This window comes from Zingiber officinale, chromosome 2B (genome assembly GCF_018446385.1).
Source record: "Zingiber officinale cultivar Zhangliang chromosome 2B, Zo_v1.1, whole genome shotgun sequence".
Taxonomy (NCBI): domain Eukaryota; kingdom Viridiplantae; phylum Streptophyta; class Magnoliopsida; order Zingiberales; family Zingiberaceae; genus Zingiber; species Zingiber officinale.
Window position 1 is genome coordinate 47,187,569 of NC_055989.1, and position 288,358 is coordinate 47,475,926.

Sequence of the window (288,358 nt, forward strand, 5' to 3'; positions counted from 1 at the left end):
TGATTTTTCTTATTTTCGTACTTCTCTAGAATCGCTCCACGAGAAGCATGATGCCCAATGAAGAATGTTGGAAGGCCGCTTCTCTTTATCAGATAATCAGTTTAGAGAAGTATAAGAGCACTTTCAATTCACAAGGAATTTTCAGGGTCAAGTGGCCGAATTTGTCCAAGATTATGATACTGATCAAGCTAGAATGAGAGACTTTATGCAGAGGATGAGTGTCACTAGCCAACAAGTTGATGCTTTGTTTGAGTATCATATAATCCTGAGCGAAACTCCTGGATTCCCGAGATTTCCCATTGGTCAGCCACGTCATAGGCACCCTTTTCCTCGTCCCCCTCCACCTCCACCTCCACCTTATTGATTTCATTGGGACGATGAAAAGTTTGAGTCTGGGGGGGTGTCAAACCTGATTTCTTTTTGTTTCAGTTTTTGATTGTTTTCTTGTTTTCTGCATGTATAGTTTTTGTTTTGCATTCTATTTTGATTGTCTTGCTTGAGTGTTTGTTTTGATAGTCATTTGATTATCTTTTGAAATTCTTTGGCAAACATCTTAAGAACATCAATTTTCACTTTTATGCTTTCTCGGATTCAAGATAAAATGTTAGCACGTTCATTATCTAGATTCATGATGTTGTAAATGATGCTAGTAGTAAGCTTTATGTACTTCTTTTCTCTATCTTTGGTAGCATGAAATAAGCTAAGAATCATATGGAGATGAGTTTTAGTGTTGGCTTGACCTTAAGAATCTTACTTTCACTACACTTTGACTTGATGCTTGAATGGTTGATAACATTGAAATAGTCATGATTCATCTTGTTTGCTTAGTACTTGGTTTCCATGGTGATTTTTCAAACTTCATTTTGGTTACTGGATGAGGCTCAACTCATGAAAGCTCATTTGGAAAAATCAAAATATCCCAACATTTGTGCTAAAAGTACACTTGTGAAATAAGATTTGCCCAATGCAAATACTTATGAAAAAAATTGAAAAAGAAAAGCAATGAAAAAAAATAAGGGATATAAAAAATAGTTGTCGTGAGTGGAATCTAGCAAGTCACCCATTTGAGACAGAATTAGGTTACTGGGGAAATAACTGCTTAGCTTCTCTTGAGATTGAGCATACCTTTGAGACCTTGGGTTGGTTGAGAAATATGAACCAAGTGAGTGGAAAGTAAGTGTCTATCACTAGTTACTTGTCTCTCAGCGAAAACATTAGGAATTCAAATTTGATGACGACTTGACTAGGACATAGATTTAAACTTGAAGGGTTTTTGAGTTACTTTTACACTGTGCACAGGATACTTAAGCTTGAGCCATACTTGATTTGTTTCCATGATTATGCTTGTTATTGGAACTCTTTGATAGAGTTAGGAAAGTACATTAGGGTTTATGAATGCGTTGTAGAACATATGAATTTAGATTGCAGCATTTTGCTTGAGGACAAGCAAAGGTTTAAGTCTGGGGGTGTGATGTGCGTAGATTTTATATATTTTTATGCATGTTTTGACGTACATTTATGTACTTTGAGCTTGCTTGATCTATGCATTTTATACTTCCAGCTTTTCATTAAGCATATTTACTCTTTTTGTTCAGAGATCTGCTTTTTGTGCATTTTTTGTACACAAGAGTCGAATTTAGTGAAGATTCTACATTCTTGGACAAACTTATGAGCTAAGCATTGGAGAAAGCACTTGGTCGTGTGCTACACATGGCTCTGCTTGGGTAGAGTGCTCTAACCGTGTGGTCAACCAAGAGAAACAGACAAGGAACTTGGCCTGGCCGTGTGAACCTCACACGGCCGTGCCAAGTTTTAAAGCAAATCAGAGTTCAATCCTTACATGGTCGTGTGGATCAACATGGCCCGTGTAAGGTTTCCAGAGACCAAGAAGGCCCTGGTTGTGTGCATCACACGGCCGTGCAGGGTTCCCAGCGCTTAAAAGTGTTCTGGTCGTGTGCACCACACGACCATGCCAGGTTTCCAGAAGCTGGGGCAGTCCAGGCCGTGTGGTTCTACATGACCGTGCTTGGAGGTCTTGATGGGAGTTGTCCAAGGTCATGTACATCACACGGCCGTGTATGGATGGCAGAGAGGAGAAAGGCTCTGGCCGTGTGAACCTCACACGGCCATGCCTCGAGGCCGTGTGGCGCCCGAAAGCCCCCTCTATTTAAAGCCTCTTTGAAGATTTGAAAATGGATCTTCTCCCCTTTGGGAGAAAGCAAGATTTGGTGGATTCCCCCCATTCTTGGGAGGATTTTTGGGCGATCTAAAGGGAGATTTGGCAAATTCGACTCCGGGAGCGAGGATTGGATCCGAAGATGGAGCTATATTGTAGATAAGTTTTCTTTCTCTCCTCTTATTAGATTGGGATTGAAGAAATGCTTGTAATCTTCTTATCTTTGGTTTTCTTTGTTCGTTTTATTGAGTAGATCTTTTTGTTCTAGGATGGAGGGAGTATTTGTGAGATAAATTGATGTAAACTCTTGTGGATTTGCCATTTCTTTGTTTCTATGATGTTGCCTAGTTTGTATCGATTGGATCTTGAATGATTAATTGTGATTAGGGCTTAATTCTCATTCTTGATTGATTGTTCGGATATCTTATAACTTTGTAGAGATTAACTCTCACTCGATTTTTCGAGGGATCCACGTGACAGGTGCAAGCCCGTGTAAGGACGTTTGAGGGATAACCTTGAAGGGGAAATGAGAATATTCAAGAGGGTAGGATATATTTTATGATTCAATCCTTGTATCTTTATGGGTTAAGAAGCTATGAACTTCTATGTTGATATCCGAGGGAAGCATTGTAATAGGTGCAATCCTGTGTAAAGACAACGTAGGTTCATATCTAATTGATCACATTTAGGTACATTTTTCAGTCCTAAGCCGGTTATCTATTGCAAGAGAGAACCAGGAACCTTCTACAAATATTAGACAATTGAGAAATAAGAATTGGTAAACCATATACATTCAAGAGATCTTACAAAGAAACCAAAACTCCTAGAACCTCCCTTTATCATAACTTAAACCCCAAACTCTTGTTTGTTAATCTTTCATTTTAGATTTGTTTTTCATCCTCAGCATTTTAAACCAATTGATTAGCTATTTAGCTAATTCGCTTTGAGATATTTCTAGTGCTTATTCGAGTCCCTGTGGATACAATAATATTTTATATTACTTGCGACATTTCCGTACACTTGCGGAACATAACACTCCTCTGCTGTTTCATTTGAGGGAGTGGTTGAGGGAACGACGAGGCCTCGTGCAATTTCCTAGCCCATGGCCTGCAAAATATTGCTAGGCATCTTGACTGACTTGGGCAAGTAGGCCCGAAACATGGCAGCCTCTGCAAAGCAGGAAGGAAATACATCAGTTAGTGAAGACGAGTGGAAGGAAAAGCAAAGTCTTACCAAATGGAGTGCCTATATCCGTGGAGATCGGGCTAAGTCCAAAAAGATGTAAAAACCTTCTCGTAATATTACTATCACGCCCCGGAGGAGTCCATGTCCGAAGAAATTTCGGCAGCATCTCCCCTGTACGGCGGACAATCTGAAACTTTACTACATCACCATATACCTCAGCCACATGCGGCTGGAATAATAACAATAATAATAAGCAAACAAGCACACCATCCACGCAGTTTAGTAGTAAACAAACAGAACAGTAATACGATGACTCGAAAACAACCCTACTCCACTACACCCATAAAGCACAAATCCGACGATAAGATCCATTTACCTCGTCTGCCGTCTAGGCAGGTATGTAGTAAAATTATCGAATAAAAATCCATCGACAAGTACAATCTATACAGGATTCAAAGTATTAAAAAAAAACAAGTCTAAACATGGTCCAATAAATAAGAAAAACCAAAAGATCAATAATGCCCTCGTAGTCTACAGGGGACCAGCGACTGGAACTCTCTCCTAACAGCATCAACCTAAAAAATAACAACAATGGAGGCGGGGTGAGTCCAACGCTCAGCGGGTAACAACTGATATATATAGTAAGGAAATAACATCTAGCACTAATCATGCGTACAGTCTCCTGATGTAATAAATGTAAATGCAAACTGAAATAAACAGGAGAATACTGTACTAACCAGGATCTGGTACAAGGATAAACAGTCCGAGAGGTATAGAAATCATGTATGCATGTCAAGCATGGGCATCCAACCAATATGGAGCAAATAAATGTAGTAAACACAATCACAAGAAATAAATGCATCAATGCGTATGATGCCAATGCAGTCATGGTCACCCCTGACGCCAGTCAACCATCTCACACACAATGGTGGGACCGAGTGGGTAGGGTTGTGACAACCGTGCACTCTGACGTCACTACTCCTGATGAGTGACCGAGTGGACGGGATGTGTCGGAGTACACATATACTCCTACCCCAAATCATAAATGGGGGAGCGCAATGCTCTCATCTCCTGGTACACGATGACGGGGAGGGATCCCAAACGTGCTACCACACTGCATCACACTACCTGTGAGCGGACCAACGGAGCACCGGAAAAGCAAACTGACGTGCTACCACGCTGCGTCATGCTATCCATAAGCATCACAATGGAGCACCGAACAGTGATGCAACTGGCAATGTGCTCGACAATAATGGAGCAATCTATCACATAGCATGCAATCATGCGAATGGTGCATGATACTAAGCATGGTAATATACTGAACTAATCTATAAACATATATGATGTGCACTATAGTCAATAAATCATATCAAGGGTACACAGATCAGATAAGTTATCAGACCTAGGTCCTGAACATGGTGAAGCATGGTTATATCACTACCCCTATAAGCATGTATAATCAGGTAAGTAATCACATGAGATGCAAAACAAACAATCAACTAAGCATGTAACAGGTATCGGGTAGTGACTAACCGAAGCAAATAAGAAACATAATTATTACTATTTGTTAAATTCACTACTATGCATATCAAAGACATAAAGTCAAAAGTACCCGCCTCCAATCGAAAAGTCCAAATATGGTCCAAATACGATGTCGAGATGCTCGTCTTGCGTCAAAGTCCTGTGTCACCAATACACATATATTTTATTTAGCTACAATTCTTCTAAATAGCTAATTAAAATCTCTAATCATAAATTAGGGCAACACCCTAATCATATTACCATCATCCTTCCTATAAGAATTAATCTCCTCATGATCATCTAACTACAATACGTATTCGAATTCCTAATCACATTAAGAAATCACAAATTATTACACCTTACCTAAAAATCACAGTCATGATCACTGATCCACTGCCAAAAGGAGTGGCTGCTGGACCAAAGAGCAGCCCACAACACCCAAATTTCCAAATCCACCAAAACAGCACAACCTACTGAAATCATCGGATCAAAAAGGAATAAAAAGGTCAACACCACAAACAAACTAGATATCCAAAGAAAAGGTTAGGGTCGAATACCTACCTCAAAGACCACTGCTAGGACGCAGAGGAAAGGCTCGGATATGGCTTTAGTGACTCTGTGTCGGTGATGAAGAGCCTCAGCACCGGCTTGATCGTGGCCGAGAGGAGGCGTCGAAAAAGAAGGGGCGCCGGCTGCCGTGGACCCAGTCTAGGGCACGGTGAAGTTGTCTGGTGGGAGGGACTCAGCGTGGAGAAGATCTACGCTGTCCAGTGCGACTGCGGCGCTAGGGCACAGGCTACAATCTGTGGTGATTCGAACCTAGTGGCCGACGATCTAGTGGCGACGGCGGCTTCGGCAGACACAGTGGTGGTGGCAGCCGACGCTGCTCGGAAGTAGGAGAGGAAAAGGAATCAGTTGGGGAGAAGAAGAGAAGGGGAAAGAAGAACTGCTGCGTGCGGTTTTTGGGAAGAAACGGCGTGGAGAAGAAACGGGGGAAAAGAAAAAAATATATATATAAGGAAAATAAAAAGAAAATAAAAAGGAAAATAAAACATTTCCTCGCTTAAAACGGGGTAGCCTAAACAGGCTTTCCCGAGGCCCAATTTTATCCCCGGAAACTCGTCCCTATGAGCTCCGAAAAATTCTCGGAAAATTTCCAAAAATTCTAGAAAATTCCCTTATTAATATTCACCTATTTTCGGTATTTTACATTCTCCCCCACTAATAAAAATTTGGTCCCCAAATTTCGTTATCTACCATCAGCAAGCACTAACAATAGACAGAAAGTATAAATGTTGAACGGTAAACTGAATCACATACCTCAAGTAAAAAGATGGGGATATCGAGCTCGGATCGTATCCTCAAGCTCCCAAGTAGCCTCCTCGTCCGAATGATGCTGCCATCCGACTTTAACTAGCCGGATAGTCTTGTTCCGCAACTGACTCTCTTTCCGGTCGAGAATCCGTACCGGAATCTCCTCATAAGTGACGTCAGGCTGAACGGAAACTGAGATATCTGTCAGCACATGTGTCGGATCGGGTACATATATCCTCAGCATAGATACGTGGAATACATCGTGGACGCCTGATAGGGACGGTGGTAGTGCTAGTCGGTAAGCTATCGCTCTGATCCTCTCCAAGATCTCGAAAGGGTCAATGTACCGCGGAGCTAGCTTACCTCTGAGGCCAAATCTCTTCACCCCTTTCGTGGGTGAAACTCGTAGAAATACATGGTCACCAACAGAAAACTCTAGTGGTCTGCGTCTTCGATCAGCATAACTCTTCTGGCGATCCTGCGCCTCTGACATCTTCCGTCTGATAGTACGGACCAACTCTGCATCCTGCTCAGCTCTATGAGGTCCCAACATCTGGGCCTCTCCAACCTCATCCTAGTGGACGGGTGTCCGACAAGACCTACCATACAACGCCTCAAACGTTGTCATCTGGATAGACGAATGAAAGCTGTTGTTGTAAGAAAACTCTACCAACAGCAGATGGTCCATCCCTGTTGGTTGCTACTCGGAAAAACTATCGGTTCCACTGTACAAAAATTTTGTATAAAGGTCTGAACCTTTTCCTAGCTACCATGTGTTCTTTTAAATTAAACTTGGATCGCCTGCGGAACTTAACACGTTTGATCCTAAGTTTAATTTATTTGTTCTTTTAGGTTTAGACTTGGATCTCTTGCGGAACTTAACACGTTCGATCCAAATCACCTAGGTTATTAATTCCATTAAATATTAATTTCTAAAATTGGCTTCCAAGACTGCATGGTGAGACACATGACCTTCTTGGATATGGGAACAATCACCACCGCCTAGACAAAGCCTTTTAAGAAAAGCTAATATTTAATTTCCTTAAATAACTTTAGGTCAACCAAAAGGAACAATCAAATCACAAGGAAAAGAAAAACAAAAGAACACAACATCGAAAACTAATTCGAAATACTAGAATCGCATGCCTCTTGTATTTGGTATTTTTACAAAGAAAAAAACTAGTATGATGCGGAAATTAAATACTAGTATACCTTTTCTTTTGCAAACAAAAATCTCTAGGTCTTCTACCGTATTCCTCTTCTAATCCCGGATGTTGTGTGGGCAACGATCTTCCAAGACAAGAACCACCAAGGAACCTTCTTCTTCCTTCCTTCAAGTTTCGGCCAAGCATATCTTCTAAAGGATGAAGAATTTTTTTCACCAACCAAGCTCCAAAGGATGCAAGCTTTCTCTCCTTCTTCCTCAAGCTAGATCCGGCCACCTCCTCAAAGCTCCAAGAGATAAAGGATTTCGGCCACACAAGAGGAAGAGAGAAAAAGAGAAGGGCCCCGGCCACACCAAGGAAGAAAAGAGGGAGAAAATAGAATAGAGTCGTTAGCCATGAAGCCTCCTCTACCCCCTCTTTTATAATCCTTGGTCTTGGCAAATAAGGAAAATTTAATAAAAACTTCCTTAATTCTTTTGCCATTGAAAAGGAAAATTTATTTAATTAAAAACAATTTTCTTCTCATCAATTATAATGGCCGGCCATATTAAAACTACAAATAAGGAGAGTTTTAATTAATTAAAACTTCCTAATTTGTCTCCGGAAATTTAAAAAATTTCTCCAATAATTTTCATCCCTTCATGATTGGTTAATAAAAAAGAAATTTTATAAATTAAAATCTTTCTTTTAAACATGTGGATAAAAAGAAAGTTATCTCAAAAAATTGAAATCTCTTTTAATCTACAAATAATGAAAGATATCAAATCTTTTCTTAATCTTTCATAGAAACTTATAAAAGAGAATATTTAATTTTTTAAACTCTCTTTTAAATCATGAACATGGTTAAAAAAGGAAAGTTTTCTTAAAATTTAAAATCCACCTTTTAATCAACAAATAAGGAAAGATTTGAAATTTTAAACTCTCTTTTAAACATGTGGATGATTTACAAATAAGGAAAGTTTTTACCAAAAATTAAAACCATCCTTTTAATCTACAAATAAGGAAAGAGATTAATCTCTTCTCTTAATCTTTTGTAGAAAGCTATAAAAGGATATTTTTAATTTTTTAAACTCTCTTTTAAAACCATGATATCCACATAAGAAATAATTTTAATAAAAATCCTTTTTAATATTCTAGTGGCCGGCCACCTAAGCTTGGGGCCCAAGCTTTGGCCGGCCACCAACTTGGCTCATCCACTTGGTCTTGGCCGGCCCTAGCTTGGGTTCCAAGCTAGCTTGGCCGACCCCATTGGATGGGTAAGAAGGTGGGTATGTGGTGGGTATAAATCTCTATATACAAGAGGCTACGATAGGGACCGAAAGGAGGAATTGGTTTTGGTCTCCCGATGAAATTAAGCTTCCCGTATTCGCCCCGAACACACAACTTAATTTTATCAATAATAATTCATTCCACTAAAGAACTATTATTGAACTACTGCACCAATCTCAAATTACATTTTAGGCTCCTTCTTATTATGAGAGTGTTAGTCTCCCTGTGTTTAAGATGTCGAATGTCCACTAATTAAGTCAGTTACTGACAACTCATTTAATTAATATCTTAGTTCAAGAGTAGTACCACTCAACCTTATCATCATGTCGGACAAAGTCCACTTGCAGGGTTTAACATGATAATCCTTATGAGCTCCTCTTGGGGACATTCTCAACCTAGATAGTAGGACACAGTTTCCTTCTATAATCAACAACACACACTATAAGTGATATCATTTCCCAACTTATCGGGCTTATTGATTTATCGAACTAAACCTCACCCAATGATAAATTAAAGAAATAAATATCAAATATATGTGCTTGTTATTATATTAGGATTAAGAGCACACACTTCCATAATAACTGAGATCTTTGTTCCCTTATCAAGTCAGTATAAAAGAAACGACCTCTAATGGTCCTACTCAATACACTCTAAGTATACTAGTGTAATTATATAGTTAAGATAATGTAAGATAACGAAAAATTTAAAATAATAAATATTATTGGACGAAAAATTTTATTGGATTTTTTGGGAATTTTAGAAAATTTTTAGGACTTAAACGGAGGTCGTATGACCCATTTCGAGAGAATGGATTCGGGGTACAGTGGAGGCCTATTTGGAATACCAATAAAATGAGAGTTGATTGAGAAATTAACCTTAGGGTTAATTAATAATACCTAGGTTTATATTATTTTTCCGATTTCTATTTCACCTCCCCGATTCTTCTTTCCCTCTCCCTCGCGATTTCTCCCCTAACCCACGATGCCGACCCCGTGCCCTCTTCTCCTCCTCTCTCACACGACCTTCTCTTCCCCGACGCCGACGCTGACAAAGGTCCTTCCCCGATCTCCTGATTTCCTCTGCTCCCGACCCTCATCTTCTCCGCTTCTTCTCGTGCGATCGGAGCAGACGATGCCACCCATAGCCCTAAGCTGCTGTTGCCGGGAGGGGAGGAGATACCTGCGTTCATTCCCATCGAGTCGATCACCGGCCAACATCAACATCGATGGAAAGGCTTCTTCCACCGCGATCTTATCATCACGCATCGTCAGAGGGAAGGCCTCGCCGGATCTCTACGGTACTGACTATCTCCAACGGAGCGATCACATCTTCGGTTGTCTCTTGCTCGTGATTGACGGTGGCTCAGTGACTAGGGCATCGTGGGGAGCTTACATTGTGTCATTCACAGTCGTTCGATCTCCTCCGAATCTTCTTCTCGATCGGTTCACTGGAGTGCATTCCGGATCTTCACTAGCTGAAGAGGATCGCGCTACATTACCTGGAGGAGACGGATTGAGGTAATGTAGTGTCGGGGATCATTGTTGATTCAAGAATCTTGGTTTATAGGGTTCCAATTGTGATGTTTCTCTTTTTTTGGATTAGGGGAAGGCATAGGGACAGCTCCTTGATGGATTTCCTCTGGCAGATCACTGTCCATTGCATTCTTGAGGATAAGCAGGGTTTCGGTTGAAGATTTTGGTGCTGATTGAGGTGAGTGATGTTCCTGTTGTTAGGGTTTCAGCAATTAGTTACTCTACAATTAGGATATGGACTGATTTTTTAAAGCATTTGGTGTATGGTTGAATTTTTGTAGCTATCGGGCAGTGTCTTGCTGGGGTACGAGCTCCTGATTTGCTGCCATACCTCAAGGTCAGTGCTTTTCTAGTGATGTACCTTGGGTATTCTATTAGTATGTTGCTAAATTAAGTTTCTAAAGGATGGTAGAGTTTGTGATTGATTATGGTTTGATGATATGGTTGATTGGATGATTATCGAATTGAGAGATATTATTGATGTTGGATAAAAATTGGATTATTGATTTGGGGAGTTTTAGAGATGATAACATGATTGTTAATTGAGTTCATTGGATTGATATTGTGATGTGTAGGGATGGAATAGAATATATGATGGAATTTGATTAATGGATGAATTTAGGTTGTGTGGTTAAGGATTATTTGGAGGATTAGTCAGGGATCAGATTTGATTGGAGTGATCCTATTGGGTTAGGGATTTTATTTAGTTATTTAATTCATATGAATTTAGCTAAATAAAATATAAATATATTGATTTCTGCAGGACTTGGATTCGGGACGAGCGTCTCGACACGGGATTACTTGGCACGATCTATATTTTAAGGCGGGTATTTCTTCCTTGGCCTCTATATAGATTTTCTTGTACTTAGTGCATGGTTATTATTGGATGAATTAGGAGGCTTTATCTTATATCATGATCGGTTACTGTTTTTCTTGCATAATATTTATGCTTAACCCTTGTGATGATCTATTTAATTCATATATAGTCTCCACTCTTGATATCTACTCTGTTGTGATTACACGTGTAGAGTATGTCTTGTAGGGATTGTTGGGCGGTTGGTATTCCCATGCTGATTGGGTATATGATGTGAACTGTACATAGGTGGGTATGTGTTATAGGAGTCATCTTGTTGACTGTGCATTTACATGTGGTGTGTACATACGTATTTGTCATGTACTTTTGGAGTAGTTGTGTTGATTGTATGTTTGCGGTATATACACATGTCTGTTAGGTTTTTACAGGAGGATACATGTTGATTGTACTTATATTTGGTGTACATGTGTCTGGTGGAATTATTGGAAATTTTTTGTTGATTATACATGTGTAGTGTGTACATATGTTTGGTGGGATACGTGGAGGTATCATGACGATTATATTCATGTTGGAGGTATTTATTAGGTTTGGGGTGTTGCATGGATGATGATTATATATATATATATATATATATATATATATATATATATATATATATATATATATATATATATATATATATATATATATATATATATATATATTATATTCACTCACTTTTGCATATTTATTATAGATCTATCCAGAGGCAAGACAGTTTCGATATGCCGGCCTACATTCACATGGGTAGTGGTATCTGGAGCAGTTGCCGCTCGTCCTGTCGTGCCACCCGGTCATGAGGTTTAGTGAGATCCGGCGTTGTGAGCAGTCAGGGACCCTGATGCTATGTAGTTAGATAACTACTTAGCATTCCGTCTGCCTCAGCTGCTTTATAGCAGTTTGGAGTATGAGGCTGGTACGATTGTCACGGACCCAGTCGTGGTGTCCGGAGAGGTGTCGGGGTGACCATGGAGAATGCATACGCAGTTATTATTCTTGCATTTGATGCGCGGTGCATCTGCATTTGCATACATGCCTAGTAGATACTAGTTGCATGTGATTGTCGTTGTTGCACTTGATTGAGATATGGTTGTTGCATTTGGTTGCCATGCAGCATACATGTCATTTATATTACATGTATATGCAGTCGTATTTATATTGCACAGGTGTCACAGGTATATCTGTTGCAGATCCGGTGAGTTTACTGATCATTGTACCATGTGTCGATTCCAGATTGGGTATGTATCTGTCATTATGTTAGTTGTAGTTTGTACAGTTTATATGTCAGGTTATTATGTCAGATATGTTTAGGTGCATTGATTATGATAGTATGATCATGTTCTTTATTCTCTACTGAGACTGTATACTTGTGATCTCCATGTTTTATTTGTAGACCGTGCACTATCTTTTCTATTACCCGCTGAGTTACCTATACTCACCACCGCGTGTATACATTTATGTTTTCAGGTAGCTTGTAGATGGTTGGTGTCGCTCAGAGTATCCTGTCTGCTGGGTCCTACGTCACATCCGAAGATCGTGTTTGTTTTCTTTTTGTATATTCTTTTATTATTTTTGGCATTGTATTTGTGTGTAGCCATGTGGCTATCTTATGGTTTTGGTGTTGTATTTGTGTTTAAGTCATGCCGGCATGCATTGTATTTATTTGGTTTGTGTGAGCTTTCCTTCATTTTTTTCCGCTGTGTTTTTAGTACAGCCGTGTGGGTTGTTTTATATATAACTGCGTGGTTGTGATTGTTTCATTCCAGCCGAGTGGGCTGTGATTATAACTGCGTGGTTGTGTATATAAATATTCCAGCCGCATGTGGTTGATGTATTTTGTTTGTATTGATGCTTCAGATTGTCACCGGTACAGGGGAGATGTTGCCGGATTTTTGTCTGACAGAGACTCCTTTGGGGGAGTGACAATTTTTGGTATCAGAGCGGGTTTGTGATTCCTATTCTTCTTGTTTTGGGATTTTGTGTTTCGATTTTCTTGATGTGACTTTCGGGTTTTGGGACCAGGCAGCAGCAGGACATCTCCAGGCTATAGGAGGTATGTTTGCATATTGCTATCATAAATTTCTGTTAGTACCTGCATTGTTATTCTGATAGTGATGACATTTGTTAGTACACTTTTGTTAGTACCTGTCCAGTTATTTGTAGCATGCATTTCATGGGTTAGGTCAATCACTGATCACGGTTGACCCTACTGGAGATCAAGGATTTACAGTCTCAAGGGATTTTTCATATCATACTACCAGTAGTTTTAGTGTCTACTACTACTAGTGGTTGAGAGTTAAAGTCTTATACAGTCTCTATTACTATTAGTTGGGTAGTTGATGGTGTTTGTATACTCATGATGACACAGTTGGTAGAGTACTGGTGTACTCCTATTGGTTCGTTTAGTCTTGGGATTGATTTACCTGTTTGACTTGGGCAGTGGGGTTTGATATATCTTAGTTGATTTTGGACTCCTGTTAGTTTGGTTTATAGATCGGTCGATTTACCCTTATTGACTTCGGTAGATTAGTTAGTTTCATCAGTGGATAATTGATTTACTCTTGTTGGATCAGATAGGGTTGATCGAGTTATTTTGTTGGTCTGACCAGTAGGAGGGCCGACAAACTCTATATTATAAGGAATTCTGATCTTTGGGTTATTCGTACTTGGTTAGATATTTTGGGAGACACATTTGAGTATATGACTTTACCATCGTGGAAAGGACTGAATTAGCCGTATACCATTGTCGGCTTAGTCAGTCTATAGAGGATCGATGTATCCTATTTCATGGGGGCTTTGACCATGGAATGTCTGTACCTAGTTGATTGACTTAGAAGGTACATTCGGATAGGATACCTCCACTGATGTTGAAAAGTGTAAAGCTACCTGCTTAACACTTATGAGATACATCCATTACTAGGGTGTATGAGTTGGAGAGTACATTTGGATATATGATTTGTACTAGTGTGAGAGAGTTGAAGTTAGCTGCTTAACCTTTACGTGACCCAGTACCACGTGAAGGAAGAAGCAGAGAATGCTTTTGGAGATCAGGTCATCACTTAGTGATTTCCTTGAGATGTTTGGAGAGAGAGTAGTTCTCTACTTCTTTCATTAGTATGATGGATTATAAGGCGATGATCAGTCGACTCGCCTAACGTTGTTCTATGAGATATCCTGACTCATGGAACTATTGGATGTGATTAGATATCCACGATGTACTTACGGATATATACCCCGCGATGGTGCGGAGGCAGTGGTGTTAGTTGAGTAATACCTAGGAGGTCCGACAATAACTAGGTATAATTCTAGATGATGATCCTCTAGGGGTTGAGCATTGATTGACAGATAGTTGATCAGCTATTTAGTTATAGCGTTCTTCTATCTTTTAAATGTTGTGCTTATTAAGTGGCTCAAAACCTTGACCATTTGATCATTTTACCAGATTTTGTAGTCTATATTTTAGGATAGAGGATTCGATCCTTTTATCAGCTTTTGTCGAGGGGCATATATAGGATGATTATGAGGGTGATGGAGATGCTCTTTGGATGAGTAGACTCTTAGTCAAGAGATTGTGTGACCCTTTGACTTTGGATTGACATTCCTTTACTATGGATATTTGATTATCAGAAAGGATGAGATGATGAAATTTGACAGACTTTTTAGGACACATTTAGTTTGTTGGCAGTAGGTATTGAGGGTTGGATGCTTTCCTTTGACTCTATCATTGTTTATGAGACTATCTAGTATGATTGATTGATGTTGAGGATGATTGGAGATTGGTGGATATTGGGAGATCAGGTGTGGTGATAGGTTGTCTTTTGATGATCTATTAGTGGATATTTGATTTGATGATCTATTATTTGGTGTTTGATGTCGATAGTGACATGGAGTGTAGTATGTCTGTGATATATATAGATTTAGTGATTTGTAGTTGGTGATCCGATCACAGACTTGTTGTTAGGGATCTTATGGTTGAGTAAGCCTGTGGTACGTACATTATGAGTCCTTGGTGTTACCATTAAGGCATACCGTGCCTAGATGTTAACATGGACTCGATGTACTTGGTATTCCTAGGGTGATTTGAGCAGTTTGCATTGTCTTCATTAACGATGTTGTGATCTATTCACGATCCAAGGTGGATCACGTACACTATCTTCGCATAGATCTAGAGATGTTTCGACGGGGACATCTATATGTGAAGTTCAGTAACGCATATTGTGATTTTCTTCTGTGAGATTTCTAGGACACGCTGCCTTAGTAGAGGGATATTAGTGGATCCACAGGAGATTGAGGCTATTATCAGTTGGGAGTAGTCGTAGTCTATACCGGAGACTCGTTGTTCCTTTGGTATGGCTGGATATTACCAGAGATTGATTGAGGGTTTTCTCCAGGATTTATGCAGTTGACCGGATTATCTAGGAAGAGTATGAAATTTTCCTGGATAGATGCCTGCGAGATCAGTTTAGATAGTTGCAACTATCTTAGCGATGTTTTCTAGTGTAGACGGATTTGCACTCTACACAAATGTATCATACCTGGGGTTAGGTGCAGCTCCGATATAGTAAGAGTGAAGCAGTCTCATGCTAGTATACTGAATTATCGTGTGATGGGAATGAGATTATTTGATTTTCATGGGAGATTATGTGTGTTTCCAAGTCACTTCTTATCTGGGAGAAGTTACTGCAGGAAATACCTTGATCTGAATTTGTGGTACATTCGGGTGACACCCGATGTATGGAGATTTAGAGCATTCTTATTGGTGGATTTTCATGAAGGAAGACATCATGGGTTTTGTAGCTTGATGTCTAGCGTGTCAGCACATGGAGGCTGAATATCAGAGACTAGTAGGATTATCTTTGTTGATTTGGATGCTAGAGTGGAGTTGAGAGTATGTTTTGACGTATTTTGTTATGGGATTATCTTGGACATGGAGTGGATATGATGGTTTGGGTAATCATTGTTGGGTGACGACTTTGCTCCCTAGCTATCGATTTGTAGGACGGATTCATTTGGATTGAGTAGCATGATTATACTGTAGAGAGATTATCGGATCTTATGTTATATCTCTGAGTATTGTATTAGATGGAGATCAGTGATTTCACATCATGATTTTGTCTATGGATACAACAGCCTTTGGATTATGATCTTCACTTAAGTATAGATTTTTACCCTCAGACTGATGGATAGCTTGATCGCCTTATATAGATGTTGGAGGATCTGAGGATAGTGGATTATGGATTTTGGAGATAGTAGATTTTGGCCACAGTTGGTTAGGAAATAATGTGGGAGTAGTAGTAGGATGGACTTATGACTCCCAAAGTCATTGTTATTCACGTGGAGGTGAATCATCACAGTTTGAGAGTTGTTCATATTACTTGGATGATTGGTATATGAGTATGTTGATTGATGGTTACCTTAGATGAGGATCCGTGAGTTGACCAGTAAATTTGGGGACCAAATTTTTATTAGTGGGAGAGAATGTAAGATAACGAAAAATTTAAAATAATAAATATTATTGGATGAAAAATTTTATTGGATTTTTTAGGAATTTTTAGAAATTTTTTAGGACTTAAACGGAGGTCGTATGACCCATTTCGAGGGGATGGATTCGGGGTACAGTGGAGGCCTATTTGGAATACCAATAAAATGAGAGTTGATTGAGAAATTAACCTTAGGGTTAATTAATAATACCTAGGTTTATATTATTTTTCCGATTTCTATTTCACCTCCCTGATTCTTCTTTCCCTCTCCCTCGCGATTTCTCCCCTAACCCACGATGCCGACCCCGTGCCCTCTTCTCCACCTCTCTCGCGCGACCTTCTCTTCCCCGACGCCGACGCCGATGAAGGTCCTTCCCCGATCTCCTGATTTCCTCTGCTCCCGACCCTCATCTTCTCCGCTTCTTCTCGTCCGATCGGAGCAGACGATGCCACCCATAGCCCTAAGCTGCTGTTGCGGGGAGGGGAGGAGATGCCTGCGTTCATTCCCATCGAGCCGATCACCGGCCAACATCGACATCGATGGAGAGGCTTCTTCCACCGCGATCTTATCATCACGCATCGTTAGAGGGAAGGCCTCTCCGGATCTCTACGGTACCGACCATCTCCAACGGAGCGATCACATCTTCGGCTGTCTCTTGCTCGTGATTGACGGTGGCTCAGCGACTAGGGCATCGCGGGGAGCTTACTTTGTGTCATTCACAGTCGTTCGATCTCCTCCAAATCTTCTTCTCGATCGGTTCACTAGAGTGCATTCCGGATCTTCACTAGCTGAAGAGGATCGCGCTACATTACCAGTAGGCGACGGATTGAGGTAATGTAGTGTCGGGGATCATTGTTGATTCAAGAATCTTGGTTTATAGGGTTCCAATTGTGATGTTTCTCTTGTTTTGGATTAGGTGAAGGCATAGGGACAGCTCCTTGACGGATTTCCTCTGGCAGATCACTGTCCTCTGCATTCTTGAGGATGGGCAGGGTTTCGGTTGAAGATTTGGGTGTTGATTGAGGTGAGTGATGTTCCTGTTGTTAGGGTTTCAACAATTAGTTACTCTACAATTAGGATATGGACTGATATTTGAAAGCATTTGGTGTATGGTTGAATTTTTGTAGCTATCGGGCAGTGTCTTGCTGGGGTACGAGCTCCTGATTTGCTGCCATACCTCAAGGTCAGTGCTTTTCTAGTGATGTACCTTGGGTATTCTATTAGTATGTTGCTAAATTAAGTTTCTAAAGGATGGTAGAGTTTGTGATTGATTATGGTTCGATGATATGGTTGATAGGTTGATTGGATGATTATCGAATTGGGAGATATTATTGATGTTGGATAAAAATTGGATTATTGATTTGGGGAGTTTTAGAGATGATTAAGGAAAGAGATTGATCTCTCCTCTTAATCTTTTGTAGAAAGCTATAAAAGAAAATTTTTAATTTTTTAAACTCTCTTTTAAAACCATGATATCCACATAAGAAATAATTTTAATAAAAATCCTTTTTAATATTCTAGTGGCCGACCACCTAAGCTTGGGACCCAAGCTTTGGCCCGCCACCAACTTGGCTCATCCACTTGGTCTTGGCCGGCCGTAGCTTGGGTTCCAAGCTAGCTTGGCCGGCCCCATTGGATAGGTAAGAAGGTGGGTATATGGTGGGTATAAATCTCTATATACAAGAGACTACGATAGGGACCGAGAGGAGGAATTGGTTTTGGTCTCCCGATGAAATTAAGCTTCCCGTGTTCGCCCCGAACACATAACTTAATTTCATCAATAATAATTCATTCCACTAAAGAACTATTATTGAACTACCGCACCAATCCCAAATTGCATTTTGGGCTCCTTCTTATTATGAGTGTGTTAGTCTCCCTGTGTTTAAGATGTCGAATGTCCACTAATTAAGTGAGTTACTGACAACTCATTTAATTAATATCTTAGTCCAAGAGTAGTACCACTCAACCTTATCATCATGTCGGACTAAGTCCACCTGCAGGGTTTAACATGATAATTCTTATGAGCTCCTCTTGGGGGTATTATCAACCTAGATTCCTAGGACACAGTTTCCTTCTATAATCAACAACACACACTATAAGTAATATCATTTCCCAACTTATCGGGCTTATTGATTTATCGAACTAAATCTCATCCATTGATAAATTAAAGAAATAAATATCAAATATATGTGCTTGTTATTATATTAGGATTAAGAGCACATACTTCCATAATAACTGAGGTCTTTGTTCCTTTATAAAGTCAGTATAAAAAAAACGACCTCTAATGGTCCTACTCAATACACTCTAAGTGTACTAGTGTAATTATATAGTTAAGATAAACTAATACCTAATTACACTACGACCTTCCAATGGTTTGTTCCTTTCCATCTTGGTCGTGAGCTACTGTTTATAATTTATAAGGTACTGATAACATGATCCTCTGTGTGTGACACCACACACCATGTTATCTACAATATAAATTAATTGAAGAACTACATTTATCATAAATATAGACATTTGACCAATGTGATTCTTTATGTTTATACCAAAAGCTAGGCTTTTAGTATACATCCTAACACTCCCAACTGCCTCCGAAATCCATAACACACGACCTCAGCAGGTCCTCCAAAGTATGAATGGTCCGCTCTGACTGTCCATCTGTCTATGGATGAAAGGCTGTACTGAAACGGAGCTGTGTGCCCAAGGCCTGCTGCAGACTCTGCCAGAAACGAGACGTAAACCGTGGATCTCTATTCGAAATGATACTCAACGGAACACCATGTAGTCTGATAATCTCTCGGCAATACAGATCTGCCAATCGATCCAGGGAATCAATCCTCCGGATCGCTAAGAAGTGCGCAGATGTGGTTAATCGATCAACGATTACCCAAATCACGTCATGACCTCGTCGTGTCCTTGGCAAACCCACCACAAATTACATGGTAATGTGATCCCACTTCCACTCAGGAATAGGAATCCGCTGAAGTAATCCTGCAGGTCTCTAGTGCTCAGCCTTCACCTGCTGACAAACAAGACATCTAGCTATGAAATCCGCGATGTCTTTCTTCATGCCATTCCACCAGTAGGAACGCTTCAAGTCTCGATACATATGGGTCCCGCCTGGATGGATCGCAAATCGAGAGTGGTGAGCCTCCTGAAGTAGCTCTTGTAAGACCGGATGAGACTGAGGTACGCATAATCTACCTCGGAAATATATAACACCCTCCTCGTCTCGTGTGAACTCGGTCTACTGCCCGGAAGCTATCTGGCTGCCAATGAACTGAAAATGCTGATCACCGGCCTGAGCCTCTCGGATCTTCGTCCTGATCGACGACTGAGCAACCATAGTTACCAAAATACCCTGCTCTGTCTGTCCCTGCTCCTCAAGGCCCAACTCGGAGAAACCCTGAATCAAGTCCGTGGCTGAGGTCTGGTGGCAAGCCAAAGTCCCTCTGGACTTCCTGCTGAGTGCATCGGCAACCACATTAGCTTTCCCCGGGTGGTAGCTAATGGTGCAATCGTAATCCTTCAGGAACTCCATCCATCTCCTCTGTCAGAGATTAAGCTCCTTCTAGGTAAAAATGTATTTAAGACTCTTATGATCAGTGAGAATCTCAAATGTAATGTCGTACAGATGATGACGCCAAATCTTCAAAGCATATATGATGGCGGCTAACTCCAGGTCATGAACTGGGTAGTTCTTCTCATGCTCCTTCAGCTGACGAGAAGCATAAGAGACTACTCTGTCGTGCTGCATCAGAACAGCAGCCAAACCCTGTAGAGAAGCGTCGGTGTAGAGTACAAATCCGTCCTCTCCAGAAGGTAAAATCAAAACTAGAGCCGACACTAATCTCTGCTTCAACTCCTGGAAGCTGGTCTCGCAATCCTCGGACCACGTGAACTTCACGCCTTTCCTGGTAAGGTGTGTCAGCGGTATAGCAATACGTGAGAAACCCTCGACAAAATGTCGGTAATATCCGGCCAATCCCAGAAAACTGCGGATCTCCTGAACTGACTTTGGCTGCTCCCAGTCGGTGACAGCCTCGATTTTCTGAGGGTCAACTGAAATACCTCTGCTAGAAACCACGTGCCCCAGAAAACCAACTGAAGATAACTAGAATGCACACTTGCTGAACTTCGCATACAGCTGATGTCGTCTAAGTGTCTCCAAGACTATGCAAAAATGTTGTGCATGCTCCTCCTCGGAACGCGAGTAGACCAATATGTCATCAATGAAAACGATAACAAACTGATCAAGATACTCCAGAAAGATGTGGTTCATCAAATCCATAAACACCGCTGGAGCATTGGTAAGCCCAAATGGCATCACCAAAAACTCATAATGACCGTTTCTGGTACGGAAAGTTGTCTTCTGAATATCTGAGTCTCTGACTCTCAGCTGATGATATTCGGATTGCAGATCAATCTTATAATACATTGATGTACCTCTGAGATGATCAAATAAATCCTCGATCCGTGGTAATGGATATTTATTTCTAACGGTCACTGCATTCAGTTGTCTGTAGTCAATACATAACCTCATGGTGCCGTCCTTTTTCTTGACAAATAACACCGGAGAACCCCATGGAGAAACACTAGGGCGAATAAATCCCCTATCCAAAAGCTCCTGGAGTTGAACCTTCAGTTCATTCAACTCTTTCGGTGTCATACGATACGGAGCTTTCGATGTCGGCGCGGTTCCCGGAATCAGCTCAATAGCGAACTCCACTGGCCTTCTGGGAGGCAAACCAGGTAGCTCCTCAGGAAATACATCCGGGTACTCACGGACCACAGGAACGTCGGAGCTAGGAACTACTGCTGTCTTGAGTACTAATCAGAGATAATAGGAAACCGTGACAGCCGTGAGACAGCAGCTTCTGCGCCTGAATCGCCGAAATAATCGAGATGCCATCGTCTCTGATGGCAGTGAAACTCCACGAGGGTTGGTTCGGAGGCTGGAAGGTGACCACCCTCGTCTGGCAATCAACGGTAGCATGATATACTGACAGCCAATCCATGATAAGTATGATATCAAACTCGACCATCTCCAACACTAGAAGATCTACCGTAAGTATCATGTTGCCAAAGTCTAACGGGCAACCTCTAACCTCCTGGGTGACGTCCAAAGTATCACCGGACGGTAGGGAGACGGTCAGTCGCTGCAATCTAAAAGTAGGTAATCTACCAATCTCCCGCATAAAGGTACGGGATATAAAAGAATGCGAGCTACCAGTATCAATCAATATATCAGTGGAAAATGCATAAATGGAAATCGTACCGCGGAAAACTGATCCGTCGGCTCGCTACGCATCCTCTCTAGTAATCGCATGAATATGACCAATCTCTGGCAGAGGAGGGGGTGGTAACGCTGCCAGCGACTGCTGTGGCTGGGCAGAAGCCTGCCACTGAGGCAGTGCTGGATAATGTGCCAGAGAAAACTGAGAGGGCGGTGACTGATACTGTGCCGATGGCTGGGACTAAGTCTGGTACTAGCCTAAAGGCTGAGGCTACATCTGATTCTGCCCCTACGTCGGATAATAAGGTCCTGGAACAGAACTCTGGGGTGCTATGGAAGCACTGGAGTACTCCTGTCCAAGCATGCCAAATGCCGCTGCTGCAGGGGGAGCTGCCCCCTGCTGGCGATGTGAGGGTGAGAATCTCCGCCCTCCTCGTTGAGCCCCTGACTGACTGTGCTGACCTCCCTGAGCAGTAACTCCGGGAGCAGTATGCTGAGCCTTCAGCTGACAATCTCGACTTTGATGCCCAGGCAATTTGGCGAATATTAATAAGGGGATTTTTCGAAAAATTCCCTTATTAATATTCACCTATTTTCGATATTTTACAATTACGGATAGGAGAAGGCGGACTCCCTTTAGTTTCTCTGAAGCTGTAGGGAAAATAGGTTAATGCCTATGTTCGGGCACTTCAAAGGTTGAAGGAAGGTTGGAGCGCCATTGGGTCGGCCAAGTCACCGACTCGGGCAGCCTGATAAAGAAGAAGCGAGATTTTCAACCTTTGTTGGAAGAAGGCATATCAGGAAAGAATTTACACCCGACCCGGGATTGCATCATGAACACTCCAGGCTCGGATCGTTTTAGAGAATAGAAGTGGTGGAAAAGTTGGGTGGTTAAAGAAATTTGGTATACCCTATAGAGGATAACCATGCCACAGATAGCGCGAAAAGCATTGGGAGCAAACTGCGAAAGTGGGATACCAAAATATTGACTCAAGGAAGAGAAAATTGGGTGAAGGGGAAATTGAAGACCTCCCAAGAGTTGATCCTTAAAAAAAGTTATAAAGCCTTGGGGAGGGGAAGAAGGGTGTTCATTTAGTCTGGGAGCTCGTAGTTGATAGTCTTCAGTAAAGTGCATACTAGCACGGATCTGGGACAAGTCGCTATCATCTAAGTCTGAAATATAATATGAATATCAGGACATCTACTTACCTTCAGCCATGAGGACACGGGGGAGGATGAAGAGAAAGAGAAGAAGCACTCACAAGAAACAAATGCAGAGGAAAGACTTAATGGGAAGAGCCGAGAAAAAATGGAAGAGTCGAAAGCAGCAAAAAAGGGTGAGAAGATGACGGTGGGAAACCTTTAGGGTTTATAAAGCCAAATCCCTACGAAGCATCGAAAGTAGGGGGGAGGTATGATAACTTGAGTCGTCGGATCTAGGGTCGCGTTCCAAAAGGCACTGATCAACCACAATGGCGGGAAAGGTTCGTGGGACAAGTGTCATTCCCTTATGAAAGGTATTAATGATGGACGTGATAAGGAAATCATGGAAGGAGATTTTTGTACGGCAACATTCTGGTGCAGGAAGGCTATACGTTAGGGGGAAAGACGGTCATGCGGTTACCTGGGGAAAAGCGAAGGAAAGCCATACGTCAGGGTTATGCGGCCACCTCTGGAAAGAGGGAGGGAAATAAAGAGGACCATGAATTTAAATTTTGCGCTCACTAAGATTTAAAATTAACAAATAGCTTGACTGATTAAAGTTTGTATGAGATATTTGCAGGAAATATCCCAAGTAGCTCACAATCGGCTGGACACCTAAAACGCGGCACCAGAGTGGGAATTTTGGGGATAACCCCCGGGCCAACCCTCAAATATCAATCCACTTCCTGGACCAGCCCTAAGGAGTTTCTTAAATGGCTTCTTGCACACAATCCTAGACTCTCGCCCTAGCGCTAGTTATAAGTGAACATGCTCTCATGTCCAATGACCTTCCAGGTCGGTGTCCCAGACTCTCGCCCCTGTGCGAGTTATAAGTGAGCATGCTCTCACGCCCAACAACCTTTCCAGGTCGGTGTCCCAGACTCTCACCCAGTGCAAGTTATAAGTGAGCATGCTCTCACACCCAACGACCTTCTAGGTCGGTGTCCCAGACTCTCGTCCCAGTACGGGTTATAAGTGAGCATGCTCTCACGACCAACGACCTTCTAGGTTAGTGTCCCAGACTCTCGCCCTAGTGCGAGTTATAAGTGAGCATGCTCTAATGCCCAACGACCTTCCAGATCGATGTCCCAAACTCTCACCCTAATGCGAGTTATAAGTGAGCATGCTCTCACGCCCAACGACCTTCCAGGTCGATGTCCCAGACTCTCAACCCTGTGCGAGTTATAAGTGAGCTTGCTCTCATGCCCAACGGCCTTTCAAGTCTGTGTCCCAAACTCTCGCCCCAGTGAGAGTTATAAGTGAGCATGCTCTCACGCCCAACGACCTTTCTACGTCGGTGTCCCAGACTCTCGCCCCAGTGCGAGTTATAAGTGAGCATGCTCTCACATCCAACGAAGGTCGGTGTCCCAGACTCTCACCCCTCTGCGAGTTATAAGTGAGCATGCTCTCACGCCCAACAACCTTTCCAAGTCGATGTCCCAAACTCTCGTCCCAGTGCGAGTTATAAGTGTGTATGCTCTCACGCCCAACGATCTTTCCAGGTCGGTGTCCCAGACTCTCGTCCCAGTGCGAGTTATAAGTGAGCATGCTCTCACTCCAAGTCGATGTACCAGACTCTTGCCCTAGTGCGAGTTATAAGTGAGCATGCTCTCACGCCCAACGACCTTTCCAGGTCGGTGTCCCAGACTCTCGCCCAGTGTGAGTTATAAGTGATTATACTTCATGCCCAACGAGTTTTTTAGGTTGGTGTCCCAGACTCTCGCCCCAGTGTGAGTTATAGGTGAGCATGCTCTCACTCCCAACGACTTTTCCAAGTCGGTGCCCCAGACTCTCGCCCCAGTGCGAGTTATAAGTGAGCATGCTTTCACACCCAACGACCTTTCCAGGTCGGTGTCCCAGACTCTGGCCCATTGCGAGTTATAAGTGAGCATGCTCTCATGTCCAACCACCTTCCAGGTCGGTGTCCTAGACTCTCGCCCCAGTACTAGTTATAAGTAAACATGCTCTCATGTCCAATGACCTTCCAAGTCGATGTCCTAGACTCTCGCCCTAGTGCAAGTTATAAGTGAGAATGCTCTCACGCCCAACGATGTTCCAAGTCTGTGTCCCAGACTCTCACCCTAGTGTGAGTTATAAGTGAGCATGCTCTCACGTCCAACGACCTTTTAGGTTGGTGTCCCAGACTCTCACCCCAGTTCGAGTTATAAGTGAGCATGCTCTCACGCCCAATGACCTTCAAGGTCGGTGCCCCAAACTCTCGCCCCAGTGCGAGTTATAAGTGAGCATGCTCTCACGGCCAACGACCTTCCAGTTCGGTGTCCCAAACTCTCGCCCCAGTGCGAATTATAAGTGAGCTTGCTCTCACGACCAACGACCTTCTCGGTCGATTCCCCTATCTCTCGCCTCAATGCGAGCCACATGGGGGTATACTTTAGTGCTTAACAAGTCTGCGGGCCATACTTTCACTTCAAGTCTAAGTTATCAGTTCAAATTTAAGCTTCAAGAAAGCACGCCTGTATGAACCACCACTTCCCAACCCTTATGGTAAGAAAAAAGATTTGGTAAGTAAATTATCCTTTCTAAATTTATCCTTTCTAGCAAATTTTCTTGGGAGCATGCGTCAATGGAACATGATAATAGGAGAGACGAGGAAATATAGACCCACGCCCTAATAGGCAGATAATGCGGAGAACATTGTTTATTTAAAAAGAGTTGAAGAACATTTTTCATGTGGTCACATTATTACAAGAGCAAGATGCCTAGTTCCTCTTCGCTAGATGAGCCTGCGCTTGAACCAGTTCTTCCTTGATGTGTTGGATATTGCTTTGCAGATGGACAATGGTTTCATCTTTTATCCAGCCTTCCTCTTACAAGAGGGCTACAGTGTCCTCATGTTTCAGCTTCAGGTAGGTAATGAAATGGGTCTGACTCTTCAGGTTTGAATGAGCCTTATGCTTTAGAGTTGCCTCGGCTCGAGACATGGATTTAGCCGCCCGCCATAGTTCTTCCATTTCCCGACGGAGAGAGGATTGAAGGTCCCTACTCTGTGTCATCTCAAGTAGAGCCTCATCTTTATGAGTTAATAACTGGGTCAAATGAGTGAGCTGGTGATGCAAAGAAGATATTTCATCTGATTCCATGAGCAAAGAGGAAGGGGTGTCTAAGCAAAGTGAAAGCAACAGTATGCGCAACCCCTTTTTAAAGAGAAGAATGTGAAGGGTGAATCTTGGAGCACGCAAGGATGTTTAGGAAATAGTGTGACATTTATGAAAAAGTAGTGTGATTGAGGATGGGAAAATGAATGCGCATGCAATAAAATCCCACCTATCATTTATGGAAGGTGATGAAGTTTGAATGGGATATTGGGAAAGGGGTCAGCAGCTCAAGAGACACAAAGGCAAGGTCAGGTATGGACGGGACTTGGGTCTAGTCAGTCGGACTGGAGCCTCCTTCGACTAGACTTGAGGGGGAGGCTTGTGATACGGTGCATGATAGTAGGGTCGAATAGATGACGTGGTTGGAAGTCAAGCCCACGATGCGATCAGAAGTCAAGCCCACGTGGTGGTCAAAAGTCAAGTCCACGTGGCGGTCAGAAGTCAAGCCTATGTGTTGGTCAAAAGTCCGGCCCACGTGCTGGTCAAAGGTCTAGGTTACAGAAGGGCCCTGGTTGGGCATAAGTGGCATTCAGGGGTTAAGCCTACACGGCGAGTAGGAACTCGGAAGGTAAGGTGTACAGGTCGAGATATGCGGACTAAGGCTTACAGGTCTGGATTTATGGGACGAGACAGGCAGAATAGGAAATGTGGGTCGGGACATACGATTCAGGACTTAGGGGATACAGGTCAGGACTTACAGACATGTAGAACAGGATATCTGGACCAGGATGTACAAGTTAGGATAGGCGACTTAAGGCTCACAGCTCAGAACTTACAGAATAAGACACGTAGAACAAGAAATGCGGACCCAAGATGTACAGGTCAGGATATACGGACCAAAGACGTATAGGTCAAGATATGCGGACTAAGGTTTATAGATAAGGATTTACAGGACTAGACATGCAGAACGAGCTATGTGGGCCAGGATGTATGATTCAAGATGTACAGGATAAAATATGGAGCAGAGTCGTGCATACGAGACGAGACTTAAGGAACAATAAGCAAAGGCCTCGACTAGCAGGGCGGTAAGTGCAGGTCTGGATTTACTGGGATCTACTAAATGACAAATGGAGGGATGGATGTACATATCTGGATTTACGGGGCGACAAACACAAGCCATGGAATGCACCAGGAAATGTGCCGGGGAATGCAGGTCTATGCCCACAAGTCAAGATTTGCAAGTACGAGGATCCAGTCCAAGGTTAACAGACCAGGGCAGGCGTACACTATACGACAACCAAGCCAGGGAATCGTAACAACCTGTCAGAGAATAATCATTGCATGTCAGGGAATATCCTAACGGTCAAGGGCTTATTGCACACCAATTCCTCCTTAGACCTATAAGAAGATGTCAGGTGTCATTCACCGCCAGACAAATCCTGACACCCGACATTCCCTGACACTCGTTAGACTCCAGAAGTACCCACTGCCATATAAAAAGGGAGGCTTTGTCTCTACGCAGGTACGCTCACTCATCTTTTCACATTCGTGCTTTACTTTTCCTCCTTTTTACTATGCTTCTGGGGAAAAAGTACCTAACTTGAGCGTTGGAGGGCCTGACCTGGGGACTTTTTCCCTAGTTCTTGGTCTCTAATGGCCTGGGTGCTTATATGAGTGTGCGCAGGAGATCCCCACCTCGTCAGCCTCATCATCGTCTTCCGTCACCCTCCCGCGATAGTCCTTGCCGGAGGTATAGCGTCAGCCACGTATCTCGACGACCCTCGTCAACGCCAATAAACAACGCAACCAGACTCTGTCCAACTCAGCTTTCGGATGGGGTCAACTAGGCTTCTTGAGTTGCTTGGTATCCTAACCATCTGATTCGAATTCCTAAGTTGCTCATCAATTCAACCTAGTGTCTCGAGTATTCCGATTCAACTATCTCCCAAGCACTTTGACCTACTTGTCTCTTGAATTTCCTAACTGAGTTAGTATCCCAACCTGAGCACCCTGACTTGATTGTTTCCCATGTTCTGATTTAACTTGGTGCCTCTCGAATCAACTAGCCTAGCATTTTAGTGAGCAAATATTATTATGACTCCCGCTCACTAGACAGATCAGATAAGTCAAATTTAATTAGTGGATGCATTTCCATTATACTAATGCAATTACAGCAATGTCAAAGTTAAAAGATTTGACCATATATATAACCATTGTGCAAGTTTCCTTTTCTTATGTTCTCAATTATTGGGAGCTCTCAAGCATTCTTAAATATTGAATTCATCCTCTTTGTGCAATTGATAATCAACTTGGAAAATGTACATTTGTCAGGCTTAATATTTTGCAACCATTGGTACATTTCATAATGTTTCTCTTAAATGTTCTATATGGATTAATCATGTGGCAAAAAAAAAAAAAAAAAAAAATTGATTCGCTTGCCCCTAGCGTTCCCGTCAACCTGCCTCTAGGCCAAAACGGAGGAGGTAAATCACGGGTGGCTACTAGCCATTAGTGCAAATAGTCAAGACATGGGGGAGGTTATGCTCGGTCACGTCGAGTTTTGATCCCAAGACCTCATGTCTTAATCATCACACCACCCCGAAGAGACTATCCATGCACATGCTCTATGTGGATTAATCAAGCACATGCTCTATGTTACAACATGTGACTATCCAAAACAAATTCAAAGCAACACAGATGTTTGTCGCCATATTACTCAACATATAATAACAACACTATCCATGGTGTGCATATGGGTACATTAAATGTTTGGCACCATATGGTAAATTGTATTGAAATTATAAAATAAACTTATGGAGGGCCTAGATAGTCACATTTAAAAAGTATAATTCCTAAGTCGCTCGACATCCTGACCACCTTATTCGACTTCCTATGTCGCTCAATAACTCAGTTTGGAAACTCGAGTACTCTAATTTGACTGTCTCCCAAGCACTTTGACCTGATTGTCTTCCAAACTTCCTAACTCAGTCCAGTATCTTGACTTGAGACCCTGTTGTCTCTCATGCTCCCTAAATCGACTTGGTGCCTCTTGACTCGACTCCTCGAGCATTTTGGTTCGAGCAAATATTATTAGGATTCCTACTCATTATTAGACAATGGTCGAGAGAGAAGTTGGCACCATATGATAAGTAGTATTGAAATTATTAATAAACTTATTGAGTTCCTAGATGGTCACATTTAAAATATTTTTGATGAAAATCACTGGTAACATGATTATGATATTTTTTTAAATAGTTTTGGACAAATTTAAAATACTAGATTGTACTATACTCAGTGATTTAGAGAGTGATGCTAGCTAATGAAATAGCACTTCAATTCAATCATCACAATAGTTGCATGTTGAGTAACAAAACAAAGAGTGTAATAATAACAATAATAAAGTTTTATCTCATTTGGTGAAGATAACTATATAGATTTTTTTTTATATCGTTGGACTATATCCCGTATTGTATCATCTTTTATATTTAAATAAATTTTATTTTAATTTATCATTATTAATTAAGTCTTTTTTAACAAAAACACAGAGTAGATAAGAGCATATTAACAATTGTATCTAACACATGGATACTTATTTTTTTAAAAAATGATTGTGAGATAGTATCCAAAGCTTTTGGAAGTAAGACAAAACTCAAAAATTTCTAATTGTTTTGGAAGAAGATAATGACTCTTTGATGTCTAGTTTGTCATGAATAATAGGAGATGAAAGTCATGAATTTCTAGAAAATAATGTTTAATATTTAACTCTCTATAAATAGACGTGCAATTCCAATTTTATCATGAACAATAATATACTTTAGTTATCCAACAAGTTTGCATCTCTTCAACATATAATTTTTTGAAACAAAAACAAAAGTATATAGCATCATTGAGAGTATTTATTGCACTCTCTGTCTCTCTTTATATTAGATCATTCTCAAGCATGATTGAGATGGAGAAATCAAATTCTTTCTTGAATCCTCCAAGCTTTTTATTGTAATCGATGAGCCATGTTTAAAATAAATTGTCTCATGCATTTTGGGCATCAATCTTGAATCGCTTTAGCCCTACCTTTGAGCCGAAGGCCTTGATGTCTTCTTGCATTTGCATTTTGAACTCCTTATAAGTAAACTTCCTATACTTTGCGCTACTGATTGAACAACTATCCGTCGGAAAGCCAAAGTAACAAAGTGACACTCTCGCTTTGCTTTCGTTTACACTAACTCTGTGCTCTATGCTCATGTACTCATCATTACTAATCGCTTGCATTAAATCCCCTAGGTTAATGACAAGTGTGTTGGAGATAGGTTCAATGTTGAACCAACCATCATTTTGCCAAATCTGTAGCCCTCCAACTTCGTCTTGGTTGACAATGGACAAGATGGAGCTATCAGTGTGAGCTTCCATTGCCAAGTAATCATTTGCATTGGTGCATTTGGGATAGCGATATATTCGGAATGTGCCATCATCTTCTAACAAATAGGAAGACAGCATCGTCCTATCAAGGTTTAGATCGACCGCTATAGCATCAAATAGTGTTCGTGCAATGCGAGCCATGTGCCGACCATATTCATCCACCAAATTCCTATTCAAATGGAAATATAAATTATACAACAATCAGCGTTTACTTAAACAAATAAAGGAAAAAGATTGAAATATTTAGTTATAAGACATGAAAAGTAATAGTACTGAAGATCAAGCGCTAGTTCATCTCTAACATTAATATAATTTAAAAAATTATTAATAATTGTTAGTAAGTTAATATCAGTATGTTTCACAAAGTTACAATTCAACTGTATTTTTATTTAGATGCTTGAAGATTTAATATTTATTCAATAATAATTTACTAAGGATAGTACTTAAGTTTAGTGAAAATCCAAAATGTATTATACTTTATAGTTTATTATGGGTATATTTGTATTTGCAAATACCCTTCTATGTAATTCATTTCGCTTGACCCATTACTTGTCAAATATTTTTGGTCAAAAATGTTTGATAGACTTATAAGACTTGGAATCAAGGAAAATCAGCATGTTCAAATTTAAAAGCATACTAGAAATGCAATAATGATCATTTGGTATGAATCTGAAATCTTTTAGATTATCAAGTATTTTTGGTCAAAAGAACTTAAGTGGTCTTATAAGGCTCAAAATCTTAAAAAAAAAAAATAAACAAAAATATTGAAATGAGTATTGTTGTACTTCTAGTATTCCCTTAAGTATGTTCATGCTTATTTTTTCAGACTCGAGTCTTTACATGATCAGCAAAATACTTTTTGTTAAAAATGTTTGGCGATTCTAAAGGCTTTAAATTCTATTTTTAGTGTTTTTTTTGTTGGTGCAATCATATCTCAAACGGTCAAGTTTGACCATATAGTTTTGATATATTCAACAAAGACTTAAAGTTAGATTCATATTGAGTTATATTATGTCAAGTGTGCAAGGATAGGTTATTTACATTCCAAGAGCAATAATTAAAGTCTGAGTGGGTTAAGTGGGTAAAGGTTAAATTGACATATGGAAGAAAAGAAAAGACCATGTGTTGAAAGAAGTTCAAATGGGTCTAGGTAGGTCAAACATTTGGCGAGATGCTGGCAAATGCGAAAGATCTAAAGGTGAGGTCAATCTCTTGACAGATAAGGAATTCCCAATTGATTGACTTCAACTAAATACCTAGTAAATGATAAAGACCTAGAGGAAAAGTCTTTGTATGTTGAGGATGATTGAATGCCTTATATGTGATGTGTGTAGATTATGTCTATGTTTAAGCATCGTTTAGCATATTTATATTATTGTATTTCATAAGCATGATTTACATTCGCATGCACTCTTTCTATGTGATTTTGTTACTTTTACTTTTTTGATTCAGAGAACTGATCTTTGGATGTGTTATTGGAGAAAAAACACAACATATTGGATGTTGAAGTGAGCTTGGAGAGAAAGAAGCAAGCATGACCATGCCTCACAAGCACAACCATGTCTCTTAGGGAGTCCATCTTGTGCCACTAATCGGTTGTGCCTATGAGGTACGACCGTGCCATGCTCCCAACTAGCCTCATGGTTTGGACGTGCCTATAAGGCACGATCATGCCTTGATCACAATGAGTGCCTCGGTCCGGCCATACCTCCCATGCACGGCCATGCCTCTTCCCGGAGTAGAATTTCAAATCTTCCAAGGTGCTGCCGTGCCCTTAGGCACAACCGTGCCTTCTCCATCAAGAGTTTCATAGCATGGGCGTGCCCCCTAGGCATAGTTGTGTCACATGATTCACAGGTCATGTGGAGGTCTTATAAAAGGGGAACAAGATCCCCTTTTCAAGGGGGAAGGGTTTTCCCTTCTAAGGGAAACCCTAGGGCCACTATTCCAAGAGTTATCAACAATCTTCCCATCATAGAAGCATGGAGATCCTCCTGAAGACATCAACAACATCTCGCTAAACTTTTTCTTCTCGTAAATTTTTTATTTGAGTTGTAGATTGTTATTATCTATGTTTCTTGGTTATATGTCTTTTGCTAATGGAGTATATTTTTTGGATTCTAAGATACAGGGAGTAATTGTGATATGATGTTGATGTATTAATAATGAATTTTGCCACTTCCTTGTTCTATGATATGTTTGTATCGTGTTCTTGTTTGATTAAATATGTGAATATGTGAATGTAATGGATTATTGTGGATTTGTCACTTTGTAGAGGAGAAACTCTAGATTGTATGACCATGGTGGGGTCTGGTGATAGAGGGTATCCCTTTAAGCGGACTTTCTAGAGTAATCCTTTTAAAAAAAGGTCAAATCACTGCAAGGGGATTACTAATTAGAGGTTAATTAGATTTTCCTAATTTAGTGTTAGGAAGTGAATTATGCAATCTAGACTATATGATTGGGGAGCCCTCATGTGACAAGGGTTCCCTTTAATCAGACTTTCTAGTGTTACCTCTTTACTTAATAGCATTGAAATTAGAGTTTAATGGATTTTTTCCAATTAATATTAGGAAAAGCCTTGTGTAATATAGACTATATGACCAGGGCGCCCTCATGTGACAGGGGGTATCTCTTTAACGGGACTTTCTATATTACCTCTTTATTTAATAGCATTAAAAGTTGTATAAACACTCCGATGCAACCTCCATGGGTTCGTATTGGTAATTTAGCTAGATTCCCTACAAGATCGTAAATATGGAAGTTAGGAGGTGAATAAAACATAGTACATCAACTAGCATTATATTGAAACCAAAATCCTAGAATCGTTTCACCCAAACCAATTTTTTTCTTTGATCATTTGCTCTCACTAGATCTCTCTCTTTCTCTCTCTTAATCTCTTGCTCTCAAGATTTAACATAACTTTCAATTGTTTAGATAACTTGTTTTGTAAATTCAACTAGTTCTTAATTAATTGTCCTTGTGGATTCAATATTTTATTACTTGACGACATAACCATGCACTTGCGGTTAGATAACAAATTTTTAGTACTGTTATTGGGAACTCTTTTCGATTGACATTAGTTGATTTATGATTTAGTTAATCTACACTTCTTTCTTGCTTGTATATAAATCTACATATTCTTTCTTTTCCTAAAATTCTACATTTACTTATTTTCTTTCACTATTGCATTTCTTTTGTTTTCTAATAACTCTGAAATTATAGATTTTCATGCCTTCTTTTTTTTTAATTTTTCTACAAGAGACAATGGTCGTTGATGACGGTAATAGACTCTAAGGAGACTTTACTACACCCACTACTAGAATACTGATATCTAGCACCACAAGATGTCTAATTGATGTAGAAAAGGATATTTTGGTTTGGCTAGTTTATTGGACACAAGGGACATTGAAAATGATATCAAGGGTGTTGATAACAATAAGAATAAACCTCCTAAAGACTATGATGCACGGAGCTCAAATGGACTAAGATCTTACATTGCACAATCTCCGACGGATGTTAATCACTTTGAATTTTACCCAGGATTGATCGCTCTGATACAAAAAGAAAGAACAATTTCGAGGGGCACCTTTAGATGACCCGTATCTATACCTATTCGACTTTTGTTACTATTGCAATACCATGTTCTTTGAAGGTGTTCCCACAAATTCTATTAGGCTATGGGGATTCCCTTTTCTTTGAAGAATGAAGCTAAAACTTGGTGGCATTCTCTTCCACTGGAAAGTAACACAACATGAGAAGAGATGGAGCTACGTTTTCTAAACAAGTATTTTCCACCAAGCAAAATGGCAATCTAAGGAATCAAATCATGAGTTTTGCACAAATGGAAGGGAAATCATTGTATACCAGATGGGAGAGATTTCAATGACCATTGCAAAAGTGCCATCAACATGTCTTGAAAAAATGTCTACTCATCCATTCATTCTACAACGATATAGCAAAATCAATGAATGTTTCATTAGACATAGTTGCAGGAGGTTCTTTGATAAATAAAAGTTTAAATGAAGCATACAACATAATTAATCAAGTGGCACAGAGCCTATATGACTAATCAAATGAAAATTGGATAACATCTTCCTCAAGAATCCCAGAAGTGCGAGCTACGAATGCAAATATAAATGTCAAACAAGAGTTGTTGTAACTACTAAAGATTTTTAAAAATTAAATAGAGACTATCATCAAGGCACAAAATGAGGGGTTCAATTAGTTAGAAGCTTAGATAAAAAAATTGACAACACAATACGTTAGAGCTTTATTACAATTCTCAAATAAGTACCTCCCTTCCACCCAAACAAAGTCTAGTGAATATTATAATGCTATCAAGTTGAGAAGTGTCAGGAATTTTGAAGAACTTCAGGAGAAAGGTGGGTAGGAAATAAGGAAAGGAATAAAAGGGAATAAAAAAACTCAACTCCATCACTTCAGTAAGGGTCTATAAGCCACTGGTACCATTCACTCAATGGTTGGTCAACCCAAAGCTAGATGAACAATTTGATCCTCCTCCACATATTCAAATGGAATCTAAGGAAAATAAATATGAATCCTACCCAATGCCTCCACTAAGGACCTATGTACCACCAGTCTCATTTCCAGAAAGGTTTGTGAAAGCCAAGGAAGATGAAGAATGTGGAAAATTCTATAATGATGATGTGGTTGAATGCAATTTTTTTTGATGTACTTACTGAGGTTACATTTGTTGATAGAGTTATAGATTTGTTTGATGTCGACATTGATGATGTTGCTTAGTATGAAATTTTTGATGAAGTTGTTGATACTTTTGATGTTTCCTGCTTATGGTGATGTTGTGGATGGAAATGTAGGGACTTATGATGTGAAAGCAATGCCCCAACAATCACTTCCTTTGGTCACACAACCACTTAGCATTATGATTGTGGTAGGAATTGAATTTATTAATAATGAAAATAGAGAGAGTTGTACAGTGGAGACAAACCTCCAAGAATCACTTTTTATAGTGGTACCATCGCTTGATCTAGAGGAAATCACATTCACTTTTTTAGAACCTCAAGGTATCTTTCGTAACTGTAAGGTTAGTATCTCTTATGATATATTAGAAAATTTCATAAATATATTTGTAATTGATTTTGTTGAATGTGATATAATTTTTGATACATGCCTAGTTAAATTTGATAATATGCCAGTTCTTCATTATTTCACACACTAGTGGGGTTCTTTCAGAGGACGTGCAGGTTTTAATATGCTGTTATATTGGATGCTTCAACTGAACCATCTCCATCCTTCTGGAAGACCATTTAAGGAATTAACAACGGGGAGATTGTACATCACGACAATTATTAGGCTAGAATAGCTCTCTCCTTTAGTCGGATCATTCCATTGCCAGTATGACTTCTTCTTCTAAATCTCCTTCAACTGCCAGGAACTCTGGGGAGTCCATTCCTTTTCTTTTTCTTACTTTTCTTCATTTGTGTGTTTGTTTTGTTTTTCATTCTTGTATTTTGCTTGATCTTGTCTTAGCTTTTATTTTAACTTATTCCAGGGCTAATAACATCCATGAGCTAGTTGTGGCAACCACCATGGGTGTGGAAGGAGATGGGGAGAAAGGAAAGATAAGCTGTGCTTTAAAAACATAGTCATACCTTTGCATTTTGAGCTAGCTGAGACCAACACAAGTAGGGCGTGCCTTTTAAATACGGTTGTGCCATTCCTCTGGAGGGTGGACGAAGCCAACACGACAAGGTCATGCCTTTTTCTCTCGGTCATGCCTTTCTCCAATTGTTCGGCCGATCAAACCAAGGGACAACCATGCTTTTGAGGCATGACCATGCCCATTATTTCCTAGTCATGCCTTAAGGGGGCATGGCCATGAGAGAGAACTAGTAGGCAATAGTACCCAGAATGGGCAGGTTATGCCTTTTTGGCATAGTCGTGCCTCCCTTGATCTCTCTTCTCCCTTTTTGCCTACTTTATTTTTTTGTCTAATCTTCTTTTTGTAGTATTCAAAGATGAGGAGTACGACTACCAGATGAGGGGTTACTTTGATAGATGTATAATTTAGACACTTGGCATGAATCACTTGGTAACTTCGCTCACTTTAAACCTCCTCCACATTAGATTTTTTTATTTTTATTGGGGCTATAAATATTTAAGTCTGAGGGATATATATATATATATATATATATATATATATATATATATATATATATATATATATATATATATATATATATATATATATATATATATATATATGGTTGTTTTTTGGTTTCTTTTTTCTTTTTAGTTACATCATATATCATATCATTATTTGTTTATTTCTCATAGCAAGATACTAGCATGCTTATTCTAGATATTTATGTTGTTATGATCAAGTATACTGGTAAGCCAAGTGATCTATTTTTTCTTATCCATAGTGGCATAAAGTGAACATTATTTTAACCATAAGAGTTTGAGTGTTAGCCTAGTCTTAGGTTCTGTTCACAACATGCTTGACTATTTTTAAAAATAGTCATAATTTATAGAATTGGACTAGTACTCTTTCTTCCTAAGTAACCTCTCAACTATATTTTGATTACTGAATAAATTTGAATCATGTCAACTCATTAGGAAAAATCTAAATCCTAAAAAAAGGCTTTATTTAAGTGTTGCACTTTGCAAACACCTAGAAAAAGAAGAAAAGAAGAATATGGGGATAATAAAAAATAGTTGTCATCAGTGGAAACTAAAAAGGTATCCCTTTGAGGCCAAGTTAGGTTAGTAGAGAAATAACTATTATGTTTCTCTTGACACCGAGCATTCCTTTGAGACCTTGTGTAGATTTTAAGGGGGAAGAACTTTACAAGTGGCAGGTAAGTGTCTATCACTAGAAGCATGAGGAATACGGTTAGATGATGACTTTACTAGGCTTGGAGATTGATGGTTGGAAGGTTAGGTAATTCATTACACTGAGCATGGAGAACTTTTATTTAGGCTACACTCCAATAATTTTATATCATGCTCGTCAAAGAAATTACACAATAGGATTAGACTAATTCACTAGAAATTATGACACACTATTTACACATATAAATCTAGATTGTAGATTTTGCTCGAGGACAAGCAAAGGTTTAATTCTTGAGATGTGATGTGTATTGATTATACCTATTTAAACCATTGATTAGCATATATCTGTTGGTGCGGGAAGCATCCGACGATCGAACCTGAGTTTTGATAATGGCAAAGGATTCAAAGTTAAGGCTCTTTATGATCTAATGTGCTGAATGCGTTTGCAGGAAAAGTCCTAAGGTATCTTAGGCAAAAGTCATAGCTGCGGTTAGGCAGGTAAGAAAACTGTGGAGAGTAGTAACCCTAGGTCCTAAGGGTTGGTAACCTTAGGTGGAAAGCCTTGGCGGGTCAAGGTCTTCGGGCAAAAGTCCAATAGTCGGATACTCTAGGTGAAAAATCCTGGTGTCAGGAACCGGGTGAAAGTCTGGGTGGGTCGTGGAGCAGACATCCAGAGGAAAGACCTAAAGACTTGGGCGATGGGCAAAAGTCCAATCGGTCTGGAGGATCGGACTGGCAATAGGTATACTCTTCTGAGTGGAGTAGGTAAGGACGCGTTCCTCGCTGAGGGAACAGTAGGCGTCGGTTCGACCTAGGGTTTTCGGTCGGAAATCCGAAGTCAGAACCGGACAGTCCGATGATTGTCAGACTTTTATATTCATTATTATGTGCTAACTTTATGTTGCAGGATATTTTTGGGACTAACATATCTTGTAGGGACAAAAGAGCAAGCTTTACCTTAGATGAACAGTACCCGAGGCACCCTCCATGGAGCTTAGAGGCACCTCGGGTGTAAGGCAGAAGGAGTGCCCGCAGCAGAGCTGGAGGCGCTCTCCAAAGGAGCTGGAGGCACCTCGGGCAACCCTGAAGGCTCCCTCCAAGAGGTTGGAGGCGCCTTCAGGTGGATAGGCGTAGACCACTTCGGCTCTCATCCACGTAGCAGATCCGGCGGTAATGGAGGCGCCCTCAATAGCCTTTATAAGGCAATCTCGATCAGCAGCTTGGATGAATCACTTCTAAGCCATCTTTCTTTAGCGCACTGCTAACGAGACGATCCGAGAAAGCTGTAACAACATTCCGACGACCTAAAGCTTTAGTTTTATGATTTCTTATTGTCGGTATAGATTTCTAGTACATTTAATTGTAATACTTAATTGTACTTTTTCCGAACTTATAGTGATTGCCCAAAGTAAACACTGAACGGGCATGGGCCTTGGAGTAGGAGTTGCCCAAGACTCCGAACCAAGTAAAAATACATTGGTCCTTCTATGTTGTGTTATTTATTATTCCTCTACTTTTACTCGTAAGTTTTCTGAATACGAAAACTGAAAGCCATGTGCGCTATTCACCTCTCCCCTCTAGCGTGTCTCGATCCAACAATTGGTATCAAAGAGGTGTCGCTTCGATTTGGTGCAACCACCAGTCAAGCACATTTTTTTTAGTGGTGATTCTTAGTTTTTCTGAGTCGATCGAAATCAGTATTCTTGCCGCCCTTCGATTATTTTTTCGTAATCAATTTTTTCTCGAAGTTGGTGCAACACCACTCGAGATCACATGTTAGTTTTCTTTTAAGACACACTACTAATCTAGGATCAAGTCGTGGGACAAGTTTCTTTTTATTTTCCTTATGCAAGTTCTATGGATCTTCAAGAAGGCTACAGTACAGCCCGACCTCCGCTCTTCACCGGAGAAGACTTCGGATACTGGAAGGGTCGAATGGAGTTGTATCTCCAGACTCATTTCAAAGTATGGATGATCGTCAAGACTGGTCTTGAACTCCCAACTGACGGCGACGATAAGCTGATATCATGGGAGAACTGGGATGCATCTCTGATAAAGAAGGTAGAAGCAAATGCCAAAGCAACCTGTACACTTCAGTGCGGCCTAACCAAGGAGGAACTGAACCATGTCGGCCCCCTCTTGAGCGCTAAAGAATTCTGGCAAAAACTGATTGAGCTACATGAGGGTATATCAGATACGAAGGTAAGTAAGAGGGATCTCATACTTAATAAATTATATAATATAAAGTTGCAGGAAGGTGAAACGACAAGCCAACTGCATGCACACATCGAAGACCTCCTCAACGGTCTCTACGCAATTGGACAAAAGGTAGAAAATAGAGACATAATAAGGTATTCACTCAATGCTTTCCCGAGGAATACCTTGTGAGCATCAATGGTCGATGCTTACAAGGTATCCAAGGATCTCTCTTCTATTAAATTTGATGAATTATTTACTGAATTTGAACTGCATGAACAAATTAACACTCGATCGGTCGAGAAAGGTATTTCTTTAATTGCAGGTACAAGTAGAACCCGCGAACCAAAAGAAAGACGCAAGACCAAACCAGAGTCAGAAGAAGAACCAGACTCGGACGATGACGATGAGGAGATCACAGCTGAACTGGTCAACCTAGTAAGAAAGCTCTACAAAAAGAAGAAGGGCTTCAACAAGAAAGACGTCAAGAAGGTAATCCAGTCCAAGGAGGTTCAACCAAGTCCCAAGATGAAGTTTGAAGTTGCCTACTACGGCTACAACCAAAAAGGGCATATCAAAGCTAACTGTCCGAATCAAAAAGATGCTAAGAAGCAAAGAAAAAAGAAAGCTCTGAAGGCAACCTGGGACGAGTCCTCATCAGAAGAGTCCGATAAAGAGCTTGAACAGACGAGCTACCTTGCACTGACAGCCCAAGACCAAGTCAACAAATCTGGAAGCGAGGAAAGAATCAAATCAAGATTCTTGGAACCCAGTGTAAACCGTTCCAACGTAATCTTCAAATCCTTGACTAGAGTTTTCAGGACTGAATTCTCTTTCTCAAGCTTTTGGACTTGAGTTGAGGTTTCAGTCTGAATAGGGGCAGTCAAGAATTTGGAGTTAGTCACTTCTTTAAGGGAGGTTACCTCCTTTAGAAGTGATTTAATCCCAACATTGAACTTAGCTAATTTATGCATAAAGTAATTAACTAAGTTATACAACCGAGAAATACTTACAGTGGGGTTCGGCCCTTCGGAAACGGATATTGATTCGTAGTTTCTCTCAGACTCGGACGAATGAGGAGAAAAGAGAGCTTCTTACTTTGGGGAAGGAAGAAGATCTTGTAGGGAGAGAAGAAAGATCTAGGAGAAATGAAGGAGATCTTGAAGAGAAGAGAGAAGGGAAAATCTTGGCATCAAAGTGCCAAGAAACTTATATCTTTCTTTTGGAGGAGTAGATCTAGTAAGAGGGAAGGGAAGAGGAGCCTTTGGAAGAGATTTGGAAGAAGAGGGGTTGATGAAAGAGGCTATTTGAAGAATACGGTTGTGCTCAAGTGAGGCACGACCATGTTTAGGGTATTAATACCCTAATTGCTACGCCACATGGCCATGTCAAATGACTCGGCTTGGACATGATTCCCCTGTCACCTCCTCTCTTCCACAAACTCTCCTTCCCCTCTTGATTTGCAATTATGTCCAACATATTGAACATATTTTAAAGAAGAGATAGATCTAGTGGAGGCAATGACCCCGACAAGGATAAAGGAAAGGGGACCAACAAGGGTAAAGGGAAGTCAACCAACAAAGGGAGGATACATTCACGCGACAAAGGTAATGATGATTCATACGATATTATTTTCTAAATTGATGGGCAAAAGTCTAGATTGATAGTCTACTTAGTCGTAAATTAGTTTGTTCTTGTTTACTATGGAAGTCATAGAAATTAGGGAAGATATTGAGTGAATGATTGATAACATAGGTTGGAATGACTTTATGAATCTAAATATCCCTGATTAACCTAGAATTCCTTAGTTCGATAGAGACCCACTTCATTTCTTATAGGGATGACCTAGAGAAAATTAGTTTTTGCTTATTGAATCATGATTATGAATGGTCTTTATACAACTTCAATACTTGTGTTAGTTAGCCCAATGATTGTACTCATGAGTTTGATTGTTCATTCAATAGTGATAGATTTTGGAAGGAGATTGCTTTTTCTAATGAATCCTATGACCCATCTCGTTCAAAGGTTTCTTTACTTCAAAACCTGATTTTTCAATACCTTCACCATGTTATGAGTATACCATTTTTATAGAGGAAAGAGTGACAGTGTAGTATAGAAAGTAGAACTTTATTATTTTAGGGTAATGTTGAATGAAGTTTGTTTTGACTTAGGATTCTATTTTCTTCAAACCTTAGCGAAAGATGGTAAAGCATCTTCCAGGATCATTGTATTTAGGGGGTTAATCACACACATCATTGTCAACTTAGGATGCGAGCTATTTGGGAGGCAGTTCCAAGATTAACTTAGACACTTATTTAGAGATGAAAATGATTTGTCGGGAAGAGAAAAGATATAACTTTATTAGGAAAAATGGGTTTCTCTCCCTCTTCCTAATCCAGACCACACTTCAGTTAGAAACCCTGCCAATTGGATCATTAAAGATCCCATAATAGATCTTGCTCCCACTCACAAGGACCACCCTAAATCCTCCTCCCATAAACCCAAACCTCCTAGACACTCATTCGTTTATGGTGATACGAGTCGCTCGAGATTTGATTTTATTGACTTTCATGCTTCTTTGGATACTCTTCATGAGGAATATAATACTCATCAACACATGTTGGAGGGGCATTTTACATTCACTCAAGAGCAGTTCCAGGAAATATGAGACTATTTTAGGATGACAAAGAATTTCAAGGGTAGATCTCAGAATTTGTAAATGATTATTACTATGAGCAGGAGAGAATGGAGGATTCTAGATGTTTTATTGACTTAACTAGACAGTAGGTGGCCATGCTTTTTCAATATCATGAGCACCTTGAAAACTTGCCAAGAGTACCTAGATTCCCTCCTAGGCCACACTCTCCACCACGTGAGGATCGCCTCCTCCACCACCATATCCTTCTCCACCATTTCGCCCTCTGACATATCACCCTCCACCACCATATTAATTTTATTGGGACAATGAAATGTCCAAGTCAGGGGGGAGAGTTGTACATATGTACATATTTGTTGCTTGTTTCTCATTTCAGTTTAGTTGCATTTATTTTAGTTTGGTTACATTTTGCTTAGATATATTTAGTTATTTTCAATTTGTGTAGTTTCATTTGTGGCATGTGTAGTGCATTAGTTATCACATTACTGTAGACTTGTTCTCATAGAAAAAACTCTAGGACACTTGTTCTAGACTTATGTTGTTGTGATTCATAGTTCTAGTATGTTTAGTGAATTACTTTTCTCTATCTTTAGTAGCATGAAGTGAACGATGCTTTTATATTGAGAAAATTTGAGTGATAACCTAGTTGTAGGATCCCTTTTTACTTTACCTAGTTTTGATGGTAGATAACTCTGGAAATAGTCATGATTCATAGAACTTAATTAGTATATTTTCATGGTGATTTCTCAACTATATTTTGGTTACTAGATAAGGCTTGAATCATGTCAACTCATTTGGAAAAATCAATATCCCTATATTTGTATTTGTACATTTGTATTTGTGTTAGTGCTACATCTTTAAAACATCAAAAAAAAATTATTTGAATAAGACATATAAAAAATAATTGTCATGAGTAGAAACTAGGAAGGTACCCCTTTGAGACCGAGTTAGGTTACTAGGGAAATAATTGCTATGTTTCCCTTGATTTTAAGTACTCTTTTAAGATTTTGTGTAGTTTGAGAAGGATGAACCATGTGTGTGGCAGGTAAGTGTCTATTACTAAAAGCATAAGAAATACAGTTAGATTATGACTTGACTATGCTTAAAAATTAAAACTTGAGAAATTTAGGTCACTCACCACACTAAGCACAGAGAACCTCTACTTAGGTCATACTCAAATTAATTTATTATCATGCTTATTAATGAAATGATTTAATAGAGCTAGATTGATTCACTAAGGATTATGATGCAAATATCAACAAACGAGTCTAGATTACAGGTTTTTACTTGAGAACAAACAAAGGTTTAATTCTTGTGGTATGATGTCCATAGATTATATATATTGTTATGCATTGTTTGAAGCATAATTATTCTTTTAGTTTGGAGATCTACTTTTTATATATTTTCATCGACAAGACACATTTTAGAGTGAAAATGGAATAAAAATAAACATTGGAGCAACTTTCAAAAAAAAAAAAAAGCAAAACATGGTCGTGCCCCTTGGCATGACCATGTTTTATTAGTTGACATGGTCATGTCTCATAACACATGGCCATGTCTCTTATGAGCCAGGAAGGGTTGTGCCCAAAAGTGTACACAACATAATTGTGCTCAAAGGCACTGCCATGTCTCCCTACAACCAGACCAATGCTAAGGTCGTGTCTTAGGGACACGGTGGTGCTTCAATCCAGATACTCGACGTGTAGGTCGTGCCCAAGAGGCATGGCCATGCCTCCTTTTCCAAAGTTTCCCACGACCTAGTCGTGCCCAAGAAGCATGGTCGTTCATCCTTTCTAGAGCTTCCCATGACTCGATCATGCCTAAGAGGCATGGCCTAACCATGCCTGAGAGGCACGACTATGCCTCATTTCCATGGCTTACACGCCATAGCCGTGCCTCGCAGGAACGGTCGTGTGGCGTGGAGGCAGGGTAGTGTCCCCCTAACTATAAAAGGAAATCTTCTTTCCATTTTGAAGGGAGGAAGTGTCTTCCCCTCTAGGGAAACCCATGAGGTCAAGAAGCGCATCAGTTTTTGGTGATTTATCGATGATCTGAGGCCATTTTCAGTGATCTGTCCATCTTCCCAGCAAGGATCTCCTTCTCAAAGACTTTGATCCATTCGACTAAGCTTTATCTTCTCTCCTAGATTTGAGTTACAAAAATATATTCTTCATGTCTTTGGGTTCTATTTTCCTTATTATAGAGTAGATCTTTGAATTCTAGGATATAGGAAGTAATTGTAATGTGATGTTGATTTATACACTATGGATTTGCCAATATCCTAGTTCAATAACATGTTTATGCCTTGTTCTTATTAATTAAATGTCTGAGTATGATGAATGGTTGTTACTTATGTGTTTGATTGAATGGAGGTAAAGGTTGGTCACCACATAGGAGAGATGCTCTAGATCATATGACCGAGAGGCCCTTAGTGATAGAGGGTATCCCTTTAATCGGACCTTCTAGAGTATCACCTTGAAATGGAAACAAATTCTCTATAAGGGATTGTCTAATTAGAGCTTAATGGATTTGCCCCTATTGCATGTTAAGAAGTGACATGTGTAATTTAGACAGTATGATTAGAGTGCCCTCATGTGACAAGGGATCCCTTTAACTGGACTTTCTACGTTAACTCTTCCAGTTAATGGCATTGAAATACAAAAGGATAAATAGTCTGGTGTAATCATCGCAAGGTTGTATCAATATTTAGTTAGAATTCTTACAAGAGAATAAACATAGAGGATATGAGATGAACAATTCATAGTACATCAACTAGCATTACGATGAAACTAAAATCCTAGAATTGTTTCCCAATCAACTTTCCAATCTCACTTGCATCCTCCGAACCTCTTGCTCTTCTCTCTTTCCTATGCTCTCTCTATCTCTCTCTCTCTCTTTCTCACTTGTTCTAGTTCTCAAACATCTGAATTTGGATATCCTAGATAACTTGCTTCATATACTCAGCTAGTGCTTAATCCATAGTCTCTATGGAATCAATATTTTATTACTTGACGATATAATCGTGCACTTGAAGTTGTACAACATGTAAACACTCCGGTATAACCTTCATGGGTTTGTATCGATAATTTGGCTAGAATCCCTACAAGAGTGTAAACATGGAGGTGAGGAGGTAAACAAAACATTTGACATTAACTAGCATCATAGTGAAATCGAAATCCTAGAATCATTTCTCCCGAACCAATTTCCCTCTTCAATCATTTGCTCTCACTCACTCTCTCTCTCTCTATCTCACACTCTCTCTTAATCTCTTTCTCTCAAGTTTTCACACAACTTTTGATCATTTACCTAACTTATTTTGCAAATTCAACTAGTGCTTAATTGACGTGCTAAGATTATGCAAGTTTTAGTTATAATTTATCACACGTCTATTTGTATTTCTTAAACATGATCTATATTTATCACATCCTATTTTATTACTATATCATACTTTCACTCTTTTGGTTCAGAGATTTACTCTCTTTGTTTTTTATTGACAAGACACTTTTTGGAGTGAAAATGAAGCAAATCGAACGTTGAAGCGGGCTTCAGCAGCACACATGACCATGCCTCATAGGCACACAACCGTATTTTTCTTGCAACCAAGTTTACGCTAGGGTCGTGCCTATTAAGCATGGCCTCTCTATTCTAGAGATGGTAATGCTAGAGCCATGTCTAAAAGCACAGTCCTATCCTTCACAGTGGCCATTAAACTTTGGTCGTGCCTTACAGGCACGGTCATGTGCTTTAGTAGCAGAGGCAATGGTCATGTGCTCTTGCTATAAAAGGGGGATTATATCCCCATTTGAAAGGGAGAGGGGTTGCCCTCTCTAGGGAAACCCATGAGGTCGAAATCTACAACAAATTTCGATGATTCATCGATGATTTGAGGCTGATTTTAGCGATCTGTCCATCATCCTAGAAAGGATTTCCTTTTCAAAGACTCTGATTCGTCGAGCTAAGCTTTCTCTTCTCTTTTCTCTTAAATTTGAGTTGTAGATTGTTTTATTTGATGTCTTTGAGTTCTATTTCTCTTGCTATGGATTAGTCCTCTAAATTTTAAGATGTAGGGAGTAATTATAATGTGATGTTGATGTATACAATATGGATTTGTCAATTTCTTGTTTCAATAACATGCTTATATCATATTCTTGTTTGATTGAATATGTGTGTGAAGAATGATTAATAGATAGTGTGTTTAATTGAATGGATATAAAGGATTGGTCATCACATAAGGGAAATGCTTTAGATCACTTGGCCAGGGGACCCTTAGTGATAGATAGTATCCCTTTAACTGGACCTTCTAGACTATCGCCTTGAAATGGAGACAATTCTCTACAAAGGATTATCTAATTAGATTTTAATGGGTTTTTTTCCCAATTCCATGTTAGAAAGTGGCTTGTATAATTTAGACTATATGACCGAGGGCTCTCATGTGATAAGGAGTATCTCTTTAATCAAACTTTCTACATTATCTCTTCTACTTAATAGCATTGAAATCTAATGAGATAAACACTCTGGTGCAAATGACATGGGGTTGTACCGGTATTTAGTTAAAATCCCTACAAGAGCATAAACATAGAGGGTAGGAGATGAACAATTCATAGTACATCAACTAGCATTATAATGAAACCGAAATCTTAAAATTGTTCCCCAACCAATTTTCACAACTCACTTGCATCTTCTGGACCTCTTGCTCTCCTACTCTCTCTCTTCCTCACACACACACACACTCTCTCTCCATCTCTCTCTCTCTCGAGTTCTAGTTCTCAAACGTTCACATCTTGATAGTCTAGATAACTTGTTTCACAGACTCAGCAAGTGTTTAGTCAACAATCTCTGTGGGATCGATATTTTATTACTTGATAACTTAACCGTACACTTATGGTGAGACAACAAGTGTTTGCTCTCACTGGATATCTCTCACTCACTCACTCTCTTAATCTCTTGCTCTCAAGCTTTCACACAACTTTCAATCATTTAGATAACTTATTTAGTAAATTCAACTAGTGCTTGATCAACAATCCCTATACATTAGATATTTTATTACTTGATGACATAACTGTGCACTCGTGTTTAGCCAACAATATGTAAGAAATATAAAAGGTAATCTTTAGACTTATGAGTTGGAAGAGAGAGTAATCCATATTTTAGACATGACTAATTTTCTTTCTTAGGTGAAGATTGTTGGATAATCTAGCTATTGGAGATGAGGGGAAATTACTGAATTGAAATCAAAATTCAACCTTAACTTATCTGTTGAGTGGACTGAGCGAATAATCTTAAGCTACCAAGCAAGGAGGGATGAGCTGCTTGGATGGTTGTTGAGTTGCTTGTAAGACTGAGCTTTCCTTGTATGGCCGAGTCCGAGTCGTCAAGTTCGAGTCCTGAGTCTGAGTCATTGATTCTGAGTCACTCGAGTCTAACTCAATGAGTGATGAGTCCGTCGAATGTGAGTTGAGGAACCTAAGTGCCGCATTGGTCAAGTGTTGAGTTGCCAAGTCTGAGTCGGCCGACTACTCCTAAGTGGAAGCCGAGTCGCTAAGTTAGCAGAGTGCCAAGACGTCGAGTTAACCAAGTGTCAAGATTCCAAGTCAACAGAGTGCTTGAGATGACGAGTTAGTTGAGTGCCGATACGCCTAGTGCTTCGAGTGCCAAGTCAGGAAAGGAAGATGTCGAGGCTTACGTTTGACGTGATTTCCTTAAAATAAATTCGCCCCCTTCAATGGTGGTTAGAAGTCATGACGGATGTCTATTTCCAAGGATACTACAACAGACCGTGATCATTACCAAGCATTGGTCGATCACGGCTAACTAAGAAAGTATATGATTACAATCGCGGGTAAAATGCTGAGCAAAATTGGATGACAGAAAAAAAAATGAGGGGAGCAAAGTGGATGGAGATTTCTTTCACTATTGCTTTCGGTCTCCTTTCAAGGGCATGGACAGCCTCCTTATATAGGAGCTTCATACCAACGGCAACGATAAAAGTATTTTATTGCCATTACATGTTGAGCTAGAAACATTAGTTGTCAACCACTAATGGTAGACTATTTCTCTCACCGATTATGGATTCTCAATTAATCAGCGATTAATTCATCCATTACACATTAACAGCAAGAAAAAGAATTATCCATGTGGTAAAATATTAATTGTTCCACTTGAGTAAAGTTTGCCTCGACCAGTCCTGCATTCGACATATGCAGGTCAGGCTCATATATGAGTCAACTTGAATCAGTGCAATCTGAGTCCTGGATTTGCACCCCCTGCGGGACCATGTCTGAGAGAGTCTCTCCTCATGTATTTGTTCACAACATTAATGCTTGTGAATCGATATAAAACACACTAATATGCCTTGAAACTCTCCGTATAAAACTATTCACAATGGAGTCTCTTTCTGCTCCACCTCTTTTTCATTCACAAATATCCAACAATCCCCCTCTTGAATCAGTGCAATCTGAGTCCTGGATTTGCACCCTCTACGGGACCATGCTATTAGTATTAGCCCTAGTACCAATTATGAGATGATTTTAAAGGTAACATTTTATATCATATATCACTATTAATAAAAGGCAAAGGTTTTGGTTATTATATTTATTTCAGTTCAGTACCAATTGAATAAGTATAATAATGTCCTTGGGTAGTAGGTTCTTATCTACAGTATATCAATTGGTTGAATTGATAGTGAGATATTTTAGAGAATACTGCTCTTAACTATTCCTAGTCGAGTATTAATATACAAGGGCAATATTAATGCATTAAGACTAGCATGTAGGTCAACGGATGACTTGATCTCACAAGTCATGGATATGAGATATCTGGTTGACAAATGGGTATATATTAGAGAATATATGCTGAATGACCCGCCATGAGAATGTTTCATGGATCGTTGTATGTGTGTCATAAGCATTCTCATGTGACTATTGGTATAAATAGTCCTTAGACCTGAAGTCATTATGGTTCCCTACATAATGTTAGTTAGAGCCCTAGATCCAATCATTTGATAATTTTATTATGGACTTGTTGTATCATATTTTTATATAAATAAAGGCATTTATTTTTGGTTATTATACTTACTTGTATTGGTGCCAAATAAACTAAGTATAATAGCGTCCTTGAGTAGAAGGTTCTCACCTATATCAATCGGTTAGTTGAACCGATAGTGAGATGATATAGGGAACACTACTCTTAATCATTCCTAGTTGAGTATTAACATTCAGGGACAATGTTAATGCAATAAGACTAGCATGTAGGTCAGCTCGATGACTTGATCTCACAAGTCATGGATATAGAGATATCAAGCTGACACATGGGTATGCATTAGAGAATGTATACTGAATGACCCGCCATGAGAAAGTATCATGGATCGTTATATGAGTGTCATATACTTTCTCATGTGGCTATTAGTATGACTATTAGTCCTTAGACCTGAAGTCACCATGGATCCCTACATAAGGAGTTATGTACTTTAGTTTCGTCAAACGTCACCCGTAACTGGGTGGACTATAAAGGCGATTACTGGGTATGTAACGAATTATGCAGAGGGATGTGAGTGATGTAGATGGGATCTATCCCTCCTATATGACGGGAGCGACATCGATATTCTTGATAGAGTGAGACCACGAAGTGCATATCCATGCCCAAATGAGTCAATAAGAGATATTGAGCTCATTTGATTTAGTGAGTCTACTTGGAGATCAAGATTTAGATTGCTCAGAGGAAGACACGGTCTATGCCTCATATTGATCAATCTAGATGTCTAGGATAGAAGGACACTTGTCATATATTGTGAGGAGTCACAATTAGTACTCACAAGGTGATGTTGGATCTCAACATTCTTGTAACTTGGGTAGCAATGATGTGTTGATAGATACCGCTCATTACTTATGCTCCTAAATGGGTTTAGGGGCATTGCCAACGTTACAAGAACCTATAGGGTCATACACTAAGGATAGTTAGATGGAGATTAGGTTCATATGATGAACCAAGAGGATTAGATTTATGTGATGAATCAAATTGGATTAAGAGTAATCTTAATTGGGCTAATTGAGTTGGACTCAAGTTGATTCATGTGTTCAATGAGTCTAATTTAGATTTTAACTCACTGAATCAATTTAATTAAATGAATTAGATTCATTATATTAAATTAGCTTGAATTAAATGGTTGGATTAGATCAACCATGATAGGGATTAAGTCAAGTTTGACTTGACTTGAGAGGAAAAGGAAGAGGCAAGTTTGACTTGACTTTATGCCACATCATTTGTGACTTGGCATTAGTGGCCAATGATGATGTGCCACATCATCATAGTTAATACATGTGTGTGCCACCTAATGGAGTTTACAAATTCCCTTTGCTTTATTGTGGCCGGTCACATTAATGAGAGGAGTTACACTTTGTCGTGGTCGACCACTAAGGGGAATGAATGGGATTCATTTTCATTCAAGGCATTTTTGATTCCAACTTCTTCCTTGCTCTCTCTTCTTGCTTTCCCTTTCCTCATCTTGCCGAGACCTTCTTGGAGTGCTAGCACACTCTAAGGTTCTCCCTCCATCGATTTGTTCGTGTGGATACGCATAGAGAGTTGTCTACCTTGACAACTTGAGATCCGGCATCTCCTTGGACAAACAGGACTCGCGAAGGGCACGCTACGAGGGTAAAACTCTTTAACATATAGTTCTAGTGTAGATCTATAGGTTGGTAAACTCGTACTCGTAGTTTTTCGAAAGTTTTATTCTTTACACGGATCCGGTGGCAGGGTTTCGGGGTTTCCGCGACGCAAAAAAACGATTTTCGCGGCCCGAAAAATCCAACAGTGGTATCAAAGCCACGTACGAAGACTTGTATGAGTTTAGTTTGTATTTTATGAAAAATATAGATTCTGTAACATTCTATAATTTTAAGTATTTTATGATTTTTATGGGTAATTTTCTCGTAGAAGCGAAGCATAAGTGTTTCGACACCTGTAGGCTTCAACTACCGAGAAGATTTTTCCGAAACGGCAAGGTTTCACCCCAAAACCTTTTTGGACAGTGGGCCAAAGCGCTGTAGGATCGCTTAGGGACACTCGCGATGGTTAGATTGAGGGTAGGGGCGCTGCCCCTGGCCCGCAAGGGGATTCGTTCCGCGATAGCGCCCGAAAACCGCTAAACGGGACCGCCGAGAAATTTTACTCGTGAAAATTATAAATAATTAGTATTAAAATTACAGAAAATTATGGAAATTGCATAATTTAGAATTATGTATAATTTTTAATAGTCATGGCCCAAAAAGACCCAATCTGATTGGATTTGTGTTGTAATTCATATTACGGCCTGCGCCCCGTCATTTGTGTTGTGTGTGCTATATATTTGATATGCGACCTGCACGTCGTGCCTTTCTCCATTTATTCTTGTTATAAATTAATTTAGACTCGAATGTAACTCGAGTTTGAAAATTGTAATGTACAAAATTGGAGCCGTGGAAGGTCTACTCGAGACGGAGTTACGAGGAGGGCGCGAGCAACACAAGGTGGTCAAAGGGAGGAGCTTGAGAAGTTGTTGACCCTAGGTTGACCATCCAATCTTCTCATTGGCTTGAGAAGATCGTAGTAGGGCCATGACTAATCACAAATAAATTTAATTAATTGCTTGTGTGTATGTGATGCATGATTAGTAATTAATTAGTGCCTAACGATTAGATTAGATCTAAATCGTGTACAAGATGCACCCTCTCGATTAGATTAGATCTCAATCGCATCAACTCTAATGCCTACCGTGCCGTGATACCTATCACTACCTCGATCACATGTGTTGTTGAATCTGCCAAAGCAGAGCAACACATATTATCTTGGTAGGGTACGGAGGGACAATCTTGGTCCCGCTTATCAACGCATGGGCGAGTACAAACTCAATTAAATTGAGTATTCCTAGTTAACTCGGTTGGATCGAGTACAACTATAGGCATTCTTCCAATGGTTAGAAAGATAAGACATAAATCACATTTATATTAATTCTTGAGCGTATTAGCCAAAGCTAACACAAGTTTTAATATAACTGCGGATAATGATCCTATAAACAAGAGTTGCATAGAGATGTAATTGGTAAATCGTTACCTACCGATCATACTAAATCTTGGGCGTATTAGACAAAGCTAACTCAAGGGTTAGTATGATGTGGATCTTGTCCCACATGAATTATAGAATTCAGTGGGAGCATCATTTAGTTAAAGGCCTAATTAAATGATTTAAAAGAATATGATATTTATTCTCTACATTTTCTGTTATAGATTGTTAGTTAGAGCCCTAGAGCCAATCATTTGATGATTGTATGGACTCATGTATATCATATTCATGTATATATATTAAGGCATTTGGTTTTTGGTTATTATGCTTATTTGTATTAGTGCCAGATAAAATAAGTATAGTAACGTCCTAGAGTAGAAGGTTCATACCTATATCAATCGATTAGTTGAATCGATAGTGAGATGATATAGGGAACACTACTCTAAATCATTCCTAGTCGAGTATTAACATTCAGGGAAAATGTTAATGCAATAAGACTAGCATGTAGGTCAGCTCGATGACTTGATCTCACAAATCATGGATATAGAGATATCATGCTGACACATGGGTATACATTGGAGAATGTATACTGAATGACCCGCCATAAGAAAGTATCATGGATCGTTATATGATTGTCATATACTTTCTCATGTGGCTATTAGTATGACTATTAGTCCTTTGACCTGAAGTCACCATGGCTCCTTACATAAGGAGTTATGTACTTTGGTTTCGTCAAACGTCACCCGTAACAGGGTGGACTATAAAAGCGATTACTGGGTATGTAATAAATTATGCAGAGGGATGTGAGTGATGTAGATGGGATCTATCCCTCCCATATGACGGGAGCGACATCAATATTCTTGATAGAGTTAGACCACGAAGTGCATGGCCATGCCCAAATGAGTCAATATGAGATATTGAGCTCATTTGATTTAGTGAGTCTACTTGAAGATCAAGATTTAGATTGGTCAGAGGATGACACGGTCTATGCCTCATATTGATCAATCTAGATATCTAGGATAGAAGGACACTTGTCATATATTGTGAGGAGTCACAATTAGTACTCACAAGGTGATGTTGGATCTCAACATTCTTGTAACTTGGGTGGACTATAAAGGCGATTACTGGGTATGTAATAAATTATGCAGAGGGATGTGAGTGATGTAGATGGGATCTATCCCTCCCATATGACGGGAGCGACATCAATATTCTTGATAGAGTTAGACCACGAAGTGCATGGCCATGCCCAAATGAGTCAATATGAGATATTGAGCTCATTTGATTTAGTGAGTCTACTTGAAGATCAAGATTTAGATTGGTCAGAGGATGACACGGTCTATGCCTCATATTGATCAATCTAGATGTCTAGGATAGAAGGACACTTGTCATATATTGTGAGGAGTCACAATTAGTACTCACAAGGTGATGTTGGATCTCAACATTCTTGTAACTTGGGTAGCAATGATGTGTTGATAGATACCGCTCATTACTTATGCTCCTAAATGGGTTTAGGGGCATTGCCAACGTTATAAGAACCTATAGGGTCATACACTAAGGATAATTAGATGGAGATTAGGTTCATATGATGAACCAAGAGGATTACATTTATGTGATGAATCAAATTGGATTAAGAGTAATCTTAATTGGGCTAATTGAGTTGGACTCAAGTTGATTCATGTGTTCAATGAGTCTAATTTAGATTTTAACTCACTGAATCAATTTAATTAAATGAATTATATTCATTATATTAAATTGGCTTGAATTAAATGGTTGGATTAGATCAACCATGATAGGGATTAAGTCAAGTTTGACTTGACTTGAGAGGAAGAGGAAGAGTCAAGTTTGACTTGACTTTATGCCACATCATTTGTGACTTGGCATTAGTGGCCAATGATGATGTGCCACATCATCATAGTTAATACATGTGTGTGCCACCTAATGGAGCTTACAAATTCCCTTTGCTTTATTGTGGCCGGTCACATTAATGAGAGGAGTTACACTTTGTCGTGGTCGACCACTAAGGGGAATGAATGGGATTCATTTTCATTCAAGGCATTTTTGATTCCAACTTCTTCCTTGCTCTCTCTTCTTGCTTTCCCTTTCCTCATCTTGCCGAGACCTTCTTGGAGTGCTAGCACACTCTAAGGTTCTCCCTCCATCGATTTGTTCGTGTGGATACGCATAGAGAATTGTCTACCTTGACAACTTGAGATCCGGCATCTCCTTGGACAAACAGGACTCGCGAAGGGCACGCTACGAGGGTAAAACTCTTTAACATATAGTTCTAGTGTAGATCTATAGGTTGGTAAACTCGTACTCGTAGTTTTTCGAAAGTTTTATTCTTTACACGGATCCGGTGGCAGGGTTTCGGGGTTTCCGCGACGCAAAAAAACGGTTTTCGCGGCCCGAAAAACCCAACAGTGGTATCAAAGCCACGTACGAAGACTTGTATGAGTTTAGTTTGTATTTTATGAAAAATATAGATTCTGTAACATTCTATAATTTTAAGTATTTTATGATTTTTATGGGTAATTTTCTCGTAGAAGCGAAGCATAAGTGTTTCGACACTTGTAGGCTTCAACTACCGAGAAGATTTTTCCGAAACGGCAAGGTTTCACCCCAAAACCTTTTTGGACAGTGGGCCAAAGCGCTGAAGGATCACTTAGGGACACTCGCGATGGTTAGATTGAGGGTAGGGGCGCTGCCCCTGGCCCCGCAAGGGGATTCGTTCCGCGATAGTGCCCGAAAACCGCTAAACGGGACCGCCGAGAAATTTTACTCGTGAAAATTATAAATAATTAGTATTAAAATTACAGAAAATTATGGAAATTAAATAATTTAGAATTATGTATAATTTTTAATAGTCATGGCCCAAAAAGACCCAATCTGATTGGATTTGTGTTGTAATTCATATTACGGCCTGCGCCCCGTCATTTGTGTTGTGTGTGCTGTATATTTGATACGCGACCTGCACGTCGTGCCTTTCTCCATTTATTCTTGTTATAAATTAATTTAGACTCGAATGTAACTCGAGTTTGAAAATTGTAATGTACAAAATTGGAGCCGTGGAAGGTCTACTCGAGACGGAGTTACGAGGAGGGCGCGAGCAACACAAGGTGGTCAAAGGGAGGAGCTTGAGAAGTTGTTGACCCTAGGTTGACCATCCAATCTTCTCATTGGCTTGAGAAGATCGTAGTAGGGCCATGACTAATCACAAATAAATTTAATTAATTGCTTGTGTGTATGTGATGCATGATTAGTAATTAATTAGTGCCTAACGATTAGATTAGATCTAAATCGTGTACAAGATGCACCCTCTCGATTAGATTAGATCTCAATCGCATCAACTCTAATGCCTACCGTGCCGTGATACCTATCACTACCTCGATCACATGTGTTGTTGAATCTGCCAAAGCAGAGCAACACATATTATCTTGGTAGGGTACGGAGGGACAATCATGGTCCCGCTTATCAACGCATGGGCGAGTACAAACTCAATTAGATTGAGTATTCCTAGTTAACTCGGTTGGATCGAGTACAACTATAGGCATTCTTCCAATGGTTGGAAAGATAAGACATAAATCACATTTATATTAATTCTTGAGCGTATTAGCCAAAGCTAACACAAGTTTTAATATAACTGCGGATAATGATCCTATAAACAAGAGTTGCATAGAGATGTAATTGGTAAATCGTTACCTACCGATCATACTAAATCTTGGGCGTATTAGACAAAGCTAACTCAAGGGTTAGTATGATGTGGATCTTGTCCCACATGAATTATAGAATTCAGTGGGAGCATCATTTAGTTAAAGGCCTAATTAAATGATTTAAAAGAATATGATATTTATTCTCTACATTTTCTGTTATAGATTGTTAGTTAGAGCCCTAGAGCCAATCATTTGATGATTGTATGGACTCATGTATATCATATTCATGTATATATATTAAGGCATTTGGTTTTTGGTTATTATGCTTATTTGTATTAGTGCCAGATAAAATAAGTATAGTAACGTCCTAGAGTAGAAGGTTCATACCTATATCAATCGATTAGTTGAATCGATAGTGAGATGATATAGGGAACACTACTCTAAATCATTCCTAGTCGAGTATTAACATTCAGGGAAAATGTTAATGCAATAAGACTAGCATGTAGGTCAGCTCGATGACTTGATCTCACAAGTCATGGATATAGAGATATCATGCTGACACATGGGTATACATTGGAGAATGTATACTGAATGACCCGCCATGAGAAAGTATCATGGATCGTTATATGATTGTCATATACTTTCTCATGTGGCTATTAGTATGACTATTAGTCCTTTGACCTGAAGTCACCATGGCTCCTTACATAAGGAGTTATGTACTTTGGTTTCGTCAAACGTCACCCGTAACAGGGTGGACTATAAAGGCGATTACTAGGTATGTAATAAATTATGCAGAGGGATGTGAGTGATGTAGATGGGATCTATCCCTCCCATATGACGGGAGCGACATCAATATTCTTGATAGAGTTAGACCACGAAGTGCATGGCCATGCCCAAATGAGTCAATATGAGATATTGAGCTCATTTGATTTAGTGAGTCTACTTGAAGATCAAGATTTAGATGGGTCAGAGGATGACACGGTCTATGCCTCATATTGATCAATCTAGATGTCTAGGATAGAAGGACACTTGTCATATATTGTGAGGAGTCACAATTAGTACTCACAAGGTGATGTTGGATCTCAACATTCTTGTAACTTGGGTAGCAATGATGTGTTGATAGATACCGCTCATTACTTATGCTCCTAAATGGGTTTAGGGGCATTGCCAACGTTATAAGAACCTATAGGGTCATACACTAAGGATAATTAGATGGAGATTAGGTTCATATGATGAACCAAGAGGATTACATTTATGTGATGAATCAAATTGGATTAAGAGTAATCTTAATTGGGCTAATTGAGTTGGACTCAAGTTGATTCATGTGTTCAATGAGTCTAATTTAGATTTTAACTCACTGAATCAATTTAATTAAATGAATTATATTCATTATATTAAATTGGCTTGAATTAAATGGTTGGATTAGGTCAGCTCGATGACTTGATCTCACAAGTCATGGATATAGAGATATCATGCTGACACATGGGTATACATTGGAGAATGTATACTGAATGACTCGCCATGAGAAAGTATCATGGATCGTTATATGATTGTCATATACTTTCTCATGTGGCTATTAGTATGACTATTAGTCCTTTGACCTGAAGTCACCATGGCTCCTTACATAAGGAGTTATGTACTTTGGTTTCGTCAAACGTCACCCGTAACAGGGTGGAGATCTAGAGTAGAAGGTTCATACCTATATCAATCAATTAGTTGAATCGATAGTGAGATGATATAGGGAACACTACTCTAAATCATTCCTAGTCGAGTATTAACATTCAGGGAAAATGTTAATGCAATAAGACTAGCATGTAGGTCAGCTCGATGACTTGATCTCACAAGTCATGGATATAGAGATATCATGCTGACACATGGGTATACATTGGAGAATGTATACTGAATGACCCGCCATGAGAAAGTATCATGGATCGTTATATGATTGTCATATACTTTCTCATGTGGCTATTAGTATGACTATTAGTCCTTTGACCTGAAGTCACCATGGCTCCTTACATAAGGAGTTATGTACTTTGGTTTCGTCAAACGTCACCCGTAACAGGGTGGACTATAAAGGCGATTACTGGGTATGTAATAAATTATGCAGAGGGATGTGAGTGATGTAGATGGGATCTATCCCTCCCATATGACGGGAGCGACATCAATATTCTTGATAGAGTTAGACCACGAAGTGCATGGCCATGCCCAAATGAGACAACATGAGATGTTGAGCTCATTTGATCGGGTGAGTCTACTTGGAGTTCAAGATTTAGATTGATTAGAGGATGACACAGTCTATGCCTCACATTGATCAATCTAGATGTCAAGGATAGAAGGACATTTGACATATTTTGTGAGGAGTCGCAATTGGTAGTCACAAGGTGATGTCGGATCTCGACATTCTTGTAACTTGGGTAGTAATGATGTGTTGCTAGATACCGCTCATTACTTATGCTCCTAAATGGGTTTAGGGCATTGCCAACGTTACAAGAACCTATAGGGTCACACACTAAGGACAATTAGATGGAGATTTGGTTCATATGATGAACCAAGAGGATTAGATTCATTTGATGAATCATATTGGATTAAGAGTAATCCAAATTGGGCTAATTGAGTTGGACTCAAGTTGATTCATGTATTCAATGAGTCTAATTTAGATTATGACTCATTAAATCAACTTAATTTAATGAATTAGATTCATTATATTAAGTTGGCTTGAATCATATGGTTGGATTAGATCAACCATGAGGGAGATTTGATCAAGTTTGACTTGATTTGAGAGGAAGAGAAAAAGTCATGTTTGACTTGACTTTTTGCCACATCACTAGTGAGTTGGCAAGATGTGGACCAATAGGATTGCTCCACATCATCTATGTGTGACACCTCATGGAGGTTACAAGCCTCCATAGCATTTTATGTGGCCGACCCACATTAAATGAGGAGGTTACACTTGTTGCCATGTCATTTAGTGAGGTGGCAAGATGTGGACCAATAGTGTTGATCCACATCATCCTAGAGTGCCACCTCATGGGGGTTACAACTCTTAATGGTCTCCACATTAATTGGAATTAATGTGGGGGCTACACCTCCTAGAGTGGCCGGCCACTTGATGGCTAAGGGGTTTTTTTTGAATTTTCTCTCAATTGATTCATTCACTCTTCTTCTCCCTTGGGTGCTCTCTCTTCTCCTTCTCCCATTCCTTGGCCGAACACTCCATTGGTGCTAGCACACCTTGTGTTTTGGTCATCTCCTTCTACTTGTGTCCGTGTGGATACATATAGAGGTTGTCTACTTTGATAACTAGAGATCCGACGACATCTTGGACAAGCGGGAACGCGAAGGGCTTCGCTACAAGGGTAATGATCTTAACTTTAGTGTAGATCTAAAGTTTTTACAAACTCGTACAAGAAAAGGTTTTTCGATCATTTTTGTTTATGAATCTTTGCACGAGATCCATGGCTTTGGGTGACTCGGGGTTTCCGCGACGCGAAAAAGCGGTTTGAATCAACAATTGGTATCGAGCCACGTGCAAAGGCTTGTCTGAGTTCATTTGTATTTTATGAAAAATATACCTTCTATGATTTTCTGTAAAATTGAGTTTTAGAGTTTTTATGAGTAATTTTTCCGTAAGCGAGCGAAGCACAAGTGTCTCGGCACTTGTAGGCTTTTCTTCGTTTTGCCCCAAATCCGTTTGGGACAGCGGGGTCGGGTGCCATTAGATCGCAAAGGAGCAACTCACGATGGTTAGATCGTGGGTAGGGGCATTGCCCCTAACCCCGCAAGGGAATTTGCTCTGCGATTGCACCCGAAATCGCTAAAAGATTTTTAGTGCTAGTGGCACTAGTGCTAGTGGGAGATTGTTAGTTAGAGCCCTAGAGCCAATCATTTGATGATTGTATGGACTCATGTATATCATATTCATGTATATATATTAAGGCATTTGGTTTTTGGTTATTATGCTTATTTGTATTAGTGCCAGATAAAATAAGTATAGAAACGTCCTAGAGTAGAAGGTTCATACCTATATCAATCGATTAGTTGAATCGATAGTGAGATGATATAGGGAACACTACTCTAAATCATTCCTAGTCGAGTATTAACATTCAGGGACAATGTTAATGCAATAAGACTAGCATGTAGGTCAGCTCGATGACTTGATCTCACAAGTCATGGATATAGAGATATCATGTTGACACATGGGTATACATTGGAGAATGTATACTGAATGACCCGCCATGAGAAAGTATCATGGATCGTTATATGAGTGTCATATACTTTCTCATGTGGCTATTAGTATGACTATTAGTCCTTTGACCTGAAGTCACCATGGATCCCTACCTAAGGAGTTATGTACTTTGGTTTCGTCAAACGTCACCCGTAACAGGGTGGACTATAAAGGCGATTACTGGGTATGTAATAAATTATACAGAGGGATGTGAGTGATGTAGATGGGATCTATCCCTCCCATATGACGGGAGCGACATCAATATTCTTGATAGAGTTAGACCACGAAGTGCATGGCCATGCCCAAATGAGTCAACATGAGATGTTGAGCTCATTTGATCGAGTGAGTCTACTTGGAGTTCAAGATTTAGATTGATTAGAGGATGACACAGTCTATGCCTCACATTGATCAATCTAGATGTCAAGGATAGAAGGACATTTGACATATTTTGTGAGGAGTCACAATTGGTAGTCACAAGGTGATGTCGGATCTCGACATTCTTGTAACTTGGGTAGTAATGATGTGTTGCTAGATACCGCTCATTACTTATGCTCCTAAATGGGTTTAGGGCATTCCCAACGTTACAAGAACCTATAGGGTCACACACTAAGGACAATTAGATGAACCAAGAGGATTAGATTCATTTGATGAATCATATTGGATTAAGAGTAATCCAAATTGGGCTAATTGAGTTGGACTTAAGTTGATTCATGTATTCAATGAGTCTAATTTAGATTATGACACATTAAATCAACTTAATTTAATGAATTAAATTCATTATATTAAGTTGGCTTGAATCATATGGTTGGATTAGATCAACCATGAGAGAGATTTGATCAAGTTTGACTTGATTTGAGAGGAAGAGAAAAAGTCATGTTTGACTTGACTTTTTACCACATCACTAGTGAGTTGGCAAGATGTGGACCAATAGGATTGCTCCACATCATCAATGTGTGCCACCTCATGGAGGTTACAAGCCTCCATAGCATTTAATGTGGCCGACCCACATTAAATGAGGAGGTTACACTTGTTGCCATGTCATTTAGTGAGGTGGCAAGATGTGGACCAATAGTGTTGATCCACATCATCCTAGAGTGCCACCTCATGGGGGTTACAACTCTTAATGGTCTCCACATTAATTGGAATTAATGTGGGGGTTACACCTCCTAGAGTGGCCGGCCACTTGATGGCTAAGGGTTTTTTTTTGAATTTCCTCTCAATTGATTCATTCACTCTTCTTCTCCCTTGGGTGCTCTCTCTTCTCCTTCTCCCATTCCTTGGCCGAACACTCCATTGGTGCTAGCACACCTTGTGTTTTGGTCATCTCCTTCTACTTGTGTCCGTGTGGATACATATAGAGGTTGTCTACTTTGACAACTAGAGATCCGGCGACATCTTGGACAAGCGGGAACGCGAAGGGCTTTGCTACAAGGGTAATGATCTTAACTTTAGTGTAGATCTAAAGTTTTTATAAACTCGTACAAGAAAAGGTTTTTCAATAATTTTTGTTTACGAATCTTTGCACGAGATCCATGGCTTTGGGTGACTCGGGGTTTCCGTGACGCGAAAAAGCGGTTTTCGCGGCCCGAAGAATCCAACATAGATAACCATGACGTCGAATACGAGCTCTTTTCTCCCTGCATTCTGTCCTTGAGAAGGACAAGCTCAACGGAGCAAATTTCCTAGGCTGGTACAGGAACTTGAAAATAGTTCTCACCCAGGAACGTAAACTGTATGTTTTGGAGCAGCCCATTCCGGAGGCTCCTCCTTCCACTGCCACGTGAGCTAACCGATATGCTTACAAGAAGCATCAAGATGACGCATTAGATGTGTCCTGTCTAATGCTCGTGACCATGAACTCTGAGCTTCAGAAGCAACATGAGTTGATGGGTGCTTACGATATGGTTGAACATCTTCATCAACTGTATCAAGGACAAGCGCGGCATGAGAGATTTGAGATCTCAAGGGCACTATTTTAGTGCAAGATGTCAGACGGGGCTCCCGTAGGCCCATATATACTCAAAATGATTGGGTACATAGAAAACCTACAGAGGTTGGGATTCCCGCTTGGTCAAGAGCTAGCCACTGACCTGATCTTGCAATCCTTGCCGGATAGCTATAGTCAATTCGTTCTAAACTACAATATGAACGAAATTGACAAGTCACTGCCCGAGCTGCTTAGCATGTTAAGAACTACTGAGCTGAACCTTAAGAAGGCTAAGCCCCACTCTGTTCTGATGGTTCAGAAACACAAGGGCAAGGGCAAGGGCAAGGGCAAGCCCAAAGGCAAAGGAAAGTCCCAAGCCAAGGGCAAAGGCAAGGCACTGAAGCCTAAAGGAGGGGTCACCAAGGATGCTACCTACTTCCACTACGGTCAGACCGGGCACTGGAAGAGGAACTGCAAGGTGTACCTGGAAGATCATAAGAAGAAGCTAAGTGAGACTTCCACTTCAGGTATATATGTTATAGAAGTCAATCTATCTATTTCTTCATCATGAGTATTAGATACCGGATGTGCTTCTCACATTTGTACTAATGTGCAGGCGCTGAGAAATCGCAGGGCATTGGCAAAGGGCGAGGTGGACCTACGCGTAGGCAATGGAGCGCGGGTTGCTGCTGTTGCTGTAGGGACTTATTTTCTATCTCTGCCCTCTGGGCTTGTATTAGAATTATATGAATGTTGTTATGTGCCTGCTTTAACTAAGAACATAATTTCAGTTTCTTGTTTGGACAAGAAAGGTTTCTCTTTTATAATTAAGGACAAATGTTGTTCTATTTATTTAAAAGATATGTTCTATTGTAGTGCACCTCTGATGAATGGACTCTACATTCTAGACCTTGAAAGCCCTATGTATAACATAAATACCAAGAGGTTCAAGTCAAATGACATGAACCAAACCTATCTCTGGCACTGTCGCTTAGGTCATATAAATGATAAGCGCTTATCCCAGCTCCATAAGGATGGTTTGCTGGACTCATTTGATTTTGAATCTTATGAGATGTGCGAGTCATGCCTACTAGGCAAGATGACCAAGACTTCCTTTAGTGGGCACAGGGAAAGAGCGACTAATTTGTTAGGACTTATACATAATGATGTATGTGGCCCTTTCAATGTCGCTGCTAGAGGCGGTTATAGGTACTTCATCACATTTACTGATGACTTCAGTAGATATGGTTATGTGTACTTGATGACACATAAGTCTGAATCCTTTGAAAAGTTCAAAGAATTCAAGAATGAAGTACAGAACCAGCTTGGCAAGAGTATTAAGATACTTCAATCAGATCGAGATGGAGAATACCTTAGCCATGAGTTTCGTGACTATCTAGCTGAGTGTGAGATTCTATCCCAACTCACTCCTCCTGGAACATCACAGTGGAATGGTGTATCCAAAAGAAGGAATCGTACCCTATTAGATATGGTACGATCTATGATGAGTCACACAGATCTTCCGACATTCCTTTGGGGCTATGCTATAGATATGACAGCTTTTATACTCAACCGAGTTCCATCTAAGGCCGTAATAAAGACACCAAATAGGATATGGATTAGGAGAGATGCCCAGGTGTCTTTTTTGAGGATTTGGGGTTGTGAGGCTTACGTTAGATGTCAAGTCTCAGATAAATTAGGACCCAAATCCGACAAGTGCTACTTTATTGGATATCCCAAGGAAACTAAGGGATATTACTTCTACATCCCCAGTCAGCACAAGATAGTTGTGCCAAAGACTGGGGTCTTTCTAGAAAGGGATTTTGTTTCTATAAAGACTAGTGGGAGTACGTTCGATCTTGAAGTAGTTCAAGATGCGAACAATAGCACTGAAGCCTCGATGGAAGTTGAACTGGAACCACAAAGTGTTGTGGATGATGTTGTTCCACAAAGAGTTGAGGAACAACAACCAGTTCAAGTAGACATACCTCTTCGCAGGTCTGATAGTCGTCAGCCTGAGAGATACTCATTTCTCTTGTTTGACCATGATGACGTTGTGCTCATAGAGGATGAGCCTACCACCTATCAGGAAGCTCTGATGAGACCAGATTCCGAGAAATGGCTAGAGGCCATGAGATCCGAGATGGAATCCATGTACACCAACTAAGTATGGACTTTGGTTGATCCACCTGAAGGGGTAAAACCCATTGGGTGTAAGTGGGTCTTTAAGAGAAAGACTGACATGGATGGACTTATCTATAAGGGTCGCTTGGTAGCTAAAGGTTTCAAGCATATTCATGGTATTTACTATGATGAAACCTTTTCTCCAGTAGCGATGTTTAAGTCCATTCGGATCATGCTTGCTATTATAGCATACCATGACTAAGAGATATGGCATATGGATGTCAAAACCATGTTTCTGAATGGAAACCTGCTCGAGGATGTGTACATGACACAACCTGAGGGTTTTGTAGATCCACAGCATACTAGCAGAGTATGCAAGCTGCATAGGCCCATTTATGGACTAAAGCAAGCTTCTCAGAGCTGGAATCTTCAATTCGATGATGCAATCAAACAGATTGGTTTCATCAAGAATGAAGATGAGCCTTGTGTCTACAAGAAGGTTGTAGGGGATATAGTTGTCTTCCTCATATTGTATGTGGATGACATACAACTCATTGGGAAGGACATCCCTTTACTTCAATCTGTCAAGACCTAGGTAGGAAGTTGATTCTCAATGAAGGACTTAGATGAGGCATCCCACATTCTAGGGATACAGATCTATAGTGATAGATCTAAGAGATTGCTTGGCCTAAGTCAGAGTACATATATTGACAAGGTACTCCTTCGGTTTGCCATGCAGAACTCCAAGAAGGGATTTCTGCCAATGTCACATGGCGTGAGTCTTTCGAAGACTCAAGGTCCCTCTTCTAGAGAGGAGAGAGACCACATGGATCAGATCCCTTATGCCTCAGCCATAGGATCTATCATGTACGTCATGCTATGTACTCGACCTGATGTCTCGTATGCTTTGAGCATGATGAGCAGATACCAGTTAGATCCAGGTGAAAGTCATTGGATAGCGGCCAAGAATATTCTTAAGTACTTAAGAAGGACTAAAGAATATTTCTTGATATATGGAGGCAATGACGAGCTAGCTGTAAAGGGTTACAGTGATGCTAGCTTCCAAACCGATCAGGATGATTATCGATCGCAGTCAGGGTTCGTATTTAGCATAAATGGTGGTGCTGTGAGCTGGAAGAGTTCGAAGCAGGACACAGTAGCTGATTCTATGACAGAGGCCGAGTACATTGCTGCATCAGAGGCAACAAAGGAGGCAGTTTGGATCCACAAGTTCATCACTGAACTTGGTGTGGTTCCCAGTATCACTAACCCTATTGAGCTCTATTGTGACAACAATAGAGCTATAGCACAGGTGAAGGAACCTCGCTCACACCAGCGGACCAAACACATACTACGGCGCTTCCATCTCATTCGAGAGATTATCGAGAGAGGAGATGTGAAGATTTGCAGAGTACCTATAGAGGCTAACATCGCAGATCCCTTGAACAAGGCTTTGGCACAGAGGAAGCATGATGGTCACACTAGGTCATTGGGGCTTAGAGCCTACACTGATTGGCACTAGTGCTAGTGGGAGATTGTTAGTTAGAGCCCTAGAGCCAATCATTTGATAATTGTATTATAGACTTGTTGTTTCATATTCTTATATAAATAAAGGCATTTTTTTTTGGTTATTATACTTACTTGTATTGGTGCCAAATAAACTAAGTATAATAGCGTCTTTGAGTAGAAGGTTCTCGCCTATATCAATCGGTTAGTTGAACCAATAGTGAGATGATATAGGAAACACTACTCTTAATCATTTCTAGTCAAATATTAACATTCAGGGACAATGTTAATGCAATAAGACTAGCATGTAGGTTAACTCGATGACTTGATCTCACAAGTCATGGATATAGAGATATCAAGTTGACACATGGGTATGCATTGGAGAATGTATACTGAATGACCCGCCATGAGAAAGTATCATGGATCATTATATGAGTGCCATATACTTTCTCATGTGGCTATTAGTATAACTACTAGTCCTTGGACCTGAAGTCATCATGGATCCCTACATAAGGAGTTATGTACTTTGGTTTCGTCAAATGTCACCCGTAAATGGGTGGACTATAAAGGCGATTACTGGGTATGTAACAAATTATGCAGAGGGATGTGAGTGATGTAGATATGATCTATCCCTCCTTTATGACGGGAGCGACATCGATATTCTGATAGAGTGAGACCACGAAGTGCATGACCATGCCCAAATGGGTCAATATGAGATATTGAGCTCATTTGATTTAGTGAGTCTACTTGGAGATCAAGATTTAGATTGGTCAGAGAATGACTTGGTCTATGTCTCACATTGATCAATCTAGATGTCTAGGATAGAAGGACACTTGTCATATATTGTGAGGAGTCACAATTAGTACTCACAAGGTGATGTTAGATCTCAACATTCTTGTAACTTGGGTAGTAATGATGTGTTGCTAGATACCGCTCATTACTTATGCTCCTAAATGGGTTTAGGGGCATTGCCAACGTTACAAGAACCTATAGGGTCACACACTAAGGACAATTAGATGGAGATTAGGTTCATATGATGAACCAAGAGGATTAGATTCATGTGATGAATCAAATTGGATTAAGAGTAATCCTAATTGGGCTAATTGAGTTGGACTCAAGTTGATTCATGTGTTCAATTAGTCTAATTTAGATTATGACTCATTGAATCAATTTAATTAAATGAATTAGATTCATTATATTAAATTGGCTTGAATTAAATGGTTGGATTAGATCAACCATGAGAGAGATTAAGTCAAGTTTGACTTGACTTGAGAGGAAGTGGAAGAGTCAAGTTTGACTTGACTTTATGCCACATCATTTGTGACTTGGCATTAAGTGGCCAATGATAATGTGTGACATCATCATAGTTAACACATGTGTGTGCCACTTAATGGAGGTTACAAATTCCCTTTGCTTTAATGTGGCCGGCCACATTAATGAGAGGAGTTACACTTTGTTGTGGCCAGCCACTTAGGGGAATGAATGGGATTCATTTTCATTCAAGGCATTTTTGATTCCATCTTCTTCCTTGCTCTCTCTTCTTGCTCTCCCTTTCCTCATCTTGCCGAGACCTTCTTAGAGTGCTAGCATACTCTAAGGTTCTCCCTCCATCGATTTGTTCGTGTGGATACGCATAGAGAGTTGTTTACCTTGACAACTTGAGATCCGGCATCTCCTTGGACAAACGAGACTCGCAAAGGGCACGCTACAAGGGTAAAACTCTTTAACATATAGTTCTAGTGTAGATCTATAGGTTGGTAAACTCATACTCGTAGTTTTTCGAAAGTTTTATTCTTCACACGGATCCGGTGGCGGGGTTTCGGGGTTTCCGCGATGCGAAAAAGCGATTTTCGCTGCCCAAAAAACCCAACACATAAAGAGTTGTATACTTTGGTATCGTCAAACGTCACCCATAACAGGGTGGACTATAAAGTCGGTCACTGGGTATGGAATGAATTATGCAGAGGGATGTAAGTGATGTAGATGGGATCTATCCCTTCCATATGACGGAAGCAATATTTGTGGGCCCCTTGATTAGTAGGACACAAGAAAGCATGGTCATGCGTAAATGAGTCAATATGAGATATTGAGATTATTTGATAAGTGTGTCTACTTGGAGATCAAGAAATACAAAGATTGATAAGAGGATGACATGGTATATGCCTCATTGATCATTCTAGATATCAAGGATAAAGGGACCAAGTCATACATGATGATAGCCACAGACAGGTTAGGTCGGATCTCAACTTTCTCGTCACTTGGGTAGCAATGATGCCTTGCTAGATTTCACTCATTGTTTATGTATCGTAAATGTTGATTTGGGTACATTGCCAATGTTAGGAGAACCTATAGGGTCACACACAAAGAATAAGTTGATATGGGGATGGGATCATGTGATGAATAATTGGATTAAGTGTAATCCAAATTTGACTCATTGAGTTAGACTCAAAGGGATCCAATTGTAGGATTGAGTTCAATTGCATAGGAATCAATGGGTTAGACTCATTGGGTGAACTTGAGTTCACAAAGGAAGTTGAATGGTCAAAATTCAACCATTGGATTGAATGGTTGATTTTGAGCCATTGGATTATAAGATGAAAGGGTGGAGACTCTTGGTATGCCATGGGATGGTTATATAAATTATTTTGGAAGTGATTTTCATTAAATGTGAATGTAAAGAGACCCTTGGCATTCTTCTTCTTCCTTCTTCCTCCTCTTGGCCGAAATCACCATTGTGGTTGCTAGCACAACCTTGTGATTTCTTCTCCATCTTGTTTTGTTTGTGAGACAAGCAAAGACAAGGCTTGTTCCTGTGGATACCGTAGAGGCGCGGATGCTTGAACATGCTGAGATCTACATCTAAAAAAAGGTTGCTATCGGGATTGCGAAGGGCACACAATAAAGGTATAATCCTATCATGTAGCTTAGTATAGATTATGAATAGAAAATGTTTCTTCTCTTCGCATGGATCTGCTGGATAAGAGGATCTAGTAATTTTTCCACTGCGTTTCTATGTCTTTGGCGCGCTAGATCCCAACAGTGGTATCAGAGCCACTTGCGAAGGGCTATGCTAAGTATTAGAATTTTTATATATGATATAAAAATTGCATGATAGGGTTTGCTGTGATTTGCAAAATCTTATGAGTTTCAGCCACACAAGACTCTGGGCCAGATTTTGTGTCTCGGCCAAATCTTGAGTCTTGACCCAATTGGATGTTTTGTTGGGAATAAAACGTATTTGGTGTGTGACCAACAAGGTCTCGGCTAGAGATGTTTTGTTTAGAACGAAACATAGTTGGTATTATGGGTAGTAGGGTCTCGGGTAAGGTAGCAACTCATAAACGAGTAACATTGCGGCTCATAATTTATTTGTTGAAATCTTAGTAAATTTATTTCATAAGAATATTGTGAATAGATATGGCATGGTGCATGGTTATGGCTCTTTAACCCTAATGTGATTAGATGTGTGTAATGTTGTAATTCATAATACGGTCTGCGTGTCGTGCCTTCATCCCTTTTATTCTTGTTGTAATTAGATTACACTCTAATGTAATTCGAGTTTCTTTAGATTTTGTAATGTACAAAATTAGAAAGAGTTAGTCTTCTGGAAGATGAGTGAAAAGGAAGGAAGGACAATAACACACGACAACCAAGGAAGCGCTTGGAGAAGCGGCTTAGACCTAGGTTGACTTATCGCTCTTCTCATTGGCTTGAGAAAATCGTAGTTTATAGGGGCCATAACCATGTCACGTTTAAACTTGTGTATATGTTGATATATGCCATGATATGCCATGATGTATGTGATGCATGTGTAGCTATCGTAATTAGGTCATTTACATATGCCTACCAAAGTTTGGTACTCACTACTACCTCGATCATCTGTAGTCAGGTTTGCCAAAGCAAAGTGGCTCATTTTATCTTGGTAGAGTGCGACTAGACAATTGTGATGTCCGACTATTGACCTTTGGGTATGACTTAATTAAGTTACCTACATTGGATTGAGAACTTAAAGGCATATCCCATAAGATGTAAATCATATTATACTAGTCTTGGGTGATTAGCCAAAGCTAACTCAACATGAATTATAATATGGATTTCATAAGATGGAAAAACGAACAAACAGTGTTGTTCACCTAAGGATACAAGAGTTACATAGGATGTAATTGGTAAACGTTGTCTACCTAAGTTGTACTAAGTCTTGGGCGATTATCCAAAGCTAACTCAAGATAAGGTATAATGTGGATCTTGTCCAATTGGTACACGTTGCCTACCTAATTTATATAAGTCTTGGACGATTGGCTAAAGCTAACTCAAGATGAGGTATAATATGGATCTTGTCTCACTTGAATGTCTTTGCTTTTGGGTTTAGAGCTAGTAGTAACTTGCTTCTATCAAGCTTTAGAATTCAGTGGGAGAATCATTTAATTAAAGGCTTAATTAAATGATCGATATATGATACTAAGTTCTGCATTATTCTGTTGTAGATTACCATGTCATCAAGTACATCGAATACCCTTTCTCTGCGATCTGTCCTTGATAAGGACAAGATCAATGGGGCTAATTTCCTGGACTGGTATAGAAACTTGAGGATAGTTCTTAAGCAAGAACGGAAAATGTACATCCTAGACCAGCCTATTCCTGAAGCACCCCTTGCTACTACCACTAGAGCTGATAGGGATGCTTACAAGAAGCATCAAGATGATGCATTAGATGTGTCATGCCTAATGCTCGCCACCATGAACCCTGAGCTTTAAAAGCAACATGAGAACATGGATGCTTATGATATGGTTGAACATCTTAGACAACTGTATCAAGGACAAGCAAGGCATGAGAGATTTGAGATCTCCAAAGCACTGTTTCAAAGCAGAATGCAAGAAGGAAGTCATGTTGGGCCATATGTGGTCAAAATGATTGGGTATGTGGAGAATCTACAAAGGTTGGGATTTCCACTAGGCCAAGAATTGGCCACTGATCTTATCTTGCAGTCGTTGCCCGATAGTTATAGTCAATTCATCCTGAACTATAATATGAATGAAATTGAGAAACCATTGCCTGAAATGTTGAGCATGTTGAGAACTGCTAAACTCAACCTTAAGAAGGCAAAGCCTGGTTCCATTTTGATGGTGTCTAAAGGCAAAGGTAAGTGGAAGCCTAAAGGTAAGGGTAAGACCCAAGCTAAAGGTAAGGGCAAGGCTCATGCACTGAAACCCAAAGGTGGGGTTGCTAAGGAAGGAACCTGCTTCCAATGCGGTGAGATCAGCCACTGGAAGAGGAACTGCAGGGTGTACCTAGAGGAATTGAAAAAGGAAGAGAAGTGAGACTTCTGCCTCAGGTATATATGTTATAGAAGTTAATCTATCTATTTCTTCTTCATGGGTATTAGATACCGGATGTGCATCTCACATTTGTACTAATGTGCAGGCGCTGAGAAATAGTAGATTATTGACAAAGGGTGAAGTGGACCTACGAGTAGGCAATGGTGCAAGAGTTGCTGTTGTCGCTGTAGGAACATATTCCTTATCTTTGCCCACTGGGCTTGTTTTAGAATTGGAAGAGTGTTGTTATGTGCTTGCTTTAACCAAAAACATAATCTCTGTTTCTTGTTTAGACAAGAAGGAGTTCTCATTTATAATAAAGGACAAATGTTGTTCTATTTATTTAAATGGTGTGTTTTATTGTAGTGCACCTCTGATAAATGGACTCTATGCTCTAGACTTTGAAAACCTAATATATAACATAAATATCAAATGGTTCAAGTCTAATGATTTGAACCAAACATATCTTTGGCATTGTCGCTTAGGTCACATAAATGAGAGTTGCATATCCCAACTCCATAAGGATGGACTGTTGGACTCATTTGATTTTGAATCATATGAGTTATTCGAATCTTGTCTTCGAGGCAAGATGACAAAGACTCCATTTAGTGGACATGGCGAAAGGGCTAATGATCTGTTAGAACTCATACATACTGATGTATGTGGCCCTTTCAGAATAGCAGCTAGACGAGGCTATAATTACTTCATTAGCTTCACTGATGATTTCAGTAGATACGGCTATGTGTATCTGATGAGGCACAAGTTAGAATCCTTTAAAAAGTTCAAAGAATTCAAGAATGAAGTATAAAACCAACTTGGTAAGAGTATTAAGATGCTTCGATAGGATCGAGGTGGAGAATACCTTAGCCAAGAGTTTCATGACCATCTCGTTGAGTGTGGGATCATATCTCAACTCACTCCACCTGGAACACCACAATTGAATGGTGTATCAGAAAGAAGGAACCACACTTTATTAGATATGGTATGATCGATGATGAGTCATACAGATCTTCCTACTTCCTTCTGGGGACATGCTATAGAGACAACCGCTTTCACACTTAACCGAGTTCCATCCAAGGCCGTCATAAAGACACCATATACGACATGGACAGGAAGAGTCTCAATATGTCATTTATGAAGATTTGGGGTTGTGAGGCTTATGTTCGACGACAAGTCTCAGATAAACTAGGACCCAAATCAAATAAGTGCTACTTTGTTGGATATTCCATGGAAACAAAGGGATATTACTTCTATAATCTCACACATGGCAAGGTGTTTGTTGCCAGGACTGGTGTATTTCTAGAAATGGAATTGATTTCTAGAAAAACTAGTGGGAGTGAAGTCGATCTTGAAGAAGTTCAAGATACTAGCACTGATACCTTGATGGAAATTGAACAGGTACCACAAGATGTTGTGGATCGGGATCTTGTTATACCACAAGAAGTTGTGGAACACCAACCTGTTCAAGTAGCACATGCTCTACACAGATCTGATAGGATTCGTTGTCAACCTGAGAGATATTCTTTTCTCTTGTCTGACCATGATGATGTAGAGCTTATTGGTCTTGATGAGCCTACATCTTATCAGGAAGCTGTACAGGGCCCAGATTCTGAGAAATGGCTGGAGGTTATGAGATCCGAGATGGAATCCATGTACACTAACCAAGTATGGACTTTGGTTGATTCACCTGAAGGAATCAAACCCACTGGGTGTAAGTGGGTCTTCAAGGTGAAGACTGACATGGATGGAAATATGCATACCTTTAAAGGTAGATTGGTGGCTAAAGGATTCAAGCAGATTCACAGTATAGACTATGATGAAACCTTTTCACCAGTTACGATGCTTAAGTCTATTCGGATTATACTTGTTATTGCTGCTTACTATAATTATGAGATCTGGCAGATGGATGTCAAAACCGCATTTCTTAACAGAAATCTGTTAGTTAGAGCCCTAGAGTCAATCATTTGATGATTGTATGGACTCATTGTATCATATTCTTGTATATTAATAAAGGCATTTGGATTTTGGTTATTATACTTACTTGTATTGGTGCCAAATAAACTAAGTATAATAATGTCCTTCAGTAGATGGTTCTCACCTATATCAATCGGTTAGTTGAACCGATATTGAGATGATATAGGGAACACTACTCTTAATTATTCCTAGTCGAGTATTAACATTCAGGGACAATGTTAATGCAATAAGACTAGCATGTAGGTCAACTCGATGACTTGATCTCACAAGTCATGGATATAGAGATATCAAGTTGACACATGGGTATACATTAGAGAATGTATACTGAATGACCCGCCATAAGAAAGTATCATGGATCGTTATATGAGTGTCATATACTTTCTCATGTGGCTATTAGTATGACTACTAGTCCTTAGACCTGAAGTCATCATAGATCCCTACATAAGGAGTTATGTACTTTGGTTTCGTCAAACATCACCCGTAACTGGGTGGACAATAAAGGTGATTGCTGGGTATATAACAAATTATGCAGAGAGATGTGAGTGATGTAGATGGGATTTATCCCTCCTATATTACGGGAGAGACATCGGTATTCTTGATAGAGTGAGACCACGAAGTGCATGGCCATGCCCAAATGAGTTAATATGGGATATTGAGATCATTTGATTTAGTGAGTCTACTTGGAGTTCAAGATTTAGATTGGTCAGAGGATGACACGGTCTATGCCTCACATTGATCAATCTAGATGTCTAGGATAGAAGGACACTCGTCATATATTGTGAGGAGTCACAATTAGTAGTCATAAGATGATGTCGGATCTCGATATTCTTGTAACTTGGGTAGTAATGATGTGTTGCTAGATATCGCTCATTACTTATGCTCCTAAATGGGTTTAGGGCATTGCCAACGTTACAAGAACCTATAGGGGCACACACTTAGGACAATTAGATGGAGATTAGGTTCATATGATGAACCAAGAGGATTAGATTCATTTGATGAATCAAATTGGATTAAGAGTAATCCTAATTGAGCTAACTTGAGTTCGACTCAAGTTGATTCATGTGTTCAATGAGTCTAATTTAGATTTTTGACTCATTGAATCAATTTAATTAAATGAATTAGATTCATTATATTAAGTTGGCTTGAATCAAATGGTTGGATTCGATCAACCATGGAAGAGATTTGGTCAAGTTTGACTTGATTTGAGAGGAAGATTAAAAGTCAAGTTTGACTTGACTTTATGCCACCTCATTGGTGAGTTGGCATTGATGTGGACCAATGATGTTACTCCACATCATCATGGGTGCCACCTCATGGAAGTTACAAAGTCATTCTCTTTAATGGCTTCATATTAATTGCAATTAATGCAATTAATTTGGGAGTCTCACAAGGGAGAGTGGCCGGCCACTTTTGGTTTGAATGAGAATTCATTTTTTTTCATTCAAGTGTGTATCTTCTTCCTTCTTCCTCTCAAGCTCTCCCTCTCCTCCTCAACTTGGCCGAACCATACATAGGTGCTAGCACACTTTTTGTGTGGTTTTCCTACACGTTCGTGGATATTAGAGGGGTATCTATCTTGATACTCTCGAGATCCGGCGTTTTGGACGAGCGGGAATTTTGCGAGGGCACGCTTCAAAGGTAAAAGCTCTCAACACATAGATCTAGGAGTAGATCTAAAGTTTTTGAAACTCGTACTTGTATTTCATTCGGTTTTTTTTCTTGCACGGATCTACGACTTTGGGTGATTCGGGGTTTCCACGACGCGAAAAGCGGTTTTCGCGGCCCGAAAAACCCAACAGTGGTATCAGAGCCACGTGCAAGGCTTGTACGAGTTTAATTTTTGGTTTTATGAAAACTAAACCTTCTGTGATTTTCTTTAAAAATTTAGTTTTTATGTTTTTATGGGTAATTTTTCCGTAGAAGCGAAGCACAAGTATCTCGGCACTTGTAGGCTTCGGCTACCGGGAAGTTTTTTTCTTAAACGGCTTCGTTTTGCCCCAAATCCGTTTGGGACAGTGGGCTTGGGTGCCATTAGATCGGAAAGGAGCAACTCACGATGATTAGATCATGGGTAGGGGTACTGCCCCTAACCCCGCAAGGGGATTTGCTCCGCGATTGCACCCGAAATCGCTAAAAACGAACCTGCCGGGAAGATTTTTCTGAAACGGCAATGTCTCGACCCAAATCATTTTGGGACAGCGAGTTTGGGCGCTGTTGGATCGCAAAGGAACCCTCGCGATGGTTAGATCGCGGGTAGGGGCGCTGCCCCTAGCCCCGCAAGGGGATCCGTTCCGCGATTGCGCCCGAAACCGCTAAACGGGACCGCCGAAAAATTTTACTCGTAAAAATTGTAAAAAATTAATTTTAAAATTATAGAAAATTATGAAAATATATAATTTTGAATTATATATTAATTTTGTGATAGTCATGGCCCAAAAACCCAATATGATTGGATTGTGTTGTAATTCATAATATGGTCTGCGTGCCATTATGTGTTTGCGCGTGTTGTATGTTTTTATTTTTCCGCGACCTGCGCGTCGTGCCTTTCTCATATATTCTGGTTGTAAATTAGATTTAGACTCGAATGTAACTCGAGTTTCAAATTGTAATGTACAAATTGGAGCGGTGGAGGGTCCACACGAGACGGAGTTCCGAGGCGGGCATGAGCAACACAAGGTGGTCAAAGGGAGGAGCTTGGAGAAGTTGTTGACCCTAGGTTTACCATTCGATCTTCTCATTGGCTTGAGAAGATCGTAGTAGGGCCATGACTAAATCACAAATAGATTAATTAATTAATTGTTATGTATCTGATGCATGTTTAATAATTAATTAATTAATTAGTGCCTTACGATTAGATTAGATCTAAGTCGTGCACATGATGCACCCTTGCGATTAGATTAGATCTAAGTCGTGCACAAGATGCATCCTTTTCGATTAGATTAGATCTCGATCGAACCAACTCTAAATGCCTAACCGTGCCGTGATACCTATCACTACCTCGATCACATGTATTGTTGAATCTGCCAAAGCAGAGCAATACATATTATCTTGGTAGGGTACGGAGGGACAATCTTGGTCCCGCCTATCAACGCATGGGTGAATACAAACTCAATTAGATTGAGTATTCCTAGTTGCTCGTTTAGATCGAGTCAACTATAGGCATTCTTCCAACGGTTGGAAAAGATAGGTCAAAATCACATCTATATTAACTCTCGGGCGTATTAGCCAAAGCTAACTCGAGTTTTAATATAAATGCGGATATTGATTTTATAAACAAGAGTTGCATAGAGATGTAATTGGTAATTGTTACCTACCGATCATACTAAGCCTTGGGCGTATTAGCCAAAGCTAACTCAAGGGTTAGTATGATGTGGATCTTGTCCCACAAGAATTATAGAATTCAGTGGGAGCATCATTTAATTAAAGGCCTAATTAAATGATTTTAAAAGAATATGATATTTATTTCTGCAAATTTTCTGTTGTAGATAACCATGACGTCGAATATGAACTCTTTCTCCCTGCGTTCTATCCTTAAGAAGGACAAGCTCAACGGAGCAAATTTCCTGGATTGGTACAGGAACCTGAGAATAGTTCTCACTCAGGAACGTAAACTGTACGTTCTGGAGAAGCCCATTCCGGAGGCTCCTCCTACCACTGCCACGCGAGCTGACCGGGATGCTTACAAGAAGCATCAAGATGACGCATTAGATGTATCCTGTCTAATGCTCGCAACCATGAACTCTGAGCTTCAGAAGCAACATGAGTTGATGTGTGCTTACGATATGGTTGAACATCTTCGTCAACTATATCAAGGACAAGCAGGGCATTGGAAGAGGAACTTCACAGGATACCTGGAAGATCTTAACAAGAAGAGAAATAAGATTTCTACTTCAGGTATAAATGTTATAGAAGTCCATCTCTCTATTTCTTTGTCGTGGGTATTAGATACCGGATGTGCTTCGCACATTTGTACTAATGTACAAGCATTGAGAAATAGCAAAGCATTGACAAAGGGCGAGATAGACCTACGAGTAGGCAATGGAGCACGGGTTGCTGCTGTTGCTGTAGGGACTTATTTTCTATCTCTGCCCTCTGGGCTTATACTAGAGTTAGACGATTGTTGTTATGTGCCTGCATTAACTAAGAACATTATATCAGTTTCTTGTTTGGACAAGAAAGGATTCTCGTTTATAATAAAGAACAAATGTTGTTCTGTCTATTTAAACGATATGTTCTATTGTAGTGCACCTCTGATGAACGGACTCTATATTCTAGACATTGAGAGCTCTATCTATAACGTTAGTACCAAGAGGTTCAAATCGAACGATATGAACCACACCTATCTCTGGCACTGTCGCTTAAGTCATATAAATGACAAGCGCTTATCCCAGCTCCATAAGGATGGTTTGTTGGACTCATTTGATTTTGAATCATATGAGATATGCGAGTCATGCCTACGAGGCAAGATGACCAAGACTCCCTTTAGTGGGCACAGCGAGAGAGCGACTAATTTGTTAGGACTCATACATAGTGATGTATGTGGCCCTTTCAATGTCGCTGCTAGAGGCGGTTATAGGTACTTCATCACATTTACTGATGACTTCAGTAGATATGGTTATGTGTACTTGATGACACATAAATCTGAATCCTTTGAAAAGTTTAAAGAATTCAAGAATGAAGTACAGAACCAGCTTGGCAAGAGTATTAAGATACTTCGATCAGATCGAGGTGGTGAATATTTAAGCCATGAGTTTCGTGACTACTTAGCTGAGTGTGAGATTTTATCTCAACTCACTCCTCCTGGAACACTACAGTGGAATGGTGTATCCGAAAGGAGGAATCGTACCTTATTAGATATGGTACGATCTATGATGAGTCACATAGATCTTCCGACATATCTATGGGGATATGCTCTAGACACGGCAGCTTTCATTCTCAACCGAGTTCCATCCAAGGCCGTGATAAAGACACCATATAGGATATGGACTGCGAGAGATGTCCAGGTGTCTTTCATGAGGATTTGGGGCTGTGAGGCTTACGTACGACGTCAAGTCTCAGACAAATTAGGACCCAAATCCGACAAGTGCTATTTCATCGGATATCCAAAGGAAACTAAGGGATATTACTTCTACATTCCAAGTCAGCACAAGGTAGTTGTGGCAAAGACTGGGGTCTCTCTAGAAAGGGACTTTGTTTCTAGAAAGACTAGTGGGAGCGCGTTCGATCTTGAAGAAGTTCAAGATGCGAACAATAGCACTGATGCCTCGATGGAAATTGAACGGGAACCACAAAGTGTTGTGGATGATGTTGTTCCACAAGGAGTTGAGGAACAACAACCGGTTCAAGTAGACATACCTCTTCGCAGGTCTGATAGGGTACGTCGTCAGCCTGAGAGATACTCATTTCTCTTGTCTGACCATGATGACGTTATGCTCATAGAGGATGAGCCTACCACCTATCAGGAAGCTGTGATGAGACCAGATTCTGAGAAATGGCTAGAGGCCATGAGATCCGAAATGGAATCCATGTACACCAACCAAGTATGGACTTTGGTTGATCCACCTGAAGGGGTAAAACCCATTGGGTGTAAGTGGGTCTTTAAGAGAAAGACTGACATGGATGGACTTATCTATAAGGGTCGCTTGGTAGCTAAAAGTTTCAAGCAGATTCATGGTATTGACTATGATGAAACCTTTTCTCCAGTAGCGAAGTTTAAGTCCATTCAGATCATGCTTGCTATTGCAGCCTACCATGACTATGAGATATGGCAGATGGATGTCAAAACCGTGTTTCTGAATGGAAACCTGCTCGAGGATGTGTACATGACACAACCTGAGGGTTTTGTAGATCCACAGCATACTAGCAGAGTATGCAAGCTGCATAGGTCCATTTATGGACTAAAGCAAGCTTCTCGGAGCTGGAATCTTCGATTCGATGATGCAATCAAATAGTTTGGTTTCATCAAGAACGAAGATGAGCCTTGTGTCTTCAAGAAGGTTGTAGGGGATATAGTTGTCTTCCTCATATTGTATGTGGATGACATACTACTCATTGGGAAGGACATCCCTATGCTTCAGTCTGTCAAGACCTGCCTAGGGAGTTGCTTCTCAATGAAGGACTTAAGTGAAGCATCCCGCATTCTAGGGATACAGATCTATAGAGATAGATCTAAGAGATTGCGTGGCCTAAGTCAGAGTACATATATTGACAAGGTACTGCTTCGGTTTTCCATGCAGAACTCCAAGAAGGGATTTCTGCCGATGTCACATGGTGTGAGTCTTTCGAAGACTCAAGGTCCCTCTTCTAGAGAGGAGAGAGACCGCATGGATCAGATCCCTTATGCCCCAGCCATAGGATCGATCATGTACGCCATGTTATGTACCCGACCTGATGTCTCGTATGCTTTGAGCATGACGAGCAGATACCAGTCAGATCCAGGTGAAAGTCACTGGATAGCGGTCAAGAATATTCTTAAGTACTTAAGAAGGACTAAAGAATATTTCTTAATATATGGAGGCAATGATGAGCTAGATGTAAAGGGTTACGGTGATGCTAGCTTCCAGACCAACCAGGATGACTATAGATCGCAGTCGGGGTTCGTATTTTGCATTAATGGTGGTGCTGTCAGCTGGAAGAGTTGGAAGCAGGATACAGTAGCTGATTCTACAATAGAAGCCGAGTATATTGCTGCATCAGAGGCAGCAAAGGAGGCAGTTTGGATCCGCAAGTTCATCACTGAACTTGGGTGGTTCCTAGCATCGCTGATCCAGTTGAGCTCTATTGTGACAACAATGGAGCTATATCACAGGCGAAGGAACCTCGCTCACACCAGCGGACCAAGCACATACTACGGCGCTTCCATCTCATTCGAGAGATTATCGATAGAGGAGATGTGAAGATTTGCATAGTACCTACAGAGGCTAACATCACAGATCCCTTGACCAAGACTTTGGCAAAGAGAAAGCATGATGGTCACACTAGGTCATTAGGCCTTAGAGCCTATACTGATTGGCACTAGTGCTAGTAGGAGATTGTTAGTTAGAGCCCTAGAGCCAATCATTTGATGATTGTATGGACTCATTGTATCATATTCTTGTATATTAATAAAGGCATTTGGATTTTGGTTATTATACTTACTTGTATTGGTGCTAAATAAACTAAGTATAATAATGTCCTTGAGTAGATGGTTCTCACCTATATCAATCGGTTAGTTGAACCGATAGTGAGATGATATAGGGAACACTACTCTTAATCATTCCTAGTCGAGTATTAACATTCAGGGACAATGTTAATGCAATAAGACTAGCATGTAGGTCAACTCGATGACTTGATCTCACAAGTCATGGATATAGAGATATCAAGTTGACACATGGGTATACATTAGAAAATGTATACTGAATGACCCGCCATGAGAAAGTATCATGGATCGTTATATGAGTGGCATATACTTTCTCATGTGGCTATTAGTATGACTACTTGTCCTTAGACCTGAAGTCATCATAGATCCCTACATAAGGAGTTATGTACTTTGGTTTTGTCAAACGTCACCCGTAACTGGGTGGACTATAAAGGCGATTCCTGGGTATATAACAAATTATGCAGAGGGATGTGAGTGATGTAGATGGGATCTATCCCTCCTATATGACAGGAGAGACATCGGTATTCTTGATTGAGTGAGACCACGTAGTGCATGGCCATGCCCAAATGAGTCAATATGGGATATTGAGCTCATTTGATTTAGTGAGTCTACTTGGAGTTCAAGATTTAGATTGGTCAGAGGATGACACGGTCTATGCCTCACATTGATCAATCTAGATGTCTAGGATAGAAGTACACTCGTCATATATTGTGAGGAGTCACAATTAGTAGTCACAAGGTGATGTTGGATCTCGATATTCTTGTAACTTGGGTAGTAATGATGTTTTGCTAGATACTGCTCATTACTTATGCTCCTAAATGAGTTTAGGGCATTGCCAACGTTACAAGAACCTATAGGGTCACACACTTAGGACAATTAGATGGAGATTAGGTTCATATGATGAACCAAGAGGATTAGATTCATTTGATGAATCAAATTGGAGTAAGAGTAATCCTAATTGAGCTAACTTGAGTTCGACTCAAGTTGATTCATGTGTTCAATGAGTCTAATTTAGATTTTGACTCATTGAATAAATTTAATTAAATGAATTAGAATCATTATATTAAGTTGGCTTGAATCAAATGGTTGGATTCGATCAACCATGGAAGAGATTTGGTCAAGTTTGACTTGATTTGAGAGGAAGATTAAAAGTCAAGTTTGACTTGACTTTATGCCACCTCATTGGTGAGTTGGCATTGATGTGGACCAATGATGTTACTCCACATCATCATGGGTGTCACCTCATGGAAGTTACAAAGTCATTCTCTTTAATGGCTTCATATTAATTGCAATTAATGCAATTAATTTTGGAGTTTCACAAGGGAGAGTGGCCGACCACTTTTGGTTTGAATGAGAATTCATTTTTTTCATTCAAGTGTGTATCTTCTTCCTTCTTCCTCTCAAGCTCTCCCTCTCCTCCTCAACTTGGCCGAACCATACATAGGTGCTAGCACACCTTTTGTGTGGTTTTCTCCACCTATGTGTTCGTGTGGATACTTCTAGAGGGGTATCTATCTTGATACTCTCGAGATCCGGCGTTTTGGACGAGCGAGAATTTTGCGAGGGCACGCTTCAAAGGTAAAAGCTCTCAACACATAGATCTAGGAGTAGATCTAAAGTTTTTGAAACTCGTACTTGTATTTCATTCGGTTTTTTTTCTTGCACGGATCTACGGCTTTGGGTGATTCGGGGTTTTCGCGACGCGAAAAGTGGTTTTCGCGGCCCGAAAAACCCAACAAAATCTACTCGAGGATGTGTACATAACACAACCGGAGGGTTTTGTAGATCCAGAGCATGCAAGAAAGGTTTGTAAGTTGCAAAGATCCATTTATGGATTGAAGTAAGCTTCTAGAAGCTGGAATCTTCAATTCGATGATGTAATCAAAATGTTTGGTATCATTAAGAATGAAGATGAACCTTGTGTCTACAAGAAGGTTAGTGGGAGCACAGTCATCTTTCTCATATTGTATGTAGATGACATACTACTCATTGGAAATGATATCTCTACTCTTCAGTCAGTGAAGACTTGGCTTGGGAATTGTTTTTCAATGAAAGACTTGGGTGAAGCAGTCTATATTTTAGGTCTTATGATCTATAGAGATAGATATAAAAGATTGCTTAGCCTAAGCTAGAGTACGTACATTGACAAGGTGCTTAAACGTTTTGCTATGGAGAATTCCAAGAAGGGATTCCTGCCTATGTCACATGGTGTGAGTCTTTCGAAGACTCAATGTCCTTCGCATGGATCAGATTCCTTATGCATCTGCTATAGGGTCTATTATGTATGTCATGCTTTGTACTCGCCCAGATGTCTCGTATGCGTTAAGCATGACGAGCAGATACCAGTTAGATCCAGGTGAAGGTCACTAGATAGCAGTCAAGAATATTCTTAAGTACTTGAGAAGGACTCAAGATTATTTCTTGATATTTGGAGGTGATTAAGAGCTTGCTGTAAAGGGTTACAGCTGTTGCTATAAAGGGTTACAATGGTGCAAGCTTCCAAATTGACAAGGACGATTCTAGATCATAGTTAGGGCATGTATTGTACTTAAATGGTGGTCTTAGGTATTGGATACTACAACGATTTGAGGGATCATCGATATATGAGATATGACGATATGCAGAGTCCTGACCGATGCTAACATTGCGGATCCTTTGACCAAGGCTTTGGCACAGGGAAAGCATGATAGTCACACTAGGTCAATGGGTATTCGATACCTCAGTGATTGGCACTAGTGCTAGTGTGATATTGTTAGTATTTGCCCTAGTACCAATTATGAGATAATTGTAAAGGGCACATTTTGTATCATATATCACTATTAATAAAAGGCAAAGGTTTTTGTTATTATATTTATTTCAGTTCAGTACCAATTGAATAAGTATAATAATGTCCTTGGGTGGTAGGTTCTTATCTACAGTATATCAATTAGTTGAATTGATAGTGAGATATTGTAGAGAACACTACTCTTAACTATTCCTAGTCGAGCATTAATATACAAGGATAATATTAATGCATTAAGACTAGCATGTAGGTCAACGGATGATTTGATCTCACAAGTCATGGATATGAGATATCAGGTTGACATATGAGTATATATTAGAGAATATATGCTGAATGACCCGCCATGAGAATGATTCATGGATCGTCGTATGAGTGTCATAACATTCTCATGTGACTATTGGTATGAATAATCCTTAGTCCTGAAGTCATTACGATTCCCTACATAAGGAGTTGTATACTTTGGTATCGTCAAACGTCACCCGTAACAGGGTGGACTATAAAGTCAGTCACTGGGTATGCAATAAATTATGCGGAGGGATGTGAGTGATGTAGATGGAATCTATCCCTTCCATATGATGAAAGCGATATCTTTGGGCCCCTTGATTAGTAGGACACAAGAAAGCATGACCATACGTAAATGAGTCAATATGAGATATTGAGCTTATTTGATAAGTGTGTCTACTTGAAGATCAAGAAACACAAAGACTGATAAGAGGATGACACGGTCTATGCCTCATTGATCAATCTAGATATCAAGGATAGAGAGACCAAGTCATACATGATGATAGTCATGGATAGGTTAGGTCGGATCTCGACTTTCTCGTCACTTGGGTTGCAATGATGCCTTGCTAGATGCCACTCATTGTTTATGTATCGCAAATGTTGATTTGGGTACATTGCCAACGTTACGAGAGCCTATAGGGTCACTCACAAAGAACAAGTTGATATGGAGATAGGTACATGTGATGAATCATTGGATTAAGTATAATCCAAATTTGACTCATTTAGTTAGACTCAAAGGGATCCAACTGTTGGATTGAGTTGAATTGCATGAGAATCAATGGTTAGACTTATTGGGTGAACTTGAGTTCACAAAGGATGTTGAATGGTCAAAATTCAACCATTGGATTAAATGGTTGATTTTGAGCCATTAGATTAGAAGATGAAAGGGTAGAGACTCTTGGTATGCCATGGGATGGTTATATAAATCATTTTGGAAGTGATTTTCATTAGATGTGAATGTGAAGAGACCATTGCCATTCTTCTTCTTCCTTCTTCCTCCTCTTGGCCGAAATCACCATTATGGTTGCTAGCACAACCTTGTGATTTCTTCTCCATCTTGTTTTGTTTGTGAGACAAGCAAAGACAAGGCTTGTTCGTGTGGATACCGTAGAGGTGCAGACGCTTGAACGCGTTGAGATTTGCATCTAAAGAAAGGATGTTGTCGGGATTGCGGAGGGCACGCAACAAAGGTATAATACTATCATGTAGCTTAGTATAGATTATGAATAGAAAATGTTTCTTCCCTTCACATGGATCTACTGGATAAGAGGATCTAGTAATTTTTCCGCTACATTTCCACGTCTTTGGCGCGCTAGATCCCAACACATGCATGAGAGAGTCTCTCCTCATGTATTTGTTCACAACATTAATGTTTGTGAATCGATATAAAACACACTAATATGCCTTGAAACTCTCTGTATAAAACTATTCGCAATGGAGTCTCTTTCTTCTCCACCTCTTTTTCATTCACAAATATCCAACAATCCTCCTCATGAATGGAAATAAGGTATATAATAGCATTCAATAATTAAGTCTATTATTGGGCATATAGGTTTTACCCTTTAAACTTTCCCTGGTTAAAATTTGATTGTTTATTGGCTGACAACAGGCACGATTTCCTTGAACTATTCTACAATCTTTTATAAGCATTGACATATCTCACTCAGGACTCTCCCTGATGCAACTCAATTCTTATTAGTGTGTTCGTTATTGGTCATGAACACACCTAGTTCTATAAGAAGTTCTAAGAATTATGCTTCCAATTCTCTTTGTAGAGACTCCACTTCTTTTTCAAATTTGTTATCTCTTAAGGTTATTCAATATTACTCCACTGAATCATTAAAAGTTGTATGCTTAACCTTAATCCTTTCATTAGTAGTTCCCCCACTTAGTCAGTATAGTTAAGATGTCCCATTGAATCTAGTTGTTGGGATCTATAGTTTGCATAGGTTGGACCGAGCACGGTAACAGTAGCAACACATTCCATGCCTCCTCTCAAGCAGAAGAACCCCTGAGCCTCTCAGAATAAATGCCTCTCATTCCAATCATTGTCGGTCCACCAACACCACAACGATCCCTATTAAAGAAGAGCTATTCATGAACTATGTATGGCACTCCAACATTAGTATAGACATCTGGCCCATGAGGGATGGGTCGAGAGTGCCTATCCCTATTACCAGTAGCACTGGCTCTAGTATTCAGTCCTCTGGAGAGTCTCTCTTCATTAACAGCATCATCGACGAGGAAGAGAGAGCTAGCCTCCCATCCTTCAGCATCCATCTCCTTGCTCAGATCCATAGACGCCTGAATCCCATACATACACTAGCAATGACTAGATCCTTGCCTGAAACAGAGCTTCCCTATGCAGCACCCTTTCCCCTCCAACAGCAATGGCTGGCGACCAAGAGAATTTAGGGCTCGCGTGGCCTGAAGACCCCTTTTCTTGCTCTAAATAGGTTGTCAGGTTTCGGATAATGACCCGAAACCCTACCTCTTGAATCCATAGCAACTGGTTTTGTTGTTTGAGGGGAGGGGGAAATTTGAATTTTAAAATTTGAATTCATGGCTCATGGGTCGCCATTCTCTACAATCCATCCAGGCTCCTCATCAGCTAGCATAGCCCACCATAGCCACCTAGGCCGCACCTCATCTAATGCTGGTTCCGCTAGTCCCAGCTCTGACGAACCCATAAGTGTAGTCACAAAACCAGAGTTCTTCATTCACTGCTTGAACACCGCAATAGCATCATCACAAAATTTGCCTCCTCTCTCGCCAATAAACACCACAGCAGACCCCTTATTGTCACTCATTCCAATCATTGCAGGCCCCAACACCACAATGGTCCCAACCGGAGAGTGCTCTTCATCACCTATGCTGAACATCCTTGCTAACTGAAGGAGATCCTCGCCCATGAAATAGTTATGGCCATGCCAGTCGCAGCATAGACCTCACCATCACTAGATCTGTGATTCCATTTTGGGGAAGAGCTTTTCATTCAGACCATTCCGCACCCATAGCAACAACATCTTCAGCAGTAACATAATAGAGTTGGTCAGAGTCTTTGCTCAACCAAGGCAGCCCAGACTTCATTGTGAAGCTGGGAAACTTCACCAGAGTCCGCCTCTCTCCTTTCTCGGCAAGGTTGTGCTCCCACAACCTCTTCAGCTCCTCCATCATTGCCGACAAGGTTTTCTCGATTTTTCAATAGATGTTAACTTGTATCTATCGAAAAGTACTATATCTGAAAGTACTTTTAATCATTTTATTTACTACTTAGACTAAGTCTAGTCGTGTCAACGCAGTATCACCCTTGGTGAATTTCTCAAAAATCTTTTTCACATAATAAAATTAATTAAGAATAAATTTTTTCCTTTTCTAAGAATTTTTATTTTTATAATTATATCAGCTAGGCTGATGTCTTTTATATCAAATTTTTAGTTCAACATATTTTTAGTGTATTTGATTATCTTATCATTATTCCTAATGATAAGTATATCATCTATATATAGACACAAGATGACGTAGTCATTCTCTATGAGTTTCATGTAGACACATTTATTACATTCATTAATTTTAAATCTATATTTCTTCATGACATTATCAAATTATTTATGTCATTACTTTGGGGCTTGTTTCTAGCCATATAACAACTTCATCAATCTATAAACCTTATTTTTTTTATCCTGGCATAGAAAACTCTTTAAGTTGTTTCATGTAGATTTCCCTTTCTAAATTCTTATTTACAAAGTTTATCTTTATATCCATCTGATGTATTTTTTAGATTTCATAAAATGGTGATACGTAACAATACTTTAATGAAAGTTATTCTTGATACTAGAAAATATGTATCAAAGTAATTAAGGTATTGTCATTATCGGTAATCTTTAATTAGTAATCTGACCTTGTACTTATAAATTGTGCCATCTGATTTCATTTTCTTCTTGGAGATCCACTTGCAATCTAGTAATTTACTTCTTGAAGGAAGATCCAAAAATTCTCAAGTGTAATTTTGTAAGACAGTCTATCTCAAATGCAATTACTTGTTTCTATTGAGTTAAAAAGGCTTACTACTTCTGAGTAACTTTAGGACTCACTTTCCAACATAAAAGTGATACAATATGTTGCGTAAGATTTTTTTACCCAAGCTCTTCTACTTCGTCCGAGCTCAACCTCAATGGTTCATCATCTTCTTCCTCTTCTTGTATTTAATATGCCCATTTTGAAGAACTTGTTTTATCTCAAGTCATATATGGAAACACATGCTCAAAGAATTTAGAATTTCTTGATTATATTATCAAATGTCTTGAGTATATCTGGTATTTGTGATTCATACACAAAAAAAAAAACAATACACATTGCTATTATGCGTATAGTCAATAAATATACAATCAATAATTTTTAGTTCTATCTTAATCCTTTTCAGATTATACATCAAAACATAGGCACGACACCCCACATTTGTAAATATTTGTTGGATGATTGTCTTTCATTCCATAATTCATAAGAGCTCTTATCTATTTTCTTTTGGAGTATCTTATTTAAAAGATAATTAGTTGTTAACACTTCTTTCTCCACATGTACTATGGTAGTCCAAAGCTCAATAGAAGAGCATTGATCATCTCTTTTACAGTGCAATTCTTTTGCTTAACAATTTCATTTTGTTGAAGAGTATAAAGAGCTATTACTTCATGTCTAATCCTATAAAGCACATAACTCAGCTAACGTTGATACATATTCATCACTTCGGTTACTTTAAACCACCTTAATCTTTTTATTAAGTTAGTTTTTAATCTCATTCTTATAAAGAATAAATTTCTCTATAACTTCATCCTTATTTTTGAGAATATACACATCATAGTATTTTGTGTTATCATTTAGAAAAGTGATAAAGTACTTATTCTCACCAAATGTCGGCATACCTTTTAGGTCACACACATCGGTGTGAATTAGGCCGAGTGGTTTGTTGCTTCTTTCAACATATTGAAATGATGACCTCTTCGTTTTTACTCCAACACAAATCTCACACTTATGTTTTGGGTCAAGATGGAATTTGGGTATACTTTGTATGTTAACCCATCTATGCAACACATTGTAGTTAATATATCCTAGTCTATCATGCCACAAACACAAAGACATAAGCATATGAACAGAAGAGTTTTCAATTTTATTAACTTTAGGCTTAATAGTCATCCACTGAGATTGAATAGTCTATCAGTTACATAACTCTTCCTTAAAATTACTTATTTTTTATGGAGCTAGGAGTACAATATTGAACCCAAAGTTTTAATGTATGACTAAGGTTAAAACTAAGTTTGTTGAGATCTAACAAGTTAGTGTCAAGTGTACAGAAGCAGGTTACTTGGTAGTGATGAAGTCCTAGTTGAAAACTAGTCAATAAGTCCTAGTAAAGCTAGACAACTAAGTCTTAGTTGGGAACCAGGCAATGACTAAATCATGGTGGATTTAGGTAATTGAAGTCTTGATTGGGAATTAGGTAGTACCTAAGTCTTTATTGAGAACCAAGTAAGAAAGTCCTAGTTGGGAACTAGGTGGATCAAAGTCCAAATGGAGTCAGCTAGGAGCTAAAAGCTTGGCAGAAAAGTCCAAGTGGAGTTAGCGGGGAGATAAAGGCTTGGTAAATAAGTCCAAGTGGAATAAGCTAGGAATCTAGGTGTGTTAGCTAGGAACTGAATATATAGGCCCAAGATAAATGTGAGTAACTTAAAATATTATATCATACTTATTATATGTAACCATTGTAGGGAAGCGAAGTTCGACGATTCTAGGTGACCAGAGGGATTTCAGATGATTGGCTAGTGATAACTCTCGAGGAGCAAAGTCGGAGATTCTAGGCAACTGTTGCTAAGTCGGAGCTACTGAAGCATACGAGCAACTGAAGCTGCTTCTAGGCAATTGATAGAAGATGTTATCCAGTGATCCGGGCGAGTTGGATCAATATTATGATTGACCCTTCTTTAGGCAATCAGAGGGCCTTAGGTCAACGGAAAACATGGGTGGTGTTATTTATTGTATAGACGTTGCAGCCATGTCAACAGCCACTAGGTGCCGAGGAGCCTCAAGTCTACTAGAGAATGCCACGTCAGTAATAGGCAAAGGCTATATAAAGGGCCTTGAGGTAGAGCTTTTAGATCATCCCTTTCCATATTGTGCTACTGTACTTGTTCTCTCATGCTTTCTATACCGTGACATGCTGCAATCTCGTGCTTCAATTCTGATCGGCAGACCAAGTTGAATCATTCATTTTTCTTGTGTTACCATATGTATTTTATTTGTTCTTGGAAAGTAGAAATTAAGAAATAAGAACCATATTTTATTATTGTTACATGTGTCTATCTCTACATTAATTGGTAAACTGTTGAACAAGTTTTGCATATTTACATTGCTTTGGTGCTTCTGATTAAATCGGTGTTAGGTTAATATTTTAATTATTTTTTGTGCTAATTTGTTAATAGTTATTTCTAAAAATATTAGCTCATAAAATTCATAACGTATTCACCCTCCCCCTCTAGCCTCAAGTTTGATCCTATAATTTTTGGACAAAACAACTCTTTCTAACTAAAAAATAATACTGAAGTCATGCTTGCTTAATAGTGATCCAGATACTAGATTCTGTTGAATCTCTAGAATATACAACAAATTATTCAGAGTGAGCTACTTGCTCGAGATCATCTTCAGCATGACTTTTTCTTGGCCCATTGTATCTGAGGTTGCTGAGTTCCCCATAAATAGCTTGTCCCCATCTTTGATTTCTTCAAAGTTGTGGAGCAACTACTTATTCAACATATTTATTTGGTGTCATCGATATTGATCCACCATTGCCACGGATTTAAACCCACCAAGTTCAGTTCGAAGACCACGGTGTAAAGGTCATCAATTTCTAGTCCCTCGTTCAAGTTGCCCTCCTACTTCTTTTTCGACTTCTACACTGAAAATTTGTGATAGGCTTAGTTATAGTTGAAGCACTTCCTATAGAACTTCTTCTTGCTTACACCTTCTCTGGATGCCATCTTGGAAGACTTGGGATTCTTCCATTTTGAGTTTTGATCATGATCGGCCACGTTGTCTTTTTACAATAGTAAGAGAGAATATGTTTCTCTCTAAACTCTTATTGTCTTTTCCAATGCGTTGTCTAACAATGAGTTCTTCCATTTCATCTTGTTTCACTTATGCTTCAAGTAGTTCTTGAAGTTCTTCCAACTGAGAGCTTCTTAATGATTCCTTTCATCTAGAAGGTTTCACTCAGCACCATGTTTTTTGAGTGAATTTCATGTAGAATTACTTGGAACTCCTAGACTCGGCTAATCATTTTCTTGAAGTCAACTATTTTGAAGTCCAAGAATTGACTCATAATGAATTTCTTGTCCCCCTCATCCTACATCTTGAACTTCCTATTTAGGGATTCTCACAACTCCTAGGTCATTCTCTTCATACTATACATAGCATATAGTGAGTCGATAAGGCTATTGAGGATATAATTTTATTATAAGTACTCTGAATCAGTCTATGCCTCTATTGTAGTGATGGTCTGGATATTAGTAATATCCTCAACATGCTTGAGAGCTTATTCCTTTATCAAGAACTGAGTCAAAGTCAGCGTGGTCAAGTAAAAGAACATCTTCTGCTGTTACCTTTTAAAGTTTAACCCAATGAACTTCTCTCACTTTTTCCCATGATTGATTGAAATATTTATAATTAGGATAGAGGTGACCTCTATGTGATGATTCTGTTGTACCTCAACACTTTCTATGGTCATCTCAAAAGAAAGTTTATTTCTAGTGACAAAGGGGAAATTGTTGAATTGAAAATAAAATTCAAATTCAACTTATATATTTAGTAGCCTGAGAGGATAATCTTAAACTGCTAAGCATGAAAGAATGAGCTGTTTGGATGGTTGTTGAGTCATGTGCGTATTTTATATAGAGTTTTTGATACATTTTTACACATCTTTTGACCTATTTTGCATGCATATGTTTCATGATATAATATCTTTATACTTCACTTTAATACATTTCTATTTCAGGATATTGCTCTTGTGTATTTTTTATGATAGGACATGAAAAGGAGTGAAAATAGAAATTAAAGACTAAGTTCGAAAACTCCTCACATGGGCACAAGTGCCCATGACAGTCGACACGAGCCATGTTTCATTCAGCAATCTTGCCATGGGTGCCTGTGTCATCTAACATGGGCCATGTTCTGATAGGCATACTCAACCAAAGGGCCTGTGCTAGTCGGCACAGACCGTGCTCAAGCAACTTAACTGGCCACAGGCGCTCGTGCCTCCCAACACAACCCATGTCGGGCAATCGCTCCTTGGCCTATATAACCCTATCATGCCTCTTTAACTAGGGATCTCAACCTGGTGCTATCTAAGGGCCCCAAGGAAGCTTCAGGAGGTGATCTAGAACTAATCCAATGCCATCTACGCGAGGAAGGAGGATCTTGAGCATCTTGGAGGAGGATTCATTACATTGAGCCTAAGCTATTTTCTTCTTTCTTTGAATTTCTGAACTTGTTTCAATTTGTAATCAATCTGAACATGTTTTGTGGATGTAAACCCATCTTCATGGGGTAAACTCTTGATTCTATGATTAAGGATTAGCCCTTTATGATGTAAGCACTATTTTGAATGATATATGCATGTCTGATCATTCTATTTCTATGATTTGTTGATTAGTGGTCTAGATATACTATGTAAATGCAATCTCGATGTCAAAAGTATGAGATTCATATCTCACAAGGATTCGGGTATGAACTGAGAGGAGAACCTAATCCTTTGATCCGTAGACAACCGAGACGTGGACAGTCAACAATGAGAGTAGATCGATATGCCATGAGGAACCCTAGGTTGATATAGAGTTTAATGGATTAATCATAATTCATCGTTACATAATAAGAGAGTGGTCATTTAGGGGTTGTGAGATCTCGTGACAAGATCCCCTTAGGAAATAATCTCTAATTTTAACCGTTCTAAAAGTAGGCGATAATTGGAATTGATAAGTCTGTGGAGTTCCAAAAGATTATATCAGATACAAAGGTTTGTCTACCTACATGAATCACCATTGAGAATAGGAATTTAAACAAAGGTCAAGTGTTTACTAACAATGTGGTGAAACTAAAATTCTAGAATTACTTTCATTGACTACCTTCTGCTGCTTTTCTTTTGCCTTTCTACTTCCTTCTTAACCTAGCATTCTCTCCCTTTTACTCTTTTCTCTTCACCATTTCTCATTTTCAACACTCTACATCCATGAGTCTCTGTGGATTCGATCTTTTATTACTTAACAACACAACCATGCACTTACAGTTTGCACATATTAAGTTTTTGGCATTATTGCCAAAGACTGGTTTTGATTGATATTAGCTAAAATTTATATTGGTTTGATTAGACTATTTCTTTTTATAGTTTTGTATTTTTTTTCATTTGTTTTTAAGTCTATTTCTCTTCTTTTGAGGAAAATTTGAATTAAATTTGAAATATGTTGGTGATTAAGTGTAAGCTATGAGGGTGATAAATGATACTACACTTCACAAATATTTTTCTGCAACCCTATCTCAGGCCTTAAGATTTTGCATTGTGAGGCCCTTGATTGAAGTTAGTGATTTTGAACTGAATCCAGGACTAATTCTTATCATTCAACAATAGAAATTTGGAGGAACACTTACAAAAGATCCATAGTGGCATTTGAATCATTTTTTAACATGTTGTAACACAATAAAGAGGCATGGGGTTTCTGAAGATGCAATCAGATTAATAGGATTCAATTTCTCTTTAACAAACAAGGCTAGTGATTGGTTATACTCGCTCCTACTAGAAAGTATCAAGATTTAGGGATAGATGGAGAAGTATTTTCTTAATAAATATTTCCATCCACTAAGACAACAAAATTGAGTGGCCAAATCATATATTTCTAACAAACAGAAAGAGAATCATTGTTTGTAGCATGGAAAAGACTAAAAGGGTTACTGGTACAATGTCGTCATCATGGTTTTGAAGAGTGATTCATAATTCATCTATTTTATATGCGGATTTCTAAAACTGCTAGGATTTCATTAGTTTGGCGACAGGAGGTTCTTTAATGAAGAAAAATATGGAGGAAGCCTATTCATCAAATGCCCCTCTCATGGCGGTGAACAAACTATTGAGATTATCGCATGATGTGTAGCTAGCCATGCATAAGGGAACCCCAGAAGAAGATTTGAAGAGAATAAAGCAAAATGTTGAGGTTATGGATCAGAGTGATAATGGGGTGGAGCATTAGTTAGACTACTCAAATCAATATCACCCTATACATGAGAATATGTTAGGCAAGTCAAATCACAAGAAGAGCAAGGCTTTGAAACTTGGGGAAGAATTTCATACCAGGGTAATCTCACATAAAAGAAATTCGTAATTGCCAAGTTATGCAAAATTTTTGAAAGATACGCTATCTTTGAAAGGAAGTTTGAGGAACAAAGTATGTGGCAGTATCTAAAGAATACAACGCTCTAATACAGGATAACCTACCTCCCAAACTAAAAGATCCTGAGAGTTTTTAATACCATGCACTATTGGTGACATCAATATCGATAGAGTTATTTGTGATTTGGGATATAGTGTGAGCCTCATGCCGCATGCATTGTTTAGAATAATTGGACTGAATGAATTGAAACCTAAAATGTCTGCTTATAATTGGTGGATCACTCAATCTACTATCCCTTGGGGATAATAGATGATGTACTTGTAAAGATTGAAGGGTACATGATACTAGCAGATTTTATGATATTGGACATGGAAGAAGACATGCAGATTCTCCTTGTATTAGGGAGACCCTTTCTAGCCACAACTAGGGCCATTATTGATGTTAAGAACCATCAACTCTCATTAATGATAGGTGAAGATAAAATTGAGTTTGATTTATCTAGAGCTATTCGGCTACCTTCTGAAGTGGATACTTGTTGTAGAGTAGAGGATTATATACAGTTGTTCAAGAAAAGATCAATGAGGAATTATATGGAGAATAAGGAGACCTTAACTTATTACATGGCATGGATAGAAATCCAGATCTATTCATGGTGGAAGAGAATCTTGAGAGTTCTGAATCAAGGAACAATGGAGAAACAAAGGCGAAAATCCCTCACGTTGAGCTGAAGTCACTTCCTTCAACCCTTGGATATTAATTTCTAGGACCAGGATCCACTTATCCCATGACCATAAATGCTAATTTTAATAAGATAGAAACTAAGAGGTTATTGGAGTAGCTCAGACTACATAGGAAGGTTCTAGGATACACCATTGAAGATATAAAAGACATAAATCCATCTTATTGAATGCATAGAATTTTGCTTGAAAATAATTTCAAATCTTAAGTAGATCATCAGAGATGGTTGAACCCAAATATGAGAGAAGTGGTTTGAAAAGAGGTATTGAAGTTGTTGGATGCAGAAGTGATCTATCTAATTTCATATAGTGAATGGATAAGTGTAGTTCACGTCGTCCCAAAAAAAGGTGGGATAATAGTGGTTACAATAGAAATGACGAGTTGATTCCGGCTAGAACATTTACAAGGTGGCAAATGTGCATTAATTATAGAAAGTTGAATAAGGAAACTAGAAAAGATCATTTTTCTTTATCCTTTATTGATCAAATGTTAGAATGATTGGCCAAACATTCACATTACTACTATCTAGATGGATATTTGGGATTATATCAAATTCTAATTCACACAAGTGACCAAGAGAAGACTACATTCACTTGCCCATATGGGACATTTACTTATAGAAGGATGTACTTTGGTCTTTGCAATGCTCCAACTAGTTTCTAACAATATATGATGGCTATTTTCTCAAACATCATTGAGGACATAATAGAAGTTTTTATGGATGATTTTTTTTGTATATGGTATCAGTTTTGATTCATATTTGGCAAATCTTTCTAAAGTATTATAGAGATGTGAAGATGTTAACTTTGTCTTGAATTGGGAGAAATGTCATTTTATGTTCAGAGAATGGATAATTTTGGGACACATGATTTTTGAGAGGAGTATTAAGGTCGACAAAGCAAAAGTCGAAGTTATAGAGAAGTTACCTCCCCCAATAAATGTGAAAGGAGTATAGAGTTTCATTGGGCATGCTAGATTTTATCGATGATTTATAAAGGACGTCTCTAAGATTTCTAAGTCGTTGACCAATTTTCTTATGAAAGATGCTGATTTTAATTTTAACCTAGAATATTTTGAGGTCTTTTATAGCATAAAGAAAGCTTTCGCGGTAGCTCCAATAATGCAATCTCTTGATTGGAATCTACCTTTTGAAATTATATGTCATGCTAGTAATTTTATAGGTGAGGCAATGTTGAGACAAAGGAAAGATAAGAAGTTGAATATCATATACTATGCAAGCAAGACACCTGATGATGCACTAGTAAACTATGCCACTACTGAGAAGGAACTATTATTCATAGTATTTACATTTGACAAATTCAGATCATATTTAGTGGGATCCAAGGTGATAGTTGGCACTGACCATGCAACAATTCGATATCTATTAACCAAAAAGGATGCAAAGCCCTTACTCATTTGATGGATATTACTACTTCAAGAGTTGGACTTAGAAATCAAAGATAAAAAGTGGTCTAAAAGTACAATAGTGGACCATCTCTCTCAATTGAACTAGAATTATAAGGAGGGGAAAGATGACAATTTACTGATCAATGATTCTTTTCCTAATAAGAAACTTTTGGTTGTCTACCACTAGCAGATCAGCGGCGCTAGGAGTGGAGACCAACCCTCTCTCAGCCTCTACGCATCAAGCAACACTAGTTTGCTTCGACCACTGGTTTTCGACATTGTCCGATAGTAGGTATATCCGGTAGTGACTCAATAGATCAGGCATTCAGATTTGGGGTTGTGGGAATTTGCCATGGCAATCTTGCTTCGGCTGAGGACATCAAGGAAGACGTAGGGTCAGTAGGTAATGTCTTGAATTAGGTTGTTTTGTTGATCAGTTATCTACCTTCTTGATTGTTTAGTGCAAATGGATTTCCAGCAGCTCACCCTTTCCAGCAACAAGGTTTACCGACAAGGAATCAATAAGGGGACACTTGAATTTGGGTGAGTTTTAGATTGTTTGTGTATAAAGTAAAACCAAATTGGAAGGTGAGATTGTTAGAGATTCATTTATTATTTGACATCTCTAGTTGATGTGTTTAAGGATATTAACTTTGTAGAAAGGATAAGATTATCAAATGGAATTGAACCCTAGCTTCCTAATCGGATTAGGATTTAGTTTAGATATTTTTGTTTATAATAAAAATTAGCTAAATTGTACGATTTATTACAGGACATTGATTCGGGATGAGCACTTCGACATTTCGATTGTTGAGCTCGATCTACATTGGAGGTGGGTACCTTGACCTATCTATTTTGATATGTCTTGTTGATATGTTTAGTATATTTGAGCAAGTAGCAATAATTATGTTTATATCTGCATTGACATGTCACCATTTGTTTCCGAGCATGATTTGTTTGTTACTTGTTTAGTATTCATGCCCTGTTTATTATTTATGTTATAGAGGTAGTGACATGCTATGCTTTATGATATACCAGACTGGTTAGATACCATACCTAACATGTGTACCTAGATCATATTATTTGATCCACGTATATGGTACATGTTTTTATGGAGGTAGATAGGATCAGGATATTTCTATGCTTAGTGTCATGCATCATTACGCATGATTGCTTGCTGATTGATTGACAGCTCCATTATTGTTGAGCACATCGCTAATTACATGGGTCTGCACACACAACCACTCATAGGTTAGTGGTTTTTATTCAGGCAGGGTGTGTTGCAGTAGGTTGCTCTGTTTAGCTCTGTTGGTCGGCTCATGGGTAGTGTGACGCAGCGTGGTAGCCGGCAGGGATCCCTCCTCTGGACTGGCTCAGGGAGATGAGAGCATTGTGCTCCTCCACTTATGATTTGGGGTAGGAGGATAGGTGTACTCCGACAGCATCCCGTCCATTCGATAGCTCAGGAGCAGTGATGACAGAGTGCACGGTCGTCACAGCCCTACCCACTCAGTCTCACAGTCGTGTGTGAGATGGTTGACTGGTGTCAAGGGTGACCAGGACATGTTATTGGCATCACATGCATTATTTGCATTTATTGCTTGTGTTTGCTGCACTTTATATCCTGCATATTGGATGGATGCATTGTTTGACATGCATAGAGGATTTACGATACTCTGAGTCTAACGACCTTGATATTCCTATACCCAGGTCCTGGTTAGTACAGATACTTCTTTGTTTTACAATTGTAGGTCCCTTTGGAGGCCGGCAAGAGGGGAGGGGTGAATTGCCCTACAAGTTAAAACCAAAAACCCTTCTCGGATATTCAACTAACTTAAAAGAACTTGTAATTAAAAAGCAGAGACTAATTAAAACAGAAAAACAGACACCAGAGTTTTACTTGGTTTGCAATCAGGGGATTGCTAATCCAAGGAATGTAAGCGCACTATCTGATTCTCCTCTGGGCGGAGTAGCCTCTTACAGCGTTGAACGTACAAGAAGAAAAGTAAAGCACACAGAAGTTGATTACAAGTTCGTCGTTCTGATTGAATTGATTTGCTTCTGGACCAAGGCTATATTTATAGCCTTGGTCGGGGCGCCTGGAAGGGTTCCGGGCGCCCTGGGGGGATAAAACTTTATCCCCCAACGTTCAGATCGAGTTTGACTCGATCTGGTCAAAAGCCACATTCCGGGCGCCCGGATGATTAGGGCGCCCCGGATGGTTCCGGGCGCCCCGGACCCCAAAAGTCAACTCTGGTTGACTTTTTTCGTCTGGTCGCTCCGCTTCGGTTCAGCTCTTCTCGGTCCGGGTCTTCTGTTCCGGCTCCACTAGCTTGGGTGATCTCGGCCATCCGGAATAGGGCTCACCCGAACCCATGTTCCGGCCTTCTCCTCGAGCAGCCTTCCTTCCCGGTTTCTCGTCCCTCGAACGCCGTGCACGTTCTTCTCGTCCACCGGTGTACTCTTCCGCGGACACCTCGTCCCTCGGACGCACCGAGCCCGTCGGCTCTCTCCCGTGCCGTCCTTCTCGCTAGCCGCGTCTTCCGCTCGACTTCCTGTGTTCCTAAGCTCCTGTACACTTAGACACAGGGTTAAACACAACAGGACCTAGCTTAACTTGTTTGATCACATCAAAATACCTCGGGGTTCCAACAATCTCCCCCTTTTTGATGTGAGCAACCCAAGTTAAGCTAGGGTAACATATATGCAATAAGAATAAAATAAATTGCAATTTAGTCCAAAAGATTTTGCAAATTTAAACTATGTACCTCCCCCTAGACTTAACATACACTTCTCCCCCTTTGATCACATTAAAAATAGGGGTTCTTTAAACAAGTCTAAGGTAAAAAAAATTTAAGTGAAATTTCATAAAAACTTTCTAAGGTAATTAATATTAATTTCTAAGGCAATGTTTCGAAAGAGAATATTTAGTAAAACAAATTCTAAGTCAATATTCAGAAAATTTTAACGTGAATTTTTATAAAAGATTTCTAAAGCAATTTTTCAAAGGAAAATGTCTAAGACAGTATTCATAGAAAAATTCCTAAAAAAAATATCTAAGTTAATTTAAAAAGATTTAAGTCGATTTCCAAAAAGAATTTCTAAGTCAATTTTCAGAAAATTTCTAAGTCAATAATTTTCAGAAATAAATAATAAAAAAATTAATTTTTTTTTTTTAAAAAAAAATTATTATAAATTATATAAATTGAATAACTCTTTTAAAGCATTAGGTAAATTAAATTAATGCTGTTTCAGTTAGTCAATTAAACTTTTCATTTCGATACTTGGCTTCCAGGTCGTGGCGAGGCACTAGGCCTTCTTGGTTATTGGAGCAACAACCACTTCCTTAGACAAAGCCTTATAATGAATTTAGTCGTTTAATTTCCTTGCTGAAAATGCTAAGTTAAATTAAACAGGTTTTTGGAACCCAGTAGAGGTTCCTACCTACAGGGTTAACCAAGTATTTCCTAGGTACATAGATTTTTGATATATTTCTAATTTGACTTTGATGAAATCTATAATACCAATTTAAACCTCTATAATTTCTAAAAGTAGAAATATTTGAACTTTTATATTTTTTCAATCTTTCTATTTCTTCTTTTAGTTTTTCATTGTGAATTTTCAATTTATCAAAATCCTCTATTAGACATGATTTTGCTAAAATTCCTTTTGTTTCCAAAATTTCATTTTTTAATTTGGCATTTTCTTTTTCTAATTTATACATGGATTTAGTCATTGCCTTAATGCCAGAGTAAAGTTGATCAGGGGGTAAGAGGCATACCTCACTTACCATGTCAGACTTAAAGCCTGAATCTCCCCCTGCTTCGCTGCCTTCATCCGAGGTCGCTCCCTCTTCATCGTTGCTCGATTCTGATATACTTTGTCCATCGTAGCTTGCCATCAGTGCTATCCCGGCGTATTCTTGAGCTTCTGATTCAGATGAAGAAGTGTCATCCCAAGTTGCTTTTAGGTTGTGTTTCTTGGGAGACTTCCTTTTGTCCTTTTTGAGTTCTGGGCAGTCTTCTCTTATGTGTCCCTCCTTCTGACACTGGTAGCATCGCACCTTTCTTCCACCTTTTTGATTCTTTTTATTCTGCATTTTAAATTTATTAGATCTAAAAAACTTTTTAAAATTTCTTACCATGTGCGCTTCTTGATCGTCTTCGGAGTCTGACTCGAGTTCATCCTTCTGAGTTGTGTTCAGCGCTATAGTCTGGGTTGTATCCTTTGTCGTTCCTGCACATCTAGTTTCGTGTAATTCAAGAGTAGAAAAACATTCCTCTAATGTACTTACCTCCAGATCCTTTGATATGTAGTAGGCGTCGATGATTGACGTCCACTCTGGAGTTCTGGGAAAGGCGTTGAGTGCGTAGCGTAAGGCGTCCCGATTTGTTACCTTTTCACCGAGGTTCTCGAGACCAGTAACTAGTTCTTTTACCTTTGCATGTAGACCGGCTACTTTCTCACCTTTCTCCAAGCGGATGTTCATTAGTTTGTTTCGGAGGATGTCCCTTCTAGCGAGCTTCGCTTCGGATGTGCCTTTGTGGAGTTCTAGAAACTTATTCCAAAGTTCTTTAGCTGATGAGTAGCTTCCGATGCGGTTTACTTCCTGAGGCGGTAATACGCTTAGCAGGTGATGTTCCGCACGGCTGTTTGCTACGAACTCATTCTGCTCCTTTTTTGTCCAATTGCTTTCTTCTTTTTCTTCACCGTTCTGATTTGTTGGAGCTACAAAACCGTATTTCATAATAAAATAAATTTCAATCTCGGTTTTTAGAAATACCTCCATACGATGCTTCCAGCCTGTGAAGTTTCCCTCGAATTTTGGTGGAACGATGCTTGGTCCGGCCATCTTTCTTGCTTCGATCGGCGGTTAGTCCTCCTGAAGCGTCCTCGCTCTGATACCACTTGTAGGTCCCTTTGGAGGCCGGCAAGAGGGGAGGGGTGAATTGCCCTACAAAATAAAACCAAAACCCTTCTCGGATATTCAACTAACTTAAAAGAACTTGTAATTAAAAAGCAGAGACTAATTAAAACAGAAAAACAGACACCAGAGTTTTACTTGGTTTGCAATCAGGGGATTGCTAATCCAAGGAATGTAAGCGCACTATCTGATTCTCCTCTGGGCGGAGTAGCCTCTTACAGCGTTGAACGTACAAGAAGAAAAGTAAAGCACACAGAAGTTGATTACAAGTTCGTCGTTCTGATTGAATTGATTTGCTTCTGGACCAAGGCTATATTTATAGCCTTGGTCGGGGCGCCTGGAAGGGTTCCGGGCGCCCTGGGGGGATAAAACTTTATCCCCCAACGTTCAGATCGAGTTTGACTCGATCTGGTCAAAAGCCACATTCCGGGCGCCCTGGATGGTTCCGGGCGCCCCGGAGGGGTCCGGGCGCCCCGGATGGTTCCGGGCGCCCCGGACCCCAAAAGTCAACTTTGGTTGACTTTTTCCGTCTGGTCGCTCCGCTTCGGTTCAGCTCTTCTCGGTCCGGGTCTTCTGTTCCGGCTCCACTAGCTTGGGTGATCTCGGCCATCCGGAATAGGGCTCACCCGAACCCATGTTCCGGCCTTCTCCTCGAGCAGCCTTCCTTCCCGGTTTCTCGTCCCTCGAACGCCGCGCACGTTCTTCTCGTCCACCGGTGTACTCTTCCGCGGACACCTCGTCCCTCGGACGCACCGAGCCCGTCGGCTCTCTCCCGTGCCATCCTTCTCGCTAGCCGCGTCTTCCGCTCGACTTCCTGTGTTCCTAAGCTCCTGCACACTTAGACACAGGGTTAAACACAACAGGACCTAGCTTAACTTGTTTGATCACATCAAAATACCTCGGGGTTCCAACAACAATTTTACATTTTCTATATGATATCCTAGAGACTGTACGCATATTTATTACTGCTGGTTATTATTTACTATGCATGTCAACTAGTTATCCTGAGTGTTGGACTCACACCCCATTATTACCATTTTCAGGTTGAGGTTGTTCAGGAGGTTCCAGTCGCTAGTCCCCCACCATTGTGCGTCGCGACAAGTTCACACATTTCGGTTTTCTTATTATGTTAGATTATGTTTTCAGACTTATAGCTTTTGGCACTTGGATCTTGTATGATCCCTTGTTATCGATGGGATTTCGTTTAGATACATGTTGATGATTTGTGTTTTATGGGTGTAGTTGAGTAGGTTATTTGAAACGATTATCTTATCGTTGCTTAGGTTAATGTTTTACTATTAAACTGCGTGGGTGTTTGATTATTTTCATTGTTATTATACATATGTTCCGGCCATGTTGGCCAAGGTATCTAGATTGATGTAGTCAAGTTTCATATTGTCACCCGTACAGGGTAGATGTTACTGAAATTTTTTCTAGCAGAGACTACCTGGGGCGTGACACTAAGTCCTCAAGTCTGAGTAACCCATTTCCAAGTCGACGAGTACCGAGTTTGTCGATTGCGAGTTGGCCAAGTCACTCGATTATCAAGTTGGCTGAATGTCGAGTTGTCAGTCCAAGTTGGGAAAATGCTCTTGAGTGGAAGTCAAGTCAGCTGAGAGCTCAAGTCACCGTGTCAATCAAGTGCTGAGATGTCGAGTCAGCCAAATGTGGAGACTCTGAGTTAGCCAAGCACCTGAAACATCAAGTTAGACAAGTGCCAAGACGCTGAGTGTTCTGAGTGCTGAGTTGGGAATGAAGATGTTGAGGCTTGCGTTTGACACAGTTTCCTTAAAACATATTCTTCCCCTCCAACAGTGCTTAGAGGTCACAATGAACATACATTTCCTTGGATACAATGATAGACTGTGATCATCACCAAGCACTTGTCAGTTGGAGCGAACTAAGAAAGTATCTGATTGCTATTACAAGTAAAATGATGAGCAAAATTGCATGATAGTAGAAGAAACGAGGGGGAACAAAGTGGATGGAGATTTCTTTCGCTATTATTTTCTCTCTCCTCTCAAGTTCATGAAGGGTCTCCTTATGTAAGGGATTCATACCTCGATTGTAGTAAATGACCAAATAAAGGTCTTTTTATTGCCATTACATGCTGAGCTAAAAATGTCAATTGTCAACCACTAATGGTCAATCATTTCAATCAGCCCTTACAAATTCTCAATTAATCAATGATTAATTCATTTGTTAGACATCAATAGTAAGAAAAAAGAATTATCTACATGGAAAAATATTGATTGTTTCACTTTAACAAATTTTGCCCCATAATTCAGCATTCGACGCATGTAGGTCATGCTCGTACATGAGTTAACTTTGTTCAATACAATCTGGGCCCTAAATTTGCACTCACCTTACGGGCCCATAAGTGAGAGAGAACCTCTCCTTATGCATTTGTTCACAACATCAATACTTATAAATCAATATAAACCAACCAATATGAATTGAAACTCTTAATATGGGACTAAAGTCTTATTCACAATGGAGCATCTTTCCTTTCCACCTATTTTCCATTCACATATATCCAACAAAGGCTTTACAAAGAAATAATTTTTAAGAGTTAAAGTTGTTGGGACTGATGACATTACTAGAGGGGATGAATAACAATTCACTTCACGTGACTATCCTCGTTTACTCATCTATAATAGGTTAGTATGCACTAGAAAAAAAATACAAACCAAATAAAAAGACAAAAATAAGCACAAACACAACCCTATTTATGTGGTTTGGAACACCTGATTCCTACTCTAAAGTTTACCGTCCTAGAGATAATCCATTAACTCTCTCATTATTAGATATCTTCCAGTGGTGAAGAAACCTCTTAGAACACCTGTTATTATACAAGCAAAACAAAAAGAAAATACAAATATAGAAATACAAATGTAAACAATGTAAATGAAACAATTTACATGAAAAAATTTTATTTTGAGCATTTTGTGATTTTTTTTATAATGTCCCCTAAGGTATGGAAATGTAGCCATACTATCCTTCAAAACTCTCAAGAACTGACAATAAAACTCCTCAATTATAGTTTTTAGGTCAGTGTTGATTTCCACCTATCAGTTGATTGTTTATCACCATCAGTTGATTATTAATCACCATCAATCGATTGCTTCACTAAATTTGACCATTGCAACTATTGTATGACTCTAACCAACTATGGTTTAACCATAAATAGTTTATTGTTACTATTCATCAATCAATTGATGCCCAAACAGTCGAATGTCATAGTCAACTAAAAAATATTTTGTTTACAGCAACATTGCCAACAATCAATTGTTACCCATCAATCGAGTTGTTTAGTCAAATTCCAAACATTCTATGCTACTATAGTGTCATTAGTTGACTATTACTATTTATCAATTGGTTGTACAGTAGAATATTATAGCACTTGACTAAGACTATTCATCAATTGACTGATGCACTATTCATCGTGTTGAAAACATTGTTCACATTGACTTCGCTTATGGCAAAGGGCCTTCATGTCGCTTAAACTTCCTTATACAATTAGTATTGGTTAATCTCAACTTACTAGGGTCTCATCCTTATCTAATATTCAATTAACTTCAACTTACTATGACTTTATCTGCCTAACATCCAATCAACCTTGACTTGTTAGGATTTCTGATCTGAAGCTTAACATTCGATCAATCTTGACCTGCTAAGACTTTGTCATTGCCAAACATTTGGTACTCCTTAACTTGTTTAGACTTCTCATCTCATGCCTAATATCTAATCAACCTTGAGCTACTAGGGCTTTGTCATTGCCAAACATTAGATCCTCCTTAACTTGTTTGGACTTCTACTCAACCAACTTCATATTATACTTCCAATTGTCAAGTGTTCGATCAATCATGATTCACTTAGATTTCTTCACTTGTCAGCTCCCTATTGGACTTCCAACAACTAAGTGTTCGGTCAATTATGACCCACTTAGACTTTTCCACTATCAAATATCCTATCAACCTTGACTTCTTATTTTTTTGCTCAAATATCCACATCCATATTAATTTTGATCAACCAAACCCAATGTTGATTGCACCAACCATCTTCTTCTCTAATAAACTCGCTTTTTACTTGTCATCTTACTTTTATGAATAAATATATTAATCAAACATCGAAACTTAACAAAACTCAACTCAAGCCAACTCGAACTTGGTCATTTTAACTTGGTCAACTTTGACAAGAGATTGATTGCACCAATAAAAATCAACAAGTTAATCAACTAATAAGTTTAGTTGACAAGGGAGTCAACTAAATGTAAAAAAGATGCAACATAAAAGGTTATGTTATAAGTGAATAAGATATTACTTGAAGAAGTTGATAGATATCACCAAGAGTCATGAAATACAATGGTCACTATAAATAGAGTTTTGAGAATAGTGAATTAGAAGACTAATAATAACAAAATAGTTGACTAATAACGACCAACTTCACTTTATAAACATAAAGGCATCTCAAAAATAGAATAGCAAATACAATAATTGCAAGTCACACCTCTTCGTAACAACTCTTTCATTATTGTTTTAGTTTTCACACTATTTTCTTTGTCATTTCTATTATTTTTTACTTGGATTTCTTAGGCTTAAGTTCTTTATCTTCAAGTTTTATATTTTAAAAAATCTTTATTATTGTACTTATTTGGTATCTAAAGGATCTGTTTCAACATTAGACCGAGGGGGGTGAATTGCGTAATTGTCATTATTGTCTTTTTCATTGTTCTTTTCATTTCTAATAGAGATGTTAGAAATACGTAGTGGAAACAATAAATGTAAAAAAAACAATAATAAAAGAAAGACACCAGATTTTTACTTGGTTCCCAACCTCACAGGGTTAGTACATCTAAGGCTATGCATGAAGTAGTCATCCACTAGTGTTTTTCTCCTTTTCAGACTCTTTTAGAGGTGGAAAAATCTCTTATAAGTTGTAAGGCTCAATCACAAATAAGATTGAAAGAATATGCAATATAATAACAAAACAAGTGAAACAAAAACTCATAGGATATGATCTGAAGCCTTGAGTGATACGACACTCCTCTTGCAGCTTCACAGACCACACAAATGAAATTTGGAGCAGTTTCTAAGCATTAGCATAAAGATCGACATTTGTAAGAGTTTTTGGAAGACGTTGCATTGACTCACCTTTTATACAACTTGATCGGCACTTCCCCGATTGACTGGAGCCTCTAGTCACCTAGACACTATTTACATGGCTGCAAACTTCATCCTCTTTGAGATAAGTTTTTGACCTCATGATCGACCAGACACCCTCTGGTCACCTGCAACTTAGCCAAAACTCAACCATTGATTGAATTGCTCAAATTTGATAAAGTTCCCCTCTAGTCGATTAGAGGCTCTAGGATTGACTGAAGGCTCAGGTCGCTTGGAAGATCTGTGAGTCATCCGGAGCCTCGAATCATCTAAAAACTTCTAAGATAAATTGGAGCAGTTTAACCTTCCAGACTTGGTCCAGTTCTCCTGAACAACCTTCAATCTCCCAAGTCTTCATCCAACTAATGTTTCCTACAATACAAACAAGCAAACAATAAGTAAACAAACAAAACCTAGTACTTGGTTTACCTAAATCCACTAGGTTCAATTACTTGAAAGTCACTACTCCAAGACTTCTCTGTTTGTCAAACAATCAACTCCCAACTTACTCCACTTGGACTTTTTTGCCAAGCAACCAACTATCAATTGACTCCACTTGAACTTCAGATGACTAGCTTTAGTTACTAGGACTTCTCAACTGCTTATCTTCAGTGATTAAGACTTTTTCACTTCTAGCTTCACTCACTAGAACTTTTTCATTACATAGCTTCACTCACTAGAACTTTGTCACTACCTAGTTCCCTACAATGACTTCCACTGCCTAGCCTTGCTAGAACTTTCACTGTCTAGTCCCACTAGGTTTGTTTATCAACCTACCAAATATATGGTCCTACTTGGACTTCATACTCACTTCTAAGCTTCAAGTAAACCTTGACTTTGCTTGATTTCTTCACTTAACTTGATCAACTATGATCAAGTTATTTGGTCACTCTTGACCAAATTCCCATAAACATATTGTTTAAACCAAGCCATCAAAATCTTAGATCAATGTTCCCCTTTTTGATGATTAACAATATGTTTAAGTTAGGCTAAGTTACTTAATCTAACATTTATGGTTTATGCCAAGTTAGAGAATTTGGGTTAACACCCTTTTTCTCCCTCTTTAGTACACATCAAAAAGATGTAAATTTCTAAGGATTGCCTTAGGTTTGTCACAAAAAATTAGGGTTACCATAGTTAAAGAAATTATCCCTTTACCCATCTTGAAAGACCATGTTAGTCATTTTGCAAAAATAAAATAAAAAATATTTTCACAAGAATTTTTTTCAAAAATAATTGGACTAGCACTTTTCAAAAAGATTTGAAAATTTTGTAAGGCATGAATTTTGAAGCATATTGTCAAAATCTTTTGAAAAAGAAATTTTAAAAAGTATTTTCCCAAGATATAAGCACTTTTTCAATAAGAAAGGATTTTGGAAATATGAGAATTACTTAGAAGAATTTGAAAGAGAACGATAAGTTGGAAAACATTTTGATAAGGCAAAAAACATATAAGTTGAAGGCATCTTTTCAAAAATATTTTTTTAACAAAATTTGAAGCATATTTTCAAAGAAGTAATTTTGAAACATGAAAATAGCTTTGACAATTTTGTAAGAATACATTTTTGAAAATAAACCCTTTTTTATAAAAAAAAATTGTCAGTATTTAAAATATCATTTTTCAAGAGCGCCTCCCTCCGAAGCTAACATCCCCTTAGGACATTTTTATTAATCACAAGGAATACATCCTATATGTCTTAGAGGTTATGGTTGACCTAAGGATCTAGAACTTTAAGAGGCAGTCAACAATAATCATTTCAAAAGTGTATAGATTTTTAAAAATATAAATACACTTACACCCAACACCCAATCAAACATGAAATATCATTCAATAATCACTATTTTGAAAATATTTTTAATAAAATATTCCTATAGATTTTCAAAAAAAATTTCAATTTAGGTTGTTCTTGTTATTTCACTCATTTCTACATGTCGTAGAGTTTTGTGAGATATTTTCAATTTTACTTGCTTTAAAATTTGAATTTGTTTGACCTTGTGTTAGATTTAGCTTTAGTCATCAATTGGTTAAGTGCACATTTCAAAAATCAGCTTCCAAACTTTGTCAAGGCACAAAGATCTTTTTGAGTATCAGAACAATGACCATTTTCTTTGACAAAGTCAATTCAATAAATTATACACTTAACCCATTTATTGAAAAAATCTCAGTCTAACTAGTCTAGAATGTGGCAATGTAGCTTCAATTAGTTACACTTAGCTAAGCAGACCAAGTATGCCACTCCTTATCCTACCTAATTACCTATACCAAACTTCTCTAACATACTATCATCTCGGACTACCCTGATACTATGTTGGACAAGAATCAAACCATCTTTAACCATTCTAAGAAAAGAAATTAATAGCATGGATATAATACATGGCATGTGAGACAAATTACAGTTAATTATTGTTAGAAGATGAAAGGGCACCCCTTCCCCTTCATCTTCTAGCCCATTCATTTCCTCCATTAATGGAGGAAGAGGAAGAGTCATCTTCCTCAATAATATGCATCCAAGCAAAAGAAAAAATAAAGAAGAGGGGGTTTGCTGTGTGCAAGGTTGAGAAAGGGTTTGTCACATATCGGAAAGGTCACTATGCAAGGTTCGTCCATGTGCACAAGATTGTAAGAGGATAGAAGAACATTCAAAATTGGTTTGTTGAATCTCGCAAGAGGGATTTGGTTTGTGAATCATAAAGAGCTTTCTGATTCTGTGATCGTTCTTCTGTCAGCAAGTCTTACCGACGCTGATTGCAGATCTACGGGAGATCGCTGTAAGTGTTTATAGTTTTCGTATTTACTATTTTTCATGCTTAGAACTATCAATAATGGTATCAAAGCAATGCCTAAGCATGAAATAATCTCTTTGTCGAAATGAAAATCACCCCGTCGCTAGGAAAGATCGCGACTGGGTTGTGATCTGCCGTAGTTGTCGAGCCCCGAGAAGTTGCTGGCTATCGGCACCGTGGCCGGAGAGTGTCGGCGACCACGTCGGGAGACTAACAATCGAAGGTAACGACAATCGCGTTCATCGCGACATAAGAAGAGAGTGTCGCGATCGCGATAGAGAAGAGAAGAAGTTGTGCGATCGATTAAACTAATGAAGCACAGTAAATCTGTGTAACCTATTGGAGTAATCGATTCAAATAGTTTTTTTTAATCGATTGAGATAATCAATTAAATGAAGATGAACAATATTGATTCCTATTCATCCGTCAACATTGTTTGAAAATGATTGTTTTAATCGATTAAGATTTCATGCATGAATAGTATATTATGCTAATCATGCGTGAACTGATTTCTCACTATTTAATTAATTGAAATTGATTAATCAAAGTTCGATTAATTGAAAATTGAACTATACCAGCTTGATCCTAGATCTGGTTCAAATCATTGGTTGGTTTAACCAGAGCAATTTAATTCAATAATACCTAGATCAAGCTCAAATCATTTGTTGGTTTAACCAGTTTGGTTTATTATTGAATTAATTGGGATGATTTTAATTACATAAGTTGGTTTAACCAAAATGATTAGATTTGTTCTAATGGGTCAGACTTAACCCAATAAGCATTGGATTGATCAAATGGATCTGAGTTTGATCAATAAGTCTGAAATTGACTTAAATGAGCTTAGATTAATAGAACATAGGTAAGAAATCTCAACCCAATTAGATTAGTTCTAATGAGGACATTAGACAGAGCTCAAGATCTGGATTCCCAATCAACTGATCAAATGGATCAGTCGATTTAGACTCCTGTAAATCAAGAGGATTTGTTTTTCTTGATTAATAATGTTAGTTTCATGCCTATATAAATTAAATAAAGTCATTTTTGTACTGGATAGTTAGTTTTGTACTAACTTATTTAATTTTAATTTAAAGTTGGCACGAATGATTACCAATCATGGAAACGCGAATAAGAAGAGTTTCCAATCCTGGATAATTACAGGATCTGGGCGTTGATTCATTCACTGTCGAAGAATCCTAATGTGGTAGCACACTAGATATGGAGGCTCTCCGAAGGGAGGACCTTATATGCACATTTGTGTGTGGAGCTACTTCATCATGAGTTCCTAGAGGAGGATCCTAAAGAATCTAAAGAGGATTCTAAAAAAAATTCAATGATAGATCAAATTGAATATCTTGAAATTGTTATATCTGAGATTGCCACAAATGAGTCCAGGTTGAAGGGGATTATGTTGGCCATAGCACTAGTGTCTGCCCTAGTGGGAGTGGTGTTAGCCTATCTTGTTTGTAAGAGTTATGTTATTGTTACTATCATTATGTATAAACAGTATTAGTCTATTTAGTTCATGTCCGTTTGTTATATGTTAACATATGCGACATGTTCATATGAATGATATGTTCATTCATATGCTGATTACTTCATGATACATGAAAAATGATTATTCATTTAATTAAAGAAATCATGATAGAACGATGATTAGTTCATTTGTTGGGATGTATGTAATAGTATTGATCAATGTTGATTTGATTGGACCATAAAATGATGAGTGAAACATAGTTATCACTTGATTTTGTAAACTGATTCAAATTAATATTGAGTCAATCATAAATTGCATACATGTGAATTGCACTGAATACTAATTAATATGTTTATTTATGTTAGATCATGACAAATAAGAACATCATAGCTAAACTCAATAATAGAGAGAAATTATATAAGGATAACTACAAAATCTGGCAACTCAAGATACAATATGTTCTTAAGGAAAATTAAGTTCTTGAGGCTATAAAACATGTTATGAAGACCTGTAGATCCCACAACACAGAACAGACGAGATCTTAATGCCTATAGGGCATGGAAAAGGAAGGACTCCATTGCTAAAGGAATATTGATTAATTCAATAATGGATGACCTGGTATTTGAGTTTGAGTCATTACCATCGGCTCATGCTATCTGGGTTACCCTTAGAGAAAAGTACAGTGGAGGAAGTTTGAGCAAGCTTTTATAGCTAACGATTAAGTTTGACAGCTACATTAAGCGTCCGAATCTTTAAATGGTTCAACACCTCAGGGAGATGTCGAACATGATTCAGGAGCTTAAAACTGTTGGTCATGAGTTGACCGATGAACAATATATTCAAGTAGTTATTCATTCCCTTCCAGATTCTTGAGAGACCATGAAGCAGACCCTAACTCACAGTGAGAGTATTAAGACTTTCATTGACATCTCACGCCATGAAGAATTGGAGGCGGAGAGAGTTGGATCCGCATGGATTTTTGGACTAGCCTATGTGGCTATTGGTTCTATTGGATCATTAGGATCCAAGAAAAAGAAATGGTTCAAGAAGGGGAAGGGGAAGAAAGAAGTTGATGCTGTGGGACAAGACCCAATCAAGAATAAAGGAAAGAAGACCAGATTAAAACAATGCAAGTGTGTCTTCTTTTCTTGAGCATTTTGTTGCTAGTTCAGTGTTGATAGTTGATTCTTATATTTTGTGGATTATAGATTCAGGAGCAACGAACCACGTAGCACATGATCGAGCTACATATGTGGAGTACCGTCAGGTACCAGCTGGCAACAAATGGATATATGTAGGAAAAAATGCAAGAATTGAAGTCAAAGGAATTGGCACTTGCAAGCTCAACCTACGTGGTGTGCGTACCCTGTTTGTACATGATGTCCTGTATGCTCCTGAGATTCGATGAAATCTAGTTTCTATCATTTTTCTTCTTGATTTAGGTTATTGTGTAAATTTTTATAGCTGTTGTGTGGAACTTCGAATTAACTCTGTGTTAATTGGGCATGGTTATGTAACAAATGGTTTTATGATTCTTGATGTAGAACCAAATAATGATGATGTATATTTTTTAAAAATTGCTCTTACTAGTAATGCTGATGTTAATGATGAAATTTGGCATGCTAGAATAGGACATATAAGACAAGAATGAATGAATAGATTAGCTAAGGAGGGTCTTTTAGGCACTCATGCTAAAATTAACTTGTCTATATGTGAGCATTGTCTTGTTAGAAAGGAAACTCGGAAACCATTTGGCAAGGCTATTATGAATCACCATTGTAATTAATTCATTTTGATATTTGTGGTCCAATGAATGTGAAGGTTAGAAATGAGAGTTCTTATTTCATTACATTTATTGATGACTTCACTCGTTTTGGTCATGTGTATTTGATTTCTCATAAAAATGAAGCATTAGATTGCTTCATTTGTTACTTGAATGAAGTTGAGAATCAATTGAAACGTAAGGTTATAACCTTATGGAGGTGAATATTTGTCTGATCAATTCAAAATAATATGTAATGAGAAAGGGATTATTAGACAGCTAACTATCCCTGGAACTCCATAGCAAAATAGGGTTGCTGAAAGAAGAAATATGACTCTTCTTGAAATGGTTAGGTATGTGATGACGCAGGCTAATTTGCCAATCTCCTATTGGAGAGATTCATTATTAGTTGCGACCTATATAATTAACAAAATGCCTTCAAAGTCAGTTCCATCTACCCCACATGAATGTTGGACAGGCAGAAAGCCAGATTTAAGTAATCTAAGACCTTGTGGGTCAACTGTCTACGTTCATGATAAGACTCACAAACATAGAAAATTAGGACCTAGAGGTAAGAAGTGTATCTTTATAAGGTATTTGAGACTTCTAAGGGTTATATTTTTATTGCTGAGCGACAAGATGGAATCATCTATGAAATAGAGTCAAGAGATACTACTTTTCTTGAAACTGAGTTCCCAACACGAGGTGAAGTTGATATGACAATTCCTCTATATGAGATAGAGGAGGAGGATAATGTTCCTTTATCAAAAAATCAGGAGATGTCTAAATCTAGTCAACCTAGTGGGAGTAATTTTCCACTGAATGAGTCAGTTTCTCAACAATCTAACCTACGAAGAAGTAGTCATCAGTTATTCCTTGGAGAAGGTTTGATATTGAGAATGAGGCATTGATGATTCTCCTAGTTAATGATAAGGAACCTCGAACAGTTGAGGAAGCTTTAAGAAGCCCAGTAAGAGAAAAATGGAAAATACAATGGATGAGAAAATGGAGTCAATGAGAAAGAATCAGTCGATCTTCCTCCAGGCCGAAGGGCTATTGGGAATAAGTGAATTCTCAAAATAAAGAGGAAAGAAGATGGATCGATTAATCGATACAAAACTCGATTAGTTGCAAAAGGATATACCAAATGGAGGGTATTGACTTTAAAGATGAATTCTCCCCAATTATGAAGTTTGTGTCAATACGTGTCATCCTAGCTATAGTAGCACAATTTGACATGAAATTACATCAGATGGATGTAAAAATGGCTTTCCTTAATGGTAATCTTGACGAAGAAATCTATATGGTACAACCGGAAGGTTATGTTGTTGAAGGCTAAGAGAATAGAGTATGTAGACTTAGGAAGTCTATATATGCGCTAAAGCAAGTGTCAAGACAATGGAACATGAGATTTAATGAAGTCATTTTGTCTTATGATTTTGAAATGAACAATGAGGATCATTGTGTTTACCTTAAAAAAGAAAAAGGAAAGTTTGTCATTTTATCATTATATGTTGATGATATGCTAATAGCTGGAAGCGACATAAAGTATGTGTTAGAAATCAAATCCTGGATTTCATCACAATTTGACATACTAGACATGGGAGAATCAAAGTACATCTTTGAAGTGAAGATCATTAAAAATCGTTCTAAAAGGCTTTTGGGTTGATCTCAAGAAGCTTATATCACTAAGATGCTACAACGCTTCAATATGTCAAATTGCAATATTGAACAGACACCTGTAGTGAAAGGTACTATTTTGAGCAAAAGTATGTATCCCCAAACTCCTGAGGAAATAGACGAAATGAAGAAAAAATCAAATGCCAGTGCTATTGGTAGTTTGATGTACACTATGTTGTGTACTTATCTTGATATAAGCTATGGTATTGGCTTAGTTAGTCTTTTCAGTTAAACCCAGGATCGAGACACTGGAAAGCGATGAAGAGGATAATTAAATACCTCAAAAGGATAACAGATTATGTATCTATTTTTCAAGGATCTAAGATGAGACTGAGTGGCTACACAAATGCAGATTGGGAAGGAGACCTTGATTACAGAAAATCCACATCAGTCTATACCTTCTTGCTAAATGGTGGTGTCATCTCATGGAATAGCAAGAAGTAGGCTTATGTAGCCTTGTCGACATTGGAAGTTGTGTGGCTTGCGCATCAGTTGTACAATAATCTGTCTAGTTGAAACAGGTTCCTAAAGCATTTGAAGATTGCTAAGGATAGTGGAAGTCCTGTTACAGTGTACTGTAACGACCAAGTTGAGGATCCCAAATATCACAGCAAAGGCAAGCATATAGAATTAAGTATAATTTTGTAAGGGATATTGTGGACAAAAAATGATAATTCTTGAGTGTATCCTTACACGTACTATGTTTGCAGATCCTTATACTTGTTGGTGCAACCTTAGGTCAAGGTTGACCTGGTTGACCCGACTCGAGGTGACTTGACTCGAGTTGTATTTTGATGTTTGACTTGGGAAGATTGTCGGTGCAACCTTAGGTCAAGGTTGACCTAGTTGAGTTGCATGTTGATGTTTGACACTCGTGAGAGAGTTCTATTCTTGATGTGAGACAAGAATAGATGGTTGGGAGATTATTGGTGCAACCCTAGGTCAAGGTTGACCTGGTTGACCTGAAAAGTCCAAGTATGGAGACTTGGCACTGGAAAAGTCCAAGCAGGGAGCTTGGCACGCGAAAAGTCCAAGTATGGAGACTTGGCACTGAGAAGTCCAAGCAGGGAGCTTGGCACGGGAAAAGTCCAAGCAGGGAGCTTGGCACGAGGGAAAGTCCTAACTGGGATGTTAGGCAGTTGGAAAGTCCTGGTGAGTGAAGCCAGGCAGTGGGAAAGTCCTAACTGGGATGTTAGGCAGTTGGAAAGTCTGGTGAGTGAAGCCGGCGGTGGGAAAGTCCATCCGGGATGTTGGCGGTTGGAAAGTCCCGTAAGTAAAGCCGGTGAGAAAGTCCTAAGCGGGATGTTAGGCGATGTGGAAATCTGGTGAGTGAAGCCGGTGGAAAGTCTGGTGAGTGAAGCCGGGCGGGAAAATCCAGATAGATCAAGGATGATCGGACATCGGTGTTGAGAAGTCCAAGTGAGTGAAGCTTGGCATATGGAGTCGGAGAGGGCTCGGTGCTCGTTCTCCGAACTAGGTTAGAGAGGGCACTCTAAACCTAGGAGTTGGATCGGTCTGCAGGCGATCGGTGATCTCGATGTTTCTGATCGGTCCGGTGACCGATCGATTCCACTCGATAGCATATCGGAGTTCTGATCGGTCCGCAGGCCGATCGCGGCGAATCGAAGTGAAGAAAAGCTCTGATCGGTCGGACCGATCAGAGAGAAAAGCGATTCTTCTGTGAGGAAGCTGATCGGTCGGGGACCGATCAGGTCCCTGATCGGTCCACGGACCGATCGATCGATCCATCTCTTCCTCGATCGGTCTGCGCATCGATCGGTTCTAGTCGTTGCGACGCAACGGCTAGTTTCTTCGCTGTCTTCTTCGCAGGTATAAAGGGGTCGAGGGCTGCTGCTGCACAAGGACTTCTTCTCTTTTCCTAGAACTTCTGTTCTTCTGCTGCTAAAGCTTCTGCTTCAACTGAGCTTTGATTGAGCTCGCCTCCGAAGCTTCGCGTGAGCTTCCAGTCGTCGACAAGCTGCTGCGTTTGGGTTGTGAAGTTGCTGCTTCACCTCCAGTCGACAAGAAAGCAAGCAATTGGTAGAGTGCTATTGTATTCATATTGTATTGCTTTTCTTACTGTTCTTGTACTCTTTGTTTGCTGTTGCAAACGTTTGTGGCGAGGTTTCTCCACCCACAAGGAGTATATTGTATTAGCCGGTTCTCCGGGGACTCATCCACCAACGGATTGACTGGACTCGTCCACCTTACGGACACGCCGAGGAGTAGGAGCCCTAATCTCCGAACCTAGTTACATCCTTGTGTTAAGGTTTGGTTTTCTTCTCTTTCGTTTCTTTGTATTTTCTGCTGCGCTAACACGTTTTGTAGAAAGAAACGACGATTTGGGGTCGGCTATTCACACCCCCCCCTCTCTAGCCGAGTACGAACGATCCCAAAAAGTGGTATCAGAGTGAGGCCGCTCTTCGACGGATCAACACCCGGGGGAGCACGGGCTAGAGATGGATCTCTATGGAGAAGATGTCACGATTCAACCCTTCTACGAGTCTCACGACAACTTCACATATTGGAAGGTAAGGATGATGTATTTTCTTAGGACTAATATGTTAAATTGGTTTAGTGTACAAGAAGGGTTTTCCCCTCCGATGGATGAGGAAGGAAAACCTATCAAGAAGAAGGAGTGGACGAAAGAGCAAATCCGACAATCCGAAATCAATAACGAGGTAACAAAAATTATTGAATTTGCTTTACCTAATAATGTTTTGTGCAAGATAGATAGGTACAACAACGCCAAGGAATTGTGGAACAATTTGGCAAAATTTCATGAAAAGGAGCCTAGTGAGCCAAGTAGCTCACATCATGGAGGAAGTGAATTGGGAGTTGAGGGCTACTCAACATCCAAGGAAGAAGAGGAGGAGAGCTCTTGTTCAAGATCGGAGCAAGAAGAGGCATCTACCTCCGGAAGGGATGAAGAAGAAAGCTCATCTACATCCACAACCCTAGGTAACTCAAACACTGTGATTTCAAGCAAATTACACATAATGTGTTTTGAGTGTAGGAAGTTTGGGCACTACAAGAGTAAGTGTCCAAAGAGGGTTAGAAAGACTCCACCGGCACCAAAGGTCAAGGAAGCCGGAGTCCCGACATGCAAGAGCAAGAAACACGTGGTGTGCTTCCAATGCAAGCAACGGGGACACTATAGGAGTCAATGTCCAAGGGGGAGGCAACCTCACAAGGACAAGAGGCCAAACATGAAGGACCGTTGGGCCGGCTAGAAGGGGGGGTGAATAGCCCTGAGTAAAACACAACCCTTTCTCGGACAATTAAGCTAACACTTGAAAAAATAGATTAAGCAGAAAATAAAGCATAAAAACGAGGCACCGGATTTAACTTGGTTACAACCGGGGAGGTTGTTAATCCAAGGAAGATTGTTGCACTAAAAACTCCTTCAGGCGGAGAAGCCTCGTTTACAGCAGTGTAGGCACAAAAAGAAAGAAGCTAATCAAAGCAATGGAAGCACACAAGTGTTGTTACAATTTCTGAACTGATGAAAAAGCTTCTGGAGCAAGGCTATATTTATAGCCTTGGTTGGGGCGCCTGGAAAGGTTCCGGGCGCCCTGGGGGGGATAAAATTTATCCCCCAACGTTTAGATCGAGATAATTCTCGATCTGGTCAACATTACTGTTCCAGGCGCCCGGAAGGGTTCCGGGCGCCCCGGTCAGTTCCGGGCGCCCCGGACCCCGAAAGTCAACACAGTTGACTTTTTTATCCGGGACCGCTTCTCTGGTTCAGTCCCGCCTCGGTCCGGTTCTTCCGCTCCGGATCCGCTTGTTTGGGTGATCTCTGCCTTCCGGAAAAGGGCTCACCCGAACCCAACTTCCGGTCTTCTCGAGCGTGCTTCCCTCCGGCTTCTCGTCCCTCGGAATTGCCGCGTGTTTCCTTCTCGTCCGCCAGCGTACTCATCCGCAGTCTTCGTCCCTCGGTCGTCGACCTTCTCGCTAGCTGCGTCTCTTGCTCCCCGAGCAATCTTCCGCTCCGGCTTTCGTCCCTCGGAACCACCGCGCGCTTCCTTCTCGTCCGCCGGTGTACTCTTCCGCAGCGCCTCGTCCCTCGGACGCACCGCGTGCCGTCCTTCTCGCTAGCTGCGTCTTCCGCTCGAGTACCTGTGCTCCTAAGCTCCTGCACACTTAGACACAAGGTAAGAAAACAACAGAACCTAACTTAACTTGTTGATCACACCAAAACCAACCTTGGGGTTCCAACAATCTCCCCCTTTTTGGTGTGATTAACCCAAGTTAAGCTAGGGTTAAAATAGACATAAAATTGAATTAAGTAATTTAACTTAAATTACAATTTAAGTGCAAAAAGATAGAAAAAAAAAATTAAATCTATCTACCTTCCCCTAGACTTATACTTTCCCTTCTCCCCCTTTGATCACAAAAAAATGGGGTTCCAAGAAAAATAATCTAAGGGTTAAAGACTTAGAAAAAGTATTTAAAAAAAAAAAATCTAAGTTTTTTAAGAAATTTAGAAAAATTTTCTAAGTAATTAAAGCTGAGATTTCTAGTTTCAAGAAAAATTCTTAACTTAGAAAAAAAAAATTTTGAGAATATTTCTAAGTATAAAAAAAAATCCTAAGTAGGTAAATTGAAATAAAATGTTTTGAATAACCTTTTTCAAACACTAATTAATTCTTGTATTAATGCTTCATTAGTAAGTTAATTAAACATTTATTTCAATATTTTGGCTTTCAGGTCGTGGCGAGGCACTAGGCCTTCTTGGTTATTGGAGCAACAACCACTTCCTTAGACAAAGCCTTATAAAGAAATTCTTTATTTAATTTTCTCACTTAAAGCGCTAATTTTACTTTTAAAATTAATTTAAGCATGATTTAGGAACCCAATATAGGTTCCAACCTACTGGATTAACTAAAAAGTTTTTAGGGACATATTTTCTAGAGATATTTTTGATTTGTCCCTGGTGATATCTATAATACCAATTCAAATTATTGAACCTTCTAAAATTAGATGAGCAAGCAGAGTTTTTCAAGTTTTCTACTTGAATTTTTAAATTTTGAATTTCTAATTTTAATTTTTCATTTTCTAAATTTGATTTATCTAGCATTTCTAACGGACAAGATGTAGCTAATATTGCTTTTAAATCTTTATTTTCATTTTCTAATTTGCAGCAATCTTTTGTTAAAATTTTAATGAATTTAAACATTTTATTAGGAGGAAGAGATCGTACCTCACTTACCTTGTCGATCTCGTTGTCGGTTTCTCCCCCTGAACTGCTGCTCTCTTCGGACGTGGCTCCCCCTTCATTGATGCTTTCGATGCTCATTTCGGAAGAGCTTGATTCGCAGTCGTCGTCTTGATGACTCGCCATTAATGCGAGCCCGGAGAATTCCTTGACTTGATTCGACGACGTATCGTCCCACGTCGCTTTTAGGGCCTTGCGATTTTGGATAGGCTTCTTACCCTTGTCCTTCCGTTGTTCTTCAGTTTAGGGCAATTGTCTTTGACGTGCCCTTCTTCATCGCAATGGTAGCAGCGGATGGTTCTTTTCTTTCTTCCCTGCGGATGGTTAGATTTCCTAGATTTACAAATATTTTTAAATCGTCTTACCATCATTACCATTTCCTCATCGTCAAGAGAAGATTCTGACTCAGGTTCGTCTTTCGAAGCTTTAAGAGCGACATTATTCTTGGGCTCCTTCGGACCTGCACATCTTGACTCATGCACTTCAAAAGTTGAAAAGAATTCGTCTAATGAAATTTTTTCTAGATCTTTTGAAATGTAAAAGGCATCTACTAGTGATGCTCATTTTGAGTTTCTAGGAAAGGAATTTAGGGCATACCTTAGCGAATCTCGGTTACTTACCTCTTCTCCGAGATTCGTAAGTCTGGTGATGAGTTCCTGAATCCTCGAGTGTAGATGTGCAATTGATTCACCTTCTTCAAATCGGAGGTTTGTAAGCTGGTTACGAAGTAAATCCCGTCTTGCAAGTTTGGCTTCGGATGTTCCTTCGTGTAACTCAAGGAATTTCTCCCAGAGCTCCTTTGCCGAGTTGTAGGTACCGACTCGATTGACTTCTTGTGTTGGAAGTACACTTAGCAGATGAAATTCTGCTTTCTTGTTTGCCACGTGGTCAGCCTGCTCCTTCTTTGACCATTGATTTCTTGCTTTGCCCTCTGGTGCTTCATAGCCAAATTCCATTGTTATTAATAAATCCTAATCTGTTTCAAGAAATACCTCCATTCGCTTTTTCCAGCTAGCGAAGTCCCCTTCGAATTTTGGTGCGTGGATGTTGGATCCGGCCATCTTGATGCTTCGTTCGGCGGTTAGTCCTCCTGAAGCGCCTCGGCTCTGATACCACTTGTAGGACCGTAGGGCCGGCTAGAAGGGGAGGTTGAATAGCCCTGAGTAAAACACAACCCTTTCTCGGACAATTAAGTTAACACTTGAAAAAATAGATTAAGCAGAAAATAAAGCATAAAAACGAGGCACCGGATTTGACTTGGTTACAACCGGGGAGGTTGTTAATCCAAGGAAGATTGTTGCACTAAAAACTCCTTCAGGCGGAGAAGCCTCGTTTACAGCAGTGTAGGCACAAAAAGAAAGAAGCTAATCAAAGCAATGGAAGCACACAAGTGTTGTTACAATTTCTGAACTGATGAAAAGCTCGGACCAAGGCTATATTTATGGGGCGCCTGGAAAGGTTCCGGCGCCCGGGATAAAATTTATCCCCAACGTTCAGATCGAGATAATTCTCGATCTGGTCAACATTACTGTTCCGGGCGCCCGGAAGGGTTCCGAGCGTCCGGCGCCCGGACCAAAGTCAACATAGTTGACTTTTTCATCCGGACCGCTTCTGCAGTTCGGTCCGCTCGTCCGGTTCTTCCTCGACGCTCGTTGGGTGATCTCTGCTTGGAAAGGGCTCACCCGAACCTACCTTCTTCTCGAGCGTGCTTCCTCCCGGCTTCTCGTCCCTCGGAATTACCGTGTTTCCTTCTCGTCCAACAGTACTCATCCATGCAGCCCTGGTGCGTCGACCTTCTCGCTAGCTGCGTCTCTTGCTCCCGAGCAATCTTCCGCCTCGACTTTGGCCCCTCGGAACCACCGCCTTCCTTCTCGTCACGGTACTCATCCGCAGACTTCGTTCCTCGATCGCACCCCGTGCCGTCCTTCTCGCTAGCTGCGTCTTCCGCTCGAGTACCTGTGCTCCTAAGCTCCTGCACACTTAGACACAAGGTAAGAAAACAACAGAACCTAACTTAACTTGTTGATCACACCAAAACCAACCTTGTAGGATCGAAAAGAATTTAGATATCTCCACAATAGCATGATATTGTCCACTTTGGGCCTAAGCCCTCATGGTTTTGCTCTTGGGCTCTACCCAAAAGGCCTCATGCCAATGGAGATATCTTTCTCTTATAAACCCATGATCTTTTCCATGTGTTTTCAATATGGGACTATGTTTGCAACCTTGCAACCCCAACAATCCCCCCCTCAAACAAAGGACCATGTGCTTCCCACGTCCGATCCTCGACCCACCAGGTCTTCCTGCCCCTCGGTCTACCCGACCTACTAGGACTTCCTTGCCTAGCCGCAACTAGGACTTCCTGCCCCTCGGTCTACCCAACCTACTAGGACTTCCTGCCTGGTGTCTGGTCCTCTTGATCCGAACATAGGAGCCCCCACTTTCTTTGTTCGAGGTCAATATTGTACTCACATGGTTCAATCAGACCATAGCTCTTGTGCACAGTCGGCGGTTAAACCTTCTGGCAGTCCGGGCTCTGATACCAATTGTAGGATCGAAAAGAATTTAGATATCTCCACAATAGCATGATATTGTCCACTTTGGGCCTAAGCCCTCATGGTTTTGCTCTTGGGCTCTACCCAAAAGGCCTCATGCCAATGGAGATATCTTTCTCTTATAAACCCATGATCTTTTCCATGTGTTTTCAATATGGGACTATGTTTGCAACCTTGCAACCCCAACAAAACACATGTAAAGGGGGAGCTAAGGCAAACCCTAAGGTAACATTTAAAGCTCATTCTTGCAATTCTAGTAGGATGCATGCTAGTAGTCTTATTGCCATTGTCAATAATGATAAGCATGTTTACACTAGAAATCGATACATGTGCTTAGGAGCCAAGCATGTTAGCCTAGATAAGAACAATTCTAGAAATGCTAACCCTAGAATTAACTCATCTAAGGCTAAGGAAAATCTAGATAGAAATCCCAAATCATCTAGACACATGCCTAGGAATACCTCAAAGAAAAATGATAAATCAAAACTTGAGGTATTAGAGAAAGAAAATCAAGTCTTGAGGTCAAGACTTGACTCTCTAGAAAAGGCTCTTAAGGATTTGACTCTAGGGTCTAGGGGTCAAAAACCCAAGTCCAAGGACAAGAAAGGTTTGGGTCACAAACCTAAGTCCCAATTGGTCAAGCCCACTTATCATAATGTTTCATTCGATTATGGAACAAAACCTAGGGCTAGGAAGACCATTACCAAGGTCACAAGGGGAGTCACCTCTATAGTTGACCTTAATGAGACCCAAATGACCAAGGCTTTAAAGCCTAATAGGGTCATTAGGAGGGTTGCTAGGGAAGTTATCCCTAGTGAATATTTAGTGAACCCAATGAGCTCTAATAGGTATTGGGTTCCTAGGAGCATCTTCTCTACCCCATAGATGGGTTAGAGAGTGTCAACTCCGATTAGAAGGGTAGTTAACCCAACTTTGAGGAAATTGACACTCAAGGAGCATTTTCAAGGTTTTGAGAACTTTTGAAAATGAAATGGAATTATCATTTACTCCTTTGAAGAGTTAAATGTGCCTAAAGATTGGAAATTTCATTTTTAATCTCAATTGGCACAATTTGGGAAAATCTAGAGAACTCTCGAGGAAAAATGAAACATGCCAAGTTTTGAGGATAAATTTGATCTTTAAGTGGCATGAATTAATCTAGAGTTCAAGAAGTGTCAAAATTAGGATTTTGGTATTTTGGGGCAATCTAGGATTAAATGTGAAGTTAGCCAAGTGGTTAAGGATACTTAGATAGGTAATCTAGGTATATTTATTTATGCTAAATCTTGCCATGATTGTTTGCCCTCACATGTCATGACATCATGTTTAGTTTTATTATCATTTGAAATGTCATGATAATGCTTAGGCTAGTTTTTATGTCATGTTTATTTAAGTTTCAAACTTTATGCCATGACATCATGACATTGGCACATGTTTTCATTTATGATACCATTTTATGCCATGTCATCATCTCTTGCATTAGTAATCAATTGAATTGATTTAAGGATGAAAAACACATTTTGATATTGAGATCAAATTTGTGTTTAGAAAATGCATGAGACCTTAGTCTAAGATACCTAAACCCATATCTCACATCAAAATTGACATGGATGTGTTTGATACACTTTAGATGTGTGTGAGATATTAGGATCATGAGTTAGGATCAAGGTGCATAGTTCTTGTACCTAGATGAGCCTAATTCAAGAAATGGAGGATCATAGGGAAAACTTGTGTACAAGTCATGTACATATAGTCCTAAGATTATGATCCTAAATTAAAGGGTTTAAAATCATTTCAAAATTGATTTGAAAAACCTTGATGAAGCTTTCCTAGTGATTGCATTCATCATTGAACATTGTGATACAAAGTTGAGTTAAACTTGAACTATTTCAAAGTTTTTGAACTTTGTATCAAGATTGAAAAATGGAAGTTATTTTCATAGAAAACTATTTTTCCATGATAGTGTATGATATGAGGAATGTATCCTCAAAGTTTCGTAATTTTTGGAATTTTCTTGAATTTATTAGGAGTTTCTGATTTTCCGGAAGGGGAAATCAGAAGTTCTGATTTCAGGATCGGTCTGCGGACCGATCCAGAGTATTGTGGATCGGTCGGTCTGCAGACCGATCCAGTGAGTTCCAGTAGCACGAGTGCGATCTGGTGAAGGGCTGATCGGTCTGGGGACCGATCAGGGCGTGCCGAATTTCTGATTTTTCAGCTGTTGTCTGAAATTTCAGTTATGGAAATGGTGTTTTTGGATTTCTAAAGGTTTGGAACTCACAAAGACATTGTTGGTGCAATGGTCAAGGGGGAGTTGACCTTTAGGGGGAGTTTTACCTAATTGTCAAGGGGGAGTTGACTTTTAGGGGGAGTTTTTACTCCTTAAGACTTTTGAGGATTAGTGATATGAGATTATCACTAAGTTGATTGTTGAGTTTAGTATCAAGGGGGAAATTAAGAGTTTCAATGAAAGGTATGGGACTTTCATTAGGAAGAAACTCTTGACCTTGATACCCTCTTTTTCTTTTTGATGTGTGTCAAAAAGGGGAGAGTGTTCATTGGAGAATTATTGGAGAACCCAAGTTAGGTTATCGGGTTAACCTAAGCTAGGGGAAGAATGTCAAGGAATGTTCGAGGAAGAACATTGGAATTCTTTTTGATGTGTGTCAAAAAGGGGGAGAATTATTGGAGAACCCAAGTTAGGTTATCGGGTTAACCTAAGGGGAGAATGTCCAGAGAATGTTCAAGGAAAGAACATTGGACATTGGAAGATGGTTGGAAAACCTAAGTTAGGTTATCGGGTTAACCTAACTTGATTATGGGTTTTGTTAAACATCAAGGAATTGTTGGTGCAACCTTAGGTCAAGGTTGACCTGGTTGACCCGACTCGAGGTGACTTGACTCGAGTTGTATTTTGATGTTTGACTTGGGAAGATTGTCGGTGCAACCTTAGGTCAAGGTTGACCTAGTTGAGTTGCATGTTGATGTTTGACACTCGTGAGAGAGTTCTATTCTTGATGTGAGACAAGAATAGATGGTTGGGAGATTATTGGTGCAACCCTAGGTCAAGGTTGACCTGGTTGACCTGAAAAGTCCAAGTATGGAGACTTGGCACTGAGAAGTCCAAGCAGGGAGATGGCACGGGAAAAGTCCAAGCAGGGAGCTTGGCACGAGGGAAAGTCCTAACTGGGATGTTAGGCAGTTGGAAAGTCCTGGTGAGTGAAGCCAGGCAGTGGGAAAGTCCAACTGGGATGTTAGGTAGTTGGAAAGTCCTGGTAAGTAAAGCCAGGTAGTGAGAAAGTCCTAACTGGGATGTTAGGCAGTGTGGAAATCCTGGTGAGTGAAGCCAGGTGGAAAGTCCTGGTGAGTGAAGCCGGGCAAGGGAAAATCCAGATAGATCAAGGGTGATCGGACATCTGGTGTTGAGAAGTCCAAGTGAGTGAAGCTTGGCATATGGAGTCGGAGAGGGCTCGGTAGCTCGTTCTCCGAACTAGGTTAGAGAGGGCACTCTAAACCTAGGAGTTGGATCGGTCTGCAGACCGATCCAGTGATACTCAGTGTTTCTTGATCGGTCTGGTGACCGATCAGATTCCACTCAGTAGCATACTGTGGAGTTCCTGATCGGTCCACAGACCGATCAGGCGACGATCAGAAGTGAAGAAAGAAGCTCCTGATCGGTCCAGGGACCGATCAGGTGTATGCCTGATCGGTCTCCACGACCGATCAGGAGACGAGTGCGATTCTCTGTGAGAGAGCTGGGAGAGCTGGGATCGGTCTGGGGACCGATCAGGACAGAGCCTGATCGGTCCACAGACCGATCAGTGACGATCCATCTCTTCCCTGATCGGTCTGCAGACCGATCAGGGTTCTAGCCGTTGCGACGCAACGGCTAGTTTCTTCGCTGTCTTCTTCGCAGGTATAAAGGGGTCGAGGGCTGCTGCTGCACCAAGACTTCTTCTCCTTTCCCAGAACTTCTGTTCTTCTGCTACTAAAGCTTCTGCTTCAACTGAGCTTTGATTGAGCTCGCCTCCGAAGCTTCGCGTGAGCTTCCAGTCGTCGACAAGCTGCTGCGTTTGGGTTGTGAAGTTGCTGCTTCACCTCCAGTCGACAAGAAAGCAAGCAATTGGTAGAGTGCTATTGTATTCATATTGTATTGCTTTTCTTACTGTTCTTGTACTCTTTGTTTGCTGTTGCAAACGTTTGTGGCGAGGTTTCTCCACCCACAAGGAGTATATTATATTAGCCGGTTCTCCGGGGACTCATCCACCGACGGATTGACTGGACTCGTCCACCTTACGGACACGCCGAGGAGTAGGAGCCCTAATCTCCGAACCTCGTTACATCCTTGTGTTAAGGTTTGGTTTTCTTCTCTTTCGTTTCTTTGTATTTCCCGCTGCGCTAACACGTTTTGTAGAAAGAAACGACGATTTGGGGTCGGCTATTCACACCCCCCCTCTCTAGCCGAGTACGAAGGATCCCAACAATACTAAGTCATTGACTAAAGAGTCATTTCAAAGAATGGGAAGTCTTTGTGACTTCGTAAAATGTAACACGTTGTAAAATGTCATGATCTATTCAGTGTATAAGTTGTTACATTTTGGATTAAAGTCTCGATGAGCATGTTGGCAGGTTGAGATTGGTCCACTCACATGGACAATCATCTCTATTTGTTGAGTATAAATAGAGGTAAGACCATTACTTATGGGACAACTTATGTAGCTGTGAATAGAGACATACCTATAAGTTAAGGTCGCTTGATAATTGTGTCAAGATGAGATCATTTATGTAATGATTGAAGTAATGAATCCACCATTTACAAAACCTATTGAAAGCCATATTGAAGTTCATATGTTGAATTCAGGATTAGACATTAGGTATGTCTAGATCAAAATCTGTACGATGTTAAAATTTGAGAAAAATATGCGCTCTTTTTAGTAAAGAGAATAACATCATAGCATGTGATGCATACCACATGTGTTATAGCGACAAGAAGGGTAGTAGAAGAATGGATCTCTATTTCTCTACTATGTGAGACCTTTGAGATTATAAGTTAATCTTAGTTTTTACCCTTAGTGACTATTTAGTTGTTTACTTAAAGTTTTAATCAGTGTTTGATACTTTAGCAAGTATTCTATGACTATGGATGATTCGGTCTATGGAACAGAGCTAGGAAAGTGACTGATTGAAATAAATAGATTCTAGCTAAAAAGGAAGATTAAATAGATTTACATCTTTTGATATTATTCACTGGTCGACCCATTTCTGTTATGTATAGAAATGAATGTGAATATTGAATATGGAACATGCTCTTGATATAATGGTCATTGTAAGAGATTAGAGATGTTCATATTGACATAAATAATGATTATTTAATCTGGGTAAAATGCAAGACATGGAAATTTCCAAGATAATGGTTGTGTGTCATTGGGAGATTGGATGTTTTCTGGATAATGGATATGTTCCGTCAAGAGAGAGACTATGTGCCATTATGAGAGTGTCTTTAATTTGGAAGAGCGACTAAGTAAAGTGTAACAACTTTGTTAACAGTGATCGCTCATAGAGCAGCTATGTAAGGTATAATAATCTTCTTAGCAATAAATGCTCAGTGTGCTTGCTGTCGGACGAACCATTTTCCCTAAAGTATGAATTGAATGTTCTTATTTGGTCTTTGTGACTAACTAGTATTTATTAGGTCTTTGTAACTAATTAATGTTTTCTTCTAGTCTTTGTGACTTGATTACAATGTAGTCTAAGTGACTTACTTAAATGGTCTTTGTGACAAGATGACCTTTATGGATTGACTTGGACGAGTGGAAGATGTTGGAAGATGAAAGGGCACCCCTTCCCCTTCATCTTCTAGCCCATTCATTTCCTCCATTAAAGGAGGAAGAGGAAGAGTCATCTTCCTCAATATATATATGTGTCCAAGCAAAAGAAAAAATGAAGGAGAGGGGACTTGTTGTGTGCAAAGTTGAGAAAGGGTTCGTCACATATCGGAAAGGTCATTGTGCAAGGTTCGTCCATGTGCACAAGATTGTAACAGAATAGAAGAACATTCAAGATTAGTTTGTCCAATCTCGCAAGAGGGATTTGGTTTGTGAACCATGAAAAGCTTTCCAATTCTGTGATCATTCTTCCGTCAGCAAGTCTTACCAGTGCCGATTGCAGATCTGCAGGAGTTCGCTATAAGTGTTTACAGTTTTCGTGTTTACTATTTTTCATGCTTAGAACTATCAATAATTATAGCAAAAGGTGTAATCCACCACCCCCACATGGCCAGCCCCAAACCATCTATGAGGAGGTAAATCTGGAAGTCACAGTTGGCCACTAAAGGATGTGTATACAAATTGCAAATAATTGATGTATGCATGAGCATAGAAATTTAAATATGTCATCAATCGAGTTAAGTCAAAACAATCAAGCACTTAAGATATTGGTCTCTAATTATATATCAAATTCTCGATTTGCTATATTTCGTGTTAACCTCGAATGTATCAACTGAGTTTGACACATTTTAATGATTAAGGTGTGTAATTTTATCAACCGAGATTTTATTGATTGTTGCATAATTATGTGGTATTTGATTATAATTTATTTTAAGAGTTTTAAGTTGTTGATTTGAATTTGATTTAGACTTGAAACCAAAGTCTATATTTTGCGATTTAGAAAATTTATTAATAATCTTTTATAAATTTTTAATTTTATTTTTCACAACATCATTTTGTTTTTCCAATTTACTAAAACTTCTAATTTTTAAAATTTAAGATTTTAAAATTCAAAATTTATTTTTTGAATTATCTCTTAAATTTTTATATTTGAAAATTTGATTTTTAAAATACAAATTCGGATTTGAAATATAATTTTTATTGTTTTTTAAATATTAAATGTATTTTTTATTATTTTTAAAATTTAAAATCTGTTTTCTTTTATTTTTTAAATTTGAAATCTGATTTTTATTAATATTGAAATCTAAAATCATTTTTATTAATTTTGAAATTTGAAATCCGTTTTTTATTGTTTTCAAATTTTGAATTCGGATTTTTGAAATTCTTGAATTTTGAAATTGGAATTTTATAATTATTAAAGTTTGAATTCGGAGTTTTCAAATTCTTGAATTTTGAAATTGATTTTTGATTTTTCAAATTTTTAGGCTTTGGAAACTTCTTTTCATCATTTTTATTAAATTCAAATTAATATTAATTAGATTTGGATTGATTAATTTATATTTATCTTGATTAAATAAATTATTAATTAAATGTGAATTAGTTGGTTTATCTTTAAGATAAATTTTTTGATTAGTCAAATTAAGGTTTTGATTGATCCAACTATGGTTTGTGTTAATCTAATCAAAGTTTTGATTGAGTTGATCAAAGAATATTATTTAAATTAAATAACTTATTTTTAATTAATTTGAATTAATTGAATTTTATTCAGTAATTTTATAATGAAATTTGAATTAGGTTAATTGATAGAACAAATTAAAGTAGGGTTATCTTGCATATTCAATTTTCTAGAATAACAATTATAACTAGCATGCACCACAAATAATGAATTTTTATCCGAATTAAAGCACTAACCTTAATCGCTCTCCCTAGATTCTTAGATATTTTTTATGGGCATTTGTACTTGTAATGTCCAATCTCCTTGCACTTACTTTTTCAAGTCCTTGACATCGGTTCCTCCTTTACCGTCGATTGTGTAGAAAATTCTTATGAGTAAGATATTTATTTTTATAGTATCATCTTTCCATGCACTTAAAGCATATTATATATAATTTTAAATTTGAATTTAAAAGCATATTGGTCAAGATTCTCCCCCTTGGCCATGGACAGAATCAGACTTGAGCTCAAATTGAGACTTACACGTGAGTTTGATTTGATTTTCTAGCTTTATAGGATCCAAACTCAGTTTTCTAATTTTATCGGATCCTCATAAAGCTCAATTAGTCAAGTCCAAAGCTTATGGATATTCAATCTCTTTCCTACTCTTTGTACAATTTTATTAGGTATAATGTTTAAAATTAAATTACTATTTGCTTCTGAGTTAGTCGTTGGTTCTTTCAGTGCCACCTAGTCATCAAAGTCACCTCCGTGTATGAAACTCTCTATTTCTAACCTCCAAACTTCAAAATATTCTATCTCGTGGGGTGGCGGCTTGTGGATGCATCAACCTTCCTCTCCTTTGTACTCCATAATATTTTTGCACTTTTTTAAAACAAATAAAAGAAAAGAAAATTTAAATAAAATATATCTCTAGCCCGCACCTCGATCTGTTTTAATCCAAAGCATGTAATATAGGAAAAACGAAATCTATAAAACTGTAATTACTCATAGTGGATGACGATGACAAATCTCAACAAGTACTTCATGCTTGCTGTCATAAGAACAATCACAAGATGAACTACCCCTTAAAGTGTTAAACGTTACATCAGTTGTAACATCGGGAAGATGAAAGGGTGCCCATTATGCTTCCTCTTCCTCCATTGAAAGCAGTCATCAAGGCATCGGTTAGTAACCGATGTCTTGCTTGCTATATATGATGGCGTCCAAGGCAATCTGATCAAAGGAGCGCAGCGGAGGTGATCAGAGAGCTTTGCGAGGTGATCAGCGAGCATAGGAGAACACCCAGTGGTTGGGATTTGGCTCGTGAACTTTGGAGCACTTTCCGATTGCCCTGTGATTGTGCTTCCGACAGCGGCTGCCCCTTCAACCGCCGGCGTCTTCAGTTGCGACTTCGGGAGATCACTATGAGTGATTATAATTACCGCATTGTTTTATTTTTGTTTAGTTTCGATTTTCATGCTGTCAAAAATTACCAACAATGGTATCAGAGCATAGTTTTGAAAGCATGGAAATTGACGTGAAAAAGCTCACGTTTTCCTTCTTCTATCGCGAAGAAGACGATACTGTTCATCAATTGAATCGATTAACCAATCGATTCAATTGGATTGAATCGATTGAAATTGTATTCCAATCGATTCAAAATCGCGAGATGAACAGTGCTTTTGACGAAGCACAATGAGAAAAGAAACTGCTTCAATCGATTGAAGAGAAGAAAAAGTGGAATGAACAATATTTTTGATGGAGCATTGTAAAGGAAAAGAAAAGGAAAAATATATAAAATCGTGCATGCGTTTTTTTAAAAAAAAAATTCTTTTCACATATATGAGTATGGTTAAAGTTTAATTAAATATATTTATTAATTAATTAAATACATATAGATATGTATTATTAATTAATAAATAAATATTTAATTAATTTATTGTTCAATTTACTATAAATGGAACCAGACCAACTTGACCGATCAAACCCAGTTCTGGTTTAAATTATTAATTAATTTAAGCAGACCAAATTGATTCAATGATATCAAGATCTGGTTCAAATTATTTGTTGGTTTAACCAGTTCGTTTATTATTGAATTAATTAGGGTGACTTTGATTACAGAAGTTGGGCTGATCAAATATGACCGGATTAGTTCTGTTGTGTCATATTTGATCATAAAAAATTAGATTTGTTCTAATGGGTCAGACTTAATCCAATGGGCATTGGATGAATCAAACGAACCTAAGTTTAATCAATAAATCTAAGATTAACTCAAATGAGCTTAAACAATAACAGAACATAAGTCCAATTAGATTAGTTCTAATGAGGACAATAGATTAAGCTTAAAGATCTAGATTCCTGATTGACCGATCCAATGTGGCAGTCACATAAGACTCCCCAAAATAAGGAAATTTATTTTTCTTAATTACTTGTACATTCTGTATATTTTGTTTTATATGTGTGAATTGAATTAGACCGATTTTTGTTACTGGTCTGCCGGTTTTGCACTGACATCATGATTTTCAATTCCAGATATCAAGAACGATATACACGATGACTGGTCGCTATGAACGACAACATGAGCTATGGGAGGAGATCAAGAAGCTGGAATATGACCCGGATCACGGAGTCGGTAGGCTTATTGGTCAGCTTGATTGGTTGTTCTGGAATCTCGAGCAAGAAGGGTATCCCGTCCAGGAAACAGAAAGAAGATGGTCTCTAGTTTATTCATTATCGAAACATCTAAGGCAGATAGCATTCCAACTTTGGGATGAGTCTGATGGGCACATCTCATATTCAGAGATGTACAGACAGTTACTTCATTTGGAATGAGATCTGAAGAGAATCCAGATCATGAAAATATGGACCTCATAGAATCTGAGGAGGATCTAGAAATAGATTCTGAAGATTTAGAGGAGAATCCAAATCCCGAAGAATCTAAAGATGACCCGGAAATGACCTCGAAGAATTTAAAGAGGATCTAGAAATAAATCCTGAAGATTTTGAGGAGGATCCAAAGATGGATCTCGTGGAGGATCTAGAGATGGATCCAGAAGAATCAGAGGAGGATCCTCAAGAATATGTAGAAGATCCAGAAATGGATCTGATGGATACATCTGAGGTTGATCCACCCATCATAGAATCTGGGATGAACGGGATGCAATTACCCACTGCTCTAGCATTTATCCTAGTGGGAGTAGTGCTAGCTTATCTAGTTTATTAGTGTTCTGTTTACTGTCGTTATGTACGAACAGTGTAAGCTCATCTAGTTTTTGAGTCATGTAATAATTTCTGTCGTTATGTATGAACAGAATTAAATAATGAAAAATTATGTTATATGTTAACAAACTTGGAAATGATTAGTTCATTTCATGACATGATTAGTTCATGTGTATATGATTTGTTCATATATCCATATGATTAGTTCATATGAAAAATGATTAGTTCTTTTTAATAATGATTCGTTCATTAGATGAGATATGTGTAATATGATTGATCAGTGTTGATTAGATTAGAACATACAAATGATGAGTGGAAACATTGTTATCACTTGATTTTGTAAACTAACTCTAATTTACACTGAGTCAATAAATAATTACATATATATGAATTATACTGAAATAATAAATAATATATTTATTTATGTAGATCATGGCAACTAAAAACATCGTAGTTGAACTCAATAAGGGTGAGAAATTATATGGGGATAACTACAAAATCTGGCACCTCAAGATACAATACGTTCTTGAGGAACAAGAAGTTCTAGAGGCTGTAAATCAATTCTTGGAGGAACCGGTTTATGGTTCTACAGCACAGCACAGCACAGACGTGGCCTTGATGCCTATAAGACATGGAAAAGGAAGGACTCCATTGCTAAGGGCATATTGATTAGTTCAATAGTGGATGACCTGGTGTTTGAATATGAGCCATTACCATCGGCTCATGCTGTCTGGGTAGCCCTTAGAGAGAAGTACAGTGGAGTCAGTCTGAGTAAGCTCCGTCAGCTAACTATCAAGTTTGATAACTGTAAAAAGCGCTCGAATGCTACATTGGCCCAACATTTCAGGGAGATGGGTAACATGATTCGAGAGCTTAAGACTGTTGGTTATGCATTGACCGATGAACAACAGGTTCAGGCAGTTATCCATTCCCTTCTTGATTCTTGGGAAATGATGAAATAGAACCTGACCCATAGTGAAAGTATCAAGACTTTCACTGATGTCTCATGCCATGTGGAACTTGAGGCAGAGAGGATTGAATCCGTAAGGATTTTGGGTCAAGCTTTTATAGCTGAAAGTTCTGGTTCCAAGAATAAGAACAAGTGGTTTAAGAAAGGAAAGGAGGCTAATGCTGTTGCTGCGAAAAACCAAATCAAAAAGAAAGGAAAGAAATATGGACAAAAACCTAAGAGCAGGTTGACTTTCTTCAACTGTGGCAAGAAGGGCCATTTTGCTCGGAATTGTACTGAGCCTAAAAAGATTCAGGAGCAACGAACCACGTAGCTCGTGATCGAGTTACATATGTGGAGTACCGTCGGGTACCAGCTGGCAACAAATGGATATATGTAGGAAACAATGCAAGAATTGAAATCAAAGGAATTGGCACTTGCAAGCTCAACCTATGTGGTGGAGGCACCTTGTTTCTACATGATGTCCTGTACGCTCCTGAGATTCGACGGAATCTGGTTTCCATTATTTGTCTTCTTGATTTAGGTTACAATATAAATTTTTATAGCCGTTGTGTGGAACTTCGAATTAACTCTGTGTTAATTGGGTATGGTTTTGTAACAAATGGTTTTATGGTTCTTGATGTAGAACCAAATAATAATGATGGTTGTTTTTCAAACATTGCTCTTACTAGTAATGCTGATGTTAATGATAAAATTTGGCATGCTAGATTGGGACATATAGGACAAGAACGAATGAATAGATTAGCTAAGGAGGGCCTTTTAGGCAATCATGTTAAGATTAACTTGTCTATATGTGAGCATTGTCTTGCTGGAAAGATGACTAGAAAACCATTTGGTAAGGCTATTAGGGTTGAATCACCATTGCAATTAATTCATTTGGATATTTGTGGTCCAATGAATATGAAGGCTAGAAATGGGAGTTCTTATTTCATTACATTTATCGATGACTTCACACGCTTTGGTCATGTGTATTTGATTTCTCACAAATCTGAAGCATTGGATTGCTATATTCGTTACTTGAATGAAGTTGAGAATCAATTGAACGTAAAGTTAAAACCTTGTGCACTGACCATGGAGGAAAATATTTTGTTAGTATTAGCCCTAGTGTCAATTATGAGATGATTGTAAAGGGCACATTATTATATCATATTTCATTATAAATAAAAGGCAAAGTTGATTATTATATTTATTTCAGTTCAGTGTCAATTGAATAAATATAATAATGTCCTTGGGTAGTAGGTTCATGTCTACAACATATCAATTAGTTGAATTGATAGTGAGATATGTAGATATATATAGAACACTACTCTTAACTATTCCTAGTCGAGCATTAATATACAAGAACAATATTAATGCGTTGAGACTAGCATGTAGGTCAACGGATGACTTGATCTCACAAGTCATGGATATGAGATATCAGGTTAACACATGAGTATATATTAGAGAATATATACTGAATGACCCGCCATGAGAATATTTCATGGATCGTTATATGAGTGTCATAAACATTCTCATGTGACTATTGGTATAAATAGTCTTTGGACCTGAAGTTACTACGGTTCCCTACATAAGGAGTTATGTACTTTGGTATCGGCAAACGTCACCTGTAACAAGGTGGACAATAAAGTCGATCACTAAGTATGCAATGAATTATGTGGAGGGATGTGAGTGATATAGATGAGATCTATCCCTTCCATATGATGGAAGCGATATCTGTGGGCCCCTTGATTAGTAGGACACAAGAAAGCATGGTCATGCGCAAATAAGTCAATATGAGATATTAAGCTTATTTAATTGAGTGTGTCTACTTAGAGATCAAGAAACATAAAGGTTGATAAGAGGATGACACGGTCTATACCTCATTGATCAACCTAGATATCAAGGATAGAGAGACAAAGTCATACAAGATAATAGCCACGGACAGGTTAAGTCGGATCTTGACCTTCTTGTCACTTGGGTAGCAATGATGCCTTGCTAGATGCCACTCATTGCTTATGTATCTAAATGTTGATTTGGGTACATTGCCAACGTTACGAGAACCTATTGGGTCACACACAAAGAACAAGTAGATTTGGAGATGGGTTCATATGATGAATCATTGGGTTATGTCAAATCCGAATTGGACTGATTGAGTTGGACCCAAGTGGATCTAACTGTTGGATTAAGTCCAATTCAAACTAGACTCAAGGAGTCAATTCGAATTAATGAAATAGTGATTCATTGAATTTGAATTGCATGAGATCAATTGAGTAAAACTCGATTGAATTAGACTTGAGTTAGACTCGAGTGAATTAGACTTGAGTTAGACTCAAGTAAGGAGACTTGAGTTAGACTCAAGTGAAGATTAATGGAAATAATCATTGAATTTTGAAATTCAATGATTATTTATCCCATTCAATTTTTGAAATTGAAATGAGGAGTCACACTCATTCAAAATGAACAGTTACAAGTTTGGTCCTTAATGGAGTGTAAATGCTCATTAAGGCCATTAATGCTAATTAAGTGTTTCATTGGATGAATATACTTAAGCTTTTTGCTCTTCATTTTGGACTTAATCTTCATTCTTCTTGCTCCTCTTCTCATTGGCCGAAATCCACCTTCAAGGTTGCTAGCACAACCTTTCTCCTTTTGTGAGTTTGTGAGACAAACGAACACTTGTTCGTGTGGATACCGTAGAGTCGCAAACGCAAGATCGTGCTGTGATCCGAGCTGTCGGGAGTCTGTGAGCACACACCAAAGGTATACTTCATCATGTTTTAGATCTAACTTAGTATAAAGTTTTGTTTCCCTTCGCATGGATCTTCTGGGGTAATAGGTTTTTCCGCTGCGTGTTTGCGTGTTTAGCAACCTATTTCCTTACATATTTGTCCGATCAGTTCAAGATAATATATAATGAGAAAGGGATTATTAGACAGCTAACTGTCCCTGGAACTCCACAGTAAAATGGGGTTGCTGAAAGAAGAAATAGGACTCTTCTTGAAATGGTTAGGTCTATGATGGCGCAGGTTAATTTGCCAATCTCCTATTGGGGACATGCATTATTAGTTGCGGGCTATATACTTAACAAAGTGTCTTTAGAGTCAGTTCCATCTACCCCACATGAACATTGGACAGGCAGAAAGCCGGATTTGAGTAATTTGAGACCTTGGGGGTCAGCTGCCTATGTTCATGATAAGACTCACGAATATGAAAAATTATGACCCAGAGGTAAGAAGTGTATCTTTATAAGGTACTCTGCGACTTCTAAGGGTTATGTTTTTATTGGTGAGTGATAAGATGGAACCATCTCTGAAATAGAGTCAAGAGATGCAACTTTTCTAGAAACTGAGTTCCCAACACGAGGTGAAGTTGATAAGATAATTCCTCTATATGAGATAGAGGAGGAGGATAATGTTCCTTTATCAACAGATCAGGAGATGCCTGAATCTAGTCAACCAAGTAGGAGTAATTTGCCACTAAATGAGTCAGTTTCTCAATAGTCTAACTTTCGAAGAAGTAGTCATCAGATTATTCCTCGGAGAATGTTTGATATTGTGAATGAGGCATTGATAGTTCTCCCAGTTGATGATGAGGAACCTCGAATAATTGAGGAAGCTTTAAGAAGCTCAGTTAGAAAAGAATGAAAAATTGCAATGGATGAAGAAATGGAGTCAATGAGAAAGAATCAAGTTTGGGATTTAGTCGATCTTCCTTCAGGCCGAAGGGCTATTGGGAATAAGTGGATTCTCAAAGTAAGGAGGAAAGTAGATGGATCGATTAATCAATACAAAGCTCGATTAGTTGCAAAAGGATATACCCAAATGGAGGGTATTGACTTTGAAGAGATATTCTCCCCAGTTGTGAAATTTGTGTCAATACGTGTCATCCTAACTATAGTATCACAATATGACATGGAATTACATCAGATGGATGTAAAAACGGCTTTCCTTAATGGTAATCTTGGCGAAGAAATCTATATGGTACAACCAGAAGGTTATGTTGCTGAAGGCCAAGAGAAAAGAGTATGTAGACTTTGGAAGTCTATATATAGGCTAAAGTAAGCGTCAAGATAATGGAACATAAGATTTAATGAAGTAATATTATCTTATGTTTTCGAAATGGTCAATGAGGATCATTGTGTTTACCTAAGAAAGGAAAAAAGGAAAGTTTGTCATTTTATCATTATATGTTAATGATATGCTAATAGCTGGAAATGACATAAAGTGTGTGATAGAAGTCAAAAGTTGGCTTTCATCACAATTTGACATAATAGATATCAGAGAAGCAGAGTACATCTTAGGAGTGAAGATCGTTAGATATTGATTAAAGAGGCTTTTGGGTTTGTCTCAAGAAGCTTATATCACTAAGATGCTGCAACACTTCAATATGTCAGATTGCAACGTTGAACAGATGCCTATAGCGAAAGGTACTGTCTTGAGCAAAAGTATGTATCCCAAGACTCTTGAAGAAATAGTCGAAATGAAGAAGAAACCATATACCAGTGCCATTGGTAGTTTGATGTACACTATGTTGTGTACCCGTCGCGATATAAGCTATGTTGTTGGCTTAATTAGTCATTTCCAGACAAACCCAGGATCGAGACACTGGAAAGTGGTGAAGAGGATATTCAGATATCTCAAAGGAACAGCAAATTATTGCCTCTGCTTCTAAGGATCAGAAATGAGCCTAAGTGGCTACACAGATATAGATTGGGCAAGGGACCTTGATGACAGAAAATCCACATCTGGCTATGTCTTCTTGCTAAATGGTAGCGCCATCTCATGGAACAGCAAGAAGCAGGCTTGTGTAGCCTTGTCGACAATAGAAGCTGAGTATGTGGCGTGTGCACCGGCTGTGCAAAAGGCTATCTGGCTAAGAAGGTTCCTAAAGCATCTGAAGATTGCTAAGGATAGTGGGAGTCCTGTTACTGTATACTGTGACAGTCAAGCTACGATAGCTTTTTCCAAGGATCCCAAATATCACAGCAAAGGCAAGCATATAGAAATTAAGTATAATTTTGTAAGGGATATTGTTGACAAGAAAAAGGTGATTCTTGAGTACATCCCTACATGAAATATGCTTGCTGATCCTTTTATTAAGCCATTGACTAAAGAGTTATTTCATGGGCATGTGAAGTCTTTGGGACTTCAAAGAATGTAACTAATTGTAAAGATATTGTGATAAATGAAAAATTCCATGATTTATTCAGTGTATATGTCTTTGTTACATTCGAATAAAAATCTTGATATGCATGTTGGCGGATTGAGATTAGTCCACTCACATAGAAAATCATCTCTATTTGTTAAGTACGAATAGAGGTAACACCGTTGCTTATGGGACAGCTTATGTTGCTGTGAATAGAGACATATCCATAAGTTAAGGTCGCCTTGATATTTGTGTAAAGATGAGATCATTTGTGTAATGATTGGAGTAAATGCACCCATCATTTACTAAATCTGCTTGAGGCCAGATTAGAATTCATATGTTGAATTCAGGGTTAGACATTGGGAATGTCTAAAGCAAAATCTGTACAATGTTAAATTTGGGAAAAACATGCGCTCTTTTTAGTAAAGAGAATAACATCGTAGCATGTGATTCATACCACATGTGCTATGGCGACAAGAAGGGTAGTAGGAGAATGGATCCCTGCTTCTCTATTATGTGAGACCCTTGAGATTATAAGTTAATCTCAATCTTTCCCTAAGTGACTATTTAGCTGTCTACTTGAAGTTTTGATCAATGTCTGCTACTTTAGCATGTTTCCTATTGGCTATGGATGATTCGGTCTATGGAGCATAACTAGGAAAGCGACTGATTAGAATGAATAGATTCTAGCTAAAAAGGAAGATTAAGATTGATTTATATCTGTGATATTTATTCACTAGTACTGGTTACATTTTTATTTCAGTACATAAAATGTAATTGTGAATAATTTGTTTGATTGAAGATATTGAACATGCTCTTGACATATGGTCAATATGAGGAATTAGAGATGTTCATAATGATGTAAATGATTTAATCTGGGGTAAAGGCAAGTCATTTATGTCCCTGATTTGTTCTATGGACATATGTCTCTGATTCGTTCTATGGAACAACTAAGTAAGGTGTGACAATCTTCTTAGCAATTGAATGCTTACTGTGCTTACTGTCGCACAAACCATTTTCCCTTATGTATGGAATGGATGTTCTTATTTGGTCTTTGTGACTAAATTTTGCTCTGGTCTTCGTGGCTTGATCCTCATAAAGTCTTCGTGACTTATTTGGTTTGTGTGACTAAATTTTGCTCTGGTCTTCGTGACTTGATCCTCATAAAGTTTTCGTGACTTATTTGGTCTTTGTGACTAAATTTCGCTCTGGTCTTCGTGACATGATCACCTTATAGTCTATGTGACTGACATGGTCTATGTAACCATATGGATTGACTTGGACGAGTGGGAGATGTAAACGTTGCATCAGTTGCAACGTCGGGAAGATAAAGGGGTGCCCATTACGCTTCCTCTTCCTCCATTGAAAGCAGCCATCAAGGCATCGGTTGGTAACCGATGTTTTTCTTGCTATATATGATGGCGTCCAAGGCAATCTGATTAGAGGAGCGCAGCGAAGGTGATCAAAGAGCTTTGCGAGGTGATCAATGAGCAGAGGAGAACACCAGAGGTTGGGATTTGGCTCATGAACTTTGGAGCACTTTCCGATTGCCCCGTGATTGTGCTTCCTATAGTGGCTACCCCTTCGACCACGCGGCGTCTTCAGTTGCGACTTCGGGAGATCACTGTGAGTGATTATAATTACCGCATTGTTTTATTTTTGTTTAGTTTTGATTTTCATGCTGTCATAAATTACCAACATAAAGGTCTATGAACCAAATCCCTTTCCTGTAAATGGGTGAACAAACTTTGATCTATTCTCTCTCGATTGAGATATGCACTAGTTGCTTTGAATTCTTTTATTACAAAAGGCAATCGACGGTAACATCGCTAATTAAAGAGTAAGATGAAGGAGAAGAGACACCCTTTCACTCTCTTAACTCGAACATCTCCTACTCGTCCAAGTCAATCCATGAAGGTCATTTAGTCACAAAGACCATTAAGAATATTCAATTCATACTTCAGAAAAATGGTTCATGCAACAGCAAATACACTGAGCAATTATTATTAAAAAAGTTGTTACACTTAACTTAGCTGCTTTATCAATTGAATCAGAGACATCAATAACTTGCTTTTATCCTAGATTAAATCATTTATATCAATATGAACATATCTAATCCCTCATAATGATGATTATGTCGAGAGCATATTCAACATCTCCAATCAATACAATTATCCACAATCACATATTATGTACTCAACAAAAAATGTAATTGGTCAACTAATGAATAAATGCTAAAGATGTAAATTTATCTTAATGTTTCTTTTTATCTAGTATATATTCATTCTTATCAGTTACTTTCTTAGTTATACTCCATAGACTAAATCATCTATAGCTAATAGGATACATGCTCAAGTAGCAGACACTATTAGAACTTCAAGTAGACAGCTAAATAGTCACTTAAGATAAGATTGAGATTAACTTATAATCTCAAGGGTCTCACATAGTAGAGAAGCAATAATCCATTCTCCTACTACCCTTATTGTCGCTATATCACATGTGATATGTGTTAGGATGTATACTAAAAGCCTAGTTTTTGTATAAACATTTATAAGAACCACATTGGTCAAATGTTTACATTTTTGCTAAGTGTAGTTGTCCATTTAATTTATATTGAAGATAACATGGTGTGAGGAGACACACAGAAAATCATGTTATCAGTTCCTTATAAATTATAAATAGTAGCTCACACAACCAAGATGGAATGGGACAAACTATTGGAGTGGTTGTAGTGTAATTTGGTATTAGTTTATCTTGACTATAAAATTACACTAGTATACTAAGAGTGTATTGAGCAAGACCATTTGAGGTAGTTTCTTTTATACTGACTACATAAAAGAACAAAATCTCTATTATTATGGAAGTGTGTACTCTTAATCATGATATAATAACAAGCACGTATACTTAATATTTATTTCTTTAATTTATCAAAGGGTGTGATTTAGCTCGTTAAATCAATAGACCCGATAAGTTGGGAAATGATATTATTTATATGGTGTGTTGTTGATTATAGAATGAAACTGTGTCCTAGTAATCTAGGTTGATGATGTCCCCTTGAGGAGCTCATAAGTATTGTCATGTAAATCCTGCAGGTAGACTTAGTCCGACATGACAATAAAGTTGAGTGATACTACTCTTGGAGCAAGTTATTAATTAAGTGAGTTGTCAGTAACTCATTTAATTAGTGGACATTCAATATCTCAAACACAAGGAGATTAATGCACTCATAATAAGAATGAGCCCATAATGTAATTTGGGATTGGTGCGATAGTTCAATAATAACTTTTTAGTGGTATGAGTTATTATTGATGAACTTGAGTTGGGTGTTCGGGGCGAACACAGGAAGCTCAAGCTCATCGGGAGACCAAAACCAATTTCTCCTCTTCGTCCCTGTTGTAGCCTCTATAAATCCTAGTATCTACAAAGTCCACTTCTTACCCAAGTAATGGGTCGGACACATCCTTCCTTAGTGCATGGGGCCGACCAAGCATGAACTTGGAAGCCAAGAGGTGGTCGGCCAAGCTTGGTGCCCAAGCTAGGGGTCGACTACTAAGAAAGGAAAAGGAATTTTTTGTAAACAAATATTTGTTAAATCTTTTCTTATTTGTAGTAATCTACAATTGTTAAAAGAGAGATTTTATTTTATAAAATTCTTTCCTTTTTTGTAGTTATCTACAATGGTTAAAATAAAATTTTAATTTTGTTAAAAACTTTCCTTTTATTGCCATCTTCATGGATTTAAAAGAGAGTTTTAAAATCTTTTCTTTTATAGCTATCTACAAAAGATTAAAGAGAGATTTTAATTTTGATAAAATCTTTCCTTATTTGTAGTTATCTATAATATTTAAAAGAGATATTTTAATTTTTGATAAAACTTTCTCTTTTTGTAACCATGATTTAAAAAGGAGAAGTTTTAATTAATCTTTCCTTTTTTGTAGTTGTCTACATGTTTTAAAAGAGAGAGAATAATTTTAAAACTTTCCTTTACTACCATGTACAATAGGAAATTTAGAAAATAGAGATATTAATTGTTGTTAAAATTTTCTTTTTTAATAGGAGGCCACAAATAAGGAAGTTTTAATTATGTTTAAAACTTTCCTTTTTTGCCTTGAGCAAGGATTATAAAAGAGAAGTAGAGGATGCTTCATGAGAATTAATTCCAAGCTTCTCATCTTAGCATTGTGTGGCCGGCCCCTTCTCCTTGTTCTCTTCTCTTATGCCAGCGGAACACACAATCTAGGGCATCTCCTCATCTTCTAATCCTTGGTGGCCGATTTTTCCTTTCTCCCTTTCCTATTCCTAAGGTCGGCGGCACCATCTCTTCTTCACTTCTTTTCTTCTTTCTAAGTTTGACTTCCATCTATTCTTGGTGGCCGAAAATTGAAAGAAAAAGGAGAAGCTATTGGTGGCCGAAATATGGAAGAAGAAGAGAAGGAGTTTCCTATTTTGGCATCCCTTGGTGGCTCAAGAGTCTTGGAGGAGAAGAAGTGGTTCGAGTGGATTCCATCTTTGTAGATTGTTGCCCACACAACGTCCAAGACGATGAGAGGAATACAACTGAAGATCAAGAGGTCTTTAGCTATAAAGAAAGGTATAACTAGTTATTTGTTTCCGTATCATAACTAGTTCATGTTCTTTGTATAGATCTTGAAAAACCAAACACAAGAGGTTATCGATTTTAGTTATCATTTTTATTATCGATTTCCATTTTGATTTCATGTTTCGATATTGCGCTTCTATTGAGGTCTCTATAGTTAAACCTAGTTCACAGTAAGAAGTTAAATATCTGATTTCTTTGTGAGGCTTTGTCTAGGATGTGGTGGATGATCCCATACCCAAGAAGGCCTAGTGTCTCGCCATGTTTAACCTAGAAGCCGATATTTGAAATAGATATTTGATAACTTCTGTAATATGGTTTAACTTAGGAAGATCTCATCGGTTGAACTTGGAGTAAGAATGTTAAGTTTTGTTCCCAATCCAAGTTTAACTTCTAAAGGGAAATTTGGATTAATAATCTTAAGCATCATTTGTAATCCAAATTTAACTTTAGTAGAGCACATGGGTAGCTAGGATAGTTCTATGCTTGTACAAATTTTTATACAGGGGAACTGGGATGATATTCTGAGTAGCAACCAACAATTGGTATCAGAGCTAGATTTTATCCTATGTGTGTTTGGTTTTTGGTTTGATTATGCACATCTCATACATATTTTAGGCAGGATAATAGTAGGATGTGAAAATAGATTAATTCTGTGGTTGCAGACTCCAACTATTATAGCCTATTGTAATTGTGTGTGATTGGACCCTCGGACATGTTGAGGGCATTTTATGTGTGTGCATGATTGTATATATTAAATACAGTAGGAGCTGTTTTAGTTTTAGGATTTTACATTTTGTTTGATCTAGACTCTATGTACATTCCTTTGTGGAATATAGGATTGATATATGTAAAATTTTATTTTTGTCGTGGATCGTATCCTTGCGAGGCGTGGTGCTATTTTAGTGTTGGAGTGTATACTGAAAGCCTAAGCTTTGTAAACATTCATTATGAATAAAGAATCACATTTGGTCTAATTGTCTACATTTGTTTGTAGTTGTTCATTTAATTTATATTGTAGATAACATAGTATGTGGTGTCACATACAGAAGATGATGTTATCAGTACCTTATAAATTATAAACAGAAGCTCACGACTAAAATGGAAAGGAACAAACCATTAGAAGGTCGTAGTGTAATTAGGTATTAGTTTATCTTGACTATATAATTACACTAGTACACTCAGAGTGTATTGAGTAGGACCATTAGAGGTCGTTTCTTTTATACTGACTTTGTAAAGGAACAAAGACCTCAGTTATTATGGAAGTGTGTGCTCTTAATCCTAATATAATAACAAGCACATATGTTTGATATTTATTTCTTTAATTTATCAATGGGTGAGATTTAGTTCGATGAATCAATAAACCCGATAAGTTGGGAAATGGTATCACTTATAGTGTGTGTTGTTGATTATAGAAGGAAACGGTGTCCTAGAGATACTAGGTTAATAATGTCCTCAAGAGGAGCTCATAAAGATTGTCATGTTAAACCCTGCGGTGGACTTAGTCCGACATGATAATAAGGTTGAGTGGTACTACTCTTGGATTTAGATATTAATTAAATGAGTTGTCAATAACTCACTTAATTAGTGGACATTCGATGTCTTAAACACAGGGAGACTAACACACTCATAATAAGAAGGAGCCCAAAATGTAATTTGGGATTGGTGCGGTAGTTCAATGATAGTTCTCTAGTGGAATGAATTATCATTGATAAAATTAAGTTGTGTGTTCGGGCGAACACGGGCTTAATTTTATCGGAGACCAAAACCAATTCCTCCTCTCGGTCCCTATCGTAGCCTCTTATTTGTAGAGTTCTATACCCACCTATACCCACCTTCTATACCCACCCAATAGGGGCCGGCCAAGCTAGCTTGGGAACAAGCTAGGGCCGACCTAGGTATAAAATTGGGTGGCCGGCCCTAGCTTGAACCCAAGCTAGTAGGGCCGGCCAAATTAAATTAAAAAAGAAATTTAATTTTAATTTTTATTATTATGTGGAAGATATAATTTAAAGAGAATTAAAATTAAAATATCTCTCTTGTAAAAGATCTACAAAAGATTAAAGAAAGAGATTAGATCTCTTTCCTTATTTGTAGATTGGAGAGATGTTTTATTTTCTCTTTAAAAATTATTCACATGTTGATAAAATTAAAATTATAGAAATTTCCTTTTATCAACCATGAAGAGATTTTAAAGAGAAATTTTATTTTTTAAAATTTCTGGAAACAAATTAGGAAATTTTAATTGTTGATTAAAAGTTATCCAATTTGTTCTCCAATGATGTGGCCGGCCATGTGATTGTAATTGGGGAAATTTTATTTTATTTTTCTCAATTAAATCATATCAAGGAAATTGAGGAAATTTTATTGTAATTAAATTTCCTAATTTGTCTAGGCCGAGGAATATAAAAGAAGGGGTGAGGGTGCCTTCAAGAGATATAACATCTATTATTTCTCTTCCTCTTTTGTTCCTTGGTGTGACCGGCCAACCTCTCCCTCTCTTCCTCTTGTGGTGGCCGAATCTCCCTCTTCCATTGGAGCTCTTGTGGTGGCCGGATACTACTCGGAGAAGAAGAAGAAGAAGGAGAGAAAGCTAGCATCTCTTGGAGCTTGGTTAGTATTTTGGTTTTCCTCCTTGGTGAAGTTTTTCCTTTGTGGCCGAACCTTGCTTGGAGGAGAAGAAGGTGGTTGGTGTTTTCTCATCTTGGTAGATCGTTGCCCACACAACGTCCGAGGTTAGAAGAGGAATACGATAGAAGATCAAGAGGTCTTTCTAGAAGGTATAACTAGTAGTTTTTCCTTTTCCGCATCATGCTAGTTATTTATGGAAATAATACCAAATACAAGAGGCTTACGTTCTAGTATTTCGAATATGTTTTTCGATGTTGTGTTCTTTTGTTTCTTTCTTTTCCTTGTGATTTGATTGTTCTCTTTGGTTAACCTAAAGTTATTTTAGGAAATTAAATATTAGCTTTCTATTAAAGGTTTTGTCTAGTCGGTGGTGGTTGCTCCCATATCCAAGAAGACCATGTGCCTCGCCACGTCAGTACTGGAAACCTTTTATGGAAATTAATATTTAATGGAATTAATAACTTAAGGAGACTTGGGTCGAACGTGTTAAGTTCCGCAGGAGATCCAAGTCAAAACTTAAAAGAACAAATAGATTAAGTTTTGGATCAAACGTGTTAAGTTCCGTAGGCGATCCAAAATTTAATTTAAAAGAACACATGGTAGCTAGGAAAAGGTTCAGATCTTTGTACAAAATTTTTGTACAGTGGAACCTATAGGTTTTCCGAGTAGCAACCAACAATTGGTATCAGAGCTAGGGTTTGCCTCGTGTATTTGGTATTTAGTTTAATTATGCACATGTCATACATAATTTAGGCGGGTTAATAGTAGGATGTGCTAACTTTGTGAATGCAGATCCAACTATTATGGCTTTTAGTTATTATGTGTGTGATTGGACCCGGACATGTCAAGGGCATTTATATGTGTGCATGATTGTATTAAAATACAGAAGTCGTATTTAGTTTTATTAGGATTTTATTTTGATCTAGATACATGTACATTCCTTTTATGGAATATAGGATCAAAATGTAAAATTCTATTTATGTCATGGATCGAATCTTGCAAAGCGTGGAACCTTCAAAGGACCAGAGGCGCAGTGGAACTAGGAGCAAGATGGATGCGACAGCTAGACCCGATGCGGTGGCCAAATATGGTAACACTTGGGATGACAACACACGGAGGACAATTAGAAATTAGATTTTCTATTTATTGCTTTTATATTGTGCTGTGTGTGCATGTTAGTTTACAAGTAAAGTAGGCTAGCATAGTTAAAATTCCTCATTTATAAATAACTAAGTGGGAGAGGGATTTTTAAATAAATCCCATGGTCTCCATTACTGGTTTGTAAGTGATGTAAACAAGCTTACGCGTTGGCTCTGAGTGCCTTCCTCCTAACGGATGAGCTTGTTTGCGGATCACTAGAACAGACTTCCATTTATGGATGACTATAGGAAGTTAATTAAGAGCGTGTAATCTTCCCCAACGGAAGGGGCATAATCTTATTAATGGACTTAGTGTCAAGTAATGGTATACACTTAGACACATCCAATAGTATCCTCCCCAACGGAGTCACTGCTATTATTTGTGTGACCAAATAATACCAACTATTAATTTTATTTGTCAAAAAGTTAGGTTGACAAGATAATAAAATTAATGGGTTAAAACCCTCCTTTTACAAATGTTGAATTTGTATACGTCCACACTAACGTGGCATACAAAATTCACGGTGTTATGAGGTGTTGGTTAATTTTAAATAGTATTGTTTGAGGAATCAATATTATTCTAAATTTAGAGTTCTGACCAAAAGTTATTTGTGATTCTTAGGATGACTTTCAACCCACTGTCCATCATACTTCAACAAAATAGATTTACTGGACCTAATTACATAGATTGGAAAAGGAACCTGGACATTGTTCTGACTGCTGAAAGCTATAAATTTGTACTGACTGAACCTTGTCCTGATGCACCCACTGGTGAATCTACCCAAGAGGAGATTGAATATCATAAGAGATGGGTAAAGGCAGATGAGATGGCGCGGTGTTACATTTTAGCTTCTGTAAAGCCCGAAAAATTCCCAAATTTATTTTAGAATTATTCTATGATTTTTCTGGAATTATTAGATATTTTTCCGGAATTTTCCGAGTAGCGGAAGTAGCAAAAACAAATAGGTCGCAAAATAGCTTAGGCGGGAATCGAACCCGAAACCTATGGTGTAAGGGATAATGTTAGTAACCAGTTGAACCCAGCAGGGCCGTGCTGAAAGGAAGGAGAACCAAATATATTTATATTAGAGTTGGGTTCATTAAACCACTTAATATAAATAATAAACTTAAGTGGGGTTTGGTTTATTTTGGTTCGGCACCTCTTCACCTCACGCCACTTTCTCTTCCAAAACCTCACCGCCGCCTCTCCCTTCTTCTCCTCTTCCTCACGCACGGCACACCAAGGCAAGGGTCCATAGGATCATCTTCCGGCGACGACTCCAACACGAAGTCGGTTCTTCTCCACGAGAGGAACGCGAAGACGTAGGTGGTTCGTCGAGCGGAGCAGTTTTTCGGAAAACCTAGCGAATAGAATCGTAAGAAAACCTTACGATTGAGGTAAGAAACCCCTCACCTGCAGTATAATTGCTCTCGCTTGTTAGTTTTGGCGTTAGTTCAGTAATTTTATAGTTTTCAGTTTTAGGGCATGCTTTTAGTGCACACCAAGCATTCGGTAGAATGCCCAGTTCAGAAGGATGTACCAATAGGCGTCCTAACAGCATATAAAATGTAATAGAAACATTTTATTCAGTTTATTATTAGTTATTACAGCTATATGGATCAGATATCCATTGGGTGGGCTCCCACAGTAGCCTCTAGGTTCAGATAACCTAGCTCTAGGTTCAGATAACCTAGAACAGCAAAGTAAAATAAAACAGTATTCAGTATTTTACTTTTATTCAGTTGGCACTGTACTTGGATCAGATATCCATGGGCTGGACTCCCACAGTCGTCCCTAGGTTCAGATAACCTAGTAACCCTGCTGGATTCGGAACCCGGGTCTCGGAGGGATACGCGCACAGGAAGTACAGTTGCCGGGCCCACAACATGTTTAGTATTTTCATCTATTATATGTATAGTTTTCAAATTTGAAACCAGTGATGAGAACACTAATTTAGCTTTCAGTTCAGTTCAGGTTCAGTTTACACGATTTGAGTTCATGTACAGATTTAGACATATGCATGACTAGTTCCGTTTCATGCTCAGTTTATATGTTATGCCATGTTTCAGTTCCAGTTTATGCTTTGTTTGATATGCCATGCCATGCTTGCATGTTCAGTATGTTTTTCAAACAACATGATTTAAAATCATATTCGCATCGTATGCATGATTTAGTGAGGTAGATGGTTTCTTACTAAGCTTTAAGCTTACAGGTACTACTTTTCTTATACTGCAGATACAGGTAAAAGAAAAGTGGAGGCTGGAGGGCGATGCTACGATGATGTGTGTGTGCAAGGGGTCGGAATAAAGATCCTTGGGATCTACACGCTTTTATTTCAGTTTTAGTACTTAACATGTCTAGTTTTATGAATTAGTCTTGTTACAGCTTAGTAAACTATATCTTGTTTAGTCATCATGTTTAGAATATTAGTACTTACATGCTGGAATGTATTTCCATTGTTTTAGAACTGTTGTGTAATGTTTTGGCACGCCAAAGTGCTGAAATCGAACTCGAGTGAGACATCGACGGCCTGCATCGATCGTGGTCTCGAAATCGATCGGACCGATGATGATCCTCCTCGATCGGCCACCGACCGATCTAGTTCGATACAGATAGCCTCGGAGGAGATTTGCGGGTTCTGGATCGGTCACCGACACGAATGCAGAGTTGGCAGTTATGGATCGGTCACCGACCGATCCGGAGGCGCAACGTACATAGGGTACCGATCGGTCATCGACCGATCGTACTCTGGATCGGTGTAGGCCGATCCACCAAGCATGCAACGCAGCAGGGAGAGCTCACCGATCGTCTCCACCGATCAGGGGATCGGCAGACCGATCCACCGCTGCATGCGAGGTAAGCTTGTGGATCGGTGGCCACCGACCGATCCGGAGGGTGCCACCGCGATCACTGGAACGATCTGTGAATCGTTCCGACGCCTCAATCGACTCACGGATCGGTTGAAATGTCTGATTACAGCTAGCAGGACATCCAAGAGGCATAGATTGTCTCTCCTAGCATGTGTACAACACTCAGGTACTCTTAGAATGTCAGGTTGAGACTTTACAGTAATTAGTTTAGCAAATTTCAAATTTGCTCAGTTTTCCGCACAGTAGTTTCAGTAGTTAATGTAGCGATCCGGCTCACAGCCTAGTACCCAGGAGTCGGGTCGTTATAGAGTGGTATCAGAGCACATCAGCATTGTACCTGCAGCTTCCAAGTAAGAACATCTCTCACTCAGTTTTGTTTTCAGCTTTCATATCAGTTATATGTGCTTTCATGTTTGCTCGCATGTTGGTAGTTAATTAATTCATGTTTACAGTGATAGTATTTAACATGTTACCAGTAGTTAACTATAACATGATAGCCTAGTTATATATATATGTTCTCTGCTATTTAGAAAATGGTACGAGGACGTCCAGCTAAGAAAGAGATAGCCTCATTAAAGGCTAACCAGCAGACTACTCCCCCAGTCACTCCAGTACCGAACCTCACGACTCCAGTAATCACAGAGGTAGTACCAACTCAGCCTGCAGTACCAGTCCCAGTAGCCCCAGTAGCAGGGGCTAAGAGAGAAGCTTACCTTATCCAGTGGCAGAGAATTAAGCCCGAGAACTTCTCAGGCACCAGTGAACCAGGCATGGTTTAAAACACTGGAGAGCACGATGGAGCTTCTAGATTGGCCAGAGCACGAAAAGGTGAAGTGTGCCTCCTTCTGTTTAACAGGAGACGCACGAATGTGGTGGGAGCGGATTAAATCGAAGTGGCCAGTAAACCAGATGACATGGGCCAACTTCGAGAAAGAATTCTTCGAGGAATTCTTTCACATGCAAGTCACGAACCGACACTATGACGAGTTTACAGAATTTCGTCTGGGCAACCTATCGTTCAGGAGGCCGTGAAGAAATTCAACAGTTGGCCCGTCCGTGTCCGTAACTAGTCACCGTGGAGAAGGAACGAGTACGCTTGATGAAGATGCTGATAGATCGCATGAATGTGAGTGTTGGGCAACCACGAAGGAGTCGGTGAGTAGTGCTCGATCACCGAGCACCAAGCAAAGCATCACCCACAGGCGGTGTTTCCCAGAACCCAAGGACAAAGTGGCTCGGCACGCGCAGTAAAAACAACAAGGGATAGCTCCATTTGAAGGGGAAACGCAAAGGCAAAGCGGTGACCAAAGGAGGACCACCGGTGAAAACATTCCAGACATCCCAAGTGTGCTACTTGTGGGAAACATCATCCGTGAGTTCGCCGCACGCGAGGTTGTTTCGAATGTGGACGTGAAGGGCACATGTGAGCGAGGTTCGAACACGATCTTCCTCCCTCACCACCGGTATCAGATCTCAAACCCAACCCCAACGACGGATGTATCTGTCTTAGATGGTCCATGACCATTAGAAGCCCCACAGCTACCACGAATGCTGCCGATTTTCTCACCGACCGGGACGTAGCAAATGCCTCACCGCAGCGGTCAGATCAGTATTTTCAAAGGCATCATTTTCAAGATAACCGCCTGACTGCAGGGCAACCCACTCTTATGTATCCAGGCATTTGCGAGAAACTAGCAACACCTCCAGTACTTAATAGTGTGCTCGACAACGCTACCCGTGAGACATTATGGCGTCTCATTGGACCAGAGCGTTACAGCGATTATATAGCGCAGTGGATGGTGATCCGATAGTGCTAGAAGACGATCACGATGTCATCTTTGGAATGGATTTTCGATACGGGCGCTTTCTATAGTGCCGTAAAAAGTCATATTCAATCAAGCAGGTGAGTAGAGTAACGGGAAGCCAAAGAGGAAAGCCGTGAAGTTTCTCTCAAGATTGAAAGTACAGCATTGGATTCAGGATGCATGGGATTTTTAAATGTAGTCAACACGGCCGGGACAAGAACCAACATCTATCCGAGGTTCGAGTCGTTATGACTCCATTCCAGTCCTTTCACGAAGAGCTACTAGCAGCCGCGAGTGGATTGAATTTGAGAGCTCATTTCCACACACAAATCCAATTTCCATGCTCACGCATCTGCCAAGTCCAGCAGAATCAAGGAACGTGATGAAGGAACTTGGAGCATCTTGACAAGGGTGTCACTACTGGGAGCACCTTGTTGTTCGTGAAGAAGAAGGATGGGCGCTTATGCATAGACCATTTGACCGAGTCACAATTAAAAGCAGTACTCTTCCCGGGATAGATGACCGTTTGACCAAAGGAGCCACGGTGTTCTCTAAAATCGAATTCGTGATATCACCGGGTTAAAGTCAAGGAAGGTGATATACCTAAAACGACCTTCGGGACTAGATACGGACATTATGAGTTCGTAGTCATGCCTTTCGGCGTGACAAATGCCCCACTACATTCATGGACCTCATGAATAGAGTATTCAGAGAATACTTAGACAAGTTTGTCATCGTGTTCATCGATGACATTCTTATCTATTCAGCACTCAGGAGGACCATGCAGAGTACCTTCAAGAAACTAACAGACGCCAAATTCACGAAATGTGAATTTTGACTAGACCAGTAGCTTTCTAGGTCACATCATCTCCAAGGATGGTGTTATGGTAGATCCCAGAAGATAGAAGCGGTAAGTCGGAAGAGACCCAGAACGCCGGAAATCGAAGCTCGGGATTGGGTGCTACTACAGAAATTGTAGAGGACTTCTCCAGATAGCCTCCCTTGTCACCAGAAGAACAAGAAATTTCAAGGATGGAGGATCATGAACACTAAAACGGAGATTGACCAGGTTCTATTTTAGCTATACCGAAAAACATGCATAACTTCGACATCTACGACGCCTAAATTGGGATTAGGAGCGATACTGATGCAAAGGGCAAGGTGATCGCCTATGCCTCGACAACTCAAGGATTATGAGAGGAACTATCCTACTCACGACCTTGAGCTTGCGGCATGGTGTTCGCTCTCAAGATTTGGAGACATTATCTGTGCGGAGCTCAGTGCGAGTGTATACTGATCATCAAAGTCTGAAGTATTTCTTTACTCGGAAGGATCTGAATATGCGACAGATTATGACATAGATATCCTCTGCCTTCCAGGGAAAGCTAAGAAGGTAGCAGACGCACTCAGCAGGAAGTCTAGTGCTACCTTATTATCTTTAGCAGCTATGTCACCACCCCTGAGGAAGGAGATTACAACTTTTAGTCTCGAAATTATAGTCAGGCAGCTTTCCACAATGTCCTTAGCATCTACCTTGCTTGATGATATCCAGACAGCTCAGGAGCAGGATCCCGAAATCCAGAAAATCAAGCAAGGGTTAGCGGAATCGAAAGTGGAGAGTTTGAGTGTCCGCTGATTGGGTGGTGTTCCGAACTACGAAAACAGATTCTAGACGAGGCTCACAGACTCCCTATGCGATGCATCCTGGTTCCACCAAAATGTATCGGGATCTAAAGAAACGATTTTGGTGGCACAGGATGAAGCGAGATATCGCCAGATACGTCAACATCTGTCTAACCTGTCAGAGGGTTAAGGCAGATCCAGATTCCAGAATGGAAGTGGGAGGATATCTCTATGGACTTCATAGTGGGGTTACCCGGAACCACGAATGGTTTTGATGCCATTTGGGTAATAGTCGACAGTTGACTAAATCAGCCCACTTCTTAGCTATCGGAATATCCTATTCCATGAGCAACTAGCTCGGTTGTATCTCAAGGAGATAGTCAGTGCATGGAGTCCCACCGAACCATTATATCGATGAGATTTACATCACACGGAAGTGTGTGCGATCGGGCACCTAGTTAAATTAAATAGTCTTCCATCCTCCATGGTGGAGCGAGTGAATCAGTCAAGATATGCTCCGAGCTTGCCCTAGATTTCAAGGAAGTTGGTGCAAATATCTGAGTCTAGCGGAATTTGCATACAACAACAGTTATCAGGCCACTATCGGCATGGCACCTTATGAGGCACTCTATGGAGGTGCGGATCACCAACTCACTGTATGAGTGGTGAATGGATGAGCAGAGCTGATCTAGTAGTAGATACCATACAGTTCGCCAGAGGATAGAGAGCAGAGCAAGAGCTATCGTCTACACCCACGCACCCCTAGAGTTTTCAATTGGGATACATTCTCCTGAGTAGCTCCCATGAAGGGAGTCATGCGTTTGGGAAGAAGGGCAAGCTAGTCCCGGATATGTGGGACCATACCTTATCACGAAGAGAGTGGGCAAGGTAGCATATGAGCTAGAGCTACCTCGGGAGATGTCAGCAGTCCACAACGTATTTCATGTTTCCATGCTGAAGGGTACAGATTCGTGATGATCTCAGCTATGACAGTCGGCCTATTCAGATAATAGACCGAGCAGTAAAGAAATTACGGAACAAGGAAGTACCATTAGTCAAAGTCAGCTGGCAAAATCACACAGCAGCAGAGGCGACTTGGGAGACAGAGGCCAGCATGAGACAGAAGTACCCAGAATTGTTTTAAGTTCGGGGACGAACTTTTTATAAGGTATGGGGGATTGTAAAGCCCGAAAAATTCCCGAATTTATTTTAGAATTATTCTATGATTTTTCTGGAATTTTTAGATATTTTTCCGGAATTTTCTGAGTAGCGGAAGTAGCAAAAATAATTGGAACCGTAAAATAGCTTAGGCGAGAATCGAACCTGAGACCTATGGTGTAAGGGATAATGTTAGTAACCAGTTGAACCCAGCAAGGCCGTGCTGAGAGAAAGGAGAACCAAATATATTTATATTAGAGTTGGGTTCATTAAACCACTTAATATAAATAATAAACTTAAGTGGGGTTTGGTTTATTTTGGTTCGGCACCTCTTCACCTCACGACACTTTCTCTTCCAAAACCTCACCGCCGCCTCTCCCTTCTTCTCCTCTTCCTCACGCACGGCACACCAAGGCAAGGGTCCATAGGATCATCTTCCGGCGACGACTCCAACACGAAGGGTTCTTCTCCGCGAGAGGAACGCGAAGACGTAAGCGGTTCGTCGAGAGGATCAGTTTTTCGAAAAACCTAGCGAATAGAATCGTAAGAAAACCTTACGATTGAGGTAAGAAACCCCTCACCTGCAGTATAATTGCTCTCGCTTGTTAGTTTTGGCATTAGTTCAGTAATTTTATAGTTTTCAGTTTTAGGGCATGCTTTTAGTGCACACCAAGCATTCGGTAGAATGCCCAGTTCAGAAGGATGTACCAATAGGCGTCCTAACAGCATATAAAATGTAATAGAAACATTTTATTCAGTTTATTATTAGTTATTACAGCTATATGGATCAGATATCCATTGGGTGGGCTCCCGCAGTAGCCTCTAGGTTCAGATAACCTAGCTCTAGGTTCAGATAACCTAGAACAGCAAAGTAAAATAAAACAGTATTCAGTATTTTACTTTTATTCAGTTGGCACTGTACTTGGATCAGATATCCATGGGCTGGACTCCCACAGTCGTCCCTAGGTTCAGATAACCTAGTAACCCTGCTGGATTCGGAACTTGCAATCCCGGGTCTCGTAGGGATGCGCGCACAGTATGGCCCCAAGCGGCATGTTTAGTATTTTCATCTAATATATGTATAGTTTTACACTTTGACCCCAGTGATGAGCACACTAATTTAGTTTACAGTTCAGTTCAGGTTCAGTTTACATGATTTGAGTTCATGTACAGATTTAGACATATGCATGACTAGTTCAGTTTCATGCTCAGTTTATATGTTATGCCATGTTTCAGTTCCAGTTTATGCTTTGTTTGATATGCCATGCCATGCTTGCATGTTCAGTATGTTTTTCAAACAACATGATTTAAAATCATATTCGCATCGTATGCATGATTTAGTGAGGTAGATGGTTTCTTACTAAGCTTTAAGCTTACAGGTACTACTTTTCTTATACTGCAGATACAGGTAAAAGAAAAGGGGACTAGCGGAGGTTGGAGGGCGAAGCTAAGATGTTGTGTGTGTGCAAGGGGTCTGGAATAAAGATCCTTGGGATCTACACGCTTTTATTTCAGTTTTAGTACTTAACATGTCTAGTTTTATGAATTAGTCTTGTTACAACTTAGTAAACTATATCTTGTTTAGTCATCATGTTTAGAATATTAGTACTCACATGCTGGAATGTATTTCCATTGTTTTAGAACTGTTGTGTAATGTTTGGCACGCCAAAGTGCTGAAATCGAACTCGAGTGAAATCGACTCTCTTCGCACCGATCGTGGGATCGGTCGGTAACCGACCGATCCAAGAGATATGCCATCAGATCGATCGATCTAGTTCGATAGAGGAGGAGATTTATACCGGATCGGCCACCGACCACCTGCAAATGTAGAGTTATGGATCGGTCACCGACCGATCCGCAGGCGAATGTAAGCATAGAAAGTGTATCGGGTCTCGACCGATCAGGTACTCGATCGAGATCGATCCATGAGATGTAACGCAAGCAGGCGGAGGCTCACCGATCGGTCTCGATCGATCAGGTGTTCGGATCGCCCAGACCGATCCATTCTGAAGCGAGGTAAGCTTGTGGATCGGTCACCGACCGATCCAGATGTCAGCTGGAACGATCTGTGAATCGTTCCGACGCCTCAATCGACTCACGGATCGGTTGAAATGTCTGATTACAGCTAGCAGGACATCCAAGAGGCATAGATTGTCTCTCCTAGCATGTGTACAACACTCAGGTACTCTTAGAATGTCAGGTTAAGACTTTACAGTAATTAGTTTAGCAAATTTCAAATTTGCTCAGTTTTCCGCACAGTAGTTTCAGTAGTTAATGTAGCGATCTGGCTCACAGCCTAGTACCCAGGAGTTGGGTCGTTACAGCTTCAATGTCAAATGTATTGCAACATTAGCATAAAGATTTACCGACAGCTTATGATATTATGAACAATCTCAAGGAACTCTTTGGTCATCAGGATAGGGCTTCTAAACAAGAAGCTATGAGAAAGATAATGACAGTCACCATGCAAGAGGGTACTCCTGTAAGGGATCATATCCTAAAGATGATGACTTATCTGAACGAGATACAGATCCTTGGAGGAGAAATTGATGGGGAAACCCAGATCGATATGATCCTCCAAACGCTACCTAGAAGTTTTGAGCAGTTCCGCCTGAATTATAATATGAATAAAAGGATTTATTCATTAGAGGAACTACTGACAGAACTTCAAGCAGCAGAAGGATTATTTCGTCATAATTCTCAAATTCACTTTGCTGAAAATGGTTCTACTTCTAAACCGAAAGAAAAGAAGAAGAAGAAACAAGCTGGCTCAGCAAAGAAGGTGAATAAATCTCAGAGTACTGGATTTAAAGCTGGAGTGAAGAAGCCGAAGGGAAAATGCTTCATCTGCAAGCAGGCAGGACATTGGAAGGCGGACTGTCCTCGTAGGAACCAAAACAAAGGTATATCTCATGCTCTAGTTGTTGAAACATGTTTAGCGGTGTTATCTACCAGCACCTGGTGTGTAGATACGGGAGCCACTGATCATGTCTGCAATTCCTTGCAGGGGTTCCAGGAAACCCGACGACTATCAGAAGGAGAGATACTACATGGGCAATGCTACTAAGGTGGCAGCTGTTGCAGTGGGAGACGTCTACTTGTCTTTTAGTAGAAATAGAAATTTGGTTTTAAGAAATTGTCTTTATGTACCCAGTTTTAGAAAGAATTTAATTTCAGTTTCTAAACTGTTTTTAGATGGATATTCAGTTTCTTTCAGTAACGATGTAGTTATTAAAAGAAATAAAGTGATTATCTGTTCTGGTGCATTAGTTGGCAATTTGTATATTTTAAATCCAATTTCTTCCACAAAGCAAAACATGGAAATTTATAACTCATCTTCTAATTCTAATAAGAGAAAAGAACCTTCGCAAATGAACCAAGCATATCTTTGGCATCTAAGGCTTGGACATATTAACTTAAGTAGGATTCAGAGGCTTATAGCCGATGGACTTTTGGGTTCATTTGAGTTGGAAAATTTTCCAACTTGTGAATCTTGCTTGGAAGGTAAAATGACCAAGAGGCCGTTCAAGGCCAGGGGTATAGAGCCAAAGAAGTGTTAGAATTGGTTCACTCTGATTTGTGTGGTCCTATGTCTGTCCGGGCAAGAGGAGGTTTTGAATATTTTGTCTCTTTTATAGATGATTATTCAAGATATGGATATATTTACCTAATGCAAGTCCGAGTGCTTTGATAAGTTCAAAGAATACAAGGCTGATGTGGAAAAAGATGATTAGGTAAAAGTATCAAGACACTACGATCTGATCGTGGTGGCGAATACCTCTTAGGAGAGTTTAGGAATTACTTATCAGAGGTCGGAATTCAATCCCAATTGTCTGCACCTGGAACACCCCAACAGAATGGTGTAGCGGAACGAAGGAATAGGACTCTTATGGAGATGGTTAGATCAATGATGAGTTATTCAGAATTACCAAATTTGTTTTGGGGATATGCTCTGGAAACGAAGTACATTCTGAACTTAGTACCTTCTAAATCAGTTTCTTCTACTCCCATAGAATTGTGGAATGGGCAAAACCCAGTCTAAGACATATTCGGATTTGGGGTAGTCCAGCACATGTGCTAAAACGAGATGTTGATAAGTTAGAATCTCGTCAGAAGTTCACGTGTTTGTAGGATATCCCAAAGGAACGAAAGGTGGTTTGTTTTATAGTCCTAAAGACCAGAAGGTCATTGTTAGCACCAATGCCCAGCTTTTAGAAGAAGACTATATAATGGATCACAAGCCCATGAGTAAAGTTGTTTTAGAAGAACTTAGAGAGGACATGTCTACTTCAGTACCAACGAGACAAGATGAAGTACCACAAGAGACTGCAACACGTGTCACACATGATACACAACCACAGCCTCGTCGTAGTGGGAGGGTTGTAAGGCATTGAAGATTCATGTTTTGGGAGAGTCTTCGGACTTGATCCCTGTAAACATGAACCTGATCCACGAACATATGACTAAGCACTCCAAGATATAGATGCATCTTGGCAAAAGGCAATGAATTCCAAAAGAGTCTATTTACTCTAATAAGGTCTGGAGCTTGTAGAACCACTGGTGTAAAAGCCATTGGATGCAAGTGGATCTACAAAAGGAAAAGAGGGATGACGGAAGGTAGAAACCTTCAAAGCTAGGCTTGTTGCGAAAGGGTACACTAAAGAGGGAATCGATTATGAGGAAACCTTTTCACAGAGCCATGCTTAAGTCTATCCGGATACTCTTATCCATTCCTCATATGGATTATGAGATTTGGCAAATGGATGTCAAGACACTTTCCTTAATGGAAGTCTTGAAGAGAACATCCATATGAAGCAACCAGAAGGATTTATTGAAAAAGGCAAAGAGCATCTAGTGTGCAAGCTCAATCGGTCCATTTATGGATTAAAGCAAGCTTCAAGATCTTGGAACATCCGGTTTAATGAAGTAATCCAGTCATATGGATTTATTCAAAGTCCGGATGAGTCTTGTGTATATAAGAAGTGTAACGGAAACGTGGTGGTATTTCTTGTACTATACGTAGATGATATTTTGTTAATTGGCAACAATGTCAAGGTATTATCAGACGTAAGGGTATGGTTGTCCAAACAATTTGATATGAAGGACTTAGGAGATTGTGCACACATTCTTGGGATCAAAGTTATAAGGGATCGTAAGAAAAGAATGTTGTGTCTATCCCAAGCTTCATATATAGATACAATCCTTGCTCGTTTTAGCATGCAGGATTCCAAGAAAGGTTTCTTACCTTTTAGACATGGAGTAGCTCTATCTAAAGAGATGTTTCCAAAGACGTCGAAAGAGATAGCGGACATGACAGTTCCTTATGCTTCGCTGTAGGAAGCCTAATGTATGCAATGTTATGACGAGACCGATATCATGCCAGAGCATGGTAGCAGATATCGAGTAATCTGGACAAGGACATTGGATCAGGAAAGCATATATTAAAGTACCGAGAAGGACTAGAGATTATATGCTAGTTTACCAAGCGGACGATCTGCTCCTGTGGTTACACGGATTCGATTTCCAATCGGATAGGGATAACATAAGTCTACATCAGGCTATGTGTTTACTTTAGGAGGTGGAGCCATTTCATGGAGGAGTGTTAAGAAATGCTTCGACTCAACCATGGAAGTTGAATATAGCTCTCCGAGGCAGCTAAAGAAGCTGTATGGCTCAGGAATTTTCTAATGGGCTTAGATGTGATTCCTAGTTTGCCCAAAATCATCACAATTTATTGTGATAATAGCGGTGCAGTTGCAAACTCGAAGGAACCACGAGCTCATAAGGCAAGTAAACATATAGAGCGCAAGTACCACCTGATACGAGATATCGTGAAGCGAGGAGAAGTTGTCATCGCCAAGATTGCATCAGCGGATAACCTGGCAGATCCTTTCACTAAGGCCCTTCCAGCGAAAGCTTTCGATCGGCATGTGGAGGGAATGGGAATCAGATGTATGGCAGCTTAGTCATTAGTATAAGTGGGAGATTGTTGGAGTGTATACTGAAAGCCTAAGCTTTGTAAACATTCATTATGAATAAAGAATCACATTTGGTCTAATTGTCTACATTTGTTTGTAGTTGTTCATTTAATTTATATTGTAGATAACATAGTATGTGGTGTCACATACAGAAGATGATGTTATCAGTACCTTATAAATTATAAACAGAAGCTCACGACTAAAATGGAAAGGAACAAACCATTAGAAGGTCGTAGTGTAATTAGGTATTAGTTTATCTTGACTATATAATTACACTAGTACACTCAGAGTGTATTGAGTAGGACCATTAGAGGTCGTTTCTTTTATACTGACTTTATAAAGGAACAAAGACCTCAGTTATTATGGAAGTGTGTGCTCTTAATCCTAATATAATAACAAGCACATATGTTTGATATTTATTTCTTTAATTTATCAATGGGTGAGATTTAGTTCGATGAATCAATAAACCCGATAAGTTGGGAAATGGTATCACTTATAGTGTGTGTTGTTGATTATAGAAGGAAATTGTGTCCTAGAGATACTAGGTTGATAATGTCCTCAAGAGGAGCTCATAAAGATTGTCATGTTAAACCCTGCAGGTGGACTTAGTCCGACATGATAATAAGGTTGAGTGGTACTACTCTTGGATTTAGATATTAATTAAATGAGTTGTCAGTAACTCACTTAATTAGTGGACATTCGATATCTTAAACACAGGGAGACTAACACACTCATAATAAGAAGGAGCCCAAAATGTAATTTGGGATTGGTGCGGTAGTTCAATGATAGTTCTCTAGTGGAATGAATTATCATTGATAAAATTAAGTTGTGTGTTCGGATGCTAATTTTATCGGAGACCAAAACCAATTCCTCCTCTCGGTCCCTATCGTAGCCTCTTATTTGTAGAGTTCTATACACACCTATACCCACCTTCTATACCCACCCAATAGGGGCCGGCCAAGCTAGCTTGGCCGGCCCTAGCTTGAACCCAAGCTAGTAGGGCCGGCCAAATTAAATTAAAAAAGAAATTTAATTTTAATTTTTATTATTATGTGGAAGATATAATTTAAAGAGAATTAAAATTAAAATATCTCTCTTGTAAAAGATCTACAAAAGATTAAAGAAAGAGATTAGATCTCTTTCCTTATTTGTAGATTGGAGAGATGTTTTATTTTCTCTTTAAAAAAAAAATTATTCACATGTTGATAAAATTAAAATTATAGAAATTTCCTTTTATCAACCATGAAGAGATTTTAAAGAGAAATTTTATTTTTTAAAATTTCCGGAAATAAATTAGGAAATTTTAATTGTTGATTAAAACTTATCCAATTTGTTCTCCAATGATGTGGCCGGCCATGTGATTGTAATTGGGGAAATTTTATTTTATTTTTCTCAATTAAATCATATCAAGGAAATTGAGGAAATTTTATTGTAATTAAATTTCCTAATTTGTCTAGGCCGAGGAATATAAAAGAAGGGGTGAGGGTGCCTTCAAGAGATATAACATCTATTATTTCTCTTCCTCTTTTGTTCCTTGGTGTGACCGGCCAACCTCTCCCTCTCTTCCTCTTGTGGTGGCCGAATCTCCCTCTTCCATTGGAGCTCTTGTGGTGGCCGGATACTACTCGGAGAAGAAGAAGAAGAAGGAGAGAAAGCTAGCATCTCTTGGAGCTTGGTTAGTATTTTGGTTTTCCTCCTTGGTGAAGTTTTTCCTTTGTGGCCGAACCTTGCTTGGAGGAGAAGAAGGTGGTTGGTGTTTTCTCATCTTGGTAGATCGTTGCCCACACAACGTCCGAGGTTAGAAGAGGAATACGGTAGAAGATCAAGAGGTCTTTCTAGAAGGTATAACTAGTAGTTTTTCCTTTTCCGCATCATGCTAGTTATTTATGGAAATAATACCAAATACAAGAGGCTTACGTTCTAGTATTTCGAATATGTTTTTCGATGTTGTGTTCTTTTGTTTCTTTCTTTTCCTTGTGATTTGATTGTTCTCTTTGGTTAACCTAAAGTTATTTTAGGAAATTAAATATTAGCTTTCTATTAAAGGTTTTGTCTAGTCGGTGGTGGTTGCTCCCATATCCAAGAAGGTCATGTGCCTCGCCACGTCAGTACTGGGAACCTTTTATGGAAATTAATATTTAATGGAATTAATAACTTAAGGAGACTTGGGTCGAACGTGTTAAGTTCCGCAGGAGATCCATGTCAAAACCTAAAAGAACAAATAGATTAAGTTTTGGATCAAACGTGTTAAGTTCCGCAGGCGATCCAAAATTTAATTTAAAAGAACACATGGTAGCTAGGAAAAGGTTCATATCTTTGTACAAAATTTTTGTACAGTGGAACCTATAGGTTTTCCGAGTAGCAACCAACATTTAGGACCAGAGGCGTAGCAGAAAAAGAAGCAAGATAGATATAGCGACTAAACCCGATGGCGGTGGCTAAAGATAGCAACAGCTAGGGTTGGTGGAATACGGAGGACAGCATTGCATGAGACCATAATTGTTGGAAAATTATTTTTCTTATTTATTTCCTTTTATGTTGTGTGTGTGTGCTTGTATGCATGTTAAAATTCTTCGTTCTAAATAACTAAGTGGGAGAGGAATTTAATTAAATTCCACGATCTCCATTACTGGTTTGTAAGTGATGCATTCAAACTTGCGCGTTGGCTCTGAGTGCCTTCCCCCACATCAAATGAGTTTGTTTGCAGATCACTAGATCAAACTTCCTTAATGGATGATTATAGGAAATTATTTAGGATGTGTGTGATCTTATCCAACTGAAGGGGCACAATTCTATTTAGTGGACTTAGTATCAAGTAATGATATACACTTAGGCACACTTAATAGTATCCTCCCCATCGGAGTCACTGCTATTATTTGTGTGACCAAAGAAAAACCAACTATTAATTTATCATAAAGCTAGGTAAAAACCCCTCTAACAAATGTCTGAATTTGTATACGTTCACACTATCGTGGCATATAAAATTCATGGTATTTGAGGTAATTTTATTTGTCATAAAGTTAGGTTGACAAAATAAAATTAATGGGTAAAACCTCCTCTTACAAATAATTGAATTTGTATACATCCACACTATCGTGGCATACAAAATTCATGGTGTTTGAGGTAATTTAAGATTGACAAGATAATTAATGGGTAAGACCCTCCTCTTACAAATGTTTGAATTTATATACGTCCACACTAATGTGACATACAAAATTCACGATGTTTAAGGTGTTGGTGAATTTAAATAATATTGTCTTGAGAAATCAATATTATTTTAAATTCTAAAGTTTTGACCAAATATTTGATCGAAGGAAGACCAACTATTAATTTTATTTGTCATAAAGATATGTTGACAATATAATAAAATTAATGGATAGAATCTCCTCTTACAAATGTTTAAATTTGTATACGTCCACACTAACGTGGCATACAAAATTCATGGGGATTTTGAGGTGTTGGTCTTGACCAAATATTTTTGTGATTCTTAGGATTTCAAATACTTTTCAATCCCCTAGATGTTAGAGAATACACTTACTAGTCTCAATTATAATGATTAGAAACAAAACTTAGATACTAAGGTGATTGTCCTCTTAGAAATAAGAATAATAAAGGTGTATTTTATTCATTAGTTGTTGAAACATGTTTAGTGGTGTTATCTACTAGTACCTGGTGTGTAAATACGGGAGCCACTAATCATGTCTACAATTCATTGCAGGGGTTCCAGGAAACCGGATAACTATATGAAGGGGAAATCACCGTCTACATGAGTACTGCTGCAAAAGTAGCAGCTGTTGCAGTGGGAGATGTTTATCCTTTGATAGGAATAAAACATTGATTGTCTTTATGTACCAATTTTTAGAAAGAACTTGATTTCAGTTTCTAAAACTATTTTAGGATGGATATTCTGTCTCTTTTGATAACAAAGTTGTTATCAAGAAAAATAGGGAAGTATCTATTCTGGTACGTTGGATGACAATACTCCCATGATGCAATAAATGGAAATTAATAATACATCTTCTAATTCTAATAAGAGAAAGCAACCTTCGAAAATAAACCAATCATATCTTTGGCATTTAAGGCTAGGACATATTAACTTGAGTAGGATTCAAAGGTTAATAGCTGATGGACTTTTGGGCTCATTGGTGGTGGAAAACTTTCCAACCTGCGAGTCTTACTTAGAAGGAAAAATGACCAAGAAGTCTTTTAAGACTAAGGGGTATAGAACCAAAGATGTGTTGGAATTATTCTAATTTGTGTGGACCTATGATTATCCAGGCAAGAGGTGGTTTCAAATATTTCATCTTTTTTATAGATGACTATTCGAGATACGGGTACATTTACTTAATGCACCGCAAGTCTGAGTGCTTTGATAAGTTCAAAGAGTACAAGGCTGATGTGGAAAAATGTCATGGTAAAAGTATCAAGACACTACGGTCTGATCGTAGTGGCGAGTACCTCTTAGCAGAGTTTAAGAGTTACTTATCAGAGATCGGGATTCAATCCCAACTGTCTGCACCAGGTATACCCCAACAGAATGGTGTGGCAGAACGAAGGAATAGGACTCTTATGGAAATAGTTAGATCAATGATGAGTTATTCTGAATTACCAAATTCGTTTTGGGGATATACTCTGGAAACGAAAATGAACATAGTACCTTCTAAAGTTAGAACCCTCTACTCCCATAGAATTGTAGCTCGACATCTAAAATTGTAAATAATAATATCAATATAAAACTGAAACCAATAATAAAATTGATTCATTCAATTTACACATATGCATAGAACAAACACACAAAATCCATAATCAAATAAGAAAAATATTTTTTTTTATTTGAGTAGCTTCAATTGATTGACAAACTAGACAAGTCAATTAGGAAACCAGATCTTGAGCATTAGCTTAGTCCCTTGTACACATTATAACTAATCTAGATAAGGATCCCTTATACATATTGATCCTATCCGAGTGCTGAGTCGACGGTCGCTAAAGACGTGGTGCTCTCGTTGACTCCGCGCAACCCTGTGAGTAACGTAGACTTTCGGTGAGAACCTGCAAGCACAAAATCGAGCCGGGAAGGGGTACCCGGCGACGACCCTCCGACGCTCAAGTCAGCGTCCGGCAGCAAGAAATCGAAATAGAATGACGAGAATTGTAGCTATAGTGATGAATCGCGCATACCTCCGTTGGAGTCTGGGGGTCCTTATATAGGGCTCCCTAAAGGCGCGTGCATGCTTACCGAGACATGCATGTCTCTCAAAGCATACCTGTAATAAGTGTGTTAGAAAAGCGTACCTGACGCCATACCTCAATAGCGCGAGCATATCCCTAACGGGACAGTGGAAACTCCCGTCCTACGATTCTCTGTCTGATCCGGCCACCTACCATGCTGCCTGTTGGTGACACTTGTCTCGAGGAAGATAGAGTTACCTGCCCCTTTTGTCTTATACTAAGCCGGACGGAAGAACCGCTCGGTTGACGTCGCGGTTGGCGCTGCTCGCATGAGCTCGGGCCCGAGTCGAGCCGATCTGTCGAGATGCCGGGTCGGCTTTCCGCCGATCGGGGAGGTGATTCGCCCGGTCGGGTGCCTACAGGGTGTTGACCACCTTGACCTCCTGCCAGTCGGCCCCACCTTTACCATCGGATACATGCCTTCCCTTCAAGTCTAGTCAAAGGAGGCTGAAAGTCCGACTGATTGGACAAGTAGCCTGGCAAGGAATTGGCTGGTCGGTCGGCCGCTGAGCTAGATCCCAACGGTTCCCATAGGACCGGACTTTTTCTCCCGGTCGGTGCTTCGTGCATTTGTACTTGGTCATTTTTGGATACTTTTCCTTACCACTATCGAGGGGGCGCGGGCCGGTCGGCTATTGCTGACTCCGTCCGAATCTCCTTGTGATACGTGCAGATCGCTTCCATTAAGACCGAGCATGCACCCATTAAATGCTGACCCGTGGGGGGCACCATGTGTCGGTGATACAGTCACCGCACGTCCGAGATGACAGCTACTGATGTGATGTTTGGCGGTTTGAATTCAACGATCAGATGTACACTTCGATCCTTGCGCCCTAGATCGGACAACTCAGCTCAACCGTGCCTATCTTTATAAAGCTTTGGCGGCGCCACTTCCCCAGCGCTCTATTTCCGCTTCTCCTCCGTTTGCTCCGGCGACTTCGTTTGCTTCCAGCGCTCCGTTCCAGCGTTCCGGAGATCCTCAGCTTCCTTCTCCAGTACTCCATTTTCTTGTAAGCTCTAATCTTCTATTTCCTTGTCTTTTCTCCTAGTCTTTATCGCTTTACGGAGCTCCGTCGCCTCTCATCGATCCTTTTTTGCTTTCCCATTGAATTTCCAAGCGAATCCCTTTGTTTCAATTTTTCGACTATGGCCAGTTCCTCCCAGCCAGTCGACCCGACCCCTGGTCCTTGGTACACCACCATGGAGACCAGGTTTGACGCGGGCGACTCAACGCGTCTTATAAATGCTTTTGACCTTCCACCCGACCACGAAATTGTCCTGGTCGGATCGTCCGATCGGCCACATAGCTCGTCGACCGACACTATCTGTTTCTTTCGAGACCAGTTTGTGGCCGACCTTCGATTTCCCATCCACCCGTTCATTACCGAAGTTTGCAATTCCTTTAATATCCCGCTCGCCCAACTCGTTCCCAATTCCTTCCGCTTGTTATGTGGTGTAGTTGTGCTATTCAAAGTGCACAGCATCCTGCTGACCCCTCAGGTCTTCCACTACTTCTACTACCCTAAACAGTCCGAGCTGGGTAGGTACCTATTCCAATCTCGCATTGGCCTAGTCTTCTTCAACAGGATGCCCACCTCCAACAAGCATTGGAAGGAGTATTTCTTCTACATCAGACTCCCCGAGCGTCCGAGCTTCCGGACCAAGTGACAGGTCGGACTTCCCATTCAGCCAGATTTGAAGAGGTACAAGACACGGTTGGACTATCTTCATGCTACCAATATGCTAGTCGACCTGAAGTTTGATATTCACAAATTGCTCCCCGAGGGCGTACTGTATATCTTTGGGCTGAGTCCAAGCCGAGTACAGCTTCCGAGTAGCCTTGGTACCAGATTTCCTTATCCTCCTTCCTTTGAGTCTAACTGATTCTGTTCTTCTTTTGTATCTGACATCATGATGCGCGCCCGAGTTGCCGGGATAATGAAGGCCAAGCAGGCCGAGATCGAGGCGGCTGCTGCCAAGGATATGGAGCGGCTCAGTTTGCCCCCAGTCAGCTCGTAGGAGGTCATAGCTGGAGAAACTGCCACTGCGGGCGATGGGACCGCCGAACAAACACCAAGCGTGGGCGGGACAACTGACCTAGGGGTGACCCAAGAGGTGCCCCCCGTCATTCAAGCTGAGGGATCAGGGTCCCCGAGCGACGATGTGCCGCTCACCCACAAGAGACACCGAGCCGAGGTGCCCTCCCGGTCCGCCACGTCGGTCGTGCAAACATCTGTGGGAGGCATCCCATCTATAGCCCCTACAACAGTGGAGGCTACATCCTCCAATCGGACCCCCTCATTGGCTGAGCTGCAGGAGCCACTTCCCGTGCAGCCACTTACCTCCCTTCCTCCGTTTGGGAGGAGGATAACTCGCTCAGCCATTCATCCTGTTCGCACTGCCCAGTCCTCTAGCCCGTCTGCCTCTTCCCAATCAACGCTGGGCGGGAGACGATTCATCACCGCCACCCTTCATTTGCCGACGGAAGACCTTCGCTCCCCAGGTGACCTGGTCGAATCTCCCCAACATCAGGTCTACATCCGGGGTCGACTCGGCCACGTATGGGAAGAGGCGAAGGCGCGAGCGGCTCTGCAGTCCCCGGGCGCGCAGGCAGACAGCCATCTGGAGATGTCCATTGGGGTTAGTTCTCTTAGCTATAACTTTGTGAATTGCCTCTGATCGGCACTAATGTTTATTTGCAGTACTAGGTGGAGGGCATCGCCATGTGCCAGCGGCTGGTGCAGGTGGAGGATGAGCTGAAGAAGCTCAAACTCTCCGGGGAGGCTTCTTCTTCTCAGGGACCGTCGGCTGGTCATCTGAAGGTTGATCTAGAGAAAGCTCAACAACTTCTGACGGAGGAGAAACAGCGGAAGTCAGCTGAACAGGCCAGTAGGCTGAGCCAGATCCAGGCTCAATTGAAGACCTACGATAGGAAGCTGGAGTTAGCCTCCGCGACTAAGCAACGGGCCACCACCGACTTAGAAGAAAAGAACCAGGAAGCCAGACGACTGGCCGAGAAGCTGAAGGCAGTGGAGGATTCCCTGGTTTCTAAGCAGGAGAGTCGCTTGGCCAAGGAGACTTAACTGCAAGGCCACGTGAAGCGCCTTGAAGATGAGTTGCTGGAGTCGCGGGCTGCTCTGAAGACCCACCAGGAGGCTGAGCCGGTTCTCTTTACCACCATGAAACATCAATACCTCCGCTCGGAGCCATTTCTGGAGAAGGCGACAGACTGTATCGTCCATTCGTTCGAGCTGGCCATTACCGCCATGATCACCCAACTGAAAATGAACGACCACCTCCCTGAAGGTTTTCGGACCGAGATGTCAATCGAGTCTAGCTTCTGGAGGGTATCCCTAATGAGGCGTTTGAGTATATCGAGTGAGCGAGCAGTTAGTAGAGTTTTTTGTTTAAGCCTTAATGTACTTCTACCGCTCGGCAGCGCCTATCAATTAAATCATTTTGCGCCCTCCTTTATGTGTTATGTGCTGTTTGCTTTGCCAAGTATTTAGATGCGTAGTTCCATTCGGCTATGGAACCCATGCCATTATTGATGTATTCACCTAGTATCATGCCTCCCGGGTTTAGAGTAGCCGCTCGACTTCCACTCAATGCATGCGTTGGGTTATTTCCCAAGGCTGAGTTTTAACGTCGTCGCTCGATGGTCTTCAAGGCAGAGTATTTATGGTCGCCGCTCCGACCCTGGGGTTTAACATTGCCGCTCGACGGTCTTCAAGGAGGAGTATTTATGGTCGCCGCTCCGACCCTGCTCCGACCCTGGGGTTTATAGTCATCGCTAGACTCTGGGGTTTAACGCCGTCGCTCGACGGTCTTCAAGGCGGAGTATTTATGGTCACCCCTCTGACCCTGGGGTTTAACGTCGCCGCTCGATAGTCTTCAGGCGGGGAATTTATGGTCTCCACTCCGACCCTGGGTTTAACGTCGCCACTCGACGGTCTTTAGGCCGGGTATTTATAGCCACCGGTTTGGCTCTGGCGTTTAACGTCGCCGCTCGATGGTCTTCAGACCGGGTATTTATAGCCGCCGGTTCGGTTCTAGTGTTTAACGTCACTGCTTGACGGTCTTCAGGCCGGGTATTTATAGCCACCAGTTCAGCTCTGGCGTTTAACGTCGCCGTTCAACGGTCTTCAGGCCGGGTATTTATAGCCGCTGGTTTGGCTCTGGCATTTAACGTCACCGCTCGATGGTCTTCAGGCTGGGTATTTATAGCCGCCGGTTCAGCTCTGGCGTTTAACGTCGCCGCTTGACGGTGTTCAGACCGGGTATTTATAGTCGTCGGTTCAGCTCTGGCGTTTAATGTCGCCGCTCGACAATCTTCCGAATTACCCAGTCGTTCAGCGATGATCTTGCAATCCTTTGCTTTTCGATTTTAACCCTGTAGTCAAAAGGCGTAGGGCAAAGAAGAGATACACGGCACTAAATACATCGGCACACCTTTTACCCAGCTCGTTACGGCTGAAGATGGTTCGCACTCCATGGATGTTCCAGTCGCCATCCGTCTTCATCTTTTAAATAGTAAGCTCCCGAGCAGAGCTTCTCCACGATCTTGAACGGTCCAGCCCACGGAGCCTCCAGCTTGACGACATCGCTGACCGATTTCACCTTTCTCCATACTAGGTCGTCGACCTGAAAGGATCGGGGGATCACCCGCCGGTTGTATCTTTGTCTCATTCTTTACCGATAGGACGTCAGCTGAGCGGCTGCCTTGGCGCGCGTCTCATCCACAAAATCAAGCTCCAGTTGTCTTCGCTCGGTGTTGTCCGCGTCGTACTGTTGCACCCGGTCAGATTCTATTCCGACTTCGACGGGAACGACTGCCTCGCCCCCATACACCAAGTGGAAAGGCATGACACCCGTCCCCTCCTTTAGCATCATTCGGATTGCCCACAATACACCTGGAAGCGTGTCCACCCAGCTGCCCCTGACGTGGTCGAGTCGAACTCGGAGAATCTGCAGGATCTCCCGATTGGCTACTTCGTCTTGCCCATTGCTTTGGGGGTAAGCCACTGAAGTGAAGGCCTGCTGGATGTCGTATCCTTCGCACCACTCTCTGAGTTGTTGACTGACAAACTGCCTTCCGTTGTCTGAGATGAGCCGACGCGGGATGTCGAACCGACAAATAAGGTGCTGCCAGATGAACTTTTTGACCATCTATTCGGTGATCCTGGCCAGCTGCTCGGCCTCTACCCACTTGAAAAAGTAATCAATGGCAACAAGTAAACACTTCCGTTGATCAGTTGCCATGGGGAAGGGCCCCACTATGTCCATGCCCTACTAGTCGAATGGGCAAGATACCATGGACGTCTTCATTTCTTCCGTCGGGCGGTGTGAGAGATTATGGTACTTTTGGCAGGACAGACAAGTGGATATGGTTCGAGCGGCATCCTCCTGAAGGGTCGGCCAAAAGTAGCCAGCCAGCAAAATCTTTCTTGCTAGCGAACGGCCGCTCGGATGTCCACCATAGGAGCCTTGGTGTACCTCTTGTAGTATGTAGTCGATGTCTTCTGGCCCGACGCATTTGAGAAGCGGTCGGGAGAAAGCTTTCTTATACAGCTGGTCTTCGATTAATGTGAATCTGCCCGCTCGCCTTCTCAGCAGGTGAGCCTCTTCCCGATCAGAAGACATAGCTCTTAATCGTAGAAACTCTATCAGCGTCGTTCTCCAGTCGCTGGGAAAGGTGAGTCCCTCCATCCGGTCAATATAGGCCACGGGGGTCATTTGCTCGATCGGCTGCTGCATGATGATCAGCGATATGGAGCTGGCTAGTTTCGCCAGTTCATCCGCCGCTTGATTCTCCACTCGGGGTACCTTCCTTATAACCACCTCCTAGAAATTGGCTTTCAACTTTTCGAAGGCCTCGACGTAGAGCCTGAGCTGAGCGTTGTTGATCTCGAACGTTCCGGAGAGCTGCTATGAGAGCCTCGTACTCGGCCTCATTGTTGGTTGCTCGGTAGTCCAGCCGAACAGATAGCTGCATCCGCTCTTCTTTGGGGGAGATCAGTAGTATTCCCACCCCACTCCCTTGCCGGGTGGACGACCCATCCACGTACATCTTCCAGGTGACTTCGGGCTCGGGGTCTTGCACCTTGGTGACGAAGTCTGCTAGAGATTGTGCCTTTATGGATGTCCGGGGCTGATACTGAATATCAAACTCACTAAGCTCCGTGGTCCACTTGATTAGCTGCCCTGATGCTTCTAGATTGAGGAGGACCCTGCTCAATGGGCTATTGGTCATTACTATGATGGTATGCGTGAGAAAGTATGGACGGAGCCTCCGATCGGTGAGGACCAGTGCAAAGGCGAGTTTCTCGAGACCGGTATAGTGGGATTCAACGTCTTTTAATATATAGCTCAAGAAGTATACAGGCTGTTCCTCACCTTCCGGTCGTACAAGGGCCGAGCCGACCGCGTGATTGATCGAGGATAGGTAAATCTTGAGGGGTTCACTAGCTATCGGCTTGGCTAGCACTGGTAGGGAGTTGAGATAGACTTTGAGCTCCTCGAACGCCCAATCGCACTCCTCGTCCCACTGGAACTTCGTAGATCGGCGCAGGATCTTGAAAAATGGTAGGCTCTGGTCAACAGACTTTGAGAACCTTGATAAAGCTGTTATCCGGCCGGTAAGACGCTGCGCTTCCCTTAGGTTTCTCAGTGGTAGCATATCTTGTAGCGCTTTAACCTTGCTGGGATTAGCCTCAATGCCCCGCTCGGTCACAATGTATCCCAGGAAACGTCCGCTCTTGGCGCCGAATAGACATTTCTGGGGGTTGAGCTTGATTCTGTACATCCGCAGCGTATGGCAGGTCTCCTTTATATTTGCACAGAGATCGGCAGCCTGGAGCAATTTAATCAATATATCGTCTACATATACCTCCATATTGCGCCCGATCTGCTGCCTGAATACTTTGTTCATAAGACGCTGGTAAGTGGCCCCAGCGTTCTTTAAGTCAAACGGCATCACGTTGTAGCAGTAGGTGCCATCCGTCGTGATGAAGCTAACCTTCTCCTGGTCCTCATGCGCAAGCGGCACCTAGTGGTATCCTTGGTATGCATCCAGCATACATATTAGCTCGCACCCGGCGGTTGAATCTACCACCTAATCGATTCTGGGCAGAGGATAAAAGTCCTTCGGGCATGCTTTGTTCAGGTCCTAAAGGTCGATGTAGACTCTCCATTTGTTGTTTGGCTTGGAGACGAGCACTACATTTGCGAGCTAGCTTGGGAATTGCACCTCGCGTATGTGGCCGGCCTCCAGGAGCTTCTCAACCTCCGCTTGGATTATTTGATTTTGTTCGGCACTGAAGTCTCTCTTCCGTTGCTTTACTGGCCGGGCGTCCAGAATTTAAAATTTGTGAAGTTGTATACCTATTTTACTTCATCAAACAATGAAACCTATGAAGTAATATAACATCAACTACTTCGGTCATTTTACCGATCTCGATGAAGTAATAGAGTTTTTTTACTTCGAAAATGGTCCAATTTTGAACCGGTTTTGGACCGGTGATAGACTTCGGTGAAAGTGTGGTGAAGTAAAAAATTAACCCTTTTACTTTACGTGTGTCTACTTCGGTAATTATCTGCCTATTACTTCGGATAATATCCGAAGTCTATTGTCGATTTCAACATAGTGAACGTGGAGCTCGTGCTGAGCTATTCTTGGGGAAATACCGAGCAGTTTGTGTTTCAACCATGCGAAGACATCGTGGTTTGGTTGGAGGCATTTGATGAGCTCTTTCCTTTGTTCCCCCTCCAAGTCAGATGCTATGAAGGTGGTGGCCTCTGGTCGGCAAGGATGAATCTGCACTTCCTCCTTTTCCTCATAAACTAAAGTAGGAGGTTTCTCGGTTATAGTGTTTACCTCGATACGGGGTGTCTTCCGTGCGAATCTGGCTTCAGAGCGGACCATTTCCACGTAGCAGCGCCGAGCTGCTAGCTAGTCTCTTCGGACCTCTACTACCTGGTCCTCGATGGAGAATTTTATTTTCTGACAAAAAGTCGAGACGACCGCCCGAAACTCGTTGAGGGCGGGGCGTCCCAGGATCACGTTGTAGGCGGAGGGGCCTCTAGCACGATAAAGTTAGCGGCCCGCGTCCTTTGGAGAGGCTCTTCTCCCAGCGATATGGCTAGTCTGGTCTGTCCGACCGACAGAACCTCGTTTCTTGTGAACCCGTACAGTGGGGTTGTCATTGGCAACAGCTCGGCTCTTTCAATCTGGAGTTGGTTGAATGCCTTCTTGAAGATGATGTTGACCGAGCTGCCTATGTCAATAAATATGCGGTGAATAGTATAATTGACTATTACCACTTTGATGATGAGAGCATCGTCATGCAGTACTTCGACTCCCTCGAGGTCCCTCGTGCCAAAGCTAATCTCGGGCTCGTTCGCCTTCTCTTCGCTACAGCCCACAGCGTGGATCCTTAGCTGCCGAGCATGCGACTTCCGGGCTCGGTTAGAATCCCCACCGGTGGGCCCTCTTGCTATGATATTGATCTCCCCCCGAGCGGCGTTGCTTCTATTTTCTTCCTCCCGTGCGGATGTTCTAGCTCGCTCGTGAGAGGTCCGGGGCTGATCACCGTGATGTGGCCGCTCGGATGATCGCCTAACTTCTCCTCGCCCGGCATCCCGGTGCCAATGCGCTGGTTGGCGTGAGGGCGATCGGCGGCAATAGTTTCTTGGCGCCGGCAAGACAACTGGGGCGAACCCTCGACAATCGTGGGTGTTGTGGCTATCCGACTGGTGTAGGGAACAAAACATGGGAGTCCATACCTTTTCCTTCGGCCTCGGCCATTCGGTAGTCACGTGTTGGACGGCATGCGGCTTGGCCTCGTAATGCTGTCGGGCCCCCTCAGCTCGGGCCCCTCTAGGGGGCTAGTGGCTGATAGGTGGCCTCCTTTCAGTCGACGCGGATGCTTCTGATGGCACCTCCTTCCTTCTGGCCGCTTGTGCTTCCTCCATGTTGATGTATTCACTCACCTTCTTCAGCATATGGTCGTAATCGCGGGGCGGCTTTCGGATGAGCGAACGGAAGAAATCCCCATTGACTAGCCCTTGGGTGAAGGCGTGCATCATGGTCTCGGATGAAACTATTGGGATGTCCATGCCTGCCCGGTTAAATCGTTGGATGTAGGTTACGAGAGTTTCTTTGGGCCCTTGCTTCATGGAGAACAGGCTGACGCTAGTCTTCTAGTAGCGTCTGTTGCTTGCGAAGTGGTGGAGGAATGCCATCCGGAAGTCCTTAAAACTCCAAATCGATCCGTCCAGCAACCTCTGGAACCATCGTTGCACCGAGCCGGACAGGGTAGTGAGGAAGACCCGACACTTAACTCTGTCAGTGTATTGATGTAGAGTAGCGGCGTTATCTAACTTACCGAGATGGTTGTCCGAGTCAGTCGCACCACTGTACTCTCCAATCGCCAGGGGGGCATAGTGACTCGGGAACGGATCCTGCAGAATCACCTCTGAGAACTAGTGATTGATCCGCTCGGGCGAAGAATCGGTCCGAGGTGCCTTGCCTTTCTTGATGTCCCACGCGGGTGCTTCATCGGCTGATGATCCTTGGTTGGCCTGCGCGAGTTCGGAGGGGGTCTGGAATAGAGCCCGATGGAAGGGAATTGGCGCGGGTGGTGCATCTCCTGGCGTGCCAGTCTGCCCTTTGTTCTGCGCCCAAGTAGAAAATTGTTCCGGTCGATCTTCCAACGCCGCTCGGCCACCGGATGCCGAGGTGGCCTGATGCGTAAGCTGCTCGGCTTGTGCCCTCTGTTGCTGCTCTACTATTTTTATCGCTCACGCCTAGATGAGCGCGTCGAGTTCTTCTGGAGAGAGCGCCACGGTGTGTGAGCATCCAGCTTCCTCCATCTTCTCGGCTCGGATTCAGGTGCGTTCCCACAGACAGCGTCAATTTGATCATGTCCGAGTGCTAAGTCGACGGTCACTGGGGACGTGGTGCTCTCGTTGACTCCGCGCAACCCTATGAGTAACGTAGACCTTCGGCGAGAACCTGCAAGCACAAAACCGAGCCAGGAAGGGGTTCCAGGCGACGGCCCTCCCGCAGCAAGAAATCGAAGTAGAATGACGAGAACTGTAGCTACAGTGATGAATCATGCATATCTCCGTTGGAGTCTGAGGGTCCTTATATATGGCTCCCTGAAGGTGCGTGCACGCTTACCGAGATATGCACACCTCTCAAAGCATACCTGTAATGAGTGTGTCAGAAAAGTGTGTCTGGCGCCATACCTCAATAGCACGAGCATATCCCTGACGGGATAGTGGAAACTCCCGGCGTACGATTCTCTATCTGATCCGACAGCCTACCATGCTGCCTGTCGGCGACACTTGTCTCGAGGAAGATAGAGTTACCCGCCCCTTTTGTCTTATACTAAGCCGGACGGAAGAACCGCTCGGCTGACGTCGCGGTTGGCTGAGCGGGACATCTGCTCAGCTAATCATACGAAGGCCCTGGCGCTACTCGCATGAGCTCGGGCCCAAGTCGAGCCGATCTGTCGAGATGTCGGGTCGTCTTTCCGTCAATCGGGGAGGTGATTCACCTAGTCGGGCGCCTACACGGTGTTGACCACCTTGACCTCCCGTCGGACATACCCTATAGGGTATTTACCACATTAACCTCCCGTCGGATGGGCCCTTGTTGACCACCTTGGCCTCCCGCCAGACAAGCCCTTGTTGACCACCTTTGCCTCTTGCCGGACGAGCCCCACAGGGTGTTGACCACCTTGACCTCCTGCCAGTCGACTCCATCTTTACCACCGGATCACATATGTATTGTTGTTGTTTAACCTGAGTTTATTTAAATTAATCTCAGACTTATTGATAAACTTGGGTTCATTTGATCAAACCAAGGCTCATTGGATTAAATCTGACTTATTTAATCAAATCTGGCATATTAGGCAATCTAGACCAATTTAATCCAACCCCAGCCAAGTCCAATTTATCATATACATGACATAAAAAAAAGTAATCTATTTTCTTTACCAACATGCATAAAAAAACTTTTGGTTTTCTGCCAAGCCAACATATATGAAATGAAAGGTTTCATTTTTTTTTTGCCTTTGATTTACTAAAATCAAACTTTCTCTCTCCCTTTTATTTTTGTGTTTTATTTTATTTTATTTATATATTTGAGTATTTAAAATCAAGCATTATCTCACTTATTTTGATTCGTCGCGATCCCCTTTTCTCACCCCCCCCCCCCCAATGCCCTTTTCCAATGATGAACACGGTGGATGTCTGATCGTCGGCCTTCAAAAGCAAATACCAATGCTTATTGGCCACGGACACCTATCGCCAGCCACCTGACGTGGTTGCCGGCACTCCTAACACTCCCAGTGATTGTAAAATTCCATGGAGCAAAACTCCTATAGTAATTCATTCACCATCAAATAGAGGTAGATGCTTTTACAATCTTGGCTCTATACCATTCTAGTGATCTAAAGCATGAAATACAAGGAAAAATGAAATATATAAAACTATAATTACTCATAATGGATGACGACGACAAATCTCAACAAGTTCTTTATGCTTGTTGTCAGAAGAACAATCACAAGCTGAACCACCCCTCAAAGGTCCACGAACCAAATCCCTTTCTTGCAAATGGATGAACCAACCTTAATATGTTCTCTCTCGATTGACCTCTGCATTGATTGTCTTGGACACTTTTTATACAAAAGGAAAGTGACAGTAACATCTCTAATTAAAGAGGAAGATGAAGGGGAAAATGTTCCCTTTCACCTTTTTAACTCTAATATGTTAGTCCAATGAAGCTCCTCCTAGCTCTGATACCAAATTATAAGATTGGTTTTGACACTAGAGGAGGGTGAATAATGTAATCATCATTTTTGTTGTTCTTTTCTTTTCTATCAAAGATGCTAGAAATACACAGCAGAAATAATAAATGTAAAAACAATATATAAGAAAAGTAAGACACCATATTTTTATTTGGTTCCTAACCCCAATGGTTAGTGTATCCAAGGCTATGCATGAAGCAGTCGCCCACTAGTGTATTTCTACTTTCTAGACTCTTCTGGAGGTATTTCTACTTTCTAGACTTTCCTCAATTGATTGGAGACCCCTCCAGTCGCCTAGACGATGTTGACTGGTTACAAACTTGACCAACTTCAAGATAAGTTTTTGACCTCACGGTCAACCGGACCCTCTACTTGCCTACAACTTGGCCAAAACTCATCCATTGACCAAACTGCTCGAAGTTGATAAAGTTCCCCTCGGGCCAACTAGAGGCTTAGGACGCCTGGAAGATCTTCGGGTCGCCTAAAGCCTTAAGTTGCTTCGAAACTTCTAAGGTCAACTAGAGTAGCGTTATTCCAAATTTGGTCTAGTTCTCCTGAAAAGCTTCGATCTCCCAAGTCTTCATCCAACAGTTATTTCTTGTTGCACAAACAAGCAAAACTTAGAATTTGGTTTACCTAAACCTACTAGGTTCAATTTCTTGAAGTTCACTCATCCAAGACTTCTCTCTTTGCCAAGCAATCAACTCCTTGCTGACTCCACTTGGACTTGTTTATTAAGAAATCATCTCCTAGTTGATTCCACTAGGACATGTTTGTCAAGAAATTATTGGTACTGGGAGCACCAGATAATTGAACGTACTATTCACCTCCTCTAGCACTTCTTTCATCTTACAACGATCATCTTCCAACTAATTCCACTTGAACTTCAATTGCTTAGCTTCACTCACTAGCCACTGAGACTTTTTTACTGCTTAGCTTCACTTCTTATGACTTTGCTATTGCCTGGTTCCCAACTAGAACTTTCACTGTCTAGTCTCGCTAGGACTTCCACTGCTTAGCCCTACTAGGTCTTTTCATCAATTTGCCAAGTATTTGGTTCTACTTGGACTTCTTACTTACATCCAAGTTTTAAATCAATCTTGACTTTGCTTGGTTTCTTCACTTAACTTAATTAATCATGATCAAGTTATTTGGTCACCTTTAACTAAATTCCCTAAAATATATTGTGCAAATCAAACTATAAAAATTTCAGGGACGATTGTACCAATAGTATCTTCTATTATAGTTGTTTTTTTAAAAGAATTCTCTATCTCTAAAAGATGGTTGAAAAGAAGAAAAAAATGATTTTTTAACAATTAACTCATGAGAATTTACAAGTTCATAGATAGTAAAATAGAAATCCAGATTCCAAACCATGTAAATCCAGTATTAATGCTTTCTTATTCTAATTATTGATGCACTCATATCTATTTTAACTTATTCCCTTTTGATAACTTATATTTTCATTGTGTTAACTACTAAAAAATATATTAAATTTTTCTGAGCTTAATCATCTGTTTTCACTATACTTAATATTATATTTCTATTGTGGTTCTATCTTTCACTATATTACTATATTATTTTGAAAAATTCAAAATAGTTTTTTCTGCTCTATTAATCCTCTCCTATAGAGTCAAACTCAATCTTGGATGCTTTAACTTTGTAAATATTTTTTTTTCTAACTTTAGACGTATAGAATCATAACTCAGTATATATGTGAGTAAAAATGAAGGAGCCCCCTTTTTTAAGGAATCTGTCATGGTGGCCTCTTTGTTTTTTTTATTAAAAAGATGCTCAATCCCACAAGTGCTATTATAAAATGAGATAGCTTTATTACATGATATTCTTTCCTGCCATATAAATTAAATTTAGATTTGACATTCAGCAACATTTATATTTTAATAATTATAATTTTAGAACTGATATAATAATAGACTCATCTTGTTTAATAATATTTACATGTGCTACTATAATATTACAATAGATAAATTTTATATCTTCTATAATATATATTTATCTTACTCAATAATATTCATATTATATCGATTATAATCTGTAATTGTTATAATTATGATAGTAACTATGAAATTGTTATCGTATTTTGTTCATGTAATGGGTTGAGTGAAAATAATGATGTGTAATAGAGATAGAACGTCATTAAAAATGAAAGAAAGATGCGCTGTTGATGTCCATTGATTTTTACCCTCTATATATATATATACGTTTTAATAAATTTTCAACTGTGCATCTTTAGTTAATTAGATGTGCCTTTAATTAGTCTAGAAATTTATATGCCTTCAAACGAAAGTAACTTAAGGAAAACAAAAAAATTAACAATTATCTTTTTAAAACTAATTATAGTGCAATAAAGAGGCAGCGTTGCTAACCGGAAAGTCTCGAATCCGTCGAAATCAACGGCGGAGCGGTCGGAGCGCAGGTTGGCGAGGGGGATATGGAGACCCTCGACCCAGTTGAGCTTCTTGAGGGGGAGATTCATCGCTGGCGTGCCCCAGAAGTAGGCGATGCTGGGGCAGGCGAACCGCGCTGCTTTGGCGTCGAAGGGGAGCGCTAGGAGGCGGCGCGCCTCCGCCTCGATCTCCACCTTCAACGCAGTCGGTATCCCGTGGTTGACCAGCCGGAACAGACCCCACTCGCGGCACGCCTCCCCCAGCGAGGCCGCGTCAAGGCGCTGCAGGTCGATCGCCACGACGTCAAAGGAGGAGATCGCCCTAGGCGGCAGAGGTGGCGGCGGAGGGGCGCCGCCTACGCCCGCATTGCATTGGAGAAAGAAGGGCGGGTAGGATACGAGCTCGGGATCCGGAGGCGGCGGCGGATGCACCGGTGCTTGGTCCTTCTCAGGCGACGCCATCGAGAAGAGAATGAGGGGACGGGAATTCGGAAACGGTGGTGTTATTGCGATTTTGGCAATGCGAGGAATCTAATTCCATTGGCCTGCCGACGACGCCAATTTTGCAACTTTTGTCCTCTTTTTTCCGCTTGGGCCGCTGGCATCACTGCTGAGGTGGCTGATTTATTATAAATTTTAACTTTATCCGACCAAGAAAATAATATCCAATATTTTCGATCATATGGTTAACCTGATGTAATGTGAGTTAGGCATCTTATTCATCCATATCCTCTATTTTTTTTAAGTATTAAAACATCAATCTCACTGAGAATTTAATATTGGATAAAAATTAAAATGACGCACTAAATTAAGGGAAACCCCCAATGAATATTTTATTTAAAAAAAAAACACATTTGGACTTTTATTTTAAGAATACTCTACTTAATATTTTGTAGCTACATGTCGTTGTTATGTTGTGTAGAAGCTATCGGATAATTATTATACTGTGTATAAGTTATTGAGTAGTTGTTATAACCTATAAAAGTTAACAATAAGTTGCTTCATGTTATACCAACTACCTGCTAGCTTTTACATATCGGTCATGATCGTATAATATTTATTTGAAATGTATTTGATGTCATGAAGTCTCCATAATTTGTTTTACTTATTTAAATATTAATTTAATAAAGTTATCACTCTCCAATAAATAAAATCAGCATAAGATCTATTGTAAAAGTTAACAACAAGTTACTATACTTTATAACAGCTACCTACTAACTTCTACATAGTCAATAGTAATCAGATAATATTCAGTTAAAATATATAGTTAATGTCATAGAGTTCTGTTAGTTTATATTGTTTATTAGAATATTATTTTTACTAGGTGATCACTCTCCCATTAGCAAAAATCAACCTAAGATAATACTATTGTAGAAGCTAGCAATCGCTGCTATAATTATAGTAGCTATCTGTTTTTTTTTACATAGACAATAATGATCAAATAATATTGATTTGAAATATAGTAGTGTCATGAAGTTCTCTTAGTTTATTTTATTTATTGAAATGTTATTTGAACTAGATTATGACTCTCCAATAAGTAAAATGAATATAAAATAATAATATTATTATAGAAGCTACCAATTAGCTGATGCACATTATAAAAATTAGCAATCAACTGTTATATATTGTAGAAATTAATAGCCAGCTGTTACCTATTGTAGAAATTAGCAATCAACTATAATCTAAATCTTAAAATCGATCCATGAGTATTTTGATGGTTTACTTTAAATTTAGTGTCTATGTGACTTTAATTGAAAAAGAGATATAATGATTTGTCAAATGATAGATGTCCTTTGATTTTTATCCTTTAATATTTAAAATATTTTTTTATATTTCAGCTTTTATATATATATATATATATTGATGATTATTTTGCAAACCGAAAGCAAATTGTCTTATTTCTGATTGGAGAGAGAGAATCAAGTAGTTAGCATAGATGCCTAAACATGTACCTTCAAAATAGAGAGGAATCAAAAAGGACAAGAAGGATGCTACATGCCAACCAACTTCCCTATCAGGGTCCAGACATGATAAATCTAAAAAAATCTGCTGGATTCTTAGACTAGCTCAGGCCTATATTGGGGAAGGTTGGCTAGGGGGTCCTCCAAATTGAAATATGGAGTGGGTTGGAATTGACCAAATTATTTAGAGCTCCGTAGAGAAAGTTTGTGTCAGATGAAAATGAAATTGATTTTGTCCACATTAAAGTAGTTTGTCTCATTTGAAATGCTTTGCGGTTATAATTAGCAGAGGGTGCTGTCAAGATAATCAAACTCATTGGATTTGTTTGATTATCTAAAATAAAATTATTTACCAATACTTATTCTAGAATATGTATGATGATAATCATAGTTGACGCGAGATTTGATCTTGTCTTCCTCCGTGCTCATGCCTCTCCTTTTCCTCCTCCCATACTTCTTTGGCGGCCTCTCAGAAGAAGTGCTACATGTCAACACTTGTCCACGAGCACCGGTGTGATACTTTCGATTGTCAAGTCAGTTTTGAGTTGAGAGTTGGAGCCCATGGGTGCGTGAGGGAAATGTTGTTTCTTTGATAGCATGAATCAAACATAGAAAAAAAAATTGTAACCACTCACATGATCTCCCAAAGAAATCGAAGAAGTCATTGGACATCGTTGTTGTCGGAAGTACAATCACAGATAACCGGAAAGTGCTTCAAGGTTCACGAGCCAAATTCATTACCTCTCATATGTTCTTCTTTGCTCGACGCACACTGATCACCATCGCCTCTCACTTTTCTTATGCTCTTGCCCACTTCCCTTCTCATGGCTTGGACGCACCATTTATAAGAAGATTGAGGAAGACGAAGGGGAAAGGACGCCCCTTCGTCTCCTTGGTGTTTGCAGCAAAGAGGCGTTTGCAACAAAGAGAAAAATGAAGGGGAAATGGTGCCCCTTCGTCTCCTGAACATCCAACATCTCCCACTCGTCCAAGTCAATCCATAAGATTATATGGTCATATAGACCATGTCAGTCACATAAACTACGAGCTGATCATGTCATAATGCCAAAGCTAAATATTAATTGGTCACAAAGATCGATTAAGTTATATAGACTATTTGACGATCAGATTATGAAGACCAGAGCAAAATTAATTAGTCACAAAGATCAAATAAGAACATCCATTCCATACACTAGGAAAAATGATTTGTGCGACAACAAGCATACTGGACATTTATTGCTAAGAAGATTATTACACCTTACATAGCTGCTCTTTATAATGAATCAGAGACATCAATGAATTGCCTTTACCCCAGATTAAATTATTTACATTATTATGAACATTTCTAATCCCTCATATTGACTATATGTCGAGAGCATGTTCAACATCTCCAATTAAATAAATTATTCATAATTAAATTTTATGTACTGAACTAAAAAAATAACTGGTACCAATGAATAAATGTCACAGATGTAAATCAATCTTAATCTTCCTTTTTAGCTAGAATCTATTCATTCTAATCAGTCATTTTTCTAGTTATGCTCCATAGACCGAATCATCCATAGTCAATAGGAAACATGCTAAAGTAGCAGACACTGATCATAACTTCAAGTAGATAGCTAAATAGTCACTTAGGGTAAAGTTAAGATTAACTTATAATCTCAAGGGTCTCACATAGTAGAGAAGTAGAGATTCATTCTCCTACTACCCTTCTTGTCGACATAGCAGATATGGTATGAATTACATGCTACGATGTTATTCTCTTTACTAAAAAGAGTGCATGTTTTTCTCAAAATTTAACATCGTACAGATTTCGATCTAGACATACCTAATGTCTAATCCTGAATTCAACATATGAATTTCAATATGACTTTTAGCAGATTCAGTAAATGGTGAGTGCATTTACTCTGATCATTACATAAATAATCTCATCTTTACATAATTATCAAGGCGAACTTAACCTACGGGTATGTCTCTATTCATAGCAACATAAGTTATCCCATAAGCAACGGTCTTACCTCTATTCGTACTTAACAAATAGAGATGATTGTCCATGTGAGTGGACCAATCTCAATCTGCCAACATGCTTATCGAGACATTTTATTCGAATATAAGAAAGACATATACACTGAATAGATCATGATATTTTTTATTTATCAAAATATCTTTAAAATAAGTTACATTCTTTGAAGTCCCAAAGACTTCACATGTCCATGAAATGACTCTTTAGTCATGTTAGTATTAGCCCTAGTACCAATTATGAGATGATTGTAAAGGACACATTATTGTATCATATATCATTATTAATAAAAGGTAAAGTTGGTTATTATATTTATTTTAATTTAGTGCCAATTGAATAAATATAATAATGTCCTTGGGTAGTAGGTTCTTATCTACAGTATATCAATTGGTTGAATTGATAGTGAGATATTGTAGAGAACACTACTCTTAACTATTCCTAGTCGAGCATTAATATATAAGGACAATATTAATGCGTTGAGACTAGCATGTAGGTCAACGGATGACTTGATCTCACAAGTCATGGATATGAGATATCAGGTTGACACATGGGTATATATTAGAGAATATATACTGAATGACCTGCCATGAGAATATTTCATGGATTGTTATATGAGTATCATAAATATTTTCATGTGACTATTGGTATGAATAGTCCTTTGACCTGAAGTCACTGTGGTTCCCTGTTAGATTTTTCGGGCCGTGAAAACCGCTTTTTCGCGTCGTGGAAACCCCGAAATCCCGCCACCGGATCCGTGCGAAGAATAAAATTTCGAAAACATTACGAGTACGAGTTTCTTACACTAGATCTAAACTAGATCTACAAGGAAGAAAGGTTATACCCTTGATGCGAAGCCCTTCGCAATCCCGCTCGTTCTCGGTTCGCCGGATCTCAAAAGTGTCAAAGTAGACACTTCTCTATGTGTATCCACACAAGCAAGAGATGGAGAAAAATCTCTAAGGATGTGCTAGCAACCTTAGAGATCAGTAATGGAGGAGAGGGAGAGCAAGAAGAAAACTAGAGAGGAAGAAGATGGGAGTTACCACAAAAAAAATGAAACTCTCCACATGAAATCAAAGTGGCCGGCCACTTTAGTGGAGGTTGTAACCTCCATGGGATACCAAGAGTCACAACTCTTGGTAACTCCCATGAGGTGGCATCTCACTTAAGTAACCATGATGATGTGGAGCATCATCATTGGTCCACTTCTTGTGTAACACCCACAAAACTATAAGATAAGTATATGGGTGTTATTTGCTTTAGAGCATAAGAGTAAGAAGAATCAAAGGAAAAAGAAATAAAAGAAATAAAAAGAAGAGGTGAAGGTTTGAACCTTGAACCTCTCACAAAGGATAGAAATAAAATTATGTATGATAACCACTAGGATAATGAATAACATATGAATGGAAAATGATGGGTATTGTAGTTAAAAGTGAAGATATAATTAAGTGAGGGAACAAGAGAAAATCAAGTAGTTTTCTTCCTCTTGTTTACCTCTTGGTAAAGAAAAGGAGTAAGCAAAAGACAAGTTGTCTTTTCTATTTTTTCTCTATTTTCGTGGGGATTAAGAGAGTGAGGATGAGAAGAGTTAAGGGAGATGAATGAGGACATATTCTCATTAGAAAAGTATATACATGAATTAAGGAGAAAGGGAAGCAAAATTCATATTTGTTTCTTCCACCCACTTAGCATAAAAAGGAAAGAAAGAAAAGGATTTCATTTTCTTTCTTCTTCCTCACCATTGCCGAAACTAGAGCTCTTCTCCCTCATCACCACAAGCCGAGTTTAGGTCTTCTTCCTAAGAGAAAACTAAGATACAAGAAGGAGCCTTCAAGGTGTACCCTTCCAAGCAAGAGAAATCAAAAGGAGTGCTAAAAGAAGAAGCTCTCTTCTTCCTCTTCACCAAGGGTACCATTTCCTTAAGGATTAACAAGTGAACACTAGGTAAGCTTCCCCTCACCTGTGGTACAATAGCTCATATGGTTTTCATGAAGATAGATTGCTTAGAAACCTAGGGTTGCTTCATGGAAATTTCGGCCAAGACAAAAGGAATAGTCTAAGAAATTTTAAACTAGATATGCTTATTATATTTCTTGTGACATGTATCTTATGTAGGAGGTTAATCTAATGTTTCCATGCTAGAATGATTAATGAGAACTTAGATCCATGAACCTTAGACTCTCGGCCAAGCATGAACAAGAGGACTAGGTAAGCTTAAGACTCAAACTAAATATGCTCCTTTGTTCTTGTGTTATGTACCCTATGAAAATGGTGTTGTTAACTTTTTCTCTTACTTGTATGTTGATTGAAACTCCATTTTTTTTATGCTCATGAATATTCGGCCATGGAAGAACTAAAGGCCCAGGAGAGCTTTAAACCTAAAACTAAGCATGCTATGATTTTTCCTAAGACAAGATATGAAGCTAAAATGTTAATTGCATGTTGGTTTGAAAGTCTATTTCATGCTTATGAAGATTCGGCCATGTTGTGATTTGAGGCCTAGGAAAGTTTAAACCAAGGCTAAGATGTTCATGACCTTCTTGATGAAATGATATGAAACTAGTTTGATGTTCTTAGGGTTGCTTGTTACATAGAAATTTAGTTACATGTAACTTTCGGCCACACTAAGTTTTAGGGCTAGGATGCTTAGATTTTAAACTAAGTTTACTCATGATGTTTCTTGTAATAAATGCTATGAAATGTGTTGTGGTTTCTATACTCTTATGCCACTAGAAACCTAGTTTTCACGCTCACATGTTTCGGCCACCATTGGTTTAAAGGCCTAGGGAAGCTTAGAACCCAACTTGGATATGCTCATGATGTTTCTTTTGATAAATGCTATGAAATGTAGTTGTGGTTTCCATGCTCTTATGCCATTAGAAACCTAGTTTCCATGCTCACATGTTTCGGCCACTATTGGTCTAAAGACCTAGGAAAATGTAGAACCCAACTTAGATATGCTCATGATGTTTCTTATGATAAATGCTATGAAATGTAGTTGTGGTTTCCATGCTCTTATGCCCTAGAAACCTAGTTTTCATGCTCACATGTTTCGGCCACTATTGGTCTAAAAGCCTAGGGAAATTTAGAACCCAACTTAGATATACTCATGATGTTTCTTGTGATAAATGCTATGAAATGTAGTTGTGTTTTTTTTCCATGCTCTTATGCCACTAGAAATCTAGTTTTCCATGCTTAATATGTTTCGGCCACCTTGAGTTAATGGGTTTAGGAAGTTTGGAACTTGAACCAAATGTGCTTACGATGTTCCTTATGAAATGTGTAGGATATTGGCTTAAGGTTCAACACCTTCATGCTACATGTAACCTAGAATAAGGCTTGCTAGGTTTCGGCCATGATAAGGATAGAAGCTTATGGAACTTAGAACTCAAACTAAATATGCTCAAGTTGTTCCTTATGAAATATGATATGATATGAGTTTAGGGTATACATGTTTGCATGTTGCTTAGAACTTGTTTGCTCTTCATGAAGGTTTCAACCATGAAAGAATTAGAAACCTAGGAGGGCTTAAAAATTTAGGTTAACATGCTTAGGATCTTTCTTATGATAGGATGTGAAGTTATCATGAGATTATTATGTTTGTATGTTGTCTAGAGTTCATGTCCCTACTCTTGAACTTTCGGCCATAATAGGTTTAGTGACCTAGATGTGCCTCACATGCTATGTTATGAATTAAGAGATGTTATTTAATGATTTCATGTATGATTATGACTTTCTATGATAGGTGATATGTTCATTATGTATGCTTATGATCCATGCATGTGCTATGTGCTCAATTATGCATACTTTATGATATGATAAATGACATGTTCATTATGTATGCTTATGATCCATGCATGTGCTGTGTGCCCAAATATGCATGCTTTATGATATGATAAATGACATGTTCATTATGTATGCTTATGATCCATGCATGTGCTGTGAGCCCAAATATGCTTGTTTTATGATATGTTAAGAAATAGGATATGCATGAAATGATAAGAACTATGATATGTATGACATGCTACTTTACTTTATGTATGGCTTGTACCAAGGGTGGGCTCCATAAGCGCCCCGGGGTCGATGCACTAAGAAACGGGCCTCGTTAGGGATGGGCTCCTAAGTGTCCCTAGGTCGATGGACTAAGAAACGGGCCTAGTATGTATGCCTTGTAGGGTTCAAGACTTGCTACCTTGGACCTACATAGGACACGCGCATTTATGTATGCGGTACAAGTCGGGGCCCTAATCATGTTGACATTATGTTTAAGTATGTATATTATAAGTTTTCAAAAGACATGTTGCATATGTTTCATGATACATGTTTAGGAATTCACTTTGCATATACTTTATGATTATGCCATGATATTTATGATGATGTTATGCTATGTCAGGATTCATTTGATGTTCATGTTAGAATATGCTATGATACTTTATGATGATTATGTTATGATATGCCATGATATGCTGCTTGATATGATAAATTGTTTCCATGCATTTTGACTTGTGATTTTGATATGCTATACGGTTTTTGTGAGTAGGAAAGGAACTTACTGAGTCATGAGTGCTCACAGCTTACTTTCTTGTACCACAGATAAAGGCTAGGAATGGATGTACTTGGGGAGCAGCAGGAGGGGCTAGAAGGATATGTGTGGTAGTGACTTGGCTAAAGGGAAAGACATGCTTTTGTTAATAAAGAAATATGCCATATTTATGTTATTTCATTTTGACTCCATGACCTTAATTATGTGTTTGGGTATTATAACTCAAAAATCATGATAAGTATGCTATGTGGTTTTATATTTCTATAGTGATTTTAAAGTAAAAGCTTTTAATTTTTCTAAGTAAGACTTCCGCTGTGTTAAGTAAGTATGTATGTGTCTAAGTAACCCCCGTCGCCTTAGCAGGAGGGGCGGGGCGTTACATCTTGCCAACTCACCAATGAGGTGGCAAATGGTCAAGTCAAACTTGACTCTTCATCTTCCTCTCAAGTCAAGTCAAACTTGACCACTTCTCTCCCATGGTTGATCAAATCTAACCATTGGTTCAAGTCAATTTTAATTTAATGAATCTCTATTCATTGAATTAAATTGATTCAATGAGTCTAAGTCTAAATTAGACTCATTTAACACATGAACCAAATTGAGTCCAACTCAATTAGCATAATTTGGATTACTCTTAATCCAATTTGGTTCATCACATGGACCTAATCCTTTAGGTTCATCAAATGAACCTAATCTCCATCTAATTGCCCTTTGTGTGTGACCCTATAGGTTCTTGTAACGTTGGCAATGTCCCTAAACCCATTTAGGAGCATAAGTAATGAGAGGTATCTAGCAACACATCATTACTACCCAAGTTACAAGAATGTTGAGATCCAACATCACCTTGTGACTACTAATTGTGACTCCTCACAATATATGACAAGTGTCCTTCTATCCTAGACATCTAGATTAATCAATGTGAGGCATAGACCGTGTCATCCTCTGACCAATCTAAATCTTGAACTCCAAGTAGACTCACTAAATCAAATGATCTCAATATCTCATATTGACTCATTTAGGCATGACCATGCACTTCGTGGTCTCACTCTATCAAGAATATCTATGTCTCTCCCGTCATATAGGAGGGATAGATCCCATCTACATCACTCACATCCCTCCACATAATTTGTTACATACCCAGTAATCGCCTTTATAGTCCACCAAGTTACGGGTGACGTTTGACGAAACCAAAGTACATAACTCCTTATGTAGGGATCCATGGTGACTTCAGGTCTAAGGACTAGTAGTCATACTAATAGCCACATTAGAAATTATATGACACTCATATAACGATCCATGATACTTTCTCATGGTGGGTCATTCAGTATACATTCTCAATGCATACCCATGTGTCAACTTGATATCTCTATATCCATGACTTGTGAGATCAAGTCATCGAGTTGACCTACATGCTAGTCTTATTGCATTAACATTGTCCCTGAATGTTAATACTCGACTAGGAATGATTAAGAATAGTGTTCCATATATCATCTCATTATCGGTTCAACTAACCGATTGATATAGGTGAGAACCTTCTACTCAAGGACGCTATTATGCTTAGTTTATTTGGCACAAATACAAGTAAGTATAATAACCAAAACAAATGCCTTTATTTATATATAAGAATATGATACAATAAGTCCATAATACAATCATCAAATGATTGACTTTAGGGCTCTAACTAATAATCTCCCACTAGCACTAGTGCCAATCAGTGTAGGCTCTAAGCCCCAATGACCTATTGTGACCATCATGCTTCCTCTGTGCCAAAGCCATGGTCAAGGGATCTACGATGTTAGCCTCTGTAGGTACTCTACATATCTTCACATCTCCTCTCTCGATAATCTCTCGAATGAGATGGAAGCGCCGTAGTATATGTTTGGTCCACTGGTGTGAGCGAGGTTCCTTCGCCTGTGCTATATCTCCATTGTTGTCACAATAGAGCTCAATAGGGTCAGCGATACTGGGAACCACCCCAAGTTCAGTGATGAACTTGCGGATCCAAACTGCCTCCTTTACTGCCTCTGATGCAGCAATGTACTCGACCTCTGTCGTAGAATCAGCTACTGTGTCCTGCTTCGAACTTTTCCAGCTCACAACACCACCATTAATGCAAAACACGAACCCTGACTGTGATCGATAATCATCCTGGTCGGTCTGGAAGCTAGCATCACTGTAACCCTTTACAGCTAGCTCATCATTGCCTCCATATATCAAGAAATATTCTTTAGTTCTTCTTAAGTACTTAAGAATATTTTTGACCGCAATCTAGTGACTTTCACCTGGATCTGACTGGTATCTGCTCGTCATGCTCAAAGCATACGAGACATCAGGTCGAGTACATAGCATGGCGTACATGATAGATCCTATGGCTGAGGCATAAGGGATCTGATCCATGCAGTATCTCTCCTCTCTAGAAGAGGGACCTTGAGTCTTCGAAAGACTCACGCCATGTGACATCGGCAGAAATCCCTTCTTGGAGTTCTGCATGGCAAACCTAAGGAGTACCTTGTCAATATATGTACTCTGACTTAGACCAAGCAATCTCTTAGATCTATCTATGTAGATCTGTATCCCTAGAATGCGGGATGCCTCACCTAAGTCCTTCATTGAGAAACATGTCCCTAGCCAAGTCTTGACAGACTGTAACAAAGGGATGTCTTTCCCAATGAGTAGTATGTCATCCACATACAATATGAGGAAGACAACTATGTCCCCTACAACCTTATTGTAGACACAAGGTTCATCTTCATTCTTGATGAAACCAAACTGTTTGATTGCATCATCGAATCGAAGATTCCAGCTCTGAGAAGCTTGCTTTAGTCCATAAATGGACCTTTGCAGCTTGCATACTCTACTAGTATGCTGTGGATCTACAAACCCCTTAGGTTGTGTCATGTATACATCCTCAAGCAGGTTTCCATTCAGAAATGCGGTTTTGACATCCATCTACCATATCTCATAGTCATGGTATGCTGCAATAGCAAGCATGATCCGAATGGACTTAAACATCGCTACTGGAGAAAAGGTTTCATCATAGTCAATACCATGAATCTGCTTGAAACCTTTAGCTACCAAACGACTCTTATAGATAAGTCCATCCATGTCAGTCATTCTCTTAAAGACCCACTTACACCCAATGGGTTTTACCCCTTCAGGTGGATTAACCAATGTCTATACTTGGTTGGTGTACATGGATTCCATTTCGGATCTCATAGCCTCTAGCCATTTCTCGGAATCTGGTCTCATCACAGCTTCCTGATAGGTGGTAGGCTCATCATCTATGAGCATAACATCATCATGGTTAGACAAGAGAAATGAGTATCTCTCAGGCTGACGACGTACCCTATCAGACCTGCGAAGAGGTATGTCTACTTGAACTGGTTGTTGCTCCTCAACTCTTTGTCGAACAACATCATCCATAACACTTTGTGGTTTCAGTTCAAGTTCCATCGAGGCTTTAGTGCTATGGTCCGTATCTTGAACTTCTTCAAGATCGAACGTACTCCCACTAGTCTTTCTAGAAACAAAGTCCCTTTCTAGAAAGACCCCAGTCTTTGCCACAACTACCTTGTGCTGACAGGGAATGTAGAAGTAATATCCCTTAGTTTTCTTTGGATATCCAATAAAGTAGCACTTGTCGGATTTGGGTTCTAACTTGTCTGAGACTTGACGTCGAGCGTAAGCCTCACAACCCCAAATCCTCATGAAAGACACCTGGGCATCTCTCCCAGTCCATATCCTATATGGTGTCTTTATCACGGCCTTGGATGGAACTCGGTTGAGTATAAAAGCTACCGTGTCTAGAGCATAGCCCCAAAGGAATGTCGGAAGATCTGTGTGACTCATCATAGATCGTACCATATCTAATAGAGTACGGTTCCTCCTTTCGGATACACCATTCCACTGTGGTGTTCCAGGAGGAGTGAGTTGGGATAGAATCCCACACTCAGCTAGATAGTCACGAAACTCATGGCTAAGGTATTCTCCACCTCGATCTGATCGAAGTATCTTAATACTCTTGCCAAGCTGGTTCTGTACTTCATTCTTGAATTCTTTGAACTTTTCAAAGGATTCAGACTTATGTGTCATCAAGTACACATAACCATATCTACTGAAGTCATCAGTAAATGTGATGAAGTATCTATAACCGCCTCTAGCAGCTACATTGAAAGGGCCACATACATCACTATGTATAAGACCTAACAAGTCAGTCGCTCTCTTACTGTGCCCACTAAAGGGAGTCTTGGTCATCTTGCCTTGTAGGCATGACTCGCACGTCTCATAAGATTCAAAATCAAATGAGTCTAGCAAACCATCCTTATGGAGCTGGGATAAGCGCTTGTCATTTATATGACCTAAGCGATAGTGCCAGAGATATGTTTGGTTCATGTCATTTGACTTGAACCTTTTGGTATTTATGTTATAGATAGGGCTTTCAAGGTCTAGAATGTAGAGTCCGTTTATCAGAGGTGCACTACAATAGAACATTTCAATTAAATAAACTGAACAACATTTGTTCTTTATAATAAATGAAAACCCTTTCTTGTCCAAACAAGAAACTGATATAATATTCTTAGTCAAAGCAGGCACATAACAACATTCATCTAATTCTAGTACAAGCCCAGAGGGTAGAGATAGATAGTAAGTTCCTGCAGCAACAGCAGCAACCCGTGCTCCATTGCCTACTCGTAGGTCTATCTCACCCTTCGTCAATGCTGTGCTATTTCTCAGCGCTTGTACATTAGTACAAATGTGAGAAGCACATCCGATATCTAATACCCACGATGAAGAAATAGAGAGGTTGACTTCTATAACATTTATACCTGAAGTAGAAATCTTAAGATCTTCCAGGTATCCTATGCAGTTTCTCTTCCAATGCCCTGCTTGTCCTAGATACAGTTGACGAAGATATTCAACCATATCATAAGCGCCCATTAACTCGTGTTGCTTCTAAAGCTCAGAGTTCATGGTCACGAGCATAAGACAGGACACATCTAATGTGTCATCTTGATGCTTCTTGTAAGCATCTCGGTCAGCTCGCGTGGTAGTGGCAGGAGGAGCCTCCGGAATGGGCTGCTCCAGAACATACAGTTTACGTTCTTGGGTGAGAACTATTCTCAGGTTCCTGTACCAGTCCAGGAAATTTGCTTCGTTGAGCTTGTCCTTCTCAAGGACAGAACGCAGGGAGAAAGAGTTCGTATTCGACGTCATGGTTATCTACAACAGAAAAATACAGAAAATAAATATCATATTCTTTTAAATCATTTAATTAGGCCTTTAACTAAATGATGCTCCCACTGAATTCTATAATTCATGTGGGACAAGATCCACATCATACTAACCCTTGAGTTAGCTTTGGCTAATACGCCCAAGATTTAGTATGATCGGTAGGTAACGATTTACCAATTACATCTCTATGCAACTCTCGTTTATAGGATCATTATCCGCAGTTATATTAAAACTTGACTTAGCTTTGACTAATACGCCCAAGAATTAATATAAATGTGATTATGTCCTATATTCCAACCGTTGGAAATATGCCTATAGTTTTACTCGATCCAACCGAGTTAACTAGTTACTCAATCTAATTAAGTTATACTCACCCATGCGTTGATAGGCGGGACCAAGACTCTCCCTCCGTACCCTACCAAGATAATATGTGTTGCTCTGCTTTGGCGCATTCAACAACACATGTGATCGAGGTAGTGATAGGTATCACGGCATGGTAGGCATTTTAGAGTTGACGCGATTTAGATCTAATCTAATCGACGATGTGTATCATATACTCGATTTAGATCTAATCTAATCGTAGAGGAGGTGCATCATGTGCGCGACTTAGATCTAATCTAATCGTCGAGATGTATCATATACGCGATTGATTGAATCGAATCGTTAAGGCGCTAATTAACTACTTTACTAGCATGCATCAAATACACACACACAAGCAATTAATTATACTATTTGTGATTAGTCATGGCCCTACTACGATCTTCTCAAGCCAATGAGAAGATCGGATGGTCAACCTAGGGTCAACAACTTCTCAAGCTCCTCCCTTTGACCACCTTGTGTTGCTCGCGCCCTCCTCGTAACTCCGTATCGAGTGGACCTTCCACGACTCCAATTTTGTACATTACAATTTTGAAACTCGAGTTACATTTGAGTCTAAACTAATTTACAACAAGAATATAAAATAGAGAAAGGCACGACGCGCAGGTCGCGAATAAAAATACAACACGCACATCATATGACGGCACGCAGGCCGTATTATGAATTACAACACATTTCCAATCACATTGGGTCTTTTTGGGCCATGACTATCACAAATTATACATAATTCTAAATTATGTAATTTCCATAATTTTCTGTAATTTTAATACTAATTTTTACAATTTTTACGAGTAAAATTTCCCGGCGGTCCCGTTTAGCGGTTTTCGGGCGAAATCGCGGAACGAATCCCCTTGTGGGGCCAGGGGCAGCGCCCGTACCTGCGATCTAACCATCCCGAGTGTCCCTAAGTGATCCTACAGTGCCTTAGTCCGCTGTCCCAAAAAGTTTTGGGACGAAACCTTGCCGTTTCGGAAAAATCTTCTCGGTAGTCGAAGCCTACAAGTGTATAAACACTTGTGCTTCGCTTCTACGAGAAAATTACTGATAAAAAAACCATAAAAACATAAATTTACAGAAAATCATAGAACCTATATTTTTCATAAAAATCAAAATAAACTCGTACAAGTCTTCGCACGTGGCTCTGATACCAATGTTGAATTTTCCGGGCCGCGAAAACCACTTTTTCGCAACGCGAAAACCCCGCCACCGGATCCGTGCGAAGAATAAAATTTTGAAAACATTATGAGTACGAGTTTCTTACACTAGATCTAAACTAGATCTACAAGGAAGAAAGGTTATACCCTTGATACGAAGCCCTTCGCAATCCCGCTCGTCCTCGGTTCGCCGGATCTCGAAAGTGTCAAAGTAGACACTTCTCTATGTGTATCCACACAAGCAAGAGATGGAGAAAAATCTCTAAGGATGTGATAGCAACCTTAGAGATCAGTAATGGAGGAGAGGGAGAGCAAGAAGAAAGCTAGAGAGGAAGAAGATGGGAGTTATCACAAAAAAATGAAACTCTCCACATGAAATCAATGTGGCCGGCTACTTTAGTGGAGGTTGTAACCTCCATGGGATACCAAAAGTCACAACTCTTGGTAACTCCCATGAGGTGGCATCTTACTTAAGTAACCATGATGATGTGGAGCATCATCATTGGTCTACTTCTTGCCAACTCACCAATGAGGTGGCAAATGGTCAAGTCAAACTTGACTCTTCATCTTCCTCTCAAGTCAAGTCAAACTTGACCACTTCTCTCCCATGGTTGATCAAATCTAACCATTGGTTCAAGTCAATTTTAATTTAATGAATCTCTATTCATTGAATTAAATTGATTCAATGAGTCTAAGTCTAAATTAGACTCATTTAACACATGAACCAAATTGAGTCCAACTCAATTAGCATAATTTGGATTACTCTTTATCCAATTTGATTCATCACATGGATCTAATCCTTTAGATTCATCAAATGAACCTAATCTCCATCTAATTGCCCTTTGTGTGTGACCCTATAGGTTCTTGTAATGTTGGCAATGCCCCTAAACCCATTTAGGAGCATAAGTAATGAGCGGTATCTAGCAACACATCATTACTTCCCAAGTTACAAGAATGTTGAGATCCAACATCACCTTGTGACTACTAATTATGACTCCTCACAATATATGACAAGTGTCCTTCTATCCTAGACATCTAGATTAATCAATGTGAGGCATAGACCGTGTCATCCTCTGACCAATCTAAATCTTGAACTCCAAGTAGACTCACTAAATCAAATGATCTCAATATCTCATATTGACTCATTTGGGCATGGCCATGCACTTCGTGGTCTCACTCTATCAAGAATATCGATGTCTCTCCCGTCATATAGGAGGGATAAATTCCATCTACATCAATCACATCCCTCCGCATAATTTGCTACATACCCAGTAATCGCCTTTATAGTCCATCCAGTTACGGGTGACGTTTGACAAAACCAAAGTACATAACTCCTTATGTAGGGATCTATGGTGACTTTAGGTTTAAGGACTAGTAGTCATACTAATAGCCACATGAGAAAGTATATGACACTCATATAACGATCCATGATACTTTCTCATGGCGGTTCATTCATTATTCATTCTCCAATGCATACCCTTGTGTCAACTTGATATCTCTATATCCATGACTTGTGAGATCAATTCATCGAGTTGACCTACATGCTAGTCTTATTGCATTAACATTTTCCCTGAATGTTAATACTCGACTAGGAATGATTAAGAGTAGTGTTCCCTATATCATCTCACTATCGGTTCAACTAACCGATTGATATAGGTGAGAACCTTCTACTCCAGGACGCTATTATACTTAGTTTATTTGGCACCAATACAAGTAAGTATAATAACCAAAACAAATGTCTTTATTTATATATAAGAATATGATACAATAAGTCCATAATACAATCATCAAATGATTGGCTCTATGGCTCTAACTAACATTCCCTACATAAGGAGTTGTGTACTTTGGTATTGACAAACGTCATCTGTAATAAGGTGGACAATAAAGTTGATCACTAGGTATGTAATGAATTATGCGGAGGGATGTGAGTGATATAGATTAGATCTATCCCTTCCATATGACGGAAGCGATATCTGTGGGCCCCTTGATTAGTAGGACACAAGAAAACATGGTCATGCGCAAATGAGTCAATATGAGATATTGAGCTTATTTGATTGAGTGTGCTACTTAGAGATCAAGAAACACAAAGGTTGATAAGAGGATGACACGGTCTATGCCTCATTGATCAACCTAGATATCAAGGATAGAGGTGTAACACCCATAGGATCCCTAGCAATTTTATGAATTATTTTCCCATGATTAAAATAGGCTTTATGTAGATTTTTCAAAAATAAAAAGGAAAAAGAACCAAAAAGAGGCATAATCAAGGTTTGAATCTTGGACCTCTTGTTAGATGCATGTATGTGATAACCAGTAGCCCCAGCAGGGGTGTGCTGTTAGGAAAAGAAGGGAGATTGTAGTTAAGGTGAAGGCCCTTTCACTTAGAAGGAGACTTAGAAGGAAAAGTTTGAGTTGCCTTCTTCCTCCCTAATGAAAAGATGAATTTTCCTTCTTCCTTCATTTAGCATAAATAAGAAAAAGGGAAAGAGAACTTCATTTTTTCTTCTCTCTTCTTCCTCCCTCCTTCTCTCCTCCGAAAACCTAAGCCCTCACCTTCACCATTGCTGAAACCAAGCCAAAGGATTTCTCCTTCCGTGTGTTTCATGTGTTGATAATGTTCAAAAACCTAGGATTAGGTTATTATATGTTTCGACCAAGAAGGGATAAAAGCTTTAGAGAAAATTTAAGACCTCAACTATGCTTGTTTATTAGTCCTCATGATATGTAGACCATTATATGATGTTAGTATAAATTTTTCATGCTTTATATTGCTTAGAAATTTCATGCCACGCTCTTAGGGTTTCGGCCAAAGAAGGATAAAGGGATTAGAGACAATTTAAGACCTCAACTATGCTTGTTTATTGGTTCTCATGATACGTAGACCATTATATGATGTTAGTATAAATTTTTCATGCTTCATGTTGCTTAGAAATTTCATGCCATACTCTTAGGGTTTCGGCCAAAGAAGGATAAAGGGATTAGAGACAATTTAAGACCTCAACTATGCTTGTTTATTAGTCCTCATGATATGTAGACCATTATATGATGTTAGTATAAATTTTTCATGCTTTATGTTGCTTAGAAATTTCATGCCATACTCTTAGGGTTTCGGCCAAAGAAGGATAAAGGGATTAGATACAATTTAAGACCTCAACTATGCCTGTTTATTAGTCCTCATGATATGTAGACCATTATATGATGTTAGTATAAATTTTTCATGCTTCATGTTGCTTAGAAATTTCATACCACACTCTTAGGGTTTCGGCCAAAGAAGGATAAAGGGATTAGGGACAATTTAAGACCTCAATTATGCTTGTTTATTGGTCCTCATGATATGTAGACCATTATATGATGTTAGTATAAATTTTTCATGCTTCATGTTGCTTAGCAATTTCATGCCATACTCCTAGGGTTTCGGCCAAAGAAGGATAAGAGGATTAGAGATAATTTAAGACCTCAACTATGCTTGTTTATTAGTCCTCATGATATGTAGACCATTATATGTTGTTAATTTAAGTTTTCATGCTACATGTTGTATTCAAAAGTTTAGAACCCTACCTTTAGGTTTCGGCCAAGATGAAATATAAGGCTTAGAGCAAAGTTTGAAATCTAACCATGCTTGTTTATGCTTCTTTATGATGTATGATCTCTTATATGTTATAGTTTAAGTTTCCATGCTTCTTGTTGTATTAAAAGTTTAAGAACCTTACCCTTTGGGTTCGGCCAAGATTGAATGAAAGGTTTAGGGAAAAGTTTTAAAACCTAACTATACTTGTTATGTTTCCTCATGAGGTATGATTCTTGATATATGGTTAGTTTAAGTTTCTATGCTTCATGTTGGGTTAAAAACCCAGAATCCTACCTCTAGGTCTCGGCTAAGTTGTGATTTAGGTTTTGTAGGAAGATCAAAACCCTAACCATGCATGATAATGACTTCTTATGATGTAATATGGATTTTATGTCACCACGTTATATGTTATGTACACTTGTGCCATCATGTTATGTTTTCTCTATGATATGCTAAATGTTATGTGCACTTATGCCATCATGTATGTTTTCTCTAGGGAATGCTATATATGTGCACTTTATGTCATTATGTTATGCAAGACTTATGTATGATGAAAAGCCTAAGAGATGCTTCCCTTAAGTTGGGACTAAGAGCACTCTTCATGATATGACAAGAATATGATATGCCATGATATGACAAGAACATGATATGCTATGATATGATATGAAACATGATATGTTATTTTACTTTGTATGGCTTGTACCGGGGATGGACCCCTAAGTTGCCCCTAGGTCGATGGTCAATGAAATGGTCCTAGTACGGGATGGGCTCCTAAGTGCACCTAGGTCGATGATCAAGGAAACGGGCCTAGTTCCTAGTAGGTTCAAGATTAGCTACCTTGGATCTATTTAGGATGCGCGTAAATTCATGTATGTGGTACAAAGCCAGACCCTCATGATGAGATTATGTTTAAGTATTTATATGATATATATGTTTTCAAAGGACATCTTGCATATACTCATTTCATGATACATGTTTTCAAAGGGCATCTTGCATATGTTTATTCATGCTAAATGTTTCTTTATGTTTTAGTAAGATGTTTCTTTTTTTGAAAATATGTCTATGATGCCTAGATGATCATGCTACTACTTATGTATGAGTTTCTCACATGCTATGTTATGATTTACTTACATGAGTATGACTCTACTTTATGCTAGCATGCAAATTTATATCTAGATGTTGGTTAAATGAACATGTCACCACTTTATGTTGAGATGCATGATTTATGTTTTGTGAGTAGGAAAGAATCTTACTAAGCCTATGTGCTTATAGTTTTATGTTTTCCTTGTACTGCAGAAAAGGGTAAGGAATGGCTACACTAAGAGGAGCAGCAGGAAGGGCGAAAGATGTGTGTGGAAGTGGCATGGTGGAAAGAAGATCTATTTTATATTTCAAGACTTATTTCATTCTCTAAGTTTTTCTTATGAACTATTTTCCTACTAGATACTTTTGGATGGTCTATACTTGATGTGAACTTATGCTTCATGTTTTATGCTTTAGTAAGATGATCATGTTGCAAGTAGTAAATATTGAATCAAGTTATATGCACTAGCATGTTGACACGTTTATTATGTTACATGATGTTATATCTCACATGCCATGTTTTATTAGTATGTTTTTATGATAGCATTATCAGTAGTTAGTTTATATATATATATATACTTCCACTGCCATGATTTTCTATATGCATATATATGTGTGTATGTATGATTCAAGTAAGTAACCCCCGTCCCTCCCTTAGGGTAGTAGAAGGGGCGGGCGTTACAAGAGAGACCAAGTCATACAAGATAATAGCCACGGACATGTTAGATCGGATCTTGACTTTCTCGTCACTTGGGTAGCAATGATGCCTTGCTAGATGCCACTCATTGCTTATGTATCTAAATGTTGATTTAGATACATTGTCAACGTTACGAGAATCTATTGGGTCACACACAAAGAACAAGTAGATTTGGAGATGGGTTCATATGATGAATCATTGGAATTGGACTTATTGAGTTAGACTCAATTGGATCTAATTGTTGGATTAAGTCCAATTCAAACTGGACTCAAGGAGTCAATTCAAATTAATGAAATGTGATTCATTGAATTTGAATTGTATGAGGATTAATTGAGTAAGAATCAATTGAATTAGACTTGAGTTAGACTCAAGTGGATTAGACTTGAGTTAGACTCAAGTGAGACTTCATGGAGGCATTCATTGAATTTTGAATTCAATGAATCATTTCATTCAATTCAATTTTCGAAATTGATTTGAAAATGAGGAGTTTTAAAAATGAGGAGATTTCAAATGTGGTCATTAATGGAGAGTGAATGAGCATTAAGGCTCATTAATGGAATTAATGATCATTAAGTATTTTCATTGGATGAAAATACTTAAGCCATTTTTCTTCTCATTTTTCATAACTTCTTCATTTTTGGCTTCTTCCTCTCCTCTCTCTTGGATGAAACCTTCTCAAGGTTGCTAGCACAATCTTAGGTGGTTTCATCTCCATCTTGTGAGTTTCTGAGACAAACGAACGCTTGTTCGTGTGGATACCATAGAGGCGCGAACGTGAGATCGTGTTGTGATCCAAGCTGTCGAGAGTACGTGAGCACGCTACAAAGGTATAATACTATCATGTTAGAAAGCTTAGTATATATAGTAATTTCTTTTTCCCTTCGCATGGATCTTCTGGAGGAACTAGTATTTTTTCGCTTCGCGTTTGCGTGTTTAGCACATCTAGTTCCTTACAGTGGTATCAGAGCCACTTGCGATGGGATATACTAAGTTTTAGAGTTTTATATGTGATATAGAAAAGCATGAAAGGTTTATTATGATCTGTAAAATTATGAGTTTTACCAAAAATTAGTGTTTTGTTGAGAACAAAACATAGTTGGTATGTGACCAACAAGGTCTCGGCCAAAGGTGCTTTGTTCGGAATGAAACATAGTTGGTCTTAAGGGTAGTAGGGTCTTGGGCATGGCAGCAACTCATAAACGAGTATGCAAAAATTAATTTTGTTTTAGAGGCGCTGCCCCCTAACCCCCGCAAGGGGCGCTGCCCCTTGACCCCGCCCGCTAACAGCTAGCGGGACCTCCGTGGCGTTGCGGCTCATAATTTGTTATTGCAATCATAATAAATTTATGTTGTAAATATATTATGAATATATGTGACATGGTGCATGGTTATGGCCCTTAATCCCCCTATGTGGTTGTGTGTGTTGTTGTAATTCATAATACGACATGCGTGTCGTGCCTTCATCCCTTTCATTCTAGTTGTAATTTAGACTACACTCGAATGTAACTCGAGTTTCTTTAGTTGTTGTAATGTACAAATTAGAAAGAAATTAGTCTACTGGATGATGGGTGAAAAGGAAGGAAGGAAGGACAACAACACACGACAACAAAGGGAGCGCTTGGAGAAGCTACTTTGACCTAGGTGGACTCATCGCTCTTCTTGGCTTGAGAAGATCATAGTTTATGGGGGCCATAATTGTGTCACAAATTAATTTATGCATATATGTGTGATGTGTGCTATGTGATATATTTGATACATGTTTAGTTTAAAAGATTAGGTCCTTTTAATATATACCTACCAAAAGTTTAATACTCACTTTTGGCTCAATCAATTGTAGTCAGGTTTTGCCAAAGCAAAGTGACTCAATTTGTCTACTGGATGATGGGTGAAAAGGAAGGAAGGAAGGACAACAACACACGACAACAAAGGGAGAGCTTGGAGAAGCTACTTTGACCTAGGTGGACTCATCGCTCTTCTTGGCTTGAGAAGATCATAGTTTATGGGGGCCATAATTGTGTCACAAATTAATTTATGCATATATGTGTGATGTGTGCTATGTGATATATTTGATACATGTTTAGTTTAAAAGATTAGGTCCTTTTAATATATACCTACCAAAAGTTTAATACTCACTTTTGGCTCAATCAATTGTAGTCAGGTTTTGCCAAAGCAAAGTGACTCAATTTGTCTTGCTAGAGTGCGACTGGATAATTGTGATGTCCGAATATTAAACTTTGGGTACAACTTAAGTTATCTCAGTTAGATTGAGAATTTAAAGGTATATCCCATAAGATGGAATTCAATTGTACTAATTTTGGGCGATTAGCCAAAGCTAACTCAAGATGAGCTATAATATGAATTTCATAAGATGGGCAAAATGAACAAATAGACTTGTACATCTCGCTATACAAGAGTTGCATTTGATGCAATTGGTATATGATACCTACATACATTATACGAGTCTTGGGCGATTAGCCAAACCTAACTCAAGATGAGTATAATAAGGATCTTGTCCCACATGAATGTTATTGCGATTGGATTTAGAACTAGTAGTGTGGGTAAAACCACAACCATGACTCGCTCCTACCAAAACTTTACAATTCAGTTGGAGCATCATTTAATTAAAGGCCTAATTAAATGATCGATATATGATACTAAGTTCTGCATTATGTTGTTGTAGATAACCATGTCGTCAAACACGTCGAACACTCTCTCTCTGCGATCTGTCCTTGATAAGGACAAGCTCAATGCAGCTAACTTCCTGGGCTGGTACAGAAACTTGAGAATAGTTCTCAAGCAAGAACAAAAACTGTATGTCCTAGAGCAGCCTATTCCTGAGGCACCCCACGCTACTGCCACTAGAGCTGATAGGGATGCTTACAAGAAGCATCAAGATGATGTATTAGATGTATCATGCCTTATGCTCGCCACCATAAACTTTGAGCTTCAGAAGCAACATGAGAACATGGATTCTTATGATATGGTTGAACACCTTAGACAACTATATTAAGGATAAGCAAGGCATGAGAGATTTGAGATCTCTAAAGCACTGTTTCAATGCAGAATGCAAGAAGGAAGTCCCATAGGACCATATGTACTCAAAATGATTGGGTATGTAGAAAAAACCTACAGCGGTTGGGATTTCCACTAGGCCAAGAATTAGCTACTGACCTTATTCTGCAGTCATTGCCCAATAGTTATAGTCAATTCATCATGATCTACAACATGAATGAAATTGAAAAACCACTGCCTGAAATGTTAAGCATGTTAAGAACTGCTGAACTCAACCTTAAGAAGGCAAAGCCTAGTTCCATTTTGATGGTGTCTAAAGGCAAAGGTAAGTGGAAGCTTAAAGGCAAGGGTAAGACCCAAGCCAAAGGCAAGGGCAAGGCTCATGCACTAAAACCCAAAGGTGGGGTTACTAAGGAAGGAACCTACTTCCACTGTGGTGAGACCGGACACTAGAAGAGGAACTGCAAGGTGTACATAGAGGAACTGAAATGGAAGAGAAGTGAGACTTCTACCTCAAGTATATATGTTATGGAAGTCAATCTATCTATTTTTTCTTCATGGGTATTAGATACCGGATGTACATCTCACATTTGTACTAATGTGCAGGGGATGAGAAATAGTAGATCATTGACAAAGGGCAAAGTGGACCTACGAGTAGGCAATGGTGCAAGAGTTGCTGCTATCGCGGTAGGAAGATATTCCTTATCTTTGCCCACTAGGCTTGTTTTAGAACTAGAAGAGAGTTGTTATGTGCCCGCTTTAACAAAGAACATTATCTCTATTTCTTGTTTGGACAAGAAAGGCTTTTCATTTGTAATAAAGGACAAATGTTGTTCCATTTATTTCAATGATATATTCTATTGTAGTGCACCTCTTATGAATGACCTCTATATTTTACACTTTGAAAACCCAATCTATAACATAAATACTAAACGGTTCAAGTCTAATGATTTGAACCAAACATTGTCGCCTAGGTCACATAAATGAGAGTCGCATATCCCAACTCCATAAGGATGGACTTTTGGACTCATTTGATTTTGAATCATATGAGGCATGCGAATCTTGTCTTCGAGGCAAGATGACAAAGACTCCATTTACTGGACATGGCGAAAGGACTAATGATATGTTAGGACTCATACATACAGATGTATGTGGACCTTTCAGAATAGCTGCTAGAGGAGGCTATTATTACTTCATTACCTTCACTGATGATTTCAGTAGATATGGCTATGTGTATCTGATGAGACACAAGTCAGAATCCTTTGAAAAGTTCAAAGAATTCAAGAATGAAGTACAAAACTAACTTGGTAAGAGTATTAAAATGCTTCGATCAGATCGAGATGGGGAATACCTTAGCCAAGAGTTTCATAAACATCTCATTGAGTGTGGGATCATATCTCAGCTCACTCCACCTGGAACACCATAATGGAATGGTGTATCAGAAAGGAGAAATCACACCTTATTAGATATGGTATGATCGATGATGAGTCATACAGATCTTCCTACTTCCTTCTGGGGACATGCTCTAGAGATGACCGCTTTCACACTTAACCGAGTTCCATCTAAGGCCGTCATAAAGACACCATATATGATATGAGCTGGGAAGAGTCCCAGATGTCTTTTATGAAGATTTGGGGTTGTAAGGCTTACGTTCGACGACAAGTCTCAGATAAACTTGGACTCAAATCAGACAAGTGCTATTTTGTAGGATATCCCAAGGAAACAAAGGGATATTACTACTATAATCCCACAGAAGGTAAGGTGTTTGTTGCCAGAACTAGTGTCTTTCTAGAAAGAGAATTTATTTCTAGTAAGACTAGTGAGAGTGAAGTCGATCTTGAAGAAATTCAAGATACATAAACTAGCCCTGATGCCTTGATGGAAATTGAACAGGCACCACAAGAAGTTGTGGAGAAACAACCTGTTCAAGTAGCACACGCTCTACACAGATCTGATAGGACCCGCCGTCAACCTGAGAGATATTCATTTCTCTTGTCTGACCACGGTGATGTAGAGCTTATTGGTCTTGATGAGACTATATCTTATCAGGAAGCTGTACAGGGCCCAGATTCTGAGAAATGGCTAGAGGCCATAAGATTCGAAATGGAATCCATGTACACTAACCAAGTATATACTTTGGTTGATCCACCTGAAGGGATCAAACCCATTGGGTGTAAGTGGGTCTTCAAAGTGAAGACTGATATGGATGGGCATAAGCATACCTATAAAGGTAGATTGGTAGCTAAAGGTTTCAAGAAAATTCATGGTATAGACTATGATGAAACTTTTTCACCAGTCGCGATGCTTAAGTCCATTCAGATTTTACTTTCTATTGTAGCTTACTATGATTATGAGATCTGGCAGATGGATGTCAATACTGCATTTCTTAATGGAAATCTACTCGAGAATGTGTACATGACACAACCTGAGGATTTTGTAGATCCAAAGCATGCTAGAAAGGTTTGTAAGTTGCAAAGATCCATTTATGGATTAAAGCAAGCTTCTAGAAGCTGGAATCTTCGATTCAATGATGCAATCAAAACATTTGGTTTCATTAAGAATGAAGATGAACTTTGTGTCTACAAGAAGGTTAGTGGGAGCACAATCATCTTTCTCATATTGTATGTAGATGACATACTACTCATTGGAAATGATATCCCTACTCTTCAGTCAGTGAAGACTTGGCTTGGGAATTGTTTTTCAATGAAAGACTTAGGTGAAGCAGCCTATATTTTAGGCCTTACGATCTAAAGAGATAGATCTAAAAGATTGCTTGGCCTAAGCCAGAGTACATACATAGACAAGGTGCTTAAACGTTTTGCCATGGAGAATTCCAAGAAGGGATTCTTGCCTATGTCACATGGTGTGAGTCTTTTGAAGACTCAATGCTCCTCTTCTAAGGTAGAAAGGGACCGCATGGATCAGATTCCTTATGCATCTGCTATAGGGTCTATCATGTACGCCATGCTTTGTACTCACCCAGATGTCTCATATGCTTTAAGCATGACGAGCAGATACCAGTCAGATCTAGGTGAAGGTCACTGGACAACAATCAAGAATATTCTTAAGTACTTAAGAAGGACTCAAGATTATTTCTTGATATTTGGAGGTGATGAAAAGCTTGTTGTAAAGGGTTACACCGATGCTAGCTTCCAAACAGATAAGGATGATTACAGATCGCAGTCAGGGTATGTGTTTTTCTTAAATGGTGGTGCTGTGAGCTGGAAGAGTTCGAAGCAGGACACAATCGCTGATTCCACAATAGAAGCCAAGTATATTGCTGCTTTAGTTGCAGTAAAAGAGGCTGTTTGGATCAAGAAATTCATTACGGAGCTTGATGTTGTTCCTAGTATAGCGAGTCCAATAGACCTCTATTATGATAACAATGGGGCTATTGCACAGGCTAAGGAACCTCGTTCTCATCAGAGATCCAAATAAATACTACGGCGATTCCATCTCATTCGAGAGATCATCGATAGAGGATATGTGAAGATATGCAGAGTACCGACCGATGATAACATTGCAGATCCTTTGACCAAGGCTTTGGCACAGAGAAAGCATGATGGTCACACTAGGTCCATGGGTATTCGATATCTTAGTGATTGTCACTAGTGCTAGTGGGAGATTGTTAGTATTAGCCCTAGTACCAATTATGAGATGATTGTAAAGGGCACATTATTGTATCATATATCATTATTAATAAAAGGTAAAGTTAGTTATTATGTTTATTTTAGTTCAGTGCCAATTGAATAAGTATAATAATGTTCTTGGGTAGTAGGTTCTTATCTACAGTATATCAATTGGTTGAATTGATAGTGAGATATTGTAAAGAACACTACTCTTAACTATTCCTAGTCGAGCATTAATATACAAGGACAATTTAATGCGTTGAGATTAGCATGTAGGTCAACGGATGACTTGATCTCACAAGTCATGGATATGAGATATCAGGTTGACACATGGGTATACATTAGAGAATATATACTGAATGACCCGCCATGAGAATGTTTCATGAATCGTTATATGAGTGTCATAAATATTCTCATGTGACTATTGGTATAAATAGTCCTTTGACCTGAAGTACTTTGGTATCGACAAACGCCATCTGTAATAAGGTGGACAATAAAGTTGATCACTGGGTATGTAATGAATTATGCGGAGGGATGTGAGTGATGTAGATGAGATCTATCCCTTCCATATGACGGAAGCGATATTTGTGGGCCCCTTGATTAGCAGGACATAAGAAAGCATGATCATGCGCAAATGAGTCAATATGAGATATTGAGCTTATTTGATTGAGTGTGTCTACTTAGAGATCAAGAAACACAAAGGTTGATAAGAGGATGACATGATCTATGCCTCATTGATCAACCTAGATATCAAGGATAGAGGGACCAAGTCATACAAGATAATAGCCACGGACAGGTTAGGTTGGATCTCGACTTTCTCGTCAGTTGGGTAGCAATGATGCCCTGCTAGATGCCACTCATTGCTTATGTATCTAAGTGTTGATTTAGATACATTGCCAATGTTACGAGAACCTATTGGGTCACACACAAAGAATAAGTAGATTTGGGATGGGTTCATATGATGAATCATTGGAATTGGACTTATTGATTTAGACTCAATTCGATCTAATTGTTGGATTAAGTCCAATTCAAACTGGACTCAAGGAGTCAATTCGAATTAATGAAATGTGATTCATTGAATTTGAATTATATGAGGATTAATTGAGTATGACTCAATTGAATTAGACTTGAGTTAGACTCAAGTGGATTAGACTTGAGTTAGACTTAAGTGAGACTTAATGGAGGCATTCATTGAATTTTGAATTCAATGAATCATTTCATTCAATTCAATTTTCGTAATTGATTTGAAAATGAGGAGTTTTCAAATGTGGTCCTTAATGGAGAGTGAATGAGCATTAAGGCTCATTAATGGAATTAATGATCATTAAGTATTTTCATTGGATGAAAATACTTAAGCCATTTTTATTCTCATTTTTCATAACTTCTTCATTTTTGGCTTCTTCCTCTTCCTCTCCTCTCCTCTTGGCGAAAACCTTCTCAAGGTTGCTAGCACAACCTTAGGTGGTTTCATCTCTATCTTGTGAGTTTGTGAGACAAACGAACGCTTGTTCGTGAGAATACCGTAGAGGCGCGAACGTGAGATCGTGCTATGATCCAAGCTGTCGGGAGTCCGTGAGCACGCTACAAAGGTATAATACTATCATGTTAGAAAGCTTAGTATATGTAGTAATTTCTTTTTCCTTTCACATGGATCTTTTGGAGGAACTAGTATTTTCCGCTGCGCGTTTGCGTCTTTAGCGCATCTAGTTCCTTACAAGTCAATGGCTTAGTAATTAGCCAACATATTTTGTATAGGGATGTACTCAAGAATTATCTTTTTCTTGTCAACAATATCCCTTATAAAATTATACTTAATTTCTATATGCTTGTCTTTGCTGTGATATTTAGGATCCTTGGAAAAAGCTATTGCAGCTTAACTATCATAGTACACTGTAACAGGACTCCCACTGTCCTTAGCAATCTTCAGATGCTTTAGGAACCTTTTTAGTCAGACAACCTTTTGCACAGCCGCTGCACATGCCACATACTCAGCTTCTATTGTCGATAAGGCTACACAAGCCTTCTTCTTGTTGTTCCATGAGATGGCGCCACTATTCAGCAAGAAGACATAGCCAGATGTGAATTTTATGTCATAAAGGTCCCCTGCCCAATTTGTATCTCTGTAGCCACTTAGGCTCATATCTGATCCTTGGAAATAGACACAATAATTCGCTGTTCCTTTGAGATATCTGAATATCCTCTTCACCGCTTTCCAATGTCTCAATCCTGAGTTTGACTGGAAACAACTAACTAAGCCAACATCATAGCTTATATCATACGATACACAATATAGTGTACATTAAACTACCAATAGCACTGGCATATGGTTTTTTCTTCATTTCGGTTATTTCCTCAGGAGTCTTGGGATACATACTTTTGCTCAAAACAGTACCTTTCACTACAGGTGTCTGTTCAATATTGTAATTTGATATATTGAAGCGTTGTAGCGTCTTAGTGATATAAGCTTCTTGAGATAAACCCAAAAGTCTTTTAGAATGATCTCTAATGATCTTCACTCCTAAGATGTACTCTACTTCTCCCATGTCTATTATGTCAAATTGTGATGAAAACCAAGATTTGATTTCTATCACACACTTTATGTCGCTTCTAGCTATTAGCATATCATCAACATATAATGATAAAATGACAAACTTTCCTTTTTTCCTTTTTAAGGTAAACACAATGATACTCATTGTTCATTTCGAAATCATAAGACAAAATGACTTCATTAAATATCATGTTCCATTGTCTCGACGCTTGCTTTAGCCCATATATAGACTTCCTAAGTCTACATACTCTATTCTCTTGGCCTTCAACAACATAACCTTCTGGTTATACCATATAGATTTCTTCGTCAAGATTACCATTAAGGAAAGGCATTTTTACATCCATCTGATGTAATTCCATGTCAAATTGTGCTACTATAACTAAGATAACATATATTGACACAAAATTTACAACTGGGGAGAATGTCTCTTCAAAGTCAATACCCTCCATTTGGTATATTCTTTTGCAACTAATCGAGCTTTGTATCGATTAATCGATCCATCTTTTTTCCTCTTCATTTTGAGAATCCACTTATTCCCAATAGTCCTTCGACCCGGAGGAAGATCGACTAAATCCCAAATCTGATTCTTTCTCATTAACTCCATTTCCTCATCCATTGTAATTTCCCATTTTTCTCTTACTGAGCTTCTCAAAGCTTCCTTAACTGTTCAAGGTTCCTCATCATCAACTGGGAGAATCATCAATGCCTCATTCTCAATATCAAACCTTCTCTGAGGAATAACTAATGACTATTTCTTCATAGGTTTGACTATTGAGAAACTGACTCATTCAGTGGCAAATTACTCCCACTAGGTTGACTAGATTCAGGCATCTCCTGATTTGTTGATAATGGAACATTATCCTCCTCCTCTATCTCATATAGAGGAATTGTCTTATCATACTTTACCTCGTGTAGGGAACTCAGTTTCAAGCAAAGTAGCATCTCTTGACTCTATTTCAGAGATGGTTCCATCTTGTCGCTCACCAATAAAAACATAACCCTTAGAAGTCTCATAATACCTTATAAAGATACACTTCTTATCTCTGGGTCCTAATTTTCCATGTTCGTGAGTCTTATCATGAACGTAGGCAGCTGACCCCTAAGGTCTCAGATTACTCAAATATGACTTTTTACCTGTCCAACGTTCATGTGGGGTAGAAGAACTGACTTTGAAGGCACTTTGTTAAATATATAGGCCACAACTAATAATGCATTTCCCCAATAGGAGATTGGCAAATTAGCTTGCGCCATCATAGACCTAACCATTTCAAGAAGAGTCCTATTTCTTCTTTCAGCAACTCCATTTTACTGTGGAGTTCTAGGGATAGTTAGCTATTTAATAATCCCTTTCTCATTACATATTGTCTTAAACTAATCAGACAAATATTCACCTCCATGGTCAGTGCGCAAGGTTTTAACCTTACTTTCCAATTGATTCTCAACTTCATTCAAGTAACGAATAAAGCAATCCAATGCTTCAGATTTGTGAGAAATCAAATACACATGACCAAAACGTGTGAACTCACCAATAAATGTAATAAAATAAGAACTCCCATTTCTAGCCTTCATATTCATTAGACCACAAATATCCGAATGAATTAATTACAATGGTGATTCAACCCTAATAGCCTTATCAAATGGTTCCCTAGTCATCTTTTCAGCAAGACAATGGTGACATATAGACAAGTTAATCTTAGTATGAGTGCCTAAAAGGCCCTCCTTAGCTAATCTATTCATTCATTCTTATCCTATATGTCCTAATCTAGCATGACAAATTTCATCATTAACATTAGCATTACTAGTAAGAGCAATACTTGAAAAATAACCATCATTATTATTTGGTTCTATATCAAGAACCATAAAATCATTTGTTTCATGACCATGCCTAATTATCACAGAGTTAATTCGAAGTTCTACACAACGTTTATAAAAATTTACATAATAACCTAAATCAAGAAGAAAAATGACGGAAACCAGATTCCGTCGAATCTCAGGAGCATACAGGACATCATGAAGAAACAGGGTACGCCCACCACGTAAGTTGAGCTTGCAAGTGCCAATTCCTTTTACTTCAATTATTTCATTATTTCCTACGTATATCCATTTGTTGCCAGTTGGTACCTGACGGTACTCCACATATGTAGCTTGATTACATGCTACGTGGTTCGTTACTCCTGAATCTATAATCCACAAAGGATATGAATTAGCTAACAACACTGTACTTGCAACATGATGCTCATGGAAAAAAGATAGATATGAATCTACCTTTTTAGGCTCAGTGCAATCCCAAGCAAAATGACCCTTCTTGCCACAGTTGAAGCAGGTTAACTTGCTCATACGTTTTTGTCCATATTTCTTTCCTTTCTTCTTGATTTGGTTTTTAACATCAACAACACTAACCTCCTTTCTTTTTCCCTTTCCTTTCTTAAACCATCTTTTCTTATTCTTGGAACCAGAACCTTCAGCTACAAAAACTTGACCAGAAATCCTTGAGGATTCAATCCTCTCCGCCTGAAGTTCAACATGGCGTAAGACATCGGTGAAAGTCTTGATACTTTCACTATAAGTCAGATTCTGTTTCATCATTTCCCAAGAATCAGGAAGGGAATGGATAACTGCCTAAACCTGTTGTTCATCGGTCAACACATGATCAACAGTATTAAGCTCTCGAATCATGTTACCTATCTCCCTGAGATGTTGAGTCATGGTAACATTCGAGCATTTTTTAAAGCTATCAAACTTAGTTGTTAGCTGACAAATCTTACTGAGACTTACTCCACTGTACTTTTCTCTAAGGGCTATCTATACCGCATGAACCGATGGTAATGACTCATACTCAAATACCAGGTCATCCACAATTGAACTAATCAATATTCCCTTAGCAATGGAGTCCTTCCTTTTCCATGCCTTATAGGCATCAAGGTCACGTCTGTGCTGTACTATAGAACCATCAGCTGGTTCTTCTATGAATTGATTTATAGCCTCAAGAACTTCTTGTTCCTCAAGAACGTATTGTATCTTGAGGTGCCAGATTTTGTAGTTATCCCCATATAATTTCTCTCCCTTATTGAGTTCAGCTATGATGTTTTTAGTTGCCATAATCTACATAAATAAACACATTATTTATTATTTCAGTGTAATTCATATATGTGTAATTAATTATTAGCTCAGTGTAAATTAGAATTAGTTTACAAAATCAAGTGATAACTTTATTTCCACTCATCATTTGTATGTTCTAATCTAATCAATATTAATCAATTATATTACACATATCCCATCTAATGAATGAATCATTATTAAAATGAACAAATCATTTTTCATATGAACTAATCATATGGATATATGAACTAATCATATTCACATGAACTAATCATGAGTAAGTTAGTTAACACATAACATAACTGTTTATTTATCATAACTCTGTTCGTACATAATGATAGAAATTGTTACATGACTCAAAAACTAAATGAGGTAACATTGTTTGTACATAACGACAGTAAACAGAACACTAGTTATATAGATAAGCTAGCACTACTCCCACTAGGATAAATGCTATAGCAGTGAGCAATTGTATCTCGTTTATCCCAGACTCTATGATGGGTGGATCAACCTCAGATGTATCCATCAGATCCATTTCTAGATCATCTACACACTCTTAAGGATCTTCCTCTGATTATTCGGGATCCATCTCTACATCCTCCTTAGGATCCATCTCTGGATCCTCCTCAAAATCTTCAGGATCCATTTCTGAATCCTCTTCAAATTCTTCGAGATTTATTCCTGGATCATCCTCAGATTCTGTGGGATTTGGATCCTCCTCAAAATCTTGAGGATCCATTTCTAGATTCTCCTCAGATTCTTCGAGGTACATATCTTTGGGATCTGGATCCTCTTCAGATTCTTCAGAATCACATTCCAAATGAAGTAACTGTCTGCACATCTCTGAATATGAGATGTGTCCTTCAGAATCATCCCAAAGTTGGAATGCTATCTGCCTAGGATGTTCTGACAATGAATAAACCAGAGCCCATCTTCTTTCTTTGTCCTGAACTGGATACCCTTCTTGCTCTAGATTCCAGAACAACCAATCGAGCCGACCAATAAGCCTACCGACTCCGTGATCCAGGTCATATTCTAGCTTCTTGATCTCCTCCTATAGCTCATGTTGTCGTTCATAGCGATCATTCATTGTGTATATTGTTTTGGAATTGAAAATAATGATGTCAGTACAAAACCAATAGACTAGTAACAAAAATGGGTGAAATTCAATTCCCACATATAGAACAAATATATACAGAATATACAAGTAATTAAGAAAAACAAATTTTCTTTATTTGGGGAGTCTCATGTGGCTGACACATTGTATCGGTTGATCAGAAATCTGGATCTTAAGTTTAGTCTATTGTCCTTATTATAACTAATCTAATTTGACAGGGATTTTTTTACCTATGTTCTATTATTGTTTAAGCCCATTTGAGTCAATCTCAGACTCATTGATCAAACTTAGGTCCGTTTGATTCATCCATTGGATTAAGTCAGAATCATTAGAACAAATCTAATCTTTTTGATCAAATCTGACTCAACAGAACTAATCTGATTATATTTGATCAGTCCAACTTGTGTAATCAAAACAACCCCAATTAATTCAATAATAAACTGAACTGGTTTAAACCAACAAATAATTTGAACCAGATCTAGGTATTATTGTATCAATATGATCTGCTTAAATCAACTAATAATTTAAGCCAGACCTGTGTTTGATTGGACAAGTTGGTCTCGTTCAATTTTCAACTAATTGAAACCTAAATTAATTAAATATGTATTTATTAATTAATAATACATTTCCTTAGGTATTTAATTAATTAATAAATATATTTAATAAAATTTTAAACCACTGTTCATGCATGTTAAAAAAACAAAGCACCAAACAGGTTTTTTTGTCACTATGCTTCATCAAAATACTATTCACCACATTTTTAATCGATTAAGATATCATTCAATCGATTCAAAAATACTGTTCATCGCATTTTTAATTGATTAAGATATCATTCAATCGATTCAAAACACTGTTCATCCTGTGTTTTTATTTCTTTGTATCGATTGAGATTCAAATGAATCGATTCATCAATCGATTAAAACTAATTCAATCGATTGATGAATCGATTAAGACGCACTGTTCATCTTCTTCTCGCGACAAACGCAAGGTATCCCGTGACCAACTTGTTGGAGTGTATACTAAAAGACTAGCTTTTGTAAATATTTATTTTTGAAATAAAAGAATCACATTGGTCAATATATACATTTATTTGTTAAATGTAATTGTTCAATTAATTTATAAAGTAGATAACATGGTGTGTGGTGTCACATTCAGAAGATCATGTTGTCGGTTCTTTATAAATTATAAATAGTTGCTCGCAACTAAGATGGAAAGGAACAAACCATTAGAATAGTCGTAGTGTAATTAAGTATTAGTTTATCTTGACTAATAAATTACACTAGTACACTCTAAGTGTATTGAGTAGGACCATTTAGGTAAGTTCTTTTTGTACTGACTCAATGAAAGAACTAGACCTTAGTTATTATGGAAGTGTGTGCTCTTAATCCTAATATAATAACAAGCACATATATTTAATATTTATTTCTTTGACTTATCAAAGGGTGAGGTTTCGCTCGATAAATCAATATGCCCGATAAGTTGGAAAATGATATTACTTATAGTGTGTGTTGTTGATTATAGAAGGAATCTGTGTCCTAGTTATCTAGGTTGAGAATGTCTCCAAGAGGGGCTCTTAAGGATTGTCATGTTAAACCCAGCAGATGGACTTAGTCCAACATGACAATGAGGTTAAGTGGTACTACTCTTGGAGCTAGATATTAATTAAGTGAGTTGTCAGTAACTTACTTAATTAGTGAACATTCATTATCTTAAACACAGGGAGACTAACACACTCATGATAAGAAGGAGCCCATAATATAATTTGGGATTGGTGCGGTAGTGCGATAATAACTCTCTAGTGGAATGAGTTATTATCGATGAACTTGAGTTGTGTGTTCGGGGCGAACACGGGATGCTCAAGCTCATCGGAAGGCCAAAACCAATTTCTCCTCTAGGTCCTTGTCGTAGCCTCATTAAAGCCTCAAGTCCATCCAAATATAAGGCCATCTTGGTGTCCAAGAAGGGGGCCGGTCCAATGCTTGGTGACCAAGCAAGGGCCGACCACATCCTCTTCTATGGGGGCCGACCCTATTGTTTTGTGACCAAACAAGTAGGGGCCGACCACAGTAATCAAACAAGGAGGGTTGTTTGGAATTTTTAAAATCTTCTCTTTGTAGAAAACTATAAGTTTTAAAAGAGAGATTTTAATTTTTAAAGCTTTCCTTATTTGAATTAGGCCACATGTTTTAAAAGAAAGTTTAAAAGGTTTTAAAACTTTCCTTTTTTAACCATCCTCATGGTTTAAGAAAAAAAAGGAAGATAAGTTTTAAAATTTAAATTTTCTATCATCATGTTAAAAAAGAAAATTTTATAAGAGAAATTTAAAATTTTAAAACATGATTTTAATTTATAGAAATTTCCTTTTTTAACTCATACTTTAGGAAATTAGAAGAGAGCTTGTAAAATTTTATAAGAGGATCTCTTCTTGTAAAATTTTATAAAAAATTATTATATTTCTTTCCTCTTATGGGGGTCGGCCAACCTTGCTTGGTGCCCAAGCAAGGTGGCCGGTCAAAAAGAAAATAAAAATAAATCATCTTCCAAATTATTTTGGTGATTGATTCAATCAAGAGGAAAGAAAAGGGAAATAAAAAGGGAAAAGGAAAAACTGGAGGAAGATTTTAATTTTTATAAAAATTATTCCCTTATTTGCCTTGGGCAAGTATTATAAAAGAAGAGGTGAGGAGGCTTCATGAAACACAATTCTTATTCTCTTGGAGGAGTTTCTCTTGGTGGCCGACCCTCTCTCTTCTCCCTTTCCCTTTGCTCTCTTCTCCATGGTGGTGGTGGTGGCCGAATTTTAGAGGAAGAGGAAGAAAGCTTTTGGGTGGTGTTCATCTTGGAGGATCATCGCCCACACGACGTCCAAGGCGAGGCGAGGAATATGGCAGAAGATCTCGAGGTCATTAGTTTACAAAGAGAAGGTATAATTAGCAATTGTTTTTCGCATCATACTAGTTATTTCTTTTTGTAAGAATTCCAAACACAAGAGGCATTAGATCTAGTATTTCGAATTAGTTTTCCGAATTTGTGTTTTCTTTGTTTTCGAATTTGTGATTCAATTGTTCTTTTTGATTAACCAAGAGTTATTTAAGGAAATTAAATATTAGCTTTCCTTAAAAGGTTTTGTCTAGGCGGTGGTGGTTGCTCCCATATCCAAGAAGGCCATGTGCCTTTCCATGCAGTCATGGAAGCTAATTTTGGAAATTAATATTTAATGGAATTAATAACATAGGTGGATTTGAATCAATAGTGTTAAGTTCCGCTTGCGATTCAAATCTAAACCATTAAATACAGATAAGTTAAATTTGGAATCAATGATGTTAAGTTCTGTCTGTGATTCCTAATTTAACTTCTAAAGAACACACTAGGTTATTTAAGGAAAAGTTTGACACTTGTACAAAATTTTTATACAGTGGAACCGGTACGTTTTCCTAGGACTAACCAACAATTGGTATCAGAGCTAGGGTTTGCCTCTGTGTGTTTTGATTTTCAAATTAATTATGTGCATGTCATACATAATTTAGGCAGGATAATAGTAGGATGTGCTAACTTTGTGGTTGCTGGCTCCAACTATTATGACATTTAGATATTGTGTGTGATAGGAACCTTGGACATGTCAAGGGCATTATTTTGTGTGCATGATTGTATGTATCAAATACAGCAGGAGCTATATTATTTTTAGAATTTTATTTTTTGTTCGATCTAGAATACATGTACATTCCTTTATGGAATATAGGATCGATATATGTAAAATTCTATATTTATCGCGGATCATATCTTTGCGAGGTGTGCTGCTATTGGAGGACCAGATGCGCAGCGGAATTAGAAGCAAGATAGATGCGACAACTCGACCCAATGGCGGTGACTAAAGATGGCAGCAGCTAGGGTTGGAGCTGAAAACAGTGATGGAAAATGCCATAATAGTTTAAAAATTAATTTCTAAATTGATTGCTTTTATTTACTGTGATGTTTATGTGCATGTGATGTATGCTATCATAGGTTAAAATCCTCATTTTAAATAACTAAGTGGGAGAGGGACTTTAATAAATCCCATAGTCTCCATTACTAGTTTGTAAGTGATGCAACAAGCTTGCGTGTTGGCTCTGAGTGCCTCCCTCCACAACGGATGGGTTTGTTGCGGATCACTAGATCAAACATCCTTTATGGATGGTTATAGGAAATTATTTAGGAGCGTGTGATCTTCTCCAACTGAAGGGGCACAATCCTATTTAATGGACTAAGTATCAAGTAGTGGTATACACTTAGACGCATTTAATAGTATCCTCCCCAACGGAGTCACTGCTATTGTTTTGTGTGACCAAAGGAAAACCAACTATTAATTTTATTTGTCATAATGTTAGGATGACAAGATAATAAAATTAATGGGTTACTCCCTCCTCTTACAAATGTTGAATTTGTATACGTCCACACTAACGTGGCATGCAATATTCATGGTGTTTTGAGGTGTTGATAAATTTAAATAGTATTGTTTGAGGAATCAATATTATTCTAAATTTAGAGTCTTGACCAAAATTTATTTTATGATTCTTAGAATGACTTTTAACCCACTGGCTATTATATTGAAAGAGAACAAACTTACTGGTCCCAACTATATATATTGGAAAAGGAACCTGGACATTGTTCTTACTGCCGAGAGCTATAAGTTTGTACTGACTGAGGCTTGCCCTGATGCACCTAACGGTGACTCTACCCCAGAGGAGATTGAGTATCATAGGAAATGGGTAAAAGTAGATGAAATGACGTGGTGTTATATTTTGGCTTCAATGTTAAATGTATTGAAACATCAGCATCAAGATTAACCAACAACTTATGATATAATGAACAATCTCAAAGAACTCTTTGGGCACCAGAGTCAGACTGCTAGGCAAGAGGCAATGAGAAAGTTAATGACAGCCACCATGTCTGAGGGAACACCCGTAAGGGATCATATCCTCAAAATGATGGCCTATCTGAACGAAATACAAGTTCTTGGAGGAGAAATTGATAGGGAAACCCAGGTCAATATAATCCTCCAAACGCTACCCAGAAGTTTTGAGCAGTTCCGCCTGAACTATAACATGAACAAAAGAGAGTATACATTGGCGGAACTTCTGACAGAACTACAGGCAGTAGAAGGAATATTTTGTCAAAGTTCTCAGATTCACTATGCTGAAAATAGTTCTACTTCTAAGCCGAAAGGCAAGAAGAAGAAGAAACAGGTCTTTTCAGCAAAGAGAGTGAATAAACCTCACGGACAAAAGGTTGGAATGAAGAAGCCAAAGGGCAAGTGCTTCATCTGCAAGTAGTCAGGACATTGGAAGGCGGACTGTCCTCGTAGGAATCATAACAATAAAGGTATATCTCATGCTCTAGTAGTTGAAACATGTTTAGCGGTGTTATCTACCAGCACCTGGTGTGTATATACAGGAGCCACTGATCATGTTTGCAATTCTTTGCAGGGGTTCCAGGAAACCCGAGAGATAACCGTCTACATGGGCAATGCTACTAAGGTGGCGGTTGTTGCAGTGGGAGACATTAACTTATCTTTTGATAGGAATAGAAATTTGATTTTAAGAAATTATCTTTATGTACCCAGTTTTAGAAAGAATTTAATTTCAGTTTCTAAACTGTATTTGGATGGATATTCTGTTGCTTTTAGTAACAATGTGGTTATAAAGAGAAATAAGGTGATTATCTGTTCTGGTGCATTGGTTGACAATTTATATACTTTAAATCCAATTTCTCCCACAAAGCAAAATATGAAAATTAATAACACATCTTCTAACTCTAATAAGAGAAAAGAACCTTCAGAAATGAACCTAATGTATCTTTGGCATCTAAGCCTTGGTCATATTAACTTAAGTAGGATTCAAAGGCTTGTAGCCGATGGACTCTTAGGTTCATTAGAGTTGGAAAACTTTCCAACATGTGAATCCTGCTTGGAAGGTAAAATGACCAAGAGAACTTTTAAGGCCAAGGGGTATAGAGCCAAAGATGCGTTAGAACTGGTTCATTCTGATTTGTGTGGTCCAATGTCTATCAAGGCAAGAGGTGATTATGAATACTTCGTCTCCTTTATAGATGATTATTCAAGATATGAATACATTTACCTGATGCGCCGCTAGTCTGAATGTTTTGATAAGTTCAAAGAATATAGGGTGCACGCCAACAGAATGGTGTGGCAGAACGAAGGAATAGGACTCTTATGGAAATAGTTAGATCGATGATGAGTTATTCAGAATTACCAAATTCATTTTGGGGATTTGCTCTGGAAATAGCAGTGTATATTCTGAATATGGTACCTTCTAAAATAGTTCCTTCTACTCCCATGGAATTATGGAATGGGCGTACGCCTAGTCTGAATCATATCCAGAATGGGGTAGTCCAGCACATGTGCTTGTTGGAGTGTATACTGAAAGCCTAAGCTTTGTAAACATTCATTATGAATAAAGAATCACATTTGGTCTAATTATCTACATTTGTTTGTAGTTGTTCATTTAATTTATATTGTAGATAACATAGTATGTGGTGTCACATACAGAAGATGATGTTATCAGTACCTTATAAATTATAAACAGTAGCTCACGACCAGAATGGAAAGGAACAAACCATTAGAAGGTCGTAGTGTAATTAGGTATTAGTTTATCTTGACTATATAATTACACTAGTACACTCAGAGTGTATTGAGTAGGACCATTTGAGGTCGTTTCTTTTATACTGACTTTATAAAGGAACAAAGACCTCGGTTATTATGGAAGTGTGTGCTCTTAATCCTAATATAATAACAAGCACATATATTTGATATTTATTTCTTTAATTTATCAATGGGTGAGATTTAGTTTGATGAATCAATAAGCCCGATAAATTGGGAAATGATATCACTTATAGTGTGTGTTGTTGATTATAGAAGGAAACTGTGTCCTAGAGATACTAGGTTGATAATGTCCCCAAGAGGAGCTCATAAGGATTGTCATGTTAAACCCTGCAGGTGGACTTAGTCCGACATGACGATAAGGTTGAGTGGTACTACTCTTGGACTTAGATATTAATTAAATGAGTTGTCAGTAACTCACTTAATTAGTGGACATTCGATATCTTAAACACAGGGAGACTAACACACTCATAATAAGAAGGAGCCCAAAAATATAATTTGGGATTGGTGCGGTAGTTCAATGATAGTTCTCTAGTGGAATGAATTATCATTGATAAAATTAAGTTGTGTGTTCGGGGTGAACACGGGATGCTTAATTTTATCGGAGACCAAACCAATTCCTCCTCTCGGTCCCTATCGTAGCCTCTTATTTATAGAGTTCTATACCCACCTATACCCACCTTCTATACCCACCAATGGGGCCGGCCAAGCTAGCTTGGGAACAAGCTAGGGCCGGCCTAGGTATATTATTGGGTGGCCGGCCCTAGCTTAAAATTAAAAGAAATTTAATTTTAATTTTTATTATTATGTGGAAGATATATTTTAAAGAGAATTAAAATTAAAATATCTCTTGTAAAAGATCTACAAAAGATTAAAGAAAGAGATTAGATCTCTTTCCTTATTTGTAGATTGGAGAGATGTTTTATTTTTTCTTTAAAAATTATTCACATGTTGATAAAATTAAAATTATCGAAATTTCCTTTTATCAACCATGAAGAGATTTTAAAGAGAAATTTTATTTTTTAAAATTTCCGGAAACAAATTAGGAAGTTTTAATTGTTGATTAAAACTTGTCCTCTTTTGTTTTCCAATGATGTGGCCGGCCATCTCAAGTTAATTGGGAAATTTTGTTTTATTTTTCTCAATTAATTCATGTCAAGGAAAATTAAGGAAATTTTATTGTAATTAAATTTCCTAATTTGCTTAGGCCAAGGAATATAAAAGAAGGGGTGAGGGTACCTTCAAGAGACACAACATCTATTATTCCTCTCCCTCTCTTGTTCCTTGGAGTGGCCGGCCATCCTCTCCCTCTCTTCCTCTTGTGGTGGCCGAACCTCTCTCCCTTCCTTGGAGCTCTTGTGGTGGCCGGATACTACTTGGAGAAGAAGAAGAAGAATGAGAGAAAGCTAGTATCTCTTGGAGCTTGGTTAGTATTTTGGTTTTTCTCCTTGGTGAAGCTCTTCTTTTGTGGCCGAACTTTGCTTGGAGGAGAAGAAGGTGGTTGGTGGTTTCTCATCTCGGTTGATCGTTGCCCACACAACGTCCGAGGTTAGAAGAGGAATACGGTAGAAGATCAAGAGGTTTTTCTACAAGGTATAACTAGTAATTTCTATTTCCGCATCATGCTAGTTATTTATGGAAATAATACCAAATACAAGAGGCTTACGTTCTAGAATTTCGAATATGTTTTTTCGAAGTTGTGTTCTTTTGTTTTTTTTCTTTTCCTTGTGATTTGATTGTTCTCTTTGGTTAACCTAAAGTTATTTTAGGAAATTAAATATTAGCTTTCTATTAAAGGTTTTGTCTAGTCGGTGGTGGTTGCTCCCATATCCAAGAAGGCCATGTGCCTCGCCACGTCAGTACTGGGAACCTTTTATGGAAATTAATATTTAATGGAATTAATAACTTAAGGAGACTTGGGTCGAACGTGTTAAGTTCCGCAGGAGATCCAAGTCAAAACCTAAAAGAACAAATAGATTAAGTTTTGGATCAAACGTGTTAAGTTCCGCAGGCGATCCAAAATTTAATTTAAAAGAACACATGGTAGCTAGGAAAAGGTTCAGATCTTTGTACAAAATTTTTGTACAGTGGAACCTATAGGTTTTCCGAGTAGCAACCAACAGTGCTGAAGGGAGATACTGACAAGTTGTTATCATACACAGAAGTTTGTCTATTTGTGGGATATCCTAAGGGAACGAAAGGTGGTTTGTTTTATAATCCTAAAAATCAGAAGATCATTGTTAGCACCAATGCTCAATTTTTAGAAGAAGATTATGTAATGAACCATAAGCCCATGAGTGAAATAGTTCTATAAGAAATAAGAGAGGACACGTCTACTTTAGTACCAACAGTACAAGATGAATTATCACAAGAAACTGCAACATGTGTCACACATGATATACAACCAGAGATAGTGTCTCGTTGTTGTGGGAGGGTTGTTAGGCAACCTGAGAGATTCATGTTTTTGGGAGAGTCTTCGGATTTGATCCCGGGTAAACATGAACCTGATATCCGGACATATGACGAAGCACTCCAAGATATAGATGTAGTATCTTGGCAAAAGGCAATGAATTCAGAAATAGAATCTATGTATTCTAATAAGGTTTGGGAGCTTGTAAAACCACCTGATGGTGTAAAAGCCGTTGGATGCAAGTGCATCTACAAAAGGAAAAGAGGGATAGACGGGAAGGTAGAAACCTTCAAAGCAAGGCTTGTTGCGAAAGGGTACACTCAGAAAGAGGGAATCGATTATGAGGAGACTTTTTCGCCAGTAGCCATGCTTAAGTCTATCCGGATACTCTTATCCATTGTCGCTCATATGGATTATGAGATTTGGCAAATGGATGTCAAGAGAGCTTTCCTTAATGAAAGTCTTGAAGAAAACATCCATATGAAGAAACCAGAGGGATTCATTGAAAAAGGTAAAGAGAATTTAGTGTGCAAGCTGAATCGGTCCATTTATGGACTAAAGCAAGCTTCAAGATCTTGGAACACCCGGTTTAATGAAGTAATCCAGTCATATGGATTTATTCAGTGTCCGGATGAGTCTTGTGTATACAAGAAGTGTAAAGGAAATGTGGTGGTATTTCTTGTACTATACGTATATGATATTTTGTTAATTGTCAACAATGTCAAAGTATTATCAGACGTAAGGGTATGGTTGTCCAAATAATTTGATATGAAGGACTTAGGAGAATGTACAAAAATTCTTGGGATCAAAGTTATAAGGCATCACAAGAAAAGAATGTTGTGCCTATCCCAAGCTTTATATATAGATACAATACTTGCTTGTTTTAGCATGCAGAACTCCAAGAAAGGTTTCTTACCTTTTAGGCATGGAGTAGTCTTATCTAAAGAGATGTCTCCGAAGACATCAAAGGAGATAGAGGACACGAAGGCAGTTCCTTATGCTTCACTGTGGGAAGCCTAATGTATGCAATGCTGTGTACGAGACCTGATATTTGTTTTTGTTGGGTATTTTGGGCCGTAAAAACCACTTTTTGAGTTGCGGAAACCCCGAATCCCATGCCACCGGATCCGTGCGAAGTTATAAAACAAAAATTTTCTACGTGTACGAGATTCTCTAACCTAGATCTACACTAGATCTGGAAAGAAAAAGAGATTACCCTTGATGCGAAGCCCTTCGCAAATCCCACTCGTCCAAGGTTCACCGGATCTCAAGGTTGTCAAGTGTACAACCCTCTATGTGTATCCACACGAACAAATTGATGGAGAGAACCTCTAACGATGTGCTAGCAACCTTAGAGGATCAACAATGGTGGAGGAGAGGGAGAGAAGAAAGGTAGAGATGAAGAAGAAGGAGGTTACAAAACCAAAATGAAACTCACCATTGAGTTAAAGTGGCCGGCCACTTGAAGAAGGCTTTTAAACCTCCATGGGATATCAAGAGTCACAACTCTTGATCTCCCTCATGAGGTGGCACACACATGTGCTAGCCTTGATGATGTGCCCCATCATAATTAGCCCACTCAATGCCAACTCACAAATGAGGTGGCAATGGTCAAGTCAAACTTGACCTTTCATCTTCCTCTCAAGTCAAGTCAAACTTGACCACTTCTCTCCGATGGTTGATCAAATCTAACAATTGGTTCAAGTCAATTTTTAATTTAATGAATCTCCATTCATTGAATTAAATTGGTTCAATGAGTCTAATTTCAAATTAGACTCATTTAACACATGAACCAAATTGAGTCCAACTCAATTAGTTTACTTTGGATTACTCTTAATCCAATTTGGTTCATCACATGAACCTAATCCTCTTGGTTCATCAAATGAACCTAATCTCCATCTAATTGCCCTTTGTGTGACCCTATAGGTTCTTGTAACATTGGCAATGCTCCTAAACCCATTTAGAAGCATAAGTAATGAGCGATATCTAGCAACACATAATTACTACCCAAGTTACAAGAATGTTGAGATCCAACATCACCTTGTGACTACTAATTGTGACTCTTCACAATATGTGACAATGTCCTTCTATCCTAGACATCTAGATTGATCAATGTGAGGCATAGACCGTGTCATCCTCTAATCAATCTAAATCTTAAACTCCAAGTAGACTCACTCAATCAAATGAGCTCAACATCTCATATTGACTCATTTGGCCATGGCCATGCACTTAGTGGTCTCACTCTATCTAGAATAATGATGTCACTCCCATCATATAGGAGGGATAGATCCCATCTACATCACTCACATCCGTCCGCATAATTTATACATACCCAATAATCGCCTTTATAGTCCACCCAGTTACGTGTGACGTTTGACGAAGCCAAAGTATGCAACTTATTATGTAGGGAACCATGGTGACTTCAGGTCCAAGGACTAATAGTCATACTAATAGCCACATGAGAAAGTATATGATACTCATATAACGATCCATGATACTTTCTCATGGCGGGTCATTTAGTATACATTCTCCAATGCATACCCATGTGTCAACTTGATATCTCTATATCCATGACTTGTGAGATCAAGTCATCGAGTTGACCTATATGCTAGTCTCGTCGCATTAACATTGTCCCTGAATGTTAATACTTGACTAGGAATGATTAAGAGTAGTGTTCCCTATATCATCTCACTATCGATTCAACCAATGGATTGATATACGTAAGAACCTTCTACTCAAGGACGCTATTATACTTAGTTATTTGACACAAATACAAGTAAGTATAATAACCATAAACAAATGCCTTTATATACATAAGAAATATGATACAATGAGTCCATACAATAATCATCAAATGATTGGCTCTAGGGCTCTAACTAACAGTTTTGTTGTGGGCATGGTTAGCAGATATCAGAGTAATCCTGGAGAAGGACATTGGACTGTTGTAAAGCATATATTAAAGTACCTGAGAAGGACTAGAGATTATATGCTAGTTTACCGAGCAGACGATTTGCTCCCGGTGGGTTACACGGATTCGGACTTCCAATCAGATAGGGACAATAGTAAGTTTTCGTCAGACTATGTGTTTACTCTAGGAGGTGGAGCCATTTCATGGAGGAGTGTTAAGCAGAAATACGTCTCGGACTCAACCATGGAAGCTGAGTATGTGGCAGCCTCTGAGGCAGCCAAAGAAGCTGTATGGCTCAGGAACTTCATAATGGACTTAGATGTGATTCCTAGTTTGCCCAAAATCATCACAATTTATTGTGATAATAGCGGTGCAGTTGCAAACTCAAAGGAACCATGAGCTCATAAGGCATGTAAACATATAGAGCGCAAGTACCACCTGATACGAGACATCGTCAAGCGAGGAGAAGTTGTCGTCGCCAAGATTGAATCGGCAGATAACCTGGCAGATCCTTTCACTAAGGCCCTTCTGGCGAAAGCTTTTGATCGGCATGTGGAGGGGATGAGAATCAGATGTATGGCAACAAATATGACAGCTTAGTCTTTTAGTATAAGTGAAAAATTGTTGGAGTGTATACTAAAAGCCTAGCTTTTGTAAACATTTATTTTTGAAATAAAATAATCACATTGGTCAATATCTGCATTTATTTGTTAAATATAATTGTTTAATTAATTTATAAAGTAGATAACATGGTGTGTGGTGTCACACTCAGAAGATCATGTTGTCGGTTCTATATAAATTATAAATAGTTGCTCGTGACTAAGATGGAAAGGAACAAACCATTAGAATAGTCGTAGTGTAATTAAGTATTAGTTTATCTTGACTAATAAATTATACTGGTACACTCTAAGTGTATTGAGTAGGACCATTTAGGTAAGTTCTTTTTGTACTGACTCAATGAAAGAACTAAACCTTAGTTATTATGAAAGTGTGTGCTATTAATCCTAATATAATAAAAGCACATATATTTAATATTTATTTCTTTGACTTATCAAAGGGTGAGGTTTAGCTCGATAAATCAATATGCCTAATAAGTTGGGAAATGATATTACTTATAGTGTGTGTTGTTGATTATAGAAGGAATCTGTGTCCAAGTTATCTAGGTTGAGAATGTCCCCAAGAGGGGCTCTTAAGGATTGTCATGTTAAACCCAGCAGATGGACTTAGTCCAACATGACAATGAGGTTGAGTAGTACTACTCTTGGAGCTAGATATTAATTAAGTGAGTTGTCAGTAACTTACTTAATTAGTGAACATTCGTTATCTTAAACACAGGGAGACTAACACACTCATGATAAGAAGGAGCCCGTAATGTAATTTGGGATTGGTGCGGTAGTGCGATAATAACTCTCTAGTGGAATGAGTTATTATCGATGAACTTGAGTTGTGTGTTCAGGGCGAACACGGGATACTCAAGCTCATCGGAAGCCAAAACCAATTTCTTCTCTAGGTCCTTGTCGTAGCCTCATTAAACCCTCAAGTCCATCCAAATCTAAGCCCATCTTGGTGTCCAAGAAGGGGGCCGATCCAATGCTTGGTGACCAAGCAAGGGCCGGCCACATCCTCTTCTATGGGGGCCGTCCCTATTGTTTGGTGACCAAACAAGTAGGGGTCGGCCACATTAATCAAACAAGGAGGGTTGTTTTGAATTTTTAAAATCTTCTCTTGGTAGAAAACTATAAGTTTTAAATGAGAGATTTTAATTTTTGAAACTTTCCTTATTTGAATTAGGCCACATGTTTTAAAAGAAAGTTTAAAAGGTTTTAAAACTTTCCATTTTTAACCATCCTCATGGTTTAAGAAAAAAAAGGAAGATAAGTTTTAAAATTTAAACTTTCTATCATCATGTTAAAAAAGGAAATTTTATAAGAGAAGTTTTAAATTTTAAAACATGGTTTTAATTTTTAGAATTTTCCTTTTTTAACTCCTACTTTAGGAAATTAGAAGAGAGCTTGTAAAATTTTATAAGAGGATCTCTTCTTGTAAAATTTTATAAAAAATTATTATATTTCTTTCCTCTTATCGGGGCCGGCTAACCTTTCTTGGTGCCCATGTAAGGTGGCAGGTCAATAAGAAAATAAAAATAAATCATCTTCCAAATTATTTTGGTGATTGATTCAATCAAGAGGAAAGACAAGGAAAATAAAAAGGGAAAAGGAAAAACTAGAGGAAGATTTTAATTTTTGTAAAAATTATTCCCTTATTTGCCTTGGGTAAGTATTATAAAAGAAGAGGTGAGGAGGCTTCATGAAACACAATTCTTATTCTCTTGGAGGAGTTTCTCTTGGTGGCTGCCCTCTCTCTTCTCCCTTTCCCTTTGCTCTCTTCTCCTTGGTGGTGGTGGTGGCCAGATTTTAGAGGAAGAGGAAGAAAGCTTTTGGGTGGTGTTCATCTTGGAGGATCGTCTCCCACACGACGTCCAAGGCGAGGCGAGGAATACGACAGAAGATCTCAAGGTAATTAGTTTACAAAGAGAAGGTATAATTAGCAATTATTTTCCGCATCATGCTAGTTATTTCTTTTTGTAAGAATTCCAAACACAAGAGGCATTAGATCTAGTATTTCGAATTAGTTTTTCGAATTTGCGTATTCTTTGTTTTCAAATTTGTGATTCGATTGTTCTTTTTTGTTAACCTAGAGTTATTTAAGGAAATTAAATATTAGCTTTCCTTAAAAGGCTTTATTTAGGCGGTGGTGGTTGCTCCCATATCCAAGAAGGCCATGTGCCTTGCCATGCAGTCATGGAAGCTAATTTTGGAAATTAATATTTAATGGAATTAATAACATAGGTGGATTTGAATCAATAGTGTTAAGTTCCGCTTGCGATTCAAATCTAAACCATTAAGTACAGATAAGTTAAATTTGGAATCAATGATGTTAAGTTCTGTCTGTGATTCTTGATTTAACTTCTAAAGAACACAATAGGTTATTTAAGGAAAGGTTCGACACTTGTATAAAATTTTTGTATAGTGGAACCGGTATGTTTTCCTAGGACTAACCAACAATTGGTATCAGAGCTAGGGTTTGCCTCTGTGTGTTTTGGTTTTCAAATTAATTATGCACATGTCATACATAATTTAGGCAGGTTAATAGTAGGATGTGCTAACTTTGTAGTTGCAGACTCCAACTATTATGGTATTTAGATATTGTGTGTGATTGGAACCTTGGACATGTCAAGGGCATTATTTTGTGTGCATGATTCTATGAATCAAATACAACAGGAGCTGTATTATTTTTAGAATTTTATTTTTTGTTCGATCTAGAATACATGTACATTCCTTTATGGAATATAGGATCGATATATGTAAAATTCTATATTTATCACGGATCGTATCTTTGCGAGGCGTGGTGCAATTGGAGGACCAGAGGCACAGCGGAATAAGAAGTAAGATAGATGCGACAACTCGACCCGATGGCGGTGGCAAAGATGACAGCAGCTAGGGTTGGAGCATACTGAAGACAGTGATGGAAAAGACCATAATAGTTGGAAAATTAATTTCCAAATTGATTGCTTTTATTTACTGTGATGTTTATGTGCATGTGATGTATGCTAGCATTGGTTAAAATCCTCATTTTAAATAACGAAGTGGCAGAGGGACTTTAATAAATCCCATGGTCTCCATTATTGGTTTGTAAGTGATGCAACAAGCTTGCGTGTTGGCTTTGAGTGCCTCCCTCCACAACGGATGGATTTGTTGCTGATCACTAGATCAAACTTCTTTTATGGATGGTTATAGGAAATTATTTAGGAGCGTGTGATCTTCTCTAACTGAAGGGGCACAATCCTATTTAATGGACTAAGTATCAAGTAATTGTATACACTTAGACTCATTCAATAGTATCCTCCCCAACGGAGTCACTGCTATTATTTTGTGTGATCAAAGGAAAATCAACTATTAATTTTATTTGTCATAAAGTTAGGATGATAAAATAATAAAATTAATGGGTTACTCCCTCCTCTTACAAATGTTGAATTTATATACGTCCACACTAACATGACATCAATATTCCTGGTGTTTTGAGGTGTTGGTAAATTTAAATAGTATTGTTTGAGGAATCAATATTATTCTAAATTTAGAGTCTTGACCAAAATTTATTTTGTGATTCTTAGAATGACTTTTAACCCACTGGTTATTATACTGAAAGAGAACAAACTTACTGGTCCCAACTATATAGATTGGAAAAGGAACCTGGACATTGTTCTTACTGCCGAGAGCTATAAGTTTGTACTGACTGAGGCTTGCCCTAATGCACCTAATGGTGACTCTACCCCAAAGGAGATTGAGTATCATAGGAAATGAGTAAAAGCAGATGAGATGGCGTGGTGTTACATTTTGGCTTCAATGTCAAATGTATTGCAACATCAGCATCAAGATTGACCAACAGCTTATGATATAATGAACAATCTCAAAGAACTCTTTGGGCACCAGAGTCGGATTGCTAGGCAAGAGGCAATGAGAAAGTTAATGACAACCACCATGTCTGAGGGAACATCCGTAAGGGATCATATCCTCAAATTGATGGTCTATCTGAACGAAATACAAGTTCTTGGAGGAGAAATTGATGGGAAACCCAGGTCGATATAATCCTCCAAACGATATCCAGAAGTTTTTAGCAGTTCCGCCTGAACTATAACATGAATAAAAAAGAGTATACGTTGGCGGAACTTCTGACAGAACTACAGGCAACAGAAGGAATATTTCGTCAAAGTTCTCAGATTCACTATGCTGAAAATGGTTCTACTTCTAAGCCGAAAGGCAAGAAGAAGAAGAAACATATTTTTTCAGCAAAGAGAGTGAATAAACCTCAAGGACAGAAGGCTGGAATGAAGAAGCCGAAGGGCAAGTGCTTCATCTGCAAGCAGTCAGTTCATTGGAAGGCGGACTGTCCTCGTAGGAATCAGAACAATAAAGGTATATCTCATTCTCTAGTAGTTGAAACATGTTTAGCGGTGTTATCTACCAGCACCTGGTGTGTAGATACGGGAGCCATTGATCATGTCTGCAATTCTTTACAGGGGTTCCAGGAAACCCGACGACTATTTGATGGAGAGATAACCGTCTACATGGGCAATGCTACTAAAGTGATGGCTGTTGCAGTGGGAGACATCTACTTATCTTTTGATAGGAATAGAAATTTGATTTTAAGAAATTATCTTTATGTACCCAATTTTAGAAAGAATTTAATTTTAGTTTCTAAACTGTATTTGGATGGATATTCTGTTACTTTTAGTAACAATGTGGTTATAAAGAGAAATAAGGTGATTATCTGTTCTGGTGCATTGGTTGACAATTTATATACTTTAAATTCAATTTCTCCCACAAAGCAAAATATGGAAATTAATAACACATCTTCTAACTCTAATAAGAGAAAAGAACCTTCGGAAATGAACCAAATGTATCTTTGGCATCTAAGGCTTGGTCATATTAACTTAAGTAGGATTCAAAGGCTTGTAGCCGATTGACTCTTGGGTTCATTAGAGTTGGAAAACTTTCCAACATGTGAATCCTGCTGGTTAGGTAAAATGACCAAGAGACCTTTTAAGGCCAAGGGGTATAGAGCCAAAGATGCGTTAGAACTAGTTCATTCTGATTTGTGTGGTCCTATGTCTATCCAGGCAAGAAGTGATTATGAATACTTCGTCTCCTTTATAGACGATTATTCAAGATACGGATACATTTACCTGATGCGCCGCAAGTCTGAATGCTTTGATAAGTTCAATGAATATAGGGCTGATGTGGAGAAACGTCTTGGTAAAAGTATCATGACACTACGGTCTGACCGTGGTGGCGAATACCTCTTTGGAGAGTTTAGGAATTACTTATCAGAAGTCTGGATTCAATCCCAATTGTTTGCACCTGGTACACGCCAACAAAATGGTGTGGCAGAACGAAGGAATAGGACTCTTATGAAAATGGTTAGATCGATGATGAGTTATTCAGAATTACCAAATTCGTTTTAGGGATATGCTCTGGAAATAGCAGTGTAAATTCTGAATATGGTACCTTCTAAAATTGTTCCTTCTACTCCCATGGAATTATGGAATGGGCGTAAGTCTAGTCTGAATCATATCCGGATATGGGGTAGTCCAGCACATGTGCTGATGGAAGATACTGACAAGTTGGAATCAGAGGGATTCATTGAAAAAGGTAAAGAGCATTTAGTGTGCAAGCTGAATCGGTCCATTTATGGACTAAAGCAAGCTTCAAGATCTTGGAACATCCGGTTTAATGAAGTAATCCAGTCATATGGATTTATTCAGTGTCCGGATGAGTCTTGTGTATACAAGAAGTGTAATGGAAACATGGTGGTATTTCTTGTACTATACGTATATGATATTTTGTTAATTGACAACAATGTCGAAGTATTATCAGACGTAAGGGTATGGTTGTCCAAACAATTTGATATGAAGGACTTAGGAGAACACATTCTTGGGATCAAACTTATAGGGGATCGCAAGAAAAGAATGTTGTGCCTATCCCAAGCTTTATATATAGATACAATCCTTGCTCATTTTAGCATGCAGAACTCCAAGAAAGGTTTCTTATCTTTTAGGCATGGAGTAGTCTTATCTAAAGAGATGTCTCCAAAGACATCAAAAGAGATAGAGGACATGAAGGCAGTTCTTTATGTTTCGGCTGTGGGAAGCCTAATGTATGCAATGCCATGTACGAGACCTGATATTTGTTTTACTGTGGGCATGGCTAGCAGATATCAGAGTTACCCTGGAGAAGGACATTGGACTGCTGTAAAACATATATTGAAGTACCTGAGAAGGACTAGAGATTATATGCTAATTTACCAAGCAGACGATTTGCTCCCTGTGGGTTACACGGATTGGGACATCCAATCAGATAGGTGCAGTTGCAAACTCGAAGGAACCACAAGCTCATAAGGCAAGTAAACATATAGAGCGCAAGTACCACCTGATACGAGACATCATCAAGCGAGGAGAAGTTGTCGTCGCCAAGATTGCATAGGCTGATAACCTGGCAGATCCTTTCACTAAGGCCCTTCTGGCGAAAGCTTTTGATCGGCATGCGGAGGGGATGAGAATAAGATGTATGGCAATAGATATGACAACTCATAAGCTTTTGATTATCTTGGTAGGGTGCGGAGGGACAATCTTGGTCCCGCCTATCAACGCATGGGTGAGTACAACTCAATTAGATTGAGTAACTAGTTAACTCAATTGGATCGAGTTTAATTATAGGCATTTTCAATGGTTGGTAGATAAGTCAAAATCACATTTATATTAACTCTTGGGCGATTTAGCCAAAGCTAACTCAAGTTTTAATATATATGCGGATCTTGATCCTATAACAAGAGTTGCATAGAGATGTAATTGGTAATTAGTTACCTACCGATCATACTAAGTCTTGGGTTATTTAGCCAAAGCTAACTCAAGGCATAGCATGATGTGGATCTTGTCTCACACAAATTATAGCTAGTTGGTTAGAATCTAGTAAGTGTGGTTTGACCACATCACTGACTTGATTCTACAAAAGTTCTATAATTCAGTGAGAGTATCGTTTAATTAAAGTCCTAATTAAATGATTAATAGAATATGATATTTATTTTCTGCATTTTTCTGTTGTAGATTACCATGTCGTTAAACACGAACTCCTTCTCCCTGCATTCTGTCCTTGATAAGGACAAGCTCAATGGAGCTAACTTCCTGGACTGGTATAGAAACCTGAGAATCGTTCTCACACAGGAACGAAAACTGTACGTCCTGGAGCAGCCCATTCCCGAGGCACCTCCTGCCACTGCCACATGAGCTTACCGAGATGCTTACAAGAAGCATCCAGATGACGCATTAGATGTGTCATGTCTAATGCTTGCGACCATGAACTCTGAGCTTCAGAAGCAACATGAGTTGATGGGTGCTTATGATATGATTGAACATCTTCGTCAACTATATCAAGGACATGCGAGGCACGAGAGATTCGAGATCTCTAAGACACTGTTTCAGTGCAAGATGCAAGACGGGACTCCCGTAGGCCCATATGTACTCAAGATGATTGGGTACATAGAAAACCTAGAGAGGTTGGGATTCCTACTTGGCCAAGAGCTGGCCACTGACTTGATCTTGCAATCCTTGCCAGGTAGCTATAGTCAATTTGTTCTAAATTACAACATGAACGAAATTGACAAGCCACTGCCCGAGCTGCTTATCATGTTAAGAACTACTGAGCTCAACCTTAAGAAGGTTAAGCCCAACTCTATTTTGATGGTTCAAAAACTCAAGGGCAAGGGCAAGCCCAAAGGTAAGGGAAAGCCCCAAGCCAAGGATAAAGACAAGGCACTGAAACCCAAAGGAGGGGTTGCCAAGGATGCTACCTGCTTCCACTGTGGTCAGAACGGGCACTGGAAGAGGAACTGCAAAGTGAACCTGGAAGATCTTAAGAAGAAGAGAAGTGAGACTTCCACTTTAGGTATATATGTTATAGAAGTCAATCTATCTATTTCTTCATCATGGGTAAGAGATACTGGATGTGCTTCTCACATTTGTACTAATGTGCAGGCGCTGAAAAATAGCAGGGCATTGACGAAGGACATTTTCTAGAAAGAGACTTTGTTTCTAGAAAAACTAGTGGGAGTACATTCAATCTTGAAGAAGTTCAAGATGTGGACCATAGCACTAAAGCCTCGATGGAAGTTGAACTGGAACCACAAAGTGTTGTGGATGATGTTGTTCCACAAGGAGTTGTGGAACCACAACCAGTTCAAGTAGACCTACCTCTTCGCATGTCTGATAGGGTACGTCGTCAGCCTGAGAGATACTCATTTCTCTTGTCTGACCATGATGACGTTGTGCTCATTGAGGGTGAGCCTACCTCCTATCAGGAAGCTGTGATGAGACCAGAGTCCAAGAAATGGATAGAGGCCATGAAATCCGAGATGGAATCCATGTACACTAACCAAGTATGGACTTTGGTTGATCCACCTGAAGGGGTCAAATCCATTGGGTGTAAGTGGGTCTTTAAGCGAAAGACTGACATGGATGGACTTATTTATAAGGGTCGTTTGGTAGCTAAAGGTTTCAAGCAAATTCATGGTATTGACTATGATGAAACCTTTTCTCCAGTAGCGATGTTTAAGTCCATTCGGATCATGCTTGCTATTGCAGCGTACCACGATTATGAGATCAGGCAGATGGATGTTAAAACCGCGTTTCTGAATGGAAACCTGCTCGAGGATGTATACATGACACAACCTAAGGGTTTTGTAGATCCACAACATACTGGCAGAGAATGCAAGCTGCATAGGTCCATTTATGGACTAAAGCAAGCTTCTCAGAGCTGGAATCTTCGATTCGATGATACAATCAAACAGTTTGGTTTCATCAAGAATGAAGATGAACCTTGTGTCTACAAGAAGGTTGTAGGGAGCACTGTTGTCTTCCTAGTATTGTATGTGGATAACATACTACTCATTGGGAATGACATCCCTTTGCTGCAGTCTATAAAGACTTAGTTGGGGAATTGTTTCTCAATGAAGGACTTAGATGAAGCAGCCCACATTCTAGGCATAAAGATCTATAGAGATAGATCTAAGAGATTGCTTGGCCTAAGTCAGAGTACATACATTGGCAAGGTATTACTACGGTTTACCATGCAAAACTCCAAGAAGGGATTTCTGCCGATGTCACATGGTATGAGTCTTTCAAAGACTCAAGGTCCCTCTTATAGAGAGGAGAGAAACCGCATAGATCAGATCCCTTATGCTTCAGCCATAGGATCTATCATGTATGCCATGCTATGTACTCGTCCTGATTTCTCGTATGCTTTGAGCATGACGAGCAGATACCAGTCAGATCCAAGAGAAAGTCACTGGATAGCAGTCAAGAATATTCTTAAGTACTTAAGAAGGACTAAAGAATATTTCTTGATATATGGAGGCGATGATGAGCTAACTGTAAATGGTTACAGTGATATCAGCTTCCAAACTGATTAGGATGATTATCGATTGTAGTCAGGGTTCGTGTTTTGCATAAATGGTGGTGCTGTGAGCTGGAAGAGGTTGAAGCAAGACACAGTTGCTGATTCTACAACAGAAGCCGAGTATATTGCTGCATCAGAAGCAGCAAAGGAGGCAGTTTGGATCCGCAAGTTCTTTACTGAGCTTGGGGGTGGTTCCTAGAATAGCTTATCCGATTGAGCTCTATTGTGACAACAATGGAGCAATTGCACAGGCTAAGGAACCTCGCTCACACCAGCGGACCAAACACAAACTACGGCGCTTCCATCTCATTCGAGAGATTATCGATAGAGGAGATGTGAAGATTTGCAGAGTATCCATAGAGGCTAACATCGCAGATCCCTTGACCAAGGCTTTGGCACAGACAAAGCATGACGATCACACTAGGTCATTAGGCCTTAGAGCCTACACTGATTGGCACTAGTGCTAGTGGGAGATTGTTAGTTAGAGCCCTAGAGACAATCATTTGATGAGTGTTGTATGGACTTATTGTATCATATTTCTTATGTATATAAAGGCATTTGTTTATGGTTATTATACTTACTTGTATTGGTACCAAATAACTAAGTATAATAGCGTCATTGAGTAGAAGGTTTTTACCTATATCAATCGATTGGTTGAATTGATAGTGAGATGATATAGGGAACACTACTCTTAATCATTCCTAGTTGAGTATTAACATTCAGGGACAATGTTAATGCAATGAGACTAGCATGTAGGTCAACTCGATGACTTGATCTCACAAGTCATGGATATAGAGATATCAAGTTGACACATGGGTATGCATTGGAGAATGTATACTGAATGATCTGCCATGAGAAAGTATCATGGATTGTTATATGAGTGTCATATACTTTTTCATGTGGCTATTAGTATGACTATTAGTACTTGGACCTGAAGTCAACATGGTTCCCTACATAAGGAGTTGCATACTTTGGCTTCGTAAAACGTCACCCGTAACTGGGTGGACTGTAAAGTCAATTACTGGGTATGTAACAAATTATGCGGAGGGATGTGAGTGATGTAGATGAGATCTATCCCTCCTATATGATGGGAGAGACATCATTATTCTTGATTGAGTGAGTGTTGGATTTTTCGGGCCGCAAAAACCACTTTTTGCGTTACGGAAACCCCGAAATTCCCATTCCACAGATCCATGTGAAGAAATAAAATTTTGTAAAAACTTTCACGTACGAGTTTTCTAACCTAGATCTACTTTAGATCTACAAGATAAGAATTTACCCTTGATGCGAAGCCTTTCGCTTAATCCCTCGTGTCCAAGGTTCGCTGGATCTCGAGAGTATCAAAGTAGATACTCCTCTATGTGTATCCACATAAGCAAGAGATGGAGAAGAAATCTTTAGTGTGCTAGCACTCCAAGAAGTCTCGGCCAAAGAGGAGGAGAGGGAGATAAGAGAAGAGAGCAATGAGGAAGAAGATGAGAGTTACTTCACAAAATGAAAACTCCCACACAAGAATGAATGTGGTCGGCCACTTCATGGAGGAGTTTTAACTCCATGGGATACCAAGAGTCACAACTCTTGGTAACTCCCATGAGGTGGCATCCCACTTAAGCAACCATGATGATGTGGAGCATCATCATTGGTCCACTCTTTGCCAACTCACCAATGAGGTGGCAAATGGTCAAGTCAAACTTGACTCTTCATCTTCCTCTCAAGTCAAGTCAAACTTAACCACTTCTCTCCCTTGGTTGATCTAATCTTGTTAGTTAGATCCCTAGAGCCAATCATTTGATGATTTTTATATGGACTCATTGTATCATATTCTTATAAATAAAGGCATTTGTTTTGGTTATTATACTTACTTGTATTGGTGCCAAATAACTAAGTATAATAGCGTCCTTGAGTAGAAGGTTCTTACCTATATCAATTGATTGGTTGAATCGATAGTGAGATGATATAGGGAACACTACTCTTAATCATTCCTAGTCGAGTATTAACATTCAGGGGCAATGTTAATGCGACGAGACTAGCATGTAGGTCAACTCGATGACTTGATCTCACAAGTCATGAATATGGAGATATCAAGTTGACACATGGGTATGCATTAGAGAATGTATACTGAATGACCTACCATGAGAAAGTATCATGGATCGTTATATGAGTGTCATATACTTTCTCATGTGGCTATTAGTATGACTATTAGTCCTTAGACCTAAAGTCACCATGGTTCCCTACATAAGGAGTTATGTACTTTGGTTTCATCAAACGTCACCCGTAACTGGGTGGACTATAAAGGCGATTACTGGGTATGTAACAAATTATGCAGAGGGATGTAGATGGGATCTATCCCTCCTATATGAAGGGAGTGGCATCGATATTCTTGATAGAGTGAGACCATGAAGTGCATGGCCATACCCTAATGAGTCAATATCAGATATTGAGCTCATTTGATTGAGTGAGTTTACTTGGAGTTCAAGATTTAGATTGATTAGAGGATGACACGGTCTATGCATCATATTGATCAATCTAGATGTCTAGGATAGAAGGACAATGCCATATATTGTGAGTCACAATTATAGTCACAAGGTGATGTTGGATCTCAACATTCTTATAACTTGGGTAGTAATGATGTGTTGCTAGATACCGCTCATTACTTATGCTTCTAAATTGGTTTAGGAGTATTGCCAACGTTATAAGAACCTATAGGGTCACACACAAAGGATAATTAGGTGGAGATTAGGTTCATATGATGAACCAAGAGGATTAGATTCATGTGATGAATCAAATTGGATTAAGAGTAATCCTAATTGAACTAATTGAGTTGGACTCAATTTGATTCATGTGTTCAATGAGTCTAATTTAGATTATGACTCATTGAATCAATTTAATTAAATGAATTAGATCCATTATATTAAATTGGCTTGAATCCAATGGTTGGATTTGATCAACCATGGGAGTTATAATGTCAAGTTTGACTTGACTTGAGAGGAAGAGGAAAAGTCAAGTTTGACTTGACTATATGCCACCTCATTTGTGAGTTGGCATTAAGTGGCCTAATGATGATATGCCACATCATCATGTTTAGCACATGTGTGTGCCACCTTATGGAGGATACAAATCTCCTCTTTAATGGCCACATTAAATGAGAATGGAGGTTACAACTCCAATAGTGGCCGGCCACTTATGGTGAGGAATGGAATTCATTTTTCATTCAAGGCATTCATTCCTCCTTCTTCCTCTCTTCTTGCTCTCCCTCTCCTCCTCCTTGGCCGAACCATCTAAGGTGCTAGCACATCTTTGTTTGGTCTTCTCCATCTAGTTTGTTCGTGTGGATACTTCTAGAGGATCGTACACTTCACGATCTCAAGATCCGGCGAACGGTTGGACGAGCGGGATTGCGAAGGGCATCGCATCGAGGGTAAATTCCTTCTCCTTGTAGATCTAGTTTAGAACTAGCATAAGAAACTCGTACTCATAATCTTTTTCGAAAATTTTACTTCGCACGGATCTGGTGGCATGGGAATCGGGGTTTCCGCAAGGCGAAAAAGCGGTTTTTGCGGACCGAAATTCCCAACAGTGGTATCAGAGCCACGTGCGAAGTCTTGTATGAGTTTAATTTGTATTTTTATGAAAAATATCAGTTCGGTAATATTCTGTGAATTTTCTATTTTTATAGTTTTTATGGGTATTTTTCTCGTAGAAGCGAAGCACAAGTGTTTAGACACTTGTAGGTTTCGGCTACGGAGAAAATTTTTTCGAAACGGCAAGGTTTCGCCCCAAATCTTTTTTGGACAGTGGGATAAGGCGCTGTAGGATTGCTAAGGAACACTCGCAATGGTTATATCAAGGGTAGGGTCGCTGCCCCTGACCCCACAAGGGGCTTCGTTCCGCGATGGCGCCCGAAAACCCGCTAAACAGAACCGCCGGGAATTTTACTCATAAAAATTGTAGTAAAAATTATAGAAAATTATAGAAAATATATAATTTAGAATTATGTATTATTTTGTGATAGTTATGACCCAAAATACCCAAATTGGATTTAAAAAAACTGTGTTGTAATTCATATTACGGCCTGCGTGCCGTCATTTGTGTTGTGTGTGCTGTATACTTGATACGCAACCTGCGCGTCGTGCCTCTCTTTTTTATTCTTGTTGTAAATTAGTTTAGACTCGAATGTAACTCGAGTTTCAAAATTGTAATGTACAAAATTGGAGCGGTGGAAGGTCCACTAGAGACGGAGTTACGAGGAGGGCGCGAGCAACACAAGGTGGTCAAAGGGAGGAGCTTGAGAAGCTGTTGACCATAGGTTGACCATCCGATCTTCTCATTGGCTTGAGAAGATCGTAGTAGGGCCATGACTAATCATAAATAATTTAATTAATTGCTTGTGTATGTATATGTGATGCATGCTAGTGTAGTAATTAATTAGTGTCTTAACGATTAAATTAGATCTAAATCGTGTACAAGATGCACCCTATCGATTAGATTAGATCTCAATCGCGTCAACTCAAATGCCTACCATGCTGTGATACCTATCACTACCTCGATCACATGTGTTGTTGAATCTGCCAAAGCATAGAAACACATATTATCTTGGTAGGGTACGGAGGGACAATCTTGGTCCCGCCTATCAGCGCATGGGTGAGTACAACTCAATTAGATTGAGTAACTAGTTAACTCGGTTGGATCGAGTTTAACTATAGGCATATTTCCAACGGTTGGAATTGTTGGTGCAGTGAGCACCAGATGATCGAACCTGAGTTTTGATTATGGCAAAGGGCTCAAAGTTAAGTGGTGGTGTTATCTAACAAAGTTCATGGAGCTTGCAGGAAAGTCCTAAGTGTTACTTAGGGAAAAGTCCTAGCTGCGGTTAGGCAGGTGAAAACCCTAGGGGGTGGTAACCCTAGGTCATAGGGGGTGGTAACCCTATGCGGAAAAGTCTTGGCAGGTCGATGGCTTCAGGCAAAAGTCCTAGGGGGTGGTAACCCTAGGTGAAAAGTCCTGGTGTCGCGAACCAGGTGAAAGTCTGGACTAGCCGGGAAGCGGATGTCCAGCAGAAAGTCCGGAAGCGTCGAGTGCCGAGCAAAAGTCCAGTCGATCTGGAGGATCGTACTGGCAACAGGTAAATCTCCTGAGTGGAGTAGGTGAGGACGCGTTCCCCGTAGAGGGAACAGTAGGCGTCGGGTCGACCTAGGGTTTCCGGTAGGAAACCTGAAGTCAGACTCGGACAGTCCGGAGACTGTTAAATACTTCATTTATAATAGTTATTGTATTATGTGCTAACTTTGTGCTGCAGGGTAGTGTTTTGGGACTAACGTATCTTGCAGGTGCAAAGGAGCAACTTAAAGCCTCGGATGAACAGTGTCCAAGGCGCCTCCATGGAGCTTGGAGGCGCCTCGGATGCAAGGCTGGAGCTGGCTGCGAGAAGCTGTTCAAGGTGCCTTGATGAACAGTGGAAGGCGCCTTGAACAGATGAAGGCGCCCTGTGAACAGTGGAAGGCGCCTTGAGTCTGCGATAAGATTCGACCAGTTCGCTCCTCATCTCCGCGGCTGACTCGGCTGTTCAAGGCGCCTTGGTGAACAGTAGAAGGCGCCTTGAACACCCTTTATAAGGGGTTTCGACCAGCAGCTCTAAAGTACAACTCCCAAGCGATCTTTCTGCTACAAGCTGCTCACGAGACGATCCCGAAGTGCTTCTACGAGACACCGATGACCCGGAGCTCCGAAATCTTCAGATTACGATATTGTCGTCGGTATAACTGTACTTTTTCATTATACTTAACAGTAATACTTGTACTCTTGTCGAGCTTATAGTTGTTGCCCACGGAAAGCGATCAAGGATCGCGGGCCTTCGAGTAAGTAAATTCTCTTGTTTTTCTGTGTGTTTGTTTACTTTCCGCTGCGTTACTTCTCCGATAGTTTTTACGATTCCGATAATAGAACGATTTTAGCCACGAGCGCTATTCACCCCCTCTAGCGCGTCTCGATCCAACAGGAATATAGGACATAATCACATTTATATTAATTCTTGGGCGTATTAGCCAAAACTAACTCAAGTTTTAATATAACTGCGGATAATGATCCTATAAACAAGAGTTGCATAGAGATGTAATTGGTAATTAGTTATCTACCAATCATACTAAGTCTTGGGCGATTTAGCCAAAGCTAACTCAAGGCATAGTATGATGTGGATCTTGTCCCACTTGAATTATAGAATTCAGTGGGAGCATCATTTAGTTAAAGGTCTAATTAAATGAATAAAAGAATATGATATTTATTTTCTGCATTTTTCTGTTGTAGATAACCATGACGTCAAACACGAACACCTTCTCTCTGCGTTTTTTCCTTGATAAGGACAAGCTCAACGGAGCAAATTTCCTGGACTGGTACAGGAATCTGAGAATAGTTCTCACCCAAGAACGTAAACTGTACGTTCTGGAGCTGCCCATTCCGGAGGCTCCTCCTACCAATGCCACGCGAGCTGACAAAGATGCTTATAAGAAGCATCAAGATGACGCATTAGATGTGTCCTATCTAATGCTCTCGACCATGAACTCTGAGCTTCAGAAGCAACATGAGTTAATGGGTGCTTATGATATGGTGGAACATCTTCGTCAACTGTATCAAGGACAAGCGAGGCACGAGAGATTCGAATTCTCTAAGGCACTATTTTAGTGCAAGATGCAAGACGGGACTCCCGTGGGCCCATATGTACTCAAGATGATTGGGTACATAGAAAACCTATAGAGGTTGGGGTTCCCACTTGGTCAAGAGCTAGCCACTGACTTGATCTTACAGTCCTTGCCAGATTGCTACAGACAATTCGTCATGAACTACAACATGAATGAAATTGACAAGCCACTGCCCGAGCTACTTAGCATGTTAAGAACTGCTGAGCTTAACCTTAAGAAGGTTAAGCCCCACTCTGTTCTAATGGTTCAGAAACACAAGGGCAAGGGCAAGCCCAAAGGCAAAGGAAAGGCCCAAGCCAAGGGCAAAGGCATGGCACTAAAGCCTAAAGGAGGGGTCACCAAGGATGCTACCTGCTTCCACTGCGGTCAGGCCGGACATTGGAAGAGGAACTGCAAGGTGTACCTAGAAGATCTTAAGAAGAAGCGAAGTGAGACTTCCACTTCAGGTATATATGTTATAGAAGTCAATCTATCTATTTCTTCATCATCGGTATTAGATACCGGATGTGCTTCTCACATTTGTACTAATATGCAGGCGCTGAGAAATAGCAGGGCATTAACGAAGGGCGAGGAGGACCTACGAGTAGGCAATGGAGCACGGGTTGCTGCTGTTGCTGTAGGGACTTATTTTCTATCTCTGCCCTCTGGGCTTGTATTAGAATTAGATGAATGTTGTTATATTCCTGCATTAACTAAGAACATAATTTCAGTTTCTTGTTTGGACAAGAAAGGTTTCTCTTTTATAATAAAGGACAAATGTTGTTCTGTTTATTTAAAAGATATGTTCTGTTGTAGTGCACCTCTGATGAACGGACTCTACATTCTAGACCTTGAAAGCCCTATCTATAACATAATTACCAAGAGGTTCAAGTCAAATGACATGTACCAAACCTATCTTTGGCACTGTCGCTTATGTCATATAAATGACAAGCGCTTATCCCATCTCCATAAGGATGGTTTGCTGGACTCATTTGATTTTGAATCTTATGAGACGTGCGAGTCATGCCTACTAGGCAAGATGACCAAGACTCCCTTTAGTGGGCACAACGAATGAGTGACTGATTTGTTAGGACTTATACATAGTGATGAATGTGGCCCTTTCAATGTCGCTGCTAAAGGCGGTTATAGGTACTTCATCACATTTACTGATGACTTCAGTAGATATGGTTATGTGTACTTAATGACACATAAGTCTTAATCCTTTGAAAAGTTCAAAGAATTCAAGAATGAAGTACAGAATCATCTTGGCAAGAGTATTAAGATACTTCGATCAGATCGAGGTAGAGAATACCTTCGCCATGAGTTTCGTGATTATCTAGCTGAGTGTGGGATTCTATCCCAACTCACTCCTCCTGGAACACCACAGTAGAATGGTCTATCTGAAAGGAGGAACCGTACTCTATTAGATATGGTACGGTCTATGATGAGTCACACAGATCTTCCTACATTTCTTTGGGGCTATGCTCTAAACACGACAGCTTTTATACTCAACCGAGTTCCATCCAAGGCTGTGATAAAGACACCATATAGGATATGGACTGGGAGAGATGCCCAAGTGTCTTTTATGAGGATTTGGGGTTGTGAGGCTTACGTACGACGTCAAGTCTCAGACAAACTGGGACCCAAATCCGACAAGTGCTACTTTATTAGATATCCCAAGGAAACTAAGGAATATTACTTCTACATTCCCAGTCAGCACAAGGTAGTTGTGGCAAAGACTGGAGTCTTTCTAGAAAGGGACTTTGTTTCTAGAAAGACTAGTGGGAGTACGTTCAATCTTGAAGAAGTTCAAGATGCGGACCATAGCACTGAAGCCTCGATGGAAGTTGAACTGGAACCACAAAGTGTTATGGATGATGTTGTTCCACAAGGGGTTGAGGAACCACAACCAGTTCAAGTAGACATACCTCTTCGCAGGTCTGATAGGGTACGTCGTTGTTACGCTCCTCAAGTGTACGGATATGTCGCAAGTATTATAAAAGATTATCGTATCCACAGGGACTGGAATAAGCACTAGAAATATCTCAAAGCAAATTAGCTAAACAACTAATCAATTGGTTTCAAATGCTAAGATGAAAAACAAATCTAAAATGAAAGATTAACAAAGAAGAGTTTGGGGTTTGAGTTACGATAAAGGGAGGTTCTAGAAGTTTTGGTTTCTTTGTGAAATCTCTTGAATGTATATGGTTTACCAATTCTTATTTCTCAATTGTCTAATATCTGTAGAAGGTTGTCGATTTTCTCTTGCAATGTAACGCCCGCCCTCCCTGCTGCCCTAAGGGACGGGGCTACGATACTCTACGTATAAATTTTTCTTTTTAAAACAGCGGAAGACTTAAAATAATTTTCATAGTTTTAATAAAAACTTTTCTTTTAAATTTCTTTTGAACTATACTATCACATGGAATCAAAATCATAACATCAAATCCAGTGGAACCATAATGTCAAGCCACACATGTTTAGGTATCACAAGTCATAAAATACCAAATGCATAGTTCTTTAAAGAAACTTTAAGCAGGTTCTTATTTATTTGGTTGCCTAGCCACTGCCACACACATCTTCGTTGCCCCTCCTGCTGCTCCTTTAGCTCATCCAGCTTTTCCCTTTATCTGTGGTACAAGGAAAGTAAGCTGTGAGCACTCATGGCTCAGTAAGTTCCTTTCCTACTCACTAAAGCCAAAAATCAGCACATAATCAAGAATGCATCAACAAGTCATAATCTCAACTAATCATGGCATAACATAGCATTCTATTCAAGCATATCATGCATCATAATATAATCACAACTAGTCATAGCATATCAAGCATCACCATGGCCGAAACATATACATAGTGCATTGCATAAAACATAGCTAGACATGACATAACAAACAAGTATCATGGTATATCAAAGCATGGCCGAAACATGTATATCAAAGCATCATACTATGGCCGAAACATGTACATCAAGGCATCATCATATCTATGGCCAAAATCTATATATCGTGCATCAACAAATCCATGGTCGAAACATGTCTATAAGGTATAGCATGAACATAACATAATCATACCTTATCATGGCATATCATAATCAAGAGCATAACATGAAACATAGCATAATCATAAGGTGTATGCAATATGATTTTGGAAAACATGTATCCGAAAAACATGTGTATGTCTCATGATCTTTAAAACCATTTTCTTTTACATATATACTTGAAAGTAATCTCAACATAAGGGGGATCCCGGCTATGTACCACTTACATATTGCGCGCAACCTTGTAGGTCCAAGGTAGCAAGTCTTGAACCCTACGAGGCAAACATACTAGGCCCTTAGTCCTAGGGGCACTTAGGAGCCCATCTCTAACGAGGTCCTTAGTCCCCGGGGCGCTTATGGAGCCCACCCTTGGTACAAGCCACTCACACATAAAGTAAAGTACATGTCATATATATCATGTATCATAAAAGCATGCATCACTTAGGCACACATCATATCATAAAAGTATGCATCACTTAGGCATACATCATGTCATAAAAGTATGCATCACTTAGGCATATATCATATCATAAAGGTATGCATCACTTAGGCATACATCATGTCATAAAGGTATGCATCACTTAGGCATACATCATATCATAAAGGTATGCATCACTTAGGCATACATCATGTCATAACAATATGCATCAATTAGGCATAGATCATAAAAACATGCATATCTTAAGCATAAAGCATATCATCAAGCATGCATGATTTAACCACATAGCATATCATGGAAGCATGCATATTTTAAGCACTAAACATAGCATTAAAGCATGCATAATTTAACCACATATCATAACATAAGCATGCATATTTTTAGCACAAAGCATATCATATCATAAAAGCATGCATATCATATCATAAGTCATAAATCACAAGCATACATATTGAGCATAAGGGTGTATCTTGTGATTATCCTATCATAGGAAACATGGTATCATATTTATCTTGGTTTTAAGATTCCTAAACCCTGGTGGCCGAAACCCTTTAGAGCTCAATTTAGGTTAAACACAATATCCAAGCATGTGGCACCTAAATTATCATCATAACATTTTCATAGGAAGCATTATAAACATGATTAACTTAGTTTCTAAGTTCCTCAAGTCCCTAATTTCATATGGCCGAAACCTTAAGGTGTGAAACAAGGTTCCATATGACATAAAAGCATGGACAACTTTAAATCATATTTATAACATTTTTACCAAGGAACAAGGTAAACACATTTGACACATTTGAATTAGTTCCTAAGTTCTTTAAGCCCTTAACATATGTCATGGCCGAAATTTAACAAGTTCTCATTAGGGCTACAAACAAGAATACAAGCATGTGAACTTGGACTAACATTATGTATAAATTCATACAAGGCATCATACAATAGTTATGGCCGAAACATACCCTAGCATCATTTTAGGTCATAAAACAACATATAGCAATTGAACCTTGGCTTTCTACTTATCATATTTCATGTAGAGTGACATGAGCATATTTAATTTAAGTCCTAGGGTTTCTAGGGCATCTATTCCTTCATGACCGAAACATTCAAGGGTTCATTTAGGTCATGGAAAAATTATACAAGCATGTGAAACAATCAACACATTATCCTATTTTCATAAGAAGTACTTTTAACACATTTGGTTTCATTTCTAAGGCCTCTAGGTCTTTTAAACCCTACTTGGCCGAAACTCACAGAATATAAACTTGCTTCAAATAGCCTAAAAGCATGAGAATTTATACAAGTTTCATAGCATGTATAAGGACAAGCATAATGAGTATACATATGAATTGTGTCTTAGGCTTTCTAGGTTTCTTTTTCTCTTTTTCTTTTATTTTTTTCTCATGGCCGAAACCTACCATTCCTTAGCTAGGTTTTTAAGTGGCCTAAAGCATGAAAAACCTAAGTAAGTTTCATGGCAAAAGTTACTAAGAAACATATATACAAATTGGTTCATGAATAAGCTAGGACCCCTTGTGGTCATACATGTTATATGTCATGCAACTAATTTTTCTACACCCTAATTAAGCATGAGGGCATTAAACAACTTTCATATCTAAATAGCACAGAGGTCTTGAGCATATTAAAATTTTGTTTAAGCTTTTCTAAGCTATCCATCTCATCATGGCCGAAAAACCCTAAGAAGGAGTTCATGAAATTCTGGCAATATCTTTGTAATCTATCACATGAGCATGGTTATTTAAATTTCAAGGTCTTCCTAACCCTAAACCCTTTCTTGACCGAATCATATGAGTGGGTTTTCTCTTAGTTTCAAATATCTTCTAAGGAAGAAAAACTAATACATGATCCTTAATATTTCATAGGGAGAACCTTGTACTAGTTGGGTAAAACAATAAATTTCTCTAGCCTCTTAAGAATATTTTTGGCTGAAATTCTAGGGTTCAATACTCCTCTGATCAAGCATCATATAGGTATAACAGCATGAAGAAGAACCCCTTTACATAGCATAGAAAAATCTATCATGTAGTGAAGACTAGTTTAAACATCATTAGATTTTGAAAGCTCTTCTTGGCCGAATTTTCTCAAACTTGTTTCTAGGTTTTAAAATCTTCATAAAATCCGAAAAGCACATAAAAGCCTTGTACCACAGGTGAGGGGAAGCTTACATCCTTTTCTCTTGTGGATCTAAGGTATGGTGAAGAAGAAGTAGCCTCTTCTTCTAGTTCCTTTCCCTTGATTCCCTTGCTAAGTCCTCCTTGTATCTTAGGTTTTTCTTAGGAGAAAACCTTGGCTTGGGGCCAAAAATGGAGGAGAGGAGGAACTGAGGTTTTGGTGAGGGAGAGGAGAGAATGAGAAAAATGAGAGAAAATAGAATTTTCCCTTTACATATTCTCTTTTATGTTAAGGGGGAAGAGGTAACAAACTTAGTTTTTGCTTTCCTTCTCCCTTAGCCTTTTTTTCTATTTTATTTTTATTTTTATTTATTTATTTATCCTCATCATTCATGGTGAAATAAGGGGGGATGAATCCCCTTAATTAACCTCTTTTATTTTCGGCAAAATCAAAGAGGAAGAGGGAGAGGAAGGGAGGAAGGCAAGTTGCCTTTCTCTTGCTCTTTTCTTGTTTCCTTTTGGCTAGCTTTTACTCTCATCTTTATCATAAGTTTCCCTCCTTTGCTATCAACATATTATTCCTATCCCAACTGGTTATTACCCATTAATTCTATGAAATATAATATAAGAGGTTCAAGGTTCAATCCTTGACCTCTCCCTATTTTTATTTCTTTTTATTTCCTTTTTGGTTCAACTCACTTCCTATTATTTTCTAAGGCAAAATCCCACATTCATATATTTATCTTACAAGCTTAGTGGGTATTACATGCAATAGATAACCGGCATAGGACTGATAAATGTACCTAAATGTGATCAATTAGATATAAACCTACGTTGTCCTTACACAGGATTGCACCTATTACTATGCTTCCCTCGGATACCAACATAGAAGTTCATAGCTTCTTAACCCATAAAGATACAAGGATTGAATCATAAAATCTATCCTACCCACTTGAATAATCTCATTTCCCCTTCAAGATTATCCCTCAAACGTCCTTACACGGGCTTGCACCTGTCACATGGATCCCTCGGAAAATCGAGTGAGGGTTAATCTTTACAAAGTCTACAAGATATCCAAACAATCAATCAAGAATGAGAATTAAGCCCTAATCACAATTAATCATTCAAGATCCAATCGATACAAACTAGGCAACATCATAGAAACAAAGAAATGGCAAATCCACAAGATTTTACATCAATTTATCTCACAAATACTCCCTCCATTCTAGAACAACAAGATCTACTCCATAAAACGAAGAAAGAAAACCAAAGATAAGAAGATTACAAGTATTCTTCAATCCCAATCCAAGAAGAGGAAAGAAAGAAAATGTATCTACAATATAGCTCCATCTTCGGATCCAATCCTTGCTTACGGAGTAGAATTCGCCAAGATCTCCCTTTAGATTGCCCAAAAATCCTCCCAAGAATTGGAGGAATCCACCAAATCTTGCTTTCTCCCAAAGGGGAGAAGATCCCCTTTCAAATCTCCAAGGAGGCTTTAAATAGAGGGAGGCTTTTGGACGCCACATGGCTCCGAGGCATGGCCGTGTGAGGTTCACACGGCCAGATCCTTTCCCCTCTCTGCCATCTATACACGGCCGTGTGTGGTACACGGCCGTGGACAACTCCCATCAAGACCTCCAAGCACGGCCGTGTAGATCAACACGGCCTGGACTGCCCCAGCTTTTGGAAACCTGGCACAGCCGTGTGGTGCACATGGCCAGAACACTTTTAAGCGCTGGGAACCTTGCATGACCGTGTGATGCACATGACCAGGGTCTTCTTGGTCTCTGGAAACAATACACGGCCATGTAGATCCACACGGCCATGTAAGGATTGAACTCTGATTTGCTTCAAAACTTGGCACGACCGTGTGAGGTTCACACGGCCAGGCCTTCTTCCTTTGTTGTTGCTGCCACACGGCCTCTGAACTCCACACGACCAGAGCTCCCTACCAATGCAGGGTCGTGTCTGGTATATGACTAGGTGCTTTCTCCCATGCTTAGCTCATGAATTTGTCCAAGAATGTAGAATCTTCACCCAAATTCGACTCCTGTGTACAGAAAATGCACAAAAGTAGATCTCCGAACAAAAAGAGTAAATATGCTAAAAGGAAAATTGGAAGTACAAAAATGCATAGATCAAGCATGCTCAAAGTATGTAAATGTGCGTCAAAACATGCATAAAAGTATATAAAATCTACGCACATCACACCCCCAGACTTAATCCTTTGCTTGTCCTCAAGCAAAATGCTGCAATCTAAATTCATATGTTCTACAAAGCATTCATAAACCCTAATGCACTTTCCTAACTCTATCAAAAAGTTCCACTAACAAGCATAATCATGGAAACAAATCAAGTATGGCTCAAGCTTAAGTATCCTGTGCACAGTGTAAAAGTAACTCAAAAACCCTTCAAGTTTCAATCTATGTCCTAGTCAAGTCATCATCAAATTTGAATTCCTAATGTTTCTGGTGAAAGACAAGTAACCAGTGATAGACACTTACTTGCCACTCACTTGGTTCATATTTCTCAACCAACCCAAGGTCTCAAAGGTGTGCTCAATCTCAAGAGAAGCTAAGCAGTCATTTCCCGAGTAACCTAACTCGGTCTCAAAGGGGTGACTTGCTAGATTCCACTCACGACAACTATTTTTTTATATCCCGTATTCACTTTTTTCATTATTTTTTTTTTCAAAATTTTTACCATAAGCATTTGCATTGTGCAAATCTTATTTCACAAGTGTACTTTTAGCACAAATGTTGGGATATTTTGATTTTTCCAAATGAGCTTTCATGAGTTGAGTCTCATCCAGTAACCAAAATGAAGTTTGAAAAATCACCATGGAAACCAAGTACTAAGCAAACAAGATGAATCATGACTATTTCAATGATATCAACCATTCAAGCATCAAGTCAAAGTGTAGTGAAAGTAAGATTCTTAAGGTCAAGCCAAGACTAAAACTCATCTCCATATGATTCTTAGCTTATTTCATGTTGCCCAAGATAGAGAAAAGAAGTACATAAAGCTTACTACTAGCATCATTTACAACATCATGAATCTAGATAATGAACGTGCTAACATTTTATCTGAAGACAAGAAAGCATAAAAGTGAAGATTGATGTTCTCAAGATGTTTGCCAAAATTATTTCAAAAGATAATCAAATGACTATCAAAACAAACACTCAAGCAAGACAATCAAAACAGAATGCAAAACAAAAACTACACATGCAGAAGACAAGAAAACAATCAAAAATTGAAACAAAAAGAAATCAGGTTTGACACCCCCCCAGACTCAAACTTTTCATCGTCCCGATGAAATCAATATGGTGGAGGTGGAGGTGGAGGTAGATCAGTAAATTCAGTATGGTGGAGGTGGAGATAGATCAGGAAATTCAGGCAGAACAAAAGGGAAATAATCTATAAACCACCTTACTTCATTTCTAACAAACATATGATATTCGAAAAGTTTGTCAACATCATCTTGGAAAAACCTCATATACCCCTGAAAATCTTCATGAAACTCAAAATGGGTCCTATAGGAATTCATAAATTGAGAAATCTTTCCACACAATTCCCTCTCACTCCTAAAACAATCTTGTAACTTTTTAAATTGTTCCTCTTCCATGTGTTCCTTACTTGTAAGGAATTCATTAGTCGAGTCTAAATCATTATGAATATTGTTCAAAACAGAGTGAAGTTCTTGGAAAATGAAACTATGGACATCTTGACTAGCCTAGGGAACATTCCTTGGGGGTAAAAGATGACAATGTTCTAGATTGTTGCCTAGCTAATTTCAAACACCAATTTTCTTTATCATGGATGGTAGTAAGATCATGATTTGGCAATTTCAAAGGAAAACCATTTTTAATAATTAGTCTAAATCCATGTTCTTCACGCTTAATCATTTTAATTGCTAAACATGAATCTAAATCCAATCCACAAGAATTTTCAACCATTTCTAATTCGCTTAAATCACACCCTAATATTAAAGCCACTTGAGTAAGTAATCCTCCTAGAACAATGGGTGTAGTAGAATCCGATTTTCCTAATTTCATCAAATGTTTAAGAAAAAAATAACCAGAATTAATTGGTGCACTTTTAACCATTGCCCATAAGCAATACAAATCCATAAGTCTTACCGATCCCTCTTTATCTTCTCTTCCAAATATGGTATTCTTCATGACCAAATAAGCATATTTAAAAATCAGGTTAATAATGTGAAGAGCTCTGGAATTATGAGGGTTAAAATGTGATTGTTCAGAAATGTGTTGCCAAAAAAAATGAACTTTTAAACTGAGGTAAAATTGTACACAAATCATTCTGAGGCAACTCATAACAAGTGTTAAAATCGCTTAATGTCCATTCATAATCATCATTAAACAGTCGAAAACTTAGTTTACCCCCACCTTGAACATTATCAACCACTATAGAGCTTAAAAATTCAAAACCAATTTTAGGGTAGGTAGGGTATTTCATATTCATTAAACCATTCCAACCTATCCTTTCAAATAACCAATTCAAATCATCCCTAAACCCTAGAGTTTCCAAAGTTACTTCATCAATAAACTTAGTGTTCACAAGAGGACATTTACATAAAGAAGTATATCTAAGTTGTTGCTCTTCACTAGAGAAAATGATATCAAAGTTATTAGAGATACCTTTAAAACAAGAGTTCCTCCCTTTTTTGCAACCATCTTCTCTTTTCCTTTTCCCGTGGATGAAGTCTCCTTAATCACATTTGCCATGAAGAAATGATTCAATCTTTTCAAGAAGAATGAGAAAGAAAAGTTAGAAGAAGTAGTTTGAAACCTTAGAAATAGCAAAATGAGAAAAGAGGATAAAGAAGAGGATGTGCGGCGGTACACGACCGTGTACCGCCCACACCCATCGCCCTAACCCTTTTAGAGGGTATAGACTGGGTCGTGTTTCATTACACGACATTATTCACGCCCCATCACATGGCTGTGTCTGGGACACGGCCATACCCATCTTCTTTTCTGGAATTCTTTACACGGCCGTGTCTGGGACACGGCCACAACTTCCTTCTTCTCGGCTTTCTTCACACGGCCGTGTCTGGAACACGGCCTTCTGAGTTCTCTTCTCTGGATTTGGCACATGGTCGTGTTTGGTACATGGCCGATGCAAGATTTTGCTATGATTTCTCCACACGGCCGTGTCTGGAACACGACCAAAGAACTCTCCTTCTCTGGATTCTATTGCACAGCCGTGTCTGGTACACGGCCATGCTCCCTTCCTTCTCTGTAGACTTCACACGGCCGTGTCTGGTAGACACGGCCAGATCCTTTTCCTTCTCTGCATCCTTTGCCTGGCCGTGTACAGTACACGACCATGCCCTGTTTTACTCCATTTGATGTTTATTCTCCTAATCCACTTCTCCAATACATCTATGCCCATGAAGAAGTCATGGCCAGCTCATGGAAGTAGATTTCAACCTGAAAACAAAACTAAAACATAGTGAAAACAAACTAAAAACACAACAATGAATTTATACTAACTAAAAGAATCAATCTTGAGGACGAGGTTCAGAAAAATACAACCTTTGTACCTCTTCTAATTCCATACCATGAATATATTTTTTCAAGCGTTGACCATTTACCTTAATTATCCCAAGCTTTTTTTTTCCAAATATCTACAGCCCCAAAAGGATAAACCTTCTTTACCTCAAATGGACCCGTCCATCTTGACTTAAGCTTCCCTGGAAAAAGCTTTAATTTTGAGTTGAACAACAAAACTAAATCTCCTACATTAAAATCTTTACGAAGAATGTGCTGATCATGCCATTTCTTCGTCCTTTCCATGTAAGATTTAGCATGCTCATATGCATCCATCCTTAATTCATCAAGCTCATTTAACTGAAGCTTCCTTTTCTCCCCTGCTTCCTTTAAATCCATGTTCAAATTTGCAATTGCCCAATAAGCCTTATATTCTAGCTCAACTGGAAGTTGGCAAGACTTTCCATAAACTAACCGGAATGGAGTCATTCCAATGAGAGTTTTATAAGCAGTACGATATTCCCATAAAGCATCATCTAATTTTAGTGCCCAATCCTTTCTTGAGGTGGATACGGTCTTCTCTAATATGGATTTAATCTCCCGATTAGATATCTATGCTTGACCATTAGTTTGAGGATGATAAGGTGTTGCTACTTTATATTTCACTCCATACTTTCTGAGTAAATTTTCAAACTATTTTTCTATAAAGTGCGATCCTCCATCACTAATGACCGCCTTAGGCACCCCAAATCTTGGAAAGATTATACTCCTAAATAATTTGATAACTCTTTTCGCATCGCTCGTAGGAGATACTACAGCTTCTACCCATTTGGACACATAATCCACCGCCACAAGAATAAACCTATTCCCATATGAAAGGGGGAAAGGTCCCATGAAATCTATTCCCCATACATCAAATAGCTCAACCTCAAGAATGTAATTCAACATCGTTTCATTCCTCTTAGTTATATTCCCAGTTCTTTGACACTGATCACAAGATTGAACAAACATCTTAGCATCTTTGAATAAGGTTGGCCAATAAAATCCTGCTTGAAGAATTTTTGTAATCATTTTTGAACTACCCAAATGTCCTCCATAAGATGAAGAATGACAATGAAACAGGATATCCCTAACTTTTTCCTTTGTTGATAAGAGAAATTCGGGGGTAACACTCCACTAGCAAGGAAATTCACAAAATCTGCATACCAAGGTGTTTTAACACTTGATAAAGCTAATAAGTATTCAACCGGAAAAATGTCATCAATAGGTAAATCAAAATCTACTTCTTTTTTTGAATTTTGAGATATTCTGGATAAATGATTAGCTACTACATTTTCAGCTCCTTTCTTATCCCTAATCTCAAGGTTGAATTCTTGTAGTAATAAAATCCATCTGATGAGCCTAGGTTTAGCATCTTTCTTTCCCAGTAAATATCGGATAGCCGCATGATCAGTATATACAATTACTCTTGAACCCACTAGATAAGATCTAAATTTATCAATAGCGAATACCACCGCTAGGAGTTCTTTCTCTGTAGTAGAATAGTTTACTTGGGTTGCGTCAAGTGTTTTACTTGCATAATGGATTGTATGTAAAACCTTATTTTTTCTTTGCCCTAAAACTGCTCCTACAGCAAAGTCACTAGCATCACACATTATTTCAAAAGGAAGATCCCAATCTGGGGCTTGAATAACTGGAGCTGTTGTAAGAGTTCTCTTTATTTTGTTGAAAGCTTCAGTGCATTCACTATCAAAACAAAACTCAACATCTTTAATCAATAGATTAGTTAATGGCTTGGAAATTCTTGAGAAGTCCTTAATAAAACGTCTATAAAAACTAGCATGCCCTAAAAAACTCCTAACTCCTTTTACATTGATGGGTGGGGGTAACTTCTCTATCACTTTCACTTTTACTTGATCTACTTCAATACCACGCTCTGAAATTTTATGCCCCAAAACTATTCCTTCTTTAACCATGAAATGACATTTTTCCCAGTTTAATACTAGATTTGTATCTTCGCATCTTTGAAGAACAGTAGAAAGGTTTGACAAACAAGAATCAAAGTCATTTCCGTAAACTGAGAAATCATCCATGAATACTTCCATAATTTTTTCTATTAAATCTGAAAAAATTGCCATAATACATCTCTGAAAAGTGGTTGGAGCATTACAAAGCCCAAACGACATCCGACGATAAGCAAAAGTGCCATATGGACAAGTAAAAGTAGTCTTCTCCTGGTCTTGAGGATGAATTGGAATTTGGAAAAATCCTGAATATCCATCCAAATAACAAAAGTATGAGTGTTTAGCAAATCTTTCAAGCATTTCATCAATAAATGGTAGAGGGAAATGATCCTTCCTAGTTTCTTTATTCAACTTCCGATAATCAATGCACATTCGCCACCCTGTCACTGTACGTGTTGAAATTAGCTTATCATCTTCATTCTTGATAACAGTCATTCCCCCTTTCTTTGGAACCACATGAACTGGACTTACCCATTCACTATCCGAAATTGGGTAAATGATCCCTGCATCAAGAAGTTTAAGTACTTCCTTCTTTACCACCTCTTTTAAGTTTGGATTTAATCTCCTTTGATGCTCAATTGAATTCTTGTACCCCTCTTCAAGTAAGATTCTGTGCATACAGAGAGAAGGACTAATCCCTTTTATATCATCAATCGTATATCCAATTGCCTTTCTATGCAGCTTTAATTCCTTTATCAGTCTCTTTGTTTCAAATTCATTTAGATGAGCATTAATTATAACTGGATAAGTAGAATTTGGCCCAAGAAATTCATATTTAAGATTTGGTGGTAATGGTTTAAGTTCAAGTTGAGGTGGTACTATTTCTGGTAAAGCTGGCTCTTGTTCTATCAACTTAATCTCCTCTTTAACCAATCTCACTTCTAAATACTCTTCATTTTCTGAAAATAGATCTTCCTTTCTATAATCACACAGACATTCCTCTTTTTCTGTTGAAAATGTTTTTTCATCAAATATTTTTGATAATGATTCACAGCACCAAGGGAATAATATTTGAAAATCATTTTGATTCTAAATAAGCCCTTTTTCACCATTCTCCTTTTCTCTAATAATATCAACTGTTAGAAATGAGTTATCTTGCTCTGACCAATCATTGGAATTTTGTGTAATTCTGCAAACTATCTCGTAGGCCTCTTATAAATTCTTTTTCATAAATGATCCTCCAGATGCTATATCCAGTTGATTTTTACTCGAGTAACATGAAACAAATGCATTATTAACCATTTCTCAATTCCATGATGTGGGCATAATTGCAAAAAGGAAGAATATCTTTCCCAGGCTTGATATATTTCTTCTCCATCTAATTGCTTGAAATTCAAAATTTGACTTCTCAAATAAGTAGTATTCTTTGGAGGGAAATATTTGTCCAGGAACTTTTGATCTAACTCATCCCATGTTTTAATACTTTGAGATTTTAGATAATTATACCATCTTTTTGCAGCATCCTTCAAACTAAAAGGAAAAACAAGCAGCTGTATAACATCAGATGGAACCTCTTCGTATTTCAGAGTACAACAATATCTATAAAACTCCATCAAGTGTGAATAAGGGTTCTCAATCTCCAATCCTCCAAATTGAGTTTTCTGATCATTGAAACAAAAGATGGTTTGAGTATAAAATTTCTTGCTTGTATATTAGGGTAGACAATTGGTCCCAATTCTTTTGCGGACCTTGGAGCTCTATAATCCCCTAATGACCTGCACACCATGTTTAAGTCGCACAAGAAAAAAAATTACGAAGATAAAATTCTAAAGATTATTTTTCAACTATACAAATGAAAAGAAATAGAAATGTTATATTTAGTCTAACTCAATTGATAATCTCCAATGTTATAGCGCAGTCACCGGCAACGGCGGCAAAAACTTGTTACACTCCGCAAGTGTACGGAAATGTCGCAAGTAATATAAAAGATTATCGTATCCACAGGGACTGGAATAAGCACTAGAAATATCTCAAAGCGAATTAGCTAAACAACTAATCAATTAGTTTCAAATGCTAAGATGAAAAAAAAATCTAAAATGAAAGATTAACAAACAAGAGTTTGGGGTTTGAGTTATGATAAAGGGAGGTTCTAGGAGTTTTGGTTTCTTTGTGAAATCTCTTGAATGTATATGGTTTACCAATTCTTATTTCTCAATTGTCTAATATTTGTAGAAGGTTGCTGGTTCTCTCTTGCAATAGATAACTGGCATAGGACTGATAAATGTACCTAAATGTGATCAATTAGATATGAACCTACGTTGTCCATACACAAGATTGCACCTATTACTATGCTTCCCTCGGATACCAACATAGAAGTTCATAGCTTCTTAACCCATAAAAATACAAGGATTGAATCATAAAATCTATCCTACCCTCTTGAATAATCTCATTTCCCCTTCAAGATTATCCCTCAAACGTCCTTACACGGGCTTGCACCTGTCACGTGGATCCCTAATCATAATTAATTATTCAAGATCCAATCGATACAAATTAGGCAACAACATAGAAGTAAAGAAATGCCAAATCCACAAGAGTTTACATCAATTTATCTCACAAATACTCCCTCCATCCTAGAACAACAAGATCTACTCCATAAAACGAAGAAAAAAAACCAAAGATACGAAGATTACAAGCATTCTTCAATCCCAATCCAAGAAGAGGAAAGAAAGAAAACTTATCTACAATATAGCTCCATCTTTGGATCCAATCCTCGCTTCCGGAGTCGAATTCGCCAAGATCTCCCTTTCGATTGCCCAAAAATTTGTTAGTTAGAGCCCTAAAGCCAATCATTTGATGATTGTATTATAGACTTGTTGTATCATATTCTTATATAAATAAAGACATTTGTTTTTGGTTATTATACTTACTTGTATTGATGTCAAATAAACTAAGTATAATAGCGTCCTTGAGTAGAAGATTCTTACCTATATCAATCAATTGGTTGAATCGATAGTGAGATGATATAGGGAACACTACTCTTAATCATTCCTAGTCGAGGATTAACATTCAGGGACAATGTTAATGCAATAAGACTAGCATGTAGGTCAACTCGATGACTTGATCTCACAAGTAATGGATATAGAGATATCAAGTTGACACATGGGTATGCATTAGAGAATGTATACTGAATGACCCTCCATGAGAAAGTATCATGGATCGTTATATGAGTGTCATATACTTTCTCATGTGGCTATTAGTATGACTACTAGTCCTTAGACCTTAAGTCACCATGGATCCCTACATAAGGAGTTATGTACTTTGGTTTCGTCAAACGTCACCCGTAACTTGGTGGACTATAAAGGCGATTACTGGGTATGTAACAAATTATGTGGAGGGATGTGAGTGATGTAGATGAGATCTATCCCTCCTATATGATGGGAGTGACATCGGTATTCTTGATAGAGTGAGACCACGAAGTGCATGGCCATGCCCAAATGAGTCATTATGTGATATTGAGCTCATTTGATTTAATGAGTCTACTTGGAGTTCAAGATTTAGATTGGTCAGAGGATGACACGGTCTATGCCTCACATTGATCAATATAGATGTCTAGGATAGAAGGACACTTGTCATATATTGTGAGGAGTCACAATTAGTAGTCACAAGGTGATGTTGGATCTCAACATTCTTGTAACTTGGGTAGTAATGATGTGTTGTTAGATACTGCTCATTACTTATACTCCTAAATGGGTTTAGGGGCATTGCCAACGTTACAAGAACCTATAGGGTCACACACAAAGGACAATTAGATGGAGATTAGGTTCATATGATGAACCAAGAGGATTAGATTCATGTGATGAATCAAATTGGATTAAGAGGAATCCTAATTGAGCTAATTGAGTTGGACTCAAGTTGATTCATGTGTTCAATGAGTCTAATTTAGATTATGACTCATTGAATCAATTTAATTAAATGAATTAGATTCATTATATTAAATTGGCTTAAATTAAATGGTTGGATTAGATCAACCATGAGAGAGATTAAGTCAAGTTTGACTTGACTTGAGAGGAAGAGGAAGAGTCAAGTTTGACTTGACTATTTGCCGCCTCATTTGTGAGTTGGCATTAGGAGGACAAATGATGATGTGCCACATCATCATAGTTGGCACATGTGTGTGCCACCTCATGGAGGTTACAAGTCCTCTCTTTAATGGCTTCCACATTTAATGAAAAGGAGTTACACTCCTTAATGTGGCCGACCACTTTTGTAGTGAATGAAAAAAATTTGATTTTTCATTCAAGGCTCATTCAACTCATCTTCTTCCTCAAGCTCTCTCCTCAAGCTCTCCCTCTCCTCTCTTGGCCGAACCTTACCAAGGTGCTAGCACACCTTTGTGTTAGGTTTTCTCCACCTATTTGTTCGTGTGGATACTTCTAGAGGGTAATTCCTTCTCCTAGTTTAGAACTAGCATAAAACTCGTACTCGTAATGTTTTCAAAAGTTTTTACTTCACACGGATCCGGTGGCATGGGGGTTTCGGGGTTTTCGCGACGCGAAAAAGCGATTTTCGCGGCTCGAAAAACCCTACAATGGTATCAGAGCCACGTGCGAAGTCTTGTACGAGTTTATTTTATATTTTTATGAAAAATAGCAGATCTGTAGTATTATGTAAATTTCATATTTTTATAGTTTTTATGTGTATTTTTCTTGTAGAAGCGAAGCACAAGTGTTTCGACACTTGTAGGCTTTGATTACCGAGAAGATTTTTCCAAAACGGCAAGGTTTCACACCAAATCTTTTTGGGACAATGGGCTAAGGCACTGTAGGATCGTTAAGGAACACTCGTGATGGTTAGATCGTGGGTAGGGGCGCTACCCCTGGCCCCGCAAGGGGACTCATTCCGCGATTGCGCCCGAAAACCCGCTAAACGGAATCGCCGGGAATTTTACTCATAAAAATTATAAAAATTATAGTAAAAATTACAAAAAATTATAGAAAATACATAATTTATAATTATGTAATATTTTGTGATTGTCATGGCCCAAAAAGACCCAATCTGATTGGAAATGTATTGTAATTCATAATACGGCCTGCGTGCCGTCATGTGATGTGCGTGTTGTATATTTGATTCGCGACCTGCGCGTCGTGCCTTTCTCTATTTTTATATTATTGTTGTAAATTAGTTTAGACTCGAATGTAACTCGAGTTTCAAAATTGTAATGTACAAAATTGGAGCCGTGGAAGGTCCACTCGAGACGGAGTTACGAGGAGGGCGCGAGCAACACATGGTGGTCAAAGGGAGGAGCTTGAGAAGCTGTTGACCTTAGGTTGACCATCCGATCTTCTCATTGGCTTGAGAAGATCGTAGTAGGGCCATGACTAATCACAAATAATTTAATTAATTGCTTAAGTATATGTGATACATAATTAGTAATTAATTAGTGCCTAGCGATTATATTAGATCTAAATCGTGTACAAGATGCACCCTCTCAATTAGATTAGATCTCAATCGCGTCAACTCAAATGCCTACCGTGCCATGATACCTATCACTACCTCGATCACATGTGTTGTTGAATCTGCCAAAGCAGAGCAACACATATTATCTTGGTAGGGTACGGTGGGACAATCTTGGTCCCGCTTATCAACGCATGGGTGAGTACAACTCAATTAGATTGAGTAACTAGTTAACTCAATTGGATTGAGTTTAACTATAGGCATTTTACAACGGTTGGAATATAGGACATAATCATATTTATATTAATTCTTGGGTGTATTAGCTAAAGCAAACTCAAGTTTTAATATAACTGCGGATAATGATCCTATAAACAAGAGTTGCATAGAGATGTAATTGGTAAATCGTTACCTACGGATCATACTAAGTCTTGGGCGTATTAGGCAAAGCTAACTCAAGGGTTAGTATGATGTGGATCTTGTTCCACTTGAATTATAGAATTTAGTGGGAGCATCATTTAGTTAAAGGCCTAATTAAATGATTTAAAAGAATATGATATTTCTTTTCTGTATTTTTCTGTTGTAGATAACCATGACGTCAAACACGAACACTTTCTCTCTACGTTCTGTCCTTGACAAGGACAAGCTCAACGGAGAAAATCTCCTAGACTGGTACAGGAATCTGAGAATAGTTCTCACCTAGGAATGTAAACTGTACGTTCTGGAGCAGCCCATTTCGGAGGCTCCTCCTGCCAATGCCACGCGAGCAGACAAAGATGCTTACAAGAAGCATCAAGATGACGCATTAGATGTGCCCTGTCTAATGCTCGCGACCATGAACTCTGAGTTTCAGAAGCAACATGAGTTGATGGGCCCTTATGATATAGTTGAACATCTTCATCAACTGTATCAAGGACAAGCGAGGCACGAGAGATTTGACATCTCAAGGGCACTATTTCAGTGCAAGATGTCAGATGGGGCTCCCGTAGGTCCATATGTACTCAAGATGATTGGGTACATAGAAAACCTACAGAGGTTGGAATTCCCGCTTAGCCAAGAGCTGGCCACTGACCTGATCCTGCAATCCTTGCCGGATAGCTATAGTCAATTCGTTCTAAACTACAACATGAACGAAATTGACAATCCACTGCCCAAGCTGCTTAGCATGTTAAGAACTGCTGAGCTGAACCTTAAGAAGGTTAAGCCCCACTCTGTTCTGCTGGTTCAGAAACACAAGGGAAAGGGAAAGCCCAAAGGAAAAGGAAAGTCCCAAGCCAAGGGCTGAAGCCTAAAGGAGGGGTCGCCAAGGATGCTGCCTGATTCCACTGCGGTCAGACCGGACACTGGAAGAGGAACTACAAAGTATACTTGGAAGATCTTAAGAAGAAACAAAGTGAGACTTTCACTTCAGATATATATGTTATAGAAATCTATCTATCTATTTCATCATCATGGGTATTAGATACCGGATGTGCTTCTCACATTTGTACTAATGTGCAGGCGCTGAGAAATAGCAGGGCATTGGCAAAGGGCGAGGTGGACCTACGCGTAGGCAATGGAGCATAGGTTGCTGCTGTTGCTGTAGGGACTTATTTTCTATCTCTGCCCTCTGGGCTTGTACTTGAGTTGGATGATTGTTGTTATGTGCCTACTTTAACTAAGAACATAATTTCAGTTTCTTGTTTGGACAAGAAAGGTTTCTCTTTTATAATTATGGACAAATGTTGTTCTATTTATTTAAAAGATATGTTCTATTGTAGTGCACCTCTGATGAACGGACTCTACATTCTAGACCTTGAAAGCCCTATCTATAACATAAATACCAAGAGGTTCAAGTCAAATGACTTGAATTAAACCTATCTCTGGCACTGTCGCTTAGGTCATATAAATGACAAGCGCTTATCCCAGCTCCATAAGGATGGTTTGCTGGACTCATTTGATTTTGAATCTTATGAGACATGTGAGTCATGCCTACTAGGCAAGATGACCAAGACTCCCTTTAGTGGGCACAATGAAAGAGCGACTGATTTGTTAGGACTTATACATAGTGATGTATGTGGCCCTTTCAATGTCGCTGCTAGAGGTGGATATAGGTACTTCATCACATTTACTGATGACTTCAGTAGATATGGTTATGTGTACTTAATGACACATAAGTCTGAATCCTTTGAAAAGTTCAAAGAATTCAAGAATGAAGTACAGAACCAGCTTGGCAAGAGTATTAAGATACTTTGATCAAATCGAGGTGGTGAATACCTTAGCCATGAGTTTCGTTACTATCTAGCTGAGTGTGAGATTCTATCCCAACTCACTCCTCTTGGAACACCACAGTGGAATGGTGTATCCGAAAGGAGTAATTGCACCCTATTAGATATGGTACGATCTATGATGAGTCACACAGATCTTCCTACATTCCTTTGGGGCTATGCTCAAGATACGACAGCTTTTATACACAACCGAGTTCCATCCAAAGCCGTGATAAAGACACCATATAGGATATGGACTGGGAGAGATGCCCAAGTGTCTTTTATGAGAATTTGGGGTTGTGAGGCTTATGTACGACGTCAAGTCTCAGAAAAATTAGGACCCAAATCTGATAAGTACAACTTTATTGGATATCCCAAGGAAACTAAGGAATATTACTTCTACATTCTCAGTCAGAACAAGGTAGTTGCGGCAAAGACTGGGTCGTTCTAGAAAGGGACTTTGTTTCTAGAAAGACTAGTGGGAGTACGTTCGATCTTGAAGAGGTTCAAGATGCGGACCTTAGCACTGAAGCCTCGATGGAAGTTGAACTGGAACCACAAAGTGTTGTGGATGATGTTGTTCCACAAAGAGTTGAGGAACCACAACCAGTTCAAGTAGACCTACCTCTTCGCAGATCTGATAGAGTACGTCGTCAGCCTGAGAGATACTCATTTCTCTTATCTGACCATGATGACGTTGTGCTCATAGAGGATGAGCCTACCACCTATCAGGAAGCTGTGATGAGACCAGATTTCGAGAAATAGCTAGAGGCCATGAGATCCGAAATGGAATCCATGTACACCAACCAAGTATGGACTTTGGTTGATCCACCTGAAAGGGTAAAACCCATAGGGTGTAAGTGGGTCTTTAAAAGAAAGACTGACATGGATGGACTTATCTATAAGGGTCACTTGGTAGCTAAAGGTTTCAAGCAGATTCATGGTATTGACTATGATGAAACTTTTTCTCCAGTAGTGATGTTTAAGTCCATTCGGATCATGCTTGCTATTGCAGCATACCATGACTATGAGATATGATAGATGGATGTCAAAACCGCGTTTCTGAATGGAAACCTGCTCGAGGATGTGTACATGACACAACCTGAGGGTTTTGTAGATCCACAGCATACTAGCAGAGTATGCAAGCTGCATAGGTCCATTTATGGACTAAAGCAAGCTTCACAGAGCTGGAATCTTCGATTCGATGATGCAATCAAACAGTTTGGTTTCATCAAGAATGAAGATGAGCCTTGTGTCTACAAGAAGGTTCTAGGGGACATTGTTGTCTTCCTCATATTGTATGTGGATGACATACTGCTCATTGGGAAAGACATCCCTTTGTTTCAGTCTGTCAAGACCTGGCTAGGGAGTTGTTTCTAAATGAAGGACTTAGGTGAAGCATCCCGCATTCTAGAGATACAGATCTATAGAGATAAATATAAGAGATTGCTTAGCCTAAGTCGGAGTACATACATTGACAAGGTACTCCATCGATTTGCCATGCAGAACTCCAAGAAGGCATTTCTGTCGATGTCACATAGCGTGAGTCTTTGGAAGACTCAAGGTCCCTCTTCTAGAGAGGAGAGAGACCGCATGGATCAGATCCCTTATGCCTCAGCCATAGGATATATCATGTACGCCATGCTATGTACTCATCCTGATGTCTCGTATGCTTTGAGCATGACGAACAGATACCAGTCAGATCCTGGTGAAAGTCACTGGATAGCGGTCAAGAATATTTTTAAGTACTTAAGAAGGACTAAAGAATATTTCTTGATATATGGAGGCGATGACGAGCTAGCTATAAAGGGTTACAGTGATGCCAACTTTCAGACCGACCTGGATGATTATCGATCGCAGTCAAGGTTCGTATTTTGTATAAATGGTGGTGCTACGAGCTGGAAGAGTTCGAAGCAGGACACAATCGTTGATTCTACGACAGAGGCCGAGTATATTGTTGCATCAGAAGCAGCAAAGGAGGCAGTTTGGATCCGCAGGTTCATCACTGAACTTGGGGTGGTTCCTAGTATCGCTGACCCTATTGAGCTCTATTGTGACAACAATGGAGCTATAGCACAGGCTAAGGAACCTCGCTCACACCAGCAGACCAAACACAAATTACGGCACTTCCATCTTATTCGAGAGATCATCGATAGAGGAGATGTGAAGATTTGCATAGTACCCACAGAGGCTAACATCGCAGATCCCTTGACCAAGGCTTTGGCACAGAGGAAGCATGATGGTCACACTAGGTCATTGGGACTTAGAACCTACACTGATTGGCACTAGTGCTAGTGGGAGATTGTTAGTTAGAGCCTTAGAGCCAATCATTTGATGATTGTTGTATGGACTCATTGTATCATATTCTTATAAATCAAGATATTTGTTTTGGTTATTATACTTACTTATATTGGTGCTAAATAACATAGTATAATAGCGTCCTTGAGTAGAAGGTTCTTACCTATATCAATTGATTGGTTGAATCGATAGTGAGATTATATAGGGAACACTACTCTTAATCATTCTTAGTCGAGTATTAACATTCAGGGACAATGTTAATGCGACGAGACTAGCATGTAGGTCAACTCGATGACTTGATCTCACAAATCATGGATATGGAGATATCAAGTTGACACATGGGTATGCATTAGAGAATGTATACTGAATGACCCACCATGAGAAAGTATCATGGATCGTTATATGAGTGTCATATACTTTCTTAAGTGGCTATTAGTATGACTATTAGTCCTTAGACCTGAAGTCACCATGGTTCCCTACATAATGGGTTATGTACTTTGGTTTCGTCAAACGTCACCCGTAACTAGGTGGACTATAAAGGCGATTACTGGGTATGTAACAAATTATGAAGAGGGAAGTGAGTGATGTAGATGGGATCTATCCCTTCTATATGACGGGAGTGACATCGATATTCTTGATAGAGTGAGACCACGAAGTGCATGGCCATGCCCAAATGAGTCAATATGAGATATTGAGCTCATTTGATTGAGTGAGTCTACTTGGAGTTCAAGATTTAGATTAATTAGAGGATGACACGGTCTATACCTCACATTGATCAATCTGGAGGTCTAGGATAGAAGGACAATGTCATATATTGTGAGGAGTCACAATTAGTAGTCACAAGGTGATGTTGGATCTCAACATTCTTATAACATGGGTAATAATGATGTGTTGCTAGATACCGCTCATTACTTATGCTTCTAAATTGGTTTAGGAGCATTGCCAACGTTATAAAAACCTATAGGGTCACACACAAAGGATAATTAGATGGAGATTAGGTTCATATGATGAACAAGAGGATTAGATTCATGTGATGAATCAAATTGGATTAAGAGTAATCCTAATTGAACTAATTGAGTTGGACTCAATTTGATTCATGTGTTCAATTAGTCTAATTTAGATTATGACTTATTGAATCAATTTAATTAAATAAATTAGATGCATTATATTAAATTGGCTTGAATCAAATGGTTGGATTTGATCAACCATGGGGGTTATAATGTCAAGTTTGACTTGACTTGAGAGGAAGAGGAAAAGTCAAGTTTGACTTGACTATATGCCACCTCATTTGTGAGTTGGCGTTAAGTGGCCTAATGATGATATGCCACATCATCATGTTTAGCACATGTGTGTGCCACCTCATGGAGGTTACAAATCTCCTCTTTAATGGCCACATTAAATGAGAATGGAGGTTACAACTCCAATAGTGGCCGGCCACTTATGGTGAGGAATGGAATTCATTTTTCATTCAAGGCATTCATTCCTCCTTCTTCCTCTCTTCTTGCTCTCCCTCTCCTCCTCCTTGACCGAACCATCTAAGGTGCTAGCACACCTTTGTTTGGTCTTCTCCACCTAGTTTGTTCGTGTGGATACTTCTAGAGGATCGTACACTTCACGATCTCGAGATCCGGCGAACCGTTGGATGAGCGGGATTGCGAAGGGCATCGCATCGAGGGTAAATTCCTTCTCCTTGTAGATCTAGTTTAGAACTAGCATAAGAAACTCGTACTCGTAATGTTTTTCGAAAATTTTACTTAGCACGGATCCGGTGGCATGGGAATCAGGGTTTTCGCAACGCGAAAAAGCGGTTTTTGCTGTCTGAAATTCCCAACAAATCAAACCATTGGTTCAAGTCATTTTAATTTAATAAATCTCTATTCATTGAATTAAATTAATTAAATGAGTCTAAGTCCAAATTAGACTAACTTAACACATGAAACAAATTGAGTCCAACTCAACTAGCTCAATTTGGATTACTCTTAATCCAATTTGGTTCATCACATGAACCTAATCCTTTAGGTTCATCAAATGAACCTAATCTCCATCTAATTTCCCTTTGTGTGTGACCAGGTTCTTATAACGTTAGCAATGCTCCTAAACCCATTTAGAAGCATAAGTAATGAGCGGTATTTAGCAACACACCATTACTACGCAAGTTATAAGAATATTGAGATCCAATATCACCTTGTGACTACTAATTGTGACTCTTCACAGTATATGACAAGTGTCATTCTATACTTGACATCTAGATTGATCAATGTGAGACATTACTTGTGAGATCAAGTCATCGAGTTGACCTACATGCTAGTCTCGTCGCATTAACATTGTCCCTAAATGTTAATACTTGACTAGGAATGATTAAGAGTAGTGTTCGCTATATCATCTCACTATCGATTCAACTAACCGATTGATATAGGTAAGAACCTTCTACTCAAGGACGCTATTATACTTAGTTATTTGGCACCAATATAAGTAAGCATAATAACCATAAACAAATGCCTTTATTTATATACAAGAATATGATACAATGAGTCCATACAACAATTATCAAATGATTGACTCTAGGACTCTAACTAACAATCTCCCACTAGCACTAGTGCCAATCAGTGTAGGCTCTAAGGCCTAATGACCTAGTGTGACCATCATGTTTTCTCTGTGCCAAAGCCTTGGTCAAGGGATCTGCGATGTTAGCCTCTGTGGGTACTATGCAAATCTTCACATCTCCTCTCTCGATAATCTCTCGAATGAGATGGAAGCGCCATAGTATGTGTTTGGTCCGCTGGTGTGAGCGAGGTTCCTTAGCCTGTGCTATTGCTCCATTGTTGTCACAATAGAGCTCTATGGGATCAGCTATGCTAGGAACCACCCTAAGCTCAGTAATGAACTTGCGGATCCAAACTGCCTCATTTGCTGTTTCTGATGCACTAATACACTCGCCCTCTGTTGTAGAATCAGCAACTGTGTCCTGCTTCGAACTCTTCCAGCTCACAGCACCACCATTTATGCAAAACACGAACCCTGACTACGATCGATAATCATCTTGGTCGGTGTGGAAGTTGACATCACTGTAACCCTTTACAGCTAGCTTATCATCGCCTCCATATATCAAGAAATATTCTTTAGTCCTTCTTAAGTACTTAAGAATATTCTTGACTGCTATCCAGTGACTTTCACCTGGATCTAACTGGTATCTGCTCGTCATGCTCAAAGCATATGAGACATCAAGACGAGTACATAGCATGGTGTACATGATAGAACCTATGGCTGAATCATAAGGGATTTGATCCATGCGGTCTCTCTCCTCTCTAGAAGAGAGACCTTGAGTCTTCGAAAGACTCACACTATGTGACATCGGCAGAAATCCCTTCTTGGAGTTCTGCATGGCAAACTCAAGTAGTACCTTGTCAATGTATGTACTCTGACTTAGGCGAAGCAACCTCTTAGATCTATCTCTATAGATCTGTATGCCTAGAATGCGGGATGCTTCACCTAAGTCCTTCATTGACAAACAAGTCCCTAGCCAAGTCTTGACAGACTACAGCAAAGGAATGTCTTTTCCAATGAGTAGTATGTCATCCACATACAATATAAGGAAGACAACTGTGTTCTCTACAACCTTCTTGTAGACACAAGGCTCATCTTCATTCTTGATGAAACCAAACTGTTTGATTGCATCATCGAATCAAAGATTCCAGCTCCGAGAAGCTTGCTTTAGTCCATAAATGGACCTATGCAGCTTGCATACTCTGCTAGTGTGCTGTGGATCTACAAAACCCTCAGGTTGTGTCATGTACACATCCTCGAGTAGGTTTCCATTCAGAAACGTAGTTTTAACATCCATCTGCCAGATCTCATAATCATGGTACGCTGCAATAGCAAGCATGATCCAAATGGACTTAAACATCGCAATTGGAGAAAAGGTTTCATCATAGTCAATACCATGAATTTGCTTGAAACCTTTAGCTATCAAGCGATCCTTATAAATAAGTCCATCCATGTCAGTCTTTCTCTTAAAGACCCACTTACACCCAATGGGTTTGACCCCTTCAGGTGGATCAACCAAAGTCCATACTTGGTTAGTGTACATGGATTCCATCTCGGATCTCATGGCCTCTAGCCATTTCTTGGAATCTGGTCTCATCACAGCTTCCTGATAGGAGGTAGGCTCATCCTCAATGAGCACAATGTCATCATGGTCAGATAAGAGAAATGAGTATCTCTCAGGCTGACGACGTACTCTATCAGATCTGCGAAGAGGTAGGTCTACTTGAACTGGTTGTGGTTCCTCAACTCCTTGTGGAACAACATCATCCACAACACTTTGTGGTTCCAGGTCAACTTCCATCAAGGCTTTAGTGTTATGGTCCACATCTTAAACTTCTTCAAGATCGAACGTACTCCCACTAGTCTTTCTAGAAACAAAGTCCCTTTCTAAAAATATCCCAGTCTTAGCCACAACTACCTTATGTTGACTGGGAATGTAGAAGTAATATCCCTTCGTTTCCTTGGGATATCTAATGAAATAGCACTTGTCAGATTTGGGTCCCAGTTTGTCCGAGACTTGACGTCGAACGTAAGCCTCACAACCCCAAATCCTCATAAAAGACACCTGGGCATCTCTCCCAGTCCATATCATATATGGTGTCTTTATTACAGCCTTAAATGGAACTCGGTTGAGAATGATGGTTGCTATGTCTAGAGCATAGCCCCAAAGATACATGGGAAGATCTGTGTGACTCATCATAGACCGTACCATATCTAATAAGGTACGATTCTTCCTTTCAGATACACCATTCCACTGTGGTGTTCCAGATGGAATGAGTTGAGATAGAATCCCACACTCAGCTAGATAGTCACGAAACTCATGGCTAAGGTATTCACCACCTCGATCTGATCGAAGTATCTTAATACTCTTGCCAAGCTAGTTTTGTACTTCATTCTTGAATTCTTTGAACTTTTCAAAGGATTCTGACTTATGTGTCATCAAATACACATAGCCATATCTACTGAAGTCATCAGTAAATGTAATGAAGTACTTATAACCACCTCTGGTAGCGACATTGAAAGGGTCACATACATCACTATGTATAAGTCCTAACAAGTCAGTCGCTCTCTCGCTGTGTCCACTAAAGGGAGTCTTGGTCATCTTGCCTAGAAGGCATGACTCGCATGTCTCATATGATTCAAAATCAAATGAGTCCAGCAAACCATCTTTATGGAGCTGGGATAAGCGTTTGTCATTTATATGACCTAAGCAACAGTGCAGAGATAGGTTTGGTTCATGTCATTTGACTTGAACCTCTTGGTACTTATGTTATAGATAGGGTTCTCAAGGTCTAGAATATAGAGTCCGTTCATCAGAGGTGCACTACAATAGAACATATCATTTAAATAAACTGAACAACATTTGTTCTTTATTATAAGTGAAAAGTCTTTCTTGTCTAAACAAGAAACTGATATAATGTTCTTAGTCAAAGAAGGCACATAGCAACAATCATCCAATTCTAGTACAAGCCTAGAGGGCAGAGATAGAGAATAAGTTCCTACAGCAACAGTAGCAACCCGTGCTCTATTGCCTACGCGTAGGTCCAGCTCGCCCTTTGTCAATGCCCTGCTATTTCTCAGCGCTTGCATATTAGTACAAATGTGAGAAGCACATCCGGTATCTAATACCCATGATGAAGAAATAGATAGATTGATTTCTATAACATATATACCTGAAGTGGAGGTCTCACTTCTCTTCTTCTTAAGATCTTCCAGGTAGATTTTGCAGTTCCTCTTCCAGTGTCCGGTCTGACCGCAGTGGAAGCAGGTAGCATCCTTGGTGACCCCCCTTGGCTTGGGACTTTCCCTTACCTTTGGGCTTGCCCTTGCCCTTATGTTTTTGAACCATCGAATAGAGTTGGGCTTAACCTTCTTAAGGTTGAGCTCAGCAGCTCGGGCAGTGGCTTGTCAATTTCGTTCATATTATAATTTAGAATGAATTGACTATAGCTATCCGGCAAGGATTGCAAGATCAGGTCAGTGGCCAACTCTTTCCAAGCGGGAATCCCAACCTCTGTAGGTTTTCTATATACCCAATCATTTTGAGTACATATGGGCCTACGGGAGTCCCATCTTGCATCTTGCACTGAAACAGTGCCTTAGAGATCTCGAATCTCTCGTGCCTCGCTTGTCCTTGATATAGTTGACGAAGATGCTCAACCATATCATAAGCGCCCATCAACTCATGTCGCTTCTGAAGCTCAGAGTTCATGGTCGCAAGCATGAGACAGGACACATCTAATGCGTCATCTTGATGCTTCTTGTAAGCATCACGATCAGCTCGCGTGGCAGTGGCAGGAGGTGCCTCATGAATGGGCTGCTCCAGGATGTACAGTTTTCTTTCTTGAGTGAGAACTATTCTCAGATTTCTGTACCAGTGCAGGAAATTAGCTCCGTTGAGCTTGTCTTGCTCAAGGACGGAACGCAGGGAGAAAGAGTTCGTATTTAACGTCATGGTTATCTACAACAGAAAAATGTAGAAAAATAAATATCATATTCTATTAATCATCTAATTAGGCCTATAATTAAATGATGCTCCCACTGAATTATAGAATTCATGTGGGACAAGATCCACATCATACTATGCCCTGAGTTAGCTTTGGCTAAATCGCCCAAGACTTAGTATGATCGGTAGGTAACTAATTACCAATTACATCTCTATGCAACTCTTGTTTATAGGATCAAGATCCGCATTTATATTAAAACTCGAGTTAGCTTTGGCTAATACGCCCAAGAGTTAATATAAACGTGATCTTGACCTATCTACCAACCATTGGAAAATGCCTATAGTTAAACTCGATCCAATTGAGTTAACTAGTTGCTCAATCTAATTGAGTTGTACTCACCCATGCGTTGATAGGCGGGACCAAGATTGTCCCTCCGCACCCTACCAAGATAGTATGTGTTGCTCTGCTTTGGCATATTCAACAACAACATGCAATCGAGGTAGTGATGGGTATCACGGCATGATAGGCATTTCGAGATGACGCGATTGAGATCAAATCTAATCGACGATGTGTATCATATACTCAATTTAGATCTAATCTAATCGCGAGGGCGCATCATGTACGCGATTTAGATCTAATCTAATCGTTAAGGCGCTAATTAATTACTATTCTAGCATGCATCACATATACACACACAAGAAATTAATTAAATATTTTGTGATTAGTCATGGCTCTACTACGATCTTCTCAAGCCAATGAGAAGATTGGATGGTCAACCTAAGGTCAACAGCTTCTCAAGCTCCTTCCTTTGACCAACTTGTGTTACTCGCGCCCTCCTCGTAACTCCGTCTCGAGTGGACCTTCCACCGCCTAGATTTTATACATTACAAAGAGTGAAACTTAAGTTACATTCGAGTCTAAACTATTTACAACAAGAATAAATAAATAGAAAGGAACGACGTGCAGATCGCGTATCAAATATACAACACGCACAATCACATGACGGCACGCAGGCCGTAATATGAATTACAACACACAATATCCAATCAAAATAATACATAATAATTATGTAATTTGGGCCATGACCATCACAAAATAATACATAATTCTAAATTATGTAATTTCTATAAATTTCTATAATTTTTCTTACAATTTTTACATTTTTTATGAGTAAAAAATTCCCGGCGATCACGTTTAGAGATTTTCGGGCGCAATCGCGGAACGAAGCCCCTTGCGGGGTCAGCAGTAGCACCCCTACCCGCGATATAACCATCGCGAGTGTTCTTAAGTGATCCTACAGCGCCTTAGCCCGCTGTCCCAAAACAATTTGGGGCGAAACCTTCCCCTTTCGAAATATTTTCTCGGTAGTCGAAGCCGACAAGTGTCTAAACACTTATGCTTCGCTTCTACGAGAAAATTACCCATAAAATCTATAAAAATCATAAAAACACAGAAACTTACAGATCTGTAGAATTTCATAAAATTCAAAATAAAACTTGTACGCGCTTTGCACGTGGCTCTAATACCACTGTTGGGTTTTTCGGGCCGCAAAAACCGCTTTTTTCATTGCGGAAACCCCGAAATTCCCATGGCACGGATCCGTGCGAAGAAATAAAATTTCGTAAAAACTTTCACGTATGAGTTTTCTAACCTAGATCTACTTTAGATTTACAAGATAAGAATTTACCCTTGATGCGAAGCCCTTCCCTTAATCCTACTCGTCCAAGGTTCGACGGATCTCGAGAGTATCAAAGTAGATACTCCTCTATGTGTATCTACACAAGCAAGAGATGGAGAAGAAATCTTGAGTGTGCTAGCACTCCAAGAAGTCTCGGCTAAAGAGGAGGAGAGGGAGAGAAGAGAAGAGAGCAATGAGGAAGAAGATGAGAGTTACTCCACAAAATGAAAACTCCCACACAAGAATGAATGTGGCCGGCCACTTCATGGAGGAGTTTTAACTCCATGGGATACCAAGAGTCACAACTCTTGGTAACTCCCATGAGGTGGCATCCCACTTAAGCAACCATGATGATGTGGAGCATCATCATTAGTCCACTCTTTCCCAACTCACCAATGAGGTGGCAAATGGTCAAGTCAAACTTGACTCTTCATCTTCCTCCCAAGTCAAGTCAAACTTGACCACTTCTCTCCCTTGGTTGATCTAATTTAACCATTGGTTCAAGTCAATTTTAATTTAATGAATTAATATTCATTGAATTAAATTAAATTAAATGAGTCTAAGTCTAAATTAGACTCACTTAACACATGAACCAAATTGGGTCCAACTCAACTAGCTCAATTTGGATTACTCTTAATCCAATTTGGTTCATCACATGAACCTAATCCTTTAGGTTCATCAAATGAACCTAATCTCCATCTAATTGCCCTTTGTGTGTGACCCTATAGGTTCTTATAACGTTGGCAATGCTCCTAAACCCATTTAGAAGCATAAGTAATGAGTGGTATCTAGCAACACATCATTACTACCCAAGTTATAAGAATGTTGAGATCCAACATCACCTTGTGACTACTAATTATGACTCTTCACAATATATGATATGTGTCATTCTATCCTTGACATCTAGATTGATCAATGTGAGGCATAGACTGTGTCATCCTCTAATCAATCTAAATCTTGAATCCCAAGTAGACTCACTCAATCAAATGAGCTCAATATCTCATATTGACTCATTTGGGCATGGTCATGCACTTCGTGGTCTCACTCTATCAAGAATATCGATGTCACTCCCGTCATATAGGAGGATAGATCTCATCTACATCACTCACATCCCTTCGCATAATTTGTTACATACCTAGTAATCACCTTTATAGTCCACCCAGTTAAGGGTGACGTTTGACGAAGCCAAAGTACGTAACTCCTTATGTAGGGAACCATGGTGACTTCAGGTCCAAGGACTAGTAGTCATACTAATAGCCACATGAGAAAGTATATGACACTAATATAACGATCCATGATACTTTCTCATGGCAGGTCATTCAGTATACATTCTCCAATGCATACCCATGTGTCAACTTGATATCTCCATATCCATTACTTGTGAGATCAAGTCATCGAGTTGACCTACATGCTAGTCTCGTCGCATTAACATTATCCCTGAATGTTAATACTTGACTAGGAAAGATTAAGAGTAGTGTTCCCTATATCATCTCACTATCAATTCAACTAACCGATTGATATAGGTAAGTGTTGGAGTGTATACTAAAAGCCTAGCTTTTGTAAACATATTTTTGTTAAAATAAAAGAATCACATTGGTCAATATCTGCATTTATTTATTAAATGTAATTGTTCAATTAATTTATATAGTAGACAACATGGAGTGTGGTGTCACACTCAGAAGATCATGTTGTCGGTTCTCTATAAATTATAAACAGTTGCTCGCGACTAAGATAGAAAGGAACAAACTATCTGTATAGTCGTAGTGTAATTAAGTATTAGTTTATCTTGACTAATAAATTACACTAATACACTTTAAGTGTATTGAGTAGGATCATTTAGGTATGTTCTTTTGTACTGACTTAGTAAAAGAACTAAACCTTAGTTATTATGGAAGTGTGTGCTCTTAATCCTAATATAATAACAAACACATATATTTAATATTTATTTCTTTGATTTATCAAAGGGTGAGGTTTAGCTCGATAAATCAATATGCCCGATAAGTTGGGAAATGATATTACTTATAGTGTGTGTTGTTGATTACAGAAGGAATCTGTGTCCTAGTTATCTAGGTTGAGAATGCCCCCAAGAGGAGCTCATAAGGATTGTCATGTTAAACCCTGCAGGTGGACCTAGTCTGACATGACAATAAAGTTGAGTGGTACTACTCTTGGAGCTAGATATTAATTAAGTGAGGTGTCAGTAACTTACTTAATTAGTGGACATTCGTAATCTTAAACACAGGGAGACTAATACACTCATGATAAGAAGGAGCCCATAATGTAATTTGGGATTGGTGCGGTAGTGCGGTAATAACTCTCTAGTGGAATGAGTTATTATCGATGAACTTGAGTTGTGTGTTCAGGGCGAACACGGGATACTCAAGCTCATCGGAAGGCCAAAACCAATTTCTCCTCTAGGTCCCTGTCGTAGCCTCATTATAGCCTCAAGTCCATCCAAATGTAAGGCTCTTCTCGGTGTCCAAGAAGGGGGCTGGACCATTTCTTGGTGACCAAGCAATGGCCGGCCACATCCTCTTGAAAGGGGTCGGCCCTATAGCTGGGTGACCAAGCTTGTAGGGGCCGGCCATAATAATTCAAAAAGGGAGGGTTGTTTTGAATTTTTTAAAATCTTCTCTTTGTAGAAAACTATAAGTTTTAAAAGAGAGATTTTAATTTTTAAAACTTTCCTTATTTGAATTAGGCCACATGTTTAAATAGAGAGTTTAAAAGATTTTAAAACTTTCCTTTTTTAACCATCCTTATGGTTTAAGAAAAAAAAGGAAAAGAAGTTTTAAAATTTAAATTTTCTATCACCATGTTTAAAAAGGAAATTTTATAAGAGAGTTTTTAAATTTTAAAACATGGTTTTAATTTTTAGAAACTTTCCTTTTTTTAACTCATACTTTAGGAAAGAGAGCTTGTAAATTTTATAAGAGGATTTCTTCTTGTAAAATTTTTAAAAATTATTTTTCCTTTCCTTTTAATTGTGGCCGGCCACCTTGCTTGGTGCCCAAGCAAGGGCCGGCCAATATGATTAAACCAAATTCAATCCTAAACCAAATAGGATTGATCATAACCATTGATTGGTGATTGATTCAATTAAGAGGAAAGAAAAGGAAAAATAAAAAGAGAAAAGGAAAAACTCTTGGATGATTTTATTTTTTGTAAAAGGTTTTTCCTTATTTGCCTTGGGCAAGTAATATAAAAGAAGGGGTGATTGGGCTTCATGAGACACAACTCTTATTCTTTTGCTTGTGTGATCTCTTGGTGGCCGGCCCTCTCCCTTCTTCCTCTCCCTTTGCTCTCTTCTCCTTGGTGGTGGTGGTGGCCGGATTTTAGAAGAAGAAGGAGGAAGCTTTTGGGTGGTGTTCATCTTGGAGGATCGTCGCCCACACGACATCCAAGGCGAGGCGAGGAATACGGCAGAAGATCTTGAGGTCATTAGCTTACAAAGAGAAGGTATAACTAGTATTTTTCTTCCGAATCATACTAGTTATTTTTCTTTGTATGAATTCTAAATACAAGAGGCAATTAAATCTAGTTTATCGAATTTATTTTTTGATTTTGTGTTTTTTTCTTTTTCGAATTTGTGATTCGATTGTTCTTTTTGGTTAACCTAAAGTTATTTAAGGAAATAAATATTAGCTTTCCTTAAAAGGCTTTGCCTAGGCGGTGGTTGTTGCTCCCATATCCAAGAAGGCCATGTGCCTCGCCATGCAGTCCTGGAAGCCAATTTTGGAAATTAATATTTATGGAATTAATAATTTAGGTAAATTTGAATCAATAGTGTTAAGTTCCGCTTGCGATTCAAATCTAAACCATTAAAAACAAATAAGTTAAATTTGGAATCAATGATGTTAAGTTCTGTCTGCGATTCCTGATTTAATTTCTAAAGAACACAATAGGTTATTTAAGGAAAGGTTCGATACTTGTATAAAAATTTTTGTACAGTGGAACCGGTACGTTTTCCTAGGATTAACCAACAGTAAGAACCTTCTATTCAAGGACGTTATTATACTTAGTTATTTGGCACCAATACAAGTAAGCATAATAACCATAAACAAATGCCTTTATTTATATACAAGAATATGATACAATGAGTGCATACAACAATAATCAAATGATTGGCTCTAGGGCTCTAACTAACAGTGAGACCACTAAGTGCATGGCCATGACCAAGTGAGTCAATATGAGATATTGAGCTCATTTGATTAGAGTGAGTCTACTTGGAGTTCAAGATTTAGATTGATTAGAGGATGACACGGTCTATGCCTCACATTGATCAATCTAGATGTCTAGGATAGAAGGACATTGTCACATATTGTGAAGAGTCACAATTAGTAGTCACAAGGTGATGTTGGATCTCAACATTCTTGTAACTTGGGTAGTAATGATGTGTTGCTAGATACCGCTCATTACTTATGCTTCTAAATGGGTTTAGGAGCATTGCCAACATTACAAGAACCTATAGGGTCACACACAAAGGGCAATTAGATGCAGATTAGGTTCATTTGATGAACCAAGCGGATTAGGTTCATGTGATGAACCAAATTGGATTAAGAGTAATCCAAAGTAACCTAATTGAGTTGGACTCAATTTGGTTCATGTGTTAAATGAGTCTAATTTGGACTTAGACTCATTGAGCCAATTTAATTCAATGAATATAGATTCATTAAATTAAAATTGACTTGAACCAATAGTTAGATTTGATAAACCATGGGAGAGAAGTGGTCAAGTTTGACTTGACTTGAGAGGAAAATGAAAGGTCAAGTTTGACTTGACCATTGCCACCTCATTTGTGAGTTGGCATTAAGTGGACTAATGATGATGTTGTTAGTTAGAGCCCTAGAGCCAATCATTTGATGATTGTATTATGGACTTGTTGTACCATATTCTTATATAAATAAAGCCATTTGTTTGGGTTATTATACTTACTTGTATTGGTGTCAAATAAACTAAGTATAATAGCGTCCTTGAGAGGAATGTTCTTACCTATATCAATCGATTGGTTGAATCGATAGTGAGATGATATAGGGAACACTACTCTTAATGATTCCTAGTCGAGTATTAACATTCAGGGACAATGTTAATGCGACGAGACTAGCATGTAGGTCAACTCGATGACTTGATCTCACAAGTCATGGATATAGAGATATCAAGTTGACACATGGGTATGCATTGGAGAATGTATACTGAATGACCCGCCATGAGAAAGTATCATGGATCGTTATATAAGTGTCATATACTTTCTCATGTGGCTATTAGTATGACTACTAGTCCTTAGACCAGAAGTCACCATGGATCCCTACATAAGGAGATATGTACTTTGATTTTGTCAAACGTCACCTGTAACTGGGTGGACTATAATGGCGATTACTGGGTATGTAACAAATTATGCGGAGGGATGTGAGTGATGTAGATAAGATCTATCCCTCCTATATGACGGGAGTGACATCGATATTCTTGATAGAGTGAGACCACGAAGTGCATGGCCATGCCCAAATGAGTCAATATGAGATATTGAGCTCATTTGATTTAGTGAGTCTACTTGGAGTTCATGATTTAGATTGGTCAGAGGATGACACGGTCTATGCCTCACATTGATCAATCTAGATGTCTAGGATAGAAGGACACTTGTCAAATTTTGTGAGGAGTCACAATTTGTAGTCACAAGGTGATGTTGGATCTCAACATTCTTGTAACTTGGGTAGTAATGATGTGTTGATAGATACTGCTCATTACTTATGCTCCTAAATGGGTTTAGGGGTATTGCCAACGTTACAAGAACTTATAGGGTCACACACAAAGGACAATTAGATGGAGATTAGGTTCATATGATGAACCAAGAGGATTAGATTCATATGATGAATCAAATTAGATTAAGAGTAATCCTAATTGAGCTAATTGAGTTGGACTCAAGTTGATTCATGTGTTCAATGAGTCTAATTTAGATTATGACTCATTGAATCAATTTAATTAAATGAATGAGATACATTATATTAAATTTACTTGAATCAAATGGTTGGATTAGATCAACCTTGAGAGAGATTTGGTCAAGTTTGACTTGACTTGAGAAGGAAGATGAAAGGTCAAGTTTGACTTGACCATTTGCCACCTCATTTGTGAGTTGGCATTAAGTGACCAATGATGATGTGTCACATCATCATAGTTGGCACATGTGTGTGCCACCTCATGGAGGTTACAAGTTCCCTCTTTAATGGCCTCCACATTTAATGAAAAGGAGTTACAACTCGAAGAGGTGGGCGGCCACTTTTGTGAGGAATGAAAAATTCATTTTTCATTCAAGGGCATTAACTTCATCTTCTTCCTTGCTCTCTCTTCTTGCTCTCCCTCTCCTCTCTTGGCTGAACCTTACCAAGTTGCTAGCACACCTTTGTGTTAGGTTTTCTCCACCTAATAGTTCGTGTGGATACTTCTAGAGGGTTGTACACTTGACAACCTCGAGATCCGGCATCACTTGGAAGAGCGGGATACGCGAAGGGCTTCGCATCAAGGGTAATTCCTTCTCCTAGTTTATAACTAGCATAAAACTCGTACTCGTAATGTTTTTCCGAAAGTTTTACTTCGCACGGATCCGATGGCATGGGGGTTTCGGGGTTTCCGCGACGCGAAAAAGCGGTTTTCACGGCCCGAAAAACCCAACAGATGTGCCACATCATCAAGGGTAGCACATGTGTGTGCCACCTCATGAGGGAGATCAAGAACCTTGACTCTTGATATCCCATGGAGTTTTAAAAGTTTTTTGAAGTGGCCGGCCACTTAACTCTTGTGTGAGTTTCATTTTGGTTTTGTAACATCCTTCTTCTTCCTCCTCTCATCTTCTTCTCCCTCTCCTCCACCTTGGTCGAACCTTCAAAGGTACTAGCACACCTTTTTGTTTGGTTTTTCTCCACCTAATCGTTCGTGTGGATACGTATAGAGGAGTGTCCACTTGAACACTCTCGAGATCCGGCAAACTTGGACGAGCGGGATAAGCGAAGGGCTTCGCATCAAGGGTAATCTCTCTACCATGTAGATCTAGAGTAGATCTAGATTTAGAAAACATGTACACGAAAATTTTATTTTATAACTTCGCACGGATCCGGTGGCATGGGATTTCGAGGTTTTCGCAACGCAAAAAGCGGTTTTTGCGCCTCGAAAGTCCCAACAGGTTGGTCCTAGGAAGATCGTACCGGTTCCACTGTAGAAAAATTTTATACAAGTGTTGAACTTTTCCTAAACAACCTATTGTGTTCTTTAGAAATTAAATTACAAATCGCAAACGGAACTTAACATTATTGATTCCAAATTTAACTTATTTGTTCTTTTAGATTTGGATCGCAAACGATGCTTAACATTATTGATCCAAATCCACCTATGTTATAAATTTAATTAAATATTAATTCCCAAAATTGGCTTCCAGGACTGCATGGTGAGACACTAGTCCTTCTTGGGTATGAGATCATCCACCACTGCCTTGACAAAGCCTTTTAAAGAAATCTAATATTTAATTTCCTTATATAACTCTAGGTTTAACCAAAAAGAACATTCGAATCACAAATTCGAAAAATAAAAAAAACACAAACTCAAATCATAAATTTGAAATTCTAGAATCATATGCTTCTTGTGTTTGGAATTCATACAAAGAAAAACTAGCATGATGCGGAAAATAATTACTAGTTATACCTTTCTTTGTATGTAACGACCTCTTGATCTTTTGCCATATTCCTCGCCTCCTCTTGGACGTTTTATGGGCGACGAACCTCCAAGATGAACACCACCCAAAAGATCCTCCTCCTTTTCTAAGTTTCGGCCACAACCACCACCAAGCAACAAAAGAGAGCAAGGGGAAAGGAATGGGGAGAGGGCCGACCACAAGAGAATAAGAATTGATGCAATCCCTACTTCTCGTCTTCTCCTTCTCTTTGTATCCGGCCACACAAAGCAACCACAAGAGGTGGCCGGCCCTAGCATGAAGAGAAGCAAGGTCCAACCCTTAGGAGAAAACTAGAGAGAAGAGAGAAAAGAATAGAATACCTCATGAGGCCTCTCCTCCCCTTCTTTTATAATACTTTCCCAAGGCAAATAAGGAAAGATTTTTACAAAAAATAAAATCTTCCTCTTGATTTCCTTTCCCCCTTTTATTTTTCCTTTTCTCCTCTTTTATACTCTTAATGGCCGGCCCCTTGCTTGGACACCAAGCAAGGGTGGCTGACCACATCATCATGAAGAGAAAATTTTTTTTATAAAATTTTATAAAAGAAGGAATCCTCTTATAAAATTTTACAAGCTCTTTTTCCTTTTGTGGATGTTAAAAAATGAAAGTTTTTAAAATTAAAACCAAGTTTTAAAATTTAAAACTTCTCATCTAAAATTTATTTTTTTAACATGGTTACAAAAAAGGAAAGTTTTAAATTTAAAACTCTCTTTTTAAAAACCATGTGGATGGTTAAAAAAGGAAAGTTTTAAAACTTTTAAAACTTTCTTTTAAATCATGTGGCCTAATTCAAATAAGGAAAGTTTTATAATTTTAAAATCTCTCTTTTAAAACTTGTAGATATCTACAAAGAGAAGATTTTAAAAATTCAAAACACCCCTTATACTTTGAATTATGTGGCCTACCCCCTTTTTGCTTGGGCACCAAGCAAGAGGCCGACCCCTTTGAGGAGGAAGTGGTCGGCCCCATGGCTTGGTTACCAAGCCATGGGTCGACCCCCTCTTGGACACCAAGATGGGCTTTTCATCATGAGTGGATATGAGACATTAATGAGGCTACGACAGGGACCTAGAGGAGAAATTGGTTTTGACCTGCCGACGAGCTCGAGTATCCCGTGTTTGCCCCGAACACACAACTCAAGTTCATCAATAATAACTCATTACACTAGAGAGTTATTATTGCACTACCGCATCAATCCGAAATTACATTATGGGTTCTTTCTTATCATGAGTGTGTTAATCTTCCTGTGTTTAAGATGTCGGATGTCCACTAATTAATTGAGTTACTGACAACTCACTTTAATTAATATCTTAGTCCAAGAGTAGTACCACTCAACCTTATTGTCATGTTGGACTAAGTCCACTTGCAAGGTTTAACATGACAATCCCTATGACCTCCTCTTGAGGACATTATCAACCTAGATTACTATGACACAGTTTCCTTCTTTAATCAACAACACACAGTATAAGTAATATCATTTCCCAACTTATCGACCCTATTGATTTATAGAGCTAAATCTCACCCTTTGATAAATCAAAGAAATAAATACTAAATATATGTGTTTGTTATTATATTAGGATTAAGAGCACACACTTCCATAATAACTAAGGTCTTGTTCTTTTATTAAGTCAGCATAAAAAGAACTTATCTTAAATGGTCATCCTCAATACATTCAGAGTGTACTAGTATAATTTTATAGTTAAGATAAACTAATACCAAATTACATTACGACTATTCCAATGGTTTGTTTCTTTCCATTTTAGTCGTGAGCTACTGTTTATAATTTATAAGGAATTGATAACATGATCCTCTGCATGTGACACCACACACCATGTTATCTATAATATAAATTAATTGAACAACTACACTTAGCATATAAATATAGTCATTTGACCAATGTGATTCTTATTTCTAAATAAATGTTTATACAAAAAACTAGGCTTTTAGTATACACTCTAATAATCTCCCACTTATACTAAATGACTATGGTGCCATATACCCTGCTAAACATCTGATTCCCAAACCTTCAACATGCCCATCAAAAGCACTTGCCTTAAGGGCCTTTGTGAAAGGATCTTCAGGTTATCAATTGATGCAATCTATGCGGCAACAACTTCTCCTCGTTATATGATATCTCGTATTGGGTGGTACTTGCACTCTATTGTGTTTACTTGTCTTATGGACTTATGGTTTCTTCGAGTTTGCTACTGCACCACTATTATTACAAAAATTATAATAATTTTTGGACAAACCAGAAATCATGTCTAAGTCCATCATAAAGTTTCTGAGCCATATAGCTTCTATGGCTATCTCAGAGGTTACCACATACTCAGCTTCTATGGTGGAGTCCGGAAAAGCACCTATGCTTAACACTCCTCCATAGTCATGACTTCACCTCCTAAAGTAAACACAAAACCCCGAGGTCGACTTAATATTGCCCCCATCTGTTTGGAAGTCAGAATCTGTATAACCCACAGGGATTAAATCATCTGTCTTGTAAACTAGCATATAATCTCTAGTCCCTCTAAGGAACTTCAATATATGTCCCTTCCAGGGTTACTTTGATATCTACTAACCATGCCCACGGCAAAATAAATATCTAGTCTCGTACACAGCATTACATACATTAGGCTTCCGATAGCCGAAGCATAAGGAACTTCCTTCATGTCCTCTATCTATTTTGATATCTTCGGAGACATCTCTTTTGATAAAGCTACTCCATGCCTGAAAGGTAGAAAAATCTTTCATAGAGTCTTGCATTCTAAAACAAGCTAGGATAGTATGAAGCACGGGATAAGCACAACATTCTTTTATTATGATCCCTTTGATCCCGAGAATATGTGCGCATTCTCCCAAGTCCTTCATATCGAATTGCTTGGACAACCATACCCTTACTTCTGACAACACTTTGATATTGTTTCCAACTACCAAAAATGTCATCTACGTATAGTATAAGAAATACCACCACGTTTCCATCACACTTCTTGTATACGCAAGACTTATCCGGACACTGAATAAATCCATAGGTCTGGATTACTTCATTAAACTGGATGTTCCAAGACCTTGAAGCTTTGCTTCAGTCCATAAATAGACCGATTGAGCTTACATACTAGATGCTCTTTGCCCTTTGCAATGGACCTCTCTGGTTGCTTTATATGGATTCTTTCTTCAAGACTTCCATTAAGGAAAGCTGTCTTGACATCCACTTGCCAAATCTCATAATCCATATGAGTAACAATAGATAAAAAAATCCGGATAAACTAAAGCATGACTACTGGTAAAAGGTTTTCAACAAGCCTTGCTTTGAAAGTTTCCACCTTCCCATCTGTCCCTCTTTTTCTATTGTAGTCTTATTTTCAACCAATGGTTTTTACACCATTTGGTGGTTCTATAAGCTCCCAGAATTTATTAGAATAAATGGATTCTATATTTGAATTCATCGCTCTTTACCAAGATGCTACATCTTTATCTTGGAGCACTTTGTCATATTTCCGGGGATCAGGTTCATGTTCACCAGGGATCAAGTCCAAAGACTCTCCCAAAACATGAATTTTCAGATCGCCTAACAACCCTCCCACTACAACGAGGCACTGTCTATAATTGTGTATCATTTGTGATACGTGTTGCAGTTTCTTGTGATATCTCATCTTGTACAGTTGGTACTAGATTAGACGTGTCCTTTATTATTTTCTTAAGAACAAATTTACTTATGGGCTTGTTGTTTATTACATAGTTCTCTTCTAAAAATCGGGCATTGGTGCTAACCATGACCTTTTGATTTTTAGGACTATAAATCGTCTTTCGTTTCTCTAGGATACCCCACAAACAAGTGAACTCCTGTCCGTCTTATCAGTGTCTCCCTTCAACACATGTGCTAGATTACCCCAAATCCAAATATGCTTAAGACTAGGCTTAAGCCCATTCTACAATTGTATGGGAGTAGAGGGTTCTGACTTTAGAAGGTATATGTTCACTTCCGTTTCCAGAGTATATCCTTAAAACGAATTTAGTAATTCTGAATAACTCATCATTGATCTAACTATTTCCATAAGAGTCCTATTCCTTCGTTCTACTACACCATTCTTTTGGGGTGTATCAACTGCAGTCAATGGGGATTAAATCCTAACTTCTGATAAGTGACTCCTAAACTCTCGTAAGAGGTACTCGCCACTACGATCTCACCGTAGTGTCTTGATATTTTTTACCTTGACGTTTCTCCACATCAGCCTTGTACTCTTTGAACTTATCAAAACACTCAGACTTGCGGCACATCAAGTAAATATACCTATATCTCGAATAGTAGTCTATAAAAGAGATGAAATATTTGAAACCACCTCTTGCCTGGATAGTCATAGGTCCACACAAATTAAAATGAACCAATTCCAACACTTCTTTGGCTCTATACCCCTTAGACTTAAAAGGCCTCTTGGTCATTTTTCCTTCCAAGTAAGACTCGCAGGTTGGAATGTTTTCCACCACCAATGAATCCAAAGGTTCATTGGCTATTATCCTTTGAATCCTACTCAAGTCAATATGACCTAACCTTAGATGCCAAAGATATGATTGGTTCATTTCTGAAGGTTGCTTTCTCTTAAAGTTAGAAGATGTGTTATTAATTTTCATTTGTTGCATCGTGGGAGTTATTGGATTATAAATTGTCAACCAATGTACTAGAACAGATAACTTCCCTATTATTCTTAATAACAACTTTGTTATAAAAAAATAGAATATCAAATTCTTTGATAGTTTAGAAACTGAAATCAAATTCTTTCTAAACTTGGTACATAAAGATAATTTCTCAAAATTAATATTTTATTCTTATCAGAGAATGAACATCTCCCACTGCAACAGCTGCTACTTTTGCAGTAGTGCCCTGGTAGATAGTGTTTTCCCTTTCATATAGTTGTAGAGTTTCTTGGAACCCTGCAATGAATTGCAGACATGATTAGTGGCTCCTCGTATCTACACACCAGGTACCGGTAGATAACACCACTAAACATGTTTCAACAACTAATGAATAAAATACACCTATATTGTTCTTAGTCTTGAGAGGACAGTCTATCTTAGTGTCCAATTTTTGTTTCCAATCATAATTGGGACTACTAAGTCTATTCTATAGTATAACGGCTAGGGGATTGACAAACATATGAAATCCTAAGAATCACAAAAGTATTTGGTCAAGACCAACACCTTATAGTCCCCATGAATTTTGTATGCCATGATAGTGTGGACGTATACAAAATCGAAAAGGAGATTTTATCCATTAATTTTATTATCTCGCCAACCTAACTTTATGACAAATAAAATTAATAGTTGGTCTATCTTTGATCAAATATTTGATCAAAACTTTGAATTTAAAATAATATTGATTCCTCAAAACAATATCATTTAAATTCACCAACACCTCAAACATCGTGAATTTTGCATGCCATAATAGTGTGGACGTATACAAAATCAAACATTTGTAAGAGGAGGGTTTTACCGATTAATAACCTTGTCAACCTATCTTTATGACAAATAAAATTACCTCAAACACCGTGAATTTTGTATGCCACGATAGTGTAGACGTATACAAATTCAAACATTTGTATGAGGGGTTTTACCCTTTAATTTTATTATCTTGACAAATAAAATTACCTCAAACACCGTGAATTTTGTATGCCATGATAGTGTGGACGTATACAAAATCTCAACATTTGTAAGAGGGGGTTTTAATTTTATTAACTTGTCAACCTATCTTTATAACAAATTAATAGTTGGTTTTCCTTCGGTCACACAAATAATAGCAGTGACTCCGATGGAGAGGATACTATTAGATGTGCCTAAGTGTATACCATTACTTGACACTTAGTCCATTAATTAAGATTGTGCCCCTTCCGATGGGGAAGATCACACGCTCCTAATTAATTTTCTATAGTCATCCAAAATGAAAGTTTGATCTAGTGATCCACAAACAAACTCATCCGATATGGAGGAAGGCACTAAGAGCCAACGCGCAAGTTTGTTTGCATCACTTACAAACCAGTAATGAAGACCGTGGAATCTATTTAAAAATCCCTCTCCCACATAGTTATTTAAGGTGAGGAATTTAAACCTAGCAAGTACACATCACACACATCACAGTAAATAAAAGCAATAAATATGGAAATTAATTTTCCAACAATTATGGCCTTTTCCATCACTGTACTTCGCGTGCTGTCAGCCCTAGGGTTCATGTCGTCGGGTCCATCGTGTTAGCTAGAGCCCTAGAGCCAATCATTTGATGATTATATTTTTGGACTTATTGTATCATATTCTATATAAATAAAGGCATTTGGTTTTTGGTTATTATACTTGCTTGTATTGGTGCCAAATAAACTAAGTATAATAACGTCCTTGAGTAGAAGGTTCTTACCTATATCAATCGATTGGTTGAATCGATAGTGAGATGATATAGGGAACACTACTCTTAATCATTCCAAGTTGAGTATTAACATTCAGGGACAATGTTAATGCAATAAGACTAGCATGTAGGTCAACTCGATGACTTGATCTCACAAGTCATGGATATAGAGATATCAAGTTGACACATGGGTATGCATTAGAGAATGTATACTAAATGACCTGCCATGAGAAAGTATCATGGATCGTTATATGAGTGTCATATACTTTCTCATGTGGCTATTAGTATGACTACTAGTCCTTAGACCTGAAGTCACCATGGTTCTGTACATAAGGAGTTATGATTTTGGTTTCGTCAAACGTCACCCGTAACTGGGTGAACTATAAAGGCGATTACTGGGTATGTAACAAATTATGCGGAGGGATGTGAGTGATGTAGATGGGATCTATCCCTCCTATATGATGGGAGAGACATCGGTATTTTTGATAGAGTGAGACCACGAAGTGCATGGCCATGCCCAAATGAGTCAATATAAGATATTGAGCTCATTTGATTTAGTGAGTCTACTTGGAGTTCAAGATTTAGATTGATCAGAGGATGATACGGTCTATGCCTCACATTGATCAATCTAGATGTCTAGGATAGAAGGGCACTTGTCATATTTTGTGAGGAGTAACAATTAGTAGTCACAAAGGTGATGTTGGATCTCAACATTCTTGTAACATTGGGTAGTAATGATGTGTTACTAGATACCGCTCATTACTTATGCTCCTAAATGGGTTTAGGGGCATTGCCAACGTTACAAGAACCTATAGGGTCACACACTAAGGACAATTAGATGGAGATTAGGTTCATATGATGAACCAAGAGGATTAGATTCATTTGATGAATCAAATTGGATTAAGAGTAATCCTAATTGGGCTAATTGAGTTAGACTCAAGTTGATTCATGTGTTTAATGAGTCTAATTTGGATTATGACTCATTGAATCAATTTAATTAAATGAATTAGATTCATTATATTAAATTGGCTTGAATTAAATGGTTGGATTAGATCAACCATGAGAGAGATTAAGTCAAGTTTGACTTGACTTGAGACGAAGATGAAGAGTCAAGTTTGACTTGACTTCATGCCACCTCATTGGTGAGTTGGCATTGATTGGGCCAATGATGATGCTCCACATTATCATGGTTGCTTAAGTAGGATGCCACCTCATGAGAGTTACCAAGAGTTGTGACTCTTGGCATTCCATGGAGGTTACA

The 288,358-nt window shown here is 39.1% G+C and overlaps 1 protein-coding gene and 1 non-coding gene across 2 annotated transcripts; both read right to left on the reverse strand.

Moving 5' to 3' along the window:
- Positions 1 to 29,765: 29,765 nt before the first annotated feature.
- On the reverse strand, positions 29,766 to 179,662 carry LOC122045632 (gibberellin 2-beta-dioxygenase 8-like). Its single transcript, XM_042605941.1, has 2 exons — positions 179,038 to 179,662; positions 29,766 to 30,574 (listed from the first exon to the last, which is right to left on the reverse strand). Exons 1-2 carry the CDS (start codon positions 179,517 to 179,519, stop codon positions 30,019 to 30,021), a joined length of 1,038 nt encoding a protein of 345 aa, XP_042461875.1. The 5' UTR covers positions 179,520 to 179,662; the 3' UTR covers positions 29,766 to 30,018.
- On the reverse strand, positions 92,944 to 93,050 carry LOC122049976. Its single transcript, XR_006131204.1, has one exon. It is a non-coding gene; the product is annotated as a small nucleolar RNA R71 (small nucleolar RNA).
- Positions 179,663 to 288,358: the final 108,696 nt, after the last annotated feature.

Coding starts and splice junctions, on each gene's coding strand:
- LOC122045632 (XM_042605941.1), bottom strand. CDS start 179,519: ATGGCGTCGCCTGAGAAGGACCAAGCACCGGTGCATCCGCCGCCGCCT. Junction 30,575..179,037: donor GACGGATTCGAGACTTTCCG/GTTAGCAACGCT, acceptor CCATTTGAATAG/GAATTTGGTGGATGAATATG.